Genomic DNA, 288,358 nt, shown 5'->3' with positions numbered 1-288,358 from the left:
GTCCTCCCCCTGAGGAAGAAGGAGCAACAGAGACAACATGTGATGAACTGACCATAAAACCTGTCTCCCTGTGCCTCTCAGGGAGGAGGTAAAGACATCAAGAGTAACGTTGAGCCCAGAAATAAGAGATGGGTGGGGAGAGGCATTTTAATATTTGGTGTTATTTCTCATTACCCTACTCTGATTTGATTGGTTATTAATTTATTTTCCCCAAGTCAAGTCTGTTTTGCCCATAGCAGTAATTGCTGAGTGATCTCTCCCTGTCCTTATCTTGACCTACAAGCCTTTTCTCTCCCCTGTCCAGCTGAGGAGGGGAGTGATAGAGGGGCTTTGGTTGGCATCTGGCCTCCAGCCAGGGTCAACCCACCACACCAGAATTGCACTAACTGTTTCAGAAGAGATGAGACCAATGTTTTTATCTACAGTATCTAACAGAACTGCTGACCTGTCATGTTGTGTGAGTATGGTAACTTTTTTTGCAGCTGGATCATATCTATGACTTGGTCATCAACAACCAATACAATGAAGACATTCTACCTATTGTAACTTCCAACTAATAAGGTTCCCCCCCACCCCCAACAGTAAGTACTGCTATCAGTCTCCTTGCACACTATATTATTAAAATTAATCCATTCTTTTATTTAGGTTCTCAAGGTCACCCCGTCTTGATCCCTCTCACATTCAAAGCGCTTCACTATTTTGTGTCGTCAGCACATTTCATTATTACAGCTCATATTTCTGTACCTACATCAATAATGGAAATTTCTGGCTGAATAACGATCTTCTGATGTTTCAGATGGGTATGCAATAGGTTTTTTGCTTTCATCTTATATATGGAAACATTTGTTTTCATATCTTCCTTCTCATTAGCCCCTGTTTTAATTTCCTTTGTAAGGAAACTCAGCTGGGCTTCTGACAATTCTCACTTTATTCTTACCCTTAATATTTTTCGAGCAACCATTTTGTTCCATTCCTTTCAAGATTTTGATTGTTCCAAATAACCCTTTTGAAGTAGCTATTTATCCAGCTGGGACTGACTGTCCCTCTTGTTTGAGATATGAATTCCAGATACTTTTTGCAGAGATGCTTGACAGATGCCAAGCCTTCTCCACATGCTCGTCCTCGACCACCTAGACGCAGTTGTCATCACTAACTCATTCCCTTAATTTCTTAAACTTTGACCTTTGCAATTAAGAACCTTAGAAACCAACCTAGTTTTGCTCCAAGTAGTATTTTTACTAGTAATCTTAAAAAACCGTATTTCTCTCCAGACTTGAACCCAAACATCTCTAGCACATCTTCCTACTCTCAAACAGAAGCTCTTTGCCACATTTCCCCAATACTGACTCAAATAAGTTCTATTTCATCTTTCCAGTGGCTGTTTCTTTTAGTATCTATCACAATGCAAATTCTAATCCCCCTTCAATCTTCTTTGCTTCCCAAAGAGCAGGAGTGTTTAAATATTTGTGTCTTCCTGTCCTAATTTCTACTGTCATATCTTGTGTTATCCCTAACGGATCTGGCTTTGTTGTCTGAGCTCCAGTGATACACAAACATCACTGTTGTTTCTTGCTAAACACGACATTCTCCCTGGAAGAGTCAATAATATTCCTTCCATCAGCAAGTGGCTACGTACAGTCTAAGCAACACTCGTCACTGTTCCAACCCTTTCTCCTTGCTGTCCATTACCCTAAACTCTTGTACTCCTGTTGCTATTCACTTGACTCTCCTCTTCTGGCATCTTAAAACCAATAGCAGGACATTACATAACCTGTTTCCTTTTTTGAAGCTAATTCAAACCACTGGTAGGTAAATAACCCACGTGCAGGGGAGCTTAGATCATGAAGAGTCCTTTTTCTCTGACTGTGCTGTGGGTCTGGCTGGTTGGAGTTAATTTTGTCCCAGAGTGTTACACAGGGATGCTGTCAAGGCCTTTTCCACTTCTCACCCCACAACAGTGAGGAGGCTGGGCGTGCATAAGGAGTTGGGAGGGGACACAGCCAGGACAGCTGACCCCAACCAACCAAAAAGATATACCCTATCATATGGAATCATACTCAGTATATAGAGCTGGGGAAGAAGGAGGAAAGAGGGGACACCTCAGGAGTGATGGCATTTGCCTTCCCAAGTCACTGTTACATGTGATGGAGCCCTACTTCCCTGGGGATGGCTGAGCACCTGCCTGCCCATGGGAAGTGGGGAATGAATTCCTTGTCTTGCTTTGCTTGTGTGCACTGCTTTTGCTTTACCCATTAAACTGTCTTCATCTCAACCCACCAGTTTTTCTCACTTTCACTCTACCAATTCTCTTCCCTCTCCCAACCAGGGGGTGAGTGGCTGTGTGGGGCTTAGCTGCCAGCTGGGGTTAGACCACAACACTTACCCATCTCTAGCCAGGCCTAACAAGTCAAAACAGCCAAACAGAGTATCTGAAGAGCCGTAGGACATGCCTCCACTTAATCACAGGTTTTTCTGAGACACAAGAATTGAAGTGTGGAGCTAGAAAAACACCACACTCTGCAAATACTAAGTCATTGTCAGGGAAGTGGTGAAAGTAAGAGTGTGAGGAAGAGTGTATCTGAATCCCAAAGGAATCCAAAGGAATCTTTATTGCCACAAGACCTTATCTCAAATCATTATTCCTGACACACCCTAGTCATAAGCCTGTTAATGCTTCTTAACAAGAGATTCCATCTTTGTACTGGTATAAAACTCACATTCTTCCCATTCCAGTCTTTCACCATTTTTCTGCTCTTTCTCATAGTGCCCACCCTCTTTTTATTCCTTGGACTGTTTTGGTTGGACGTTTCTTTTTCTCCTTGTGTGATTCACTGTCCTTTCCCATACACACATCTTCCTCATCTGCTGCTTCCCTGTGTTTTCCAGTACAGCAAAGGCCTTCTTGAACTATATTCCCCTCTGCCCTAGTAAGTCTCCTCTCTCATACTCACCTGCTCCCCAAAAGTCCATGGAGAAAGCAGGTATCTGAAAAAAACTCTCTTCTCTATGCAATCTCTTTCTCTCCTGTCGCTATCAGGCACCAGCTGTTCTCTTCCATGAGGTCTAGCACCCACAGTATCATTTCTGTCAGGACTCAAAGATGAGATGAAAACCACACAGCTTTGTATCTGACCATGCCCAGCACTTCTTGCCTCTTCCTCAGGCCACTGCCACACTGGCCTCAGTGGCCATCATCATATTCCCACTGATGTCAAACAGAAAAAAAAGAGAAACCCCTCCCTGATTCACCACTCTTTGTTGTCATTCCTTCTGCTTACTAATTCCTTCCTTGGTCTCTTAGGTGTAGGCTTAGCAATTAAGTTCACCACCTGTGAACTGTGATTAGAGACAGGAATCCTCCCTTGCACAAGGCCCCTGCAGACATAAGTGCAAGTCCTCTCCAGGGTAGGACAGCTGAAAAACAGGCTCCTTTCCATTTGATCTTGATGAGAATAAAATAAGCCTTACCCTACCATCTCCAAGTGCCAATCTTTTGCGTGAGCAAGAAATTCATACTCCATATTTCTCTTTCCTTCCTGGCCTGGGCTCAGTTGAGAAAGCCCTCTGGGCAGGGAGGAAGCAACACAGCAATCTAAAACAAGGGCAGGCTATGAATATGAATTTGGCTATTGTGGTTTACCCTTAAGTGAAAATAATTACAAATAGCACAATATAGGACTGAGTTATCCAGAGGAGAAGCTATTTTAGCTCCCACAGACAAATTAAGTGATTGAGAAAGAATAAATAGGTTTTTGTGCAGTTGTTCCTAGGTCTGGTGTTGTCAGCTGTCTGGTGGTGAGGAATACATGCAAAGCAGTTACATTTTTTTCTGGAACTGCATTAAGCTTTAAATGGGAAGGCTGAAAGTTTGCTTCTGCTTGGGACAGAATGGGTTTAATGTGCATTAAAAGTCAGAAAATTTAATAGAAGTTAAGGCTTAAGCTGGCAAATAAACCATTTACTTGGTTACTTGTATGGGAAACTAGAAATGTAGTGCTTTACCATTATAACCAAAAAAGTTATCAATTTTGGACAAGACCCCCAGATTTGTGTGTTCTGTACTGTTACTGTGAATATCTATAGTTGTAAACTAACATTTCTACAATCTTGGAGAAACAGCTTTTCTCTCCAGCTCTGATTGAGTGTTCATTCCATCATACACTTCAGCTTTCAACTGTATGCAGTAAGTAGGTAGCACCACTTTTCCTTCATGACAAAAAAACACCAAACCAAGCCAACAATATAATCACCCAATCAGTCACACAGGGTATGGTAGAGGGTGTAGGATATTGTAACACACCTGGGTCCAAGCAAGATTGACTGGGACATCCAACGTAAGAAGGACATGGAGCTGTTGGAGCAGGTGTCTAGGAGGGCCATGAAGATCATCAGAGGGCTGGAGCACTTTCCCTATGAGGACAGGCTGACAGTTGGGCTTGTTCAGCCTGGAGAAGAGAAGGCTCTGCAGTGACCTTATTGCAGCCTTCCAGTACCTGAAGAGGGCCTATATGGAAGCTGAGGAGGGATTTTTTTATATGGGCATGTAAGACGAGAGGTAATAGCTAGAAATTGGAAGGGGGTAGACTTAGACCAGGTATATGAAAGAAATTCTTCCCTGTGAGGGTTGTGAGGCCCTGGCACAGGCTGCCCAGAGAAGCTGTGGCTGCCCCCTCCCTGGCAGTGTTCAAGGCCAGGCTGGATGGGGCTTTGAGCAGCCTGGTCTAGTGGGACCCATCCTTGCCCTTAGCAGGGTGGAACAAGATGATCTCTAAGGTCCCTTCCAACCCAAACCATTCTGTGATTCTATGGCATACTGAGAAGTCTGCCACTACAGGCTCTTCCAGCCATAACCTCCCCCCCCCCCAAAAAACAAACAAACAAAAAAACCCCTATACCTGAATTAAGTTAATGCAAAACACCAGAGCACTCCTCAGTTTCTAGATGACGTGGAACACCCAGCTTAACACAGTGCACTTTCTCTCACTGAGGATGACTAAGAGGATCCAGGCCTGACAGACAGCGCTCTCACTGCAGTAACACATTTCCTCCTCGCTTCCTCACTGAACATTGGCAACATGAAGAGTGTGAAGCCATCAACCTGTGTCAACCTAGAAGACTGCAAAACATGTATCCTTGTCAATTCAGGGCCCAAAAGGTCCATGTTTTTCTCCTCAACAGACTCAATGCCTCAGGCCAATCTCCAGTATTTCCAATACTTGTGACAACTGAGAGACTCCCCTCAGCTTGTCAGGCAGATGCAGCAGAGGCCAGGGCCCATCAGTGGCACTTTCTTCTGTTCTGAGCCTATCACCAGTGTGTGAGAAACAGCCCAGTCCAGCATCAGGGCTGCATGGGCAACAAAGCCCTTCAGACTTCACCTGCTCCATTTGAAGAGCAAAGCCATACTTCTCACTTCCAGTTGTAACAAGAGCAGCACAGTGCACGTGTGCAGAAGACAACTCAGTGGCATCCTTGAGGCTAGCATGCCCCACTGCTTCCTGCAAAGGAAGGAAGAAGAGTTAAAAACAGGCAGTGGAACTCCAACAGCGCTGCCCACGGCTGACCCAGCAGCCACCGGTGCTGCGCAGCACTCTCAGGCAGGGCCAGGAAAGAAGCGTCTCATCCTGGGCCCTGGGGAGTGCTGCAGCCTCACTCCACGAGCAACAGCCGGCAAAGGGGATACAGCCCCGGTACAACTAGGCCACGCGTAAACTGCCGCCCCCTTGAGAGCAGCAGCACAGACCCCTCCACCCGCGGCAGCGCCCAGCACAGGGCGGCAGCTCCAGCCGCCGCCATTTGCCGCCAAAATCCTTCGGCGGGAGGGCGGGGAAGGCCGTCACGTGGATGCGCGGGCTCCGGGCGCGCGGCGTCGCGTCACGTGACGGGCAGGGGGGCACGCCCCGCTTTGGCCCCTCCCCTGCCCGCTCCTGCGCCGCGGGGGACGGAGTGTGCGCGCGCGCCTGCGCGCGCTCCCGCGTCTCCTCTGGCACGTGACCCCTCCCCGGAACGTGGCATTGTGTAATCACGTGACCTGGCAACGGAGGGGGGAGACAGGAGGCCGAGGCAGGGAGGGGGGGGCTGCGTACGCGACGGAGCGGGGTGCGAAGATGGCGGACGAGGAGGCCGAGCAGGAGAGCGGTAGCCTAGGTGGCGACCTCCTGGAGCTGCGGCGCCTGCGGGAGCGGCTGGTGGAGCTAGAGACGGGGCTGCGGGAGAGCCCCGAGCCGGCGGTGCAGGCGGCTACTGAGTACTGCAAGCAGCTCTGCCAGGTCAGGCCGCCTCTTCCCTTCCCTTCCTTCCCTACCGTCCCTTCCCTGCCCCTGCCCGCGCTCTCCCCTCTCCCGCGGGGTGTGTGTGTGCGTGTGCTCGGTGGAGAGGGAGCGCGGGGGGCCGGGCGGGAGCAGCGCCGCCCCTGCCGGGGCGCCGGTGGGGGAGCCGCAGCCAACGGCCCGGTGCGGCGGTTGGCCCGGGCGGGGGGAGGGGGCGCTGGGAGTTAGTGCTCGGGGCCGGGCGCCGCGGGGCGATTGACGCCGCCGCCGCTCATTGTGGGCAGAGATGGGGCGGCCCGCCCCCCTGCGCCGGGAGCCGCTCCGGCCGGGCCTGTAATCCCCTTCCCCCGCCTCTCCTCCCCCATCCTCCCCGGTGGCCGCCCCGGTTCTCGCGGTCTCTAGGCCCCTTTGTTGTGCTCTGCGGCTGGGCTTATCGAAGGGCCCTTTGTTCCTGCCGGTGGCGGACCAAGGCTCCCTCCCCCCCCCCCCCATTCTCTCCGGCACCCCTCCTCCCCTGGAGGCGAAGCGCGGGGCGAAGGGAGGGAGGTGGCGGTCCGGGAGATGGGGGCTACGCTTCTCCGCCAAGGGGCTGGGGAGGAGCTGAAAGTCCGTCCCGGGTCCCCTCTGCGCGGGGCTCCAGCAATATGCCCGGGGCTCCCCCTCCCTACCCCCCCCCCCCGCCCCTTCCCTTTGCCCTTCCCTGTCTCGTACCCTAGAGGGATAGCGGAGTTTTTGCCATCCTGGGAGAGAGAAGGCGGTGAAGTGGTGGTGGACCCAATTGAGCCTCCGGGGACGGTGGCAGGGTTTATATGTCTGCGGTGCTGCTCCCCTGTGTCTCGCTCTGTCAAGGGAGCGCAGACCCAGGTCGGTAGAGGAGGGCTCCAGTGCTGGCACTGCTGGAAGCACCATTGTGTGTAATTATGCTGGCTGTGACCTCCATTGGGAAAAGGCCTGCTTCCTGAGTGCTTGGGCTGGTCCTGAAGCGGGGATGTTTGCAGGTGTTTCTTCTGAACTGGTGACCCTGCTGAGTATCCCTTTCTAAACAAACTTTGTGGTGCTAGCTCTACAGCTAAAACAAACTGTGTTCTATTTTAGACACCTATGTGTCGCTCTGATGTTTCTTAGCTGTCCTTTCTCAGCCAGTGTTAGTTATGACACAGTATATAAACCAAGTTCTTAAATGTTTTAGGCCACAGAAATTCATAGAAACCACTATTTCTGTAGCTTTACTATGGGTCTAATAGTCTGTCTGATCAAAGTAATAATCACAGAGTGGTAGGGGTGGAAGGGAACACTTGTTTACACATTGCTGTCACCCATTCATGAAACATAGGCAAATTGTTAGAAGGTGGAACGGATTAGAGTGAATTCACGTGGTTGGTTTGACTGGTGGGTTTTTTTGTGATCTTGTATCTGTTTTCTTGAAGAGTCGATTCTTGGTGGTAGCCATTGAAACATGCTAATTTACATTTCTCTCACTTCGGGATTAAACTGGGCTCTACCTTTTCCAGCCAGGGAGATTCTCTGCTAAATATTTTAAGCAGGTTCCCTTTAATGTTCTTTGGCCAAAATTTATCATCTTGCGTTTAAGTAGAACGTACATGTAGATGCACAGAAACAAGGTTGGTTTGTGTTGGTTTGGATCACAGTGTGCTCAGTCTAGTTAATCTTTGTGCCTACTTTCCTAAATTCATCCTCGGGGAGGTGGGAATCTGGCTTTCCTGGCTCCGTCGCGACTTCTATCTTGTGAATGAGCTGTTCATTGAACTGAAGGAGTTGGGTAGGTGGGAATGAAGACACCATCCTTGACACGTGCGGAGTAGATTACTGGTGTCTAAAGCAGATTTATCACTGAAATTACAGTTGTGTATGCTTAGTGAGTGGCTTAACAAAAATTGGTACTATATTGTTTTCATGGCTGTTGCAGAAGTCCATTGTAAGGGCCAATTTTACTAATTTTCTCAAGCATACAGCTTTTAAAAACAAGCCACAGTGAACAAACCAGCTGTGTAGAAACTGAGTGATAAATATCCATGCCATTCTGAAATGAGTTACTGTCCCTTCTATGCCAAGATTTATAGGAAGGCTGTATCTTTTTGCAGGCTGAAGACTGGTGTGTAACACTGAGAGCTGAGACATGTCATTTAATACTGAAAGATCCTGCTTTTCAAATTTCAAACCAAGGTCTAAACAGATGCTTAATGTATTAAATAGCACCATTGCTGGGTGGCTATTTCTTAGACTGGTTCAACAGAGGGTTTTTTTTTGTTTTTAGACATCTGTTCACCTGTGTTGGTGGTGCCAAAATAGTTATTCAGCCTCTTCTACAGTTCTGATCCTTCACTGGGGTTCACGCAAAATAGTATTCGCGATTCACGTCGTACTCTTAGCTGCTTGGCTTGCAGTGCATGACAGAGGTTGTAGAAAATTCATGCAATAGTAAAAGCCAAGCCACCTCAGAAATCTCTCTTAAGCAACAGTTTAAAGGCATCTGTCATGATTTCTAGAATGAGGCCTTTGAAAATGTATGCATGAAAGAATAATTTGACTCATCATATATACAAAACTTTGAGTCTTATTTATATCTTAAGTCTGGAAGTACAGCTCTGAAGAAGTATTTTAGTGTTTATTTCAGTATGATTTCACCTGCTTTTTTTTTTTGTTTTTTTCCATGCTTAGTTTCTAGGCATGAAATAACTACACAGAACTTGGAAAGTCTTTGTGTCCTTGTTTTGCCAGGTAGTGAGTCTGGGGCCCAGCAGCCACATAGCTTGTTAACATGAATCAGCTTTTAAGTTATCTTTTTTAGAAGTGTGTAGCAGAACGTTTGAGAAACAAGTGTATTTTCATGCAGCAGGAACCTAAGGAATGTGCAGTAGAGCATTGAAAGATCCTTAGGTTCACAGACAAACACGGGATTTAAGTATTCTGCTCTCATTAAATGAAGTGGGAGCTGTACGACCAAATCCCTTATTTGGGTTTGAAAAATCTCAATTTGAACTGTTTCAGTGTTTGTAACCCAGTAGTACAACTGTTACAAACACAGAAAAACAAGACCCCTTGTACCTCGACAGAGAATATTATACAACTGCTTTTCTGCTCTGGTAAGAATAAAGCTTATTTTTATGTGGTTTATATACCGTATTTCATTAACTGTAAATATTTTTGTGGTTTGTGGCTGATTGCACTGTGAAATGGTGCAATTACTCCTGCATTTTAAGGGGATTACAGACTGGACCTTAATCCCGTGCCGTGTCTGTGTGAATGTTGTGTCCACCCTTGTCAGCATGCAATAGAGAGCATTATTTTTAATTGTTACCAAGTGAAATTTGCATCAGTAGGGATGTATGTAAAATGACTTTTTAATTGTGATTCATGCTCTTCTGTTGCAATTTGGTAATTAGCAAATCCGTGACAAACAGTTACGTTGTCACAAACAATATGTGTGCAGACTGGGGCAGACAAAACAAGTCTCTTCAGCTGTAGTGACTAAAAATGCAAAGTGCAAATGGTCCAAAGAAAGATTCTTTTCAAACTTTGCTCTTAAAGGTGATCCTTTGGTTGTGTTCAGTTAGAGAAGACCAAAACATTTGGGTTCCCCCCACCACCTCCCATTCCCTCCAAGAGCTACGTGAAAGTGATGCTAATTGGAATATCAGAGCTCTTCACTATGGGCTGTGGTCCCTTCTAGCCGGTCATTACCCAGTGTAACCTTTATTTTCTTAAATAACAAATTGCAGGCTGGTAACATTTTTTGTAGCTAGTTGTGAAATTTTGTGGTATTATCCTGACTTTTCCTATACTTGACATGTTTCGTCTTTGAGCTTACTAGTCTTCCCTCCTTTGTTATTTTTTGACTTTTCATCTCTTTCCTGAATCTGCTGCCTAGTTGGGTGGGTTTTTGCTGTTGTTTTTAAGGGGTTTGTTTTTCCTTGCTGCATTTTGTGGTGCAAATTCTCCAAAACTGTAAGGCGGTCAGGTTTGTTTTCTAATGTACAAGCTGACAGCTTGTTTGAACACTTGCTGTAACACTAGCAGCGAAACTGAAGTGCTGATGGAAAACTGAGGGCTGTATATGTGAAGGGTTTTCTTGAAACAACCAAAACTTCTTAAAAAGCTTGTTTTAACTGTTGTGACTGCATAGAGTTTGTTCCTGTTGTTTTAAAATTACTTTTGTTGCGTGTTGAGGTACCAGTGAAGTATTAGTTGGGGAGCATGTGCATGTTTGCCCTGCCTTAACACCTTAAGGTCCTACCTTATTTGGTTTTTTGCGTGCGCGTCCTGACACACCAGGAGTAGTTCTTGATAATCTCAGGGAATATACACTGCACTAATACAGATATAATCCTAAAAGCCAAACAGACATAGCTTTACATAAAAAGCTTTTTTTTTTTAATTACATACCTGTGGTCAATATACAGTAAAGTTATAAAGTTTTCACTAATTATTTGTTTCTATTGGAGGTTAGTCTTCTCTTAGACTTTATTACAATTGGCTTTCAGCTTTTACACCTCAGACTTCACAACTTTCTGGTGTTGTCACCCTACTCACTGTTATCATCTTCCTCCCTTTTAGACTGTATTTGCAGCTTCCTCTTCAGATTCAAGATGACAGAAATAATCTTCGGTTCTGACCATAAAATTTGAAATCCTTTTTTTGAGCTATTAGCTACAAATTCTATATTTATCCATAGCTGGTCTGTCTTAATCCCGTGACCAAGAACTGTTTCAGTAAGCTTTTTCCCTTTTTCCTGTAGGAATGAGTATGATCCTTTGCCAAGAGTCTGTCTGTGTATAAAGACCTCACCAGTCTTTGGACAGCTTATATGCTATTTCATCAAGCAATTCCAGTTGTGATGTCCTTACTCCTGTTGTGGTATTTTTCACTGTCAGTTAATACCACTAGCAGAATGTTAGGTGCCCTTTTAATGCAAGTAAAAAACATTTCCTCTTTTTCTTAATATCACACCTGGTCTCTTACTCCAGACAACATTCATCCAGCTCTTCATTAAGTATGTAGGTAGACATTCACCCTTGAATTTGTTTGGCTCGAGAGGTTACAGTGATCTTGATGTAATACAGTTGCAAACTGCTGGAATGTGAAGGACAGTAAGGTTGCTATTTTTGAGCTTTCAGTTTAATTATTTCCTGTGTAACTAGATCTCTGTCTCTTGAGCATGCATACATTCTACGTAAAAGAAAACACCTTTTGAGTCCGGTGAGTGATTTCTACACTGAGCTAACCCTGGAAATGTCTGTTTTGGTGTTTCCAGTCTTTGCCTCTACCACGCTGTTCCCTCCTGGTCTCACAGTTGCTAGCTTTTTCTGTACAAGTTAACCACGAGTTACGATTTCCATCATAACTTTTAATAATTTTCCATTTTGCTTTCGTACCTGTGACTTCCAGATGATCTGCTACTCAGGGAAAGATGTACAGCTGCCAGAAATCACAAGGAATCCACTAAACTATAGTAAACCACACAGATTGCCAAGTGCGTGAAGAAAAACAACCATCATCACTGTGTCATCTCATGCAAACTTTGAGCTGCCTCAGGCATTTTTGTGCTCCTTCATCACTATAAGACCTGTCATGTCAAACAGTTTCCTTGACCTGGGGGCATGGAAATAACACCCTGATTTTTTAAGTTAAACTATGGGGAGTCAGGGAAATTACCTTGCTTTTAAGTAAAGATGGTAGATGTGCATGTCTGGATGTAATATGTATGTGTCTAGAAAAAAACACCCTCACTGTTTAGGGTGCCTAAACAAGGTGCATACAAGATTGGAGCTGGTCTTCACTTGAACTTCTGAGCTCTGTAATATAAGTTTTTATTAATACAGATTTTTCCTGTATTGAAGTTAGTGGAAGTGACTGGAATAGTTAATTTTTTTCCACCTATGTGTGTCTCTGAAAATCAGAATCTCATTGATTTGATTTTATAATCATGCTAATGTTTCAGCTTTCTGACCACCCTGTCAGTCATCTTTTTTTTTTTTTTTGGTGATACTTTTAGTCAAATATGTTTGAGCATAAAAAGTACCAGGATGTTATATACATGGATAATTTTTTTTTTGAGAGAGAGAGATAGCTAACAGTCCAGGCAGGAAGCTTAGTCAGAATGTGCTTAGCTCATGTCTTACCAAGTGTAAAGATTTTATAAAATGTAGCTTTCTGTAGTTTGAATCATTTCCCAGTTACATATTAGGTTACTTGGACAACCAGAACTGGAGCAGTTAGTTTTAGATTTGTATTTTCTTTCTAATCTGCTTGTGACAGAAAGCCAAATATTTAATAATGGCCTTTTAATATTATTTTTGGGCAGATGAGGGATATCTTAAACTCATTTTTGTGGCAGTTTTGAGTTAAAAATCTGCTCTAACAAAAATTAAGTCTTTTTGATTTTGTAAATTACCATCAATGTAAAAAGGAATCGTTTGTGTTCTTGATTTGTGAATAAATTGCTCATTCTCCATTAAAAACTCCTTAGATATAGGTAGATGTCTAGGAAAGAACAATCATAGCAGCGCTGTGTTTGAGTTCTGAAAACTTCCCTCTTGAGCTAATTGGGTTTGGCGGTATTTTCCCCATATGGAACGTGCATCTGGAAGAGATCTCAGTCAGCTAGACCAAAGCAGGATTAATGATTGGTAAGCCATAGCTACAAATGCTTGTTTAACCTGTTCTCAAAAATTGCCAGGAAGAAAGATTCCGGAAAAAACCTCCCTGGAAAATAGATTTTAGCACTGAAATTTCTGCACCCCCACCTCCCGCAGTGCAACTCAATCTCTGATCTCTGTCTTGTTGCAATGTAAAACTACTGTGATTTATTTTATCCCATGTAGATACGGAAAGTAGCATATTCTTTTTCTGTTGGAAGCATGCCTTGGATTTTCAAGGCTAGTTTCAGTCTGACTGAAGTTTTCACTATTGTAAATAGAGTCTTTGCAATCCTTGATTTTTTTTTTTATTTTTTGGTGGGGAGGGGGTTCTTTTCCTTTTCCCCCATCCTTTTGCTTGGCTATATTCTTGGCATCTTTCTGAGTTTGAAGTACCTAGCCTGCAGGGAAAGTAACAATCTACAAAGAATTGGGTATAGAATGTGGCAGCCCATGTCAGATTTTGGGTTTAAGTATTTTTCCTGCAAAACATACTGTTTACCCTTCTGAATACAAATAGTCCAGATAGCCAGTTCTCCAAGGCATAACAAGGTCAGTTAGTGAAGAATATGACAAAATGTAGAGGGATTAAAGTTGTTAAAACTTCAGAATCTTTATAAAAACTCCCTTTTATGTTGCTGCACATGATAATAAAATCAAGCATTCCACTTAGTTACTGTGGGAAAGAAGAGAGCTTTCAGTTCAGCACATTGATACTTAGTTTCATAGTTACTCATCCTTACCCTGATGCATACTTTTTCTGGGTTAGTAACTTGATTTCTCTTAAGAAATACTTCTAGCCCAAAGGTAATAGTGACAGAGCACAGAAAGGGTGGTTACAGTTAGGTTTCCTACATAATAACCTTGGTTCTTCTTGCCCATTCAAAGACTTGGGATTCTGGTTTACACAATCCTTCAGCCATTAAAAAAAATACAATCTGAAAACCTTACTGCAGATTGTTGGCTGTAAACAATAGCTGCATATCCATGCTAGCATAACTAAATGTATTAATTACTTTCTGTACCTGGTACATATGTTCTTGCCTTTGCCTTTTTTAAAATTCCAAACTTTAGTCCCTGTTTTTGAATAATGTATATTAATGTCTAGGTTGATTTCTAAAACTATGATTTTTAAACAGTAAATCTTCAATTAAAACCCCATGAAATACTGGCTGTGGAAAACATCATGTGCAGGACTGTGCAAGGAATAGATATATAATAACAATGTTCAGTAAGTCATTTCATTTTATCAAAATATCCACATTGTGTGTCTCAGGTTTTTTATTAGGAAGTTATTTCTATATCTGTTTGAATGTTAGTCCATTTTATCTCAATTTTTTATTATTATTTGGTTAGTAAATGCATACCTCATAAACCACAGATCTTGAAGGAAGGCAGTGGTCTTCTGGGGAATCTGCTTCCACTGTGACTAAGAATCACAGTATTTCATAGGACCTTTTCCATCTGCCATTTCAATGTCACTTTTTTTTTTTTTTTAAATTCTAGGCTTTATGCAGATGTATATAATTTAGGTAGTTTCTGTGTAAGACTTTACTGAATCAGGGTTTAAGCTGGAACAATTAGGGGGCATCAACATTGTTTCTTCAGTGTCATGTATTGCCTAAAGTGGCACACAAGCCAAAGAAACTATTTCAAATTCATGTATGTATGGAGCATTTCTTCAAAAATAGTGCTTCAGGCACTGATATATATCTGTAAAAATTTTGTTGTTAGTGTTGTTTTTAAAGGCTTACATATAAATCCTTGATCAGTTATGGTGCAGTGCATATAATTCTTTAGTTTTCATGAGGGAAACCAGCACGGCATTTTTTATGCCATCAGCGTCTCTAAAATCATGATGTACAACAACTTGCAAATTCAGGTTTCAATAACAGGTAAACAAGATGACTTGAAGCTACCTTTCAAAACAGTATTCCCTATTTTACGAGGTCTGTGCTTTTGCATATGTAAAGAACTTAATGTCTCGTGTTTTAAGAACTGTGCAGGTGGTTTTTTGAGGTGTGGAATTACACTTTTTTTTTCCTGCTTGTCTTTTCAAATATGCATTAAAGAGAGAACTTCGTGGTATTATTTCAGGGATCTTTCATCTCTAAGGATGAACTGCACTGCTTTCATTTGGGAAGAGTTAATCTAATAACACCTAGTACTTTGCAGAACAAAGACATTCAGAAAGAAGGTATGTGTAACATCAAAAAGGCAATGGACCTTTGTAAAATTATTCTCTAAAAATTGTCCTGATCCAGTAGGAAGTTGGACTAAACATGCAAAAACATGTGCTTGTAGTTTTTGCCAAGAGTAGTTTGATCAAATTTCTTTTCCATCCTTGTGTGTTGCACAGTTTTCTGGTACATATATTTCTGGCTTCATGATTCCCTGTATTAAACTAAAGTATATTAATTTTTTTTCATCAGAGAATCAGGAAAATCCTGTGTTAACTAATGTACTTGTCAATTTTGTTAATGATTCTGAGCAAGTCACACAATACTTTCTCTTTTTAGGCACTCATGCAACGTGGACAACTGCATAGTTCCATCTGGCTTCAGATGCTGACTTCTAGTGTTCCTTCTCTCCTAATTGCTGGAGAGATACATTTGTTTCTTTGAGATACCGAACTCCCTGGAGTAAAATTCTTTAGAATGTCTTTAGGGTAAAGACCAGTCCTTGTAACTCTCTGCTGCCTGTTGTGTTGAATATAGCAGTTACCTTAAGAATTTTTATTTGAGCTGATAGTGAATATGATACTGCTTTCTCAGTCTGTGTATCAATAAGAACAGAATTTGGTAGGACTGCTTTTGTCTTGTTATTCAAAATGATGGAGAGAAACAATTCTTACGAATAGATGAGTCCTGTTTGATATTTATGTATCTTAACACACTGAATATTGTTTTGATGAATCAGTAAAGTGCATCCAGTGATCAGGCATTTAATCAAATTACGAATAAAGGAGTTCTTCAGTCTTGTGATTCCTACTTGGCTCAGGAGTTAGTGATAATACACTGTTTTATAACAGAATAAACACAATGATGAGGACAAAAAAAAAAGATTAAATTTTCAGAATCACAAATGATGTAATCTGAACTTCATTTTTGTTTTAATCATTGGAGGGTAGCTCTTATGGAGAGAATAGCTGGGATAAAAAGTAACTTCTGATTATGTATCCATCGTAGTAAAAATGATGAAACTTAAATATCTTGATTCTACAGACCTGGAACTTGCATAATGTTTTAGTTTAAACTGGCATGGCAATTGAGTCCTGCTTTTGGATACCCAGCTGGGCTTCATCATATCAGTGTGATGGCAGGCACTCTGAGTGCTGCTCAGGGCTGCGAACACATTCAGGAGAAGGTACGATCTTGGCTCCTTTCCTTCCTCACACGTGGACATAACATGCAGTCCCCTGGCACTGGCATAAAGACACAGACTGTGTGAATCAGGTAGACCTTGCCTTGTTCTTTCACAGGAAATGTGGATGAGATGGAAGTGTCCTTTGGGATGCCAGTTTGTGCTGAATAGACAACTTAAAATGGCAATTAAGTAACCTTTCTACTGAGGAAGATTATCAATTAAGTTCTCATCAGAATTAAAAAGGTTTGGAGTAGCAGTGGGAGAAGTTATATTCAGCTGATAGACAGTTAATACAAAAATGTAACGCAAATGAACTACAGAAATACTTGTAATGTCTCATTTCACTTGACAGAGAGACCAGGTTCACATCACCTCTGTGCATTTCCTGCAATATATTTTCAGATGAGACACGGTTATTTTTGGCTGTCTTCCTATTTTTAATCTCCCCGTATGTCAGCCTGATAATTAAAAGAATAGGTAAATTAGATTTCCTGGCAGCGAATAAGTTTACTCTAATGAACATCCCACCACATTTCTGAAATGCCTGTTTAATAGCAAACTGCTGCATATTGCTTTTAACCAAACAGAGTAAAATAGGAAGATTGGGATGACAACATTAAATTGAGACCTAAATGAAAAACCTGAATAGAGGGAGATGATGTAGCCTAGGCCTGTGGCAAGTTCACTTCTCATGCAGGGATGCAAGATGGTACTGCCAGTATCAGGAAGAACATATTGAGTCCAAAATGCTGAAAGTCTAAAGGCAGGATTAAGGAAGGGTAACTTCTGCTACTGTATATGACAAAACATGAGGCTTAATGAAGTTGTTTCCTGGTATTTCAAGAAATTTTCTTGTTTTGAAACAGTTTAATAGACAATAGACAGAGGTTGTCCATTAATTTTCTAGGTTTTTCTTGTTCCTTTTCCAGAACTAGCTAGGTTTTGAATTTTAAGCAAAATAGTGACTAAAGAATAATGTGAGGAACAGCACCAAAGTAATTTCTCTTTTTGTTCTTTCAATTTAATAATTAGCAATTTGAGTTTATGCAGTATGTTCATCATCCCCAGGTGGGAACATGCAAATTGATTCTGCCTTTTGTCTTGGATTTGGGTAGAGAAACACCTCTCTATCAGTTAACAGAAGGGTCTGTCTTTGTAATTACCCTTCCAGAGTAAGTTCTCTTCTGCATTTTTTGGTGGTATTTTCTTGGTGGAAGCACATGATACAATTACTACTCTGAGTTGTAGAAAAACCTCACAAGCTTTTGTTCTGTTTCTGCTTCCCTGTCTGCTGAGGCACTTCTTCAAACCTTCATCCAATGTGGACTCTACCTTAGAAATGTAAATGTATTTTCAGAGCATACTTATATCTGCCTTGGCTTTGTATCTGAAAATTGGGGGCAGTGGTACTTCCCTGCTATTCATAGTTGAGTGCATTACAGGACAAACCTGGTTTTCTTTGTTGTTACTTTTATCTACCTAGTGAAGTAGAAGTAATTGTGTAAGAGTCGTGGTTAACTCCATGCTGGTGGGTTTAAGAGTCGGGATACTAATGTCCTACACACTGAATTTTAACAGTAGTTAAAAAAACTCTCTAAGTAGTTCATCTTAAGGGTGAGTTTCTTTGTTGTTGATCCTCATTAGGTGGATCCTTCTTGCAATTAATCTTAACTCTCTTTACCAAAAATGTGCAACTGTGAGAGTATGAGAGTTAACAGTCAAGTAGTTGTAAAGAACCATCAAGATCATTAATGCCTTAGGTGGTGTAAATAAATGTAGGGAAGAGAGGAGGGAGTTGAAATAATCAGTGCCCTCTTGCATTTTCAGAAGCATTGAAATCTATTCAGTTATTACATACTCATGGTAACTAGACCTGGGGTGAGATTTATTAAAAAAGTAAAATTAAATTAAAATTTCTCTGTAGGAGACCTAAGCAGATGTGGTTATTTAGGGAGAATCTTTCTGGGCAAGAGTCAAAAAGTAGCTGATGATCACTTGTATTGACTTTTTCTATCTTTCCTCAACTTCTGTGTTTTCTAATTTTTGTGGAATTATAGCCAAGAAACTTAGTTTCTATATTAAACTACTACATATATATATACACACTATATAAACTATATCAGTTTGTTCAATCCCTGCACATTCACAAATATAAAGTGAGTCATTCATTGCAGGATAGTTGATCACTTACTGGGTTTCATATGGATTCTAATTCATTCTATTAAATCAAAATCAATTAGCAATCTTTTCTTTAACAATTACTTTTTCCTTGTGTGTTTTTCTCTGAATTTACTTACTGTTGTATCTCAGAGTCTTTGGGAGGATAGCTTTCCCTTCAGTGTGATTATATGCATGAGTTACTGCATGATAAATGTATAAGATTTGATTTCCTGCTGTTTCTGTGCAATTCCTTTTCCCTTTCTGGCGAGTCCTGAGCATAAAACTTAGATCTGTATCTTTATGTTTCTGCAGTTTGGCTGCAAGAAAATTGTGCAGTTATAATTCAGTTTATTCTTTGTGTTCTGGTTTGATAGGCAGCATGTCTGATTTACATGGCTGTTCTGGAAACTCAGACTGAATAAAAATATGAAGAGGATGGTTGTGAGGAGAATGTTTATTAAAAAAAAAAAAATGCCAGAAGAGACCTGTAGATGGACAGAATTCTGCAACATTTTTTTGCATATTACCTTTCAGGCTGTTCAGGAAACTAATGCTTGAAAGTATTTGAGCTAGCTTTTTTTTTTTTTAAATTTAGAGGACACCAAAACACATTAGTTCTTAATAAGTGATGTTATCTATACCAGAGAGTGCATACTTATGTATCCAGGTACTGAAGATACCAATAATCAAAATCAGTGCTATCATGTAGGCAGTGTACTGTGAGTACAGAACAGTGTGGGGTTTTGGGGTTTTCCCACTCTGTGGAAGGAGAAACACTGTAATAGAGGCATGAGAACAAAACCATGAATGCTCATACACTATAACAAAACTACTTTTATTGTTCTGAATATCTGTCTTCAGTGGATGAACAAGAAAGAGCGTTATGGAAAGAACAGTGTTCGGATAATGTAATGTGTTCGTGTCTGTACATTAACACTGGGTCAGATAAGAAGTTTGCTTTGAAAGTGATCTTCTGATGGTCTCTGCTTACCACGCTTTGTTCTTCATTGTGGAATGCCTTTGCAGTATGGAAATTGAATGTGTTTTGGGTGTGCTTCAGAAGCGATCGCAGGCAGTCTGCTTCAGCCACTAACAGCTATCCAGTTAGTGGAACCAGCTGAAATGTAATCCAAAAGGAGGTCGTCTTTGAGAGATCCACTGGGGACTTGGGTTCTGCTGCTCTGCTGTATGGATCCACTCCTCAGGCGCCCAGTTGCACTGAGGTGCTACAGTCATTGTGAGCTTTTTGTGGACCAGCGATTAATTGCAAACTCACATTTTGCTTTTGAACTTTATCTCTGAATGGGTCTGTCTTGACTTTGTGACCATTTCTTGGACTCACTAATTCAGTACCTGCTAATCTTGACTTGATCTTCCTTTGCTTTCAATTGCAGGATAGAAAAGCCAGTGGTGTTAGGATGGGGGTGTAAAGTGTGAAAGCAGCTGGAGTTTTCTGTTTGAAGGAAAAAGAAAAAAAAACCTGAAGATTGGAACAGTGAAGAGTAGTAGTAATGAGGAAAAAAATTGGATAGTTCTGCACCATGCCTGCAGAAATTGAGAATGAAAGCAGTTGCTTAAATGTGATCCTGTAGTAAGTGGTGGAATTAAAGTCTTCTCCTCCAGGCACAAGTCAATATTTCCATTAGCATTAGGGCAACATCAGATGACTCTTCAGCTTTCTAGAGCTACACTTTGCTTAACTTTATTGTGAAACATTTCAGAAGGCACAAAGTAAAAATAGCACATCAACAACTTAAAATCTTGAAAGGGTTTAAAAACTAAAATTAAGGAAAAATTGGAATTAACATTCTCTGATCAGAATCATAGTTTAAATAGTACTTGTACACTAGAAAAGAATCATGTTTGATGATGTCATCCTTAGTTTTGTAAATGCAGTTGCATGATCTGTACCTGCTGAAATTTTTGCTGTTCAGTTCAGGATTTTGTTATAAAAACAAACACGTAAGAACTGATACTCTTGCAGCACTTGTCTAGCTACAAAATCAAGGTGACAGTACTAAGCTTTGGTAAGCAAATACTGAATCCATTAAGTAATATAAGTTTTAATTTGCCTAATTAAACTGCTTGGGAAATAAATGTGCACAATTCCAAATAAATAGAAACTAATCTTGTTGAGTTATATTGCTATGACACAGTTCTTTACTTTGGCATATCTGTGAGGGCATCAGTGTTTCTGATGGTGCTGTTCTGTCCGATGCTTGTAGTGGACAGATTTGAAATATCCATGCTTTTCTAAGGAAGTTTTGTTCTAGTCTAAAAATCAGTTTGCCTGTAGAGCATCCCAACTGAAAACCAAAATGGAAATGGGTCATTTATGTTTGAGGTTCTTTACTGGAGGCAAAGGTGAAGAAGAAATAGAGATGGATTATGTTTATGGTGATATGGAAAAATGTCATCTTCAGAGGGTTGTCATATCACAGGGAAAGGAATAGATACTCCCTCCTCTCCCCATACTGTTTAACGTGCTGGAGTTATGATGGAGTTCATGCTGCCTGTAAACATTTAGCTTACCCTCTGAAATGTGTTTAAAATCATCTGCAGTATTTGTTTCTGATGCCTTAAGTAGTGAAGTCTCATGGGAAATCCGAGGTAGACTTGATTTAAATTAGTTATTGTATTACTAAGGGCTTTTTAGCATGCAGAACTAGTTCAAGAACTAGTCACATTTTTACTTGCATATTCTGTTCAATTGGCATCTTAGTTGGGTAGCCTGTCCTGATACGGTGTGGACATAAATGCTGTTTGCATCCCAGCTGCTCCTTAGTTGCCACTAGCCTCCTCCAATTGAAGTGACTTGCATGGGAACCTTACCCTAAAGATGTTTTTTAAGAGAAGTCGCAGCATTTACCAAGATTCCTGCATTTTTTGTCATGAAAAGCTTGTTCTCCATCTTCTGCTAAAATGCTGAGCAATAAGAAGGAGAGAAAGCAGATCACAAACAATAAAGGAAAAGGTTGGTCTTCAGGTCTAGGAGGATCTAGGAGATCATTGAGGCTGAGCATGATGATGTTTCAACACCGGTAAAGATAGTTTTGGTGTCCCTTTAGGATGTAACTTTGCTGTGGGACTTCACAATGAGATCATCTGGTACTGATTAATTGGTACCAAAGCCTCTTGACTCCAGGGATACATAAACTGGGATATCTAATACATTTTTAGTATCCCAACTACTTGATTAAAGAGAAAACATGTTAAGGGTATTCACACCTAGTCAATCCATTTTCTTCATGGTACAGAAGAGGCGCATTCAGGGCAGTGTTGCTGTGTTCACTTAATCAAATTCTGGTGTGGAAATGCTTCTCAAACCAGTGTTTTTGTACATGCAGTGGGCCTTTCGAGGACATGGCTGCCCAGTGAATCATGTTTTGCTCAGTGGTCATGCCTACTGTCATCCTAGCCACCTCTTAATTTATAGTGGGTTCTTGAGGCAGGAATGATTTCACTATTGCAAGCCAGCACTAATGCTCTGCTTTGAGAGGAGAGATCTGCTCACTTACTTACATGTTTGTTTTTATTTTATTATTTCAGTTCTGTGACTTGACTTTTTATTTTAGTCTGTAATTATACGGGCAGGGAGCTGGAGTTGCACAGAATTGTTGAGGCCAGAAGTCCAGCTTAGTTTGTAAACTGTCATAAATTGCACCTTAAAAGTAAACTGTTAGCAGGTTTCCAGGAATTTGAGCAATGCTATTTTCATCACGTGCTCAGTTCTTTAAGGGTTGCAGCAGGCAGATAGATTCAGGTTCACAAGATTTTACTCTGTAAAACACAGCCCTTCAAAAGTGAACCTAATTTGAATGAGATTAATATCTCACTCCAACCCAAGAATCAGCATGTTAGCTGTGGTTCTCAGAAAAAAAAAAAACCAAAACCAAAAACCAACACTTTAAATTCCCCCACTGTTAAATCAGAAGTCAACATTTTCATGTTGCAGTTTGGTAGTCCAACCCACTGATGTGTGCAAACCTTTTTCTTTATATGTATCCCCTGTAGATATTTCACTAGTGAATCTGTCTGCACCAATGTATTCTTTTTTTAAAAGAAATGTGTTCATTTTAGATATCTCAAAACAACTGTATTTAGGAAATGCCTTTTGAAGCTTTTATATCTGATGGCCTAGTTGCCCAAATTATACTGGGATCTCAAAATATTTTAATATGAGGATGCGTGTACCCCCTTGGTGTGAATGTGTCTAGAAACTGTGCTTGTGCCCAGTTGCCTTGCCTGGAGCACTGCACATTTGAGATGCCTCAGTATTTCTCCTTTAGGGTACCGGTCCCGAATGCAGGAGCTTTCAGTGAGCGTATTTACTGTGTAGATGTAACTGGTGGACACTTTTCAAGTCTGAGCATAGAGTTGTGTCTGTGTTCTGGTACTGATGAGCAGTACCTCTTCCAGTACCATGTGATACTACAAGAGCTTTACTGATTGAACAAATATTTCATGGTCCTCTTAAGTCTATTGGGAAGGGGAAATTAACAGCAGCTTCAAGTGTTCTAATTTCTTTTGAGTAATAGCTAAACATAAGCAATTAGTTGCAACTCATGACCTAAAATGTCAACAATGTGAAGCACATGCAGGGAAAAATACTGTTTTGGGGAGAAGCAGATAGGATTTAGTTTTGGAAGTGAAAGACCCTTGGATTTAATATTGTGGAGGGTCTTTAATCTTACTAATAGGGTTATTTTTGTAACTGAGTAGCAGGCACTTCCTTTATTGGAGGAATACAGGAGACAGAAATGATCTAGGCCTTATAGCCAGACTTTTAAACCCTTATGTTCAGTTAGAGATTATCTGCAAAGTATGGAGATAAATGAAGAAGGGAACAAAATGAAATACAGATTCATGAGAGGGATGAATATTCTTTACAAGAGATACAGTAAATCTCACTTGTCTTAGCTTCAGTAAAATTAGTTTTGGAGTGTCAAAAGCAGAGATTGCAGTTCAAGAATGAGGAAACACATAGCACAGTGGATATTAAGATACAGTGGCCAACATTTCCATTTCAATTTCAATTGAAGTTTTGGTAAGAGTGTTATAGCTTACTTTCAGGACTACATTTCAATTTTGTAATACAAAAGAGGGGATTGTGTTGGTAATACAAAATTGGGAGCCATCAGTTCTGTTTTCTTCACGGGTCAGTATGGCTGCATTGTCAGGGTTCCTCACATTCAGCAGTGATCAGTTAGCATGGGAAGGTTTTCTCCATAGGCACAACAAGCATTTCCACATCCTCACAGCTTCAGTATCTGGCTTTGCCTAGTTCACCTGACTCATGGTTGTATGCCTTAGCAACTTAAGATATTGACAGGCAGGAGGTATTGCTGTGCATTGCATTCTTACTGTATATTTAAAAGGTAGTTCTTGCTTATCTGAAGTATTACACAAGAAATTTGACGAAAATGATGCAAATGATGTGTGAGTTGCTCCTTCTAGGGTGCTGTTTCTGCACCAGAACAGGCAACTGTCACTTGTGTTCTGCTGAGCTGTTCAGTAACACACTGAGTTTGCCAGAACAGTGAATGGAATTAGAAAATTAACTCAGAAGACTCTCGAGAAAGTAAGTAGGAGAATTTTAGCTTTATGACCAGTAAAATTCTTGGTAGTTTTAATGACTAGTCATATTCAACTCATAAATCATGAACTGAATGTATATGATACATTTGTGGCTCCTTCTTAATTTTCACACCGTTGTAGAGGAAATTCCCATTGCTCATTTCAAAAAAGTGCATTAAACAGAGTTTATCTGAATTACCAGGCTTGGTAAGTATTAGCATTTAGGAGATAAAATTAGGGAACAGAAGCAGTGCACATGTCCTGCAAGGTAAAATTAGGGAACAGAAGCAGTGCACATGTCCTGCAAGGTAAAATTAGGGAACAGAAGCAGTGCACATGTCCTGCAAGGTAAAATTAGGGAACAGAAGCAGTGCACATGTCCTGCAAGGTAGTTACTGTGAAAGTCACTACTGGTACTAGCGTTCTTCGAAGAAGAAATCGCGTAAAACAGCTGTTGTTGCCATACTGATTTCATGCAGTAGTTTGAGTCTTAAGGTAACATTTTCCTGAAAAGAAATACTTCTGCTTTGCTTTGTGCTGGCACAAGCACTTGAGTCTACAAAATGAATGTATTTGGGAACCTCATAGGAATTAAAACTTGTTTCTTGCTGATGAAGGATTAGCTCTGGTTGTGGCTTTTCTCAAGGTCCTGATTGTCTGTACTCTGTAAATGTTAGTTAAAAGATGGTAAAGAACAAGCAATGGGAAAATGGCTGTGCAGAGTACAAGGGAAGCTGCTAGTAAAATCAGAATCACACCTTTAAACTGTCGGTAGCGTCAGTAGTGCTGAAAAATACTCCACTCTTTTTATGGGAGTTTGATGTAGACTTTTTTTATTGATGAAGGTGTAATTCAGTATTTTGGACTACTGCAATTCATAGGAGTGGTATATAAGCCATTTTCCTTATTGGAAGCACGGGATAAAATCCTTTTAACTTTACTTTCAGTCCTCGTTCTTCAAAACATATTAAAAACTTGCACTGCAGAGAGAAATTGGAAAAGCTGTTCCTTCTGGATTTGTGTAAATCTCTGCAAAGCTGTTCTTTCCACTGTGAAGCTGCATGTGGAACAATAAAAGAATGAAGATTCTCCTTAAATTGGAGGAGCCAGGAAGACATGGCAGTGAGTTGAGGTCATCTTTACCCTGTGTATCTTGGTCTGTTCTGTGAGCTGGCATTGTCACTGGTTTTGGTTTGGTTGCTTGTTTTTTTTCCCAGGCTGTTGGAAATCATAAGCAGTAAAGTCTGTGATCTTTGCCTGTGCAATAAACTAGAATTACTGATGTAGTTGATCTTATACTGTGCTGCTTCCTCCTGCTACTTCTCTGAGGTTTTCTGTTTTGAAATTCTGATGACATCTCATAACAAGAGAAGGGCAATGAAGTCATTCAGTTCACAGTACTCCTTCAAGGATCTTGATCAGAACTGGTGGTCTGTGCAGAAAAGCAGGTTGCATGTCATTTGACAGTCTGTTATTGTATCAGCTAACATCAGGAAAAAAAAAGTTGAAGATCTACAAATTATTTTCTTTTAATTGAAAGCCAAGACTTCTGTGGGCTGTAAGCCCATGGATCGGGCTCAAGGTTCAATTTTCTAGCCTGGATCAGTGTATTAGGACCTGGTTTTGTATATATTTTTGTGCACATGCACATGTAGGAGGATGTTGATGTCATCTTCAGTGCAAAATTAGCTCTTTTCTACTAACTGATACAGTGTCTTGATAAATATCTCTGAAATACTGTGTTTTACATAATCATAAGCCTCTATTTCAAGTCTAGATCTTCAAGAAAATGGAAGAAGTGACAAAATTAATATTTTCACAAGTTACTAATTCTTAAATCAAAGCATGTTTTATAATAAAGTATAACTGCTGTGATAATAGATTTTACATGAAGTTGGAAATTTATCAGGATACCAAAAGTGGCTTTTGATTTAGACAGTCAATCAGAATTTTTTGTTTGAATGTGAAGTGTTAGGAGATCACAAATTAAACACTAACTAGTCACATTTTGAACTGTCTACCTTATGTTTTTGCAGTTGCCGGCAGTGTGACATAAATAATCGAAACTCTTAACTTTTGTGGTGCTAGTACTTACAAAACCTGGAAGTTTAATTCCTGTACTGAACTACTTGCTGGCCACATGGACAGGTGGAAAAACATCAGGGTTGTTTTTATTTAAAAATTAGAGAGGGTTTTGATTCCAGACAGTTTGAAGTGAAAGAGGTGGTGAGATTGGCTTAGGTTCTTCACTGATACACTTAGTATTTAACCGTGCTTCAATGAGGATAAAAACAAGGTCAAAACATAAAAAATGTCACTGAGCACTCTAGGGTGTCACACCCTCCCTGATAACTATTTTTTATAGTTATGTAATATTATTTAGCGTAGCTGTTTAGCTAATATGTGGAGTTGATGGGTCTGTGTTGTTTAAGACTATAGGTGTTAACTGGTATGTTCTATGGTTGGTGTCTATGGGTTTACACACAATCAACATGAAGTTTTGCCCCTTTTTTTATGTTGGGATTTCAATTACCTTTCTGCTACACTGAGGGGAAACACAGCCGTCTTGCCTGAGAAAGGAGAAGCATTGACATAGCTCCTCTAGTATGAAGCACAGTGTTTTGTTTCTGTTCATGTAACAGTTTGTCAATAATTGCTGTACATACCAAGGTGCACAACTCTAGAACATAAATTAGATAGGAAACCATGAGAGAAGTTGTAATGTGTAATGTGTTAGACCTAATCTACCATGCTGTACTCCATGCTTTGGAGTTAATATTTCAAGGCCTTTGGCAGAGTTTAAGCAATGTCAGCCTCTTTTCTCCTGATCTCATCTTTAGGATGTCTTTGTTCTGGATCAAGATACAGTGTATGTTGTCTTTCCTTCAGTCCCTTTAGCCCTATGCATCCAACTCTAAGCCAGTCCAGAGTAGTCAGTGGAATGTGATGTAGCTGAAATAGTTTCAGTATCAGGCTCATTAGAACATAAGAGCATCTCTTTCCATATTCCTCTATATTATGGTACCAAGCTCAGGATCCCCAGTTCATTTTCATTTGCTCACAATCTGTCTAATGATACAAGGTGTGAATGGCTCTGGCCATTAGAGCATACCTGGCACCTTCTCAGGGGAGAATCTTACTCTTAAATCATGTGCATAGTTGATGCAGGAGACCTGCTTCACTGATTTTCCTGTGTTGTCCTCTTTCTTGCCTAGCCTTTGCTTGCTTTTGAAATTTCTGCCAGTGCTAACAGAATTGTAGCCACTTTACCACCTTTGAATAAAGCTTGTCCTGTTTTCTTGAATCGGACCCTTTGATGGTTCCTGTGAAAACAGCTGCTCTTCTAGAGCATTTGGTCATTGGCAGGTACAAAGAAGGGGAGCCCTGCCTTTGTGGGAATGGGAGCTGTGTGAACATGAAGTGGCAGAGTAATTTCACTGTGAAGGGCTGTCACTTCTGAGCTTGGCTATTCATATGGACCTCAGTCATCACTTACCTACTTCTGCAGTTGTGGAAGTTGACTTTGTGGAGGGCATTCTTGCAGCTCTGAAAGGATTGATCAAGTTTTCAATCTTGTTGCTTGGACTTTTCTCCTTTGTGGATGTCCTTGAGAAGTCACCAATATAGAGGTTTTTCTAGTTACTGGAGTGGTTTGAGAGGGACAGCTTACCTGTGACAAATAACTGTCTGTCACCCTGACTCTTAATCCCTTGGGCTGAGCAGGGAATGGAAATGACAGCCCCAGGCACCATCTAACATGTTTAAGTAAGCTTGCCCTTATCCAGATATATTTTCTCCCCTGTCCAACTAAGAAGGGGAGTAATAGACTGACTTTGGTGGGCGTCTGGCCTCCAGCTGGGGCTAAACCACCACAGAGCTGAAGAAATATGTAGATTTGGACTGTCCATGTGAAACTCTGGATAACAGTAAATAGTGCCTTCTTTTAATATGCAACATATTTTAACACAGGGTTAGTTTTAGCAAAGGCAGCTGCTCAGTATAACTTTTGAAAGTAGAAAAGCATCCTCCAGTGTGTGTGTTGCTACTGCAACGTTCATGTAAAGGTTCTGATAAAGATTGAACAGGATAGAATGTATTGTCTGACTACTACCCATGGCTAAGTATTTTCCACAGTTTAAATCACAGATATAATACTTACTGATTTTTATTGTACAAATTGAGATGATTCCATTTTTTTGAGCATTCTTGCCTGGGTAAGCTGCTGCCGAAATAAAACGCCGTTTCAGTCTCACAGAGGAACAAAACTTTGCTGCTGTGTTCTGAGTACAGTACTTGGCTTGATTAATAAGCATGTCCTGACTAGGGAGATAAATAACTTAATGAGGCCCAGAGCTGGGGGTAAAATACTTTCTTTTTATGGTTGTAAGCAGAGAACAACAATGATTCATTAAGCAAAGCAGAATGAATTTCATTTTCTTTGTACAGTGGCAGTGGTGTACAGTCTGGGGACATCCAGACAAGGAAATCTGTCACAGTGACGAATACTTTTCAAGGGCGTGGTGGGCGTAAGTGCTTAATATAGTTCATGTAATGGCTTGGAAGTGGCTGATCTATATATACAAGATAAAAATAGCTCTATTTAATGCTGACATTAGTGTCGCTATGTTATAGTATAAGCTCCTCTGCTTGCTTTGTGCAGTGTGTTTGCATCTGTACATGCTGCTTTTAAAGGACAGTAGTGGTAGTAACAGTTCGCTGGCATCCCAAATATTTTTGGGAGGTGGTAGATTCTGATAATTTGTCAGTGTGTTGGTTATATCTACTTTTGGTTAGCTACTACTAAACCTCATCTTTTCAAAATTAAGTTTCATTTGCTTCAATTTGTCCTTATTAATCTGGAAGTGGATTGGAGTAGTGTTGGTTGGGCTTTCATAGGTTCTGCAAGTGCTTTTGTAGATCTTCATCAATCCAATTTTCTGGTACTAATGACTACACAGTATTTCTGTCAAGTTCCTAATTATCTGGGCAAATTCCAGCTGGGTTCCATCATAATGGGCTTGCAGTCTTCAACATCCTCCTTTCTGCAGATTGGATGGTGATAATGCCTGACTGGAGGTTTTTCAGCATGCTGACAACCACTCATAAGGTCTCTCCTCCCATAAAACTTGAGATCTTCTGATCTGGTTGTTACAGGTTGCCATGGCCACTTTATTTTGAATCAGGGTGTCTCTACCAAGGCTGTTGGTTTCTTCTTTAGATTCTAGGTGTTGCTGTCTTTGCAACAGCTGGTGAGAATCGTCTTGATAATTCTTCAGTCATGCTTCTCAGATGACCAGTTGCTTAGTTGCATCTCCCTTCTTACTTCTCCATCCTCACCCCTTTCTTTTCCTTCTGCTGTGTAACTTAACACTTTGAGACTTTCAGGATATGGTGTCCTGGGTTGGTAGCCAACTTTTTAGAAGCCCTTGCTAAAGCTTGCATTAATATTGTTGCTTAATATGGTCTTCTGAAGAGAACACTACTAAAGCTAGGTGGGCCACATTCAAAAGGAGATTTCCATTAAGTCTTTAACAGGTGGAACCTGATGGTTTTAGTATTAAACAGGATCCATGACTTGATATGTGAACTTGCTAGATATAAACTTACCTTACTGGCAGAAGCTATTTGGCAGATTTCTGGTGGCCAGGCCAACTCTACCAAGTTTGGACGATCAGCTGGTTAAAACTGAGTGGTAGTTTATGCAACCTGTTATTGTCTTGGTCTGATAAGTTACCCACCACTTGGGGGGGTGTGTGTTTGTTTAGACTGTTTTCCTTCAGCTTTGCTAATTTACCATTAGACATTTTTAAGGATGCATCTTTGACAAATCAGTAACTAAAATCATAGTACATCTGGCTGTGTGAGTATTCGTATGGAGGGAGACGTTTTACTGGAGTTTCTTTCAAGATTCTTTGAAGCCGACTTCTTTGTTCTGCTCTGATTATTCTAGTGCATTGATCACAATTGCCAAATGGTACTGAAATAGATGTTTGCTAACATTGTTAGCTTGTTTATCCAGTCTTCCTTTGTTGTTTCTCTCATGCATCTGCTGTATTTTACTCATCCTTGATTTCTCTGCTGTGATCTGTGGTGCTTTTTTGCTGCTGTTAGGTGAGCCTCGTGCTTGGCATTACAGTAAAACAGATAATAGTCCAGTTGAGTTCAAGGTTCCAGTAGGGAGCACAAGATTATGAAGAAACATCTCCTGGTGCAACGGGAAGGTAGAATATGTAACTTCTTTTAAGGTGATTCTGCATTGTGACCAACCTTAAAACCAAAACAGGTTTTAATGAAACAGTTTGCTAAAAACTGCATATTTCTTACCTGTTATGTCCATGACTGGGATACCTTTGGTCCGTTTTTGTCTGTGCTGTATAAGCTGGTGGCAGTTCTGTGGCTGCAAATAACCGTGTTTGCTGATTCCAGTTAATGTGGTCAGCACCGGTTTGCTTTCTGTTGAGAGGGTTTATCTTGGACACTGCTAAATACAAGAAGTTTGAGTATGTTCTTAATAGTACCACCAGCTAACTCAGCACAGATATCTAACATAGACAAGGCAATGCTGAATTTAACTTATGAGAAACTTAGTTGAGTTGAAGACATGATTAAACATTGTTTTGTTTTGTCTTGTTCTTTAATGTGACTGACTCACCTTTCCTGAAGAACTAATGTTTGGTTTTCTTTCAAATATGTAAAGCCAAATACAGCTTGCTCAAAGTTTGATTTATTTTTGCTTGTTTGTTTGAGTTGCATTATATCCTACGACATAATAAGTTCATTAAGAGTGTTACCACTGCATGTTAAAAATTAAACAAAATCTTATGTTTTGTATGTTAAAATCAGTTGAGAACCACTTTATTCTGATTTTTGCTCAGGTATGTGGGGGATTCTGTAGCAGAAGAGCTTTGTTGTCCAGAGGGCTCTATTTTTTCTTACCATAACAAATGTCAGATTTGAACCAATATTATCAAGATTGCTTGAATTACACCTGGCATTAATAAAAAGGGGAACCTTGACTTTTGCTAAGTGGCCTTGACTGCATGAGCTATGTGAAATGCTTTCACAGTGACAAACCTGATTTCCTTCTGTGATGAAACAGCTGTTTCTGCAGATGAAGGGATAGCAGCAGATGTTTTTCTGCCTGACATCAGCAATACCTTGGACTTTGTCTCATGTAGTATCCTTGCAAACAAATCCATTAAGTAGTCCATTTATGTAGAATGAGGTGGCTGAACCACAGGTCTCAAGGACTTGTTCTTTGTAGTACAAGGTCTGGATGGCAGCAGGCAACTTGTGGCATCCTATTGAGACTGGACACTGGAACAAATACTTTCTAACTTCTTTATTAGTGACCTGGATGAGAGGTCAATGTGTCCCCATCACATTTCCAGATGATAATGAATTGGTGGGAGGAGTTAATACATGGGAGGTCGGGGAGACTATTGAGAGGGACTTCAGTATCCTGGGGGTATCAGCTGACAACATGGTTCAGCTAAAACTAGTACAAAGTGTGAGAGGGAGTAACCCTGTGTACCAGTAGAGGCTGGGGGCATGGGAGCATCTCTTTGAACACCAGCTCAGCTGTCGTCCTGGACAGCCAGCAGTGTCCCTTACAGTAGAGCACCAGCTACACCTTCAGTCCTAAGAGGAGATTAATCCCTTTACTGAGAACCTGTGGGACTGCTTCTAGGTACTGGTTGGGGAAAATCCCATTAAACAGTGCTCACTCAGAAACTGGCTGCCTGCAGAGGCTGTGGAGTCTTGTCTTTCAGGATACTCCAAGCACCATTGGATGTTACTCCAGAAAACTTGGTCAGACAGCCAAAATTTCTGTTACTCTGAGCTTTCTCATGTTATGCCCCCCCAAGAAGCAATCAACTGAGTAGATCATCTTGATATGACAGGCTGCAATCTGCTGTAGTGTAGGAATTTGCAATTCAGGAATCTACTCCAGGCTTGAGAGCAGAGATGCAAGGAAGACACAGTTTGGACATTGGCATGAGAAGCTTACTAGTGACTCTACCTTAATGTCTGAGTCCAAGTCCCCTGGCTCTGGCTGAAATGAAGGGAAGAAAGCCTTTTGTATTTTGGGTGGTGGTGGTTATTCTGTCACCCTCGTGAGCTTTATTTCAAATTCAGTGTTTGTAGGTATTCATGTGGCAAGTAGATAAAAACTTTTTGACTGATGAGTTTTTGGTGTATAAATGGTGTCTTTAAAATGTGTGGTTCGTATTCCTTCCAGGACCTTGAAAAAGTGATAGCCTGGAGATACTTATATTGGCAAGGTGGTGAGAGGAAATGTAAAACTGTTGCTGAAAGTAGAGAAGTTAAAATAAAGGCTAATACTTTAAAATGTGTTTGCTTTAGAAGCTGAAATGTAGAGCTGAATTCTTTTTTTCAGTCCCTAAATTTCTGGGAAAAACAATTATAGTATGTATGATCTCAGAGATACTTGTCAGGCATCTGTATTTGGAAAGTATGAATGTAAAATGAATTGTATGCCATTGAAGGGAAGTGTCAGTCATAACATTCCTATGTGATCAAAGAATGATTTTGTTTGAAGTTTATATTTCAGTCGTTAGTGAAATAGATTTTAAGGGAAAAAGATATGCCTTGAGAACAGGTAATCCGTGTTAAGGACATGGATGTAATTGTGGAGAATAGTCTACTAGTGAGGAGTATAACACTAAAAACATCTGTTCCTGAATTTGGGGATTTTTTTTTTCCTTTTCCTAAACAGACTTTGTTGGAATACGCAGAAAAGTGGAAAACATCAGAAGACCCTCTGCCCCTGCTGGAGGTGTATACAGTGGCTATCCGAAGCTATGTTAAAGCACGACCTTACCTTACCTCTGAGTGTGAAAATGTAGCCTTTGTGCTTGAACGTTTAGCACTGTGAGTATCTTTGTACCTTAAACCTTACTAAAACTAACCTATTTTTATGGTGTTAACTTTTCATTGCCTAACTGCTTTTCCAGTCCACTTCACAATGTACAAAAATTCTAAATAGGTTGGGAAGCACTTTCTTTCCTTGTGGTGAATGCTGCATGTGAGAGAGAATATCTTTGGTTGTTGGAAAATAGGCAGTCATAAGGACTCCTGATTTCAGACAAGCCAACATCCCTGGCTTGAGACATTTCACTGCTATTGGTGTGCATTCAATTTGAAATTGCATCAGTTTACACAGGCTGTTTCAGGGTTGGACTTCAGTGCTGATTTTTTAATTATTTTTTTTTAGTGTGTGTCTCTTAGTTTGTTTTTACAGTTGCTGCAAGAGCATCCATGGTTGCATTTTCTTTGTGTTCGAAGAAAGGAAACGGTTTTGTGATTTTGGCATTTCAAACAAATAACTATTTGGATAGTAGAATAGAGAGTTTTTATTATACACTTTTAAAGCCAAAAATTGCCTCTAATAATATTTCCATTTGACTTCCAGAAGCTGTATTGAACTTCTGCTGTGTCTGCCTCTTGATTTACCTGAAAATAAATGGGAAGAATTTCAGGCTTTTGTACAGGTGAGTTTGATTTATGAAATGAAGACTTAATAGCTTTTAAGAATGCTTTGGAAGCCGAGGGATATTAAATGTACTGCATGCCTGAAGACTCGTTTCCTGGTGGCTGATAAAGATCAAGGCCTCCAGCTGGAAATCCCGATGTACTCTGCAGTAGTTGCTGTCAGTCCTATCATTTGTCTGTCATAGTTCATGTAGCAGCTGTGGGGAAAAAAATATTTTCAGATACTTGAAAGAAAACTCATGTTTTAAAAGGTACTGTCTATTAACACTGTTAGAATTGAAGTAGTATCATATAAGTTGTTCTTTACTGTTTATGGTTGTACATTTGAGATTTATTACGAGTGAAATCTCTATTAATACTGCAGGATTGTTAGATCTCCCACAGGGCACTAATTGGCTAAGGATTAGAGCTCTGCTTTAAAAGATGTTGTTGAAACAAGTTCTGTTCCTCAGTATTTATCAGAAATAGGTAGTGGGAGCTCCTGTCTACAGTTTAAAAATTAAAACAAAATTAAGGAGAAGGAAAGAATAATAGTGAAAAAGACCAGGCTTGTGCTACTCAGGATTCTCAGCCCAAATAACATAAAATGCAAGGCTGATTTTTAGAATGAATTTTAACTAGCAACTGGGTGTATTTGGTGCTGGGAGGTTCCACAGTCTTCAGAGCAGGTGGAAAAGTAAAAAAGTGAAGAGATGAACCCTTTCTCCTGTTTTTAAGACCAGCGTTAGTTGAGTATTGCTGCTTAAGCCACAGATTTTTGCAGGTATTTAGTTTTCTCCCAAACATATGTCTGCTACCAGAATTTATTCTAGTATCTAAATGCAGTAAAATTATTTTAATTAATTTTCATATTCCAGCCTGTCTTCATCATATTTGCATAGACCTGTGCAGTGAGGTCTTAAACCTTAAATATCTTACCTTTACTGAAATATTTTTTTCAGTGACTCCAATGCATAAAAATTGAGCAGCTGAAAAGTCTAAAAAGAACGAGTTTAGGTAGCTGATGTCAGACCAATATGTGGACCAGAGAATTTGCCCACAAATTTACTCAAAAACAGGGGAGCCTGTTTCACAATTTAGTTTCAGAAATTTAGGAAGTTGCTAATCTGAAGGTGAGTTTGGGCCACTCAGTTTGGTTTCTCAGCCTAAATCTTACCTAACAGGGCAGATATAAAATCTGTATAGGCTGAATATTAAGATTGTTTTGTTAGGCATTTACATTTTTGTCTGCTAAGGGTTTGTTTTTTTAACATCAAATATAAAAGAGCATGAAAGACACATATTAGTAATCTCTCTTTTTAACAGTATTGTGTTTTGTAAAATGTATTCTTCAGGTGGCTCATAAAAACTTGATGGAAAATGGCAGCCGGGAACTGCACATTTTAACTACACTCACACAAGAGAAGGGAGTGTGGAAGAACCCAGTATTGTGTGGTATTCTTTCCCAGGAACAGTTGGATCCAGATAAAGGTAAAACTTAAAACAATGATTGGGACAAAATATGCCACCTCTTATAATAATTGAAGAATTATTATTATTATTAGTAGTAGTATTAGTATTATTAGTATTATTATTGGAATTATTTTGTTTATATGAAAATTTATAAGCTACATAAGTAAATATACTTGTAGCACTGTCTGAATTATTAAGACAGTATGTTCCTAGGTACATATAAAGAATTTAATGTTGGTATTTTGCATAAAACATAATCATACCTGGAGATCTCTTACTGTTTTCTTCATAAGCCATGTGAAGGGAGATTACATACAGGCTATGTTACAATGGAGCAAGCTTAGTACTATTATACAAAAACTGACATAAAAAACCCTATTGTGTTTTTTCTTTCTTTTTTTTTTTTAAATAAGAGTGGCCTTTACTCAGAGGGTAAGGAGGGCCATTACACAAGAGTCATTTAGACCAGGGTTCTGAGAATGGCTAATAGCAGTTGCATAAGGACAGGAATGTGATCAGCAGAGGCTTATAATGATATTTTCCTGAGGTGTTATTTACATTGTAAATGATTTGCAATTCAGAAGTGGTATCCTTATGTTAATATGTCTTAGCTGGGTTTTTTTTTTTTCAATTCTTTGCCTGATCGGTTTTAGAATCGGTATGAACCATCACACACCTAAGCATCTGTGACAGACTTAAACAGTTCTCACATCAAGTAGTTTCTCTTACTGTGTGCGGCCTTTTAGCCTGATGCCTGCTTATTTCATGTGATACTTTTAATAGAGAGTATCTGTTTTCATGTCTTCCAATGAGTGCCTCATAAGACGTGATTTGATAGACCGCTGTTATATCCTGTCTTCTCCCTTCTGTAGTGTCTGTTCCATACTGTCTTCTAGCTTTACTGTCTCATTCCTCATGTGGGGCCAGAGGTTTATTTAGCAGTCAACATCTAGGTGTACTGACTTTCCACTTGATTCTGCATTCCTTCATATTTCCCAGTAGCAGACTTGCTTCTTGACTGATCTTTGAACCGATGTTTTCTTAAAACTCTCTGGTTTGATCCAAATTTCTTTTTTGTCTGTTTCAGTGTTAGGCTTTTCCCTTCACACACAGCCTCTTTTTCTGTGTGTACAGGTAAGGTTGCATTTTGCCCAACAAAAATCACTGCAGGGCTTTTATCAACGTGTTTATTTTGTCATGCCATGTTGCGGAGTGCAGTCCTCCCCAGTCTTTTTCAATTGGCATATCTTAACTACCCTGCTTTTATCAGTGTGTTTTGTCCCATTTTTCTCTACTCCCCTTTTCCAAACTTTTATAACACTACTGGACAGCAGAAGTCCTGGTATCCTGAGGAAACCTACTGAGAGTCTGTTTCCGTTTTTCATTTTAACTGGTCATTTACCCATATAAGGATTTTTTTCTTTTACTACCAAGATAGTTTGTTATCTTTAGAGGGTTTGAGGGACATCATTTAATACCTTTAGAAAATCAATTGTATCTCCCTTATTGATATTGCCATAACTGTGTCAGATAAGTTCAGTAAACATATAATGTAGGTTGTTTGGGGTTTTTTTACAAAAATCATGTACACTCTTCCTCATGATTTGCATTTTGCTGCTGTTTATAATAATTCATTGTGCTCCTAATATAGATGTTGGATTAGTATGCAGCTCTGAGTCCTCCTGGGAGTACTCTTTTCTTAGCTTTGTATCAACCATCTTCTAGTCCTACTAACAGTAAGGTACCTCTAAGAGAGAGGTTTCATTTTTTGCTTGCTTTATATTTCAGGGTTTTTAAGAATTTCCTGATGAACTTGGGTTTGGTGACTATTTTTTATCAGTGTTTTTCTGGCAAGTTATTTTATGTATGCTTCAGGATTCTTTTTACTACTGAATGTTGCTTACTTAAGGATGCTTCTGCTTTGGACTGACTGACTGACTCCTGTTACAGTTGTTGCCTGTCTTGGTGGTAGAAAATGCTACTTAATTATGTAGCACAAGATTATGTGTCATGATAAACTGCCATAAAAAGTCAAAGCTACCCCTTTTGCAGAATAGGGAAGGCAAACACCAGTGTGGGTGATACTCAGGAAGAGGAGAGTTCTAAAGCCACCCATAAGCTTCTTAGGCTCTTGAGTAGTTCTGGTCACTGGAAAAAGGGAAACGAAGCCATTAATATCAGGATGCTTTGTGTTTAGGAGTTCTTTATATTCAGAAGCCTCTTTTGTCTCCCTATCTAGGTAACAGTAGCAGTGTGCAAACCATTTTTGACATCTGTATCAGTAAATATTGTGGGTTTGAGACTCAATGATCCTGGATATAAGTTTAACTCACTTTCAAGGAATTAGCTTCCTAGATGTCCTTTGTTAATGCCACTGGGACCAGTGATGACTCTAAGCTGTAGTTACCTGGGGCACTTGTGTGGAAGACCAGTAGATTTTAGGACACTGAAAAATTGTCTCTTCTCAAAAATGATTAAATTTTGCTGACTTACTTTTCTAAGAGAAGACCACATGAAGGAACCTTCACCTTCTTGAGTGCAGATGATGCTTTTGATTAAGAGAAGGGTCAGTGGTTTCAGGGTATTTTCTTGTTGTAAGCTCATTCTGTTTAACTTCAGGGTGCAGTTTGGTAGGTTAAGTTAGTTTGGTAGGTTAGCCTTTCTTCATTTGCAATTTTATACCAAGTTATCATTCATTCAGCCAACATAAACTGTTTGGTTGGGGGTGAAGTGCCATCCTGTGGCTACGTTTGGAGTTTCCCTCTGCCTTGCATCAGCGGTAAGATTGTCATACCACATACCCATATTTTTATAACTCAGTTGACAAGCTGTTCTCGATCTGTTATCATTCTCTCTAATACTACATTGTTTTGTGTCATCATCTTGCTAATTTGAGGGATATTTTAGTAATACCAAAACTCCATTGCCAAGAGAACTGGCTTTCTTTTCTGTAATCCAGCACTCCCACTGGCTATCAGTTACCTTCTTTTAGCAGACAACTGTCTCTCAGCAGTCTTCAGCCTTAACTGCAGTGCTCAGAATATTTGTCAACTTCAGTTACAGGATTCTGGTTTTCAAGTGTTTTCTTAATGTTGCCTTTTACTATTTGGTATTTCATTTGCCAGATTTCATCAGCTGAGTCTTGGTTAGGGTAAACATTTATCTGTTGGAGATGAAACAACCAGTTGAGAAAAGAGAATGATACTACAAAAACCACCTCCAAAGCTTTTGTTGCCTGTGTTTTTTTCAGTTATTTCCATATGTTTGTTTTATTTCAGTCTTTGTAGTCTCAATTATGACCTATTCAGAAAAAAATTATAACATATTCAGAATCTTTGGCATAAATGGATATCTGCTGAATTTTTGGCCAGTGACTAACTCTACTCTAAGGCCTCTGTTGTTGATTCCAAAACATAAATTTCTTTCTTTGCATCTCCTGTAGGAAACACAACCCAGTTGTCAGTTTCATCTCAGAGGCAGATGCATTTGAATTCCTCCATTTTCAAATTGTTTAAACTCAGGACATAGTGTGAGAGACAAGTTCATTTCCTTTGACCACACAGCGCAGCTGGTTTGTTCTGATTACAGTCAAGCAAATGCAAGCTTGTCTCAACTGCACTATTGTCTTGCTGCCCTAGTTTTGGGGGATGGATTGTTGCATGAGTTCTACCTAAATATGATCAGGAGGTACTCGCTTCCTAAGATTTCAGGGAGACTGTTCTCAGAGTGCCATGTCATTAAGTAATTGCTTTACTCTTGACTGCTTGGGGCCCAGAGTGATTTACTGATGAATGTATGTCTGTAAGATTTCATGCACTAAGGAGCTCAAAAAAAGTAGAGGATGGATACCGAATTGTTTTGAAGTGTTGGCAAGAACGGCCAGCCTGTCGTGGATTTCTCTGATGCTGATGTGCATTACTGCACTACTATGAGATGTTTGTACAGTACTGTGGTATAAAATAGTGAAACCTGTCTTGAGGTGTACTGCAGGAACTACATGCACACAGTAAATACACATGTGCATGTTCTTTGGGATTTTGCTTGTACTCATATTGCTAGTCTGTTTTGTATGGGGGACTAGCCTGGAAATGGGAATTTGGATTTCTAATGAGCTGAGGAATTTTTTTTACCCTTATTCTTGACTGGTGATTCCAAAGAGAATTTATTTGCAGAAACTGAATTGTCAGTAGGGTCTTCAGATGTCATTTGTGGGCCCCCAAAGCAGACATCTGGAGTTGATAGCACTACTCATGGCTGCCCTCTGTGAGATAGGAATTCCTAAGAGAAACTCCTTTTGAGTTTCCTGAATCTGTTTGGTGTTGTCATGAATTAATCTACGTTTATTTGAAGAATGCCCAGGCAATCTTCTTCCTCAGAGCAGTTCAGTGCTGGGACAGAGATCCTTCCCCTGATTCCACATACCTTATTCTTTTTTGACTGTGTCTTGACCCGCAACAATTACACAACTAGGCCTGTAACATCTTGATTCAAATTCTGGTTCCTCTACAGTATCATCTCTTGAAAGTGTGCTCTGGAGCTGTAAACTATTTGTTCATGTGAATTTTCTTCCTTTTCCACCTAAAACTCTCTTGTGTCTTTAAAGAATGTCTCTGTAGCATTATGCACATTTTAGACTTCAGAGATCACCCAAAATTATGTGATCCCATTCAGTCATGAGGATAGCAAAGTACCAATCTTCTCAAATATTTCAGATATCTCTTATGAGCACGTTGGTAACATTCTTTGCTGGAGCATCGCTCAACCAGTTTCTGTCAACCTAAAATTGTGGAAACAACTAGTCTTAGTACCAAAGTGGAAATATATTTGGAAAGATATCCTAGAAGTGAAAATAAAATACCTTATCCACATCATTAAATTCATAATGGTAGTATTAGCTGACCAGGAAGTTTGAAAATAAATGGTTCACCTACTTTAGCACTCAGCAAACATTTTCATATTGCTGTCAGACATTGCATTGCATTTGCATGGTAACTGAACCTGGTATTTCCTCGGGTTTCAGCTGCATGGCTACTTTTTTCCCCTCAAGATTGCATATGATCAATAAGAAGCGTTTGTATTTGGACAGAGAAATTTTCCATGTTTCTCTGCTTCATTGATTGGTTAAGGAAGGAAACCTTAGTAAGTCTTCATTCTTCATGTACTAGTGAGGCTTTTGTCTTACTGGCTTTCTCCTTAAATACCAGATAGCTTAATTTGGTATCAGGACTTATTTTAATCTTGACTTGAAGCTAATCTGAATTCATGACAACCAGAATTTTAGTTACTTGAAGTTGTGTGGCTGATCTGGTCGGCCTCATTGCTTAGTGCTCCAAAGACTGAAAGTTGCAGTTTGCCAAAGTAGTTTGGGTTACATGGTAACCTATGCAATGGTAAAATACTGTACCATTGCACTTCCACCTCCAGCTTCTGTCAGTGTGGCTTGTGCTTTTAAGCATGAACTCATGTTTTTAACTTGGACGTCATTTTCTTGTACTGATGGTGAAATTCTTCAAAGCTGTCATTGATATCTCCTCTGCTGGCACTGAGGACGAGCAGATTAACTGTCTAAAAGAAAAGGATCTGAAATAACTCTACAAAAGCCAAGCTGCTGCTCTTATTTTAAAAATCTGATTGTGATTATCCTTAGAGATTTAAGCCTTGATGTCAGGAATTAAGTTCTTGAATTTTTCATGAGTTTAAATGTAGTAGGCAGGCTTCTGAAGTACGTCCCACTGAAAAAAGCTTCAAGGATAGAACCATCACTTATTCAAAGATTATCAAGCCAGGTTAGAATTTAAACAGCTAGCATGGGACTATTTTCAGCAATCAGAGCATCCGCTGCCAGAAGTTGAATGATACCAGCAGCCTCACTCTTAAAAAAACAAAAAAAGAAAAGTGTATATTCAAAGCAGCCTCCTGGAACTTCTTTTACCCTTTCACCAGACAACAGACCATCGTAGAAGTATCCAGGATTGGTGCTGCATTCAGCAGAATTGTGCTGAGATGTTGTTTGCATGAAGGATTCTGAGACCCAGCTCCAGTTAAACATGAAAGTGTCGAGTACAGTTCAGTGTCACCCACAGTGTGAACGCACATGTGGACTAACACTTGAAGATGACTAAAGAAGTTACTGACTAGTAACTGGAGTTCTTTGAGATGGATAGTCCATATGTACATTCACCTTCTGTCTTCACCCTCCTTGGCCAGAGCAAGGTTAAGAAGAAATAAAGGTCTGTGGTAGATTAAATTGGCAGAGGGTAGAGTTAGTAGGATTGAGTACTTTCAGTAAGACAAAATTCTTTGCTTTGTGCTCTCCAAGTCCTTCAGTCAGCCAAAAATTACGTAGATGTGGACTGTCCACCATAGAGAACTTATTACTGCAGAACTGTGCTCACAGCTCATTCATATCCTTGTGTGCTGCTAATCTAGTTTATTTTTTAATTCGTGTATGGTATAAGCATTACCTGTAATAAAAGTGCATAATAGTTCTTGTGGACTTGACATGGAATCACTTGGTAGTGATTCCTCAACTCTGGGATTCAAGTGAGTAATGGGGAAGCTCTGTTAGAGTGCAGTATTTCCAGGTTTGTTTGCCTGAGTTAGGAAATCCTTGTACCATCTGTTGGATGTCATCTGCTTGTCTTTTTTTCCTGTCCTCTTAGTTCTGCAATTCTACATGAATTCTGTACATGCCTTGCACAAACATGGGTTTATGAACTTCAAGGCATGCTGGAGCATTGCTCAAAAAAGACATTTAATAATTCTTCCAAAAATCATGTTATTGATAAACTTTATTATTCGCATTAAATACTTTGGGTTTGTGCTCGTAGAGGTTAGCTGAAAAATCACTTGTGCTTCAGAATACTCCTTTAAAGTTATATTTGTTACAGTAAACTAAATTTGTCTACAATAACTTTTGAAATAGACATCAAACTATAAAATATATTTTAAAAATACTGAAAAATAAATGGAAATCTTATCTTTAAGACTCTTCCCCGCCAGATTTGCTCCTGCAACCTTGGCACCGTTTTTTTGTCTTAAAATGTCATCCGTAGTTCAGTTATGAAATATATATAATTAAAACTTGTTTTGAATGAGCTTTCAAATGTTGGCTGTAATTATTATAATCACCTGGATTAGAATAAAGGCGTAAGAGCTAATATGTAGCTTTAACCCCGAGGTCTTCCTACATCTTGTTGAGAATATAACAGAAAATGTTCTGATGCTTATGCAAGGTAGGCTGGCTGAATCAGTAAACACTAAGGGAAGGGGATTACTGAGGACTAGCAGATAGAACACAGTCTCTAAAATTTTAAATGCAGTAATTACAATAATAAAACGTAGTGAAACATCTTAGGTTACTAATACAGCTTAAAATCTAAGGTCTTCCTGTATCTTGTTGCAGAACATAAGGTAAAATATTCCAATGTTATTCCAGGCAGACTAGCTGGGAGTAAGCACTGTGGGTGAAGGGATTACTGGTACCTGGTAGGAGGACGAGCAAGGCTAAAACTCTTGAATGTAATTAATCATTGGGTCATTTGTGGGTTGATGAGTATGAATGTTTTTTATAAGGCATTGATAATGACACTAAAAGGCACATGGATTCTGTTGTTTAAATGGCAAGTTTCTAATAAGGACAAAAATGGTTAGCATCTACCAATTGTCTGTTAGTGCACTCTAGTTTATCTTCTTACATGACTGAAAATCTCTTCATATCGTCATCAATGTGGAGAGAGGAGGGAGGAACTCACATTTGACTGCATATTCTTACTCTTCACTGAGCCATGGCTGATCATAATGGTGCACAAGGATCCTGAACAAATAACTAGCAAGTTGGTTGGAATAATTCAACCATAGATCTGAAAATGAATGAAAGATAACAATGGGGTCTAACAGGTCTGATTTCTGCAAAAGGCAGTATTTTCTGCCCTCAAATTCTGTGCGCTAAAATGATAAAAAAATGAAACAGTTGACCTAATTTCCATTGCAAGATGGGCTTTTAGTAATACCCTGTATAAGTAGCTAGAAGAAAGAGAAATCGTGAGATAAAATGACAGTCATGAATTAAAAGCTAGCTAGGATGGGAGGAAACAAAGAATAAAATGAGGTGACCTTTTTCTTTCAGTAAGCCTCACGTTCAGTATACTAATATTCCAAATACAAGAGAAGTAATTAATTTTGCAGATGCTGAAATTACTCCATTATTTCATCTAGTCCAAACAGGACTTAAAAAATCATGAAAATATAAATTAGGTGAATGAGCAACATGATTCCAATGAAACTCAAGGCGAGTAAATTAAGAGGAATATAATGAATGTTGCTACCAAGATGTGTCAGAAAGTGGGTGCTACAGATGCACAGAAGGTTTCAGGAGGAGTTGATGAAAATACTGAAAGGCTGGAAAAAAAGAATCTCATTTAGAAAAGATGGAGATTTTACCCTAACACTGAAAGAGTATGATGAATCTTTGGTTTTTCATGGGAGAATGGAAACAAAGAACCAGTAGAGAATTCTGTTTTTAAAATGAGAGAGAATGTGTTAGGAAATTAAGATGTGGAGAATTGGAAAGCAGAATGCTCTTTCATGTGCTCTGTAACTGGCATGTGGAAAAAGCTGTCACAGGGAGGGGTTGATGTCAAAAGAATTAAACAAAGTGGATTGTCTGTGTCTATCTAGTTTCAATAACTAGCTTTAGATATTTTGGAGGTAGTACTAAACATCATGCTTCAAAGCTGGAACAATTTTAATCTTGGGGATCTGTATGAGACCTCAAATATCTATGTAAGAGTAGAAACATTAACCTGTGCACCCCTCTTTTGCAGGATTTTTATGCCTTCCACTGACACACCTAGAGTTGGGTTGTTAGCATGGACAGTTTTAACTACATAGTGTATCTACAAAATGCAGTTGAATAAAACCCAGCCATTCCTGTGCCTCTGAGCTCTAAACTGTACAAAGTCAAATGTATACAACTATACAGATTCAAATGTATACAAGATAAGCCTAATTTTGTAGAGGACTTACTTGGCTGAAAAACTTTTAGAGTTCAACTACATTGTATGGATATAGAATGCAAAATATTTACCACCAATAGAAGGGACTTCAGATGCTTCTACACTTGTCACATTTAGCCTTCCATGGCAAGGTCTTTCAAAGGCAGCTATTAGCAAAGGCATAGCACAGACACATGAAGAAGGGTGTGAGAGAAGTGGTTTTTGTGTTATTTGTTTTACTGTAGAGCTGTACTTAAATGGTAGCTAAATATATTACTATTTATATGCTTTTTAATTGTTTTGTGTGTATCCATTTTTCCAAGAAATTAGAATGAATTAGAAGTTTCAAGTAGATAAAAGATCTCTTGTAGCAGGGAGTCCTTATTATGAACAAGTAGAGTTCTCTCCGGTGATTTTTCTTGTCTCTGCTTTGTACCCCTTTTGTACCTTTTTGATTAGTATAACTTTTAGGGTTTAACCATGAATAAGTAAATGCCATCTGTTAACTCTGAAACCTGCTGTGAAATGTGTATGTAATATTTTTGTTTGTTTTTCTTTGAAGTGAATGAATTTTTAGTGTTTGAAGGCCCCGTCCTCCTGGATATGCGTATTAAGCACCTAATGAAAACAAAGCAATTAACTCAAGCTACTGCTCTGGCGAAACTCTGCTCTGACCATCCAGAGATCAGCGCAAAAGGCAATTTCAAGCAAACCTACCTGGTCTGTCTCTGTTCAGGATCGCCAAATGAAAAGCTTATGGAAGAAGTAAGTGAAAAATGAAGACAGTTCTTTAGACTTACTTTTTCAGTTATAATAAAGTCACTAATCATAGGCTGCTCTTCTCTAGAACAAGCTTTTCTTTAAAAATATGATCTAATATATTTTAGGTATGTTTTTCTTTCATTTAAATCACTTTTCATCTGATTATAAGGACTTGATTAAAACACTTGTGGAAGTGTAGTATTAGCTCACTAGTAGGCATTTTCTGTCACTTCCACAATTATATGTTTGATTTTGCTTGAAGTGTTTTAAGGCTCTGCCACAGATCCTGTTTTCCATATAAAATGAAAACTAACTGAGATTTCAGTTATCTTTGGGTCTGCATCTCTGCTGTCTTTTCTGTCTGTCATGGTTTTATGTTTATAATAAGCATTAAGCATATTGAAATTGATCTTAAATGATTGAAAACTATGCAGTGATTGGAACTGGAAAAGTTTCCTACTTTAGCTGTAGAACAACTTGTAAGATGGCAGTTTCTTACTGGGCATGCCCTTGTGATGCTTGGTAGGATTGGACCGGTCTTACCCTCCCAGCTCTGGCTGCTGTGGGCCCTGCCAGAACAGGCTCAGAAGGATTGCACAGGGCCATACAATCTCCTGTTTATTTGCTGAAGGCTCAATGACACTTGGAATTTGTGACCCTGCAAACATGCTTCCTTCATTATTCAGCCCCACCATTCCTCCCAAAGCAGAACGGGCTTGGTCAGTGAATGAACCATGAATCCTGTGAACTAAGGGAATGAGCTAGCCTTGTTTCTTAAGATGCCATAACATAAAGAGGAGTTCAACCCAGGTTATCACAGATATTTCCAACCCTTTGATTACTTGGGTTACTTAGCTTTGCAGCTTCACCTGCAGCACTGGTTGCCCTATTACTAACCACTCTGGATAGTTCGTGTATTACCAAGAGAAGGCAGATATGTTATTAATATGTCAAGGTGGACTTGAGAAGGATAGCCATTTCATAGTGTGAGAGCAGTAAGAAAATAGGAGGGGGAAAAAAGGTAAACTGTAAAGTATGGCTCACTTTATTGGTATGGAAAATTTTTGTATATGTTCAGAGTAGCTGGAAAAGTAGAATTTGAGCTTGTTCTCAGCTTGTATTGGTCTAATAGTTTGCTTCAGTAATGCAAAGAATTCAAATTGGTCATATGGGAAGTACTAGACTGACAGACTTGACTGGACCTGTAGAGACCTTTGCTGGAAGCTGGGTCCTGTAAGAACTATGAGACTGGAAAAACATTTCAGAAAAAAAAAATCCCTTTATTCTAAGTTCAGTTTCCCATATTCTTCCTTAAGCTTTTAACTGATGATCCCTTTCTGAGATGGGGTATGAGCAAAGCAGTTCTTCAGTGTAAGTTGGTATTGCAGTTATGTTAGTCTGTCCTCTCTGAGGTCTTGAGAAATGCAGTTCTCTTCAGAAGATGACTTTGAGGTTGTTCAATAAAGGGTTACTAATCTGTTTACAAAGCGTCAATGTAGAGGAAAAAAGGAGTTGCTGTATTCTTCAAAATTGTAGTTTGTTTACTGGACCGATCGCTGGCTACCATGGTGCTCAACCAAACTGTGCTGCCACCTTAGCCGAAGGGGGGCTTGGGGGACGCCTCTGTTTCTTGCTTTGGGTGGTCTTGAGGTATCTCAGGAGAGACTTCCAACTGTGCTAGTGAAATGGTCAGGTTACTCTTCAGCTACCCATGCTAAGTAATAAAATCAGCATGTCCTGCCAGATGTGCTAATTGATGTAATCAAACCAGGCTGCTGAGAAGCAAATTAGACATCAATTGTTAGAACTAGTGTGTTGATTCAGTACTGATACAACTGTTAGGGTGACGGGGTATTCCTTTGTTTTGCTACAAAACTAAGTGCTTCCATCACTGCTTGAACAAATAAGTTATGTTGAAGAGACTAATGTTCCAGAAAAGCATTCAGTTGACCTGCTTCCTGCTGTATAGTTTCCCTTTTCATCTTTGATTTTTTTAAAAGAAATCCTTTAAACTTTGGATTCATTAATCACCCAGCTATTGCATTAAAGCAGTAGTAACATAAGCAACTAGTAGACATTCAGGTACTAATCTTTTGTGTGCTAGGCTGCAATTTAAAGTTACAAATCTGCTTATTACAATTATGGTATGTATGTAACATGTATGAATAATTAATGTTCTATTTTAAAAATTCTAGGTGACTGGGACAGTAGATGGAAATAAGCCTTATTTATGAGAAACGAGTTGATATTCTATGAAACGCTTTTTCTAGTGGCATAATCAGTTTTGACACTATACAAAAACATGCTGATTTGCTTTCAGGCTTCTCTCTGATGGGGTTAAATATTCACGGTGCTCTAAATTGCTGTCTTTTTGCAAAGGATCAGGTGACTGCATGTCTGAAAATGAAACCGCTTTCTCAGTCGTGGTCTTGTTTTCTTTCCTCCCTTCTAGATTGCAGAAGTAGATTGCAAAGATGCTCTAGAAATGATCTGTAACCTAGAATCTGATGGAGATGAAAAAAGTGCTCTAATTTTATGTGCAGCGTTTTTATCTCGCCAGCTGCAGCAAGGAGAGATGTACTGTGCCTGGTGAGTTTGAGTATTGTTTTCTGCCTAGTGGAACAAAAATTAGGTTTTGGAAGATAGAGCTGATACATAGGCCATAAGTTAACTTTCTTTAGCTGATAAAATCTGAGCTGAACAGGAAGGAGATAGGATATTGGAAAGCTAAAAAATTGTCTGACAAGATTAGCTTCCATTATGGGAATTTGAAGGCTGAGTGTATGATGAGGCATTTACAAATACTGGGAGCTAGTTAGTAATTTTTCTTGACAATAATCTTATGCTGTAGAAATAAGGAATTTAATATCTGCAGAAAGCTAGTCAGCATTATGTCAACATTTAATACGTAAGTGCTGTTCCCATCTGTCCTTATTTCATAACACAGTATTTCTTTCTCTAACAAACTTCTAGAAAAGAAGGACCTCTTTACTACTATAACCAAAATAATAAGCTGGGTGTTTAGGGCTTGCTTGCATTAATATGGGAACAAATAAGTGGTCTTTGGCAGATTTTTGAGCTGTTAAGAGTCTGAATTTCCAACTGCTCACAGCTTGGTTGTACTAGCAAACTTGTAAGATTCCTGAAGAATTTGCTTGGTTTGGGCACCTCCTTTTTACGTGCAGCAGCAGGAGAACATCTGCTAATGCAGGATTTTGCTTTAACAGATTCTGCTAAAGTTTTGGGGGTTACACCATTCCACAAGGTACTAAATACTCTTGGCTATTTACACCTAAGGAGGAGTGAAGTAGTGAGTTAACATAGATACAGTAATACGGTTTGGTTTGGGGGGTAATGTCTCTCGGAGTCACAGATTCAGCTCTTAAAAGCAGTAGATAATTACTAAGTAGTAATTGCTAAGCCTTAAGAAGTGTGAAATTTCAGTCTGTGGAGTGAAGAGTAAACTACTTTTTTCAAGGCCACACTGTGAGTCTGTAAGTTACATAGCATAAATTGTGGTAATGCTGCTTTTATTCTGATTAGTCCTGGAATTGTAGACTCATATATTTTTGGGTAGCATGAAGCAAAATTATACAACTTAATGAATAGCATCTAGAGACAAACTACTGTTTCTGAAAGTAAAAAATATTATTATTGAAATTGTTATAAATTTGAAAACTATATGCTGATAAGTGTGGGTATATTAATAATTAAGTTTTTCTCTGTAAGATAAGCTGTGAATAAATTGAGATTTTTTTGTTTTCCTAAAAAGAAAACAGAAACTGTTCTCAACCTTGCATTTCTTGTGATCAGTTTAGTGGTTGTGTTGCTGGCCCTGAAATATTGTTCTCTTGTTCTAGGGAACTGACTCTTTTTTGGAGTAAACTTCAGCAAAGGGTAGAGCCTTCTATTCAAGTGTATCTAGAGAGATGTCGTCAACTTTCTGTGTTAACTAAGACTGTTTATCACATTTTCTTCCTGATTAAAGTAATTAATTCAGAGGTAAGGATACTCCTCAAAGAATATTTTTGGCACTTTTAATGAAACTGTAATCAGGAAAACTTATTGAAAGCTGCTTAGACATCCTGTCTCTATGTGTAGCATCAGCTATGGGGCAATCCTGATTGGTTTTAGGAAGGGCCATAGCAACTTCATTTGCAGGTAAAACTGTAAGTTGATTCATTTTGAATCATTAAAATTCTCTGTTCCTTTGGGAAATAAATAGGGGATAAACAGGAGAGCTGGATGCCACAATTGAGATGAAGGAAAAACTAAAGCTGAGGTTTTAACCTCTACTATTGGCCATGTCCTCTCAGTGAGACATTTTCTGTTAGCAATTCCTAACATTCCTCTTCACTATTACAGAAAATTGAGAGGAAAAGCTTATGAGAAGGGGAAATTAAGGCTGTATAATAATATTTAAGAAAATTAAAGAAAGTTTAAGAAGAAAAAAAGGAAAAAAGCTTTTTAATTGCCACTTAAGAATTGGGGGGAGGGGGGATGATAAATTACATACTTACTTTTCTGGGTTTAGATTAAATGTTGTATTAAAAACTCTGATAATCTGTCTCAGCTAACCTAGTCATCTAATTTTCCTAGTTTCCTCTTATTAGTAGTTGCACTATTTAATGTTTATAGCTAAATTGAGCTCTTCCAAAAGCTTTTAGTTGGGGAGTTTCATTAGTTACGTATATTAATTCTGAGAAGAAAAAAAATCCTTTTTTCCATTTTCAGTGGTCTGGTGTAGCTAATCATGGGCTTCTAATCCTAAAGATTATTTTTTTTCCCCCCAAAGATCTGACCTAAACTGGAGTTAGAGAGGGGGAGAACAATAACTTTCACAGACTCTTGTGGTATTAAGCGCTCTGTCTGCTCCATGCCATATTGATTTTTTTTCTCTAGTGAGCTGTGGATAATTTCACTGATGGCAGAAATTGGGGGTAGCAGACTTGTACATTCATAAATTCACTGGACTTTATTCTCATGTGTACCACAGCCTCTGTGTGCATCCATGGCAGCATAAAGGGACTGTAAAGTGGACATAAATGTAATTTATGTTGCCTGAGGGTAAGAATGAGAAAAGACCACATGACCTTTGAAACACTTAAATGATGGAACATTTAACTACACTTAATACTTTCAGTTGGAATGAAGCCATGTGTTCAGTTGAGGTCAATCGACTTTGAAGTGGCCGAATCTTAAAATAAAAATAAACTTTTATACCTTAAGTGATTTGCAAATTATAGATCTTTTTGAAGACCACATGCTTCTCTTTAGCTATAGCACTTTTTAACCATTTGAATTCTACTCAGAGTTAACTTAATGCTTCATAGAGTCTCAGCACCAACAACTGTGACAGAGTTGGTAGGCTTTATTTCATAGAAAAGGCTCAGTATTGCTCTAATACAAACTGAGCACCTCTACCAGACAGTCCTAAAGTCCTCAAACTAGACAGAACATGCACTTAATTTGTGTTTTAGTTATACGTAGACTTTCACATTTTTTGGGTAGCATGAAGACAAATTATACAAATAAATGAACAGCATCTAAAGTCAAACCACTGTTTCTTAAAGCAAAAGATATTATTAAACTTCAGGTGCATTTTTTCTGACACTCAGGGTTGGATATTTTATACAAATACAGAAAGTGTTACGGAAAGGTGACGTACTAAAATGAGTCTTGCTTTACAGATTGATGGTGCTGGACTTGCAACCTGCATTGAACTGTGTGTGAAAGCATTGCGCTTGGAATCCAGTGAAAACACAGATGTCAAGATCTCTATTTGCAAGACTATCTCCTGCTTGCTTCCAGATGATTTGGAGGTTAAACGTGCTTGTCAGCTAAGTGAATTTCTTCTCGAACCCACTGTGGATGCATATTATGCTGTTGAAATGCTGTATAATCAGCCTGACCAGAAGTATGACGAAGAAAATCTTCCAATACCAAATTCTTTGCGCTGTGAGCTCTTACTTGTACTGAAAACTCAGTGGCCTTTTGATCCAGAATTCTGGGACTGGAAAACTCTAAAGCGTCAGTGTCTGGCACTTATGGGAGAGGAGGCATCCATCGTATCATCGATAGACGAACTGAATGATAGCGAAGTGTATGAGAAGGTGGAGGATTGCCAAGAAGAGACTAAAGAAACTTCTGTGAATGGGCTTGCTGGCACTTTTGATGAAGCTACAAGCCTCCTTAAGGGTATCAGAGATGAAAAACAGAAAAAAAGAGAAATTAAAAAACTCAGAGAGAGGGGGTTCATATCGGCTAGATTTAGAAACTGGCAAGCTTATATGCAGTATTGTGTGTTATGTGACAAAGAATTCCTGGGTCACAGAATAGTTAGGCATGCACAAAAACATTATAAAGATGGGATTTACAGTTGCCCTATTTGTGCCCAAAATTTTAATTCTAAAGAAAATTTTGTTCCCCATGTAACTTTACATGTTAAAAAGTCCAGCAAGGAGAGACTGGCTGCTATGAAACCACTGAGAAGACTGGGAAGACCTCCTAAAATAGCAACTGCCAACGAGAATCAGAAAACTGACTCAGTATCCAAACAGGAGCAGCGACCCATTAAAAAGAACAGTCTCTATTCAACAGACTTCATTGTGTTTAACGATAATGATGGCTCCGATGATGAAAATGATGACAAAGATAAACCTTACATCCCAGAGATAGTGCCAGTTCAAAAGCCACTCCCTGTTAATGAATTCACCTGCCCTGTAACGTTTTGCAAAAAAGGCTTTAAATATTTTAAAAATCTAATAGCACACGCGAAAGGGCATAAAGACAATGAGGAAGCAAAACGTTTCCTTGAAATGCAAAGCAAAAAAGTCATTTGCCAGTACTGTAGGCGACATTTTGTAAGTGTTACTCACCTGAATGACCATTTGCAAATGCACTGTGGCAGCAAGCCTTATATCTGCATACAGATGAAGTGTAAGGCTGGTTTCAACAGTTATGCCGAGCTGCTGACGCACAGGAAAGAGCATCAAGTCTTCAGAGCGAAGTGTATGTTTCCTAAATGTGGCAGAGTGTTTTCTGAAGCCTATTTACTCTACGATCACGAAGCACAACACTATAATACCTACACCTGCAAGGTCACGGGCTGTGGGAAGGTGTACCGCTCTCAGAACGAACTGGAGAAGCACGTTGAGGATCACAGCAAGCAGCCCGAGGAAGCGCAGCAGCCTGAAAGCCAGGCTAATCAGCCTGATCTTAGTCAGCCTTCTAAAGCCGGTGAAAATGCCGATGGAGTTGCTGTTAAAGAGGAATTGACATCTCCTCCAGCTGACAACCAAAATAGCTTTACCGAAGGAGAAAGTGTTGTCTGGAATCAAATCAAAGCAGAACCGGTAGGAATTGAAAGTGTAAACACGTCAATGAGTGTGCCGCAGCAAAGTGATTCCTTGCCTAATGCCGGTTCAGAGCAGCCTCCCACAGGCTCAGTGAAGACAGAAGGGGCGATTCCAGCAAGCAGCATTAAGATGTCTGCTGTTAACCAGAAGATCCGAGAAAACTTTGTAAAAAGAGGTAAATTGGCTGCCGCTGCCGCTAAAATAGACACTGCTAAACCTGGAGCCCAGCAGTTGTGCTCGTCAGTTGACTCCGGTCTTCCAGTTTTCCCAGAGAGAAAGGAAGAAGACTGTCTCAGTCAGACTCAGAATATTCAGAATATTTCTGTGACCTCAGACACACTGAAGCCAGAAGCCCTTGAATCAAAAAGCTTAGAAAGACAAGTGAGCGTTGTAAATCCGTTCAGCATGCAGGCTCCGGCAGCCTATCGAAACAGTGTACCCATTTCCAAACTTGAAATTGAAGACAGTATTAAGGCTGCAGCTAATCTGTATAACCTGCCTTTAAAAACTTTGGAAAGTATTACATTTATTCCTTCGCAGCCTAACGTAAATAACTCTTTAGTTCCAGCTGTGTCACCCGCAGCCCCAATCCAGAAATTTAATTGCCAGGTTGAGGGATGTACCCGAACGTACAACTCGTCGCAGAGCATTGGCAAGCACATGAAGGCAGCACACCCTGACCAATATGCTGCTTTTAAACTGCAGCGTAAGAACAAGAAACCACGAAAATCCAGCAACCCGCAGAACGTGCCGAGCGACGGGAAGATCGTCTATCTCATGCCGCCGCAAGTGAGCAACCCCCCTGGTGCTACTTTTGCTGCACAGAACAAACCTAACCTCAACCCCACCTGTTCCAGTCAAGTGCAACATGTCTCCAGTACGCTTTTCCCAACCCACCTAGAGAATTTGGCCAGTCCTATGTTGCCTGTAGTGGAAAGTGTTATAAACCCAAGCCTGTCTACACGTATTAAAAGTGAGCCTGAGAGTGTTTTATGTTCACAAATGGAAAGTCTGTCTGGTACAACCTTACCTTCCCAGCTGGATGATCTGGCAAAAACAGTTATGCCTCTGAATATTGATGGCAGTTCAGACCCTTTTCTTCCTTTGCCTGCAGAAAACGGCCCGATGTCTCTCTTCCCTTCGTCAGTAGAGAATCCTCCGAATTCAGTCTTCTCACAACTGGAAAATAACACAAGTAACTTTTCATCGCAGCTAGAAGGAAATGCTAGTTCTACTTTTCCAAAAGAGGAAACGGTTGATCAGATATTTCCTTCACGACTGAGTAATGAAAACAACTTCAATGAAACTAGTTCTCAGCTTTCAGCTTTAGAAAAGGCAAAAGCAGATCATGGCCGGGGCCCAAATGGGAAAGAAAGGAAGCCAAAACATAACAAGCGGGCAAAGTGGCCAGCAATAATTAGAGATGGCAAATTTATCTGTAGCCGGTGCTTCAGAGTTTTCACTAATCCTAGATCGCTCGGTGGTCACTTGTCTAAGAGGTCTTATTGTAAGCCTCTTGAAGAATCAGAAATTTCTCCAGAAGGCCTGCAGGCCAATGGACAGTCTTTGCTTGCCAGTATGATTCTTTCTTCAAATTCATTAAACTTGCAGCAACCCCAGGAGTCTGCCTTCAATCCAGAGACGTGCTTTAAAGATCCCTCATTCCTCCAGTTACTCGCAGCTGAAAACCGTTCCACGGCCTTACTGCAGAGTATATTTCCACGGGCCAGTGTGACCAACTTCAATAGTGGTGGGAACGAGGAAGGAAGTCAGATTATAAAGCAAGCCTTGGAAACTGCAGGGATCCCGAGTACCTTTGATAACACAGAAGTACTTCCACATGTAGTTACGACAAGTTGCGTCACTGGTACGACTCAGATAAATGCAGCTGTTCTCCCCAACTCAACCACATCCCCTCTGCTGCAGACAGTCTGCAACCCCAGTACCCTGCTAACAGACCAAAACAGGACCCTCAATGCCAAAATTCCTCCCATAAACGAATGCAAAAGCATGCCTGTTTTTGCAACGGAGGACTTAATGATAAAGACTCTGGAAAACGGCTTGTGTCCTAGCTCGTTTCCTAATGCTGTTGCAGCAGCACAAAATTTTGCAGGGAACAGTTCACGAGCTTCAGTTATAAGTAGCCCCAAGAATTCAGGATCAAGCAACTTGAATAAGAAGGGAAGCAGTGCTTCAAAGAGGAAGAGAAAAGCGACTACTCCCTTGCTTGCACCAAATATATCGCAGAAAGTAGCAGCAAATAATACGACCATGATGGGACTTCTGACCAAAAGCACTGAAGGAAACGTGCAAATACAGGGAGAAAGTTTTCAGTCCAACCTGCTGGCAAATTGTGGCTCTCAAGCGGTGGTGGAAAACCTCACGCAGAAACTCAATAACGTTGACAATCAGATATTCATGGCCAGCATCAAAGAGAACTTCAAAGCAAATCTCGAGGCTCATACAACGTTACCCCCTTTGACAGTAAAAACTGAAAATGGGGATTCCCAAATGGTGGCTGTAAATTCTTGTGTGCAGGTGAATTCGGAGGAACAGATGTCAGAAGACAATGTTATGCAGAACTTTGAAAAAACCCTGGAAATAATCAAAACTGCTATGAATTCACAGATACTCGAGGTGAAAACTGAAGTTCAGGACACTGTTGCTGCTTCGGGACAGAACCCACAAGTAAATGATGCACAAGCTGCTTTGGTAAATTCTGCACACGGTGTAAAACTACCTGCTCCCCCACAGTTTGTCATGCACGTGGGGAATGTCACTGCTGCAAAGAGCAGCTCTGCTCAGTCTGAGATGTCTCAGAAGGATGATACTCAAATGCTGGAAATTTTGGAGCGTTTGCAAAAACTGAAACTAGAAAATGATTCACCCATTCAGGTCCCTGAGACTGTTCCCCAGTGTCCTCCGGCAGATACACTAGCAGCAGTGGTTCCTGTTGTATCAACTGAAAGTAAACCCCTCATCCAGCTGTCCTCAGAGGCAAGCAACATTCAGTTTAGTGATAAAGTTAATAAGCCCTTTGTATGTCAGGATCCAGGCTGCACCTACAGTGCTATGACAAAAGACGCGTTATTTAAACACTATGGCAAGGTTCATCAGTACACTGCAGAAATGATACTAGAAATTAAGAAGCACCAACTCAAGTATGCCCCGTTCAAATGTGTTGTAGCTACCTGTCCAAAAACATTCACGAGAAACTCTAACCTCCGAGCACACTGTCAGCTTGTACATCATTTTACGACAGAGGAGATGGTAAAGCTAAAAATTAAAAGGCCTTATGGCAGAAGGTCTCAGAACGAAACCGTAAACACAGCCTCACGACCTGTGGAAATAAAAACTTTGCAGACACTAATAATAGAAAACAAAACTGCACCTCCATTAGTCACAGAACCTCAGATACAGGAAGTTGTGGAGCCTGTAAAAGTCTTGGAAAAACTTCCACCAGAAAATAATATTCCTGAAAGACTGGAAAAACCTCCCCAGGTGGTTTCTGTTCCACCGGAGCAGCACAATGCAGCCTCTTTTGCCAATGCACAGGCACAACCCAAAGTACGCAAGGTTCGGAGGTACAGGAAGGAAAAAGAGGAGAGAAAACGTAGGAAGCCTGTAGCAAAATCTCTGGAGTTTCCCACGAGATACAGCCCTTACAGACCGTACCGCTGTGTCCATCAGGGCTGCTTCGCAGCTTTTACGATACAGCAGAACCTAATCCTTCACTACCAAGCTGTGCACAAAACAGACCTCCCTGCCTTCTCTGCCGAAGTGGAGGAGGAGAACGAGCCAGGCAAAGAGGAACGCGATGAGGTGGAAACGAAACCTGCTGTCAGAGAGTTCAGGTGCGAGGTGAGCGACTGCTCTCGCATCTTCCAGGAAGTTACCAGCTTGATACAACATTACATGAAGCTTCACGACATGACCCCAGAGCAAATTGGGAACATGAAATCGGCTCCGGAGGTGGGAAGGTTCTTCTGCGATCAGTCTCAGTGTAAGTCGTCTTTTACTGCCTATGTTAACTACATTGTGCATCTCGAGTCAGATCACAGTATTAAGATAAAGCCAAACAAAGTGGAAGATGACGGTGTGTTCAAGTGTGACTGTGAAGGCTGTGACCGTATTTATGCTACTAGGTCTAACCTCTTGAGGCATATTTTTAACAAACATAATGACAAGCATAAAGATCATCTAATAAGACCCAGGAGACTGACGCCAGGTCAGGAAAACATTTCAAGCAAAGCCAATCAGGAGAAACCCCTGAAGTCCAAGCAGAGAGGACTGAAAAGCAAGTCAGGAAAGGAAGGTAGTAGGCTGTCGGTGAAAACAAAACGGAAGAAAAACGTGAACTTGGAAAACAAAAACTCGAAAGGAATGCAAGTTCAAGAAAATAAGGCTTATTCCCTGAAACGTGGCAAGCACGTGTATTCAATCAAGGCGAGGAACGATGCCCTGTCGGAATGCACCAGCAGGTTCATAACCCAGTATCCGTGTATGATAAAAGGATGCTCGTCTGTAGTTACAAGCGAAAGTAACATCATAAGGCATTACAAATGTCACAAACTCTCCAAAGCATTTACTTCCCAACACAGAAATCTTCTCATTGTGTCTAAAAAGCACTCTGTTTCTCAAGTAAAGGAAGCCTCTTGCGAGCAAGAGGAGGCTGATAAAAAAAGCGAGGTGAAAGAGCCTGAGCCGAGTGTGATAGTGAGCAATAATGATTCAAGCACACCTCTGGCTCCTCAAAAGGAGACTGAAAAGGGTGAGAAGGATGAAGTGGATGAACTGACAGAACTATTCATTACCAAGCTGATTAACGAGGATTGCTCGAGTGCTGAAAATCAAGGGAAAATCTCTTCCAGTGTAAATAGTGACTTGCAGGAGACCAGCTCCTGCCCCTCAGAAAAGCAAAAAGCAAACAACTTAAAAAGAGCAAACAAAGAAAAAAATGTATCTCAGAATAAGAGGAGGAGAACGGAAAAAGCTGAGGAAGTGCTGCCCGTTGACATGAGTAGCACGCACAGGGAGGAAGAGACTGCCGTCGCCATTCAAACGGCCGAAGAGCAACCTGCAGCTTTTGACTGGAGCTCCTTTAAACCAATGGGTTTTGAAGTGTCATTCCTCAAGTTCCTCGAAGAGTCTGCTGTGAAGCAAAAGAAAAACACCGAGAGAGACTACCACAGCAGCGGAGCCAAAAAAGGGTCCCACTCGAACTCGCGGAAGTCCAACGAGAAGACCCCCGTAGCCAGTAACAACGTCACTTGGCCGTGTTCTGAAACAGAAACCTTTGTACCTTTTGCCAACCCATCGCAGCTTCCCTGCGCTGACAACGTAAAGATCGTTCTAGACAAGACTTTTAAAGACTGCTCTGAGCGGGCGCTGAAGCAGCTTCAGGAAATGAAACCTGTTGTCAGTCTGAGAAGACTCGAAGGGCGCTGGGAGGATAATCCAGAGGTTACAGCTGCAAAAGTACTTGGTGTGGGTCCCGAGGAAGGGGAGTCAAAATACTGAAAACCCAGTGTGTTTAACCGTGACCTGTAATGAAATTTATTTTGAATAGGAAGCCATCAAGCATGCTAGTAACGTGGAGCTCTTTTATTTTGAAGTGATTTAACCTAGCAAAAAACATGACATGAGTCATGTAAATTTCTTATTTGTTTTTATCCCTATGGGACTTGAAGAACAGAGTAATTCCTTCAGTTTTGTAAATACTCGATCAAAACCTCAGCTTTCTATCAGATTGTCCTTTCCATGAACTAAATCTTTGTGGGTTGTCTGTGAATTGGTATCTTTCACCAGGTCACTGCTCATGTATAACAGTACTCTTTATTTGTAGATACATATTTTTTTTTTGTTTGTATATATTTATTATTGTAAATCATTTGCTGCCACCAGCAGTCTGTAAGTCTAAACTATTAAATTACACATTTATATTCGGAATTTTAATTTGTAACTAAGTGAGCCAAGTTTTTAAATCTGTCCTTCGGTCATTTTAAATTAAGAACTTTTGAACTAAAGCTAGCTAAGTCTGCCATATCCAGTTTATTTTGCATAAAGCGTTTATTTACAGGAGAGGAGCTGGATAAGATCACATTTCATAGGTTAAACATACTGACACACTCTCATTTTTGTAAATTTTAACATCCAGTATCAATGGATGATATTCATATGTAGTTAACTCATAAATATAATAGTTTTCTTATAGTTACATTTTTCATTGCTTTTAATTGGATACAAAGCATTTATGATTCCATAATAAAAAAATGGAAATGTGAATAAAAATAGTTTGCTACATTGGAGATTTAAAACAATATTTGGTATTAAAGAATCCGTTGTGAATGTGATAGAAAATTAGTAGTGTGGAGCAGTGTATATATTTGAGGTGGTGATTTGTGAAGTAGCCCAGTATTGCCTTAAATAAAATCACATTTCATTTCTTGTTTTATACATGTGATCTTATAAAGGTTATTTTTGTTTCTGTAACTTAGATTGGTGTATAGTTTAATTTTTGTTAAAAAAACAAAACAAAAAAACTTCAGAAACCGTTTTTTGTAAATAGTGGGTTTATAAAACAGATGGTTTATTTTGATAATACCAGTTTGGTATCTATCTATCTATAAAATACGTGAGTCCTTATGCCATACCATTAAAAACTGAATAAACAAGGCACTTTCTGAAAGGGAAGTGAGATTGTGATCTTACGGATAAGCTCGGTGGTTGTGCTCTGTCGATGGCATAGGCTCCCTCCGCGCTCCGCTGCCTCTCGCTGACTCTGCCTGGCCGCGCTCTCGCCACCTCTCTCTTTCCCCGCCGGAACGAGCCTCAGACGCGGTGCCGCTGGCAGTGCCCGGGACGGGAGCGACTCCTCTCTATGCTGCTAACCGAAACGACAGGTACCCGCTCTGCTGGGTACCCAAAGGCGTGAATGCGGTGGTGGGAGCTGGCGGTACCCAGGAAGCTTCACTGTTGGTTTTCATGTGTGATTGTGCTTAACGTGGATGGGACAACCCAGCTGGATTGCGTGGTACCAAAAATCTGTCTCGGATTATTCTCATTACTGGATGTGACCTACCTTCAGTAATACAAAATAGTCTTTATCTTGGGAGAGATTGGCTGGATATTTTTCTTTTTCTTTTCTATAAACTTGTCTTGCCATGTAAAGCTTTGCATTAAATGCTACACTTGATTGCTCTTTAGCTACTCACCTGGAATCTTTGACAGTTTACTTGAATATCAGTGCAGAGGGCACGTTCCTACAACCAAATGAAGTGACTTGCTGTGAGAGTGAGGATTATGTCTGAAAGAGCAGAAACACCAACAGCATTTCAGCTTGGGCATAGCCCTTGCTTTGCTCTCTGGTGCTATAAATTGCATACCTTCTCAGAAAGGCCGTGCTTCCAATTGAGCAGAGCCTGACCGCTCCTCTGGCTTTCCATCCCTCTCGAGTGACTAAACTGCTGACTCTGCCAAGTTAGTAAATCAAAGGTGCGGTCTGAGAGCGAGAAAGCCAAAACAAATCCTTGTGGTTGAACTCCAGGAGAGATCATGGTGATTGTTAGACACGCATGACGCCACGTTCTGCCTACCAGAGGCCACACGGTCTCCCAGGATGGAGTCGCTGTCAGACACCAGCCGCGGTGATTGTAGAGGGGGTCCCTGCAGAGGGCAGAGACCCTCCTCTGGAGAGGATCCACAAAGCTCGCCTGAAGTATCTTGTTCTCAGATGTTCCTGACCACTGTAGTCACTGTTGACAGACCTCACCACTGTTAATTTTTAGAAGGATTTTGCATTCTGTGACTTAGTTTCTACATTGACCTTCCCAATGACAGGTACCACAGGGGCTGCAGTTTCTAGACTGTGAGTAGCAAACAACCACTTGGCTACACAGTTGTTGTAGAACTAGGTTGTTTAACTAGAACACTATGTTAAAAAAACAATGCTTCCAGTGTCATAAAGACCCAGGAAGTAATTTCAGGTTTGGGTCTGAATGTAGGGTTTGAATTTCTGAAAATGAAACTTCTAATATTGTGTCATTCTTACCCAAATGAATTCCAATTAATCCAATTAAAGTAGGTGCTATACCAGTATTGCCTGTGCCCTCTGTGGCACACTCTCTTTCAGGTGGTTGCTGACAACCTGTCCAACATGTCAGCTAGTGTGGTACTTTTTTCCTTTTTTAAGAAAAAAAATACCCTATTTTAAACAAGTGGGGGACCGAAGAGAGGGTCTGATTTAAGATGTCATGGACTGCAGAGGGCACTGTGGTTTGGGAAAGCCATCTACAAATGTTCACGAGGAAACAGATTTGGTGTTTGCATTTAGGTGTTGTACCTGGAGTGGTGTGTAGAACCTCCTGCTGCAGCTGGGGCAGCGCGCCTGAACTGACCCCTCCGCCGGAGCCTGGAGCTGTTCCCCTGGCCCTGGAGCAGCCAGGTGGGATGGGCCTCTGCAGGAGCCGAGCCCAGCTCCACCAGCACCACCTGAGCCTGCGGTGTGCCCCACATGCATGGGCGCTGCCTGCTCCCTCTCTGCCTTCTCCCCTCTCTCTTCCTCCTTCCTCCTCTTGTCTTGAAGACTCAACACCTGCGAACTGTGATACATATGAGCAGCATCGCTTTCCTTTAAACCTCTCCTCAGCATCAGGAACGGGCTGTGCCGGCTAAAGCAGCACTGGATGCTGATGGGGAAGTAGCCAAACCGAGGCACCTGGATGCAGCATGCAGGCCATTTTGTGGTTGAAAGACGTCTCTAAATGGGTGGTCAGCCTCTCCTGGCTAAGCATGTTTGTAAGGAAACCTTCATGGTCTGAGCCCTGACTCTGTAAATAAGAGTAGGGGGTCTGTCCTCACGTGTGTTGCGGTGGTCGCTCTCAGCAGGGCAGGGGGACTCTTGGTCCCAGAGCATTCCCCTGGCTGCGGCTGTTGGATCGCGAGAGCGCCGTGCTCCTAAAAGTCACTCTGAAAGCAGCTAGGCAAAGCAGTCAGCTGTACTCTCACAACTTGGAGCAGAGGAAGTTCCATGTGAATGTAAGGAGGAACATTTTCACTGTGAGGGTGACGGAGCACTGGGACAGGCTGCCCAGAGAGGTTGTGGAGTCTCCTTCTCTGGAGACATTTAAACCCTGCCTGGATGTGTACCTGTGTGGTTTAGTCTGGGTGATCCTGCTCTGTCAGGGGGGTTGGACTAGATGATCTTTCAAGGTCCCTTTCAACTCCTAACGTTCTGTGATTCTGTGAACTACTTTCTGTGCCAAAGAGTGAGTTGGGGCTCCCACCTGTGCGGGCAGGAACATGCTACTCCTAAGTTTAGCCTCCCCCAGCTAGAGGAGCTCCTACTCATGCCCTGCTCCTCCCCTGGCTAGGAATGGGAGCAGAGGGAGGAAACTATCAGCAAATAGGGAAATATTTTTGCTGTGACTTCTTTTCACACTACATCTGTCAGAAGGAGAGGAGGTTACTTGGGTTGTAAAGAAAGGGTCTCTGCAAGACTTGAATCTTGTAATGTTTGCAGAGGTGCTCTGAAATAGGAACAAGGCAAATATTTTTGTATGACTGTGTGTGGAAGGATCGTGTTATTCGTCCATTCTGGGACAGGCTCAGAGCAGTTTCCTACCAATTGTGATGTGTTTGAGGAGACACTGATTTTATGCTTTAAAAAAACCCCAATCATAGCTCTTGAAGTCTCTTCAGTTCTGAGTGACTTGGAAGTTGAACACACCGGAGAAAAAAAGCACTTAAGCCTTTTAGTTTAGGGACTGAGGCTACAAACACATTTGAACCAAAAATGTAAGGGACTTCAGGGATGGGTGAATGGAGGAGCGAAACTTAAACTGAAGGACCGGGGCATATAAAGGCGGGGACAGGATGGAGCTGGTGAGGGACCAAATGCTGTCCAGGAGCAAGGGTTCAGAAAGTAGTAGGTGGGTTTGTTTCTGTTCTCTCAGGTTCAAATAACATGACAGAGCTGCCCCATGTGATGCCCCTTTCCTTTTCATTAGTGACTCTGTCAAACACTCTAATCTGGCAGCACATGATGGAAAAGCCGCTTGGGTGGTTCGCTACGAGTGAGTCGGAGGTTGCACAGAGTTGGTCCATAATAATTTTTCAGGATATTTCTCCGGTAAGGTAATGATTTTGTCACAACTGAAGTATCCTCCAAGACTTGGAACCTGTGGATTTTGGAATTTATTTGTCATTTCATGGCTGTTGAAAATCGAATCAGAAATTAAACCTTGTATACGCATTCCAAAGATTAATGTTCTTGTTGCACAGGAAAATTTTTGGTCTAAGTGGGAAGCTCTGACCAGCCACAGAGCTTTAGGGGACGCCCTAAAACCCTCCAAGCCTTGACTAAATATCCTGTTGTCACTAGAGAACAGCTAATACACAAATTTAATCAGAAACCTGTGTTGGTTAAACTGTTTGCTTCTCTTCATTTTCTCTCAAATAAACCTTGCTTTTAAAAAAAAATAAAAGTTAATAAATACTTTTTCATTAATATGCTGTCTTAAAATCTGTCCTCAGTAATTTTACACAAAAGCCCCGCTTGTTTTGGAAACATTTTTATGTTTATAGTGTTCCCTTTGTCTTTTTTTTTTTTTTTTTTTTTAAATGATGCCTTAGGGTACAACTTTGGGTTCTCAGTTACTGGAACCATGGTGGTCATGGTCATTCAGGGCTGGTGGGTGGCAGCTTTTGCTTCACCTGCTCCTTTGTGGGTTTCGTCCAGCAGCCACAAAAGCGTTTTCCTGCTGCGTTTCTGTCGTCAGACGCGTCCTGTGTGTGCAGGGGTTTAGCAGGAAGCGTCCTGAGTGGCACGAAGCGCGTTGTGTCCATGTAGGTGGTGTAACGCTGAACCGGCCGCGAGCTGGCACGCCGGTATCTGAGGGGCCTGTCGCGGTGCAGGTCGGGAGCAGCAAGTGTCCCTTCACCTTTTAGAAAAGCAGGTGAAGAAAAAAGCTGGAAACCCACGGACAAGACCCCACCGTTCATTCATCCGGTCTTAATTTTGTCCCTGCTACCCCCGTACCCTACTCACAGCAGTAACACTGCAGGGAGGGATTGAGTGAAGAAACACTGAAGGTGCTTTTGCTGTTGTTGCCTCCTTGTCCCAGTATGGAAATCATCAGTGCCCAGCAGCTCTGCTTATTGGCTGGGGCTTTTCTCCCAAGGGTGTGTGATGATCAGGTTCTGCGCTACCACCGAAGGTCTTTCATCCCAGTGACAGTGAGAGAGCACTACCATGATGTAAGTGTTCCTAGGCACTACTGGTTCTGCTTTCTCAGAAGCCTAGGTTCTCCAGGAGACACGCTTTGCCTGATGCCTGTCCTTTTCCCCTTACCCCAAGCAACCCAGCTACCAAAGAGCAGAGGCGGGTGGTGGTGAAGAGCGTGGGAAATTTGGGGGGGAGGGAGTAGGTGGTTCTTTTTTACCTTGTTTCTTCTGGAGGACTTTTGTATCTTTAGGTTTCACGTGTTACTCTGTGGTAAGGAAGTCTACTGAAGGGGTAGCAGCAGGATTTGCAACCTTACTAAAGGGACCAGGTTCCAGCCTGCTGAATATGAAGGCTGCTGGCTACTGTTCCGCCGTATTGTATGGACTACAGCTCACTCTACTTGGATCCTAGGGAACAGGGAGTGAGTCATCTTCTCCCTTTAAGGCCACAGCCAGAGAGCAGAAGAAAAATTTTAATAACTCGGGAGCTGCTTGGTGCAGGTGACCAGGAGTTAAGTCTGGTAAGTTAAGTCTGCCTGCACAAGTCTGAGCAAGTACCGGGATGTGTTCCAATGAGAAATACCCCAAGAAGTGTAAGGGGCTCCAATGCCTCCAGAAGGAAGCACTCCACAAATGGCTAAAAGACCAGCTCTGCCTACTTCTTGTTTTAACTTTATATTCCTTTTTTTGGAGATGTTTTACAGTAGTGCAGTGGAATGGGGTTGTGACCACCCAGCTCGCTCGCCTCAGGGCACCACCAGCCACTGTACACCAGCTCTTGACGATGGTTTATTCCAATGGCTATTGGATCAACCCACCCGACAAATGGTGTACGTCCCCTTATCATTCAGCGTCTTAATCCCAGGTTCTTCCAACTCTGCCTATAAAAAGCCTCTTTCTGCTTGTACCAAAGCAATGGTGTAACATTCAGAACAACCAACCAGTTGTTCCTGCGTGATCTACTGAAAGCATCTGTGTCTATATTAAAGCTTCGTGGGGTTTTCAGGCCGCTACACCTGTTGTTTCAACACGAACAGATCTCCATGATTCCGTCTATGGCATCCATAATGCAAATGAATTTACCCACTTAAGGGGCAGCTAACAGAGACAAAGTGTTTCCTACGTAACTTCCCTTTCAGTTCTGTAAAGCAGGGACGGGAAAAGCCCTTCACCACATGCAGCTCGTGTAACAGGAAGGTGGTTCCAACCTCCTCCTTTCAAACCACTGGGGAGCTTTCTTCACACTCATCTTCTGCGCTCAAAGACAAGGGCGGGGAGCTGTTGTGGAGCTGTCCTGCAGCAGCTGGTCCCTTGTGACCGATGATTTCTGATTTGCAGCAATTGCTCTTGGAGCCTTGATGTTTCTTGATGTTCCTCTTCAGGTAATGCTGTGTGAAGCACTTGCAAACGAGGTAACTCAATTCACTGACATTTAATACAGCGCACAGGCAGGAAGATGCCACTAGAAAACGGAGGAAAATCGTCTTCTCCGTGGGTTTGGAAATATAACAGTCCACAGTATTGGGACATGGTCTTACGTCACATATCACGTGGCGTGGTACTTGGAATCCATTGTACAATTTATAAAACAGGACAAGAAAAACTATTTCAAATCCTGCTTTTAAAATCAGGCTGACAAGGTAAGTGCACAGCAATCCACTGTCAATCTCTCCTGGGCTTTTATATAGTTTCTGGTTGTGGCGTTTCTCTCTGTTCTCTCGGTAAGCAACATGAAAAGTCACCAAGAGGGACGAGCTGGTGACCGTGATCAACTACAAAGCCCAAAGTCTGGTGTGGGAGACAGGGAAAAAATGGTCAAAGCAGACATTTTCACAACCAGGCTGCCTGATATTGCATTCAAATTCGTCATGTTCATATTTCCAGATGTTTTCTGCAGCGACAATGTAAACCAGTAAGCGGAAGATGAGGACAACTGCTACCCAAATTCTTCCAATTCCTGTTGAGTATTCATTCACTCCACTCAGCAGATCACATAGGAATCCCCAGGTCATTTTTCTCCTCAAGGAAGGGAGGAAATACTCTATCAAAGAAACAAAAGATCAAAAAGATGTTTTTTTTTTTCCTTGGGTGACGAGAAACAAGAAGTTCTTTCAAGGTGAAATAAAACCAGTAGCTGAAGAAATTAAAACTTATTAAGCATTCAATAAAGAAAGCAGCAAACAGCTCTTAGTTTTGATCATTTTCACCTTCTGAGGCTATCACACAAAATTTATTTGCTGTTCAAATAGGTTTTGTCCATCAGTCTGAATCCTGGCCGTTCTGCTAAACTGTCTTCTGCAAGCAAAGGTGCCTGCCCTTCCCACAGACCTCCTGAGCATTGGGTACATCTTCCTGTGGCGACTTCAGGCTAGTGCTCTACCACCGAGCTACGCTCAACTTTGTGCTGCAAATGCACAGTCAAATCCAATTTCACTTTCAGATCTCTGTGCAGGAGCCAAGTGTCCCATAATAAGTTGACTACCAAGATACAAATTCTTTTCTTTGCTGTCTAGCCTCTCTGTAAACTTGAGTGATATTTTAAATCCTGTCCTGCTTCACTGGATTTCAGTTGTTGTGTGACCCATCATTTAAGAAACGCACTAAAATTTACTCAAAAAATGTTGTTGTTTTTTTTTTTTATAGTTTATTCTCCAAACAAGTCTTCCCATCCTAGCTCTGAAACTCTTCTTCTTTAGAAGATCTCCCTAAGGAGCCACTCTCCTCGATATCAGAAGGGGACCTAACACAACAACCAAAAGCAAGCACACCTTCCTACCAATCCCCACTTCCGAGGCCTGCATGGCTCTTCCAGGACACCAGACTCCTTTGTTTTGCACAAGCAGACATGGTGCCAGGAGACAAAGTGGCTGGGAGACATGAGGAGGGAAACCTGAGCAAGTTCCCAAACCTGTGCATGATCTGTCTTTTAACATCCTTGTCCCATCTACTGGTCCTGCAAGCTCTGCCTCGCAGGAGAGGAACCGCGGTCCTCCGTGGTGGCAGTGGCACACGAAAACACCAGTGCTGTGACTGCAGTCAGTGCTGGTGTATGAGCAACACCAGTGCTGTGACTGCAGTCAGTGCTGGTGTATGAGCAAGTTTATCAACTGGCACGTCTGAGTATGAGCAGTAATCAGGCTGCTGCATCACAGAGCATCATGGATGGAAAGCTCAGTACTTCTTTTGCTGTCCCTTGATTCTGCAGCCCACCGTGACCTCTGCCTGTGGCCAGACTTCTGCTGGAAAACAAGGTTCTTTGCCACTTTGGGTGCTCCTACACTGCTACCATTGGTGTAGGTGAGCTGGCGACTTATTTGAGGAGCTGTGGGACAGCTGCAGAGAGGACTGTATTGCTATTTATAGTGGGAAAGACATTGAGAAAAGATGTTCTCATGAAGAAGTGTTACCAAGCTACTCCTTTATCCTCCAGATTAAAAAAAAAACCCAACAAAACAACATAACAAAACACCAGGAGAATATCAGATGGCTTCTATCCTATCAGACATACGTCTCTACGCTTTTACAGAATCACAGAATCACAAGGTTGGAAAAGACCTTTAAGATCATTGAGTCCAACCAGTCCCGTCCTGTGCTAAACCATATCCATCAACCTTTTTTTGAACACATCCAGGGAAGGTGACTCAACCCCCTCCCTGGGCAGCCTGTTCCAGGCCCTGACAACCGTTTTAGTGAAAAATTTTTTCCTAACATCTAATCAGACCCCGCCCTAGTGCAGCTTCTTGCCATTTCCCCTTGTCCCATCTCCTGTCAGTTGGCTGAAGAGACCATCGCCCACCGCTCTACAACCTCCCTTCAGGTAGTTGTAGACAGTATAAGGTCTCCCCTCAGCCTCCTTTTCTCCAGGCTGAACACCCCCAGCTCCCTCCTGCTTGGAAAAACTTCTAGCTAATGTGCCAGGGATCAGGGTGATGAGAAGTACCTGGGCTATTTCTGCTGCCAGCTGGGAACTGGAGCAGGTAATTCCTCTTCCTCCTCATATACATCATTTATTCACGAGATGGGACTTGGATGGCCCCTGCCACTGACACACACACCCCCCTTGTCCTGTTCACTAGACACACAAGTGACCAGAGGACCCCTAACACACCCTGCTCCCCTAGACGTACCAGTGGCTTGGGTCAGCACCCTTCCCCAAGGCTGTACATGTGCTCTGTTGAGCAGACAGGGCAGCCTGAAGGCACCGTTCACTTCTGAGTGTGCTGGAAGTGATGCACTGGTTGAAGTGTTTGAATATTCCTATTGTCCTTCAGTTTATTGATCAGATATAAATTTATGTCATTCAGGGAGATCTGCTGAAGGCTGGCAGCTAATGTGCACTGAGCGATGCATCCACTGAAAAGCACAGGGCAGAGAATTAGTTCAACCAGATTTCAATCAGCTCCCCTAACTTAATTACTTTAAGAGCAGAAAAGGTACCTCAGCACAGGGGAAAATGGGGGGAAAGTAAGAATATGCAAGAGTAAAGTGAGTGGGTAGAGAGGAAGTGGGGAAAGTAGCCAAAGTGTCCAGGGCACAAAGAGGGCAGGCAGCTTGGAGCTCAGGGACCACCCAAATTACAGGAAGAAGGGGCAAGATTAGGGCAACTGGAGATGGAATAGTGAGAAACCGCAGAAAGAACAGGAGCCTGGGAACAGTGGATCTATGAATTCTGCATAAGTAAGCTGAACTATCCTCACAGGCTGGGAGATGGAAAAACACTTTCTTTTGCTGATATAAACATTGCTAATGGGAGTATTTTGCTACACCTACAATTTACCCTTTTTTTGAGAGAGAGAGGGGAAGAAAGAGAAAGATAAATAGTGGCAAAGATGATAAAGCAGAGAGCAGAAGTAGAGAATCGTAAAAAAGCAGAGTCAGTAACAGTCTTGAGTACATCCTCTCCGTATTTTTGGGGTTTTTTTTTTACAATTTAATCAAAACATCATCACAGCACTTTAAAAAACCAAACCAAAACACCAAAGGCCATCTCAGGTTTGGGATAAAAAGGAAGAGAATAGCATTGCCACAACGGTTTCCATAAACGAGCAAAGAAATAATGAAGCTTCCCTTCAGATGTGCATTTAGTAACTGCATCTTGCCCTTATTTTCTTTGTTCACCAAGGCAAGGAAGTGTGTTTTATGGTTGCTGAGTGTGTGTGTTTATTTCACAGGCTACCCACTGCTTCCTTACTGACTGCCAGACGTGTGAGGGCCACAGGCTGAGGAACACTGATTCATTCCATTCTCTGTCCCTAGGACAGCTTCATTGGGTACATACTGTCTTTGACAGATGTTTGCTCTGTCTGCTCTTTAACTGACGGAAGCTCTACCAGCCTCCCCTCCCTTCACCCTCCACCCCAGAGCAGAGTGCTCTGCTGCAGAAGAGGGAGCAGGAATCCTTTTGGGAATGCCAGGGCACAGTACAGCTCAGTTCAAAGACACCCTAAAAGCTGTGTATGCCCCAGCGTTTCAAACTGTTGCACCTCTGTGATAGGAGCTGAAAAATTACAGCCACAAATCACTAACCTTGCAATGCCTGTATTTCTTGTTCAGGTGGCAGAGCCAACTGCAAGGTGACTTGCAAGTCCTTATGAAAGAGCCAAGGAGACAAAACCAGAAGTGTCCCAAAAATTAACCTGGTCTGGTTCAGACAACTTGTCTCTTATCATCAAATAAGTAAATCCATAACATTAACGCCACATTGCTACTCATTGCTTTCTAAGGCTCCCCAGAAACAAGGCAGGTAAGGCGTGACAGCCCAGGAACAAACGCAGCCCTCCTGGTCTGTGTGCTGGCCAGGTTGTTAAGCTCTGCCAGGACCACTGCCAGAGCAGTGCAGTGCAGTCCGTGCTTCTTGGGATGATGTGAGCCAAAGGTTTCCCACCTATTTCATCCTTTGGATGCTTCACTGGAAGTGGAAGCCCCTGAATGGCAGATGTAAACATACTGGCAGCAGCTTGTTCTTCTCTCACAGATCAACACATAGTAGTCTATGGGCAATTTGGATTGAATGTCATTGGTACAAGCCCATCATTAACGTGTAATAAAAATGGGGTCCTGTCTTCAGAATACCAACAATCCAGACAGAGAAAACACTGTCTGTGGAAGAGGAGATGTCCGCTAGAGCAGTGATGTGGTTTGTCCAGCATCACTCAGCACATCGGAGGCACAGCTGAGAAAAGAGCCATGGTCTCTCATAGCCCCATCCCTTGCTTAGCTTACTGATTCTAACTTTTCGCTGTTTCATGCCTATTACTAACTCGGAGTTAGCTAACTACTCCTTGGAGGAACAGATGAGCCCCTTGGTACATCAGGAGATAAACCTCTGGATACTGTGGTATTGAAAGTAGAATTTGACCAACAAGTAAATAGTGCTTGAAACACACACGTGGCATGTAAAAACATCAGCCTAGGTACCTAACCTCCAACTGGCTACAGGAAGTCAAATAAAGGACTAGATGGAAGAGGGGTCATTTACCACTAGACTGGAGCTGGTTGGTTTGGCTGTTACACCTGACTTTTGCATAGGTTTCTGCAGTGGCTTGGGACAAATCTCCTTCCTCTCTGGGCTTCAGAACCTTAGTCGCCCAACATCCACTTCTCTGAAAATAAGACTTACAAACTACATAACCTTAAGTATGCTTGGCCTTCTTCTTTATAGCCAGTGGTGGCAAAATCCCATCTTGTTTTGTGTTCAGGGAAACCACAAACACCACTTAATAACCCAGCAGCTGCTGAGCGTGATGCTTTGCCAGCTGCTAATTGCTGTGGTCTCTCCTCCGAAGCAATGAATGGGTTTTGAGAGAGGGCAGACACAGTTCACTGTTTTCTTTGTTACTTTGGTAAACTCTGTAATTAAAGAAAATTAAACTCAGGAGTAGCCAAAATTACTTAAGTTCGTTGAGGGTTAGGGTTTTTTTTAAAGACATGACGTCTGAATTTGGCTTACACAGCTACTATGGCATTTCTCAGCACCTTCACGTCAAACAGATAACCCATCTCTCCCATCTCCTGCTATGGACCAAAACTCTCACTGCAGCAAAACAATCTTCAACATGAGTAAGTATTACAGCTCTGTTCAGGCTGCTGTTGTAACGCTGTAGTTCAACTCATAAAGACCATGAAGTGACAAAGCTGAAAGATGTCCACTTGATCAAGTGACCATCGCTGACTGCATTGCAGTTTGGAACTCTTAGGTGCTTATAAAGTCCTGCAATGAAACAGGACAGTACCTGTGGTTTGTGCTGGCTGGTGGGACACTCTCACAAGGCTGTCTGACATTAGAAAAACAGCTTCTCACTTGGTAAAGCTATATTTCATAACAAGAAACTCCAGCTTACCTGTGTCTCAGTGATTTATTACAGCTGGACCCCAGCTTTCTGGTGGCATCAACAATCAACGACTCATCTCTGAGAAAGGGAGTTACTGCTTTAAGCCTTGGAAATAGAAACTGCTCGTCTCCTAGGTAATACTAACGAAAGGAGTGAAACCTGATCACCTCTCCTGGCACACCCTTCACACCAAGAACCACAATGTGCCTCTCCCATCATCAGAAAGAGAGGAGGAAATGGTGGTGTTTGTTTAAAGTCACAGACTTCATCTGCATCTTCTGGACGCTCAGGGGCATCAGCTCGGATGCTGCACGCCTTGTGCTTTTGCATTAGCGATGGCACAACCTGAAAACGCCCACGCTGAGGTGTCCAAAGCAGTGGGCAATGACCAGTGACCCTCCCTGAGACACTGTGCACTTGTAAGCTGAGGCGTCCCTCGACCACGCCAACCTCGCATGGCCACGCACAGCAGACCCCCTGTGCGTGGAGCATCCTGGAGCATCAGCCTAGTTCCCATTTCAGATGCTACTTTGTTACTAACTTTTGTCTCATCCACCTTGTGTTCCCTCTCTGATATTAACTTTACAGCAGTATCACAAGAGCAAGAAAAGCCTTAATGAAATATTTCCTGACCCTCAGGATGGCTTCGGCGTTTTTTTCAGCAGAACTTCATCCATGTTAAAAAATGGAAACCTTTGTATGGAATTACAGTAACCTTATGATATCATATAACCAACCTAAGAGCCTCTAAGGGACTAGAGATATGCCTTAACAATTGCAAACAGAGCCATAACCCCCTCTCTTTCTTCTCTCTCAACCACCATAACCATACCCCTCTCTCTCTCTCAATCACCATAAAACCTCATCCCTATGACACCCATGCAACAAAGTGAATTCCACCTGTCAGGAACGGATATACCTCCTGTTTATCTCAAAGTGGCTTGTCTTGAAGAATGTAGCCCAAGTCCTCTGCGCATGTGCCCAAGCTAAGGGTCACCTGAAGGACAAAGTGTGAGGGGGCTCCAACCCTCTTGAGGGGCCTCAGACTCTCTTGAACATTCAGGGACCCTCTGGCGATGACTATCCCCAGAGAAGCTGATGCCTCCAAAGGGTGACTGAAGGTGCCAGAGGTTGGAGCTGGACTGCAGGTAAGGCGGAGATTGCCAGCTGCCTGCCGGGCTAGCACCCATCCCCTCCCACCCCCACCCCTCCCGTAGTGCTGCTGGATGCCTGATGAAAGCCACAGCCTGCTGAATACAGCTCAGGTCCCATCAGCACTTCAAAGGCCAAAGCCCCTGTTGGAATACTGTAATTACCTGTCCCACTGAGAAAGCAAAAGTGAAGCTTTAGATCTAAACTTTACTATGGCATTAAATGCATCTGAGCAATTGTGAATGCCCTACAGAGACATGGAAAGAGGAAAGCCCCAACAGCCCGTCTTTTATTAATTGGAACTGCATGGTTACAATCCCATCACTTAAATGTCAAAGCTGTTTAAGCATCTTTGTGGCACCCACAGTTGTACCCCCACCATATCTAGTACATAAACATTGTGCACTGCCGTGTGTGCTGTATGAATATTATTCTCTACCATATTCTGTTACGAGGTGCTATTTATATACTAAGGCAACTGTAAGGTGCAGAAAATCTGAAGAGCTCCAGATTACAGAGTGTCTGAGACCCTCACTACAGAGTTCACTCTGTTAAACCTGCCAAATTTCTACCCTCCAGAGCCTTCCTAGGAGCTGTGCTCCCTGCCTGAGATCTGAAGGGTGCCTGGATCAGAGAGGGCACTGCCTGAACAATTTTAACTCATCCCAGCTGAGCGAGAACCCCGGTGTTGCAGGGGGACATTAGTCCTGGTCCATGCCCCCACTTCCAACTGCCTTCCCAACTCACTGCCTGGCTTACACCAGTCTGTCCAACCCATCCAACTGGGAAATAAACTCTTTTATTGCTGGCAATGTTAGTTTTCAGCTGGACCTAGGAGCAAAATTGACATACTCCAAGGCTGAGCAATTCTGAGTCCTCATGCAAGGCAGGACATAGCAACCATAAGGGAAAACAGGTCTTCCCTTGCCCCCTCCTTTTTGGAGGTGCCAACTTAAGGGTAGCTCCAGTTTGCCTTTAAACCCCACTCTAAGGTATCTGCCCATGTATTCCTGTAGTGAGAAGACTGAGCACTGCAGATGTTTCTCTGCTCTTCCTTTTTAGTAGAAACTAGCTTTTCTTGCCAGAGAGGACGCTTTGGGTTTTGATATTACTCTGTTCCTAGTCAGAAACAATTTCCCCACTCATTAATGAAAGTAGAACCAAAGAAGGTGCTTTTGCCCTTCCATATTGAATGCAGTTGAAAAGATTTATAAGCTTGATCAGTATTTGAAGAATAATGATTGCTTTAATCTTTGCTGGAAAGCACGGCTGGGCAATTTGTTTGTCTCTCAGAGACACGGCTGGCCAACAAGTGTTACAGAAGACATACACATGATGTCATGAAACACAGAAGATTCACTCTAAGGGATTTTTCAATTTTAAAATGGATATTGCCTTAAAACTATTTTGGATTGTCGCAGGTAGAGTCCCAACCACTGCATGCTGCTGTCTGAAAACTCCGCTCTCTTTCAACGGGAACGATACAAGCGAGCAAAAGCAGCTGAAAAGCCACATAAGGGCTCTTGAGACTGGCTCGAGCTGAGCAACAACCACGCACAAAGCCCTCAGTGCCACCTCTGTCTAGCTGGAGATCAGTTTGTTTCTTCTTCTGCATTCATGTCCTTAACATGGCAACACTGCTTCACATGCCTCAGTGCAACAATTGACCCTCTTGCCATTAGCTGGCAGTAGAGAAAGTACTTGTAATTTCTACGTGTTGCTTTCATTTCTCCTCCAGATTTGTTCAGGACAGAAAATAGCCCCAGTTGTCAACTCTAATTAGAATACAGTGAAATTCACCATACATAAAACATTGTAAAAATCAGGCAAAACTTGAATGGAACTACAGGCTAGACATTCATGCACGAGAACCCTCACAAACAGGTGCTGGAAGTTGCCCCTCTCACTACAGGTCATACCAGTTCTAGCTATTTTTGTGTCCCCAACAGCTTTGTAACTGTGCCTCTAAGGTAGGGATAAGCTTACCGGTGGCTCAAGGCATCCTAGCTTTATTTTGAAGGCAATATGAAGCTCTGTTCTTGTGGTACCTGAAATACGCAGGAGCCACAAGGTGAATCAGCCACACACTGCTACTCTCTGGGCAGCATCAGGCCGGTTATTGCATCCTAACAATGTCTGGGGGGCACAGCATCCATCAGATTTGCTCTGGTCCCTACAGAGGCTCTTCCACAGCTCAAACGATAAGGGGACGCGGGTCTCAAGATAAACAGAAACTGCTATTATGTTCTGAGCGGCCACGGCATACGGCACAACGCCGAGCACAGAATCCCAAAGGGACTTGTTTAAAAGGAAAATACATCTCAGTAACAGCCCCAGGATTGGAAAAGGAAAGGGTTTTTTTAACGTGGCTACTTTTCAGGGGAGATACTTGGATATTAAGAGGATGAGTGACTCAGAAACACCACAGATGTTTACAATTCTACCCTTTACAGAGTCTCTTCTATAAAAAGATGCCAGACAGCTTTATAAGCCTTGATGGATTGAGCATTTCAACATCCTGTTGGGTCAGATTATAGCAACATAATATTCACATTAAAGATAAAATAAGACACTTTCCCACAGTCATAAAGCAAAACTAGAAACAGTAAGCAGCCCCAGCTTTTCTTCACTGCAGAGTTGATCTGGATAGTTGGCACCCGCTCAATGTATGCCGAGTCCCAGCATTCACATCAAAACCCAACTGGGTTTCTCCATCACTCTCTGCTTCTCTTTCTACACACAAAGCCTTACACCACAACTCTTGCTATGGAGAATATTTTCTGCCCAGCTGATGGTGTGCTCTACTGTGCATGGCTTCTTACCCTGCCAATGATGTCTGGGAGTTACCTGTCCTTTATAAGAAAGATGTAATGTGCCAGAGAACTAGCAGCAGTCTAGCAGCAATCCTTGCCACCATTATCAGGCAGGTGTGTTCTGGCACAAACCACCATACCACAACCTGGAAAACGTTGTTATTCCCCTGGCTGACTTTGGATCAGAAGTTTATCTGCATGGATGGGGTTGGTTAATGACAGGAACTGTGAGGAAGAGCTGCACGTGCTGCCGATTAAGTGAGCACACTTCTCAGTGTGGTGATGTAAATGTTTTGCATTCCCATATACAACGTGTCAATGACTTGGGAGCTGTACCCAGGAGTTCTCCTACAGTACTGTAAAAACTCCTGCTTCCCTTAAGAAAACTAAGCTACCTTCCCAAAAACCAAGGCTCATGCAGAACCCCTGTGTAGGCTTCTTTCAGTTACACAAACAGGAAAACAAACGAGAGCAGGGACCTTTACTCAGACACGACTTTCTACTCAACGGTTTCCAAACAAAATCAGCTGCTTGGCATATGCTGCCAAAACAATAGCTACCAGATTAGCAGATGGTATGTTGTGAATTAAATGTTGACACAAAACACAGACGTACTGCTCAATCCTCTCTTCACACCAAAATTTATTTCCTTGCTATTTTTCTCACCTCATATTTACACACAGAAGAAAAATAAAAAGAACAAAACCCCACAACTTTACATACACCATCTGTATTTAGAAGAGGGACAAGTTAACCTGCAATATCCTACTACTCTGCCATCTTCCAAAAGAAAATGCAGTTTGATTATTGCAAAAGAAAACATGGAACAAGTGTTTCTGAGAGCCTGGACACCTCTACATTTGTGTTTGCCCACCCTCCCCTGCCACGATGGTTGCAACAACTGGATCCTCCACCAAACTAATCTCTCAGACCCTCCAGACACAGAAAAGCATGAGCTAGGATTGGCAAGTCCAGAACTACGTATGTACTAATCCTCCAGCTGGCTGCAGCTAAATCTCTGTAACATTATCCATCACATCACAGTTTTGCCTACTTGTTACCTAGGGGACCACTGATCTGGGTCTCTCCCTCACCCCTTGGATATTGTTTTTTGCAAAGTTTTAAGTTTTTCCCTTTCTTTCTAACATGGCTGAAACTGAAGTCAGTACTTTTTAAAAGGGCAGACAATGGCAGGACAAGGGGAATGGATTAAAGCTAAAGGAGGGAAGGTTTAGATTAGATATTAGGGGGAAGTTCTTTACGGAGAGAGTGGTGAGGTGCTGGAACAGGCTGCCCAGAGAGGTGGTGGATGCCCCATCCCTGAAGATGTTCAAGGCCAGGTTGGATGAGGCCCTGGGCAACCTTGTCTCGATCATGCTTGGAGGCTGGTGGCCCCGCCTGTGGCAGGAGGGTTGGAACTCTGGTCCTTGGGGTCCCTTCCAACCCCAACCAGTCTGTGAGTCTGATTGAGTAGAGACAGGAAGGGAGGCACGAGCAGGCTTGCATGGGCTTTGTTTCCTCTGGACCCTGGGTATTTTTATTATTTTTACTGTTTTACGAATAAAAATAGAAAACAAAACACTGCCACAAAGCAGCATTTGCATAACCAGGAGCTTCCAGGTGCCTGAAACCTGGAGATTTAGGAAGCACCGGGAACTGGATGCGGAGGTCACAACGTGCGTTTCCCTCAGGCGCCTGCCCTGCCAGAGGCGTCCCCACAGCCCTTCCCGACCCCAGCGCTCCACACCAACAGGCAGAGGACCCCTTCCCGCATCTCAACCCCTCTAGACTCTGCAGTTCTTCCTACTTCACACCAACCAGGCGAGTCTGGTACAGCTCTCGTGGGGTTTACGGGCAGCTCAGTGCCCGCAGGCTGACGCTTGCTCCCCGGGACGGCCCGGCTGCTGAGGAGTGGCTCAGCCGCGACATGTTCCGACCCAGCCAGCTTCTTCCCCCCACCTCCCGCCTACGAGCTGGAGCCGTGCTTGGAGCAGAAGACCGCAACCGCTACCGAGCAGGGCCCCGTCCCCGTCCCCGCTCCGCCGGCTGGCTGAGAACGCGCGGGGCGGGCCGAGACGCGGCGGGGCCCGGCTGCTTGCCCGCCCCCCCGCCCAGGAGGGGGAGCGACCGCGCAGGCGCACCCGGTCCTGCCGAGGCGCGGCTGGCGCGGGGTGAGTAGCGGCGGGGCCTGAGAGGGGCCGTGGGCTGCTCGCTGGCAGCGAGGCGTTAACTGTCACGTTCTGCCTCCGGAGGGGCCGCTGGGGGCATGGCAGCGGCGGCTGGGCCTTGCTCGTTAAGTCCCGAAAGTCCCCGCTGGGCTTGTTCTTTGTAAGACCGCGCCCTTCGTCCCTGGCCTGAAGCCGGTGGTGGCGGCAGGAGCCCCCCCACCGCCCGGGGTGGGGCGTTCCCGCTGGGCTTGTGGTACTCGGGGGCAGGTACGGGGCAGCCGGGCTGAGCTGCTGGGCGGTCGCTCCTTACGGACGGGCTCGCGGTGTGCCACCGTGTGTCTGGCAGCGCTTTGTGCCTGTGCGGGTGCCTTTAAGCGGTCTTCACGGTGCCCTGACCTCCCCCTGCTCCGTCTGGGGCCTTGGGGGAGGCGGCCCGTGGCGATTGCTGGATTGGGTTTGTGACTCCTGCCCTGCGTACCCCAGCTCTGCTCCACTGTGTAAAGCACAGGGCGGGGGTGTCGGTAGCACCCTGCCTGCCCTGCGCACGCACACCCGGTGAGTGGGCTGGCAGAGGGTGTGTTTTGCTGTGTGACTCGCCTCTCCTGTGGAAATGGATCTTCGGGCCGCAGGGGGAGATGGGAGAGGGAGCGCCGGCTGCCCTCTCGCACCTCAGGTTACTAAAAGGACGTGCTCTGATAATACTGCCTGTTAAGCCTGAAGACTGCTGCTGGGTCCGCAGGTAGCTAAAGCATTGACCAAAGGCAAGTTAAAAAACCCCAAAGTTAGTTTAAGGGATGCACGAGATGGACAAGACTGAAAGAGGCAGTGCTTAAGCTGGGAATGTTAGGTAAGGTCAAAGGCGATCAATATATGTATAGATACAAAAGATCATGCTGTAAGAAGACAAGCTGAGTGTGAGCTCATATTCACTATGTGTAGTTTCCCAGGCTTTTGTAAAAATGACATATATTTTTCATTCTATTTTCAGGAGGTATTCAGCGTTAATTAAAATGCCTTCTGCCAAACCTTCAAATGAAAATGAAACACTCAAAGAGAGAAAACCAGGACTGAGAAGTGTTCAAACAACTATGCTCTTCCGAGCTGTGAACCCAGAGCTTTTCATTAAACCTGTAAGAGGCTCATTCTGAGAGAAACTAAGTATCTTTGGAGAGACACAGTTGCTTGAAAATCATAGAATCGTAGAATGGCATGGGTTGGAAGGGACCCCAAGGATCATAAAGCTTCAACCCCCCTGCCACAGGCAGGGACACCAACCTCCAAGCCTGGATCTACACAAGGTTGCCCAGGGCCCCATCCAACCCGGCCTTGAACACCTCCAGGGACGGGGCATCCACCACCTCTCTGGGCAGCCTGTTCCAGCCCCTCACCACTCTCTCTGTAAAAAACTTCCCCCTAATATCTAATCTAAACCTTCCTTCCTTTAGTTTTAATCCATTCCCCCTTGTCCTGCCGTTATCTACCCTTTCAAAAACTTGATTCCCCTCCTGTTTGTATGTTCCCTTCAGGTACTGGAATGCTGCAATGAGGTCCCCCTGCAGCCTTCTCTTCTCAGGGTGAATAATCATCATGATTCTGTGTGCATTATATAACCAACTCTTGTTATGCAAACAACTCACTAATGTAACTAAAAATATTTTTACTTTTTTTCCCCCACTCTGATTGTTTAAGAGCCTGGAACATTGCATTGTTTATTCCAGCTTTTATTTCACTGTTAGTACTGTCTTAATGATTTTGTACCTAGCCAAGTTGCTTTCAGAAAGACTGATGGCAGGCATATTAACCATGTAAGTTGACAGATTAAGTAAAAGGAGTCCTCCTCAGTATTTAAAAGGGAACAAATAAAAAAATGCAAGCTTTTTTAAATTAAAGGAGGGGATTTTGGGCAGCTTTTCAATATTTTTGGGTTTTCTGTTTCCTGCATTAATTATTAAGTTGATGATCTTCATGTTTTATTTACACTTGCAGAACTCAAGATGAAATTTAATGCATATAATAAAAGTAGATGTCGTGGTGATAATACATGATCTGGTTTAGAGGAATATAATGAAGGTTGCTTGGCAGGAGCAGGGTTCATTGTCCTGGTAGTATATCCAGATTAATTCCATTGGAAGTAATAATTACCTTTAGTAATTGGTTTTAGCCTATTCATTCATGCTCAAGCAGCACTTGTGACCAGCAAAAGACAGAGCACTGGGAAATGCAATGAGAGTCTCTTTTTTTCCTAAGGAATTCCTTTTGCTTTCAGAAAATAAAGCCTCCCTTCTTGCTGCTTATTAACGTTATTCGGATCAGCCTGTGAACAGGCAATGAGGGTTTTTGGAGATGTCACAATAGTTTTCTGTTCACTTTCTTAGCTAAGATTGTAGAACATAATATTTGTGATGAATGAAACATTTCAACTAAAAATGTACCTTTTTTTTTTTCCCCTCTTTTTTTTCTTTTGGTCAGAACAAACCTGTGATGGCATTTGGACTCCTGGCAATCACCCTCTGCGTGGCCTACCTTGGTTACCTGCACGCAACGGGAGAGAATAAAAAGGACCTTTACGAAGCCATCGACAGTGAGGGGTCCAGGCACATGAGGAGGAAAACTTCCAAGTGGGACTGAGGACGTAAGGAAGGAAATCAGCAAACCAATCACAGAACTTTCCAAGGGAACTACTATTTTTTTTACCCCCCTGTCCATTGCAATAATGGATAAACATCTCTTGCTCTTTAATCCAATTTAAGTTCCTCTGTAAAGTGCTGGGCCTGCACAAATAAATTGCAATTAAGATATATATGAACATTAACAGGATTTTAAGATTTTTTTTGTCTGCCATCTCCACAGCATGGCAGAAGACACGCAGTTAACTCAGATGTGCAGTCACAATTGGTAAATGCCTTAGAAACTTTCATGATAGTGAAAACACAGGTTTTTCTTGTTTGTTTTTTTTTAACAGGAGGCATAATTTATCGTGAGTGAAAAGAAAAAGTTGATCTCTTGATCTGTTCAAAGTTGATAATTAAGAGTGGTGAAGGTAAAATAATTCTAAGGCAAGAAAGATATTGTAAAGCAGTCATTGAAGGGTTTTATTTAATAAAGAAATTTGTAAAATACTGGCCAGAGTAATCCTTGGATGCTAATATACTCTTCCTTACAAATGAAAAAAATAATAGAGGAGAAAAAGTGGAATGAGTGCTTGTGCCAAGGGAAAGGCAGGAAGAACTGAGCCGTTACCTTTTCTGTTTGGTATCACACAGCAGATCAGTTATGTACCAGTGTCAGCCTACCAATCAGTATGTACAGCTCCCAAGTTAAACAGAGCTTGTGTGTTCTTGGCTAGTTTATTTCTTTAAGCTGCGTTCTAATACCATCCTCTTTTTTGCAGAGTATATTAATTTATTATAGGCTACTGAGCTCAAAATAAGGAATGGAAAAGTCTAAAATCAACAGGTCCTTACAGCCACAGGGAAGAACATACCGACCTGAACAAGCTCAGCCTTGCTGCACAGCCCTGAGTTTGGTTAGAGGTGACCCTCGGCAGGTTGGTGCAGTTGTGAGTGTGGCTGGAGGGTACGTGGGCATTGTGGTGTTTCCTTAGCATGAGGATATGCTGCTTCCAGCTACTTCTGTGTGCCTGACATTTCCTAGGCAGAATCCCATTGACCAAACTCCAGAACACATGGTGGGAGGGCATGTACTGGGCCGTGCCCTTTTTCCACCACGGACCCTTATTAATGTTCTGGTCGTGTTTTTCCATTCCACTCAATATTTACAACCTCATCAAGGGCTCTTGAGAAGCTGGGAGACCTCTTTGTTAACCCCCTTCTGGCCAAGGTGGCTTCTGTCAGGCTGAAGAACAGAAGAAAGAACAACTTTGTTGAAATAATTTTTTAATTGAAGATAAAAAAGCTTACTGTCTTGATGGACAAGTTACTCTATTGGGTTTCTCAATATCTCCCTCTAAATCCTATGCTTTGAACTTGTAATTTTCCTTGTCTTTGTGTTTTACAGTTACCTGCATCCTAAATTCAGCTGGGCCTTGGTTTGGCTATCTCCTTCCTGAGAAGTGAGCTTTATTTTTTATAAAACTATAAAAACCCAGCATTTTTTACAGCCATTAAAAGCATGTTCCCCTCTCTGAGCCTGCAGCAAGGTCTTGGGCAAATCTGAAGGCTTACAGGTGAGGAAACGACTCACCTTTTGATTGGTGGAGGAATTTCCAGATGAACTGATAAAGTACTCAGAACTGTCATGTGCTCTGCATATCCTGTAGAATATGTTTTGTTTGATAGGATGTGGTGGATCTTCAGAATTAATCTGTTCTTTTAAAAAAGGTCACACAGGATTTTAATTTTCTTCAGTTTGTTTAAATGCTTGAGTCTCATATGGTTGTGTGAATTTAATTGAATTATTCCAAAATGAGTGCTGCAGTAAACTTTTTAACCTTTTTATTCTGTGGGTTTTTAAAATACACACTTTCACCCTTATGCCTGCAGATTATTCAAAATGAGAAAGCCCAGTCTCTCATTGTCACATATTTGGGAATAATGCAGGATTCAGGTTCTTCAGATTTTGAATGATGTTTTATGAAGTGATAGTGGGTCTGAGGGAAAAGGGGCAGGGGCAGTGAAAGAGAAGGGTGTGGGACCACTGACCTGGGCAGGGTCTGGGCAATGTGTGTACCAATGGCACTTGATAGAAAAGCTGTTTGAGATGGAGCCTTTTACCTGTTGGATGGAGTAAACCCTATTAACTGGGTTGATTCAGAACTGGCCAGGCTGAAGGATGAGTGAGTATTTAGATTTGCCCTTATTTTGAAGGAGCTTCTCCATATTTATTTGTGGAGCTGCTGTGTGGGGTAACTCTCTTAATGCTACAAAAAATATACATAAAAAGGAGATAAACCAGTGCAAATACAGAGAAAAATATAGTAAATTAATGGGTATTACAGTATCAAGACTGGCATTTGCTGCTTCAAGTACCTGATTTATGTCATAAAAACTATGTGTGTATAGGGATTAAAGGGAATAAACCCCACTAAAACACAACTACATTGGTATCAAAATTTGTTGGCTCATCTCTGAATGCACTGCTCCCCTTATGCATCTGGAGGATAAGCAGACACCACCAATAAAACCTCTTTGGTTCTGTCTTTCTCAGTTTCATCTTCAATACAGTAATAATTATCTACAGCAGGCGATAGCTGGCTTGAGCTGTGAGTCAAAAGGATTTCCTGGGCAGAGGCTTTTTCAGGGTTTTTGCTCTTTCAGGGTTTTTGCTTTCACACCTTTACCAAGAACAGCAGCAGAATGATACGATTCTAGTGTCTGAAACAGTAGCTACTGTACTGCTATAATCTCCTTAGACCACACGGTTTGAATATTGTTGACATTCAAGAACAGCCACCAAACAAAAGCATTAAAAAGCCAAAGCCTGCTGTGACCCTACTTTAATATTACCAGGGAAAGTTAGTTGTTTGTGAGCAAAGCCTGCCCTGCCTAGTGATGGTTGCTACCTGCCCTGCCTAGTGATGGTTGCTACGTAAGGAGCTGTGTTAAGGCTGGATGGGGTGACTTCATACAGTCCTGCTCCATCATCTGCCTACAGCATGCCAGCTTGAGTTGTCAGCACGTGTGAATCCTCACCTGAAGGCAAACATTTCAGCTAACTTAGCAAAAAGTAACATCAACGATTTTTCTCTCTTCACTGGCTTGCATGTTTTCTGTACCAACAGGAAGTGTTTGTGCCTGCAAGCAAGGGATCTATCAGGAACAGAGTTCTGACAGAACCCTGTTACAGTAAAATACTAGAATATCACAATGATTAAGAGTCCCGATCTGGACTCTTTTGTTTGTTGTGCTCTGTGTTCAAGAATAATGCCACCACCACCTTCCCAAGCTACTTTTGATCGGATCCGGGAGTACAAGCCTTTCCGAACACGGTATTACACTCACCGTGATATACTGGGTAAGTTTGTTTGTTTCTGGAGATTTAGGAAAACTCCAAGAGCTGTTGTTGCCATCTGTTCCTGGCAGTCATGGTAAGGCAGAGCTGCGTTTCGCTTCTGAATATTAATAAATCCAGTATATTCAGAGCAGGGACAGGGTCAGCTGTCCCGTGGTGCATGAAGGTATTCAGATTTGGGCATAATGAAGTGTGACAGAGAATGCTAGCAGATGTTTTCTAGAGCTCAAGGAATTTGGGAAGAACTCTACTTAACATTTGCACACCTCATCCCTTCAGTCATCAACAGGATACAGCTGGGGAGTTTTATCCTGAATTCTACCTGCTCTTGAATCCTACCTTCCTGATTCTGGCTGCTGACATCAGATTGAGGTTCTGTAGCTCCTCTTGAGGTTTGATTTATTTGTTTCTCTGGCCTACCACAATCATAACTTTACCCAGAAGGAAAGCATGTGGTAGCAGTCCCACGTTTGGGGGTCTGGCAAGAACCTGAAGTGTATTTATATGCTATTCCTAATCATCATCAGAGGTTTCTGATCAGCCCTGTAAAGTTTTGTAGAAAACATGCTGTGCATTTTAATCAATGTGTGTTGTGAAGAGGAGTGTGCTTGGTTTCTATTTTAAACAGTACCCAAGTGATTATCAGTGTACCCAGAGCCTTGGCAGCCGGGCGAGTGCCACGCGTGTCTCAGAGCACGAGGCTTTCCGCTCTGTGGTGACAACACACAGTGTAAAAGTTATCCAGAGGGACACAGAAGGTGTCTTGAAAATACTTTCTCTTTACTGCTTAACAACTGGGGAAAAGCTATGCAGGCAGAGCACAGCATGCTTGCTGCTAAGATGTATGCACTGCTGGACTTCTGTTTTGCTGATTTAACTTTTGCTGATGAGTTGACCCCTTTGTCCCATCTTGCTGCTGTTTTCCATGTGCTTTGTGTTGGCTCCATGAGAGGACTCTGCCCACCCATGCAAAGTAGGGAATAAGAGGGTAAGAAGTAGTAGGGTGTAGGAGGGAGACCTATTCCTCCAGTGGCTCTGTGAAAGCTAGATCTCTGTGGCTCTCTCTATTCCTTTTCCAGTTTCCTAACAGCCCAGAGAAAGGTGACTCTTTGGCCCTGCTAAGAACAGGGAATGGGATCCAGAGCAATGTCTGGGCTTGACCCTGAGTAGGTAAAGGCAGAGCAAGAGGATCCAAAATTTGAGGAGGAGTTTTGGATTGCAGAAAGGTCCCTTATCCACCTCTGCAGTGGCTTCTCTTCTGGGTAATCCTTGGGGGTGAAGATCTGTCTTTCAAATGAGTTCGAGGGCGCTACCTGTTTGCTTTCACAGCATGTCCATGGGAAGAGATGGTGATGCTCATCTCTTGCTTAGACCCTATCCATGTTGCTAAAGGGAAGCCCTGTCATCAAGTGACATGGCTCAGCTCCATGCTGCTCCACTCCTCCTTTCTAGAAGAAATTAACTGTCCTCCTGCAGCACTGGGGCTGCTTGGGCCTTGGATGGACATATCCCCCTCTCCTGAGAATATTGTGTGCCCCTAAAGTGGCACGAAGGCATCCAAGGCTATCTTGGAGCAAGAGACCTTGCTGAAAACCTTGAAGGACTGTGAGGGCCCAGGGTGACACAGAGGGCACCGTCTCGCTTGTAGTGTCCAAAGTGATGCACTCTCACCTTAGTGTCTGTGATGCTTTCCAGGAGGTGAGCACTGGGTTCAGCACCTTCCTGTTACATTTATGAAGCTGAATGAGCAATAATCATTGTGTTTCTCTATATGTGAAGTGGAGGTGCGTGGGTTTTAGCCTTCAGAGTTTTAATTGAGCTGCAGAACCGTGCACAGGGGTCGGGAGAGAAGCACAGGTTTCTGCACTCTGGTTATTTGCTGTGTGTGATCCACTTGTGTTGCTTGTGCAGAGATTGGAGCAGCCATTCAAGAACAACAACATAAAAAGAAGGAGGCAGAGATACAGGAGCACACTGAAAAAATTCAAGCTGAACTTCGGTCTCAGGTAAATGTAATTACGCTCCTGTCATTTAAATGCTGATCACAGAATCACCAAGTTGGAAAAGACCTTTGAAGATCATCAAGTCCAACCATTCCCATCCCAAGCTAAACCATATCCCTAAGTATCTCATCAAACCTTTTTTTTGAACACATCCAGGAAAGGTGACTCAACCCCCTCCCTGGGCAGCCTGTTCCAGGCCCTGACAACTCTTTCAGTAACAAATTGTTTTCTACTGTCCAATCTAAACCTGCCCTGGCACAGCTTGAGGCCATTTCCCCTTGTCCCATCTCCTGTCACCTGGCTGAAGAGACCATCGGCCACCGCTCTACAACCTCCCTTCAGGTAGTTTTAAGTGGTGATAAGATCTCCCCTCAGCCTCCTCTTTTCCAGGCTGAACAACCCCAGCTCCCTCAGCCGCTCCTCATAGGATTTGCCCTCCAGCCCCTTCCCCAGCCTGGTTGCCCTTCTCTGCACTCAGTCAAGGACCTCAATGTCCTTCTTGTGGTGGGGAGTCCAGAACTGCACACAGTACTCAAGGTGCAGCCTCACCAATGCCGAGTACAGGGGCACAATTAGTTCCCCAGACCTACTGGCCACCCTGTTTTTGATACAAGCCAGGATGCCATTGGCTTTCTTGGCCGCCCGGGCACACTGCTGACTCATATTCAGCCTGCAGTCACCCAACACCTCCAGGTCCTTCTCTGCCTGACAGCTCTCCAGCCAGTCTCCCCAAGCCTGTAGCGCTGCATGGGGTTGTTATGTCCCATGTGCAGCACTCTACACTTGGCCTTGTTAAACTTCATCCCATTGGTCTCAGCCCATTGGTCCAGCCTGTTCAGATCTCTCTGAAGAGCCTCCCAACCCTCAGGTATTCTTTGGAATAATTGCCATCACGTAAAAGCAGTTAATAAAGAAATTTGAGGTCATTGCTACAGAGCTGCTGTTAATTTCAGGTCATCCTTTGCTCACAGATCTCTGTGTGTATGCATTTCTTCAGCTTCTGATCACATCAAAGCATACTTTAAATTAATAACAAACTGTACATCTGGTCTGAAAATGGCCTCTGAAGCACCCAGAAGTTAAAGCTGTTTCCCATAGTGCTGTGTAAGACTTGTAAACTGCCTTCTATAATACTGATGTATAGTGGTTACAACTCATGGCTTAGTGTGATTGTGTGGCCACATTTCAACAGGAATCACTGCAATAAATTTGCCAAATGGGCCAAAATGTATTTTACCATCAAGTTTTAAATTTACCTTGCTCTGATTTTTGAAGTAGAAAATATAGAACTATTGATTATATGTAACATCTGCCTGATCTTAATAGGATGTTAATAGAATGTAATCTCCTACACTTAAATAATAACTTGTTTTAAAGGCTGAAATGCACAAGGAGGATGCAGTGGATAAAGCTCTCAAAGAAGCAGCCGCCAACCACAGTGCATTTGTACAAGATCTTAAACAAAAACTTGGAGAGGAATTAAGGGTATGAATCAGTTTGCTTTCATTACCATAGAAATAACCAGGATGACAGAATCATGGTTTGGACAACAAAGAAAGAATGTCATTCTGTATTTTTTAAAAGTTGTTTTTTTTTTAAATTCTGGCCATAACGAGGATCTTCGTTCATCTGAGAGTTGAACCCTAGTGCCAGGAGAAGTGCTTGACCTGAAAGATGACTGGCTTTGTGCTAGGTGAGATGTGAACTCCTGCTAGCAGGATTTTTAAATCACTTTCAGCACATTCCAGCTTTTTTTTATATTTAATTAAGTTTGTGACCTTTGTTGAAAATTCTCTGCCAGTCCTTGTTTCAATCAATCACTGAACCTGATGGAGGTGCATTTCTTAAGGGCAGTTAAATATGAGCTTAACTTTAAACCTGCCCTGAAGTTTTGTGTTCACCAAAGCTAGAAAGGTGTTTAACTGATTTACTGAACCTGCACCCTAAGTGAGGTGGAGAAGGAAACCTGCCGGCATATACATATTTCTAAATGAAGCACACCAGCTGTAGCTTTGTATTTCTGTATTTGCCTAGCACAAGCTTCATGTTGGATATCTGAGAGACATGTACAAAGAGAAAGGAAGGCAATTGCCTTCTAGATCTGAGGCTTCCTGCACCACTTCACAGGGCTTCCCACCACAAGAACATCCAAGCAGTCCTCAGTCAGGCATTGCACAGCCCATCCAACACCCATCATCCTTAGTCTCACAGCCTCCCATCCATGGATGAAGGGTGCACAAAGAATTACCGGAGTGGTTTTGCCTTGGAATTTTATTTTATACAAGTTTCTAAATAGCTGTCTGTTTATACTGCAGCAGTCAAAGCAATGTCCTTGGCATCTCAAGAGGAAAAACAGAGAGGTTTACAGTGGTCTTAAGTTTCCGACAGAGTTTGTTCCATTTTATGGAGCTGTTTTCCAAGAGAGCTCTGTCTTTTACTGTCATAGCATCTGCTGGCAGTGGTTGGAAGAAGCTAAGCCTGTAGTATACCTTTTGTAGACCTGAGTGCTCAGGATTTGAATGTCTGCTGTTTGTCCTGATAACATTGGCTCCAGTGACTACGGTCTAGGGAGCAGATACAGAAATCAACAGCTGAAGCAAAAGAAGAGGCAGATGGAACTGAAGTCATTGCAAGGTGGTTTAGATTTGGTGGTTTGTGTTTCATGGAGTGCATTTTAGGAGGTGTGTTAACTGTAAGCCAACTGCTCACTCGCAGCCAGCTTAGAGAGGTGATGGCAGGAAATTTACTCAGCATCTGTCCAAGCTAACAGCAGCAGCCAACAAAAGATATCACTGAGTGACTGACTGAAATGGGTTTTACATGTAGGATAGGTAAAGATGACCACTTTCAGCTGGTAGCTTCAGGAATGGCTGTTTTGCAGCAGTGCTGATGTGGCTCTTCCACCACAATTCACGGATTTACTTAGGCTTCTTGTAGGAAGGTCCTATTATTTGTCACTCTGCTTGCCAGCAGCAGACAAATAACCAGTATCCACAAAAATGCACAGAATACAGACCTTGTACGTGAGTGTGCAAGAGATTTACAACAGACCTCATGTAACTGTTCATCCTGTATCAGAAAACCCACCAAGATCTAAGCAACCAGAGCTTTCCCAGTGGTGTCTGGCCACTTCCACTGAGGATGCACTTGTCCAGGGCTCTTGGGAAGAACTGTGAGTGGTGGCAAAGCAGTGTGGATGACTGGGTACTGAGTTAAGTGGATTGGATTGCTTCACTGAATAGTTGGGTGTGGCGTGGCCTATAATGGCAACAGAATTCTATTGGTATATGTTGAGTTATCTGAGATTCCAGATGTATGTGTGTGCATCCAGACAACCTAAAATTAATGTTGTCATACCTTTATGTATCAGCCTTTGAGCAGTATCTAGCTGACAAGCATACTGAGATCTGGGCTTCTCCTTCTCATTCTAAAACCATGCCACTGGCCATGTGAGCTGAGAAGAAAATGTATGAGGGAACTTTTAGTTCTTTTTGTAGAAGATGGGGATGATGTGGGATGATGCTACAGTAACTGACTCTAATTCCCCCATATTTTCTTGAAGTCTGTTCTGCTGGACTTTGTTGGGGATTGTTGTCACTAATTACATTTAACTTTGCTTAAGGAAGAGGTGAGGAAGGTGAAGGCAGAGATGAAGCAGTACATGGAAGATGAGCAGAAGAGAGAGGCTGAAGCTGCAGAGCAGCGTATGGCTCACAGACTTCAGTGCGTCCTGATGGAGTGTGCCCAGGAGAAGATGCAAGCAGTGGCTGAAGCCAGGAAACAGGAGAGGGAGATGGCCATGAAGGAAGCAGCCAGGCAGCACAGGTGCTCTTAGTGTTTTCCCTGACTTGGCTGGCAAACATGTTCTGCTAAAGAAAATGACTGGAATTGCATCAGTGCTGTTTAGATGCCAATCTTCTAGGAAAAAATTGATAGACCCTTTATGTGTTTGCAAGTGTCAAGGGACCAGGAAGAGTTGCAGGCTCACTCTTGCTGGTGGCCCCCATAGAAAAAAAACATACTTTGTTCCTAAAATCAGGTATCACAAAGACAACCAAGTATCCCAAAGTTTTGCTTTTTATGGCTTAGAGTCATCAGAAATAAAGATCTCAGGGGCCCACTCTGTCATTCATGACATCTATGCAGAACTGAAAGATTCAGAGATCTGCAAGGCACAGGAGATTCTGCCCATCTAGATTAAGCATTGTGAAATCAACAGCTTTGATGACAAAATAATAACCTGTGCCTCTCCCTTAAGAGTAGACTACATTTCATTTTTTGACAGCACAAACAGCAAACTAACACTACGCTCTCACAATGAAAAGATCAGTTCAGGTATGTTCCTTTGTAAGATGATGGGGTGGGGTTTTTCTCCACACAGAGCCACGCTTAGTTTTGATCTATTATTTAATACATTCCTTTTCACTTCTAAAACAGGGATAAATCACATTCTGCATAAGTTTAGCTGGTCTCTTTAACTTCTCAAGTTGCCAGAGTTCTGTGAAAATACATCCAGCAAAGTGGAGGGAGCAATAACAGAGGGCATAATTTTTTTCTCTGCATTGAAGTATTTGGCTCAGTAACCTTAAGCGATGCTGGATGTGCCATACTTTTATGTGTCCCTGACCCAACTCTGGTGAATAGCACCCACAATGTTTTGACTGCAGAATATAAATTGCATGTTTTATTGCTGATGTGCTAGCACAGAGATGTTCTCAGTATTGCTTAAAATTACACATGAATCTGTAGTCTAGAGGTCAGTTCTTAGATTTCACTTCAAAGCAGCTTTTTTTTTTACTTGGGGGTAGAATTGTTGAAAGTCTGTTTGAAAATCAGTATGTACTTAAGTGCTTGCTCAGAGAGAGACCTGAACGAAGGCCAATGGCATCTTGGCTTGTATCAAAAACAGAGTGGCCAGTACATCTGGGGAAGTAATTGTGCCCCTGCACTCGGCATTGGTGAGGCCACACCTTGAGTACTGTGTTCAGTTCTGGGCTCCCCACCATAAGAAGGACATTGAGGTCCTCGAGCGAGTGCAGAGAAGGGCAACCAGGCTGGGGAAGGGGCTGGAGGGCAAATCCTATGAGGAGCGGCTGAGGGAGCTGGGGGTGTTCAGCCTGGAGAAGAGGAGGCTGAGGGGAGACCTTATCACCGCCTACAACTACCTGAAGGGAGGTTGTAGAGCTGTGGGTGATGGTCTCTTCAGCCAGGTGACAGGAGATGGGACAAGGGGAAATGGCCTCAAGCTGTGCCAGGGCAGGTTTAGATTGGACAGTAGAAAACAATTTGTTACTGAAAGAGTTGTCAGAGCCTGGAACAGGCTGCCCAGGGAGGGGGCTGAGTCACCTTCCCTGGATATGTTCAAAAAAAGGGTAGATGAGTTACTTAGGGATATGGTTTAGCTTGGGATGGGAATGGTTGGACTTGATGATCTTCAAAGGTCTTTTCCAACCTTGTGATTCTGTGATTCTGTGAAACAGTAATCCTTTATGGTTTTCATTTAGAAGCAAGCAGTAGGAAATTATTGCTCGACGTGACACATGCAGAAATAGAATCTTCTGCAGCTGCTTTTATCTGTGTCATCACTGGCCTCATTTTACCCTGTTTTATTTCAGAGGTCCTACATAAAGTTCTGATTTAATGTATGTTTATAGTTGAAGAGAGATTTTACAACAACCTGGATAGACTTAAATTGTTTTTTCAGTGATTTTTAATAACAGGTGTTCACTACAAATCTTTCCATCTTTTTCTTTTTTAACTAGAAAGCACTTAGAGCAACTCAAAGAAGAAAGGGCACTAGCTGAGGAACTGAATTGTAAGAATATGGAGCAGTTAAACAAAGAAAAACATAATGAGATTAATACTGCCCTGAGTATCGCCCGAAAAGAGAATCAGATAGAGACTGAAAAACAGCTCAGAGAAGCAGAGATTCTACATCTTGATGAGCTGGAGAAAGTGATGGTTACACTGAAAGCAGCAGAAGAACAGGTGAAGACTCTTACACAAAAACTAGAAAAAATGACGAGTTGGAAGGACAGCCTGGAAACTGAAATCCAAGCAACTAGACAGGCTTTTCAGAAGTATATCGATGCCACATTTCCTAACCTGTCTCCTGGACAAGCAGATTTTATTCTGCCATTCAGAAAAGCATTTGAGCAGAAGAACACCCTGGAAGAAGCAGAGGACACTGATGAGGAATACAAGAGAGCTGGTATTAGAAGTGTGAGCTTCACAGCCACAGGTAAACAGAACTGCAAATAGGTGGTGCTGAAAAATAAATTCCTCTCTGTTCACTGAATTATATGAGTGTAGTTAGAATGAGAGAGAGAAAAGTAACTACCATTATGTTAAATAATGAAGGGGATGAGCCCTGGTTAGAAATTATGCATTAATTTTTGTTTTGCAAAGCATGTTGGAACATGTAGGGGAAAAAATCTGAAAATCCCATGAGAGAAATCTGTCGTTTAGTTAAGTGTTGGTGCTTGGGCTGTGAGGGCTGTTGGCTCTGCCCCTGAATCCCCGGGATGTGGGGTAAGACACACAAGCTCTGAACACCTGAAGCTTAGGTTCTGACATTTGCAGTGTGGTTACTCTGTGTAACAGTGTGTATGTCTAGGGTACTTGCTAAGGGTGCATGATAAGCTTTAGTGAATGTGTGAGAAATCTTTGTGTCTCTCTCATTTGTTACCTGTTAATCTGAAAACTCTGTATAGCACCTGGAGTGCGAGCTGAGGGATGTAAAGGAGCTGGTCTTTACTGTAGGTGTTAGAAAGTATAATATAGTAGAGGAAACTTTCCATAGGCATCTTAAGGGAATTTTTAAGAGATCAATCTGTGCAGCCTTCTTGTCCTCAAAAACAGCCCTAGAAAACAAAAAAGCAGAATGATCTCACAGAAAGCCATCACTCTGCCAAGCTAAGAAGTGAAGATGAGTGAACTCACTGGCTTTTCCTGGAACGGTTTATTTAATTCATACAGAATACTTTGAACAGACATTGGGCATGCTCTGGCATTATTTCTGACCTAAATGCCTGTAAAACCTTTTCTCACTGCATTGTGGAAGCTTTTTCTATGGATTTAATGTGCATTAAGCATAAAAGTCTTTTGAAACTTACTGAGTTAAATACTGGAGCTAAAGTACTAGCAGCTGCATCATGGAATACCTAAAGCTGATGAATCCTCTCTGCTGGGATTACTGATTAAAGGCTCACCTTGGCACACACTGTAGAGCCCAGAGACACAGCAGCAGGTGAGGGAGCCCCAAAAACCCAGTCAGAGGAACGAACTTCCAATCCAGTCCTTCCTGGGGCATCCCAGGAGGATGTCAGCCCTATGGACTGGGTGTGAGAGACATCATCATCAGTCAGCAGGAGTTGCTTTCTGGAGCACCTTGAAGACTGAAGATGGATACAGCCTGGAGGTAGGAGAGTCCTTATGGGATGCAAGACCATCTTGGAATTGTACAGAGGCTTATTTTGGGGTGTTTAGGGAAAGAACCAAAGGTGGGAAAAAGGTGGTCAAGGTGGTTGGGGGAAGAAAAGAGCTGGTCAAGGGAGGTGATTCCACCTTTCTGCTCTCATGAGACCACACCTGGAATACTATGTCCAGCTCTGGGGTCCCCAGCACAGGAAAGACATGGAGCTGTAGGAGCAAGTCCAGAGGAGGGCTAGGAAGATGATCAGAGGGCTGGAGCACCTTGCCTACAAAGAGATTCTGTGAGAGTTGGGCTTGTTCAGCCCAAAGAAGAGAAGGCCCTGGGCAGACCTAATAATGGCCTACTTAAAGGGGTCCTACAGGAAAGTGGGAGAGGGACCTTTCATCAGGGAGTGCAGTGACAGGACAAGGGGCAATGGCTTTAAGCTGAAAGAGGGTAGGTTTAGATTAGATGTTAGGAAAAAATTCTTTACTATGAGGGTGGTGAGGCCCGGGCACAGGCTGCCCAGAGAAGCTGTGGCTGCCCCCTCCCAGGCAGTGTCTAAGGCCAGGTTGGTTGGGGCTTTGAGCAATGCGGTCTAGAGGAGGGTGTCCCTGCCCATGACAGAGGGGTTGGAACTAGGTGATTTTTGAGGACTCTTCCAACCCAAAGCATTCTGTTATTCTGTGAGAAGAGACAGTTAAGGGACTGCTTACATGTAAACAGGGGCTGGTCATAACTGACCATGCCCTGAGCCTGATCTGTGCAGTCTGTCCTGTCTTCTCATTGAACTCCATTTCTAACTTTTCCTGAGTGCAAGGCTTTCTGTGTGCATGTGCATGCATGGAAGTCTACCTGCCAGCAGCTGGGCTTGGACCACAGATAACAGGGGCTGTGAGCTCAGGGTGCCAGCAGTTGTGGTGGCTGGAGTGCATATTATGAGGGTACGTACACCAGTGTCTAGTCACTGGCAAACATCCAGACAGGCTAGTCACTAGGGTAAGAGGTGTGGGAGCCAAGTGGCAAGAGTGGTTGTAAATCTAAGATACTGGAGAGACTAAAGCATCTGAGATTTGGTTACCTGAGGGACCAGGTGGTCAAAGCCAGTGACTGGAGAGGCTGTGAGGTCTGAGGACTGGCTGGTGGTAAGGTCCTAAGTCTGGACCAGTTACCAGATATGCTGTTTAGATGCATGTGTCTGTGTATAAGGTAACAGGAAGAACAATTCTGCATCTCACATGTCAGAAAACCAAGATGATGAAGTGCTTCAACTCCCCTTTAACAAACAGCTGAAGTTCTCTTACAGGGATAGATAAGTAGGTATTTTGTTCTTCTCTTCTGGGAATGATATAATTAATCATCATGTACTTCTTCTATGCCTTACTGTTAGCATTTGTTTCAGAAAAAAAGAAGTGACCCTGTCGTAGAAGATTAGGCCACTTTTTACCTGGGATACAGTGGCAGTGACTGATAGAGCCAGTGGCTGTCTCCAGGGGTAACTGTTCTCTGTGTTGGACCTTAGTCCTGGGTACCTCAGTCACCCAGACAAGACCACGGGCCCATGTGAGTGCTCATCCCATGCCCCTCCTGACCTACAGCCTTGGGGACATGTTTGGATACAGGCAGCAGTGGCTCAAGGTCTGGTCAGCTGTGTCTATACATACACATACTGCAAGCTTGGTCTGGGGTGGACTTGCCAGTGTATGCACAGCATATACAGCACAGTCTGTCAGATGCTGGCGTTGCTTCTCACTGCCTTTTGGGAAAGGAAAAATATTTTGGTTTACTGCTTCCAAATGTCAAGGTGAAGCTGTATTGGCTCCACTTAGAAACAGCATGTCCTCTTAAGTCTGTGTGCTTGGCTGCGTAGAGATGAAAGGAGCCACAGCTCAGCCTAAGCGAGTAGTATAAATAGACAAGTATAAATGGATAGACAAGACAACAAGCAGTAGAATTGCTATGGGACCTGGAGAACCATTTGTCATGGATGCTGTTTGGTATTTCAAGGAAATATTTTAGAAAGTAAAGTAACTGAGCCTGATTTAAGAGATTATTTTTTCCCTGTCTAGTTATACTCACTGCACTGTATTAATTACAGTTGACTGGCAAGCTGAAGAAAAAAAAAAGGCTGGTTTTCATATTCTGTAAGTTTCTACATATCAGATACTTAATGAAATCTGTGAGTACATGAGCTATTGGTAGCTCATCAGAGCTACAAATCCAAAGCTCAGACATATAAGCAAGCCTTTCATTTCATGAAGCAGAGATGGCATATGTTTGTTGGCTTGATTTTGTTCCTGTTTGAGAAGGATTGCAGCAGGAAAAGTAACACTACCCACTTCACTTGCACTCTGAATCAGAGCACGAACACACATGCGTTTTCACTGTTTGCCTGAATGATGCAGATAAAGAAGCTTTCAGATAACATCTGGATGCTAGGGTGCAGGCACACACTGCTGGCAGAGTGCATGAGACAAAACGTAGAATGGGGAGCTGTAATGCTGGGATGAATAATACAGAAAGCAGGGTTTCTCTCTTAGTCATTCAGGGGATGTCTAAAATTGCCAGAAAATACCATAGTTTCAGGAACAGTGAAATTTTCTGTCTAAGACAGTGCTATAAAAGACTGAAAAGTGGGTTGTCTAATTACTGTAGCTGAGCAGCTGAACAAGTAGGGAGCTGTGGAGTACAGCTGATAAGCAGCTAATTAATAAACTAGAGACATCTTGCTCGTTAGTCCTTCAAAGGTCTGCAGGAGAGATCTGTGATGTCTTAAAAGGAGGATATGCAGATTGTGAAACCTCTGAATGCCTGGCGTGGAGAAATGAAGTGTGAAAGGAAGGAATGATGCTCGCAGCATTTGGAGCGTGAGCGCACGCTGTCTCTGCTTGGGAGGCAATTAAGGAACCGCAGTGCCTCCCGGGCACCAGACCGCCAAACGAACACACTCTGCCTGTGCCTGGATGTAGTGTACCCACAGAGACACAAACCAAGTGATTGTGATTTAAGTTACCGATGTGATCTGCTTTTCTGGGCTTAATTAACAACAGCTCAGCGTTACGTTTGCTGCTAGTTAAAATACAGGTTGAGTAAAGGAACGTGAGTGACCACTGGGAAAATGCATCGAGTGACTGCTGGGAGGTGCAACTGGCATTAATATTGGCTGGTAGGTACAGTACATGGGTTTGGGGGTTATCTAGGAGGTGATTCTGCCTGGGGATGTTATCAGCAGCGACTGGAGCAGAAGGCACATAGTAGAAAGAAGAATGGGCCAACAATGATAGAAAATCCTGGAAAGTAAGGGAACCTGTGGCTCCTGCAGTTTACTGGGACTAGCGGATAACACGTCACCTTAGCTTTTCTTGGGCCAGGGGGCAAGCTAAGAGTTAAACAGCTTGAATAACAACAGCTAGTAAACTAACTCCAAGTAAAAGGAGGGGTTTTTATGGCTGTACTCCATCTGTGACATGGAGTCAAATCTTGGCTCTTTTTCTAGCTGATCATTAACAGTTTGTCTTGTTCTTTATTAAAATAGGCTCCAGGACTTTGTTTTGGCTTCTTCTAAGAGTATGGCTGACTCATTACAGGATCCTGTCTTTTCTTTTACATACTTGGACTTTTCCAATATACAGCTGCAGTCCTCTGTTATGCTTGTCCTAAAACTTCAATGACTAATGAAAAATCCTACCCATCAAGGTGTGTGAGCACCATATTTTTACATTCTTCCTTCCTCTAATGCACTTTCACAAAGGCATGGGCACTTTCAGTTTGCTTATTTGAGATATGGAATATCGCTGCCCAGAGGTGAACTCCATTCTGCCTTGTCTCGTGGCTTCTGGGGAACGTACACTGCTGTTGCCAGATTAATGCCAGGGCTCTGCTTACTACTGCTGCTGGCCCCAAAAGGTGCAGTCCCTTCCCTATGCTGCCTGTGGCATCCCACCATGATTCCTGATTGTTTTGTCAAGTATTGCAAGTATGAGGTTTTTGGAAAAGATTAGTTTAACTCTGAGACTAGCATCTGAGCTACTTTGACTCTCTACCTAAGGTGTTACCTATCTTTGAAATGTTTCTGATAGTCCCTCTTTAATATGAGGTTTATAATCCTGATTTGCACCCAGTTCTGATTTTCAGTGTGGTTTTAAAAGTCAGTGAGCTGGACTGTCAGCCTTCAACTTCATCTTGAAGAATCTTATAATTTCATTACACTGTTAGGAATCTGATGCTGAGACACTTAGCTATTCTAGTGAGCACCTGAAGCCCTTCTGTGACATTCTCCTTAAAATAGAAAATCTGTCTGCAAGAAACATTTATTTCTGGGTCAAATGAGCAGATGGTTTCATCTCATCCATGAAATCTATTTTCTGCTTTCCTGCTTCTGCCTGACCAACTTGGCCATCCATATTTGGTGACTTTTCAGGTGTTGTATCTCATCTCTCAATTACAAAGGACGTTTCTAATGGCAATAATTATCTCTACTTGAATTGTACCCTTTCCTAAATTGCAAGGAAACTGGTTTTCTGTGTATCATTGTACTATAAACATTTCCTTTGCATATAGGAATGAAATTTGGATGCTTTTGAAATAAAGGTCATTGTAATAACGGGAGATTATTTCTTAGAAAGGTTACTTGGACTATACATTTAATGCATTTAATGCATTTAATTGCATTAAACCTTTAGAGCTGACTGTCATGAGAAAATGACTAGGGAGTCAACTCTCCAAACACTCTTTGGTGGGATACACATTCTCTTATGTTCCCAGCTTGACTTGATAAATGGTCTACATAAGCTGCTGTTTGCTGATACAGATTTAAATAGCCTTGGAAAGTGTCTCTTGATGGTCCCACACCTCCTTCTCTAAGGTCTAACATCTTGATGCCAAATATTTGCTCTTTCTGGCTTGTGATTTTCACTGGCTGCAAGGGTGGAGGAATCCAAATTCCTGCACTTGTTAACTAAAGTATTCTAACTAGAAGGTCTCCCTAACCACAAGGCCAAGTGCAAGGCCCTGCATGTGGATTGGGGCAATCCCAGGCATATCTACATGCTGGGTGGAGAATGGATTGGTAGCAGCCCTGAGGAGGAGGACCTGGGGGTGTTGCTGGATGAGAAGCTGGACATGAGCCAGCAGTGTGCATGTGCAGCCCAGAAAGCCAACTGTGTCCTGGGCTGCATCAAAAACAGAGTGACCAGCAGGTTGAGGGAGGTGATTCTGACCCTCTGCTCTGGTGAAACCCCACCTGAAGTACTGCTCCTAAGGACATGAAGCTGTTGAATTGAGTCTAGAGGAGGGCCACAAAGACAATTAGAGGGCTGAAGCATCTCTCCTATGAAGACAGGCTGAGAGAGTTGGGCTTGTTCAGCCTGGAGAAGAGAAGACTCTGGGGAGACCTTATTGCAGCCTCCCAGTTCCTAGAGGGGCTTTTTGCAAGGGCATGGAGTGATAGGACAAAGGGTAAATAGCCTTTAGCTGAAGTAGGACATTTAGATTAGGATAAAATTATGACAATACTGAGGCACTGGCACAGGGTGCCCAGAGAAGCTGTGGCTGCCCCTTCCCTGGCAGTGTTCAAGGCTTTGGGCAACCTGGGGTGGAGGAGGGTGTCCCTGCCCAGTGCAAGAGGGTTGGACTAGATGATCTTTAAGGTTCCTTCCAACCCAAAGCATTCTGTCATTCTATTATATTTGCTACATTCAGAGCTTAATTCAGGGGGTCTTCAACAGGTTTTCATAAAATACATATTCAAACAGAAGCATTCTTACACAGTGCAAGTAATGTCCTGTGGCCATGCCCCATTCCCTTTAACCTGACTTCTCAGCCAGGAGGTATGGTGAGGACATGATAGGTATGCTTCTTTGTCCTCTGTGTCACAGCAGTGAATCCTGGGCAGGCCACCTGGACACAAGCACATTCATGTTTATGAGTGCATGCTTAGGGGAATGTGAGGGAAACCAATTTTGGTTTAAATCAAATTTTCCCATGAAATGTAACACACAAGAGAAGAGAACTTTGTGTTTGAGGAAGAGGAAGGTGTAACACTGAAAATGTACTGCAAATGGAAATCATAATGCTTCTCTGAGTCTTTTCATTTGTTTGTTGTTAAGTAGAACCAACACAGAAAGTTCTGAGTAACTCTCAAAGCTAATGTTCTCTCACATCTTGTTTAGCTAGATTTTTAAAAGGGCACTTTCTCTTTTGGGTACTGACTCACAGTATTTAAGGCACTTTATGTCTGAAGTTGCTTTTACAATCTTTGTAGTAACACGCATGGTGCAAGATAATGAGTTAGAAATGAATCATTTGTACAGCTCACCTGGCACTTCAGCAGAAAAAGTATGAAAGATTTATAGCAGGAACTTGTGGAGGCTCTTGCCAAGTTATAGTAGGAGCTGCCACAGCAGAACATGCATGCAAGTCACCTGAAGACAGCCAGGCCTAGAACGAGGGATGTGTAGCTTATGGCACTTGTGAAGAGAGCCTTTATGGAGAGCTGATGGCAAACACTACAGGAAAGTGTCAGAAAATAGATACCTGAGGCCTGCAAAATTGCTGACCCAGAAGAGTCAGGGTGCCTGTGTCTCAGGTACATCAAAGCACTAAACTAGGCTTAAAATATTTCCAGGATTGGCATGGCTAGTATCTCAGCACCAGCTGGGTCAGCACTGAAACTCAAGTGCCAGGTTCCTCAAGGTACTGCAGGGCTACAAGGCAGCATTAAAGAGGGGACCTCTAAAGTTAACTCTCCGAGGAGGGTTTCTTCATCGGAACTGGAAAGTTACTCTGGACTTGGAGCTACATGTTGAAAACAGACCGCACCCCTTCACTTCTGAATCAGGCAATAAAAGCCCCCACACCTTGCTAAACAGACAGTAGCATTCCTTTCAGGCAAGGCCACATTTTTCACAAGGTGAACTGCCCCATAGAAAATTGAATGAGAGAATTGACCTCCCCACCCTCTTCCTTTATTCTGGCCCAACCATTTGCTGTGGTGCTGGGAACTGGATGAGGTACCGGTTTCCTTTTTCAAAAAGGGAGAGTTGAGAGTCTGGGCAACACAGATATATGTAGATCTTTTGTTATAAAACAGGACCTTTACTCTTGATTCAACAGAGAGCAAGGTAAATGCTTGCTGTCGTGTTTAATGCAGTATCACCAGTTATGTGGGGATGCTGGGTGCTGCTGTAATGTCCGTGTTAAGCTTTTCCTAAACTCTTCCGCCTCTGAGATTGACTCTGTTTTGTTTTGTGGGCTCTCTTTTGTTGGATTTCTTTACAAAATGTGTTTCTCCACTAGAAACTAAAAGTCACGTTAGCAATCACTTGTGAGTACTAACTTGGAGTCTAGGTTTAAAGTTAACTACCCGAGGTGTGTTTTTTTACAGGGCAACTCTTGAATTCTACAACAGAAAAAGAAAAAAAAAACCTGTAAATGAGTTTGACTTCTGACTTCCATCTATATATTTAATGTTGATATTGCATCCTTGTGCTAATGAAGAACCAGAAAGCAAAGACAACAGACATCACTGATGAGGAAAGAAATAAAAAATAGCTGCATCTCCCAATTCTTGGTGTGTTTAATCACCATAAAAAAGTAGCTGTTTAGCCTTTATTCTTGTACCCAGCTTATATCAGTTACGCATTCTATTTTGGAACCCATTAAATATAAATAGTAATGTGTTTATGAATAACTGAGGATGGAAACTGGGTAGTATTCAAGAATATTTATACATTCAATAATATCCATCTCTTGGTTATGAAATGGACAGTGCTTTATACAAGACTTGCTGACCTCTCCTGGATAAACACTCCTAAATAGTTTCGGATACTTCCTTTGTTAATGAGAAAACTCTGATCTCCATCACAAAGCAGACTGATCTCTTACTCTGTTACAAGCTGAAACTGACTGCTGTAGCCAAGAGCAGAAACCTCCCATGCCATCTCTCAAACCATGTGAAAGAAAACCTGCGCTTCAAAGCACGACTCGGCTAAGGCTGCAATACGCGGTTCAGTTCAGTAAGCTGAGCTTTGTGAGTGAAAGCTTGGAATTACTGTCTTTACTGCCAAGGAAAAGTTCTTATGCTTTTAATTCTGTTGCCAAAAGGAGCTGTATTGGCAGGGTACTGGAGAGTTGCTGGCTGACTTTGCTGGAAACCTTGCTATGTTACAGAAACCACCAGCCACCCAGACTGCTGCATGTGGGGCATGAACTGACATTATTACTGGTCAATTAGAGATGCAGCCATGTGACTGAGACCTTGATCTTTGGCTGTGCTGCCCGGGCTGACACATGCTCTTGCAGGCTTGCCAGTTCTGAACTGAGCTCTGCAGAGACCATCCTCTGCAGGGCTTTCACTGAAGACAATGAGGAGTTGGATTCCTTTCACAGGGACCACTGTGATCTCGCCAGAGGATTCTTGGGAAGCTGCCAAGAAGACAGCAAAATTTTCTTTTGTTCCATTCAGAAGGAAAATAACCTGGGATTCTCTACGCACACCAGCAGAGCTCTTTCAGTATATGCCCCCAGTCTTTGTAGCATTAAATCCAAGGTTAAGATGCTGGAACATGCACTGTTCAAAGTTCCTCGTGAACAAAATGCTTCTAATGCTGTAAAAGCCTGAAAGCCTTAGTTTCGCCAATTCCTGTGCTTGGTTCTACCTAAGCAGCAATATGCTGAGTGACTTGGAGTGTGTCTTGAAAGCCTGGCAGAGGACATTCATAGTGTTGAAAGACTGGTTGAAAGAACTGAGCTCATTTGGAAGTGAATAATATGGGTTCAACTCCATAAGCCCTGTAATTTTCTAAAATCCCTGCTGCATGCTTTTTTTCCCCCTCACTAAAATTATTTCTCCTCTGAGAATACTAAAAGTGTATCTCTTTTCTTTTCCTCTACTTAAAAAATGGCTTTTGGATACTGTAATCCTGAGCATAAAATCAGTATACATCTTATTTGAATTGCCTTGCAGCCTTACTTAGGACAAAAGATCCGAGCTTCTGCAATTTACTGATCTATTGTCCTGCTGATGCAGGAAGCAGACTGGAAAACCTGGGAGGTATGTTATTGTCTAAAGCCTGAGGGAACAGCACTGAACCTCACAAGGGAGCTGGTGACAGGTGGTGGCTTTTTTCTTGTTTTCCAGTATGTTCCTGTCAGGCCTCTTTCCTTTTGGACACAGTGTTTTGGTAAATCCAATTTACAGCATTAAGGAGTTCAAACATGCTGTGTAGATTCGTCACTGCGAGCAAGGCTCCCAGCCCTGCTGCAGATCTCCATCCACAGCTCCTGGCCCTAATGCTCTTTCTTACAGCACCTTCTAGTGAATTATCTTTTCAAAGTTGTATGCTGGAGTTGTAGGCTGGAATTGTTCCTTCTGTAAAAAGTCTTGCAGGCTTGATGCTAACCATAATGTGCTGGGAAAGCTGGGTGTCAGTTAGCATCAGTGAGACTTTTACCCAGGCTAGCAAAGCTTCACCTTTCCCCCTGCCTTTCAAGCTGTCTTAATGAATCTGCTGAGAATGTTAAAAGGACTGACAACAGTTTAAGAGCCACCTCCCTCTGGAAGTGACTGTTGTGCAGTGTCACTGTAAGTGCCCACACAGTATGTATGCAGAGAGGAGGCACCACATCATTTTTAAATAAATATTTCAGTGGTTTTGACCGATCTCTTGGATTCAGAGTCAAGGAAACCAGAACCAGCACAGAAATGTGTGAAAGCTGTCAAATTAGCATCTTTGAGGAATTAGTCATCTCTTAGCTTTATTGCACCCTCACACTCCCCCTCCAAAGCTGTATGCATAGCCCATCTTCCTTACCTATTGTATTTTCTTCTTCTCTTCTTGGGTCCAAATGGTGGAAATCTTCACTCTGCTACTGTCAGTACAAATAAGAGGGAAACATCTTTCCATTAGCTCCAGGCCTCCAGTTAGTTCCATGTCTTCCATGGGACGAGACCAGCTTTTTCCTTCACATGCTGGTCAGAAGCCCCTTCTGCAACTCATAGCAAGGCTGCTCTAAGTGGGGAATTTTTTTACAAGCAAAGTAGTCCAATGACTGCCTCAACCCACAGACAACCATAGATGTGGGTGTTGGGAATATCCATCTTCATTAGAAGAAGGGGATGCGATACAGGAACAAAGCAAGAAGCTATTTCATGCTCTGCCCTGAGCACAATAACATTCCAGCCTGGTATTGTGTAAATGTTTGATTTGCTGCTCATAATTTAAGGTGTGGCTTGAATACGTTCTACTTGATTGGGACATAAACAGATGTACAGCTAGATGTGCCCATTGATATGTAATTATTAACTCAAGCTTTTGGGAAAGTTTTACATTTTAAGTGTTTTTCAGGCACTTTGATAAATGTGATATAGAGAGGATACAGATCTTAGCAGGCTGTAAACTTACATATAGTTACTTTTGATATTCTGTATGAATTTACTCATTTAGATATACATTATCTAGAATGCTGTGAAGTCTCCAGCATGAATGAGAGGTGAAAGAAATGAACAGAGGACTTTCAGCAAAATAACTTTCCAGAGTTTCACAGCTAGTTTGTGCATTCAGGGTTGTCCACAAAACTCAGAAATAACCTTTAATGCCAGCGTGGGTTTCCTTCAAAAGTTCCTACTCTAGGAGGAAGAGCATATTCTTCAACATGAAATAAAAGTTGTTTTGCAGAGCAGTAGAGCTGGCTGAAGGGGTTGAAGGTCTTCTGAAGTCCCAAATTGTGCCAGGTGCAGCCACTGGGCTTGGAACTAGCATGAAAATCATTGTTTTGCTCAAAGTGTCCATTTTTACAGATCTTGAAGTTAGTGCTCTGATTGTGTCGGTCAAAGACCAGCCCTGAGCTCTGTGAAAATACACTCTTGTCAATACTTAGTGTGTGTTGTCTTTTAAACCTCAGCCTGGAAGCCACTTATGTCGTAAAATAATTCTATTCCTAATTGAACTTTGAAAAGGGGCAGTTTCACAGTTCTGTTTAAGTCCTAAATTGTCTTTAGATTATAGCTTCCAATGAAGCCCTGTGTAAAATCTCTGCAAGTTCTCAGCCTGGTGAGTGCAAGCTTAAAGGCAGCTCATGATGTAATGTATCTTTTATTAACACAAATGAGTCAGTCCTTCAAACACTATAAACCAAGAATTAAACAATCAGATTAAGTTGATAATTGATAGACTAAAGGAACTTCACTCACTTAATAGAGAAACTACATGAAATTGAGCTAGGAGTGCTATTTCAAGATCACTACTGCTTCAACGTCAGCAATATGGTGACACACGAGTGGAGAGAATTAAATGAAGTTCAAAAAGATGAAGAAAGCCAGGCTAGAGATAAAGCACACAGAAAACTAACTAAAGCCACAGAAGAAAAGCAAAACAAGAACTTCCTTGTCTGTCCCACAAAGCTGATCATGCCCAGATGATCACCCAGGTGACCCAGCTTAACTATTTCTAAGAACAAGTATCCTTTGTCCATTATGGGGGGGGATTAAGATGGAAATAGCATGAAGTTGCACATGTATTGATCTAGAATTAACCACGAAGAATAGTATAAAGAAACTTGGTAGAACAGAGAGCATTATGTTTTATGGTTAGCTGGTTCAAAATTTGTTTCAGTGAGATAATCCTGTTCAGTTTTCAAATGGAACAACACTGAGGGTTCAGCTAGTCAAAGAAAATCAGGTTGTAACAGAAACTACTGTGAGATGCTTTTTTTCATATGGAAATACTGTGTTTACTGGTATTTGGTTTTACTCAAATGACCACCTAAACTGTCTTCTAAAGAAGAGCCTAATACTCCATAGTAGAGGAAAAAAATCAAACTCAGAGATTTTAGTGGATTATCAATAATACCCTTTATCTAGCATTTGCAACGCTGGTGTGGGATAGTCATCTAGGTAGGTGAAAGTGCTTATACCACCCTCAGAGCAGGATGCTAGTAGTTGTTTCAGGACTCACAAGACTTGCAGAAGCTAAGAATTCTGTGAACTATAACTCTCTTGCAGTTGAACCTTGAAAGGATTGCTTGGTTCCACCAGGACCGAAAATGAGTTTCATGTCCCTCTTGGCCTCCCCCTAGGTTGGAAAACAGCAAGGACACTTCTCTGTAGAGGCCAGACAGATACTGGCCACACTTTCTCTTGGTCCACACATGGGTGGGCAGAAGACCTCACTGTTGTTTGGGCTTGGATCAAAGATTTGGGCTATGAGGTAAGACCTAGAGTCTGAAAGGCAAAACCAGGAACAGGAAATAAGGACAGGTGATTTCCTTAGCAGAACGTGAGCTTTGGCAAATACCTAATGGGAGTCGGTGGAGGCCCATCAGGTATATGTAGTCTTTGTTTCTAATGCAGACAACTGTAGCCAGTCATCTTGTTAAAACACATTTAAATACATACTAGGAACACCTGGAGACGTCAATTAGGTTGCTCTGGGCTTAAATAGTTTCTTGCAGCTCTCTACCCTTCTTGATGCTTCAGACCAAAACAGGTATTGATCATGCTACCTCCCTCATGTGTGGGTATCTATATGTGTGTGTCAAGATGCGTGTAACTTAGAAATAACCTTCCTCATAGACACTGCTACAGATATCTCTAGAAGAAATTCTGAGTAAAGTGAGACTTAGTGCTGAACAAAGAAACAGAGTGATTGTGTAGGGGTGTGGTCTGCTTCAGAGTAAGGGGGTTGTGGCGATGCCTGGTAACTTTCTTGAAATGGTGGTTACTTCTGACACCACAAGGGTGCAGGTCATGCTCATGGTTGTGTCTTTTCTATGTCTACCTCCACATGGAGCTGTTACTGAGGAAATGCCAAACGAAGCAAGAGGGACAGCTCTGGCAGCAAGAACTCAATGTGAATGTAGGGACTTTCTTTTTGCTTTTTCCCAAGGAGTCTGAGGTGTTGCAAATAACCAGCTGGAAAGAGCCACCCAGAATGAGAGCTTTTTGGAAGCTGTTGCTTCACATTATGTTTTCTGATAAAGCACTGTCTTCCTGTGGCATATGAGAGCAATCTGGCATTGAGACTTCCTGTACTCCAAATGAGCTTCCATTTCCAAATGACCTGTACTCCAAATGAGCTGCTATACATCTCCAACTGCCCCAGAACTGCAAAGGATAGGTATCCTCTTTTCAAAATCCTCTGTGCTGTGGTTGTACACCAGAGTCAGTCTGTATGCCTGTATAGCCTCCATCTTATACATGATAAAGACTTGAAGAAAACTCCAGTTTCACTTCAGTTGTCAGATTGTCATGGGAAGAACCTGAATGGAAGGTCAGAGGGAGTCAATATGGTAAACTGTCCTAGCAAAGGACTCTCCAGATTTCCTACATTACATGCCTTTGATTCAAAGCAAACCTCTCTGTCTTTCTCAAACGTCTGTGCATGTCAAGCAACGGTACTCCTGTCCTTGCTTCAGCAAGATGGACTTCATGACCAACTTTAAATTCTTCTCAGTCACGTTTTATGTCTGTGGTTAAACTGTTACTTCTATGTCATATATTTTCCATGCTTATAATTTCACAAATTAGTTTTCTATCTCCCCAGGATATTTTCTACCTAAATATCGCATTAATTTCTATTATTAAGACTAGCTGACATGCCAGGTTAAAAGAAAAAACTTAGTCACAGCAGGCTGGTGCTGCATATCTGTAGAAAAGTCACAGAATTAATTTCTAAACTAAAAGGTAAGAAAAACTAATTCTGCAATCCTTTTCATTTTCCAACCAGGAGTCCCATGATGTTAAAATACCAGGTTTCTTTTCAGTCCTTAGTGCTGCTTTTGAAGACAGCTACAAGCAGGCACAGCGCTCTGAAGAGTTACTCTGCCAAGTATTCAGCACAGATTGACAGGATCTTAAGCCCAAATAGCTGCTCTAGGGGAGAGAAGCTGCACTGGGAATAGAATTGCTTTTGGGCAACAAAATTCATGATTTTGGAGAAGGATTTGCAAATTACTATATAACTGTGAGTGTATCCATTTGGGTCCCAACTTATTTCTTGACAGGAGGAAAACACTGCAAAGGAGATCTCTGAAGCAGTGTGGGTAATAATCCCTTTGCCCTCCTTGTCTGATTCCCTTGCCTTCACTTCTGACAGATGAATGAAGAGCATCTTTGTACATCAGTGAGATGGTAACATACGAACTATGGGATAATCACATCCCCATTATCAGTGCATTTTTTCCTTCTCCACTAATGTAGTCAGAGCCATGTGAGACCTGTAAGATACTTTCCTTTATCCACACACTGTGCAGTTGTGTTTCATAACTTTAGAAGACACTTCTGTAACCTGAACTGAGAAGGAAGTTCTCAGTCCTTGATCTCCTGGTGATCCCATCAGCATGAGGTGCTTCCCAGAAGTTGTTTCTTGCACTTGTTCAGCTCACAGGCAAATTACTGCATTATTTTCTTGTAATTTTTTTTTTCCTTTTACATATTGGTGGGATTTGAGGCTTTTGCAATGAGTAATCTTAGCATTGCACAAGAAGGTGGTCTCCCATAAAAAGAATATTAGTATTTCTGAATTATTACAATCTGTACGGACATAAGGAGTAGTTAACATTTAGCTAATCCATGAAATAGTGTCTGCTTCTGGCCAAAACACAGGTCATGTGAAACAAAACTCAGCAGGGAATATATGGGAACTACTTCATCTGTGCCAAGTAGTATGTGGTAAGTACTGGGTCTAATTTTCAGCAGATTTTTTAGAGGGGTGATTAATAGAAAAAGCTCTGTGTTATTTTTATTAATGCCTTTGACTGAAATGTTAATGCAATGTTAATATTGTTTAGGAGCCTCAGGTAGGGATTCATCTGAATACAGCTGAATAATGCATCTTTTGTAGGAGTTTCCAGTTGATGCACTTGATGCTGGTATGTCTGGAATCTCTCCACTCCCTCTGCACAGTGGATGCCAGTTCTCTCAAGGTTTGAAGGACAAATAATTTTGCTCCGCACCCTTTTCTGTAACCTGGCAAATACAGCGCGTCCATTGTGTTTGCTAAGGGATCCGAGCTAACAATAGTGCATTTGTTAACTGGGTTTCTATACTTCTGAGGTGTTTTGTGGGTTTTTTCCCATAAATGCTCAGATGAAGGGTAAACCTTTTGTGCCATGTTACCTGTGAATGATTTTTTTTTTTTTTTTTTTTTTTTTAAATTTCTGAGTTAAAAGCCAGATTGGACTGCTTTGGTCAGTGCAGTCTTGCTGCCTTGGAGACACTTTCATCCTGGGAACAACAGCCAGCTTCCCTGATCTGAGTTCCCTGTACCTAAGCCCCCTGCTAGGTACCCACATATTATAGTGAAATTCTGATAAGCATTCCCAGCCATCCCTTCTCTACTGCAATAAAATGATGGAGCTGGGAGAAGAAAACAGAAGAGCAGTCTAATGTTTCTTTACCATATTGTAAAAGGGAAGCTCAAACCCTTAAGCATACCTTAAATAATCACTATAGATAGATATCATCTGGGACTCCCTTACACATGAACCTTTAGTCTGCACTGTGCCTCAGTGAGCCTGAAATGGTTATATACCTACCCCTTATATAGCTTTCCAGGAGAGTCCTGGAAACTTAAAATAATGCTGTACACTCTTGTGGCTGGCACCACAGTGGTGCTCTGAGCTAGGCAGCACAAGCACAGAAGCTTCCCATTGCTGATGCACAGGCTTGAGGAGGAAGAAAGAATAAAACTTCTGGCACCAAAACATTCTCAGCTTCAGAAATCAGTTTTATTGTGAACTAACAGACAACCCAAAGACAGTGGGATGACATGTCTGTCCTCACAATGTAAATTTCTGACTGTGAGATGTGTATGTGGCTCTTTGGAAAGAGCAAAAGCCACATAGACTGAGTGCATTTCCCTCTTTTTAAGAGACAGGCTTTTCATTCTTCTGTGAATACAGGCTTTCCTGTATTCCCCTGAAAGAGATAGTAACTGAGCTTCTGCTCGGATCCCGCCATTGTCTGTTGTAAATCCCTGAACTTACATGTGTCATCATCTCCAAAGAGCTTTAACCGGTGCCTTGCATTGCTTATGACAGCAGGAGACCTTCAGGCCAGAGGCCTGGTGCGTGCTCACTAACAGGCCACCCAGTCAGAGGGGACCTGAGCACGGGGAGAGGCCAACTGAGCTGGAAGGTCAACTTGATTAGTGTCTCTTTCAGATGAGGGATGAGTGTGAACGACCGGAGGATCAGTCCTTGCAGAATCCCTTGGGAAACGCAACTGTGTTAGGGGAGCTCAGGCAGGCTCCTCCTCAGCCGAGCCTCTCACTGGTTACAGGGCAGTGGGGGAAGCTTCAGAAGAAAATGCTTTTTGTTGTCTGGGCAGTCGTGTCTTCTAAGGTGCATGCTCTCCAGTCACCTAATGGGGCTGCCAAGCATGCAGGCCATGCCCTAAATTCACCTGTTGCATCATGTAGCTGGTTCTAGGTTGTGTAGAAACACACAGCTGCAAGTCTGTCCCCATAGTGGCAAAATGAGGAGATGGGCTCAGGCTTGAGCAACTGATGGAGCAAAACCTGTCTTCTGGATACAGCTGGAGAAAGAGGCGAGTTCCTTAATGTGATAGTCAATCTGATGCAATAGGAGGCTCATCAAATAGGTGATAGGCTTTCCCTTGGAGAAAACACTAGGGTGTCAGCCTTTATAGTGATTCAGAAACTGTGTTATTTTTCACGACTCGTCAATCTCATAGGTGAAGTCCTATCACGAAACCAGGAAGAATCTTTTTACTTTCGCATTGCTGTCAGACAATGGCTTGGGCACACCACTAGAGGGAAGGGTTTGCCTGTTCTTCAGGGTACTTGGAAGCAGTCTCTCAGCAGCTGTGGACTGAATATTTGTGAGGAGAGAATAGGAAGGATCTTTAATTCTAGTTACAAGAACACTGGATAAACCACACGTCCGTTTCCAGGACCTATATTTAAAGCTTAAAGTTAATACTAATTCTAGGGCAGAAATCCAGTTTGGATCATGAAACAGTGTTCCATAACCAAAACTCTTCAGTAGCTTACCAACATGTTAAATTAATTCTTGCAGTATAATCTGGGCTGCAAATTTTCCTTGAAATCACGATTTTCTTTGGAAAATATATAATTGGTTGTCTCCTTCCTTCCTCCCTTGTCTTCTGAATCAAGTGGCTTGCAGGTGTCTAACTGACAACAGCAAAATTTGGTCTATCAAAGAATGTCAGTTATTTCAATTAAGTAAGGTGTTTTTATATCTTATCATTTCTTCTGGAAATAGTCAAGCAAACTATCATGACTGTGAATATTGGTAACCCAGATGGGGAGTAGGGCAGCATTAAGGGCATGTGGGGTTTTTTAGAATTAAGCGTGTGCTTAGAAAGAGAATCTCTTGATAGTCCTCACCTGCTGTGCTTTGGTTAGCATAGTAGAATGGGCTCTGAGCATGTGAACATTTTATGTGAAGGTGTGCTGTAGGAGTGCCCCTAATGAACTCCAGCCACAAACATACCTCCAGTTGCTGGGACCAGAATAATGCTAGGCTGAAGGAACAACTGCTGAAGTACGTATGGTGTAGCTCTGTGGTCCCTGGGACCAACTGCTTTGCTCTGCTGAGGATGCTGTCATGGATGGACTCATGCATTTCATTCGTAAGAGAGAAACAACGATATATTTTATTGAGATAAACAATGAGTTAACAAAGTTCAGTGGTAAATGTGACAGTGATGGAGTACTGTGCCCAGATCTGGGCTCCCTGGTTCCTGAAAGACAGGGAACTACTGGAGAGAATCCAGTGGAAGGCTAGAGAGATGCTGTAGGGACTGGAGCATCTCTGGTATGAGGGAAAGCTGAAAGAGCTGGGTCTGTTTAGCATGGAGGAGAGAAGATAAATGGGATCTCATTACCACTTGTAAATGTCTAAAGGGTGGATGCAAAGAGGATGGGGCCAGTGGTACCTTCATTTTTTTCTTTTAATCCCCAGAACTATATTGCTTATCTCCCCTCACTCCTCCCCATCTGCAGCTGCAGAAGAGCTGGTTCTTGTGACATTTCTCAGGAAGCACAGAGGGGAATATCCATGACCTTCAGCTCACTAACAGCAACATGCTTCTTCTCTGGGGAGGTCCCTGAAAGCTTCTCATCCTGCAGTTTTTGGAAAAAGCAGTCCTGTAGGTTTTTGTTCTCTTGATAAATGTCTTACTATAACTACTGAGCTTAAGGGTATTGAGTTCTTAAGAAGCCCCACTGAACTGTGCTACTAAAATAAAACCTAAGACTTTACAGTGTCCTTTGCAGGATTATTTTGATGCCAGCTCACAGCCCTTCCCCTAGTGTTTCCCAGAGGTGATGCTGGGAGTCATTGCATTGTACCTTTGTACACACAGTGAAAATGTGGATATAATCCCACAGCTACTTGCGAAGTGGCATCATATCATCTCAATCACAGAGGGAAAAAAATTAAAATCTCAATCTCATCATGACTCTCAGCAGAGTATTCTCTGTCTGACACCTTAAACCAGAGGGAAGAAATTAAATCAGCTGAAAACTGGCGTAGCTTGTCAACTCTTATCCCTGCATTCCCTGTGCCTTCTGAGCATACTTGATTGCCTTTTAGGGACACAGCTTTTAAATTTAATTAACATGCTATTACTCTTTCCTCTATCTGACATGGAGAAGCTTGAATTAATTGAGTATTGACTAGCTAAACTAGCAACAGCAAGGCATTGTTATCATCAAAAGATGTGCTCACTGGTAGAGTGGAGGATGAACTCGCTGGGCTGCTGCTTGCAGTCTATAACCCTGGAAGAAAGCTTGGGACTTCTCTTGCCCAAGTTGCAAAGGGAAGTGGCCTCATTTGTGCCACCACCAACAGCTCCAGCCCCAGGAGGTGCAAATAAAACAGAGATTAGACAAATAAATAAAACATAAAGCTATGCCTGCTGCTCTTCCTGCCTCCTGCTACCCTCATAAGCTCCTTTGGAAGAGATGCATGTATGTTTTGCATATACATTATATATATGTATATATGCATAGAAATATATGTATGCATAAAAATACACTTGTTTTGTATATACACAGGTTTATGTGTGTATATATGTTAAAGCATTTCACTAGGCTTTGGTGTACTCTAGGCTTGCTTTTATTAACAGTTCAGAGCTGGGCCATCACCTCAGTGAGTGGCAACCCAGGTGCTATGTTTGCAACCTAATATACTCTTTTAACACAATTACATAATAGACTAAGTCCTCTGGAAATTTCCACCGGGCTCTTCATTTGGTTGGCTGAAAATCCATACATTGTCTTCTTTGGGAATCACTGATTACTCAGTCTCAGTTCTGCTTTGGATCTTAGATTCTGCTGATCCATCTCACATGTCACTGTCTCCTCTTCATCCTTTCTTAGAAAAGGACTTGGTGTTCTATGTCAAACATCCAAATTCTTAACCATAAAATACCTTATTCTCTTAAACTAAGAATATTTTACTCTATCATTTTTGTTGTATTTGTGCCCTTACCCTTGCCAATCCTTCATTTGTAGCTATTTACTGATTAACTCAGTTGAGGATTAGTTCATCCATGGACAGGGCAATACATGGGACACTGAGGCAGCGTAGTATGGTTATAATTTTTTGTTTAAACACCTGTGATTGCACAGCTCTAAGTGCCTTATTAACCCTATTCCTACAACATAGTGATTGACTAATTCTAACATACCATTTGTACTAAATTCTAGTTTACCTTAACATACACATACTGACCTGTCCCTGTATATATAATTTTGCATATATACACACATCCATATATATATGTTTTGCCTATTTATATTATATATATGAGTATATATCTAGTTACGTGTACCTATGTATGGTTTGTATGCATACCTATACATATGTATGTCTATGTATATACACCTACATATAGCCATAGACATCCTCACATATGATTTGTATGCAGAGATGTTTACATACACATATATACACATATTCCTCTGCCTCTATATACGTTTGACAAATAGGCATCTACGTATTCACGTTTTGCATGGGCCCACATATATATGTATATACAGGCACTTACACAGCTCCCCCCCACCTTCCTCCCCCTCGGCGGCATAGGCCCGTGCCAGGCCGCGCCGCGTCCCCATGGCAACGGCTGGCTGCTGGCGCCCTGCTGCGGGCCGCTCTCCCCGCTTGGCGCCGGCCGGGCCCGAGGGTTTGAGGTGGGGGCAGGTGAGAGCGGGACTTAGGCGGGGCGGCCGGAACGGTGGGAGCACGATGGGGTCGGGAAGGGCATGCCCCCGACCAGGGGCAAGTGGGCTGAGGAGAAAGGTGGAGAGGCGCCGCCGAAATGTTAAATGTCGTTGAACACCCCTTGATGTGTGTGCTTGTCCAGGATGTCTTGGGACCAGACCCAACGTGTCATCAAGAAAATAATCCGCAAAATTGGGCAAGAATGCGCTGCCCAGGGACAAACCGTCTCTGAAATCTTGGTGGCATTCATGGTAAGCACAAATTACATGCTGGGGGTGGGGGTGGGGGGTTAGTATTATTTCCTCTGGGTGTTTTTCTAGTCGTGTTCAAATTCTGTCTGTAAAGTGTAACGATAAATAATACATCTGGGTAGCACAGAGCTCTGAAGTTTCAAACTTGGATGCCCATGGCATAGCTTGGCTGTTCACACCGGTTTCAAGGCTTTCCTGAGGTAGGGGTTTAAATTGTACATAGGATGAATAGTTCCCCTGAAGTCACTGGCTAATGCTGCTCGGACTGGATGATGTGAAGCAAGAACATAAATCATTCTTTTGGTTTTAAAAATGAACAGACTTGAAATGGCAGCCCCACAGTCCGGGCTGGGATGGCAACAGCTGAGGGGTCATTTGAGCTTTGAAATCTCTTCGGTTTCTGAGAGCCCATATTGGGAAGTCTGAAATGGGGTGTTCAGTGGTAGTCGGTACAGGGTCCTAAAAAACCTGAAAAAGCCTTTTGTTCCTCTGCATTGCTGACTCTGTGAGAATAAGGCCCTGAACAGGCCACTAACCAAGTCCTGGGAACTCTTTGAACTCCTAATGAGAGTTCTCCCTTAGTTTCTGCAGACAAGGTAAGCCCTTTTTTCTTTCTAAAGTGAAAATGAGAAGCGTTCCCAAGTTTTAATAACATTTCCTCCCAACCTTTCATGAATGAACAAAAAGGCATGATGCATAGGTGAATGTTTATTGCAGCAGCTGCAGTTATTCCCTGACGCTTACCTCTTCCCTCTGTCGGGATGGATTCTTCTGTGTGGTTTTCTCTTTAGGCAGAGCCAGGTAGTATAAATACCCTGAATATTTGAAGGAGCAGCCTCGGATCCCATTTAAACTAAAAATTAAATTGAATCAATCTCAGTGTTGTCCTTGGTAAACAACTGTAAGCATCCTAAAAAACATTACACACTTTGGCATCTGTTAGGAGGCATAGCCACCACTGCAGAATATAGTCTGGATACATCTACAAATCTGTCTCCACAGAAAGATGGAGCTAGTTTCGCTCTTTATTGATGGTATAGGAACAGAGTCAGCCCTTGATAAACTTGTATATGAATGTAAATGGTTCACAGCAGTACTGTTACTCTGCCTTTTCTTTTTCCCTAAAGGCGACCTTGTGGCTTTTAAAAATCCATTGAGCTCAATAGAATTATTAATCAATTAGACCTGAATATTTTCATGGATAAAAACCTTTTGCATATAGCTGGCAAGGTACCCAGCGTGCATACCAGTTGCAAGCATGCACATATTTCCCTTTATGCAGAAGTCTATGAATATTTTATCCAAATGGTAAACCTTTATACTGATGGATGTGACACCAAGTGCAAAGTCTATAAATGGCCCTGATGGATTTTTATACAATTTTACTTAGAAAAAAAATGGGTTTTTCCAGGAAAGTTTTTTAAGAGCTGTTTTTAAATATTTCTCTAAAATGTTTCCATCACAAATAGTTTTTTTTAACTTGCATCTGAGAACTGAGATTGAAACTGGCACTATGTGCGAAATGAAGTAATTTTGTTTCGCTATTGAAGATTGAATGGAAAAAGAAGGAATAGTAAAGAAATACTGACTGCATCAGACTTTTTCTCAGAAAATAAAAGGTTAGCTGCAAAGACTATATATTGAAATATAAATTAATAGCTTGCTATTTGCAATCTCTAGGTGAAAGCTGTTGTTTTAGATCCAAGAAATGACTTTAACGTGGATCAAATCCTTGAAGAAAAAGATATGCAAAACCTCATCCAGGTAATTCTGGCATGGTATGTCAGTACTTAGCTAAGATTCTAGCATTATTTGCTATCTGTTCCTGTAACTGAAATGTCATTTTATTTTGATATGAACACTTTCAAATTTTTAATGCTACTTTATTCTCATGGTTCTGTAGTTAACAACTGGATTAAGTGTTCCTCAAAGTCAATAAATGCCTTATATTTTATAATGTTCATAATACATTGAGAGAATGGTAGGGAGGGTGCTCTACTGCTGCTGTGAAACCCGTAGCATAGTAACTCTCAGTTCAGATGTTTCCCCTGTGATCAGAAAGACTTCACTTTTCCATCTTTCTTCTTAGTTCTGTGTTACCAGACTGCTTGACACAACAGATCCATCCCTGACCACAATTAAGATGCAAGTTTACTTCGATATGAACTATGCTAGCCGAGGTAATTTCAATATAAATAAATGTTTTCATAGGTGAAGTTGGTTCTGAATTTAGGATTTAATATCTTGCTCTATAGGGCTAATAATGATTCCTGTTGAACGACAGTTGGCAGCAAAGCAACCTAAAAATCCCTAAGAGAAACACCATACTATATAGGAGCGTGGTGTTTCAGTATGGATGTAGTCAGGAAAAAAAGGCTACATTGGATTTGAGAGAGCCCTCTGTCAGAGAGGTCAACTGAATGCAATGTATTAGATCACTGGGGAGCAGTTAGGCTTTGAGGTGCAGTGACTAGCTGCATTCAGAAGGAAAAACTTGTGCTGTACCTGTGTGTCTGAAAGAGAACTGGTACCCAGTACTGCATTCATGTACCTGGAAGAGAAGCCAAGGTTTTGTTAATATCCCTAATTGAGATGAGCAATCTTGAACAATCAGTTACGGTTTTAACCAAGTAACTCAGTTAACCATGGTCTCATTTCATACAGTTTGAGGATGGGAATGTGCAAGAAAAATGAGGTAAGAAGAATGTCTCTGCTGTAACTGTAACTTTAGATCTCAGTGGGACAGTGAGGGGTGGCTGGGAAAGAGAAGACGCGAACAAGAGTAGACAAAAAAATATGAACATTTCTGTGTGGAAGGTCTTGAAAATGTTTGTTGGTTTTTTTGGTTTTATTAGCATGGACTAAAACCAAAAATTACCTCTGAAGTCTTCTGGACTCTGTAATCTCACTGAGTCCAGTATGATTCTGATATCCTGAGTAGTGTTGGGGTTTGGGCATGTAACTTCAGCTGTGTGAAATGGGGGGGGGTTGGGGGGGTGGCAGTGGTGGTGGTGTGTGTCTGGGTCTGTGTGTGTCTGTGTGTCTGTGGTTGGTTCTGCTGCGGTCAGAGGAGTCAGGAGTCCAGAGAGCCAGGGCCTTGCTGCTTAATTTGGCCTGAATAGTTCTCTGGGCTGTACTGACTCATATTAATCATGCAGTTATATTAATATTTAGCACCATGTCGCTGATTATCACGGTATGAGACCTTTTCCACATATCTGTGCTTCAGAAACCTTAAGTTGGTGCTGTGACTGAGGAAATCAAATGCACCCTCTGTAAAACTCAATTCCAAGTAATTTAGATAGCACTTTCTATAAATCCTTCTTTCCTAGCTGAATTACTCAATGAGCAGCACCGTGTTTTGGAGGAAAGACTAGCTCCTGTGGTCAGAGATATCACAAATAGTCGTCCTCATGTGCCAGAAGAAATGGAGCATGTGTATCGAAAGATCATTAACTACGTGCTGCTGAGCTCTGATCTGGGATCTCCAACAGATATTGAGGTGGTCAGGGAGGTAACAGGTCAGTAAACTCCCAGATGTGAAATTAGGCTTTTTCTTACTGAAAAATAAAATTTCACTTTTTCTTTGCTGATCTTCAGCTACAGCTGTGGTAAACTGGGATGAATGCTTACTGCCCAAACTGTCACTGCTCAGCCTTGCAGTCTAAATTTGCTGTGGATTTCCTACTTCTTGCAGTTGTTAAGGAGAGGGTATTTTTGCTTGCTTAATGATTTTCTTTTGTGTTTTGTGTTTGAGGTTTTTCTCCCCCTTTGTAATGCTTCTAGCTGCCCTGCAGAGTGTATTCCCCCGGTCAGAGATGATTACTTTCATCTCGCTCAGTAAGAAGAACAAAGAGCAGCAGCTGAAAAATCTTGCCATGCTAGTCACAGGAATTCGGCTGTACAACAAGGAATGCAGGAAGGGTGGACGTGGCATTGATGACTGTAAGCAGACAACAGCATTCAGGCTGTGTTCTTCCTGACCTTCTTTGCTGGAGCGGCTCCAGTATGATCCCATCTCTCTAGATAAACATGCAGGCCGCTACTTTTTGGCTAGGAGTGAGCCCTGTGTGGTTGATGTGGAAGGATTATATGCATTAACTTCATGCACCAATTTACCTCCTGATAACTTTTCCCTGATCCCTTCCCATTAAGTGAATTAAATAGGCAATGTTTGCCTTTAAAAGCACTTCATTAAAATCCTGAAAGGATCCATGTTGCATACGGATAATGAGAAGTGATCAAAGTTGCTGGGGCATTATCTGTGTTCTGGTAATTTAGAGTAACCTCTTCAGATTCTTCACATGTTCTCAGAAATCTTTTGCATTTTGAATGCCCATGAGTGGAAATGGTTTTGTGAGCATGCATGTCGAGCTGTGGCTCTGCGTGGGGGCTTCTTTGTAAGAAAGGCCTGTAGACCAGTTTTAGAGGAAACTGAGAACTGAAAATTGTGCAGGTTGCCTACAGTCTCTCAGGAAACCCATGTCAGTAGTATCAGCTGAGCTGCATCATACCATAAAGCAAGTTTTCTCTCAGGCCTTGGCTGTGGTAGTTCCACAGTTGTCGTTCTGACTGTTCGGAACCACTTGGCTAGCAAGATACAGAGGCTGAAGCTAGCATGCAAGCATTAGGAAATGCATGATATAAGGGCCAAATACAGAAATCCTATTGGTAGTCTACTTTGCTCAAGTAATGCACTGTAGGGTTTTGCTAATGATTTAAATAATTCTTTTTATATGTATCTCCTGCTGCTTCTATATAAACAGTGCCAGCCATTCTGAATGAAGCCATTCCATCAGCTACATGGACTGTTGATGAAGCTCTTAATACTTGCCATACGCTGGCCCACCAGTACACAGCTCTGTTGGAATCCATGCAGGAAGACCAAGACAGATGTACACAGCTTAGTCCTTTTAAATTAAAAGAAGCACTGTTCAGTGTGAGACAATATGAGGCCTTCCTTTGCATCCTTCTGGTGAGATGCCATCATGTTATATATCCTGTGGGGTTTTATTGCAGATGGAATGTATTTGAGTTACCTATTTCTAGAGGACAGAAATTTAAGAAAAACTAAATAAAATTTATCTCAATACATGAGAACCTATGTCATCTGTCATGCTGAACTTTGTGCCTGGCTTGCTGGGCTTGGCTACTGTCAAGCAGAACATAAAATGAATGAATGGTTTGCTGCAGCGTGGCTGTGCTTGCATTTTGTTTCTGGAGGTTTTCTTTTTTGGTTTCATTTCATTAACCGCATTAAAAAAAGTAGGACCTCTTCCTTGTTTGTGCATTGATAGTCACTCTGCCTCAAAAGGCATGAGAGAAAAAAATCTCCTTGTCCAATCCAATCCATAAATCACCTCAGTTGTAGTCTGCAGGCATCCCCAACACATGCATAGTCATCAGAAGCCTTGGAAGAATACAATTTCAATTACTGAAAACTTGTTTCTCATTTGTCTTTTGAGAAACTGGGGGGTTTCACTAGTTCTTCCTGTGTATCATAAAGCTTGGAAAAATATTTCCCTTTCAAATTTTTATTGGTTCTCTTCTAAAAATGTAGTGGTTTTCTTTAAAAATGACTAATACATGTTTGAAAGAAGCAGCTGCTTTTATACCTGAACACTTGAAAAATTTATTTTGTGGAAAGTTAGGGTGCTTTTCATTCCTTCAAACAGTTGTCTGAAAATCTTTGAATGAAGAGATCCAAGTAAATACTTACTACTAAATACTTGATTTTTTTGACTGTCAAACTTCTTACCTGAAGTAAGTTCTCTTTCCAGTCTGATGCAATTACAAGTGCACAAGAAGTTGAAAAGATGAACGTGCAGTTTGCAGCAACAATGGAGCAGTTGAAAAACACAGTGCAGAACAAGGATTCTGTAGATACCAGAGAAGTTTTTGTAAGTATTATGAATGGAAAAGCTATTTCTTTTTAATTATAAAAAATGACTAAAGTGTTACAAATACCAGTGTGTTTTTGTATAGTTTGTGTTGAGAAGAAGGCTACATTATTTCCCTCTATTACAACATCTCTGATTTTTGAAGGGACGACTAAACTAAAAGACTCGATCTCAAGGTAAAAGAAAAACAAGGTACAAAGAGGGGGAGAAAGAATTAAATGGTATTTTACTGTAAGTGTCTTGAGTCATTTGTCAGTATTTGTAGATTTCCAGTGGTAAATATTCTCCTGTTCCTTGCAGAAATAGTAAGAACATGATGACAGGTAATAGCACATCAGAGTGTGATTCTCCTTTCAGGTAGCAATTCCTGTAATTACAGTATGACTCCTTGATAGCATTTTTCTGAAGAAATCAGGTTTCAGGGATGGGGGGGGGGTGGTTCAGCCTGTTTCCCCCCTCCCAATAGCTTCTGAGTCTGCTGGCCAGTTTCAGTCAAATGTGTCAACACTCCAGAAATCTCAAAATATGTCAATTTCTGCAAGTTGTGTGAAAAACAAGCAACCAGAGAGAAGCAATTAAACCTCTCCTATGATCAGGCCTGAATTGAGAATGGCACAATTCACCTGCTGGTTTGTCTGCTCTCTGGCCAGTGAGCAGCTACGTACCTCTGCACCATCGATGTTCTGTACTGTTTCACCCTTAGTTGGGAGCTACTGGACAAGGGAGGGAGGTGTTGGAGGAGGAAGGAGTGACTGATGCAAACTGCAGGTATTGTGAAGGAGGGTGCTGCATGACCCTGTGAAAACCTGGGATGATTACAGTGCCGTGGGGCAAAGGAAATGGGAGAGCAATGTGTCAGATACCAGCTTCATTTAACTTTCTTTTCATGGAAGAGCTAATCATTTTCTGTAATTCCTTGTAGCTTGCTGTTGAATTAGCATGCAGTACATATATCTGTTAAGTTATATTTCCCCTCTTCTAAACAAATAATTAGAAAGCAAAATAAAGTCTACTGTGGAGGAATGAAGGAAGATGATTATCCCCCTCTTCCCGCCCTCGCCCCCTCCATCTACTCAGAGTATTGTTTGCACTTCCTGTACAGGTAACTCAGAGACCGGCGCTCTAACTGAGGCACATCTCAGATGTGACCCGATGCTTCAGTTCATGTGTGCTTGTGATTTTATAAGCCAGATGTTTTCATCTGGAGAACATTTTCCCCTCTTGTCCAGCCACTCAGAGCAGGTTTTTTTTCTCTTCTGTATCTTTGTGGGGCTTAAGTGACTGATAGGTGTTACCCTTTTCCCTAGAAGCTGTCAGCTGTCACATTTTCTTCTCCCTTCACGCTGGTTAGTTGTTTTTTCTTCTCTGCTGAGGACAGAATATGTAATGTCTTTTGTTTCCAGGTCTTCTGCAGTTAGAGATTTCTCAGTTAACGAACTGTTCAAATAGTTCTTCTGGTCCTCAGCTAGTTGCTGAGAAACTGGATGCTCTACAGAAGTAGAGGAGCTGGGCGTTCTGCCTTTTAAGAAAGTAGGGTAAGGCCTGTATGTGTAGTAAACATTTGTTTAGGAAACATAGCAGATTTCATTAATATTCTATGTTTGTTCTACTAAAAATTATTTTGATCTTGCTGCCCTTCCTTTAGTTTCTTCTGGTTTTGTAACTACAACATTTCCACAGCATTAGCGATGCTGATGAATTCCAGAGCTGACTCTCTCAGCTGTTGTTATAATAATGTCCTTAACATGCATAAAATAGACTGTTGCTAGCAGGCATTTCGGATCCGTTGTATCTCTTCCTGTAAATGCTCTGTGGGTTTAGGCACTCGGGGCATGTTTTTATCTTGCTGATGTTGAAATCAGCATTTCTACTCAAAGCTGGTAGGCTTCTTGTATATGTTTTGTACACACTACATGGGAATGGCAGCTTCTGGTTTCATCCTGAACCCCATAGCACTCCGAAGAAGCTTGCACCCCATTAATTTGGCACAGGTAATGGCCTGGGGGCTGTACATACAGTTTGTACATATAGGTGTGGGTTTACTTCATTTGGTAGATAGCCAGGTGCATTTCTTCTTATCCTTCTTATTCCTGTACACCTTATTTTCAGTTATAAAAGTTACTGTGTGATACCCTGGAGTTCCCCTGGAATTTCTGGGTGCTGAAAGCCTTGGAGATCAGCCTGGTTTTGTTCACAGCAGGGATTGTTGTGCACTTCTCTTGAGTTACGCTGCAGACATTAAGCAAATCTGGATTCCAGATAATTTTCTTTGTTTTCTAGCCTCTCTTTGTTGCACTTTCAAACTTCTGGACCAGCTTTCAGGATGAGATGCTACTGCTAAGGTTCCTCACAAACATGACTAATGATCTACAACAGTTCTGGGAAATCCAGTCACAGCTTTTTCCTGAGGAAGCACTGATGTCTCATCTGGAAGGAGTGACTGTGAAAAGTGATGAGGAAAGGATTAGAGAAACCATGGGTACTGAAGTTTATTACTTTTTTGTTTTCCTTCATGTACCAAGATTTTGTTGTTTGAATTTTCTTTACAGAAGGTGCTGCACATTGGTATTTTTAATAATCAGAATTTGCACAGTGAGTTAAAATGAGTCTTGTAGAATGTGGGTTTATTTTTCATGTAGTGTAGCTTGGGCTTTTTATATATAAAATTAAAATATAGCCACTAGATACAAAAATACCTTCTAAAAATGACAGATTGATCAGAGAATAGCATTTCTGCTTTTTTAAAAAAAATCTTAAGTTTACTTATGTCTTTTCATACCTTTTGGAACTTCTGAAAACTGAGGGGGGGAGGGGGATAAAAAAGTTAATTTAATGGAGCTTTTGTTACCAGAAGTATTTCTTTGTAAGGTGGTATCCTTAGCAACCAAGTTATACTGCAGGGGATTTTTAATGCATGAGTGGGTGAAAACAAAATAGATGAATAAGATATTACCTTCCTGTTGGTGTCCCATGTCTCCAAAGAAAATTAATGTTACTAAAGAAAGCTCCTGCAGGACTGATTTTTCAGTAGGATCTGCCTTATGGCAGGGCTAAAGTTTGGCTTTTGGGATGTTGGCACTGCAGGTCATCCTGTGAAGACCAGAGTAACCCAGTCATTCTGTAACATTATTATATTTTAAACATCCATTGGGTGTCTTGTACCTGAAACTCCTTCCTTTGTTAAACCTCTCCTTAGGAACCAGAGTGAATGTTTCTGATTTCAAGAACCAAGAGTGGCTTTTTCCAGAGACTACAGATAACTTTGATCAGTTGCTAATCCAGTACCACGGTTTCTGTGCACATGCAATTGGTGTAAAAGGCCTCACCCTGCCAGGTATGCTTTGCAGTTAGATCTTTTCCAGACTTTATATGCATGCAAGTACTGGAGAAAATGTAAAGCCAGGTTCCAAATGCATCTTTTCACATCAGAGCTGGCCTACAGTATTTCCATGTTTGAAATTTTCACCCCAGATCATGTATTTCCCCTTGTTCTGGTTTTTGGCTGGGATGGAGTTAATTGTCACAAGAAGCTGGGAGGGGATGCAGCCCTGACAGCTGACCCAAGCTAGCCAGAGGGGTATGTTAGTAGATAGGGGGGTCCGGCCAGGGAGGAGGAGCTGATGCTCGGGGACTGGCAATGAGCGAAATGCATTGTGCATCACCCACTTTGTATAATCTAGGTGCTGCTGGTATTTTCCTCTGCCTTTGGTGTCCCAGGAGCTTTCCCTTTTCTTCCAATTCTCCTCCCCTTTCCACTGAGGGGGAAGGAATGAGCAGGTGTCTCTGTGGTGCTTAACTCCCAGCTGGGTTCAAACCACAACACAAAACACAAAGTATTTTTCTTTTAAAAATACACATCTAACCCCCCCTAAATAGAAGGTGGGAGGGCTTCAAAAGAAAGTAGGCAGGAGAAAGCAGAGGCAGAAACAAGATGAGATGGGTAACTGTTTCCTCCTCCTATGTCTGCATCTGTATCACCTACACTGCAGCTCAATGCAGGTTTGTTTACTGTTGATGTGCTTTAATACGGGCATAGGAAAGTGGCCATGCCTGAATTTTGTGTAGCCACGTGCTGCAAAGACACCTATTCATGCCTGCACTGTATGCATTTTTACACAGCTGGTATAACGTGATAAAAACATTCTCTGAAAAAATTGCAGAAGTTCACTTGATTAAGTCAAATCATCATGGGAAATATTTTTAGTCTTTTCTAGGGTCGTTTGTCATGAAAGCAAGCCTTGTTTCAGCTACCCCATCACTTCATGTTTCCTGTCTTCCTTATCCTCAACAGAACCTATCCATATAGAAGGGTTTTTTTACACCTACAGGAGGTTGGGAGAAAAAGATTGCCATTACTTGGCAGTATTAAAAAATACAGATTTTTGTGGCAGTGTAAATTACGCTTAATTAATATTGCATAGGAGAAAAACTGTCCAGGTGTGGAGTGTAGGGCTCTCTAGCCCTGTATGCAATTTCTGAACATGGACAGTCATGAACACTTGAAGATTATGAGAAATCAAGTAGGAATGATCCTTCCTTAATGATATCCTTCCCTGGTCTAGCAATCAGTGTTTATGGGCTTTCCTTGGATAACTGTTAAGTCTGTAGCCTTCTGTTGAATAATCCTTGATAGAAGTTTTTCATTTATCTAATTGCTTTTTGAATCCATTTAGAGTTTGCCATGGGATATTCTTATTGTCAAGTCTCCCACAGTTATAATCATACATACTGTGAAAAGGTACCTCTCTTTGAGGTGGCTCTTAAGCTCTGTCTTTCTATTAGGAAAATTAACAAATAGTAATTTTATATTGCACACAATTCCCAGTTTTATAACCCCGTATCATATTTTTCATCTTCAGTTGCTGAGGGGGCCTCTTTCTTTACCCACTCCCTCTGTGAAAGACATTCCAAGTGTCTGATCACTCTCAAAGCCCCTCATTTTACTTCTTCATACCTCTGTTGTGTTAGAACAAAACACAGTATTACAAGTGTAGCATATAGGTTGTTACAGTGTTGGTTTTCTTCTCCCCCCTGTTTGCAACCTAATGAATTCCTGACATTCTTTCTCCTTTTTTGATTGCTGCTGTGTTGTGCCAGTTAGTAATTTCAAGACACTGTCTGTAATGGTTCCAGGTCTTTCCTGGGTGATGAGAGCTGAAGCAGAGCCTACAACTATCCCTGAGCTCAGTTTGTGTTTTCCTGTATAAAGTATGTGACCTTTATTGACATTTCATTTTCTCTGTTAATTTGCTGTCCAGCTTCTCAGCTGCTTCATCTGCTCTTTCAGTTAATTTCAGTGTTATGCTCTTGAATGGACTGCTGACCCACAATCAGATGTTTGCTGGAGATTTTAGGGGAGATGTGGGTATGGGCTATTCCCTAAGCCTTCGCTATAGGTGTTTTATCTATGTTTTTCAGACTGACATGTGCTGAGGCTGCTGGATGTGAACTAATAGTTGTACTGGCCTAATGGAACAGACTTTCCTGTATTTATAACAGCTTATTTTCAGGGATTTAGTCTGATTTCAGAAAAAAAAAGGGAAACTGACTTGAGAGAAGCACAGAGTCTTGATTACAACTGCCTTTTGTGTTGGCTATCATGCTGTTCACTCTTTTATTTTGTGTGGGGTTGTTTGGTTTGGTTTGGTTGTGAGGTTGTGTTTGGGGTTTGTTTTTTTTTTCAGGAAATCCTGCTATTGGAATTTTGAGGCACAAGGAGAGGTGTTATGTTTTCAGTTCCAAAGAGGCAGCGTACATCTTTGCTCAAGATCCTGACAAGTTCATTCAACTGAACGTAGAAAAAGCCAAGGAACATGCAGAGCTGATCCAGCTGCTGGAGCTTCACCATCAGTTTGAATACCTTGCTCCATATGCACAGGTACACACTGCCCACGCCTCTTGCCAAACAGCTGTTGGGTCACTGGTTGATCTGTCCTTTCTAGAACATAAACAGGACAGGTAATGCCCATCTTTAGGAAAGAGGTATAATCATCTCCCTATAATACAGAATGTTGAAAGGTCCATCTTTTCCAGGTATTCAGGGTGTTGGTAAAAAACATTTTCCCTTAATGTTCTCACCTTATCTCTTCATAGGAGAATATGTAGAGCCAAAGGATCAGGGCAGTGATAAAAGCTGCTCATCCTCGTTCTTTTTTGCAAAAGTAGCTTAAAGGGACAGTAAATAAATGCAGTAGAAGATGAGCCAGTGTTGTATTAACTGGAGCTTTAGCTTAGCAATTCATTGGGATGTGCTGGATGAGGGTGTAGTGATATCTGGGGCAGGAATTATGGAAGGTATTACGAATGGAAGGGGACTCATTAATACGGAATGTGATAGTGCTACTATGTGAAATCCAAGGGCTTGACTTGGATTCATGGACATTGGTGGGCCCTTGGTGAGAAAGATATAGTTAATATCCCAGCTCTGGCAGAGATATAGACACTTCCTCTAATTGTGATTTGTGAATTTCAGTCCATTCATAAAGACAGACCGAGGTTCCTGCATCCTAAAAGGTGGTGGGACCCTGTTTTTACCAAAATCCAACGATGAAGCACTCACTCAGGATGTGGGAGTCTGAAATTCAGCCGTGGCCTCTGCCTAAAGGGTTTTCTGTGAGAAATTAAATCCAGCAAAGACTTAATGGTTTTCTTTTTAGCAAGGGCAGGGGGAACAAAAAAACACTGTTGATTGTAAAAATCGTTATCCACTTGTGTTTTGCAGGTCTTTGCTTTTAGAAAGTAGCATATCCATATATGCTGTCTTTCTTAGATTCTTCTCATTAATTCCTTGCTTGGGTTTGGGTTTTGTTTTTCATCCAGGCCAGAAATGCATATTTGATGAAACCAACCACAAAATGTGACAGTGCTACTCAAACTGATACTCATATCTTGCCTCCAACTATTGTGACATCCTACGAATGGAATGAATGGGAGCTGAGAAGAAAAGCTATAAAGCTGGTTGGTATCTGTTGTTACCAAATGTCAGGGTGTGACCCCCAGCTGGCAGCTCAGCAGCACACAGCCACTCACTGTCCCTGATGGGAGGGCAGAGAGAATAGGAAGGGTAAAAGTGGGGAAACTCATGAGTTGAGGTAAGAGACAGTTTAATAGATAAAGCAACAGCTGTGCACACACAAGCAGAGCAAGACAAACAATTCATTCCCCACTGCCCATGGGCAGGCAGGTGCTCAGCCATCCCCAGAGAAGCAGGGCTCTGGCACTCATAGCAGTGGCTTGGGAAGGCAAATGCCATCACTCTGAATGCTGCCACTCCGCATCCTTTCTCTTCCCCAACCACCTTCTAAGCTGCACACGACATCATAAGGTATGGGATATCGCTTTGGTCAGTGGGGTCAGCTGTCCTGGCTATGTCCCCTCCCCACTCCCTGTGCACCCCCAGCCTCCTAGCTGGTGGGGTGGGGTGAGGAGCAGAAAAGGCCTCGGCTCTGTGTAAGCCCTGCTCAGCAGTACCTGCACCATCCCTGTGTTACCAACACTGTTTCCAGCACAAATCCAAAGCACAGCCCCATACCAGCTCCTGTGAGGAAAACGAACTCTACCCCAGCCCAAACCAGCACATTCTCCACCGCTTATTCCATTCTGTTTCTGTCATACTTAGATCCCACACTATCCACTGCAACCTCATTGTAGTGTGGTCCCCCTTTCCCATCCTTTGATACAAACTCTGATCCATTCCCTTTGCCTGCAGACCACCCCTGTGAAATGGCTGTGCAGTGTCCATAAATGCTTGCAAAATGCCCTCTGAGGTCACTCAGCCCATGAGTTCAGGCTCCCATCTGTTACAGTGGTCACTCTCAGGTCAGGTCTCTGCTGCACCTGCACTGCTGCTTGTAAGGCTTGTTGTTCCTTTACACTCAAAGAAATTTAACAAGTTGAAGATACTGCTATATAGTTTCTTTGTAAATAAAAATACAAAAAAACCAAAAACCCACACAGAAACCCCAAACCAAGCAACCAAACAAAGGTTTTGGTCAGGCAAAAGGTTATTGCAAGTTGAGCGGTTTAATATTGATCACCGGCAAGTAAGAGGAGGAAAGATGTAGTAAGTGGCAGACTGGACAGTTAGGAATACCTTTGGATGTGCATAACCCTTCTCCAGAAGCTTTCTTTGAGTTTACTGATCGTCCTGGAAAGGTATCACAGCTTGAGGCCTTTTATTTCTTCTTTCCCCTCCCCCCCCATTCATTTTATCCTGATTCTTCATGTTTGCTAAAACCAATTCTGCTTTTTTTTGAAGAAAAGAAAAAAAAAAAAAGCCCTCTTTCATGTAGCATCAGAGAGGTAAGAAGCTGCAGGTAGGGTTTCTGTTGCACACATAAGCCAGAGGAAATGTTTGTTACACTGTCACGATGGTTGGCCACGTATGCAAGAGCTTTTAAAGCACCAGTATGTATCTTAAAAGCATCTCTCTAGGGTTTGCCAGCACACTCAGGTGTCAAAGTATCACATCTGGTTTGCAGATAAATCGAAACAACCTTGTGAGCACCAGGTATGTTGCAGTTACTGATACCCACTGTGCTCAGAATACTGCAGATATTTGGCAGGTACCACAATTTTGGACTGAAAAAGTCTGGCCAGTGTTAACTGGCTTATAAAGGATTCTAAGTAATAGCTGTGCTTGAGGTATGTAAAGAAGCCAATTAGAGGCCTCGCTAAAAGCTGCCTTTGCTGCCGTAATGGACATAAACCAATGTAAGATGTGGTCAGTGGTTGGTCTTTAGTATAGGCAAAGGTGGATGTTTTCCAGTAGCTGAGCATGAAGGCCATTTGCAAGCAAATTCCTGGCTTGTTAGTTGGGAATATTTAGAGAAAGTGCTTTAAAGCACTCAGGGTGCTTTAGCCTCAACTGTCCATGTGGGAGATCAGCGATGCTGACTTGAAAGGAAGAAAATCCCAGATGCATGCACATGTTGTGTCTGCAGCCAGCATGCTGAATTTGTGACATGGGGGTGACACAAAATTTAGAATGAAGATGCTAAGGTAACAGAAGTAGCTTACCAGTGCTTCTGTGAGTCTGCTGCTTCAGGGCAGCACCGGGTGCACTCGCAGTCTTTGTTAAAGCTTAGCTGCCTTGGGGGGGGTGTTTCTTCTGTTGCTTGTAATTAGCCAGAAAACTCGTAGTGATAGGAAGTGTTAAAATACAACGTTGTTAGAGCACCTGTTTGATGTTAGAAGTAAACATTTCAGCACTGTTCTTTGCAGTACCATACAGTCACTTCTCAGGACTAATAAATGTAACAGAGAAACTGTATCTCCTGCCTTGAAAGAAGGCATTTTTTTCCCTTTTACCTGATTCTTTGTGACACCAATCCCAAAATCTTGTCACATCTGCTAGAAACCGAGCAAAGACTTGATCCTGCAGTTGGGTTATCAACAATATTCAGGATCTCCAAACTTCTTTTAGGTTGCAGATGGCCAGAGAGGTTATCCAAGCCTTCCCTCACAGTCAGTGTGCTTTCAAACCGACTGAAATTGGTTTGAAGCACTGGAAGAGCTTACCTTGAAAACAGCTTCTTATTCTAACAATAAGAAGGCTTCTTGAGGATTAAACAGAATTTGAAGCACAGGGACCAGAGGAAAATACAAACACAGTACGAGCTGATGAAAACTGTGGGGGCTGCATACAGTGCTGTCCACCCAGCCTCTCGGGGCGGGAGTTCCCACCTCGCAGTTGCAACGGTGCGCTGACAGTAGCACGAGGCAGGTCATGCTCCAGGTCTGTGAAGCCTGTAGATCTGAAATACACAAACACACCTCTGTGCACACCAGCACTAAAATGTTCAAGTAACAGTTGTGCTTCATCTGATTCTTTGTGTGTGTCTAGGCCAATCTGCGCCGCAAAGTAACTCGTGCCATGCAGACAGAGCTCAGCCACATGAGGAGAGACAACTGCACCCAAGTGTACCTGCCAAGAGATGTTAGCACCCAGACTAAGCGTGACAACTTCAGCAATGTACCCAGACCACAGATTTTCTTGAAAGGTCTCAGAGGAGGCTCATTTCCTGCTACTCATATGGTCAAAGTAGACTTAACAAGACCGGTAGATGAAACCTAAGTGAAGATGATAAATATGAAGATATATATTGAGGATATATCTAAAAATCCCTGCATATATCTGAGTTACATTACAAAAGATGTTACTGTGTCTCTTGATTCCAGGAGCAGTTGATTTATTTAATTTATCCTATCTGTTGGGGTCACTGGCTGATGTTAAGTGATGGAAATGATAAGCCCAAAGCAGCCAGATTTTAACCAGCAATTTAGAATCAGGATGTTCCCGAAGACTTAAACTAACATTTAAATGTGTGTTTTGGGATTTTCATGAGGTTTTTAGTAACAGTCATTGCTTGCTGAAATGCTGTCGTTAGGAGCCATGGCTTCAGTACATGAAAAGTATAGTGTAAGGTGAACAGCTCTTACGGGATATTGGGCCAGTGCTGCAGCTCCTGCAGAGGCATGATTCCCACTGGTGTGAAATCAAACTGATCCCAAGAGAGTCACACAAATGTCACAGCTCCACCCATAGAGCAGAATCCTCGAGAAGGTAAAACCAGCAGAACGAGATCAGCCTTGACCTTGGTGCTGCTGTAACCCAAGTGTCATCGCAGGGAAACAGGGTGTTAGTTAGGAGGGTGGGCGGAGGCAGGGCGGTGGAGAAGAGAGAATCCATCTGGATGTCTCTGGCAGCCTTTTAGGTCTCCAGAAATTTCTGTATTCATTGACTGAATGAACAGCCAGTGAGCACACAGGAAACCACAGTAGCTTGCCTTCGGGGCACCTTTTCAAGAGCTCTGTTCACTGGTGTTTGAAAAGCTAAGGCGACCAACAGCACCCTTCTTAGCTTTAGGCCACTGTGGCAGGGAAACAGGCGCCAGCTCTGGTTGTGCAGCCCTGGATCACTTGAGCTTTAAGATGAAACATCTCAGGTGGAACAAGGGTCACTTCAAAGCAGATACTTTTCACAACAACAAAGATCTCCCCAGGTTATTACCTGGAGACAGTCCAGGTGTGCAACTGCGATCGCATAGGCTGCACTAAGGTTTCTGTATCTCGTTTTTGGTCAGGTGCAGTGTTGTTCCCTGGGTGGTTGTTACCCAAGCTTGTGACAACAAGCTTGAAAATTCAAGCTGCTGGGTGATTTTCCTGTGGCATTGTTCAGGACAGCTTTCTCTTTTTGTTTAACTGTCTCCAAGGTATCTGGCTTCACTGTTTAAAGTTATATATGAAGGTGGGACAAATCCACAAGGCATTATTAGAAAGAAAAAAGAGGAGCAGGAGGGGAGCACCGAAAGGACTTGGCTCAGTGCCCTTCCCCTGGGTGATTTACTCTTGTGAAAATAAACTGATGGGTAGCAGCCAGATGTGTTGCTCCTCCACGGGTTTCAAATTACGGGTGGGTATCAATCTTTAAATTTATTAATAAAAATATGAGTGCTGTTACCAGCTGTACTTTTTTCAGAGGAAAATGCTCTATGGAATACTTTTTGTTGTGGTGATCTATTTGAACCTTTTATGTCAGAAGTTCTTTGAACCAACAAACTGGTATTTCAAGAATCCATAAATCCCTTTCATCCCACCTACTCTGTTCTTTCCCACTGCACTACTGTAGAATACAATTGTGACCCATGGCATAAACATGTCAGCACCTCAGAGCTTATTTCTGGCAAGGACAAATAATGTGTGTGGTTCCTGGGTGTTAACTACCAACAGAATAGTCCAGGGAGGAAAGAAAAAAAAAAAGACACAACTTTTCAAAATGTCTCTACTCATGTGAAAGGGGAGACAGTGTCCCTCTACTCTGCCCTCATCAGCCCCACCTGGAATATTGTGTCCAGTTCTGGGCTCCCTGGGATAAAAAAGACAGGGATCTCCTGGAGAGAGTCCAGAGGAGGCTACAAAGATGATGAAGGGCCTGGAGCATCTCCCCTATGAGCAAAGGCTGAGTGAGCTGGGACTGTTCAGCCTGGAGAAAAGAAGACTAAGGGGGGACCTTATTAATGTTTATAAATATCTTAAGCATGGGATGCAGGAGGAAATGGCCAGCCCCTTTTCAGTGCTCTGTGGAGACAGGACAAGGGGCAATGGCTGCAAGTTGGAGCACAGGAAGTTCTGCACCAACATGGGGAAGAACTTTTGCCCAGTGAGGGTGAGGGAGCCCTGGGACAGGCTGCCCAGGGGGGTGTGGAGTCTCCGTCTCTGGAGATATTCCAGCCCCGTCTGGACGCCGACCTGTGCAATATGAGCTGGGGAGCTGCTTTGGCAGGGGGGTTGGACCCAATGAGCTCTCGTGGTCCCTTCCAACCCCTGTGATTCTATGAACTTGAGTTTGTTTTTATTTGAGTCTGTTTCTGCTGGTGCAGGGGCGACTGTTCTCTCGCCATAGGCAGCCCCACAGCCAGCGGGTCAGTACCGGAGTGCAGCACTGGCAAGCGGCGGGCTCTAAGGTTATTTGAAGGGTGGTAGCTCATGGCACCCACTGGCTTCCTCTGCCTTACAGTGGTTGTGGTGCTTTTGGGGTGTTCTCTTTTAGGTGGTGTTGCCATTTGGGCAGAGGCAGACACACAGCAGGAGACACTCAGGCGGCAGCGTATTCCACTTGAATTCCTTGGTTTACTTGGGAATTTGCGTGCGTCGGCACAGCCATTGTGTGGCCATCTGTGTTGCTGCGCAGGTCCAAGTACCATTCCACTGCCACATCCTCCCAAGTCTTCTTTCTGGGGAAAGGGAGACTGAGGCGAGACCTCATCTCTCCCTACAACTACCTAGAAGGTGGTTGTAGCGAGGTCGGGATTGGTCTCTGGTCCCATGTCTAGTGACAGCTCAAGGGGAAACAGCCTGAAGTTGCATCAGGGGAAGTTTAGGTTGGATATTTGGAAAAACTTCTTCACTGAAAGGGTTGTCAGATACTGGAACAGGCTGCCCAGGGAGGTGGTTGAGTCACCATCCCTGGAGGTGTTTAAAAGAAGAGCAGATGTCCTCGGTGACACGGCCTAGTGTTGGACCTGGCAAGGCTGGGCAGACGGTTCGACTCGATGATCTTCAAGCTCTTTTCCGACAGAAACCACAGGGTTCCTGATCTCCGCAGTGTGCGGCCTCGGTTCTCAGGGAGCTCTACCTACGGGCAGGCTGCCGCGCCGCACGGGGCGCCGAGCCCCGGCCGGAGGGAAGGCTGGGCCGCCCGACCCGCTGCCGGGCTGCCGGGCACGGCTCTGCCCGCCGCTTCCCAGGCGCGGGCAGCGCGCCCGCCCGCTCCATCGCCGGGCTGCCCGCGGGGCCGCCTCACGCCCTGCTGGCGGGCGCGTTCCCAACAGCCTCCCCTTTCTCCTCCTATTGACGGGTTACAGCCAAAGCCGGCGGGACCGCAACCTGACCGGCCGGCGGGAGGGACGGGCGGCTCCAGCCTCCGCTACCCTCCGCATCCCGCAGCCGGGGGATATCCCGGCGAGCCGGACTTCCGACTCTATGGTGAGACAAGGGAGGCGGGGCGCTCTAGGCGGCAGCGCCGGTCTCTATGGTGTGATGGGAGGAGCGGCGGGGCACGGCGGACGGCTCCGGCCCGGCGGTCTCGGCGCCTTCTCCGGGCACGATGTCGCCTCCGAAAGGTGAGGGCAGCGGCGCGGAGCCGGGCGGCGCGGGTCACCTGCCGGGATTCCGCGGCTCTGGGAGCGAAGCGCTGCCGAGGGGGGGGCGGGGGCCGATCCCGTCTGCCCGTCCACGCCGCCAAGACGAAGCGGGACTTGTGCGCCGCCGCTGCCCCCCGCCTCCCCCGCAGCGGAGGGAGTGGAACTGTCCGCCCCGCCGGGGGCTGCGGCGCCCAGCGCCGCCACCGCGGCAACAGCGGGACAGGGCTGCGCGGGGCCGCGCCGGGCTCTCTCTCCCGACCCGCCCTCCCGCTGTCCTCCCACCGCCTGTGGCCGGCCTGGCCCGGAGCCGCTGGCGGCTGCGGGGGCCGCGGTGGGACCCCCGCCTCTCCGGCGTGTGGGAGGCGCCGTCTGGCGAGCGGCCTCTCGCTGCCGCCCCTCGGGGCCGTGGGCTTCCTCGGGCCACCGTGGGCGCCTCCGCCTGTAGGACCACCCCCAGCCGCAGCTGTCTCCGGAGCGGCGGGGCTTCCTTCGCTGGTTTCCCGCGGTGGGAGCCTTGGAGCATCGGCACAGCGCCTTCGGGGCTCAGCCCCGCCCCTGAGGCCCGCGTCGCCGGTTCACACGGCCGCGGGCGCCGCACGGCCCCCAGACGCCACCGGAGCCCGGGTTGTAAGGGTGTGCAGGGGTGTCCGAGCCCTCGGCCGAGCCAGGTGGGCTCCAGCCCCTGAGGAAGGCAATGGCAGCCCCTCTGCCGGCTCCCCATTGAGGGCCAGGCGCGGGAGGGGGCCCTGCGGTGTGCGTAGGGCTGGCTCTGGGTGCCCGCCGCCCCAGCTGCCTTCAGAGGCTGCTCGGCTTCGCTTGAAGTGCCAGGCTCGGCCTTGGGCTGCCAGTGAAAAGCGCCCGTGGGCAGGGTTAGGTGAGCTGTGGAGCTGTGTGGGAGGCTTTGCCTTTGTGCCCCGAGGCGTTTGGCCGGTCCCTTTTGCTGGAAAACGCTTCATGCGAGTGGGATTCACTGGAGTCAGCAAGAGAAACTCTGGGAGAGAAACAATAGCTTCTTTTATCTCCTTTAAGCCGGTATAAGTCCAGGCTTAGCACCAAGAGAGATATGCCCCCCAACCGCATTGTCCTCCTGCCCGGAGTCCCGCGCTGGTGTCAGTGCAGATGTGTGATCCAGGCTGAAAACTAAGTGCAGACAGCTCCCAGCATCACACCAGCGCTGTCTGGTGCAGCTGCTGCCTCCGTGACGGTGTCCCACTGCACCTGGTGTACCCAGGTTTGCAGGCTGTTGCCAAGCTGGGCCACGCGCTCAGTTTTTTGGAGTAGTTAATACAGCCAAGTGTTAATCTTAGATTCAGTTTGGTAGCACTTAGACATAAAACCTTAATGTGTAAAACCCTGTTAAAGGCATTTTAGCGCTGACAGAAACGGTATGAGGAAATACAGCTTTGTGGAACTCTGCTGGCTAGTTTTATTTCCTGCTTGCTATGTCCCTGGATTCCCACTGCCTGCCCGCCCTCCCTGCACTCCAAGCTTAATTTTAAAATGGGTTACAGCTTGTTGGTCTCTTTTAAGCATTGTTAGACCAAAACCTAATTGGCTCTACCTCTTAAAAGTGGTTACTGACGCGGGTAAGATTTTTATCTATAAGGAAGCAGCTAATTTAAATGATTGCAGCAGCAGGAGGTATTAACTGTACCTTGCAGAAATGTTATGCAATAGAAGGCATGACTGCCTTGTAAGAAAAATGAACCAAAACAGCACTTGTGCTGGATTCACCAATTTGTTCCCAGATTAAAGGAACAAAGTTCCAACAAATCCGCCTGGAGCTTATCTGTTGGCTCCTTCCCTAATCAGGAGAGGAACATAAACTTATACCAATTAAAGGATGTTTCCTTAGGATATTCAGAACATGACAGGTAATGGCCCGAAAGATGCTGCTGAGTGACCAACATTCCCCCCCTCCCCCAGCCAGATGCCACTCATAACAAAGACGAATTTACCAGGTTGAACAATGGTTTTGTAGACACCTCATGTTTACTGATGTCCCCTGTCAATGTCCCCTGTCATAGGGGGTCCTGTTTGGGGTCTTGCTCTGTGCTCTTTACTGGTACTCAGCCATTCTCTGGCACGGGAACGAACCGGCGTGGCCTGGATGCATCCACACGATGACACTCGGGCCTTGGAGGGGGGCAGCTGGGTGAGGAGCTCCGGAGCGGGCCAGCTCCTAAATTACACAGGGTAGTAGTTGGTCCAGGGCAAAACTGTTACAAGAAGTACTACTGTTGCAGGAGCCAGGAAGATAGAGGGGATAGCACAGGTGATACGTAGATCTTCCTATGGTTGAATTTACACCAGTAACCATACTCTTAGTGTTTTCTGCAGGGAGTACTTTTTCCTGAAAGCCCTTTCTGCAGTCTCATCACTGTCCTGAGCAAAACTCTTCTCTTAGATAGAAAATAAGGCTGAAGGAAATGCTGCCTTATTTATTAAGATTTGCTAGATTGCTTCCCTTCCCTGCTGATACTGAACTTCTCTCTCTTTGCTTTTACTAGTGTGCCAACGCTCTGTGTGTCAGACTTCAGTATACTGCGTGGAGAGGATTGGCTGACACTTCAGAGCGAGCACTTACTGTCAGCTAAAGAGCAGGAAAGCACAGAAAGATATTATTATTATATAAATATCAGTCTATGATTATTTTTTCTAGAATGAAGGATGGCCCCTCAGTTCAAGGAGGACAGGAAAGTCCTTGAAAGAGTCCAGCACAGGGCCACCAAGATGATTAAGGGAGTGGAACATCTTTTTTATGAGGAAAGGCTGAGGGAGCTGGGCCTCTTTAGCTTGGAGAAGAAGAGAACAAAAATTTAAACTTAACCTTTTTCAGGAAGTTTTTCACAGCACCGTATGCTGCCATGCTAGTGTTTGGTACAGACCTCCAGCTGGAGAACACCCAGTTTCAGTTCTTAAATTAAAGTGAAGGGCGTGTTGAGTCGTCATCTCTGTTTTCTTTCAGAGAATGTCGGGTTGCTGTTCAAGCTGTACTGCCTCACGGTGATGACCCTGGTTGCCGCAACGTACACGGTCGCCTTGCGGTACACAAGGACAGTGCAGACAGAGCTGTACTTCTCCACGACGGCCGTGTGCATCACTGAAGTTATCAAGCTGTTCTTGAGCGTGGGCATCTTGGCTAGGTAAGTATGGGAATGCTCATCAGTATTTTGAAAGCGAGCCCCAAGCTTCTGACCTCAGCTTCTCAGGTGCCAAAGTACAGCTGTGTTTGAGAACACAGCTGGATAGCCATGCTGGGGAAGAGGCATTTTGGAGCAGGTTAGAGCTTGTGAGTCCTTCTCAACTGAAACTGCTTTGTAACCTCCTCAGTGTTCAGGTGTGTCCTTTCTGCATATTTGCTATTTTTGTGTGCTTTGGAATGGGTTCAAAATGTCATTGTGGATTATCTGCAATGTTTTGGGTCTTTAAAATACTGGTGTTGATGAAAGCTGCACTGTGAGCCGTCCTCTGCTGAGTTACATAGAACTGTAATGTTCCTATTCATGAATTTCCCCAACAGGGATACAGACAGATATTTTCTGCTGTCCCTGTAAACCTGGGGGATCGATGCTGAAAGACCATGGTCAGAAGTTATTATTAGAGTTTCTGTAGTCCCAGACTGCCACTAAGAACTACAACTTGAATCCACATGTGAGCATCTGAAGCGGGGGGGCCATCAGTCAGCTGCTGTCTTTGCTCCCAGCTTCTCTGTGCTACATCTTTCCTTGGAAGAATCTTTATATTCCAGGTTTTCCCAAAGCCTGGTTCTTGCTCTTGGGGTGGAATTTGTTCTTTTAGGGTTTCTGCCCACCTCTTTGTGGCTTTTGGTACTGGCTGGCTGTTGTGCTAGAGAATTGTGAAGTCACACGATGCCCTTCAGACCTTCCCTGCTTAGCATCAGTATGTCATTTTATGTGCTCTAGAAACGGGACAGTGCCTGAATTTGGTAAGGCAGCAGCAGCAAACTGCCTTGTGTTAAATCCTTCATTTACTGTAATGACTGAGAGAAGGCCAGGTGACCAGTGGCAAGCTTCTCCTCCTTTTGTTCTTTTTATGTACCTGGGCTTCTCACTCTGCCAGCACGAAGTGTTGGCAGAAGCGGCTCTGCGGAGGAGTGGTTATGCTGTGATCCTCCTGGCGTTGTGGCCGGCGTGGATCCTGGCCCAGGCTGCTTCCTGGAGACTCCAGCAGCCCACGCCTGTCAGCAGTGAGGCGCCTGTGGGTGGCATTTTGGTGGTCTCACCCATGTGTGTAACTTCCCACATCTGTTCTGGTGCGCACCCGGGCTGTTTGCAGGGCACCAGAGAGGCCCAGTCCAGCAGGGTCAGCTCCCTGCCTTCTGTGAGGGGTCCGTAATACTGCATCCACCAAATCTACACGGGAGCTTTTGGCTTGAAAAAATGAAAAAGGCTTTTGACTCTGAAGTCTGTTCTGTCCTTAGAACAGCCCTGTGCAGCCAAAGATCCACGTGGGCCACTGCCCTCCCTTCGGCAGCAGCCAGCGGGGGCTGCGGGGAACAGAAGTGTAGGCAGCAGCGCAAGCACAGGCTCCTCTCTCCTTGGCTGGTGGCAGAAGCTCCTGGGTTTCCCAGCCTGGGTGCTGTGTGGACGCTGTGGCTGCAGCACCTAACGACCTCCGTGAGACTGTCTGGTTTCTCTTTGAGCTGGCAGTCCCTGCTCTATCTGTGAAATGACTTCTGCAATAGAATTACACCACGTATGACAAAGAACTCTTTAATAAGCATTTTATCTAGCAGTTTCACTGGGTTCTGTCTTCCTGTGCTGACAGGCATTGCAAAGAACCTATCCCCCTTCAGTTTTATTTTTAGATCTCTACAGATCTGTATTGTGTTTTCATCAGTCTCCTGTGAAGACAGGCTGAGAGAGTTGAGCTTGTTCAGCCTGGAGAAGAGAAGGCTCTGGGGAGGTCTTATAGTGGCCTTCCAGTGCCTGAAAGGTGCCTGTAAGAGAGCTGGGGAAGAACTGTTCACCAGGGAGTGTAGTGATAGGATTTGGGGCAATGGATTCGAGCTGAAAGAGGGCAGGTTTAGGTTAAACATTAGGAAGAAATTCTTTACTATGAGGGTGGTGAGGCACTGGAAAAGGTTGTCCAGAGAAGCAGTAGAGGCCCCAGTCCTGGAGATATTTAAGGTCAGGCTTGATGAAGCTCTGAGCAACCTGATCTAGTGAAGATGTCCCTGCTTACTGCAAGGGGCTTAGAGTAGGTGACCTTTAAAGGTCTCTTCCAACCTAACACATTCTGTGGTTCTATTTATTTTCTAAGCTGGGAATCCTACTCTAATATTTCCGTAATTGTCCTAGAACCATCTCCAGAGCATTTACAGCATCAATACATCCCTTTTGAAACAGGCTCCAGAGCTGGATGCAGCACTTGGGATGTGAATTTGCTGTGGCATTAGGCAGAGGGATGAAGGTGCTTTCTGTCTTGGTCAGAACACAGCTGAGCCTTGAGCTGGTGCTGTCGGAGAGCGACTCACATCTTTCTCCCAGATGCTGGTTCAGAGATGGTCACTGCATTTCGGGGTTGGCATTTCCTAGGATTCTTTCTCTTTTATTGACAACTGAGCTATGTTTGCCAATTATCACATGATGAATCTGATTCACTGAGCAGGTTACAATATCTATTCTGATCAGGTCAGCTAGTGGGGTTTTTTCTCCATAGTTGAGAGAGAGATGGGCACCAGCAGACACTATTCATCAGGCTGTGCTCCCCTCTTTTTGGTAGGATGTCTCGCTTGCAGGTGGGTCGGATGCCTGCCTTTGCTGTCCAGGTAACTGAACTGTTTCTCAGATGACAGAAGCTCTGGTGAGTTCTGCTTGGTGTACTGAGAGGCCCTTTTGCAATTATCAGAAGTTTCCTCTCAAGTATCAGATATAATTGAGTATAATCAAGAACATTTGTCCATTTCCTAGCAATCTCCCACCATAGATCACATGTGAGTCTGTTGAGCAGCATAAATTCCAGCATAGTTTCCTTCTCCTCTGGGTTTAAAGTCCCAACCAATTTATTTCACCCAAGGGGCCTTTGGAGTTTAATAACCAGTTAGAAGATGGAAGACTATCTGTTTTTTCTGTACAGCAGGATACATTTGGGTGGGTGCCTTGTTCTCTGTCAGCCAGCCAGCACTGATTACTGCAAGATACAGGACACTGGAGCTGGACTCTGGCGTTGTCCTGGCTGCAGAATTTCTTTTCTTCCACACTCTGAGACAATGCCATTGTTGGGTTTACTTTTAAGATTTCTCCAGGAAGGCACACTGAATGGATGAATGCCAAAAGCTTATCTTTCAAAAGAGAGGTTTATGACAGTTTAAGATGTGTCAATTATTTACTCACCTGTACTTTTAACTTCCCATATTTACTTGCAGCCCAGTTTACCATCTGGTAATTACGTTGTCTGTGTTCTTAGATGGTACACAGTAACTTAACTGTTGCTGCAGAAGAGTAGAGCTGACTTGCAAACTCAGGTTTTAGATTCAGGTTCCTAACAAAGGCCTGTTTCTGTCGCAGAACTGATTGCTGTTCCTGCCTCTCATCTGCTCAGACCTATCAAGAAAAGTCGGATTTAGGTCAACATCAAGAATGCTGACTTCAAGCTAGATGATGTTTTCCTTTCTTATTTGACTGTTGCAGCACACATCTTTGGTACCTTAGTTTGCATTATCAGCTGTGCACAGAAGCTTGTTCTAAATTATCGTTTGTAGATATAAATCCATCTCCACGTGATCTTTGTGCTGAATGCAGCTCAGAGATTCGTGATAAGCGCAGCTTCAGAGAGCACACCCGCTGCAAAGATCAACTGCCAGGCAGCCCATCTTCTTGTTCTCAAAAGCTACAGGGAAAGTGGTGCTTACTGGACATCTGTGTTATTCTTCATTGCTGAAATCACAGAATCACCAGGTTGGAAAAGACCTTTGAAGATCATCAAGTCCAACCATTCCCATCCTAAGCTAAACCATATCCCTAAGTATCTCATCAACCCTTTTTTTGAGCACATCCAGGGAAGGTGACTCAGCCCCCTCCCTGGGCAGCCTGTTCCAGGCCCCAACAACTCTTTCAGGAAAAAATTGTTTTCTACTGTCCAGTCTAAACCTGCCCTGGCACAGCTTGAGGCCATTTCCCCTTGTCCCATCTCCTGTCACCTGGCTGAAGAGACCATCGGCCACCTCTCTATAACCTCCCTTCAGGTACTTGTAGGCGGTGATAAGGTCTCCCCTCAGCCTCCTCTTCTCCAGGATGAACACCCCCAGCTCCCTCAGCTGCTCCTCAGTGGATTTGCCCTCCAGCCCTTTCACCAGCCTGGTTGCCCTTCCAGGGCAACCACGCTAGAAGTCAAAGTAGACAGAAACTTCTATTGCTGCTGTGATTTGACGTTAAATGTGTAATCAGCTAATTCACAGAGCGTGGTCTGGAACAGAGGCAGGTATAGTTTAAATATTGTTTCCTTGTTCGTCAGCCCACGTCATTATGAACATGTAGAAGAGGCCATTAATTACTCTGTGGTATTGTGTGACTTAAGATTCTCACAGAGTAGAACTGTATCTGTGCTAAGCATATTTTATTTGCAGTTAGGCATTTGAGATAGCTGGACTAAAGTGCTTGTGTACTTGGTTATTACCAGGAACTCTTGGTTTTCCTTGTACATCTTGCGTCCCAACGCCAGGCAATGTAACAGATACATTGCTGAGTAGTTAAACCAACAATTTTGCTTATAATGCAATTGACTCACAACATTTTATATGGTTCTGTATCTAGGGTACAGTGAGCTGTACCATAAACTCTTCCCCTTCCTTGTCCTCCAGACTCTGCTTTAAGTGCTACTTGTCTCTGGGCTTTGTATCAGTGGCTGTTCCCCATGGCCAGGCATGTCTGACTGCTGCAACACTTGCTGTCACCAAGTCTGTCCTGAGCAAAGTTTTGCCTTAAGTCAGGAAAGAGCTTCACATCCTGTCCTGGTTCTGGCCAGGCCAGAGTTAACCACCACACACACAACCTGGCTTATACAGCAGGAGCGTGGGAAGCCATACCTGCCTCTGGTGGCTGTACCAGCTCCTGATGGGGTGTTTGTGGGTGCTCTCTCTTAGGGGACAGATGGGAAGAATCCCTTCCAGCTGCCACTGTAAAGACTGCTCTCGCTACGAACAAGGAGAAAACGAAGTGTATCTTCATGCCAAGCAGGGAGGGAGACAAGGGAGGAGAGAAACTTAGACAGAAGGAACATGAGATGGTAGAGCCCATTAATCTTCAGAGAGGAAAAATCTAAGAACCTGGAGTACAGTCAGGGCTCGATCAGGAACGGGGAATATTCTGGAGCAAGGTAGTTAATCAAGGAGTCTGAGGCATAGAGAGGTTGCTAATTTTGCAGGATAAGAGTTAGGGGCAGGTAGGTGATGTCTGTTTGTTAAAAGAAGGAAACTGGGACCTGGATGAAGCGTGTGGGCTCGTGGGGCGCTGAGGATGCTGTGAGCCATTTGTTCATTCACATAAAGGTAGCAGAAGGAGTGCTAAATTTAGGAGCAGTTCAGGACACAATTTGAGAGGCCTGTGGGAGGGGACAGAAGCAGTTTTGGATATTGGTACTTGTCAGTGGACAAGTGAGAGAAGAATGGAAAGAGGGAACACGGGACCTGGGGCGAGCTGGGAAGGGAACCAGAGGGCTCAAGTAAGCAAGAAATGTCAGATTGATGTGTGAATGATATGGTAGAACCAGCACCGCACAGGTCAGCTCTAATAAGCTGAGGAGCAAGCTGCAGAAGGGGACAGCAGCAAGAAGTGGTGCGTTGTTCCCCCTTTTGTGCTCTTGCAGGCACTGTAATTACATAAAGGAGACATGAAGATGCAAGGCAATAGCAGGGAGCCACCGTGCACCCTGCCAGACCTTGCCCCACTGGCACTCCAGCCATGCCCGCAGCACAAGCAGGAAGAGGAACCTGGGGCTGGCTGAGGAATGAGAGCTGTTTCCAGCTCAGTAGTGAGCAAGGGTGCAATGACTTTTGATTGGTTTATCCTTGTGGATTCTGTGAGGCCCAGTTGAAAGGGGATTTGGAAAGTCACCCACATTTGACGTTGCACACAAATATTGATAGCAGAAAAAAAAAGGGTGGGGAGGAAGGGGACGAGGACAACAGCCTTCTCACCCACTGCCTGTATACTTAGCAAATTATAGCACTGTTTGCAGTGTTCATGGTTGTTTAATTACACATCAATGCATGCAGTCTTCTGATTCCAGAATGTCTTCTTCACCTCCAGGGGTTTTGCCTTGTTGACAACCTGGCCGTTTCTTCCCAGTTAGTCCTTTCCTAATTTTCCTCTCCCAAGGATGCATCGATGTGATTCCTGGTTTCAAACACCAGTTCAGAGCCCTTGGTCACGCTGATGTTTTGTTTTGCAGAGAGACTGGAAGTCTGGCAAGGTTGATAACATCTTTAAAAGAAAATGTATTTGGGAGTCCCACAGAATTGCTGAAGTTAAGCGTTCCATCTCTAGTGTACGCTCTCCAGAACAACATGGCCTTCGTGGCTCTCAGCAACCTGGATGCGGCAGTTTACCAGGTAACACACGTCTTGGTAACTGATCTGTAAGTACGTTTCTCTTTCCTGCTTCATGAGGGGTGTGTGCTAGGTGTCTGTCTGCCTCGCACACAGGACTCTCTTCAGCCTCAGTGTTACACTAAAGCATCACTTGGCTTTTAGTCAGAGTGTACGTACACTCTGCTGCAGTGCCCTGGTTTTCTGAGCTAAGCCTACTCACTGCTAGGGACACTTCACATTCACATTGTGGTAACTGGCAGTGGCACCCAAGGCTCTGTAGGACATCAGTGAATATAAAATTTGTCGCTCTGTGGTTGCATTTTCTGTTTCATTTTCTTGTTTTGGAGGTTCTAAAGCCGTACCTTCCCTGCTATACTCCCACCTTCTTTAGGTGACGTACCAGCTGAAGATCCCTTGTACAGCTCTATGTACAGTCCTCATGCTCAACCGGACCCTTAGTAAGTTGCAGTGGTTCTCTGTCTTCATGCTGTGTGGTGGCGTTACCCTCGTCCAGTGGAAGCCTGCTCAGGCTACGAAAGTGCAGGTAAGAGTTTACTTGACAGTGAAGAACAAACTGCTTTGTACTTTGCCTTTCACTTCACAGCTGCTGGGATTAAGGTCAGGGCTCTTACACTCCACACAGCTGTATCCACTTCCAGTTCCCAGCCGCTTCTTCAGGGTGAGGGAGCCCTGGGACAGGCTGCCCAGGGGGGTGTGGAGTCTCCATCTCTGGAGATATTCCAGACCCATCTGGATGCTGACCTGTGCAAGATGAGCTGGAGAGCTGCTTTGGCAGGGGGCTTGAACCCGATGAGTTCTGGAGGTCCCTTCCAACCCCTGTGATTCTATGATTCTACAACTTAACCACTAGTTTGATCACATTTACTGTGTGCCAGTTCTGGCAGGCTTGCGGTATTGCTCTGTGCTCACTCACTGGAAAGGCACCTGATTGCTACAATTAGTATAAATTACCACAGTTGTGATCGGTCTGATGCACCATCACCGGAGTACCTGAGTAATAACAGCGTTTCCAGCCGTTGGCCCTGGTATCGTTGTGGTTGTTGGAGGAGAGAACTTGGAATCGAAGCGCTTGGCGGGATTAGGAGTAAATCCCCAGTGCCTTGTGGGTGTGGGTATGTCATTTAAACACACCCTTCGGAGGCACTGACCTCATCTCACTCTAGGAAACAAGTGTCTTCTGTTTCTTAGGCCTTAGTTGCTGGTCAGAGGTGTTAGTGGGAAAGGCAGGTCATGTGGCTGGGGAGGAAGGCTGGCTGCAGCGCATAGACGGTGCCTTCTCTGCACGTAGAAAGTGAAAGGATCACAGAATCACAGGGGTTGGAAGGGACCTCAAGAGATCATCAGGTCCAACCCCCCTGCCAGAGCAGCTCCCCAGCTCATATTGCACAGGGAGGTGTCCAGACAGGGCTGGAATATCTCCAGAGAAGGAGACTCCACATGACCCTGGGCAGCCTGTCCCAGGGCTCCCTCACTGGGTAAAAGTTCTTCCCCATCTTGGTGTGGAACTTCCTGTGCTCCAACTTGCAGCCATTGCCCCTTGTCCTGTCTCCACAGAGCACTGAAAAGGGGCTGGCCATTTCCCCCTGCATCCCATACTTCAGATATTTATAAACATTAATAAGGTCCCCCCTTAGTCTTCTTTTCTCCAGGCTGAATAGTCCCAGCTCACTCAGCCTTTCCTCATTGGGGAGATGCTCCAGGCCCTTCATCATCTCTGTAGCCTCCTCTGGACTCTCTCCAGGAAAAAGGCCACACAGCTACACCGTGCTAACCTGAAGAGCAGCTCTAGCTAAGCGAGTACATTGTCAACTGTTGGTCCTATTTCTGCTGTACTTAATCAGTTCCAGAGCTACTTTGTTACTGCAAAGTGCTGAAGTGTTGCATCCTCTTTAAAGTCATGGTTACTGTTGCAGGTGGAGCAGAATCCATGGCTGGGGTTTGTAGCCATTGCCGTTGCTGTGCTGTGCTCGGGGTTTGCAGGTACAGTATCATTTCCATATGCAGGTCACATTAAAAGGACACAATGTTTAAAACAGAACGTTCTACATGAGTTAACTGTCTTCATTGATTATAAGATTAAAAAGAACTTTATCCCCTCTACCTGTAGTTATCTTCTACTTGCAGTAATTATGACAGATTCATGACATAATTACTCCAGTTGTCAAGCAAATGACTAGGAGCACATACTATTGGTTTTACATGATGCACCTTAGAAGGATGGTTTGCAAGTGGAAGTGTCTTTCAGATGGGTAGAGTAATACTGTGGGGAACATCCATAATGACTGACCTGGTACAATTAATTAATGTACATCAAGTTCATCAAGTTGGTGTTACAGTGAATAGCTCCCTTACGGTGGTCACAGGGAATACCCGCGCTTTTTGTCAGGGGAATGGGGCTTCTCACTCAATTCCTGTGCCAGCTCAGCCCCAAAATACTCATTGCCATAGTCCTGTAGGTGGATCAAACTGAACCCAGATGCAGAGGGAGCATAAATAAGGCAGAGAGGAAGATGAGTAGCAGTAAGCCTAGATGAACTCTGTGGAGGGCTTTTGGTTGAGGAGGTGTGTGTTTATTTGTGTTGGTTGTTTTGTGTTGTTTCTTTCCACAAACAGCATTTCCCCTCAGAGTAGCTCTGGTTTGGAGGGAGGAGAAGGAGGGGGATGCCATTCTTATGTGCTCTCTTCTCAGTGAAAAGGGTGCTTTGAAGCAGAAATGCTGAATATGACTGTGCAGAGCTCAATTAGCTTTTCCTGGAAGGTTATAAATTCACTTATTTCAGTAGATGCTCCCAAGCCACGAGACCTCGGAGCCTCCTACAGCTCTCTAGCTTTCTCTGATAACGTGGGGAGATAGCTGTGCTTCTAAAGGTCTGCAAATTCAGACCACTGAAAGGTCTGCTGCAGGCAGCCCTACAGGTTTGGGACACGTATGGCTTGCTGTTCCAGCAGAAGGATTGCAGCCTGGGCGTCTCCTCACTGACAGCCGCAGCTTTGAGGCAGCTGGGCGAACAGAGTATCTCATCCATGAAGGTCCCTGTGCCCTTGGGGCCTTACATGCTGAGAACATAAGTTCTATTGAGAGTCCTTTCCTTTTCTGCCTTCCCCACCCACATGAAGAAGTTTTTTTGGCAGTAAACCTTCAGTTTCAGGACTGACCGTGTTAATTTTTTTGTATTATTCCAGTAAAGTCCAAAAAATTGTATCTTTTAGTCCCTCAGAGTTGGGGAAAAGGTTTTTTCCTTCAAACTGCTGATCTTGTAGTAATATCCAAGGTTGCAGGGGCCCAGCAGTGCTTCTAAAAGCATTGGATGAATTAATGGCAGATTTTTTGTGACTTGAAACAGGACTTGAGTAATTTCTCTAAAGAGCACCCAGTCTTTCCTTCATCCTGCCTAGTGGAGTGACTTCTGTATGTTTTGGGGAATCCAAAAGCATAATTTCGTTGGCTTACTTGCTTCACAACAAGTTGTAGTTTATGAAGTTTACAAGTCCACTTCATGCCCAAGCCAGGACTGGCGCATTGGTTACCTCTGGGTGTGCTCTGTGGGTCTTCTCAGCTGGCAGAAGACTCCAGGTCGGTTCCCGTGGGTTCCCTTAAGCACTGCAGCCATCAGCAAGGCTAGTTTTGTGTTGACATTGTTGTTTAGGCATTAAAATGTGTATTCACAGGAGATAAAAGCAAACAAGGAAACATTGTATTATTATTTCAACCCCTGAAATACAAATGTGTTTTCTAATTCATTCACCATACATATTCCTCCTTCTCTATTAAATTATAGATTGTGTTTTTCATGAATAAAAGAGTAGCAAGATGTTCCTTGAAGCTAAGCATGATTTTGGGGAGGAAAGACTCACGGGTCTTTTCTCTGTGCCAGCTTTGTCAGTTCCATGTACTTTTCTCATATTGTAGGAGAGATCTGGGGTGACATCAGTCAGCAGTGAGCATTCAGTCAGTAGGACTTGCACCAGAAACCATAGCGATGCCTGAGAAAAAGTTGAGTCTTGCAAACTGCTGCCTGAGTTTTGAAATGTGGAGGAAATTCCAGAGGTCAGCAGAGTCCTGGTACGGGAGCGATGGTTAAAAAGGCAGCTATGGATTGCCTGGTCAGATGTCAGCGTGCACCTCCCAGGGAGAGCAGTGAAAAGGTGTTTGGGGAATTGCAGTGATGCAGAGTGTAAAAGTAATGCTCATCAGCGTGGCACTGTGAACAAGGGCTTTAGATGAAGATGAATTCCATTTCCCCAAGACCAATCTGTAGTTTCAATTAGCAGAAGGCATCGGTTTTGATTTGCTTTTGTAATCCCCTGAAGCTGTGGTTTCAGAGCCACTGCTCTGCCAACTGCTCTGCAAGCACGAGGCTTCCCAGGAATTTTCTGTCTCAGCACTGAGGTAATACAGCCCCACCCCTGGTTTTAATGTGGGTTTTTTATTACAAAGTAGCCCAATGCAAGGGAAAAAAAAATTCTACATCATAGTAAAATACATAAATACTGTCCTGGGGATAAAATACCAGGTGCTGAGGGGAAATGCTTTTTTCCTGGTGTGGAATTGCCCACAAGACTCTGCTGGACAGAAGCCTGGCAAATCGAGTGCAAATGAGGAATAGTTTGATTTGCCAGTTGCCAGTGAGGTTCACTGTTAAAACAACTGTAAAGAGAAACAGAATCGATTTGTGATGCTGTGCACCCATTAAAATGGTCCTGTCCTGGAAGACACACGTCAGCAGGAGGTGGGTTTGGGCCTTCTGCATTGAGAACTTCCGTGAAACCTAACAGTCGGTAGGACAAGATGATTCCAGAAGCCCTGCCTGGCTTTAAAACACTATGAAGCACACGGATCATTAAGGATGATGCTTCATCATGATGCCATGAGGCTTTTTATTTTTTTTCTTTTTTAGGGGTTTATTTTGAGAAGGTCCTGAAGAGCTCAGATACTTCCTTGTGGGTGAGGAATATTCAGATGTACTTATCTGGGATCGTGGTGACTTTAATTGGCGTGTACATGTCAGACGGAGCCCAAGTGCTTGAGAAGGGGTTTTTCTATGGCTATACATACTACGTCTGGTTTGTCATCTGTGAGTATCTCCTGGGGTTTGGGTCTTGCGCCATTGCTTTGCTTTTTAAACTATGGTCGATATAACTGATTACACAATGCTGCAAATTCAGTCTGGCCCACTGTCCTTTACTGTGTTCTGAGGGTTTTTTAGAAGTGTCATTATCTTGGAAATACCCTATTGAATTTAAACAGTTGCAGAAACAGCAGTCTGACTGACGGAGTAGCGAGCAGGTCATCTTTCAGTGAGTCCTGTCTGATCTGCTGGGTGCTGTGCAGATACCCCGTTTTGCTGGGTGTTGCATTGTATCACAAGCTGGGATGACATAGCCCCCCGCAAGGAGTATCCCAGGGGAGTAAACCACGTCATTTCTACTGCACCTGTACTAATGGAAGCCTGTTACCTGCTTTCCAGTTCTCGCCAGCGTCGGTGGCCTCTACACCTCGGTCGTCGTTAAGTACACAGATAACATTATGAAGGGCTTTTCTGCGGCGGCAGCCATTGTTCTGTCTACTGTGGCATCAGTCGTCCTCTTTGGCCTCCAGATAAGTAAGTGCCTTGTTGCCATTTGATGTGACTGTACGGGGTGTGTCCTCCCTGGCCAGCAGATGTTTGCAAGGCCTTTTGATTTTCCTGGTTTTAACTCTGGGACCCCCGTGCACTGATGGGTTGTGCCCATCTGTGTTGTGTCACGTAAGGTGTCTGACAGCCTTGTGCTTTCATGAGCATTCAGGATTCATTCTTTCTGAGGCATGCCACAACCTCAAATGGAAACATACTTCTTGACCTAAACCACTTAGGACTTTATACAGCTTTACTCATGAACTGCTTTCCGATGCCGTTTAACGTGTGATGCAGCTGCTTACCTGAGGCTGCTGTTGGTAAGGTATCGTTTCTTGTTGGGTTTAGTAGAGCCAGTGCCAAATTACTCCTCAGTTCTTCCTGCAAGGGCTTTGCCCCATCCCTGTCAAGTTATATGCACTACAGAATTACCTTTTACCTTCCCTGTTTGCTTGTGGCCAGCACCACCTGAGAGCGAGTCAAACAGCAGCTGGGTCATGACTGATGGGGTAAATACTTTTGAAAGCAAACAGCAGATTGCTGGTAGGTTCTGCTCAGTCCTTCATAGCTATGTAGGTATGTTCTGCTTTCCTACCGTAACCCCAAGGAGGCACAGGTGATGGCAGAAGAGCGTGCCTTCTGGTGTGGAATCAGTAAGCTGAAACGCAAGGGAAGTTTGTGTAAGGAGAAGTTCATCAGCGTTTGGCTGGGAAAAAGGCAGCACCTTAAAGCAAGTGATGAAACACACACAGCTGGCTCAAAAACTCACTTGGGCAGAACGTTTTCTTGATGCGTGACACAATTGAACCAGACTGGTAGTGTTTCTGTGAGAGCCTCATTAACAGAGATCCTTAACCCTGTTGAGAAGGGAAAAGGCTAAAACAGGGCTGCACTACCCATCCACTGTGTGATCTGCTAACACAGTGTGTTATCACGGGCTGCTTTATCCCATCCACTGTGCCTTCAACATTATTTTTATTACACTAAGCCTGTCAGGAGGCATCTGGAGCTACAGCAGCTGTCTCATGCTTGATTTTCTGACCATCACCATGTTCTTGCTGATACGAGATGAGATGAATGGTGTGGTGATTGTAAACATTTGAGAGTCCTCAGTGACAGAGGAGAAGTCTAGATTCTGTGACATACTGACTTGTCCTGTTCAGTTTTGAGTGAGTTTGTCATTCAGATATCATAACTTAGATGATAGCTTATGAGATGGAGATGTTTAAATAAACTTTTGTTGTTTCCTTTCAGCTGTTACCTTCTCCCTGGGTGCTCTCCTGGTGTGTGTTTCCATTTACCTCTATGGATTACCTCGACAAGACACCACAAAAATCCAGCCCTTGGAGACCAAGAGCTCAAAAGAGAGACTTGCTACTGTGTGACATTTTTCCAGGCAGATGGACAGACAGACAGAGAAAAAAGACTTTAAAAAGCCCTGCATTTTTTTTTAAAAAATAGCCTTAAGCGAGTCGTGAAACTGTTTAAGTGGGATAGACTATAAAAGCAGAAGCTAGTTCTGTTTTACAGGTGAGGTTTCCAGGCTGACACTGAGGAGCTGGACGGGTATTTTATCACAGGTATTCTCTTCGATCGTGTTGGATGGTGAAGAGCCCCATTTACAAGGAAAGCAGAATGAAGAAACTGAACACTCAGTTGTATATAATGTACATAACAAAGGGGAATTGCTTCTTTGTGTACTTGATAAACTGTCTTGCCCTGAGGGCAGAAATACCCAAAAGCTTCATAAAAATGAATTAAAAAGAGCAATTACTGCCAGCATTTTCTGTTAAACCACTTACCAACTGCAGTGTGACTAATGACAGAAAAAGGTTCTCTTCTAGGTGATACATCAGAGATGAACAGAGTACTTCTCCAGTGGTTTTATGGTGAATTCATAGTATTTTTTCCCTCCTTGCAAGCAAGTCTTGTGTGTGTCCTGACACAACTCCCCCAGGAGTAACCATGCTTCAAGCATCACTTAACCTGGAAGTGATCAGAAGCAGCTCTTGCTCTTTGGTTTAAACAGTCAAAAGGAAAGACTGGTGTTTCTCTTGAGTTGCAGACGTTCTTGCACTTTCCAAATGGTTTTTTTAATACCTGTTGGAGCTGGTAGAAGGATCTTCTGTTCTCTGTGTTTTGTCAAACCCCAGTTGTATGGAAGAAGGTTCACATGTCTTGTATCTCTGGCTTAAGTATGAGTCAACTCAAAGAGTTGGCGCTTCTATCTGTACATTTTATCTGTAAAACGTTTTGTGCTCGAAGAGGGATGCTTGAAAAGAGTTCCTGCAATGGATGTTAGGCTTTCATTTAATTTACGAGTGCCAACTCTCTAAGTTCCCCCTCCTCCCTCATTTTGAGGCCTCACTCAGTTCAACCCTTCCAGAAACTGCAACTCTGCGCTGAGGCAAAACTGACCTTGGTGCTCTGGACAACTCGTTTGCATTCAGTGTGGGGTCAAAATTGTGACCAACTTTATATTCTGGTTAGCTAGCTTCAGACAGGAGTTAAACACCTGTGTCTTACTTGGAAATGGGGCATGTTAAATGTGCTTAAATTCTGTTCCAGTGGGAGAGGATGCTGTGCTGTGCCTCTGGCCATCTGTTCTGTGCATTTAAACAGCATGTCACCATAGTGCTGCTCTGGTGAGCCAAGGCTTTGGTGGTGGTGGGTATGGTCAGCCAGTTCAGAGGCTGGAGGAGCCACCCACACCACCTTAGGCGTGACGCTTCACCTCTCTTAGGTCTTCTGCCCCGTCATCACATCCGTGTGATGGAGGAATGGGTAAGGAACAGGATGTGACAGCTGCCAGTTGGTCTTGTCTTACCATTACTGACAGGGCAGTGCAGTCCAAACACACAGGGAAGCATTCCCTGCCATGGTCTGACCAGCACCGTTACAGTGTACAGAGCTCGGGTGGCTGTTGTGCCACTGGGCCTGAGTACACAGTGGGAACCGCAGAAGGGGAGCACTCTGATTGCTTAGGGCGCAGCACAGTTCGTACTTCCTCTACCAAAAGGATGTTAGTTCACAAGGTAAATACAGAGCAGTTCTTTTATGGGAAATAGGAAATAGTGTCCCAAGTATGCTGCTCCTCCGAGTGCCTGGGAGACAGCAACCTGAGACCCCGGCCTCGCCCGAGGGCTGTGCCACATGCCCGTCTGCCATCAGGACAGCAAAGCAGACAAACCTCCAAGAGCAGACACCGAGTTTCCAGACTGGATTAGCAATGACACACAGGAGAGTATTTATATTCTCTTGAAAAAAAATCCTTTTACTACGAGCTGTGACTTTACACTGTGTCCAGCACCTTTACATCTGCGTTACAGGTGTGATGCCGAGAAGTTTCATTCCATTGGCTAGAACCAGGCGTGCAGCTTGAAAGAGACAGAGCCTTGCCTGGAAAACAAGAGCAGCCATCAGCTTAGGGTGTTGCTACAGCACAGGGCGCAGCTCTTGGGGCAGTGGTGAGGAGCAGCCTGTCAGGGGAGAGCACTGGACCCAGCTTCCGTCCCTATGCAGGGAGCTGAGATTTGGACTCAACGTGATCCGAGTGCTAAGGCAGCAGTGCTGCCAGAATGGACACCAGCTGCTGGTAGCCCCTTGCAGCGTCAACAGAGGGACACTGGTCAAAGAAAGAGAAGCTGGAAAACGGTGTCCAGCCCAGTTTAGCACCCTCGGGGTGGAGCGACCAGAAGTGCTGCCTGTACAAGAGCTCACAATGACTAAAGAGTGAAAAACCATTAATGTGCCACAGGCTGTTACAGCCTGAGGACACTGCTGGAATTCCTCCACTCCTGTGCCTGGCTCCAGGCTGTCCAGCAACTATGGACTGCTTTGAAAACATCACTCCTCATTCTCTGTGCCTTAGCTGTTACACAACTGGCTGTTTGGGAGGGGCTCTATCAACCTTACTCCAAAAAATACTTCTTGAAAGCTGTCACAGTGCAAGACAGTTAGAAATATGTTTTGGTTTTTTTCTTTATAGGATAAGGAACTGAAATTTTCCTTGTAGCTTTGACTGTCTTAGTTCTTCCCAAGAAAGCATGGAATCATCTTTAAAGGCAGGGATACCTATAGCATCTGAGCTCAACTGCAGCGTGCAGCTCCATCTATACCACTGAAATATTTTCTGCCACAACACAGTTCAACACTTAAATGAGATTTCCTACAGCAATCTCATAGGTAACTGGTCTTGAAATACATTAAAAAGGAAATAAAAAAGGCAGTATAACTAATTCATCATTTACTGAGCAGTTAAAGGTCAAACACTGCCTGGGAGCTCAGTAGAAAATAATGTGCATCTATTTGGAGAGGCACATTAACAGTTGTCAGCCTCGGTGCTCTAGCTGGAAAGGCAGCACAGACAGCTTGGGCTATGTAGGTGGCAAGAGGGAGGAGAGAGATTCAGTGCTCAAATGTTCACTTTTAAAAAGTTCAGAAGCACAGGCCGTGCGCAGGAAGGGACTGGGTTTGGTGCAGCTGCCTGTAGGGAGCAGAGCCACGGAGAGCACCCCCTGCCGCCCGCAGCCGCGCTGCCCACGGGACAGCCTGCCCTGGGCTCCTGGGGCTGCGGGTGGCTGCAGGCTGGGTTGGCAAAGCCCTAAACGCATCATTCATTCCTCTGGGACGCCCTACTCGGATGCCGGTCACGTAAGGACGCTGTGCCGTACCTGGGCTAGGTCAGGGGCGCTGCCTTTCACGGGAAGAGTTCTGTGTGCCACGGCTGCCAGATGGCTGAAATGGAAAACACAGTGAGAATGAGGGAGTCTTTTGACAAGAGCAGGGGTACAGCCACAGAAAGCTGCAGAACTGGAAGGGCCACAACTGCAGCATGCCAGAGACTTATTTCCAACAGCCTCTCTCACCTGGCTGAGAGAGGAGCTGGTTTTCTGTAGTCTGCCTGTTGTCAGGGCATGCCAGCAACAGGTTAATGCTTGTAATAAAACCCAAACCCACCAACCTCTCCACTCCCCCCCACCCCGCCCAATCCCCCAAAAATCCAACACACAACTGCTCAGCAAAGATCCTGGAGAGCCTGCCCTGTCCTTCCCAGGTGTGCAATTCCTTACACCAGTTTCCTTGACTTGTTCAAGCCTTCCCTGGACACAGGCTCTACACCTTCCAGAGTTTCACTGTCCAGCTAAGTCAGACAGGTCCCTATGGGGACCCTCCCTTGGGGGTCTCTCAGGCAGTGTGGCTTACAGGCACAACACGCTTTGTCCATCCCAATGACTGACTCAGCCTGGGTGTTACAAGGGGTCTGGACAAAATTCCTTAGCTGAAATGTTGGCATTTCAGAGCGTATTACCAGCTCGAGTCTGCTCTTTAAGGTATGAGTCCAGCGTGATTTTTGGGTTCAGACACTGGGTTACAGCCAAGTGATTATCTTCTTTCTTGAAAGCAATTAGTTTCTGAGGAGGCTGTGGGCTCCTTTGTTCATGGTTCCAACCTTTAATTGCTACCATTTATTATATTACTTGCTATCCTACTTTAAACCTTAACTGCTCCAGAGAAACTGTCCCACAAATTTACATCCTCCTGCTATTTTCCCTCTTCAAAGCAGTGGAGATGTCAGGGTGCAGAGCCAGCTGGGGAAGACCTGTCCTCACCAGCAACAGACACCAGTATCAGCAACCACCTTACCTAAGCGTGAGGAGGTAGCTGACAATGTGCTTGGGTTGCAGATCCTGAGAAGATCTGTACAGGACTTCGTCATACCTGTGAAGAAAGGACAGGACTGTTTGATGTTAAAGCAGTGGGAAGGGGTACTCAGGCACAAGGCTCGTCTGACTGGATTAAGGCAGAACAAACACACAACCACAACTGCAGAATTAACAAAAATAGTCCTGTGAACCCCACCTAAGCCATGCAATCAGCACACAACTGATTACTTCTTCCTTGTTCACTTATTGTTGAAGGAGATTGCTTCTGCTCCTCATCATGCAAACACTGTAGCTGGCAGAGCTCAGAGAGGCAGGCTATAGCAAAGAGAACACAAAAACTATATTTGCCCCTGGAACATTCTATCTGGTTTTACTTTTCAACACTAAAACCATGTGTTAAATAAGCAAGATAGTCAAAATAGACCCTTAGAGGATGTTGCCTTCAGAAAAGGCAGCTTAGAATTTTAAGGAGCTAGCTTGTAACACTAGAAAAGACAAAAACAAAGTGTATTTATATAATCCTGGAATAAAATTGACTTGTGTAACACAGTATCAAACCGGATTAATGCGGGCAAAGACATGGAGACCCATGTTTACTCTTCTGGTGTTCTGCTGTCCGCTTGTGCAGACACACTGGAGTGTGAGGATACCAGCAGCTCTGGGGCTGAATAGATTTAAAATTCAAAGTGGACTTCTAGTCTTTTCTCAGCTCCAAGGCCCATCCTTGCCAGTATGGCCTAAGATAAACTTCCCCGGGATCCTACCGAAGTGACAAATTTGGTATGAAATGAAGGGGCCCTCTTTTGATACCAACTCTGTCGCTTCATGATGCTGCTACCTTCAATCTGCTATCGTTAGCCTGCAAAGGTAGTGGTGTTCAGAGCTCATTTTGGGGGCAAGTGTTTGGTAGGTTTTCCAACAGCAGAAGTAAAGCCATGGGAAGTGGGCTTCTGAGAGCTCGGAGTGTTTATCACAGAATCACCAGGTTGGAAAAGACCTTTGAAGATCATCAAGTCCAACCATTCCCATCCCAAGCTAAACCATATCCCTAAGTATCTCATCAACCCTTTTTTTGAACACATCCAGGGAAGGTGACTCAACCCCCTCCCTGGGCAGCCTGTTCCAGGCCCCAACAACTCTTTCAGTAACAAATTTTTTTCTACTGTCCAATCTAAACCTGCCCTGGCTCAGCTTGAGGCCATTTCCCCTTGTCCCATCTCCTGTCACCTGGAGAGAGACCATCGCCCACCTCTCTATAACCTCCCTTCAGGTAGTTGTAGGTGGTGATAAGGTCTCCCCTCAGCCTCCTCTTCTCCAGGCTAAACATCCCCAGCTCCCTCAGCTGCTCCTCAGAGGATTTGCCCTCCAGCCCCTTCCCCAGCCTGGTTGCCCTTATCTGGACTCACTCAAGGACCTCAATGTCCTTCTTGTGGTGAGGAGCCCAGAACTGGACCCAGCACTCGAGGTGCAGCCTCACCAATGCCGAGTACAGGGGCACAATTACCTCCCTAGACCTACTGGCCACACTGGTTTTGATACAAGCCAGGATGCCATTGGCATTCTTGGCTGCCTGGGCACACTGCTGGCTCATATTCAGCCTGCAGTCACCCAACACCCCCAGGTCCTTCTCTGCCTGACAGCTCTCCAGCCAGTCTCCCCCAAGCCTGTAGTGCTGCATGGGGTTGTTATGTCCCATGTGCAGCACTCTACACTTGGCCTTGTTAAACTTCATCCCATTGGTTTCAGCCCATTGGTCCAGTCTGTTCAGATCCCTCTGAAGAGCCTCCCTACCCTCAGGCAGATCAACACTTCCCCTAGTTTAGTGTCATCTGCAAACTTACTGAGGGAGCATTCAATCCCTTCATCTAGGTCATTGATAAAGATGTTGAACAAGACTGGACCCAGGACTGAGCCCTGGGGGACGCCACTTGTGACCGGCCTCCAGCTGGATTTGGTTCCCTTCACCACCACCCTTTGGGCCCAGCCATCCAGCCAGGTTTTAACCCAGAAAACTTATCACGGAAACTTTTCAAGAAGAATCTACTCACAGCAACTGACAAGGAGGACTGAACAGCAACTGCTACTCCTGAAGTCATGGTATATTTAACGGTGAGTTTGTCAGCCACCGAGTGCCTGGTCTAACGGATAACTGAAATACTGCTCTCTGCTGGAAGGAAGGGTCCCATTTCACATGGATCCCACAGGACCCTTGGTCAGACTCAAAGGCCTTTGCAATAACCAGACCTGAAGCTCTATAAAAATAAGAGCCCTGCAGTGGACCAACACCCTCTGTTTGAGAGTGGACATATCTGTGATGCTGCAACCCCTGCAAATCAACCTGAAATACATCATCCCTGTCAGTTTTCATACGTAAGGCAGGTAGCTATATACTGATCTGGTAAAAACCCAGAAGTGACCCACAAGTTTTTTATGAAATACAACTGTACTGGATAAATATGATACTACTGGTCATACTTGGAGAGCTGGCTGGTCAAGGAAGCGTGCAGCATATGATCACCTGCAGGCAGAGCTCTTGAGGCAATTAAACTTAACTGTAAGACTCCAACTTACAGTTGCAGGCTGAAAGGAGCCACCTGGGAACTCTAGCATGACTTTTGGAAGTCCGAATTTTAAACAGATGCCCTCAAGAGGGCCTGAGCATGACCAAAGGAGTGAACTCTGACACTGTGTGGTGCCCCATATGTGGTACACAGGGCTTTTCTCTGGCAATTCTGGGAGCCTCAATTACTTCCAATTCCATCACAGGCTGAGCAACATGGACAACTCCCCTGTCTCTACAGTTTAATTATCTAGCTATGGAACAATGAAAATAGAAACTGTTCAACTTTAAGACTGAATTAAGAAGGAACATTACTGCTGTTATCAGGCATTACTTGTGCACGTTCAGTAACTACTGACTGTGTGTGCACATACACCGTTTCATCTCAGCCAGGAGCACTTCCTCTCCCCTTTCCTACATGACAAAAAAAGAACAAGATGGACCAAGCAAATCTGCAGCTAAAATTTGCATAGAGCTTAACATAGTTTTGTGAGGACAAGAAACCATTTAAGAAGCTCATGTACACAAAGTATGTTCCAAATATTACTTTCTCCCCCCACATGGCTCCTACCGTCCATGAGGGTTTCAAGTGAGGGCCACTGTGGCACTCAGTGTGACTCAACAGAGAAGCCACTGCCTGCAAAAGCCATTTTTCTCTTATGATCAGGCAGTCTGTGCCTGCTTGTAACAGGCTGGAAGCAAATCCAAAAGTTTATTTTAAGGGAAGTGGTATTTGGAAAGAAAACTAGACAAACCTGAGAAGATGCTGAAGAACAGAGAGGGCGTCTGGCTCCTGCAAGCACGCCACATTAACGTCAGTTGGGTGCTCATTCCCATGTGTCTGTTCTAAACTAAAATGTAAGAATGAAAAACAAATGCTGGATAAAGAACTCTTGCTAGTAAAGCTGGACAAGAAAAACAGTTAATTTGTGTTTTTAAGAAAAAAGAGTAGACATTTGCTGCTCAAGCTGAATGGAACACTGAGACAGAATAGCTGACCTCCACTCGAGATAAAAACATTAACATTTGGGCTGTGCATTCAGTATCAATACAGGATCAGAGATACACATGGACAGATCCAGAAGCTGATGCTAAAAGGACTAGGGAGGTACTCAGTACCCCAGGAAGGGTACCCTAGTACATCAATACCTAGATGGGAAGGGAGTACAAGAGGAACAGGCTACAGAAAGTGATCAGGCTTGTATGTTCTCCCTGAATGCCATTGCCCTGACAGAATACCAGCTTGGTATGGACCTTTGGCCTGATCCAGGGAGGTATCTTACATGCTTTTATGAAAATACATATCCATGTCTGCATTAAAAATGCTCTGAGGGATCACTATAATTGATAACAACTCTTCAAACTGGACTACTCTAAAATTCTTTTTAAAAAAATAATCAAATGTGTCAGGCATTTGACCTGAGTCAATGGGAAGAGCTTTTAACCTTGGCTACCAAGGGTGAGGAATAACAGAATGTTAAAAAGATAACAGTGACCATGGTAGCCCAAAACAGATGCCTAAATTTGATGATTTGGTCTATTTGACAAGTATGGGCATTTGGGTTTTCATATCAGTTTCCTTAATCCTTTGCCACAGTTCTTCATCACTGATGCCAAGCACAGGGAGAGGCTGTTCCTATAAAGTACATGGATGATTAGCTCAGTCCTGTGGAAACAAGGTGGAAATTGCATTTTAATTGGCTTGCTCTCCTGGGAGGTCTCAGTGATTCCCACCATAAACTCATCCCCCTCTTGACAAAGTGAACACGTGTCACGCTTAGGGAAGGAGTTAACACCACTACTTAACTAAGCAGCAAGTTAGCAAGGTTAAATACACATCAAACTGTTCTTCTGCATACAAATGCTCCTCTTACCTGTGGAGCCTGGCATGGGTGTACTGCAAGAACACGCCTGTGTCTCCACGACTCTGAAGAGCTCGGTCCCAGTTAAACTGATAATCAGATGACAGAAGGCCCCGGAAGTCCTGGAACAATCAACTAAAGTCACCTCCATGGCTCTCCACCTCGATTTTCTACTTCTCACAGAAGATGCAAACACCTTGGCAGGCAGCTCAGACTCACCTGAATTATCAGTGCTGCGAGACCAACTTTCTCTGCTGTCTCCACAGGGTCATCTATCTCTCTGCTTGCTGAAGAGAAAGAGAGAAAAAGAAATCATGAGGCTGTAGCAGCGTAACGACTCCCCTGCTCAGACTTGGAGATGCTGATAAAACAGCATCTTCTGAAACTGTGAACCAGCACTATGGCAATTGTCAGGATGCAAGCAGCAAGGAGTCCAGGATATAAATCCTGCTGAAAAGCTGAGATACAGCTCTTTCAGGTAGGCTTTTTCCCACTTCCCCTAGTACATCTAACATGGATTTTAAGGTTAGAAGGGTTCATTACAACAGGCAAGACAGACTACACTGAATTCCTCTTCACAATTCATCCAGCCAGTCTCTGGATCAGGAAGAACAGGGCAATTCTGATTTGTTTAAAAATTCCAAGTGATAAGGAGACAGAAATAGTCAAAGAAAAAACTGTTCCAATGGCCAATAGAGGACTTGGATGCATATTTAGGGAACTTTCAAACCATCCACTGTAGATATCTAAACTGACTATACAAAGAGCACCTGAACTAACAGAACTACAGAATGGTTTGGGTTGGAAGGGACTTTTAAAGATAATCTAGTCCAAATGACCTGCCATGGGCAGGGACATCAGCTAGGTCAGGTTACTCAAAGCCTCATCCAATCTGCCCTTGAACACTTCCAGGGAGGGGGCATCTACAACTTACCACCCTCATTGTAAAATAAATTCTTTCTTCCAATCTAAACATACTCTCCTTCAGCTTAAAACTTCTGTCCTGTTGCTACAGGCCCTGGTAGAAGTCACTCTGTCTTTCTTCAGCTCCCTTTATATAATGAAAGGTCACGATAACAACATCTCCCTGAAGCCCTGTCTTCTCCTTCTGAACAAGCCCAACCCTCTCAGCCTGTCTTCACAGGAGAGGTGCTCCAGCCCTCTGATCATCTTTTATTCAGTCACAGAGACAAATACGGTTCGATTACATCATTACTCTTCATCACTGAGATTGGCTTCAGAGCAGAACAACTGTCTTGGAATTCGGGCTTTTGTTTAGATCCCTGATGAGACACAAAACTACAAAGTGGCAAGGGAGATAACAGGCACTACAGAGGGGATTCATTGAGGTGAGTAGAAAGAAAAAAAGATGCCAATAACAGAAATTAAAGTAGCAGAAGAACTGCATACAGTGAATAGCACAGAAAGGTTATACAAGGTATTTAACTAACCTTCCCCACACAGGCATGATTGTTAAAGCTAGTGCTGTCTGTTAAACTCACAGCTCCCAAAATCTTTTCAATGACACTGTGGTATTTTCATTCCACACACAAGCCTGCAAGATCTTCCACAGTGTATCCAAACACTGACTACATTGTTATGAGCCAGGGATTTTAGATTTCTAATTTAAGAAAGGGGTAGTAAGGCAGGAATTGAGACATAACAAAATTTCCACAAGGACAGGTAGGCTTTAGGATCTAATGGATAAGCTCTGGGGAATGCTGCTGTGCCATCCGAACACATTACTCTTTTCAGCTGTTCTTCTGTCTACTGCTTGTGCAACAGAACACAGGTCAGTTCACATTCATCCAGACTGAACTGCTGCGTCAGTTCAGTCCAGCATAAAAATGTTTGCTTTGTACTCAGCTACAATACCAATCTTTAAACTGCAGCATTAAGCTCCATTCCTCTCTGCAGTAAAACTGGTTTGGATCGAGGATCTGCCTCCCACCATTCTCCTGCCCACTCCTCCCTCTCTCCCCCACTTCTCCTTGTCCACAATCCAGCAAAGTTACCTGGATTAAAAAAACCTAAGGAGGCAAGGAAGGGAAGATGCACACTACTTAACCTGATCAGTTCAGTGGTTCAATTCAGCACCTAACTCCAGAAGGCACAAGAGGGGGCAGCATCTCACTGGGAACTGCTTGCATTTTCACTGCGTCCAGAGGAAACGCCTCCGGAGCCGCACCCCCAGTGCAAGCAAACAACCCCTTCAGCAGATTCCTCTGCAGAGCAGGGACCTCCTGGGGACTCTGGAAATAGTCATGAGGCTGGAAGGATGACCAGGCAGTAGGTTGCAGACAAACTACAGCCAATCTTGCTACAGCTACAAATCCTTCACAGCAGCACTGAATCACAGAACGGTTTGGGTTGGGAGGGACCTCAAAGCCCATCTAGTTCCAATCCCCTGCCATGAGCAGGGACATCCCCCATTAGACCAGGTTGCCCCAAGCCCCACCCAACCTGGCCTTGAACACTGCCAAGGAGGGGACAGCCACAGCTTCTCTGGGCAGCCTGGGCCAGGGCCTCACCGCCTTCACTGTAAAAAATTTCTTCCTTATATCTATTTTACAGAAACTTAAACATTTTGGATGAAAACTCACTATTCTTGAACTCCAGCCCCGACCCCACTATTGGCTAGTTTGTTCCTCCAGAAAAAAAAAGCAACTGCTGTCACCCAAAGGCAGGTACTTCCTTTCCAGTGCAAAAGCATGATGAAATAATGACACTGAATGTTAAAATTTGGAAATCTGTAATTTAGGGAAGTTCAGAGTTGCAAAGGATTATTTTAACATTGTTTACATGATGGAAGATAAAAAATGCACAAATCAGGACCCCATCATTGCGGCTTATCTGAAGCAGAGACAGCAAAGGGTAGAAAAGGCAGGAAGTTTTTGATCAACACAGAGCATGGAAAGAAATTAATAAGACCTGAAATAGCTAACTTTTTGCAGAAGCCATGTTTTGCAACATCCTTGAGCGAACTTCATTTAAAACATCTTCCAGGAAAATTACTTCTCCTCTCCGAGTCTTCATCCCTTGAACCAGACCAAAAGATACATGCTGGCACCTGTGTTGAAAAGCAGCAGGACCTAAAATTACATTTTAATCAAAAGAAATGGTTGCAGTGTTTGTTCAGAGCTGGATTCTTACCAGGAAACAGCAATAACAGATGAATAAATAGCACTCCAATGTGGGAAGCTTGGTGATATAATCAGGAACTCTCATTGCAGCAACCAAAGCTCCATACTTATTACATAATGGGGAAATTATGATCAGAATTATGATAACCTGGTCATTTGCGTGCTCTTGGGAACCTGGCTGGCTACTCGCTTTAGTACAGAGGGCTCAGTGCAATAAATCGCAGTGAAACGAGGAGAGGCAGGACGCAGACAGATCAAATTACTGTGGCAACCTAGATCTGTTAATAACATTAGAGAGGGAGTCATAATAACTCTATTGTGGCCACATTACACTAAAAGTGTAATTAATCATTTCTAATAATAAAACATTCATTGCTGCTGCTCACAATAATCCCAAACGCTATTCTGGATCCATAACCCAGAGTTATTTCAGTGCAACTTTAAGCACTGTGAGAAGAGGCAGACTGATACTCCTGAAGGCTAAAACCCTCTATTTAACCAGAGAAGACGCGCTTTCAGCCTGCAGATCCATTACTGACCTCTGCTCAGACTGCTAGCAAGACTGGTAATTGCAATGAGTAACAGGGGGGGAAACATTCCCCTGCAGTAGGTACTTCAAGCCTGAAGCATGATTCAAACTCAGATCTCAGCTAAAATACCATCCTTCACGAAGCGACGGTTTGATACGCGGTCACGTGCTGTCCCAGCTGCTGTGCCATGAAGGCTCTGAAAGCCTGGTCCCCTTTTTCCTGTTTTTCACATCAACCCCTTATGAAAGACCCATTAAATGAGAGAGGGGGCTGTTTCTCACATGCTGGACATAAAGCAGATCAGCAGGAACAGGCCTAGGGAGTGGAGAGGTTGGTGCCAAGGCCCTGAGGCCCACGTTGCACACAGTTCTGAGGGGTTTGCTTTCTTCGTTCCTCCTCCTCACCAGAATGCCTACATGATCTACTACACATGGTGGTAGGTGGACACAATCAGCAGATTCTCTCTAAAGGAGCACTCCACTGACATTGCAATGTGTAAATTACCCATTCTTAAAAACAAAACAAACAAACAAAAAGGTATATCATTAAGATTTATAAATACATACCTTTCTGCCCAGTCATAACCCATGAGCTTCAGTATTTGGAACAAATGTTGAAAGTGATTACTTTGGCTTTTATCTGTCTAAGGAATAGAATTGGTGCATATAAGAAAACACTCCAAGATTGTTCAGGATTACTTTTTAACACATGAACACACACCACCACAGACACTGAGTCAGTAAATCACTGCAAGCAGAATGAAGACCTATGAAGACAGGCAAGACTTGAAAAATACAGCAGCTGGCATCTATGGCAATGAAATTTTGCATCTTGTCAGAAAATGTAATCTCCATTTTCAAAAATTACTATTTCTAAATCATGAAGACAAAACCATGAACTGAAATGAAACCTTGATGTTCTTTAGTTTCACATAATCTGACAGCTGCAATTCAAATGCCTCCATTTTCACTTCTTGTGAAAGAACCTTGCTGTTCTTGTTATGTTCCCATGTTTCACATCACCAAACTTTAGGGTTCCTTTAGCTTAGAAAGCTCTGTTTAAACAGAAGAAGCCTCTTTAAGCTCTGCCTCCAGAACCCACTGGAGAGCTTTGTGGTGCTTTAAATCATGTCAGGTGCATAATTTTTAAAAAAGCCTTAAAAAAGGCTCCAGTGATAACCAAATAACCACAATTTCCTTATTTGTTTGGTGTTCCAAGGCAGGGAGTGAGCAGTGAGTAAAGTGCTTATCTGCTTTTCTTCTTAACTCTACCACTGCACCAAGCCTCAACCACCTGTCTCCTGTTTCACAGTTCCTCATAACCTGCTTGGTTCCCATGCATCACCTCTTGGTGCAGAGGCACAAGCAAGGCTGATCACAGAATCACAGAACATTAGGAGTTGGAAGGGACCTCGAAAGATCATCTAGTCCAACCCCCCTGACAGATCAGGATCATCTACACTAAATCACACAGGAATGTGTCCAGGTGGGTTTTGAATGTCTCCAGAGAAGGAGACTCCACAACCTCTCTGGGCAGCCTGTCCCAGGGCCCCATCACCCTCACAGTGAAACAGTTCTTCCTTATTTCACATGGAACTTCTATGCTCCAGCTTGCACCCACTGCCCCTTGTCCTATTGCTGGCCACCCCTGAGCAAAGCCTGGCTCTGTCCTCCTGACTCTCACCCTTTACATGTTTTTAAACATTAATAAGGTCACCCCTTCTTCAGGCTACAGAGGCCCAGCTCCCTCAGCCTCTTCTCATAAGGAAGGTGTTCCATTCCCTTATTCATCTTGGTGGCCCTGTACTGGACTCTTTCAAGGAGTTCTATGTCTTTCCTGAACTGAGGGGCCCAGAACTGGACACAATATTCCAGGTGTGGTCTCACCAGGGCAGAGTAGAGCAGGATATGATAAAAGATTAAATGATAAGTGGCCAGCACTTCAAACAAGGCCTTCCAAGCTCTTTTTCACACACCTTAAATAAGAGAAAAGCTCTCTGTGCCTCTAACAAAGCCAGATAGCTCTCACAATAAACTTCATGAATTTTAGATTAAAGCCAGCTCACTGTACTGGCCAAAGCTGCCTTGCTGTTTCCTCTGCTCCCCTCTAGGTCTGAATTCATCTCTATTCTTCTGTTTTACAAGACATTATATATTCCATGACAGAAACTAGTTTTGTTTTGTGTGCACAACAGTATGTCCCTCACCACCTGGACCACGATCACAGCATTTAAAAGCCTCTTTGGAGGACTATAGACTTTTGTGAGTAGACATTGTGACAAATCATGACAATACTTGCTGACAAAAGACTCCAATCCTTCTGCACTTATTTCTTCATGACTGTTCACAAAGCAGAATTTTCAGCTAAAACTAAACTAAAAGCCAACTTCAGTTTGTCATTGTCTTGACCGACACATATAGAAACAGCATACAGAAGAATATGTAAAAGCCTTAAAATAAAATAATCTAAGAATAATCTAAAAGCTTTATTTAACTAATCCTATAAACTCCCATGGAAACAAGAACATGAAAAGAGAGGCCAAGGTAAGTTTACCTATCAGGCAGTACAAGCTGAATTGCAGGTTTCATCTGGCCCCCTGAAACCTAAGTGTCAACTCCCGTGTTTTGGGGATGCCAAGTGATGCTGCAAGAAGCACAACCCTGAGCATTCTCTGAGCCCGAACAATCCACATAACTGGAATTCCATGAAAACCAAATCTGCTAAGAAGGATGGAAATATATACTAGGAGTACCATGCAACTTCCCCCCCACCTAAATCTCCTACTCAAAACACGGATGTGTAAGTTACAAAAGATGAACGTGCAGACACTATCACAGAATCACCAGGTTGGAAAAGACCTTTGAAGATCATCAAGTCCAACTATTCCCATCCCAAGCTAAACCATATCCCTAAGTACCTCATCAATCTTTTTTTGAACACATCCAGGGAAGGTGACTCTACCCTCTCCCTGGGCAGCCTGTTCCAGGCCCTGACAACTCTTTCAGTAACAAATTGTTTTCTAATATCCAATCTAAACCTGCCCTGGCACAGCTTGAGGCCATTTCCCCTTGTCCCATCTCCTGTCACCTGGCTGAAGACACCATCGCCCACCTCTTTACAACCTTCCTTCAGGTAGTTGTAGGTGGTGATAAGGTCTCCCCTCAGCCTCCTCTTCTCCAAGCTAAACACCCCCAGCTCCCTCAGCTGGTCCTCAGAGGATTTGCCCTCCAGCCCCTTCCCCAGCCTGGCTGCCCTTCTCTGCACTCACTTCATAGAAGACAGAAATGACCATTCCATAGAACTATTTTTTCTTAGTAGCTTCATAGCATGGCAAAACCAACACAAATACTAGAAAAGACGACTCTCATTGTGAAGAATGGCAATTCCCTCCTTACAGACCCCAACATTATACGTGTCCAAATGTAGTCTAAGAGGCTAGTGTTAAGGGAGAAGCTTGCAGTTTGACAGCGTGCATTCTATTTAATTCTTCACATACACCAACGTTTTCATATTGTGCTTTGAATGCAACATTCAGTGGAATACTTGTCACACATTTTTAAGTGTTTCAAATGTTTTGCTCATATCACTGCATCTTTATGAAATAAGTAGGATTTTTAAAAAAAGATTAATTGGCAAGTGCACTGATTTACAGCACTAGAATTATTAAGCCAATTTAATGTTCTTTTAAATTACTTGTTCTGATAAAAATAAAATGATCTTGAGTTTTATTTCATAAGAGCCTCTAAATAATTTTCTTCTGTCAAGACCAGGATTCTGAAATACCTTTGTATTCAACAATTAAAGACTAAAATCATCACTGTTCTTGCTTAAACCCATAAAGTCCTCCCACCTCTGGTAACACTATATAAATTCCACAGAACATCAGCGAAGCTGGCAACTCCCTCACCAGACTTACTTGTCCCACAAACTCTCTTAACAGTCTATGTTATTGCTGTCTGATTTTACGAGACCAGGAGCAGATCAAGGAGGATTCCTCCTTCTCCTCCAAGGAGGCCCAGGAAAGGAAGTGAGTTACTGGAGTTCAGCAGTGAGCAGCCAGCCAACTCAAGTCTATTGCCTCTGTACTTGCTCACTCCATTAGCTTAACATTCATCCTAATTTGTGTAAAATACCCACACAACCATTTTCTTTGTAATCATTCCTTCTGCCCTGGTGCCTACTACCTCACAGTTTAAAAAATACAAATAATTACCAGCTCTCTGATGCCAGTATTACCTACTGTGTTCCAGTAAGTGGAGGTACACCTCCCACCCCCTTCCCTGTGCCAAAAAACAACCCCCCCAAAAAAAAAACCCACCCTGTTCCATGACCACCTGTGGGAATGACAAGTTAGTGGAAACTTCCTGAAGACTGAAAACAAAAGGAGGAATGTGACTTTGAACTAGCTGGGCACTTAATTTCATGCTCACTGATCTCTCCCCCTCCCCTCAATCATGGTACTTGTAACATTATATGGGCTTTTGAAAGAGCTGCACCAGAAGATTTATGGGCATTACCAAACATATCACAAAGAACATGCCAGAAACCTACAGATTTTTTCCACGGGTCATTAACTGACTTCACATAATAGAACATGGTTTCCAAAATGGGGTTGGGTTGGTTTTTTTTTCTTCTAAATCTCAGAAAAAAGGAAAATTTAAAAGCATCATGTGATATACCCTTGGTAATACTAAAGCAAAGAACTTTTCACACAAGTGAGGAGATAATCCTGCTACTCATTGCTGATACTGCTGGAATTGTTAAAGAGTAAAATCATCACACCAAGAAACATAAAAGGATTCCCTGTCTACAGCTGCTCCAGACTGATTAAGCAGTACTTCACGTGCAATTTCTACATAGTGAAACCAAGGCACTGTTCAAAGCCATTAAAATTTACATTCCAGATAAGATATCAGGGCTTTAGAGTAGACTTGGATTAATTTTTTAAAATTAATTTCTAAATTTCTAAATTAACATTTTACAACCCCTTATAACACTAACAGCTTTTTCTGACTTGTTTAAAAATTAATTACAACATTTACATAGAAAATACAAAGTCAATTGAGTAGAAGTTCATTTAAAACGAATCACAATGAATTTTTAAAATGGGACAAAAACTCCAGAGCTGATATCTCAACTATTCTGTGGGTCATGAACAGTAACAAAACCAAGAAACACTGCCACATTGAGGCACTGTTGCTGTGCAGTCAGGGCATTTGTTTTACTGACAAAAATACCATGTGCCAAAATCATATTGAGAGCAAGAGGCCCCCTGGATTACTGGCAAGAGTCAGGCTTAAATGTCTTTGGTGAATCTAGAATTACTTACCACATAAATCATAGTATCCCAGCTATGCTGATCCATTCGGTCTATAGCAGCAGCAAGATCTCTGAAAAAGATAATGAGAAACTATTTGGGCTTTCACTCAAATATACCTCCTTATTTATCTCTTGGGAAAACAACCTACTCTTATGGAGGGAAAAGGACTGCCAGATTAGAGGGACTCATGTATACCTTACATAAAAAAAGAACAAGACATGTATACTTTGTTCACAACATATGTTTGAATTATTTTTCTGTCCTAAACCACCAGCTATGAAAACTACTGAGGAAACAGTTCTTATGGACAGAATAAGTCTGGTCTCTGCCTCCTGGGACAATCAATCATCTGAGAGACTTGAGAAAAACAACCCTCTCCTGGAAGAGCAACCCAGTGCTGAGTGTTGGGTTATGTGATAAAAAGCTCATCACAGAAACACAGAATGTTAGGGGTTGGAAGGGACCTCGAAAGATCACCTAGTCCAACCCCCTGCCAGAGCAGGATCACCTAGAGTAGGTCACACAGGAGTGTGTCCAGGTGGGTTTTGAATGTCTCCAGAGAAGGTGATGCTGTGAAAAGCTGAAATCAAGACTCAATAGTCTTGGTGACTATGAAGCAGGTATTCTTTATTGCAGCGCTGGGCACACAGGGGATCGCTCCTCCCAGTGTGCACACCGACTGAGCTAGTGGCACAGCTTATATGCAGGTTATGCACACATATTCATGACCTTTCTCAAAAATGATTAACATACTCATTACTTTTCTGAGAACTCATAGGTTTCTGCCCTTTCCCACATGCGTACTACAGTTTTTAGGTGGTCTCCAAGGACCCTGGCGGTTGTTTACTTCATCCACTCATCATCACTGTGTTTTTGCTGTCAACTACAGCCCTTATCTTCCTCTTTCATGTACCAGAGCCACATGACTGGTCTTGGGGCCCCTTGCAGCCTTGAGTTTTCTCATTCTGGGAACAGCTGCTCAGCCTTACTACTGGTTGAACCTGAGGGCATGGAGCGGTGGCAGCCTTGCCCCTGTCTGGCTACAGGACTGAGCAGCTCCCTAATGTGCAGGATTGACTGCAGCACCTCTCAGCACCCTTGTCTTGAAAAGCTGTACACAGTCTACCTTGAGGGCAAGACATCTGTTTTATTTATTTACATTAACAGCACAGAAACTGTTAAGGCTTCCATACTAAAATACCCAAGAGGGATTTTAGGATACTGATGAGAAGGCAGGAAAACAGTGATAAAATTGATGGTACTTTGCTGGTGGTCCACCAAGTCAATGAAGACATAGCTGAACAAGCCATTTTATTCTGCATCACACTGACAATAAACATTTTAAGCAAAGGTCTTTCTAAAACATTCATTATTTGGCAAGTGTTCATTACGTGAAGAGATCACAGTTTTGCTTTCAAAGTCAGTAGCTGAAGAAAATACCATGATTTGTGGAAAAAGACTGCTTATGGGGAGGAAAAGTACTTAAAAGCAGTGTTTTCTCCTAAGCCGTTTTCATCCCATCACAGTTACATTGCTAGTTCCAGTTACAATTCCTCATTCATCAAGGTGTTCTATCCTAGAAATAAAAAGATTCAAAATCTGCACTGTCAGGCACAAATGCAATTATGTACAAATGTTTATGGGCAAAATAAACAGCAAGAAACACAGCTGGGCTTACTTGCCTTGTTATATAAAGCGACGTTCCATCACTACGCATGACGGTGGAAAATGATGAAAGGTCCTTCTTTTCTGAAAGATCCACAACTCCTGTCCCTTCTCTGTTGGTTGAGAGAAAACACTGAAGTAAAGTAAGACAGATCCAAAATACTGGTGAAGTTCAGGTGAGACAGTAGTCAGAAGCAAAATGAAGGCCTCTTGCCACAGAACCCCCCCTCACTCCAGACAGTCTCACTCTTTTCTCTGAATGTCTGAATCTTTTATATCTTTTTGAAGACTGTTTGTTGTCACCACTGCTGATGCCAGGGAGCCACCTGCCCACTGGCACATGGAGCTACCAAACTGATTAACAGCCTAAAAGGCCACTGGGGCTTGAACACTGCCACTGTACCTAATTTGTCACAGCCATGCTTCTGTGCTAGCCACAGGAAAAAGGAAAGTTAATTTTCAGCTGTGACTGCACAAATTGTGTTGGCCTCCTACTAGAACAGCTACCAAAACCATCTGAAGAAAACTCTTCCCCTCAGATGACATACAGACCCCACTCATCGTATTTCATTTGAAGTGCAACTGAGTTGTTAGGTAAACCACACCAACAGATCATGAGTTCATACATTGTTTTCTGAAGGAGTCCTTTATCCTCCAGCATCTTGAGAACTTCCTGGGACTTCACTTGATACAATGATTCTCCAGAATATTCATCAAAGTGCACTCCTAGTCGCTGAAAAGAGAAACATTGTTAGATTGAGGCTAATAAATTCTTCAAATTAAGTCAGATGATAGGTCTGTGTCACAGGTCAGATGAAGTGCAAAGATTAATTGCATTCCCAGTAATGTCACCTCATTATTAAAGTGAAAGGATGTTTGGATTTGATCTAATCAATTGCTGCATTACAATTAACCTCCATAGGTTTAAGACAGTGTTGGATATACCGTTAATGAGAAATCAGGAGTAAACTGGAGAGAGCAATTAGTATAAAAATTCTGAGGTAGGTCTCTAACTTGATGTGCTGGAGGCAAAACCTGGACTGCACACAAGTTACTTGGACTTGAAATCAATCCTATTTTAAATGGATAGTAAAAAAGAAAAAGAAAGAAAAATAAGGAAGAGCAGGAGCAGGTCACAAACCCTGCTGAGTGCACAGAAAGCACCTTTTCTAGGAATGCTGAGGGTACACTTAGGAGAGATAGGATGACCTTAACTGTCAAAACCAGGTAAAATCAAATAGTACAGAAGACAAGGTTTTTAACTGAGGGCAATAAAGCTGTCAGTCTATCACCTCAATCCTTACTAGTCTGAAAAGGAATTGGGAGAGAAAGATCTAGCTGTACCAGTCATCACATGAGTGAGCAGCTGCACACACAGCCCAATACCCACTTACAGAATCACAGAATTTACACTTATTCTAACAGGTCAGCTTTCCACTGAATTATCAAGGTTGTGTCTCACTTAAGAGATCTTAAACTTCTTTGGAATTGCAAGTCAGAAAAAAAAGAAATGCCCAAGCCCATGAAAACTGGGCACCCATTGCAGAATTTCATTGCAAGAACATGGGGGTGTGTGTGTCCCCAGATCACAGCACGCAGCAGGTGGCTGCCTGTTAGCTGCGCCCACAGGTAACTCACACGCCGGTTGCTGCTGTAAACTCCTGTTGCTGTAACTACCTACACTCAGTTTAATAAGCAACATGCACAGCTCTGCATCACAGCCTTAGATCAGATGTGCAAAACCAGAATTATCTCCTAACAGAATTTATTACATGGGAACTGTAAAACTTAGCGGGTTGTGGCTGACTTCAAAGATGAAGCCCAGCACAGATCTGCTCTGTTGCCCAGCACCATACCCATGCCCGGCTTCGGGGCTTCTGAGAGAGGAGAATTAGCCAAAGGGTCAATTACATGGACCCCATTAAACAAGATGTATCTAAGCTGTCAGCAACTAAAGTGACAGTCTGCTGGAACGTTAAATCCACTGCCCTGCTTTCTCCAAACAGAATGGGGTATAACCTGACATATTCAGAAACATCTTCCCCACAACACTGTCAAGTTTACTGGAAAGGCAGTGAATTGACAACATTACAGCACCCTCTGTTCCTAAATCAGTTCACTACTTACTTGGCAATTTCTTGGATGACAAGATGCCATGCACTGTCAGTTAAATTGATGGAGCAACAGATAAAAAGAGACCATTTTACAGAAAAAGGGCTGGATGATTTGTACCTTATAAATTCGGATGTATTCCTCAATACTGAAGTCTCTAAACTGTTTCCAAAGTGACAACGTATGCTCATCATGTTCCTCCAGTTTTCTGAAGAAATCCTTAGCCATCTTTTTTGTGTCTTCATCTTCTGCTGTTTTGTTAATCTGCACATATACCTAAAATACAATGGCACAAAAAATGTTGAAGAAGTATAATCCCCTCCTCCAATAAAAATAAGCCAAGCAAAGTTCTACAACAATACAAATACATTTAAAGGTGACATTTGCCATGCCAAAATTTTAAAGCCATGTTAAAGGAACACATTTCCTATTAAAAGGATGAGTAGTCTCCAACAGGAAAACGTGCAGCTTATCTTGAAACAAGTCTAAAGGCCACAAGTTCTTACTGCTGTCATTATCATCCTTTTCAAAACCTTAACTGCAGCAGGAGAGTATGGAAGAACTAATTTATGCATTCAAGGGAAACCATCACAGGCTTCTAAATCAGACTTTTCTTCAGAGGAACACTAAGTTGGTAAGACTCAATGTTTTACTCAAAAAATACCCCTTCTGATCCAAAAGACACTTATTTATAGCACTATGCACCATGCTAATATGCGCTCTCTGTGGGTGAAGTCAAGCATGTGAATGTCAGCATCTGACTAGCCACACAGATATTCGCTGTCAGGCTCTTGTATTAGCCAACTATATCTAGGTACCACATGAAATTGGTCTCTCCAGCTTGGAGAAGAGAAGGCTGAGGGGTGACCTCATCAGACCTCAGCCGGAGGTGCTGATCTCCTCTCTCTCCTGTGACAGGACACGAGGAAAAGGCATGACACTGTGTCAGAGGAAGTTCAAATTGGATCTTCACTGAGAAGGTTCTCCTGAGAAAGCTGTTAGTCACTGGAACAGGCTCCCCAGGGAAGGGCTCAAGGCACCGAGATATGAAGTTAAAGGAGCACTGGGACAGTGCTCTTAGTCATATGCTTTAGTGTTAGGTGGTCTTGCAAGCAGCTGCACTCAATTATCCTTATGGGTCCCTTCCAACCTGAGATATTCTAACATATACCTTTACATCTAAAGCCCAAATATTTGCCCAGAAAATGATCTGTTGCTTTCCACATGTAGCATTTTGAAAGACCATGGAGAAGTTTTTAAAAAGTTACATTCTGTGTAAAAATAATTACACTAACTAGTGGTTACGCTATGTATTTAGACCCAAAGAGCTTAATGTTGTTTAAGACTTTGTAAGGGGTTTGATCCCCAAATCATTGCAATCTTGATAGAAAATAAATTATTACAAAAACTTCAGTCCTGCAATGTTCATACAATGAGTTTGCCAACAATACCCTGCTTGAATGGGTTCCTCCAATTAAAAAGCAAAAAAGCATCCACAGCAAAACTCTTGAACTTTCCTCCTTCCTTTTATGTCCCGAGATTTTAACAGTCAGTGTGGCTGGCAAGCCTCAAAGATTAATGTTTGCTTATTTTTGCCACAAAAAAAAAAATTTAAAGTAGAAGGAAAATGCAACCCTTTTAGAGAACAATGGTCCTCCTCCCCCAGCAGTAGCTTCACACATTCTAAGCACCATCAGCCCCAATCTTGGATGTTATAAAGCAAAAATAATGCAAAACACATATTTGCATCCGACTCTCAGACAAAATGGAAGGTGCAAAGAGGTTTGGAAAGGTATGTTTGTTTATACATTTATTTAAATAGAAATCGTGCTTTGGAATTATTTTGTTTGAAATAACTCTAGGAAAGATTAGTTTCACAAAGCAGCAGAAAAAACACCACTTGAAACATGTCTCAGGTTTCTTTATAGACCAGGTTTCTTTATAGACAGCTGAACAAACAGTTAAAAATTAGGGATATGTGAGAAACTTAATTTGGTCTCAAACAGCTACTTTTTTAGACCCTTTTTCACCTTGACTGGATACTGTTCTCTACAGTTGAAGGTAACTTTTTATAAGGTCATAAAGCCTAAATGCTACTGCAATAGACGGAATTTTAAAGCTTTAGTGTAAAATTCAAGTACTCAAAATGTAAATCCTAAAAACAGACAAAATTATAAACAAAACTAACTAATATATAGCTATGCATAACCACAATAATATGACTACTTCTTGTTTTCTCTTTAGATCAGTCCTGCAGCTGTAAAACACCTCAATCTTAAAGATCTGTCAATTTTATTGAGCAGGTCTCAGGGATGAGGGAAGAAATGAACAAAATTTATCTAAGCAAAAGAGGCTGGCAAATTCAGATTGAGCTGCTCTGCCACACAATCTAACTAACGTATATTCAGCTGTAGAGTCTCCAAGTATTCAAACATTGTGTGTTTCTTCAGCAGTAAACCAACAGATTTATAGAATCATAGAATGTATTGAATTGGAAGGGACTCATAAGGATCAAGTCCAACTCCTGGCTCCACACAGGACCAGATAAGCACAGTTGTCAACCAAGGATCACTCACAAGCACCAAGAGATCGACAAACCCCCTTTTTGCTCGTTGCACTGCATGAAACAAGAACTAACTGAAGTGGTAAAGAGCAAGAAACAAGTATTAACACAGATTATATCTGGCATGTCTGAATGGAGCCAACCAACAATCAAAACCTATCAGTCCAGCTTGTTAAACAGCCTCAATCTTCGCTGCTAACTTGGGCAGCCCAGCGAGTCAGTTTTGTCCCTGACACAATCTATAATGCTGGGACCACGCCGGTGGATGCGTTGGGCAAGTGCCCCGAAACCGCCTTCCCTACTGCTGGAAGGCTTCTTCTGAATGCCTGGCAGCAGAAACTGTACGTTCTCTTTCTGTACCAGCTCCTGGCTCTCCCACCCTCATGGAATTAAGAACACTTGGTCTTCTCTGAACTTACCTCAAAAAGGTGTTGTAAAGGACTGGATTTTAGCTTTTCTTTGTTGCCAAAGCGTTGGAAGCCAACACCCAATAAGCCTTTAATAAGAATTAAATACAGAGTTAGACAACAGCCCAGACTATATTGTTTTGTTAAGTCGTTTTCATAAGCAATCCAATCTTAACACTGTGTAATAAAACAAATGCTTTACTTTTTTACATGATATAATGGTGTGTGCCATAAAACCAATCAAAAGCATAACCTATTATTCCACACTGTGGTAAAATCAACCAACCTACCAACCAAAACTGTAATAGCTAGAAACTAGTAAGAAATACTATGCTGGTTATTAAATTTCTCATAAAAGGAATATATGTTTCTAGCCTTGTAGAGATAATTGTATTTTACACAGCAACCAGCTGTAAATGAGAAGCCATGCAGTGGAAACTGTCCAGCCACAGAACATTCTCAAAACCCCTTGTTTTTCTTCCTCCCTTAATAGTATTGTCATTTCAAGGACAATAGAAACTAGGAGACCATATAGTTTTCCTTATACCACTCATGCAATTTTTTCCAGACAACTTTTTGCTGCATGCTGAGAATATGCTGAGAATATTCACGTATCCCATTTGGCTTCTGCACTTCCCTGAAAGCCATCTGAGAGGGCAAGAAATCCAAACCAAGAGCCCATTAACTCCTTCAGCAATCTAGCAATAATATTAACTTTGCAGGCTCTTGGATCCTTCTGAGACTGCTTTTAAGGCCACCTCATTCCTGAGCTGACAGGGACCAGGACTGATGTGAAAACAGCACCTGAGGAATAGGTATGCAGGTGTCTCTTTAAAAAGCGCTCTGCAACAAAATTAACAGCACTGTCTCAGGAACTTCCTCCTTAGAAACACTGAGTGTGATAGAAGCCATGATGGACTTAGGTAAAAAAGTAAAACAGGGTTCAGGAAATAAAATTAGTCTAATCCTATTAAAGAGTGTTTCTTTAAGTACAGCTTGTTCTATGAGAGGTTGATTTCCTAATGATGTCTCTTAGATACTAGTGTACCTCTTCCACTTTTCAATGCTGGCTTCACACCCTGACGCCCAGCAAGACTACTAGTTTTTATTCAACCCAAATGCTTCCTTCCACAAGTTTCTGTCTTCCCCAAACTTTCCCCAGCCCTTGTTGTGCTGCACTCCAGCAATTATTGGCAAGATGCAGCATGTGTTGGGACTGATTCTGACTTAGATGTGCTGTATGGTTAGCCCACAGGCTAAGCACAGAACTTTCTCTCCCAGAGGGCTTTACACTGTATTTCTACGCCTACGTGGCTGCCAACTGTCCCAGTACCAAAAGAGATTTGCTCTCTTGGAGATGTTTTTCTCGGTCAGATCTAGCTGAAGTTAGCCAATGGGTTCAAAATTAATTAGGAGCAGAGTGACACTAAGACAGATGGATAGACAGTGTGACCACGTAAGCTTTGTTACCTTAAGGTACCTGCCCCAAAACTGCCTAAAGGTTGAGGTCTTCTCTGGCATTTTTCAACAAAATATGTTTTCAATTATTAAGTTTTAAAGCTCCTGACAATAGCAGTTGTAATAGAAATGCTGACAGATCATTAATTATAGCACTGCTTCTGGGAAAGGACCATTATAATAATATTCACATGCTATAATTTTGTGAACCATGACTATATTGTTTGTTATAAAACCTGCCACATGCTTGAGCTGAGCCAGCCCAAATAAAGAGGGTAGCACCCATTTTGGTAGAAACTATCACATTGAGAGCAGTTGTGTGCTGGCCAACAGGAACAACACATGTGAATAACAGGCATTATGATCTTTATACCTTCAAGAAAATGTATTAAAATACATAAAATTCCTGATACTCAGGAAAAAATTAATACAAAGACTTAGGAGCACAATTTACTGTCTTCAAAGATAGAGTGAATGAGGTCAGTTGAGGAGCCCTTTAACCACACTGCATTTCATTGCTTAATTGTCAATGCTACATTAATTATACAATAACACGGTGATACAATTATGTCTAAGGGGCAAAAACGCATTAAATATGCAATGATTAAACTGACTGAATTTTAAGTGTACTCATTCTGTATTCAATTCCTACAAAGCAAATCCTAAGTGAAGCAAAGCTCTGCTCTAAACTACTGTTTGATCAGAAACAGGATCAGAAAAGATGAGCTGCAGAGAAAACAATTTAAGAAAGGAAAAAGATATTCTACTACAGCTCTCACAGTCAAAAGAATATTTTCTCAACTGTCTAAAACGTGGGAGTTTACTCTAGAAGGAGAATGGGTAGAACTGAATACATTTTTGTTACGTTATCTACACTGCTGAATCTGAATACATAAGTGGAGGGTATTTGTACTAAGTTTTTAACACAGCTCTGTTCATAAAGTTGATTCATTAATGTCCCCACAGACAGTGGTACCAGCAAAACTGGAGGGTCTGAATGAGCAAAAGTGACTGTTTAATAGACATTGTACTTTGTGTTCGTCATCTGGAAATAAATATATGAATGGTTTTCAGAACTGACTGCAAAAGATGTGGGGCAATTTATAGTTTTCACAGGTGAACTCGCGTCCCAGGATGAAGAAGTGGGCATGACTGTAGTTCTTTTTAAATGCCTAAAACTATATCTTATGCTGCATTTTAAGGAAAACCGAAAAATTTTGAGGAAGTTTAAAGACACAAACTCTCTGGGCCTCAACCTGCCAAAATGCAGTTCATGTGGAAGTTAATTATTGATGCATGGATAATGAATTCATTTCCAGAGGAGACAAAAAACCACCACAACACACACAAAGATAACCAAATAAAAATAAACGTTTTGTTACAATTATGGTGTTGTTATGCCCAGGGGTGGTGTAGGTAAGGTAGCAAGATTACTCTTCCATAGCTGTTACATGTGCAAGATCTGGGTAAGGGCTATGGTGGTGTGTGTATGCATTCTGTCCAGAAGCAGCAACAAGACATCTGTTCAGCTGTGACAGCTCCACAGGTATAACCAGTACATGCAGAAAATATTTAAACAACCTGTTAAACCCCAAATTACACATGACCTGAGAGAGGAGCTACTGAAGGATGGAGGCACTGTTGAGTAAATTTTCTGCTGTTATTCCTTGTACAGTAGCATAGGTTGTACTGCTGTTGAATCAGTCTGTTTTGTTTGTATTTTAAGGAGATTAAATACACATTACATGCATGGAAGCACTTTATGAGCCCAGAGTGAATCCAACGGGCCTACAAAAACTGAAGCTGGAAACCCAGACCATATTATATAGTAGAAAAGGGAACAAGAGAAACAAGTATCAAAACATACCAAACTGCATGCCCCAGTCACCAAGGTAATTTATTCTTTTTACTTCATGTCCCAGAGCAACTTTGAGATTTGCTATAAAATTCCCTGGTAAGGAAACAAAATTGATGTTATTACTGAGTTGTAGGTAACCTCTTATCCCAACAGAACAGTTGTCAGCTTGTGTATGATCAGTATATAAAGTGAAGAGGAAAAGCTACAGTACCCTGAGCAAGAAAAGAACAGCTCGGCACTTCAAAGGTGCCCTACAACACTGTTAAAAACATACATCTCATGTTCACTGTAAAGTATGTGAACATAAAAAGCTCTTTCTGAAGTCTTCTAGCATCTTTATAAATATGTGGCAGTACACATAAATCCTGTTCTCAGCCAGGCTTAACAGAAGGTTAACCAAGTACCCAAATTGGGCTCAGTGTTGGGTCCAGTCCTGTTTAATATCTTCACTGACGACCTTGATGAGGGAATAGCATCCACCCTCAGCAAGTACGCCGATGATCCAAAGCTGGGAGGAGTGGCTGACACGCAGGAACACTGTGCTGCCATCCAGAGAGACCCGGACAGGCTGGAGAGCTGGGCAGGGAGAAACCAGATGAGATTCAACAAAAGCAAGTGCAGAGTCTTGCACCTGGGGAGGAATAACTGTTCGTATCAGTACAGGCTGGGGGATGACCAGCTGGAGAAGAACTCAGTGGAGAAGGACCTGAGGGTCCTGGTTGATGACAGGTTGGCCATGAGCCAGCAGTGTGCCCTGGGGGCTGAGAGAGCCAATGGGATCTTGGGGGGCATCAGGAGGAGTGTGGCCAGCAGGTCGAAGGAGGTGATCCTCCCCCCCCAACTCTGCCCTGGTCAGGCCCCACCTGGAGTATTGTGCCCAGTTCTGGGCTCCTCGGGATAAAAAAGCCAGGGATCTCCTGGAGAGAGTCCAGAGGAGGCTACAAAGATGACTAAGGGTCTGGAACATCTGCCCTAGGAGGAAAGGCTGAGTGAGCTGGGACTGTTGAGCCTGGAGAAAAGAAGACTAAGGGGGGACATTATTAATGTTTATAAATATCTGAAGGATGGGATGCAGGGGGAAATGGCCAGCCCCTTTTCAGTGCTCTGTGGAGACAGGACAAGGGGCAATGGCTGCAAGTTGGAGCACCACAGAAAGTTCCACACCAACATGGGGAAGAACTTTTACCCAGTGAGGGTGAGGGAGCCCTGGGACAGGCTGCCCAGGGGGGTGTGGAGTCTCCATCTCTGGAGATATTCCAGACCCATCTGGACGCTGACCTGTGCAATATGAGCTGGGGAGCTGCTTTGGCAGGGGGGTTGGACCCCATGAGCTCTGGAGGTCCCTTCCAACCCCTGTGATTCTGTGATTCTATGAAATTCACAGACTGTGACACGAAATAGGAAACACTGAGCCCTGAGTCTGTGTGTACTGCTGGAGCGGTGCAGAGCTCTGAGCTTCACACAGAGTGTCTGACACACTCCAAGCTGAACTCTGCTGCAGGGGCACAACTTGATTCTGTTTTCACCAAAAAACTCCTTCATCGTTCTCCCGAGCTCAGCTACACCCATGGAATTAAAAAGGCAAAATACCCAGTTTTTCCTCTATTTCCTGTGCTTCAAGGGTACATATTACTTACAATAATGCTGTGGAAGGATGCAGAAAGCTTTCACTTCTTCTGTTACTGTAACACCATATTATAGCTTGCAATTACTTTTAATTCCATTCTCTGTAGTCAATTAACTGTGTTACTGCTGGCTATTAATCTCCTGAACTACTTTTAGAGCAGGGTTTTTTTCTACAGCAAAGGGTGCATAAGTGGAAAATAAAGAGCCAAAAATATGCCATTTTACTCAACTATCAGTTCATGAAGAAGCAGAATTATTAACTTTATGTAATTAAGAATTATATATGCTACATTAAATGTCATTAAAAATAATATGTTATAAGCTGTAGGATCTTCTGCTAATAGCCCACTAGCTTTTATGGCAAGAGAGGGAAAGGAAGGAGAAATAATGCTTTCCATATGCCATTGGAGTGCTGCACAATAAACTTATTAATTATTCCATTACAAATAACAGCTACTGTGCTAGTAATACTGGCATAAAGTAATTAACATATAAATGCAAGCTTTTTCCAAGACTGCCACCAGGACATAACTATCTGACTGCTCTGCAGCCCAGTGCAAATTGGAAATTTAAAATTCAAAGGACTCTTTAAACACCTCAGAGAAAACTGCCCTGGGTGTCTTTGTCAATGGATTTTAAACTACTTCATTTAATGTTCACAGTCATAAAACTGTATTATGTGTGACTTAATAAATCGAGCAGCAACACAACACGCTCTTCTCTTCACTGCATAATGAGCAAAAGGTTGTTAATTAGCAAGCCAAGCAGGGCTCAGCCACTCCACTAGAAGAGGGAAAGGTTAGTAGCACTCCCCTGTCAAGCCAAGCAGGAAGCCCAAGCAGCCTTTCAGGAGGCAGTTAACTGCACACCTACCTACTATCGTGGAGCGCAAGTGTCCTATGTGAAACTTCTTGGCAATGTTAGGGGAGCTGTAACAAATTGTCACAAATACTGTTTGTTCAGTGTACAAGGCTGGCAGATCCCTACATCAATGTATATAGCAAAACAACTGAAATAAACCCACAATTTTCCTCCTCAAACTCCCTGATTGAGTTTCTGGTTTAGACAGCAAATTTTCCTATCCAACCAGTCTTTCATCCAGCATCAGTTAACACACAGGAGAAAAACAACACAAACCCCACAAGCAACCCCCTGCCAAAGAACCTCCCAAAGCCCAACTACACTCAGGACAAAGGCCTTACACCACCTTCTCACTTTTTACACATTTTGGACATAGGGATCATTCTCATCATACCTTTATTAGTGACAAATCTCAAATCAGAACAGGGGACCTTGTGTACAGGAACCACTGGCTAAAATCACATTTTCTTCCTCTACCAACAGTGTGTCCCCCCCCAAAAAAAGCACTGTATCCATAACTGTTCGCCCCTGATAATAAAATAGAAGTTCAGCTATGAAAATTCACCCTCCAAATTAAGTGCTTACTTTCCTTTACTATGGAAGCCTACAGAGAGAGTGCAAGTGAACAAAAATATTTACATATAAAGAGATCTGAGTCAAACACTTTTTGTTCCATGAGCAAGTGACTGGAAACCACATTGCACTGGGCAGATATTTCAGGGACAGAAATTGAGAACACAAATGCCTGGCTGCTTTAGAAAGTCAGGGAAGTAAAAAAATAAATGGGTTAGCAGCTGAAAAATCAGATCGTATTTCTTGATAATAAAATAAAAGAAGCCAGCTCAAAAACTGAATGTTATTTTGCACTAAATGAGAATATTCTTACGGGAGGTCAGTGTGAGACATGAACTCATTAAATACCAAAGATATATTCTGGGGAAAAAGCCTCAATTCCCTAGATATAACTTGTATTCTACTTGGTAAATATATCAGAGTATCAAACACAGCTGAATACAGTATGATAAATACAGTTTAGCCTCACACACATCACACATTACAGCAGTGAATATCGATCAGCAAAATACTGATCATCAGACAAGGCTGTTTTTCTCACAGGACTCCTCACGTGTGCTTACCTGTACTCAACCACTGCCTTTTGTCTAGGCACTGTAGAGAAAAGTTCACTTCTTACTCCATACTCAGAACCATCTTTCAACACCTGCTGCAACACAGTCTAAACAACAAGGAAGAAAAAAAAAATTAAAAATATAATTAAAATGTTTCAACAACAGAAAGTGTAATCAGGAGGACTGTTTACCAATCACACAAAAGTCCCATCTCACAACCTTTATTCATATCAGCAATTAGGGTCTGGTCTGCCTAGATCTCTCATTGACAAGATCTCTTATATAGATGAAAATGCCATGAACTTTTGAAAGCTGCATCTGATCAATTAAAATGTTAAGGAAATTATAAGTGGAGATTTTGGTGACAATCAAGGCTGATTTTGGCAGAAACCTAAAAGGAAATGCAAAGCCTAGTTTTGATACTTTCTTAGTTACCTAACATGAAAGTGCAAGAGAGTAACCTGGGGGTTACTTCGGTGGGCAGGAAAGGAAAGGAAATCCAAGAATGTGGGTAGAACAGTGACCTTGTGTAAAATGTTCTATTCTCAGGTAAACAGAGTTCTAATAAGGATGCCCCCATCTCTCTCAATTCAAGAAACAGATTTTAAAATAAAAAGAGTTCCTTGCCAAACTAAACCACAGATTTGGATAAAAAATACATAGGAGCTTAAAGCAGTAATCTTCTCTAGGGAATCTGCCTCATTGTACAGCCAAATGTTCTCAACTGGCTTTTTTTTTTAAATTAATAAAAAATTGATATATTGGTAAAAATTTGAGGAAGCATCTGGGCTTCCTCATAAGTGTCCTCTTCCCACAAATGTATCTTGTCTAGGCATACTTTGAGGTGTTTGGCCATTTCCCTGAAACTCCTATCAGTCCTGTCTTATATCCAAGGTTTTGTCAAGGTACAAAGTACAGGCTGGGGGATGACCTGCTGAAGAAGAGCTCTGTGGAAAAGGACCTGGGGGTCCTGGTTGATGACAGAGTAGCTATGAGCCAGCAGTGTGCCCTGGGGGCTGAGAGAGCCAATGGGATCCTGGGGTGCATCAGGAGGAGTGTGGCCAGCAGGTCACAGGAGGTGATCCTCCCCTTCTACTCTGCCCTGGTCAGGCCCCACCTGGAGTGTTGTGTCCAGTTCTGGGCTCCCTGGTATAAAAAAGCCAGGGATCTCCTGGAGAGAGTCCAGAGGAGGCTACAAAGATGATGAAGGGCCTGGAGCATCTCCCCTGTGAGGAAAGGCTGAGTGAGCTGGGACTGTTCAGCCTGGAGAAAAGAAGACTAAGGGGGGACCTTATTCATGTTTATATGTTGCAGAATGGCTTGAGAAGCCATGAGCCTGTGGAGCAGTTGTCCAAGCAGTCACCTGTGTAGTTTAGTAAGACCAGGCCCCACGCTGTCTTGGTGAGAACAGAAGGGTCAACAATCAGTCAGCATATTCTTGTGTATCATACAGCACGGCCACAAGATGTGGGAGTAGGAGGTGTGATAAGGATTCAGTGTTCCTGGGACTGAGAAGAAGACACGATTCCCAGGCTGCAAAATGGATGGAGTATGTAAATGTAACTTTTAGTTAAGAGCCAATTAGAATACGACAAGTATAACACGTGGTAGGAATAGTATAAAAGGAAGTGTGTGCTTGCAATAAAGTTGAAGTTGCTTTATCAATCACATTGATTGGCAGCACTCTTCCCTCTCATAGCGGCATTTATAAATATCTGAAGTATGGGATGCAGGGGGAATGGCCAGCCCCTTTTCAGTGCTCTGTGGAGACAGGACAAGGGGCAATGGCTGCAAGTTGGAGCACAGGAAGTTCCACACCAACATGGGGAAGAACTTTTACCCAGTGAGGGTGAGAGAACCCTGGGACAGGCTGCCCAGGGGGGTGTGGAGTCTCCATCTCTGGAGATATTCCAGCCCCGTCTGGACGCCTCCCTGTGCAATATGAGCTGGGGAGCTGCTTTGGCAGGGGGGGTTGGACCCGATGAGCTCTCGAGGTCCCTTCCAACCCCTATGACTCTACGACTAAGGTGTGAATACAGGGGACGCCCACTGCACACAGTACAGCCAGATCACACAGGACACACCAGACCTCCCACACACTCCTTGTGACCTGGGGGCCTTCAAGAAATACCACAAGATCTGACTGCATGAGCATTACCATGCACATGTGGCTCACCTGAGTTACACATGAACACATTTATTTCCCTTCAGGAGATCTCACACAGAAGTACTTTATGATTATCACTACAGCAAATTGAAGAGACAAAACAACTACTATGGAATCGTCTCCATCAGTTCACTGCAGGTAGACTGCAACAAGAGCTTGGGGGATGTTTGGTCATTCATAACTCTAACAGCATATTTAAACAACTAGTGGTTTAATTGACACAAGACAAAAAAAAGGCTTAGCTATTTCTAATTTTGTCAGTATAAATATAAACTGCTTTCACTGTTCATCCTAGAACATGAGGTAGATTAATATTTCTACCTTTTTCTAGGTACTTTACATCACTGGTTAATGTACTTCTTCATTAATCCTTTTTAGGTATGGCATTTGCCTAATATTCTTTTCCTTTCCCACTGGAAGAGAGCACATACATACAATGGGGAAGTAGAAAAACAGGAGACTTTTGCAAGATTTTAAGTCTCCTCAGAACTACCAAGTCACTTAAGTCTAAGTGAAAAAGTAATACAGTCATATTCTATGCAAGCTGCTAGCCTGCTTTCTACTTCTTTAGTGCTAAAGAAATCCAACTGTTTGACTCTCATGTGTCCAAATACTCCTCCTTCCTCTCCCCCACCTGTGAGTCTGTAAGGACACTGGAAATGCTCCCCACAAAAGTCTGTCTACTCTGAAAGTATGAAGACTGTGTCAAATGCTTTACAGTATTTCCTCAACACCTCGAACACAATTTCTGGGAAGAGGACTCCTATGCTGACTATATTATCAGCAATTCATTCATACAAAAAGGTAAGTTCCTGTACATGCCCTACCATAATCAGTTTGTCTCACTGATGTCAATACACTATAAAACTTAATATGGAAACCTGTATAGATTGGACAAACTTCCTGCAGATAACGGAGGCCTTTCAAAATGTGAGCAAAAGTGGAAGCCTCACTCAATTCAGTGGAAACTTTTCTTTCCCCCCCCTTCAAAAATCACCTTAAAATTCTTCCATAAAAGGTATTAAAAAAACAAAATATTTTTAAAAAGGAATGGTAAGGTCTTCTCTGCAAGGTAAATACACACACAAATTGTTAATTTTACCTACAGACCTGTTCTTCTAACCAGTGTCACATCTAGGTTTTATGTCCTCCTCCTCCTCTCTCCTCGGTGACATAATGCAAAATTACATGTCCTAATTCCCCATTTTTTTCCAGCAAAGGCCAGACACGTAGCTTCACGTAAATCAAGTGACTAGAATCCCTACAGATAAAGCATCTTGTGAAATCCTGTCCATGAATAAAATTTACCACTGGAACTACTCTTTCAGTGAATAGTCATCTGCTATGTTCTTATCAAGATGGATTATAAATAGCTAATGAAAAATTCAAAGTACTTTTTTTTAGGGAGTAAATAAAGCAACTGATTGATAGGTATACCTAAGCATTTGCAAGAAGGAAGGGTCTTAAAATTCAGGAGAGAAGACTACAAATCTAAGTAGGTTTCCCTAAGACTAATGGAAAGTCCTGATAGGAAGAAGGCTTCACCATTATTAGGCAAGACCTGATTTCTTCCCCTTAATTCATGTGTGGGTAATTTTCTAAGATCACAGTATCATTTTCCATGAATGGCTAACCCTGTAGATCAAGCCATGAACACCACCACAATACAGCTTGGTCCACAAATTAGTTGAAGTGGTTCAGCAAAGCTTTCATTCAATCCCCATGCTAATACCAGCCATGCACTTATCCTTATGAAGCTTTTGCAAATAATCCAGAGTACCATTGACATACTACCCTTATAGTCTGAGTGGTATCTTCCATTAAGTTACTGGTTTAACAAATGAAGCTTCCAGTTTCAGTCAGGCATTGGACTTTGAGGAACACAGCTTCCTTTTCTTTTTCTTTTAGCAAAGTCTATAATGATAGATTCGCTGTCAAATGCTTTTATTTCACTTATCTTTTTATCATACTTCTTTATTTTAAACAAGTATTTTAATATAGAAGATCAAAACTTTTCAGTTGTATATTGTAGAAAATGAAAGCAGATGCCAACCCTGCTTTTTAAACAGATAGGAAAAAGAGGAGTTATGATTACTGATGAATGGTAGATTGTTTCCTCACAAGGAGAAACTTTTGTGAGCCTCATTCCAAATTCTAGGCCTAACAAATCAGCAACAGGGTTCTTCAGAAATTACAAAAGACTGTTTTATATAGAAAATACCTAAGACAACAGTAAGCATTCTATACTCTTACACTGAGGAATTTATTTTGACCTTAATGTACCTGAAATACAGTACTCACCTTTGCTAATAATTCCCTGTTTATCGTAAAGTTCACTGTTCCAGGACCAGCGCTGATTTCATTCACTACAGCATCACATTTTAGCTAAAAGAACAAAACAATCCATTACAAATCTGAATCTAATCCACTATAAACATTAAATGTTAAGTATTGCTTTTAAGCTATCACAAATGGATCATTTAATCGTTCCTGTTGGAAAAGGGATGGTCTTAGCATTTCCAATCCATGCTTAATAGCTCTGAATGTAACTCACCCTGAAATGTCACATGGATGTTTTACTTCAGTCCCTCCATGTACATAGTCTGTTTATTTTGACTGGGAGCAACACTTGTTCTCTTAGTGCATGCAAAGGCTGAGATACATTTGACAATTTACACAGTACCTGACAGCACTTAAAAGTAAATAAAATAAGATCAATAGCTTAAAGAAAATCTGAAACAGAAGCTTTGTGCTGCTGTCTCTTGACATTTCAGATTTTAATGACAATGTTCTGCAGTACCCAGAGAAACAAAATGAAAATGTTAAACGCCAATTGATTAAAAATTTCATTTCATTTCACAATTTACATAGGCATGTTTTGAAAATTTTGAACCCGTGAGGAATATTTGGGCACCGAATCCCTAATGTCAACCTCCTCTTTTACACAAAACCTCTTCACAGGCTGAGAGTTCTGCATCTTAACCTATCAGGTTTGAGAGTTTCTTATTAAACATAGCCAAGAAAAAAAAAATATTAAAAGGTCGATGGAAAGCATAAAAAAGACAATACAATCACATAATCACTTGGTTAATGCCTTTGAGAAAGGCAAGCTATACATTCCTACATCCTCATCAGCATGACAAAATTCTACCTACATGCTGGATCAGACACCAACTTAACCAGGGGATGAAATCAAGGTTACCCTTGAAGGTTTTTAACCTTCACAGGCTCCAATAACAACAGATTCTAATGTTTATCCACCAGGTATATGAAAAAACATTTCTTGTCTTGAACCTGAATTTCCCACCTTTTCATTTTATGAAAATATGGGGCAGAAGGAAATCAGTAATTCCCACAGGACTTTGTCCATACTAGCTGTTCTGCCAAGATAATCTGTCATGTCAGCATTTTTTCTCTCTAATAATAGATCACTCATATGACCCCTACACAGCTTTAACAACCTCTCCCTCCAGGTGCCCCATGGTTCTTTAGTAACCAGATTGCCCCGTGCCTAAGGCTTGGAACAGAATGATGTTGCGCTGTGAGCGGCATAAAAACCGCACAACACAACAGCCCCTCCACAGAGAGCTAACAGTCAAAGACAAACCAAGAACCAACCAGCCAGAGGAACTCAAAAGCACATGAAAACAAGACAGTTCTGACCTTTCTGACAGACAGTTCTCGGCACACCAGAGCACATCAAGTTCCACCTAGTGTCACAATGCCTACATTTTTCTCAGCTGTTTTTTTAAATGTAATCATAATTTGCTCATTTCTACACCACTCACCTTCTTTGTGGGTGACATGACCAGGCTAAATAAATTATACTAAATGCATCTCCTTTATCCACTACCCAACAAATTCTAAGAGATTGGAATGAATTTCCTTTGCCAAAACCAGCACAGTCTATTCAGTTTTGGGACTTATACTGATGGTCTGTCCTTCTTTACTGTTATGACTGCTCTCCCTTAGATGTAGGGCAAAGTGTCCCAGGTTTATTTAACGAGCCACAGAAAACAGAGAGACAATTTACAGCTTTCTAAGCACTAGGAAGAACAGCAGCTGTTCTTAAAAGTGACAGGCCAGACAGAAGGAAAAAAATTGTTCCCATGATATTGCAATCACTGGAACAGATTGCCCAGGGAGGCTGTCAAATCCCTGGAGGCTTTCAAAACATAGTAGAATTTCAGAAGTCCTCAGTGATCTCATCCAAAACCCCTCACCAACCTGTACTGAGTAGGAGATGGAAACACACTTTTTCCAACCTGAATCATTTTATGGCTCTAGGTATCATCTTTGAGTTATTTCAGAACCTTTGGCTGTACATCTGTGCACCCTCAATTCTTCTTTCACCCGAGTCAGAATATTCACCTGTTACAAGAACAGGTCAAAGATATGGAACTCTTCAACATCTCAGCAGGGAAGAACATCATGGAGAAATAGTTTAGCTTCTCAATAATGTTATAGCAGGGTTTATTTGTCCTTTTTAACTCCTGATCATACAGCAACCCAAATGACTCCTTCTCAAGCTTGCTCTTTCTCACGTAGAGGAAGAATCTCCTTTGCACTTTCATTATTCGATCTAGCTCCTCTTTGCACGTAACTCTGACACAAGTTCCTAGTTTATTAACCCTTCTGCACTGGCATCCCCAACACATTTTTAGACTGCAAAGGATTTTTTTCACCTCAAACAACCCCTCAATCCTTAGCATAACCTTTCTGATCCCACTTTTGTTCAATTTTACGCATGCCAATTTCTTCCAATTTTTATTTCCTTCCCTTCCTTTAAGATTTGTGGCACTTCTACAGACCTTGTTTTGTATGCTGCTTCTTTTTTCATGCTGTAGTTAGTCTTAACACCTCAACTACTGCCACTTTGCAGACTAAGACACCTGAAAAAAACTGCCAGTCTAGGAAACTTCAATTTCAAGCACTGAGGGATTTGAAAGTCTGGACTGTTTGTCCCATGTGCTAAATTTACCCACTGCCATCCTAGTGCATCTTGCAGCCTTGGGTTTTCCAAGTCACGGCATACTCAATTTCTTCAAGTTTTGGTCAAAAGTACAACCACAGTATACCCTTTAGATACCCTCCTAACTTCACAACTGGTATTCACTATCAAACTATTTCAAAACAGTAATTGCACAAGAACTTTAAAACAGCTTCTTCAATCCCCTGTGAAGGTTCTGTGTACAAATACACTACGTGCAGACATTAAACTGCTCTGACACAAAAAGATGCTTGTAAAAAGAATACTATTATTTACCTTATGATGACAGTTACACCTCTAGCCTGTAAGTTCATTATTACATAAATACATGATTAATGCATTAGCATACCCTTTCAGCTAGCTTCTGAGCTTGAAGATTAGGGTCTTGTGTTAAGCAATCACTAGAACTGTCTTCTGTTACAGAAGCAATGGAAAGCTGGAAGTCAGCAACACGCCTGGAAAAAAGAACATACCAAAAAAACCTGTTGAAATGGCAGGACAAGGGGGAATGGATTAAAACTAAAGGAAGGGTTAGATTAGATATTAGGGGGAAGTTTTTTACAGAGAGAGTGGTGAGGGGCTGGAACAGGCTGCCCAGAGAGGTGGTGGATGCCCCATCCCTGGAGGTGTTCAAGGCCAGATTGGATGGGGCCCTGGGCAGCCTTGTGTAGATCAAGGCCTGGAGGTTGGTGTCCCTGTCTGTGGCAGGGGGGTTGGAGCTCTGTGATCCTTGGGGTCCCTTCCAACCCTTGCCATTCTATGATTCTATGAAATGATGGGTAGATTGGGCAGATCCAAGCTGGCTCTGCATATGTCAAGTCTAATTGTCAAGTGTAACCCAGTCACAGCTACCTGAACATTCACTATGGTTACAAAGCTGCAACAGGAGGTCAGATATGCTCTAATACAGTAAGAGAGTAGATATGGTGAGAACACCATATCAAATAAACATAAATTATGCTTACAAATAAATGTGATTTATTTGCTAACACCATTACAACTCTTGAACAACATACTGAAAAAAAAATCCTGTAGCTTCACATTAGTTCTTAGCAGTTTCAGACCTTTAGTGCTAAAATATTTGCCATACAAGCGCTGCCTACAATTTGTGCAGCTTTTTAATTAATTACATGTTTTGAGCTTCCTTTAAAAACAAATACAGCCATTTACTCAGAATTAGGCATCGTCTTATAATTAGATTGGTATATTAGAATCATAGAATCATAGGGGTTGGAAGGGACCTCCAGAGATAATCGGGTCCAACACCCCAGCTCATATTGCACAGGGAGGCGTCCAGACGGGGCTGGAATATCTCCAGAGATGGAGACTCCACACCCCCCTGGGCAGCCTGTCCCAGGGCTCCCTCACCCTCATTGGCTAAAAGTTCTTCCCCATGCTGGTGTGGAACTTCATGTACTCTAACTTGCAGCCATTGCCCCTTGTCCTGTCTCCACAGAGCACTGAAGAGGGGCTGGCCATTCCCCCTGCATCCTATACTTAAGATATTTATAAACATGAATAAGGTCCCCCCTTAGTCTTCTTTTCTCCAGGCTACACAGTCCCAGCTCACTCAGCCTTTCCTCATAGGGCAGATGCTCCAGGCCCTTCATCATCTCCGTAGCCTCCTCTGGACTCTCTCCAGGAGATCCCTGTCTTTTTTATGCCAGGGAGCCCAGAACTGGACACAATACTCCAGGTGGGGCCTGACCAGGGCAGAGTAGAGGGGGAGGATCACCTCCTTTGACCTGCTGGCTATACTCCTCCTGATGCCCCCCAGGATCCCATTGGCTCTCTCAGCCCCCAGGGCACACTGCTGGCTCATGGCCAACCTGTCACCCACCAGGAGCCCCAGGTCCTTCTCCACAGAGCTCTTCTCCAGCAGGTCATTCCCCAGCCTGTACTGATTCAAGAGGTTATTCCTTCCCAGGTGCAAGACTCTACATTTGTTTTTATCCAACCTCATCTGTTTTCTCCCTGCCCAGCTCTCCAGCCTGTCCAGGTCTCTCTGGATGGCAGCGCAGTGTTCCTGCGTGTCAGCCACTCCTCCCAGCTTTGGATCATCGGTGTACTTGCTGAGGGTGGATGCTATTCTCTCAAATTAACTTAGGTTTGGTATTTTTCTGAGTTTCTTTTCCCATAAAGTCCTGTTAAGCTATTGCAACAGAAAATAATAAAACACGATATAACCAATTTGAGGCAAAAAGCAAACGCTACCGTTTTTTGGAGACAGGAACTGCAGATATGGACTTTATTAAGTTTTCCGGTGGCAGACCCAAAACCTTCGAAAGCTGAATGTGAAATAAAGTACAAAGGTGCTTAAGCATAAATAAACAAATAAATAAACCCGGGAAAATACCACTCCCAGTTTAAATGATTGTGGGGGTGTGACATTTATGTCTGAAAGCAAATTTCAACCCAGAATTAATAAAAAAAAACCCAAACAAGTGTAACTATTATAAGCAATACAAAACCCCTGCAATATAAACCCCGTAGATGTTAAAGAAGCCAAGAAAAGAGCAAGGCAAGCGCCCGGCATCAATCCCTCGCATTCTTTATCTAGCCGCAACCCCTCTCTCGGTTTATCCCGCCTCAGCAAAGCGGGGGCCAGGGTGCCCGTGCCGTGCAGGGCCGCGTCAGGGCCTCGCTAAGCTACGAGCTTCTCGAAATTCAGAGTTCCCCGGTTTAACTGCTGACGGGCATAGCTCTGAGGGGAGGGGAACCTGCGCGCCTGGTGCGGGGCTGACAGCGCAAGAGACGGGGGCAAAGAGGGGACCAAGGGGATGTCGTTCCTCTCAACCTTCCCGCCAAGGGCCACGCCAGCGAGGCACGGCCTCCGCCTGCCGCTGCCGCGCCCGCGCGCAGGGGAGGGGACGGGGCCGCGGGAGACTGACGAGCGCGCGGGCCGCCACCCGGCCGCCACGCAGGGGCGGGGCATAGAAGCCCGTGCCGAGCCCCTTGGCAACGGGTCGGACCCACTGTAAGACGCTCGGTGGGGGGGTGAGGGGACAGAATCTGGGTGAGGGAGCGAAGGTGAAATCTCGGTTATGGCGCATTCCTTCTCCGTGCAAGCCGCGAGATGGAGCGGCTTACCTGGGAAGCGATGCTCCTCCGAAAGGAACAGGCTGCCATGGCTGCGCCGCCAGGCGGAAGGTCGCAGCTGCCCCTTTCCCCCCCACCTCTCCCTTGTGCCCGCCCAGGGGCGGGCCGGGCCGTACCATTCTCAGACCGGGGGTGGTATGGGAAGGGAAAGAAGAGACCACCGGTTCCCTTTTGTGTGGGTGAGGTGTGAGCAGGTAGAGGGCTGACTCGCTGTGCAGGGAAGGAGCGGGGAGAGCGGCGAAACGAGCGCCTCAGGCTGGGGCATTTCACTGACGAGCGGGGACCTGGGCGGCGCTTCCGCGGTGCGCGTGCGCCGGAATTCGGCGCTGGCCTGCGCGGCTCCTCCCCCTACGGTGGCGGGACGGGCCGTACGGTACCGGAGGGATCTGGGACTGGCGACATGACCACGTTTTCCGTCTCCAAGGTGAGGGGCGGGGGGGAGGGGGCGGTGACCTGCCCGGTTCCGCTCCCGCTCTGCCGAGGTGACGGGGCGGTGCGGGGCCTCTTAACGGCGGTGGGGAGCGCGGGGCTGGCGTGTCCGGAGCGGTGGCCGTTTTCCCGCCTCGGCGGGCCGAGGGCTTCGTCCGACCTGCGCGGTGCCTCGCAGCGGTCTCTGCCGCCAGCCGCGAGGTGTGCGAGTGCCGAGGCTGCCGGCTCTGCTCCTCTCCCGGCTTCACCCGCTGCCCGTTCCCTCACCCCCCGCGTGTCCCCAGCGGCCCTGCTCCGCGGTCTGCTCCCTTCCCTCGCCCTGACGAGTGCCGACGGGTCCCGCATCCGCGCCGTGGCGCCCGCGCGGTCCCGCTTTGCCCGGGGTGCGTTTCCCTCCCTCAGGGAGCAGCCGGCCCTCCCGCCGCGCTCCTCTGTCCCGCTGGCGCACGGAGCGTGGTCCAGCCGGGAACAGACCTCGCCAGCCGCCGGGCAGTAGCCGTCTGCCTGGGGGGTTCGTCACTTCTAGCCAAACAAAGGCTGTTGGCATCGCTTGCTGCCCCTTTGGAGCGTTCTTTGCATCTTCTCTCCACCCCACCCCCCCTAAGCTAAGTTAATGGAGAAATAAAAACAACGGCGCGGTGCTGGGTACCTGTTATCACCTTGGCATTTCTGAGCTCTTTCCCGGCCTGCAGGCAGGGTTGGCAGTAGGGACGTGCGCTCCTCAGTCTTGACATGCAGGGAGGCTGAAAGACCCGCTCTGGAGCGTTTGAGGCTCAGGGCGGGAGGGGAGGGATGCGTTTCAAAGCCGGGAGATACCTCTCCCGCTTTCACTGCGGTGTGATGTGGAAGCCGGATCCTTCCCTGTGGAAGCCGGATCCTTCCCTGTGGAAGCTGCTGTGCAGGTTCTTGCTTTCAGGAGCAAAGGGAAGTACTGCCAAACAGAGTTAGAACCTTATCCCAAACAAGTGGATTTCCCTTTCAAAAAGGGCTGTTGCCATGGAGTAAGTTGTGAAAGGCGTGTACCCCCCTCTTTTCCTCCCGTGTCTTGTATGTCATACTTCTTTGCTGCTTTATACTCTGGTCTGTGATGCATTCAGTGGTAAAGGGAAATCCAGAGTTAGGTAATTCTTGAGTTTCCCTTGACTTAAGCATACACTGCTGCTTCTTTTATGTAATACATATGATTTATAGTTAATTTGGAGAGTTCCACTGAGTTGGACTTAGTCCTGTGAATTTCTGTTCTGACAGGTTGCATGTGGTGCAGTGTAAATAAAGGCTGTGTGTACCATGGGAGCTGTGAGGGGAATTGTTCCGAAGTGTGGAATAGCCACAACTTTTTGTCCAGCTGGTTTTAGATGAGTGATGAGACCTGTCATAAAAGGGAAAGTAGCTGAAAACATACCCAATTAAAAAGGCCGCTTTCAGAGATTTATACTGCTATAAGTGTTTCACTGCAATTTCTTATTTGCATAAGAAAGGGAATAATGTGTCCAAAGTCACCCACCTGTGATCAAAATTGAATATAACCTCTGGAGTTTTATTTTCACTAGATCATTCTCACAGTAGTAGCTGAACTATCTGAGGTTGAGTTCAGTAATCTTTGCTTGTATAAGCATCTCCGCTGAGAAATGCAGGATTGGATCACTGTTTATCTATCTTGAGCACTTGTGTGTTCTGGTCTTCACTGGCAGTCAGGATTCTTGTAATTCTCAAGTCCCTGAACCTTGCATCCCTGAACCTCTAGGTGGGAACTGGGGGAGTAAATCCCCCCACTTTAAGAGGTAATTAGATTGTCCCTCTCTACTCTGCCCTTGTGAGGCCCCATCTGGAGTCCTGTGTCCAGGTCTGAATCAGGTCCAGTTGAGATGCACTTGTCTTCATAGCTAGGGTGTGTAATTAATTGGCTTTTGTAAGTAACTTAATACTCGTTGCATTATTCTGGATCACCATTTCAATGTGTCCCAGACTCTTGCTTTTCTTTTGCTTTTTATTTAACTTAAACTGTGCTGAGAAAACTCATATTGATGTGTCCCAGTGGAATCATTTTCCTCTTAATTCTTAACCAGTTGGACGTTGAGATGTTTAAAGAATCCGCTGGTTGATGGCTGAATTGGAGAATATAATGGAAAACTGAAAAAGTTCTATCTAAATCATAGAATCATAGAATGGCATGGGTTGGAAGGGACCCCAAGGATCATACAGCTCCAACCCCCCTGCCACAGGCAGGGACACCAACCTCCAGGCCTGGAGCTGCACAAGGCTGCCCAGGGCCCCATCCAACCTGGCCTTGAACACCTCCAGGGACGGGGAATCCACTACTTCTCTGGGCAGCCTGTTCCAGCCCCTCACCACTCTCTCTGTAAAAAACTTCCCCCTAATAGCTAATCTAAACCTTCCCTCCTTTAGCTTTAGTCCATTCCTCCTTGTCCTGCCATTATCTGCTCTTTTAAAAAGATATGCTGGGATACTGCTTCCACAGTTTGAAAGAAGAGTATAAAGGGACAACATGAAAATCGATATCCTTAAGATGCTGACAGGTCAGTTCAAGTTGTTGGTTTAATGGAGAACTGAAGTTAAAGGAGACTATAGTGGCCTCAGGAGCCAGTCAGATTGATGCTCATATTGATGTGTTTTTGTTTTTTTTTCTATTCTCTAGGGCTGCTTTGTTTTCAAACCAAGTCCCAAGAGGAGAAAAGTGCTTCAGAAAACAGGTTAGTGTATTTTGATACATGTTCATTGGGTCAATCCTTGAAGGTTCATCACATCTAATGAAATTCTAGTGTACCTGCATGAAGTTTTCTGTTGTTCCTTGATGTCAGTATTCGTAAAAACTCATTTCTTCAGAGGAATCCCAGTAAATTGTTGTCTAATAAAAAAAAAAAAGGTAGATCTCCAGCAATCAAGGTTATATAGCTATCTTTGTCTTTGCAACTATTTTCTACAAAACTCCTTTCCATGCTACCATAAATTGTTTATTGCCTGACAAACTATTTATCTGAAGTCTGAACAAGCTGCTTTTAAGCTATGGGAGTCAGAAATGATATCCCATTCCTAAGTTTCATCATGTTCTCAGTCATTTGCTTAACCAGTAGTAGTCTGACAAAAAGAAGAAAGAAAAGCTGTTTATGAAGATTCTGAGCTTCTGTCCACTAACTAGTGTTGGTTATATCAATTTTCTTCAGCCTGTATTCTGTGTATACAGGTCTCTTATCATTTGAGGAAGACTGAACAGGACTGACTTAGTGGAGCCACAAATAATGATGCTTAGATAGTTGCTGCTTGAGGCTCAGGGAACTTACTGTTCTTATTCCCAAGTTAAACTTTTTTGGGCAGCCCCGGAGCTGTCGTAAGTTGTGACAATTTGCATGAAAAAGGTAAAGCAATAAGGCCAAGTTCTTGTGGAAATCACCATTGGTTACCAGAGGGACTTCCTGCAACACCTGCTTTAAAAGGAATCCTGAATTATTTTTTTCTGTGAGAGCTGGCACATCTGTAGCTCAAGGAACCAGAGGCAGGGAAATAGAATCCACTCTGTCATTGAAAGATAAATACACCAACAACTAAGACCCATGCACTTAAACCACATTGAAATTTTACCCCTTACTGGATATGGTGGTTTAGTTTTTGCAAGATCAGTCACATTTCGATAAGTCCTACTGAACATGTTCTAATTAGTAAATGCTGTGAGACAGGAAAACAAACACATTTGCTGGACCTATCCCTAAAAAAGAGACAGCTGAGCTAGTTTGGCTGCTCACAGAAGCTGGTTAGAATGAAGTTCTAAATTGTACTTTGATGTGCATCAGTGTGGAAACTTCACAGCATCAGTAGTCGATAATAGTGTTGCACCCCAGAAAACACCCTTCTGTGCACAGTTGCACCTGTAGTTTCCGTTCTGGTAGCATGAAAGAAATACCATGCCTTGGTACACCACCAGCAATGCAGTGGCTGGACTTTCTTTAACTAAAGGCCTGTGGAATTGGAGCGGGTTAGTATTTAAAGTGATTTTTTGCATTAGTGTAGGGGAGAGGATGAGAATGGAGAATGAGGGATGCCTGCTCATCATTTACAGAGCTGAATGGGTGATTTTAATGCTTTGGATAACCCAATGGGCTCATCAACTGGTTCTTTTCTTAAGATGACCCTTGCTGAGGTTCCATTGAATGGCCATTAAGTAAACATTATTAGCAAATAAATTTTGTTTAACTTTGCCTAGTAGCTACAGTTAACAGGCTGTTTACTTAACTTTCAGTCTTTGCATTCTTCCAGGAGGTGTTAGTGAAGCTTTAAAGCTACACCAGGCCTGCTAAATGTATGCTGGGAGTAAGGTGGCTCCAAGCCTGTTCACTTTTTTTAAGGGAAATGTAGGCTGTGTGAATGTGGGAGGAAAAACAAGAAGAAAACCAAAAATCTCTCTCAGTTGTGCTAGTTTCTATTCAGTTTCTCATATTAATCCCAGCTCTGCATTTCCTTCTCAGTTGGAACCTGGTGGAGGGTCTCTGTACTCACATCTGTGAGGCAGAGCAGCACCTGGGAAACCAGATGTAGTCAGAAAACATGCCAAGACACACTTCTACCAGAAAAGATCTGATTCTCCTTTTCTTTTTCACACAGAGCATGTATAAAAATGAGAGGCAGTTTAGAGGTGAGCCAGAAATGTAGGTCTGGTTTGCTGTTGAAAGTTTTCCTGGCATAGTTGTGTAAGATAAATGTATTTAAAAATATACAAATAAATCTGTATTTCATGTAACCTGACAGTCATTTCCCAGTATACCTTATTTTCTGGGAATTGGCATTAGCTACATCTTCCCTGGGGAGCAGAAAGGATTTTTGTGTGTCCTTGCAAGGTTTTATGGTTAATATTTGACTGTAATAGTGAAGGGGGACTGAATATTCAATAGGTGAAAGGGACCCACAAAACTTCCTGAAGCAAGGGAAAGGGCGCTTTTTTTGTGCGTTGGTTTTGTTTGTTTTGGTTCTTTAAAAGTTTATTTTAATAATAAAGGCTGTTTGCTGTGATTTAGCCTTTAGCTCATCTGGAACTTGAGATGGAAGCCAGTTCTTTACTTTTTGCCTGCATGCTTGGGTAATAGATTCTGTTTGTTCCCTCACTTACTCCACCAGGTATCAGCAGTTAATCAGTTAAAAGAAAAGTCACCTCCCTTGGATATATACATATATTAAGATATTCTTGTTTCAGTTGTGTGCTTTGTTTTCTTCTCAGCTAAAAATGTTTTAATAATCTTATTTATCCTTGCTTTTCTGCTTTCTGTCTTTCTAGTTACTGATTTCATGGAAGCAAGCAATGGGTCAGAGGATAGCGAGTTGCGGTTCGCTACTTGTCAATCATTGTGGAATCAGATCAAAGGGGAAACAGAGGTGAGTCCTGCACCTGGTCCTAAAGCAGCGTTTTGCATTTATAACGGTGCTGTTTGCTTCTTTGTTTCAGGAGAGCTTTTTTACATGCTTAAAAGGGCAGTTAGTTAAACCAATAAAAGGGCTAGTAATACTGACTGAGGCAGAAATCCCCGTCCAGAATATAAAATATTAACAATAAATCCATCTATTACACATCTAGTCACAGAATTCCATGCTTTTAATGCTTCAAGCTGCTGCTTCTTAGCTTCTCTTCTTACTAATGTTCTTTTTATATTAATTCCTGGCGTACTGCTGTTCTCTACCTTCAACTCAGTTACGTGCTTTCCAGCCCTTTGAGGACTTTAGTTGCACAGTTCATAGCAGCCCAGGATTCACAATGGATTTGTGTGAATACAAATGCAGGGAGGTCAAATACCAAATGATACAGCTGTCTCTTGAATCAGAGTTAATTTCCTACTGAACTGTGGCCTCCTAATTGTTGCCTGTTAGGTGGCATGCTGTTGTTGTATCCCTATAGCCAGCTGGCTTATATTTTAGTATGAATAATTGCTTCTGTACAGCAGGGATTTCCTCATCTATTCAGTGTCAAGGATTCTGGGCAAGTATTCCATATTCCTCTGCCTGCTGTTGGCCTCCAGACATTATGAGATTTTTTTTCCCCAAAGTTTGTTTTGGGATGTATGGTAGAAGCCAGCTGGATGTAGCTTACAATCTGGACCTTTGGGCTAAACTCATAAATTCCTTTCATTCTGTTCCCAGTATTCCATGATCCAGCTCACTACAACTAGTCAGCACCCTTTTCAAACCATAGCAATCAAGGCTGAGCAAAGCAGTGCACTACATTGTGGTGCTGATACAGAGAACACACAGAAGTGTGTGGAGCTATATTTGATGCCTTCCTGCCAACTGCTTCAGCTTGATGGGTTAGCTACCAGCACTGGAGTTAATATTGTTAGCTGCACCAGAAGCTCTCTTGTCACCTACACAGTGGGCTGTAGGGAAGGCGACATTCTCCAGCTATTTCTGGAAGACCTTTTCTTGAATCTTCTTTCTTTGGCACAGTGTTGTCAAGGCTTTTTGAGACAAAGCTTCTACATCACCAACAACAGTGGCTGCAGGATTTTCAGGTTGAAGTGTTGTTCTGTTGGTTCCTTTTTCTTAGTGCTCTGCAAGAATCTCTCCCATAGAGAAAGCCTCCCTTCAGCACTCAGAGCATAGAGCCGTTGCCACCTGGAAAATCATTATTCTTACCTGTTCTAAATCTCCTGCCCTTGGTTTTACTTGAGGTTACTTGGAGTTTGGCAAACACTTTCTTGTGTTCTTCCTCCTCCTGATGGAAGACAGTTCCTTCCCTGGAAGGAGTAACACATACTGTAACCATGCAGAGTTCAGGTTCTTGTTAGCACAGCTGAGTGGAAATACATACAATAACGATCAGAAGAAGGTCAAGGTCTGATGAGTCCTGAAGCAGAAGCTCAGAGGGTTGTTATGGGATATATGGTAATACAGGAGCTATTGCAATTCTTTTATAAAGTGTAAAATGGCATGTTACAGTTTATTCTGAGTTGCCACAGAATTTAGCAGGTGGGAGCTCAGAGGTGCACAAACAACATCAGAAAGATCAGCATATTTTTTAATAAATACAGGGTGAAAATTGTACATTCACTCTGTGTACAATTTTATCAGTTGTGGAAGGGAGCAGCAGGGACCTCTAACATATAATGGAAATGGAGCTCATTTTTTTGAGCAGGAATCAAGTGCAGCCTCCTGGTGATGTGCTTAACTCCTAGCTGCCTGTCGTGGTTTTACCCCAGAGATCCACGCAGCTGCCTGCTCCTTAAAGGAAAAGAGCAGGGGAAGAGGGAAGGGGGGGTGAGAGGCAAAGGAAGGGAAAAGGAAGGGGCAAATAACCCCAAAACCAAGAAACTAAAAGGCCCGTGGGTTGGGATAAGGATAGTTTACTAAGATAACAGAAAGATAAAATATAACACTGCTAACAGGACTTTAGAGCAAAAAAATCTATGAAGCTGTTGATACACAATGCAGTTTCTCACTGAACCCACAGCTCAGGCCATGCCACCCAGAGCCATCCCGGAACCCGACCGTCCCCCAAGAACTGCGCGTCCCAGAGCCGCCCCCGCTCCTCCTCCCATCAGCCCCCCGTTGTACTGGGCAGGACGTAATTGGCATGGAATATTCTCTTTGGCCAGTTTGGGTCACCTCTCCTGGCTTCGCCCCTCCTTTCTCATGAATAGAGAAATATGAAGAATAAAGTCCTTGACTGTCTGACAGCAACTAAACACATCAGGGTGTTATCAGCACTGCTTGCATTTTAACTCTCAAACACAGCATTCCATCCGCTGCTACAAATGAAGTTAACTCCATCCTGACCAAAACCAGGACACTGCCTCATCAGTGCTGCTACAGACAGCCTTTGCCACTTCATTTAAAATCAAGTTCACAGAATGACAGAACTTTAGGAGTTGGAAGGGACCTCAAAAAATCATCTAGCCCAACGCCCCTGCCAGAACAGGATCATCTAGACTAAATCACACAGGAATGCATGTTCACTGCTCTGTGTGTCACTCCTTGTTGCAAACAAATCTTGATGATTTTACTGGGGACAAGGATTTAATTTTGTTCCTAATATCCTGAATGTCACGGAGTATGGATGGATTGTGGGGGGAAGAGGGAGGGCAGTTGTCTGTTCTAGCAGAAGTCATATCTTGGATTAGGGAGACATTTTCAAAGGCACACATGTAGTAAAAGGAATGCGAACAGCTGCCATTATATATCTGCCTTTAAAAGTTTTATTTCCCCCTGCTTTCTCTCATCTTTTCATATATTCCTGAATATACATGTTCTTGTATGAAAATAATACTGAAGGGTAAAAGATGGTGTAGCAAATTTGGCAGTCATTTAATTAGGGTGTTTTTCTATGAAACATACTTTAAACTTTCCTTTGCTATTTTTTTTCCTCTTTCAACCTGAGCTAGATTTGGGGGAGCTGAATGTTTGCACTCATACAGATTTCTTGGAAAAATGTTTACTGGTGTTTTGTAAGCCAAGAGGGAGTAATAGGAATCTTCATGAACATTCTTCCAGAAACTAATTATATTGCTTTATTCCTCCTGTCTCACTTACTCTTTGTCAGTATTTTTCTCCCTCTTTAAAGCCTGTAGTGTGACAACACAGTTAAGCTCATTTGCTTTCCAAAATATTGTTGAGGCATTTGACCAGAAAAAATGCCAAGATGGGAAGTGTCTGTGTTTGCTGCACAGTGAATGAATTAGCATGTTTATAGTTCACAGGAATACTTAATGTTACTTGAATTTTTACCCTGGAGTTTTAAGGATTAAAAATTACGCAGGAAATGGGTAGGAGAAGGAAGATATTCTGGTGTTTCCACGTTTTTATAAATAAAATCTCTGTGTTTGTTTACAGCGAATACAGGAAGACTTGAATAAGCAGTTATTTGATAACCTAGTAGGTTTTTTGAGGCGGTCTCATTTTGTGTTCCAAGAGAAGACAGCAAAATGGACTTGTCAGATGAAGTCCAGAGAAATCCCTGCTGCAGCTCTTGTCTTAGGTAATTTTTTTGAGAACTGTTTTGCTATCTACATCAGCTTAAAACTGAGAAGAGAGATCAAAGAAAAATATATTGCTGACTTCCAGCAATTACTGTGAGCAGTATCAGCTTCAGAAGTGTTAACCGTTGAGATTGGGCTGGGAGAAAGAGGCAGGATAAGACCTCTTTCCCTTTTGTCTCTAAGCATAATAGGGTATTCAGGTTAACACCTTCCCTGATGGTCTGTCTTGGGTGGCTGATAGTGATTTAGGATTTTTTCCTCATGCACTGGAGATCCTTTGAATCTGTTCCTCTTTCTGCCACCAACAGGCTTGGTGGGTTTTATGACTAAATTTCTGTGCATATATGTACTTGCAATGCATCTTTACAAGTAGGAGAGCAGTGTCCTTATATTGGAAAGGAAGCAGAGGGTGAGGATCTTAATACTGAAGTTCTGATGTCTGTCTCTTTTTTTGTCTGTCTTCCTCCCCTTTGCTTTTAGAGAGTTATAGCTGCAAGTCCTAGACCTGGTTCAAGGCAACCTGATTGCATTTTTAGTGGATCATTTTAGAGAACCTAAAATCAGGCCTGTGCTTCCAGTGTACCACATGAGCACTCACAGAGTCTGGAAGGTAGTCTGCTTTTGTACGTGGCTGTGAATTGCCATCTGGCAGGGCTTGTTCTTTTTAAGTTGACTAAGCATGTTAACGAGGGAAGTAAATACTGAGTTGTTCATATAAATTCAGACTGTAGTTCATACTAACTCGTAGTATCTTTGCAGTGATTCCCTCTTCCTTTTAATCAGCTGATATTAATGTCTGTGTCTAATCTTGTGCTAGTTTTTGATCTTTCGTCATAGATGATGTCGTACTTTTCATTCCTTCCTTGAATATTTGAAGTATCCTCTGGGTTTTGTCTGTTGTTCAGTTTATTATTCAATCACTGTGGTCACAAATTACAGGGAAAATGTCCTTAAAAATTGTCTTTCTTCTAGGTGTGAATGTTACAGATCATGACTTGACTTTTAAGAGTTTCTCGGAAGTCCTTCAGAACAACGTTACTCCTTACATAGCCTTGCTGGAAGCCAAAGGTTGCCCAGGTAAATACTGCAGTAGCCTCTTCATCCGAATGAGATATTAATTAACTAGAAATTCTAGCTTTTTCCCCCAGTGTAAGAATATTGGGATGCAGGGAACCTGAAGAAGTTCTAAAGATTTACCCGATTGCATGTTAACGTAGCAGTAATGCGTACTGTACTTTAAGAGGTACCTAGTTCTGGTTTAAGCAGTGAAGACTGAAATACTACTTAGTTGTAGCATAAATGTCAGGAGTGTGCTTGCTTAGTGTGCTGCATGTTGATATTGTAGGTTGGCTCTTGTTTTAATGGACAAGCTGTGTACGCATTCCACTTTGTAAATACAGTCACATTATTACAGTGAGGGAATGGGTAAAATAAGACTTTTTCATTCTCTTCTTTCTCCTTTTTTCTTATATTTTAAGTAAAAACATTAAGATTACTTATGGCAGCATCCCCAGGTCTATCGATTGGCTGCCTTATTTATTTTAGATTGTTTTAATAGCATGTGGCTGGAGTTCAGAAGAGGTGCAGGGCCAACAACTTAACCTGAATCATTTCTATCTAAGCACATTAACAGGATAACTTTTAGTGCATTAACAACATGCATATCATGAATGCTTTCAAGCTTTCTGGAGCATGAGGTGTGGATTCTGGAGAGAGAACACCAGTTACAAAGATGAAAAATAACAAGTGATAACTTGGGGTGATTTTTTTGAGTATGAGTTGGAGAGTTATTACCAAATAACTGAATGTCTTTACTCTTTGTCTAAAAATGTATTGTGAAGATATAAAAAATCTGATGCAGAAGCTGATGGGGCAGCTGATGAACTGCCATATAGATGTGGGCTCACTGGAAGATGGGGACTGTGTGCAGGTTTCCCAGAATAGAATACAGTGTTCAATGACTTCTCTGATCAGCTGGTATAAGAGTGTAACAAAGGTATGATTTTAATTTTTTTTTCTATCAACAGTTTATAAAAATACCTGGCTTTGAAATGCTTTCTAAAAAGAAGTGGAATAACTCAAATTTCTATGCTATGGTGAAAAAATGTCAAAGGTTAGCTTTTCATTTAATACTCATGAATAACTGAGTGATCTGAATATAAATCTGCAACATATACATATATATATATATATCAAATGTGAAGATAGCCTTTGATAGGGTATGCCTTGCAGAATTCTGAAAAACAAGCAAAGAGTGCCATTTTATCATGTTTATTTCAGAACTAGAAGCTCAGATTGCATTCAGCTACGTGCCGGATGCTTTTCTCCTAGGAGTGCTGAGATGCTTTGTTTATTATTATGGTGGGTGGCCAGCAGGGACAGGGAGGTGATGGTCCCTCTCTGCACTGCCCTCGTGAAACCCCAGCTGGAGTCCTGTGTCCAGTTCTGGGGCCCCCAATACGAGAAAGATGTGGAACTGTTGGAGAGGGTTCAGAGGAGCCACAAAGATGATCAGAGGGCTGGAGCAGCTCCCCTACGAAGAGAGGCTGGGGGAGCTGGGCTTGTTCAGCCTGGAGAAGAGAAGGCTGTGCAGGGACCTCATTGCAGCCTTCCAGTACCTGAAGGGAACATACAAACTGGAAGGGAATCAACTTTTTAAAAGGGTAGACAGTGGCAGGACAAGGGGGAATGGATTAAAACTAAAGGAGGGAAGGTTTAGATTAGATATTAGGGGGAAGTTCTTTACAGAGAGAGTGGTAAGGTGCTGGACCAGGCTGTCAAAAGAGGTGGTGGATGCCCCGTCCCTGGAAGTGTTCAAGGCCAGTTTGGATGGGGCCCTGGGCAACCTTGTGTAGATCCAGGCCTGTAGCAGGGGTCTTGGAACAAAGGGATCCTTGGGGTCCCTTCCAACCCAGACCATTCTACGATTCCCCTTTGCTGTAGCTCAAGAACCTCATGGTGAGAATTGGGGAATGCATGTGATCTCTGATTTATAAGGAAATTATGGTAGCTGTTCAAAATAGAGAAGTCTTTATTTGTGAGGATGGGGAAGAAATTTCTGATTTTCTGGTCGTTCTGCTTCTACCCATCTTTACTTACCTTGTGTAGCTCCAGGCCTGGAGGTTGGTGTCCCTGCCTGTGGCAGGGGGGTTGGAGCTCAATGATACTTTGGGTCCCTTCCAACCCATGCCATTCTGTGAAAACTTGAAGAAAGTCCAGCCATCCAGGGGAAAGGCACCGTGGCAGCGCTGATGTGCCATTATGTCACCTGTGGCGCATGCTGCATTGACAAGCAGTGAGAAAATAACTTTCAGAATGCTTTCGTGTCTTTGCATTTAATAAAGTTTTAACCTTGTTTCTGCCATGAGTTTCTGATGACTTTCATCTGAGCAGTATGTTAAACAAAAGTTTAGTGTGTACATGCTCTTCGTATTACTGGGCAAAGCTATAGGAAACGGGCAACATCCATGTACCCAAATCTTTTCCCTCAACCCCAACAGAATTTTACCAGTTGTGCCCCACAGAGCTTTTTCTGGCTTTCTAGAATGTGGGGTTTTAAAATTTGCTTCTGCTTTATGCTTCCAGTAGTGCTAAAGAGAAGGAAGAACATTTGCAACTCTTGGTGCTAATAATTAATACAACTATATTTGTTAATACAATATTCAGTCATGTCTTAGTAGCATTACAATAGTGTAGATGTGATTTGGGTTTTTTATTTCCCTGTCTTCTGTTTGTTACTGCATAATGAATGGCTTTAAAGAAAACAGATTCTGAAACTTCAAGAAAGAGAACTTCCTTTTCTACACTCTGGCTATCTCCTCCAGTTGTGGTTATATTCAAAGACATGGAAAGCTTCACAACAAAAGTACTTCAAGACTTCATAGTCATCAGCAGGTAATGTGCCCTGAAGTTGAGTTCTTCACTCTTTTACCCGTTTTCTATTTGCAGCTGTTTTGAAGTGTAACAGAGGCCAGTGGAGAGTTGGCATCAAGTATTGATGCTTCTGCTTTTCAGTAGTGATTGAGAAAAAACCTGTTTGCTGGGTTTTGGTGATAAATTATCCTAAAGCTAACTTGGGACTCTGAACCAAAGTGCCTAAGGACTGGCTCGAGGTGCATGATTTAATTCTTTACATAAAAGGATTGATTGGTATTAGGTCTTGCAGGGTTTGTGATTGTGAAACTATTTTTTTAAGATGCCTATATCTTTATTCTGTAGACTTTTTAAATTGTTTTCAGAGTGTATTTTTTTTATATATGACTACTGACGTAATGCTGCTTAAAGGTCACTAGCTTGCCTGTGGGAGTATATAAAACTTACCCAGAGAATTCATCAATGTTGGCCAAGATCTGTAATGAGTAGCTGACTCTATCTACTTAGGGTGCTCCTGTGCTGCTGTCCTTCCTTAACCTGTTTTCCTTAATATAATCTCATGCATTCTAATAAAAAACCCATGCTGTTCTCCAAAAAGAGCATCTTGCACTTAGTCCTTAGGTTGAAACTACAGTTGCAGCAAATTTGGGGCTGCAGTTGTACGGTTATGTCAGCTGCAGTGTGCACATCTGACCCACCGTCTAAGCCAGGCTGGGCCATGTCACTTCCTGAGACCCTCAATAAAACTACTTCTCTACTTTGGATCTGGCAGATGGGTTCTCTGTTTGAAGAAGCAAAATCCAAAATGCACAATTTTCTGGAAATAATTAGTGTAAGGCAGGTGAAAATGAGATGTTAATTGTTTTTTTAAGTCTTGGTATTTTATTTTCCTTTTTGTGGCAGGGATAAATACCTAAACTATGAGCATGTGGAACGTAGGTGAAGTGCGGTTCAAGTCTGTCAGTTTACTACTTGCAGATGCACTTTTTTATGAACTTCTGTGTCCCTTCAGAGAAAAAAGGTTTAGATGATTCAGATGATCTTATAACTTAAGATTGTCTTGATTAAAATAAAGTAGAATATGGATAAAATAGAAGCTTAGCAGGCTTGACTAATACTTTGAAAAAATATCTGTGGGGTAATTGTAGCGATTGAGTTTATTAATAATAAGGGTGATGTGGGTAAATATGAGAAGTACTTCTGATTTGGTAATTGTAAGATTCAATTTTTCTCTGATACTCTTGGATTATCAACAGTGGACAATGATATGTGAAGTTTATTGTTCTTGTGCTTCAGTCTCTAGCAGTGAATACTGAGGAGTTAAAGAAATAATTGTGGTGAAAACAGAGGAAAGGAATAAATTGGCAATTCTAACCTAAAAGTGATCTAAGATAGCAGAATCCTCTCTTTGAAACTAATTTAAAACAAAACCAAACCCCCAAAAAGCCCCAACAAACTGAGAAATAATGATGAAATAATAGAAAATACAGTGTTTTCAGTATAGTTTGTATGCTGTTCATGAGGAGTATAGCATTCAGTCTTGGTTATCAGTTCTCAAAGCATTCCTTTTAAATAATCTGAAGAAGAACATTGAAATCCAACTTCTCCAAATTCTTTTTTTTCAGTGTAGTCAGAACATAGAACGTTAGAGGGGTTTCATATTTATTTTTAAATGATGAACTGGTATAAAATTAGTAAATAGTCTTGATACTGTTAGCTGTGTAATGTTTCTTCTTATTTTTCTCTGTTTCTTTGAAAAAATACGGTTCAGTTCAAAAATATTTTTTTGGATATATATTCAAATAAATACTCAAATATTCAAAAATATTTTGGGGAAGATAGGACCAATACAGTACTCTGTCTGGAAAGATGATTTTTGTGCTACTTTTTGAAATTTAATTTGCTTTTCTACTTTAGGGCTTCCTTTCTTTTTCATTTTACTCTGCATCAAAACTCTTTTGGTTCACTGGCAACAATTATTTTAAGTTGCCCCTTTCCACATCTGAGCTCAGTGCTGTAGTAGGAACGTAATGCATTTGTTCAATGATTTTCCATAATGTAACTATTTTCTTTTTCTCCCTTCCTCCATGATCTAGTCAGCATATCCATGAATTCCCTCTAGTATTGGTTTTTGGAATCGCTACGTCTCCAATGATTATCCACAGCTTACTGCCTTACTCTGTTTCCTCTCTGCTGTGCATAGAGCTTTTCCAGTCCCTTTCCTGTAAGGAGCACCTGTCTACTATAATTGACAAGGTAATTCCCTTAAATGGGAGGGTGGAGTGTGTGTTCAAGCACAGTGGAATGTGTTCATGAGACCTGTGGATTTGGGATATTTCTACTCAAGGCTGCAGCGTAATTTAACACTGAGAGCTTGCCTCTCTCATTGGGATGCACTCACACACCTGCTTTCATCTCTCATTTGCACTGACTCTGTGCATACGTACTTGGGCAATTACACTTGGACGTTCCCACCTCCTTGTTCAAGTAGTGCTTTAATTTGAGTTAGACTTTATTCCAGGAAAACATTGCTTTAAACCTAGAGAAACTCAGTTCAGCCTGAATTTACTGCCTGTCAGAAGTTAGTGGCATTATCCAAAGGGTCAAGCCATGTAGGTGCTGTGCCTGTGAGGTTCTTGGCACACCACTCTGTGGGGCGTTTCTGGAATTGCTGTTAACCTGTGCTGAAAGTAGCAGTATAGCTGGTTGTTGCAGCAATGTCTATTCTGTTGGTTTTAAGTTAACAAAATGATACTAAAATAGTGTTAAGCAAAACTAACTTCAAATACTGCATATTGGTGAAAGGTATTTAGAAAAAGATATTGAAATAATAAACTGAAATTCAATCTTTGTGTGCATATTCTAGTAGAAATACTGGGTTTAGAAGTTGGCAGTGTGTATACATATATACATATATATTTAGTATCTCATTTAGTTGAATGTTAATAATGCTTACCAAGAGTTGTATGAAACTGTATATATACATTTTGCTGAGTTGAATTCAGGAAATAATTTCTGCAATGGCTACTTTTCCTTTTTGTTTCCCTTAGCTGCTCCTGACAACTCAGTTTCCCTTTAAACTGGGTGAGAAAGCTCTGCAGGTTCTCATCAACATATTCTTATACCATGATTTTTCTGTCCAGAATTTTATCAAAGGATTTCAGGTAGGCAATGGTAACAAGAACTCAGCTTATCATTGTGAAAACAATGGATAGCTACTAGGTAATGTCAGATTTCTTGGGTCCTAGTCTTGCTTTCACTGAATTGGATGTGGTGCTTTTGTGCTACAAGCAGCCATGCAGGATTTACATTTACCTGCTCAGGAGACAAAGTGGAAGTCTTCAGGGTTTACAGAAATAGTCTATACAGAACATGATAATTTTATCTTTATTGGCTTGTGTAGATTTTCATATCTAGATGTATTTCTCTGTCTGAGTCTCCTTGTAGCTTTTGTAGATTGCAGGTGAGAGTTGTCTAAAGAATTTATAGTCCCTGAGATTAGTTTTAATGCAGAATTGTGAAAGCGTCACTTTCTATGAGTTAGTTAAATGTGCCCTTTTAGTGTTACATACCTTTTGAGTGTCTCACAGTCTTTGATAACTAAGATTCTGTGGTTAAAAGTGGCCAGGAGAAATATCCCAGCTGTAGTATCTTCCTGCAGACAGACCTGCTTGGCTTTCTTAGGCTTCAACTCCTATTATTTGAAAGTCATAAAGATTTAATGCTGCCTGTGGTGGGTTGACCCTGGCTGGAGGCCAGATGCTCACCACTCCACCTCCTCAGCTGAACAGGGAAGAGAAGATGTAAGAAAAGGCTCGTAGGTGGAGATAAGGGCAGGGAGATATTGTTCAGTAATTACCATCACAGGCAAAACAAACAACAACAAAAGAATCTAGCTTACTCAAAACAGAGAGGACAATGAGAAATGAACCCAAACAGCTCCCCCCACCCCTTCTTCCAGGATGTAACTTTACTCCCAAGTTCTCTTACCTCTCCATGAGCAGCACCAAGGGGACAGGGAATGGGGGTTGTGGTCAGTTCATCCCATGTTGTCTCTGCTGTTCCTTCCTCCTTAGGAGAAGGACTCCTCACATGCTTCCCCTTCTCCAGTGTGGGGTCCCTCCAAAAGGAGAGAGTCCTCCATGAACTTCTCTAACATGAGTCCTTCTCATGGGCTACAGTTCTTCATGGGCCTCTTCCAATAAGATGCAGTCCTTCAGGAACAGACTGCTCCAGCATGGGTCCCTCATGGAGTTGCAAGTCCTGCCAGCAAACCTATTTTGGCATAGATTCCTCTTTCCACAGGGCCACGGGTCCTGCCAGGAGCCTGCTCCAGCACAGGCTGCCCATGGGGTGACAACCTCCTTCAGGAGGTTCCACCTGCTGCATCATGGGGTCTCCATGGGCTGTAGGTAGAATCTCTGCTCCATCACCATCCTCCACGGGCTGCAGGGGGCAGCCTGTCTCACCATGGTCTTCTCCAGGTGCTCCAAGGGAATGTCTGTTCTGGCACAGGGGAAGCATCTCCCCCTCCTTCATGGACCTTATTGTCTGCAAAGTTTCTTGCACCTTCTCACTTCTCCTTGGCCTCAAAAAGCTGCCACTCCTATTTCTTTTTTTACCTTCTTAACTCAGTTATCCCATGACACTGCTACCATTGCTGATGGGCTCAGCCTTGGCCAATGCTGGGTCCATCTTGGATCCATCTGGCATTGACTCTGTCAGACATGGGGGAATGTCCTAGCAGTTGTCACAGGAGCCACCCCTATAGCCCCCTGCTACCAAAACCTTGCCATACAAACCCAAACCATTCCCTGTTGGCTTGGTACAAAAATGCAAGCCTGGCCCTGACAGCATAGGGCTGTGTCCTCCTGTGCTGGAAGTATTCAAGGATGAAGCAGTTTCTGATCAGATTTCCGAAGTGATCGATACAAGGGATCGTCATCGCCATGTCTAGGAGGGATGTTAACTTTTCTGACAAGAAGTCATTCCCCTCTGAAAGTTCCTGTGTTTTAAAAGTTTTTAGTGAAGAAATCTGTTTGACTGGGGTTTTGTTTCTAAGATTAAATGGTGTTGAGTACAGCCGACTGTTCTGCAGGCCCCTGGTGCTACAAATGCTTAGTGCACCTAAAATCAGTGATAAAGCATGTTTGTACATAGGAAGAGTTTAGCAGAGTAGTTTTGGGTACATGAAACAGAAATTGAAATTAGGTGATAAGTTTACTTGTGTACAGTAGCTGCTTTTCCTATCTTTAAATATACTCTTTGCTCGTAAGCGTTGGAGCTGAATGTGTAGCCTGAAGAATGCAGTAATTCACATAAGTGAATAGAAAATCTTTGCAAGCTATAGTTATTATTATGTAACGGGGGAGATGAGTTACTAAATCATTACTAAAAAGGTAATGATGTAGGTGATGATGTGATTGTGTTTAAAACTGAATAACTGGTGTCTTGTAGTGACTTAGTGATAATTTTGAACTGTAACGGGATTTTTTTTTAAAGGAATGTCTTTGCTACCATTGTAGGATATACACTGGAGTCATAAGATAGCATTAAAAGGGGGATAAAGCAGGGAGGATTAATTATGTTAATTTTGTTCTTGCTTTGTTTTTCAGCTCTGTATGGTGGAGCATTTCTGTTCCAAGCCTCTTAGCATATTGTGTTGCCAACCGGAAGAGGCTAAGAAGAGAGTAAATTCTTTATCACATGATCAGTGTGAAAATGTTCGAAAACTGCCCTCTTTTAGAAGGTAAAAAGGGAAATAAATTTTTGGACAATTTTGTGTTTAATCAGCTTTAAAGAAAGATAAAAGGAATCTCTAAATGTAGTTCTGTGAAAACTGTAGATCACTTGTGCATAAGTTTCTATAGCAAAAGTAAATTGATCTGGAAAGATCAATTTAGGGCTTTGGAGTGGCCTTTCAGTTTGCTGGATTTGACTGTCCTTTCTTGAATCTTTCCAAAAAAAAAAGAAGCCTTGTAGCAATAGACCTTTTTTTTTTTTTTTTTTTTTATCTCTGTAATCATACTTTACATTACAATTTTAGGTTCTTGTTTTTTCTTGCCATCAGGTATGTGGAATGTCAAGTATCAGAGGAACAGATCGCACTGCTGACAGAAGACAATGTGTTAAAGGTAAAATTTTGAATGACTTTGGAGAGCAAATATAACTCTCCCAATATATTAGTTTGTGGTGCATAATAAAATACAAGGCTTAGAACTGTATAGTTGTGTGTAACATCTTTCATACAGTACATACTGTGCTTTGTATTCAGTAATGGAGAATTAGGATCAGCAGGTCAAAATTCCAAATCTTTAGGGCTGCCAGGTCTGATTTTGTACAAAGCTGCAGACCTTTTCTTATGTCGATTTTTACCTATGTCTAGAAATGTAACTGCTTAAAAAGAAGGTGTCAGTGTTTGTTTATGGCGCGGTCTTTCAATGCTTACTTAGTCTGACTCTTGGAAAGTCAGTGAAGTGAATGAGAAGGTAACCTTGGAGGTTATTTCATAGGATCATAGGGGTTGGAAGGGACCTCAAGAGATCATCGGGTCCAACCCCCCTGCCAGAGCAGCTCCCCAGCTCATATTGCACAGGTCAGCATCCAGACGGGGCTGGCATATCTCCAGAGATGGAGACTCAACACCCCCTGGGCAGCCTGTCCCAGGGCTCTGTCACCCTCACTGGGGAAAAGTTCTTCCCCATGTTGGTGTGGAACTTCAGTATGCTCTAACTTGCAGCCATTGCCCCTTGTCCTGTCTCCACAGAGCACTGAAAAGGGGCTGGCCATTTCCCCCTGCATCCCATACTTCAGATATTTATGAACATTAATAAGGTCCCCCCTTAGTCTTCTTTTCTCCAGGCTGAACAGCCCCAGCTCACTCAGCCTTTCCTCATAGGGGAGATGCTCCAGACCCTTAGTCATCTTTGTAGCCTCCTCTGGACTCTCTCCAGGAGATCCCTGTCTTTTTTTATCCCAGGGAGCCCAGAACTGGACACAATACTCCATGTGGGGCCTGACCAGGGCAGAGTAGAGGGGGAGGATCACCTCCTTCGACCTGCTGGCCATGCCCTCTGTTTAGTTTTCCATACCCTCTGTTTAGTTTCTCATTGACTCAGGAGGGCAGTCTGGGTCCTGGCTAGATGCCATACAGGATTAAAATTTTGTTACTTGTTTATCTAAGGGTTTTTTCAAGTCCGACAAACGTTACTGTGAGGCCTTTAGGAATTCAGCAGCAAAGATTTGTTGGTTATTTTTACCATCTGAAGTACTCCCAATGGAAGCATTGCTCAGGGTAAAGGGTTTCTTCTAATTCTTCATCTCAAGTATAGCTAACCTTTCAGGCAAGTGGTATTGCTGGCAGTAAAGCAATTGATTTCTCCTAGCAGAGCTTCCTGGTCTGTAAGGCCTTTTCAAGTGTGAAGAACAGTGGTTAATGGCTGGAAGAGAGGTGGGTAGCAGACAAGTTGTCAAGTGTAGTGCAGTTACAGTAGTCAAGGCAAGACATGATTTATGCATGATTTTATGATGCATAGTCTTAAGCGGCAAAAATAGCTTAGGCTACTGCTGTTCCCTTGCTGTTTATTCACACCTGAGCAGATGTGCCAGCACAACCGCTTGCGTGGCTGTGCAATGAATATAATCAGAGAAACAATCCAATTAAAGCAACCTGGCAAGAAAAGACAAGACATGGGAATGTTTCGTGCTGGGTTGTTTCTGCAGGATGATTTCCCCAGTACAGTTCAACTCCACAGGTGCACTAATGCTTCTGCTGAAGCTGCGCGAGGAGGGATGGAGTGGGAATTAGCAGCCCAGAGTGTTTCAAAGGCCATGTAATAGGCTGCAACTTTGGAAGCTGAATACTTATCAGCTTAAACTTCCTATGTTTTAAACTCCATGTGTTTAGTAACATAACCCTAACTTCACAAACCTTGCCTTGTAAGTTTTGGGAAGAAGCCAGAATTTTTGTACCTGGGTGCATGTGATGCTCCTGATGAATTTTAAGACACTTGTTCTAGTGCCTACAATAGGTGTGGGACAACTACTGCATTGCTACGCTGGTAGTGTAGTCTGCTTGGGGAGAAAAAGCCCTACTGCTACATTAATGAGGTGCTGCTTATTCTGTGTGTGCTCCAAAGTTTGGAAACACTTTCAGAGTCACTGTGGTTCTATGCTGTATACTTTTACTACTCTTGTTCAGGACCAGGTAAACTTGCTATTCAAGCTCAACACCTAAACCTGCAAAAACCTTTTGTCAGCTGTAGTTTATGCTCTGTGTTGTTACCACTTTTTTGATGACCATGGGAAGAGTTCCACCTCTTTAGCATAATAAGTTTTAAAAAGCAATTTTACATCATAATTACTTACAACTGAAAGTTTTCCTGGTAAATTTCATTTCAATTATGTAAATGTGGCAATCTGTCAAACTCCTCTAAAACAGAACATGCCTTTTCACTCCATTATGTGGCAAACACTCAGTCCTACTGCATTTAGGTATATTAACTACATCCATCTTGAACTGGAAAACAAGATGAAGGAAATACAGTTGTTCTAATGCTCTGGGTTTGGGAGAATAAGATTGATGATTAGAAAGAACTTGGTTTATTCTCTCAGCTTTTTTCTTTTTTTTGTGGTGGGCATAATTTTCTTTTAATGAACCTGCTTAGAGTTAAAATTGACTTCTATCTGGAAGTCATTTAAACAGCTGTTATATCAGTGACCCTTAAATTCTAATAGATAAAAAGTCTTTTGGGAGAAATGCCTTTAATGCTTTTAATCATCTTGAACCCTTTTAACATCAGAAGGGTCTCTGCAGCACTAAGTGACTTTGTTGCTTTCAGTCTTTGCTGCATGAGACTTAAGCTTTCCACATGTCAGTATTTCCTTATATTGCCTGCAGATAAGGTTTTTCTTTTTTCTTTTTTCTTAGTCTTTTATACACGCTGTTTCAGTTTAACTTTAGAGAACTTGAGTGGCTTATTTTACTGTTACAAATGGAAAGAGAAAAATTTGCTCAGAGTTGAGCAAAATGGCAACAAAATCTGTAGAGAATCCTGTCTTTTTTTTCTACACCCTTTTTTGTCTTTGAAGACAGGTGAGAGAAGATCTTCTGATTCTCAAACATAATTGTAATGAGCCCAAAGTGCTTTAATGCAGCTAGCAGAAATTTTGAGTGCAGTTTTCTAGAAGTGTTATATATGCTTCCATGGGAGGCCTGTGATAATGATATTCTATCCAGTAAACTCAGCAGCAACAGTTAATGATTTCTTTTTCCTATTACATGATATTTTTTTTCTGCAGTTCTCAATTTGTGAATGAACAGAAGTCAAATTAGGAGCCCATAGGAGCAGCCACATCATATGTCTTTATTTTCTTTGAACTGATGGTCTTGGTTATACCTAATAAAACCAGCAACCACCCACAATATAAGAAACATTTTTTAAAATGTGTTTGTAATGTAAAAACACAAATAATAAGGATTTGAGTTAAAGTAGCTGTATAATTTCTCATTGCCAATTGATATAGCCTATAATCTTGGTTTTGCAAGATGACATACCAAATCTAAAGGCTACATAGAGTTGGAAATGGTAAAATAATAGTGCTTATCAATAACAGTTCTCCAGTGAGATGGAAGAAGGAAGTGAAGTTAATGTGCAATGTGATTGTAGTGAACTGTTGAAATAACAGCTTTTTTGCATGGAGGTCTTAAAACTGGTGATTTAAATCATACCATGCCACAATGTCAAAACTTCAGAGTAATCTTAAGTAATTGATGAGAGTTTTAAATAAATGGATGTCAGAATGACTTACAAAACAATTATTCTGTCCCTATAGAATGTTGTACAGAAGTTGCTGGAGGACTTGGATGCTTACCATGAAAATTATATTTCAGTTTTGAGATGTTTTCATGTTTTCACATCTTCTCTTCCAAAGTTTCCTTTGGGCAAGCAGGTGATGTACTGTTATTCCATTTCTGTGAAACATGGAGGGGGGTTGTTTCAAAGTACGACATTGGTATTTATGCTTTCTCTGTTTACTATTCTGCTGCTCTGCCTCCTTCTTCAAATGGAGACAGTTGCTTTCTTGCTGTGGGCAGAGGGCAACTGTGTGTAGTTTCTTTGGTGACATGGCTGATAATTTTACATTAACAGGAAGGAGTTTCTAGGAGGAGACAGATGCACCGATAAGCAAAAGATTCCGCACATTCATTGACTTTCCCACATCTGGCATTATTTGTGTGCAGATACAGCATACACTGCAGACAGTGTGTTCTTTACTACTAGTTATTAGCTTGCTACTCAAATTCAGCTGAAGAGATGGAGTTTTAGCAACACTGTGTACAGAATTAAATGACTATAAGGGAACAGTGTAATTGCTCTTAATGACCATGTTGCTCTAATGTCATTAAATTTCTTCTCCCACTAGAAAAGCAATGTATTCTATGCATGTTCCCTTGTCTGTTGGTTCTCTATGTATTCCACACTGTTGCTAGAATCTGTCCCTAACTACCAAATCAGCGTGTTTGAGAATAAAAAGGCATTTTAGCTGGGGTGTTTGATTGGAATTCCTCTCTGTTCTCTGCACTTCTCTTCATCTGAGCGTTAGTTTGAAACCTGGTACCAAGCAACACGTAGACTCCAGCAATGCTAGGAGATTAGTTCTGTAAGATGCTAAACACTGTCATTTCTTTGGCAGTCATCCTGCATCTCTGGAAAACAAGCTCCAGAGAAATTTCATGCTGCTTTAAAAAGCTTATTGTGAGAGTTATGCATTACTTTGTTTGTAAAACACTTTATCCTTTCTTCACCTGCATAACAGATCAGGGAGCTGCACTGTGCATGTTTGGAAAACCAAGTGTGGGAGACAGAGGAGTATGAGTCATCTCTTCAGCTAGCAAGGTGATTTCCTCCTTCTCCCCCCTCCCCTGTCCTTCCCCCCCTAATTTTGTTATAATACCACTAAACCCATGGAGAATATGGTCACTGATTATCTGGAACCTAAAGGTGAGGATGTTACCTGTTCGCAGCTAGTTACAGGATCATTTGCAGGTATAATTGACTGCTGTTTTCAGTTTGGTTTTCTCCTGTTTTTCCATGAAAATCAACCAGGTTCTCTAATACCTCTTATGCCCTAGGTAATTACACTGAATCTAGTGAGATTGCTTTGTGTGAATGAGAACATCAGCACACTTTTGTCTTTTAAAGTGCACTAGATACTATCAAGCTTATTGCTAGTTCTAGTTGGCCGAATTTTTAATCTCTTGTAGGAATTAGCATCTGTTCCAAGAGAATATCTGAGGTGCCTTGTTTTGTTATTTTACTGCTTTCCCCCTGCCTCCTTTGCCGAACAGTTTGTACAGGGACTGAGCTCATTGTGAGCCTACACTTGTGTCGTCTGTCAGTGTTTAAAATAGAAAATGGGCTTAGATTAATTTTCCTAATAGAAAGCCCTTCAGTTGCAGTGTTGCAGCCACAGACTCTGGAGCATGCTTTGCCATGGCAAGGGGCTGTTCCGTGATGGCTGCGTTCACCCAAACAATACGTCGGCTCTGTCGCACAAGGAGCTGATGCATCACGGTTCTTGTGGCTGCCTCTTCACCAGCCTCTCAGCTTGGGAGGTTTGAGGTGCCTGACAGTGAAATTGCATAGAAAAACTGTCAGTGCTGGATGGAGGGTAACTTTCCAGGCTCCTGTGTGCAGAGAAACATACTCTTGGAACTATACCTTTGCTGTACTGAGTGGTTCTTGTGCATCACCACTGTGCTGTGTTCTCTACCCTCATCCCTTTGAAAGGGTTACCTGCTTTATTTGTCACTTTTACAGTCTTTCATTCTTAATCCTTCTCTTGACTCCTGAATGTTTACAGCACTCAATCACCTATCAACCTTTGCCCACAAATGTGTCATTTTGCTTTCCTGCACTGCCTGTTCTGTAATCTCTAATAACTCTTGGCCATTTTTATCTCTTCTTTATCTCACCCTGTGTTTAATTTGCTTTCTTCCTGAGTTCATCTGTCTCTCCTCCAATCTCGAAATTGATGCTGCCATCAGATTCTGGCTCACTGCCCTTTTATTTTTATCTGTTCACCTCCCTTCTGCTTTTTCCTCTGGTTCTGTCTCCCACTGTTGGAGCTTCTCATAGAAAATACAGTTTTCATGGTCATTCCTTTCACAGGCAATGAAAAAAAAAATCCAGCAATTCTGTCATTGTAACAAAACGCCTTCAACACAGTTCCTCCAGATACGTGGGATTCTAGCTGTGATGATTATTTTTTAGCTTTTAGCTTTTTCTCTTTTTCACTTGTATTTAGAAAGTGAAAAATAGAGCAGCTTTTGATTTCTTGATTTGTAACAAGGTCTCTTTTGCCCTTCATGAATTATATTTGAAGGTGGGGGTTTCAGTTGTTGCATTAAATTCCTTTTGTGGTTGGTTGTTTCTCTACATCAGCCTGGCTTTTATCTCTTCTGCTAGAAGTGCTCTCCCCAAAGACGAGGTTTCAGGCTGTCTAACTTCAGCAATCTAGCTAATACTTTTTTTACTTTAGTCTAGAGTCTAAAAAATTACATGGGGAGCGTGTGTGAGCTTTCCTTCACATTGGATTAATCCAATCAGAAAAGAGGTAAGATTAGGAGATGTTGGAGTGTGTCTCACTTGATGTCTTACGGGGAGCTAACTGGCTTGGACATCTGGTCAAGATTTCAGGTGGCAAAACTTTGAGGACTGTCTGACCTCTTGTCTCCTGTCTTGATACTCTAGTTTAGTCTGCTAACTGTTGATGCAATTCATCACGTGCTGCTATCAGAGTCCTGCCCTTCTGTGACTGTTACCATTTTGCTGTTGACCAGCCTTTTAGCACTTCTTAGATGATTCCCCACTTCAGCATTCAAAAATAGTTTCTATGGACTTTACCTAGTTTCCTTTCATCTCTTCTATATCTTGTGTCTGAATCAGAGACAGATTTGTTTTTTCTCTTTGGGAGATCTGAGATATTTCTTTCTGCTTTAAGCCTGTCTTCTAACAAAATTAAAATCTGAAGCCCACTCTCTGATACCTGGTGTACCTTGCAGTAATACCAAGCCCAAAAGGTTAAAAAGGGTTCTTTACCATTTCCTGATATGTGATAACCATCCTCTTGGCTGTTCTCTGTACCCTGTAATCTCACTGTTGTCATAAGGAAGTTTTTCTAGAACCTGAAGTTCCTTTCCATTCAGAGATCTCCAGATCTGGTTATTTCCTGTCCATCTGAGGTGTTTAACTATTGCTGTGTTTTGTCTGGCCTGGAAGAAGGTTATCTTCTTTACTCATTATATTCTATAAGGCAGTTTGAGAGTGTTTTCTAACTGTTTTTTGTGGTCAAGGTCATCCTTTCTGTTGCTAAGTCCTGATGTTTTTTCTGTACAAAACAAGTGTATCTGAAGGCAACACCTGACTTGCAAAAATCAATAGCCCAAATTGGATAAACTAAAGTTTCAGATTCTAGCTTCTTGCCTTTACAAGCATTTAACATCAACTGCCAGTCAGAAGTGAGAGCTCAAACTGCAGTTGCCCCTCTAGACATCCATAAAGCTTCCCCATTCTCTTCAAAATCCTTCCTTAAACCTCCCTTACCCGATGTTTAGGTAGTTGATGTGGAGACCCACTGTCTGAAACACTGATCACCCTCAATTCATTCTTCCATTTTCTCCTGTTTCTGTGTAGCTTTGTGTTTTGTGTCTATTGAAATCCTTCAATTGTTATCACCCTAGTTTTGCATAGACAAAGCAAAAGCACAAGAATGGACTGGGAAGGGCAGTTAGAAATGTGAGATTGTTCCAGACCAGAGTGTTCAGTGATGGGAACCTCTTGCACCGCATGAAGGACGTTACATGCACACGTCATGGTACTGGCTTGATGCAGCATCTGTCATTCTGGATCTTTGCAAGGACTTGTGACATTTTTTGAATGAAGATTAAATAGTTGATTTTGTTTGAGAAACGTTCTGAATTGCAGAGAGCAGTGGGTTTTATGGATGTGTGAATGCATACTAATTTTTTTTACGATTTCATTTCCTGTTCTTGGGAATGAGGGTTTGTTTGGCTTTTTTTTTTACCTGACTCACAGTTTCAGAAATTATAACTCTGTATCCAGCAAGTGGTTTCAGGTAGAATATCAGAAAAGCTTTCATTGTCAGTTCTGCATGAAAATGTGAAGGACATCTAAGTTGGTAAGTTTCTTTCTGTGAATGACAGCAAGGAAAAAAAATGACTTTATTGCAAGATTGAATGCTTGAAATCTTGGAGGCTTTTTCTCTTTAAAAGATGGGGTTTTTTCAATTTTTCTTAAACTTTTTTCAACTAAGAACACTTGAAAGCTGTTTCATCATTCTGTGTTTCAACTTCAGCCAACAATTGTGTCTTTTAGGATGTTGAATAAGTCTGATTTGGTAACCATGCTTCAACAATGTGTGGAAATTTTTGTGTCATCTTCTGGAAATGAGTTTGATAAGACAGTAGAGGAGTTGAAGGAGTTCTTGACCCAGTTTCAGAAACTAGAAGGTGGGTGTGAGCCATCATACATTCCGTTGCAGATTATGTGAAGCCTGTTTTATAACCTGACCAATGGGTATCATTTTCAGTGGCTGATAACCTGTCATTTTATCAAACCATCAGATTTTTCAGTTGGGTTTTTTTATACATGCACAAAATTAGGAAATGTTTATATTCTTTATTGACATGTGGTTCATGCTTTTTGTAACAAGGAAGAGTGATGCAAGATAAGAAATTGGACAGATCAGCAAACATTACTCACTGGATCTGTCATATGTGTGTTCTGAGCCTTTTACCAGATGTTGCAATCATTAAAAACATTTTTAAAAATAAGAACATGTATTGAAAGACAAATAGGAGCAGAATTCCTTATCACATGGTATTTAATCCAATATATGGGTATACAAAGGGTTTTTTCCACCTACACCCTCAGTTAGATCCACATGAGAGTATGTAGATAGCACTCCCAGCACCAGCTGTCAGGGCTCTGCTGACAGGCTGTAACCTGTCAGGCCCATACATGGGATTGCTCACAGTAGAGGACGTATTTTGAAAGTTTAGTGAGGCAAATGAGCAGCAGCCTTTTGTCTTTCAGAGACAGGTTAACAGAAATATTCCTGAAATGAGAATGGGACATATTCCAGTATTTTTATGGAATAGAAATTTCATCGCTTGCCCTGAACTAGAGAGAAGCGCTCGTCTGCGATTCCCTTTTGAAGATGAAGTGGTTCTCTGGTCTGGTTTTTGCCTATTAAGTTCCTTATCAGTGTGGCTGCTACCCAGTCTTTGGGCTGGTTAGGGTTAACTGAGGCTTTTTTCAGAAGAACTGGCTCTTGCCTGTATTTGAATAGATATAATAACAGCATCTACAGGATGCCGTGGTGCAGGAAATAGGCCATCGCTTCAAAATAACTCTGTGTGTCACACTGAAGGATTTGAACCTCAGTGATGCCTAAAGGTTCTATCCTGGGCTCCATCAGAAGAGGGGTGGCCAGCAGGGACAGGGAGGTGCTTGTCCCTCTCTGCTCTGCCCTTGTGAAGCCCCAGCTGGAGTCCTGTGTCCAGGTCTGGGGCCCCCAATACAAGAAAGATGTGGAACTGTTGGAGAGGGTTCAGAGGAGCCACAAAGATGACCAGAGGGCTGAAGCAGCTCCCCTGCAAAGAGAGGCTGGGGGAGCTGGGCTTGTTCAGCCTGGAGAAGAGAAGGCTGTGCAGGGACCTCATTGCAGCCTTCCAGTACCTGAAGGGAACATACAAACAGGAGGGGAATCAACTTTTAAAAAGGGTAGACAATGGCAGGACAAGGGGGAATGGATTAAAACTAAAGGAAGGAAGGTTTAGATTAGATATTAGGGGGAATTTTTTTCCAGAGAGAGTGGTGAGGGGCTGGACCAGGCTGCCAAAAGAGGTGGTGGGTGCCCTGTCCCTGGAAGTGTTCAAGGCCAGATTGGATGGGGCCCTGGGCAGCCTTGTGTAGCTCCAGGCCTGGAGGTTGGTGTCCCTGCCTGTGGCAGGGGGGTTGGAGCTCTATGATCCTTGGGGTCCCTTCCAACCCATGCCATTCTATGATTCATCTAGTTTGGAAAAAAAGAATTGAGGCAAAGGGCTTGTAAGTAGTTGGACTTTTACCTTGAAGAAATAAAGGAAAAGGAACACTGGGAATTCAGGGGCATGCAAACCTACAAAATGGAAAAGGCAGTGTTTATTTTCACTTAGGATCTGAAGATGTTTGTAAAGCAGTGAAGGTCTAATGAATCCATGAATGATTTTAGTTTGTTTTCAAAGTGGGTTTAAGCTGTAATGAAAAAGTGAAAAAGCGGAAGTTGAGATAAACTTTATACAAATAGTTTGTTGTATTAGGTGGCTTCTTCCTGCATGTTTCTGATTTTGTTGATCTTTAGCAGGATTTTTCAGAAGTCTGCCAATAATTGTTACTTGTTGCTCCCACAGAGCACCCTAAACTTTTTTATTGTTTTTTTTTTTTTAAACTACAACAAAGTCCATCTTCCTGACTGCCTAATGAGCTGAAAAAAATAAAACATGAAGCTTGAGGAAACAAAATATCCTTGTGTTTGGTCTACTGTGAGCTAAAGGATTTGATTAAAAAATATCTAGTGGTGGAGAGAGGAAGTTCTCTGTTTTGAAGTCTTAAAAACAAACACAAATGTCCACCAGGCGCTGGAAATTCCAGCTCATTCTATGTAGGTCACCAAGAGGCTTTTATGTACCATGATTGCCACTGCTGAGTGGAGCCTTTTCTGTGATCTGCAGGTGGAATTTCCATCTTACTGCTATCTTCATGAGTGAGGCAAGAAATCTAGTTACCACGTGTTTTGATTTTGATTATCACTCACCCTGGCATTGATTGTGCTTTGGGAGTTTTTGCTTCTTTGTTTTTACCTAAAGCCTACTAATTATTGATGCAATTCATCAATGAACTACAAGACTGTGAAAACAGAAAATCGTTGTAAATTAAGATGAGAATAAGACTGGACAAAGAAATGCTTTTGTTTTGCTCCTGTAGTTGCAGTTTCTGGGTTAAGTAGGGAGAACTCTCTTTCTTTCTTTCTTTCTTTCTTTCTTTCTTTCTTTCTTTCTTTCTTTGGCTTTGTTTTTTGCAAGAAGGAAAAAAATACGCAGCATGTGGCTTTTTGAGCACTCCCAAAGCATCAATAGTATCTCATACTAATCTCTTCAACTTAGAGATGTTGGGAGTGTAACCTAGGGTGACATAAGCAGCGTTCAAGCGATGTGCCAGGCTTGTGCCCCACCTTTGCTCCGGGCTGAATTGCTTCAAGTCCTGTTGGTGAAACTGCACTGCAGACTCCTTTTTTTAACAATCTCTTACAAAGTGCAAGGCTTGCAAGCTGCCTGTGTTTGGGTTTATGTGAACAAGTAACAAAACATGTCTCCAATTGCTTGGGTTTAGGGGGTTTATATATGTAGGCAGTCAGGAAGAGTTTACCCCACATATCAAACATTAGTTTTGTTCTAATAGCAGAAGCTTTCCAAGAACAAGATGTGTCCGTATCGTCACAAAAGGAGCTCCAGAAGAAGACAGACCTTTATCATCTTCAGAAGGTTAGGCCTGCGTAGGCTTTACTGACTAGTTCCATAACTGAATCGTTTAAGATTTAATTGTCCACGGGGCAGTTCTTCCCAGTTTGCTGGAGCTCTGAGTAAAGGTTGTGTGTATAAAAAACTTTTCCTTAAAATGAAACAATAAGTACCAACTGTATGTCAGGCCCACCTGATGCATAGAAAATTATAGAAAATATCTGCCATAAGATAGGATTTTAAAATGCAAATTAGGGGGTTTCTTCTTGTTCAACTTGTAAATTATATATTCTTCTTAACACGTTTCTTTGAATTTCCCAAACTCCTACCAGCTTCAGAACTGAATGCAGTAGCCTAAATAAAAATAACTGCACGAACACGCTGTCAGACATCAGCAGCAAAGACATGCCAGCACAAATTATACATGTTAAATACATAGATTGTGTTCTCCAGAGAATAGCTGCCTCCCATGTAGTTTTATGCACCACTTCTTTTTTTTTTTTTCTGAAAGACTTTGCTGGAGTTGAAGGAATCAAGGCGGTCTAAGAAACTGACCAAGTTTGAAATGCTTCGTTTTGAAGTTGTTGACTATATAGACCGTCTTGTAAGGTGAGCTTTCCTTTCCCATTTTATATTCCCACACCAGTTTGCACTGAGTTGCAACAGGAATTTTGCTAACGTGTGTTAATCTTGCCAAAATTGTGTCTTGGTCCCTGCAGTATGAACCACGCCTTTTTCCCTTCCTATTCTTTCTTTGAGGGCTGTAAAAGCAATAATTGGGGGGGAAACCCAATCAAATCTCTTTCTGTAGGTCAGTAGAAGTAATTGGCACATGAATTGACCAGCTTTGGCTGCAAACAAAAGTCGAAGGATAATGGGGTTTATGTGGCAAAATGAAGTCAAGAGTTTTTACTTATATTAGCTGATCTGTTCTACTTCTGAAATTGTATAGATGTTGAGTGTGATGCCCTACCTGTAATGTAGCAGATAAGGTTTTGGAGGCAGCTCTGCAGCAGAAAAGGTGAAAGGCCTGGGGCGGGGGGGCAAGATGAAGGCACTTGTTAATTATAGAGCCTCGGTGAGGGGAGGCAAAGATGCTAACAGAAGGAAGGATCACTGTGCCAAGAAAATAGCTCCAGATGTGAAGACACGAGATGAGTAGAGACTCCTCAAGATGGATAAGCAAGGTCTGTGGAGCAGAGTACCATAACTGGTGTTAGCGTTTCAGCTCCTGCCCTTTTTTGAATTTGGCAGTGGCCTAGCTAGAGTTCCATGCTAAACCCATTAGATATAGACTTGATAGTAACTGATGTCCCTGCTTAAAGGTTGGTTTCAGTGCCATTCATCTTGTTCCTTCAGAGATTTGTCAGTACTGGTTAGGAAACAAACATTCTTGCAGTCTTCAGTAGGCTTCTGTTGTTTCCCTGAAGGTAAAGCTTGTATCTCCTCTTCTTTCCTCGTGTTGCTTTTCCAGAAGGTACCTGGTTCCTGCAGACCACAAGACTCTCCATGAGATAATGTATTTCAACACAGCCAGCGTCCTCCGAGGGCACTTGAACGCTGCCCCAAGGATTGCAGTTCACACAGCTTTAAATAACCCCTACTTCTACCTGAAGGTAAGAAGCAGGCAAGTTGTCTGTGGTGCTGGAGGACTTTCTGAAGGCTGCAGGTGAGGGTGATGTGTGAGGCTTGGTTTTGCTGCTTCATGAAGCTTGGCACAGAGTCAGTGTTTAGCAGAGCACCAGTGAGCTGGTGTTGATAAGCAACTGGGGACTTTGCGAAGCGCGAGGGAATCTGTCTGGCTGAAATAAAGAGGCTAATTATGAAAAGAGTTCTATATGGGGAATCTATTTTCCAGAGCCTGTTCTAGTAGTCATCTTCTTTTTTTTCTCCTGTAGATGTAGCATAAAGGTCATTTTATATTTCATTACAAATGTCTGCGGGGAAAATAAGAGCGTCTGTGGCTCTTTCCAGAGGCTGGGCTGGTGCTTAGCCCGCACTGTGCAGACCTGCTGTAAGGTAAAGGCTTTGTTGAGGCAGAGTGATGACATTAGCAGTAGCTTAAATACAGCATATTTAAATGAGTCCTTTGTTTTTCTTTTTACATGTATTTTAATAGCTGCTGTGTATCGACGTCCTGCCTTTTCCAAGGCCAATAAAAGGATTGCCAGTGATTCTGTTAGTTAACTCTGCCCTGTTCTAGAGAAAAAAACCAATCCCTTTCCCACTTTTTCCATAAATCAAATTCACAGGGCAATCAAAAGAAGAGAGTGGGACTTGGAAAAGGAATGGACATATGTTTCTTTTTGCCCTTGATTATAGGTGCTACTGGAAGTTATCCTTGTGACTTAGCATTGCCTTTAAAATTGTAATTACACCTTGAAGAAAACGTTAGTTGTAGCTGTATCTGGTTATTTGTTGCTTGAGTCAAAACCAATACTTAACAGGAATCACAGTGATAAAGATCAGCGTTTGAAATCTACGACCCATTTCTTATTGGGCTTGTTGGAACTGTGCCCCCAACCCCACCCCCGCCTTTGAATGAGGGTTCTTGGTTTTGCTGTGTGCAGGAGTTATTTCTAAAACCACTTAAAAAGCTCATTTTGTGAAAACAGTAGTTGGCAAGTGGGCTATTGTTAGAGAGACCTAATATGAACTCAGTGATCTATATTTTTAGAAAACCTGTAAAAGTATAGATTAAGAGAGCTAAGGAAATCTACCTACTGATATATTTAGTAAGTACTCTCTCTGATGAGTTGACAGGATTTAAAGCCCTCTGTCGTCCTGCACTTTGCTCTTTGACATACTTTAACGTATTTCTGGTATTTCCTGAGTAGGCTGTGAAGGTTTGGCACAATTTCTGACAGCAGCAGTACCTTGCTTAGCAATTGAGTCTGAGTCAAGGACGGGTTTTTTTCATCATTGTAGCCTTGACTTCCACATGGTTTGTACTTTCCTGGGCCATGACCAGTGCAAAGTTCTCCGAGATGTTCCTTCCAGATGGCCAGGACAGAAAAGGATCTGCTTCAGTGGAGTACCAGCAGATGATTAATGTGTGATGCATTTCTTACAGGAATCCAGTCATTTATTTATATACTGATCCTGCAGGGCAGGGGAAGGGGAAAAAAAAAAGCCCAAACACCACATGCCAAAAATTTTCACTGATCCCTTGAGAATTCAACAAGTTGTAACTTGGAATGCCAGCAAGGTACAGCCTAGTACTGTGTCAGCACAAGGAAACCTCATCTCAGATCTTGCAGAGGTTTAGAGCATAGAATATCCAGAGCAGGAAGGGACCCAAAAGGATCATCAGGTCCAACTCCTGGCTCCACACAGGGCCAGCCAGGTCAGAGCATGGGACTGAGCATATCGTCCAGATGCTTCTTGAACTCAGAGAAGCTCAGGGCTGTGACCACTTTCCTGCGGAGCCTGTTCCAGTCGCCAACCACCCTCTCAGTGAAGAACCTCTTCCTAACATCCAGCCTAAACCTCCTCTGTCATGGCTTCATACTGTTCCCTCAGGTTCTGTGAGGAGATCAGCACCTGCCCCTTCTCCCCCCTCATCAGGAAGCCATCAACCATGATCCTCTCAGCCTCCTCTTCTCCAGGCTGTACAAACCAGCCAAACCAGACTTCAGCCTCTCCTCACAAGACTTCCCCTCCAGACCCTTCACCATCCTCTGGACACTCTCCAGTTTTGTGTCCCTCTTGTACTGTGGCTCACAAAACTGCACCCAGTACTCGAGGTGAGGCCACACCAGTGCAGCACAGAGCAGGACAATCACCTCCCTGGACCAGCTGGCCGTGCCGTGCTTGGTGCACCCCAGGATAGGGCTGGCCCTCCTGGCTGCCTGGGCACACTGCTGGCTTATGGTTAACTTGTTGTTGATTAAGACCCCCAAATCCCTCTCAGCACGGCTGGCCTCCAGCGTCTGACCCCCCAGTCTGTATGTGCAGCCAGGGTGGCCCCTTCCCAGGTGCAGAACCCGGCACTTGCCCTTGTTAAACCTCACGCTGTGGGTGACTGCCCAGCTCTCTGATCTGCCCAGGTGTCTCTGCAAGAATTCTCTACCCTCAGCAGAGTCAACAGCTCCTCCCAATTTAGTGTCATCTGCAGATTTACTTAAGACACCCTCCAGTACTGAGTCCAGGTCACTTATGAAAATGTTAAAAAGAACTGGACCTAAAATGGAGCCCTGGGGAACCCCAATAGTGACTGGCCACCAATCCAACGTTACCCCATTTACTATCGCCCTCTGGGCCTGGCCTTTAAGCCAGTTGCCCACCAACACGTTATGGCCTTCTCTAGATGGTTACGTGAGGTTTCTTCTTGACCTTGGGTAAGAAGGGGTTTTTCAAACCCCCCATGGATCTGTAGGATTGAGGACAGGATAAGTTGGGGACTGGCCTGTTGGAGAGCAGCGTAGGTGAAAGGGACTGGGGGTCCTGGTGGACAGCAGGGTGACCATGAGCCAGCAACGTGCCCTTGTGGCCAAGAATGCCAGTGGCATCCTGAGGTGTATTAGAAGGGGTGTGCTTAGTAAGTTGTCCTCCCCCTCTACTCTGCCCTGGTGAGACCACACCTGGAATATTGTGTCCAGTTCTGGGCCCCTCAGTTCAAGAAGGACATAGAACTCCTTGAAAGAGCCCAGCGCAGGGCCAGCAAGATGATTAAGGGAGTGGAACACTTTCCTTATGAGGAGAGGCTGGGTGAGCTGGGCCTCTGTAGCTTGGAGGGGACTGAGGGGTGACCTCATTAATGTTTAAAAACATGTAAACGGTGAGAGTCAGGAGGATGGACCCAGGCTCTGCTCAGGGATGGCCAGCAATAGGACAAGGGGCAGTGGGTGCAAGCTGGAGCATAGAAGTTCCATGTGAAATAAGGAGGAACTTTTTCACTCTGAGGGTGATGGGGCACTGGGACAGGCTGCCCAGAGAGGTTGTGGAGTCTCCTTCTCTGGAGACATTCAAAACCCACCTGGATGTGTTCCTGTGTGATTTAGTCTGGGTGATCCTGCTCTGGCAGGGGGGTTGGACTCTACATGATCTTTGGAGGCCTCTTCCAGCTCCTGATGTTGTGTGGTTCTGTGGTTGAGTCCTGTTGCCCGTGAAGACAGCTCAAAACTAAAACCCTCGAGTTGCAGTTAAGCTCCCATATCAGGGAGAGGGGTTCTAGGAGTTGGTCCTCAGGAAAGACAGTCGCTTTCTTCCACAGTAGGGTCCGAGCCTGTCCTCTGTCTAGCCCCTGGGGGCAGGGTCAAGCAAGAGAAAACCCCTCCATCAACAATATTCTGGGCTGTTCCCATGTCCGTCCTCTTTCTGAAGCAACACGTCAGTGCTCTGTAGGTGGTTTCACAACCGTCTGCTTCTAGGGTAGCTTCCTGCTTGTCAGCCTGGGTATTTCCTCCTGGGGACAGCGCCTGTGCTGCCAGCTCAGGAAGCTGAGGTTTCCCTGCATGTAGCTGCAGCTCCCTTCCTTCTGCTGTAAAGACTTGGCCTAGTCATCACAACACAGGCTAAATTCTTTCAGGTGCTGGAAGAGAGCCTGCAGCACCAATGAGTAATACCTTTCCAGATCACTCTCAGGACTTGTGTGGGGTCCAGCTAGATACTGACTTGTACAGGTGAACCTGTTCTGGGGGGGGGCAAGGGGGGGGGGGTGCAGTTGCTCTAGAATTTGCATCTTCTCTTGGTTGTAATAACTCTTCCGGCCTTCAGATTAGAAAACCAATGAAGAGTGTCCAGCAGTGCCAGAGATGGCACATGGGTAAGTGGCAGGAAGCCACAGAGTTAGGTGAAGTAGCAGAGGGGAAAAGAGAAAAGGCGTGGGGTTATCCTTCTGGGCAGTGGTGAGCCACTAGATCAGCCAGAAGGTGTAACTTCCCCTCTGCTGGTTACTGACACGGTTGTGTTTGAAACTGTTATGGTGTGCTCCTGTATTATTGTTTGGCAAATTAATGTCTGGGTTGTAACACTAAGAGGGTTTAGCCACATTGCTCTGAATTTATCATAGAATTACAGAATGGGTTGGGTTGGGAGGGACCTTAAAGAACATCTAGTTCTGACCTGGCCTTGAACACTGCCAGGGAGGGGCAGCCACAGCTTCTTTGGGCAGCCTGTGCCAGGGCCTCACCACCCTCACAGGGAAGAATGTCTTCCTAACACGTAATCTAAATCTACCTTCTTCTAGTTAGACCCATTACCCCTTGTCCTGTCACTCCCATGTCTTTGCAAACAGTCCCTCTCCAGCTTTCTTGTAGGCCCCTTTAGGTACTGGAAGGCTGTAGTAAGGTCTCCCCAGAGCTTTCTCTTCTCCAGGCTGAACAATCCCAGCTCCCTCAGCCTGTCTTTATAGAAGTGCTCCAGTCCCTGACCTTTGTGGCCCTTCTCTGGACTTGCTGCAACAGCTCTATATCTTTCCTGTACTGGGGACCCCAGAGCTGGACGCAGTACTCCAGGTAGGATGTCACCAGAGCAGAGCAAAGCAGCAGAATCACCTCCCTTGACCTGCTGGCCACGCCGTTCTTGATGCAGCCCAGGACACAGTTGGCCTTCTGATTGAGCTTTTCCTCAACCAGTGCCCCCAAGTCCTCCTCCTCAGGGCTGCTCTTAACCCATTCTCTGCCCAGCCTGCAGCTGTGCTTGGGATTGTCCTGACCCAAGTGCAGGACCTTGCACTTGGCCTTGTTGAACTTCATGCAGTTCTCATGGGTCCATTTCTCCAACCTGTCCAGGTGCCCCTGGATGGCATTTATTTATGAATATGTTCTTAGGTGTCCCTGCTGGGGCTTTGTGGACTTCCCAAAACTAACGTGCTTACTTTACGACCACGTGAAAGCATTTAGTAAAAATTACTGTGAACTGAAATGAGTGATTAGTGGCTGTTTTCATGGTAAGAGACCTGCTTTCTTAGAGTGCATGAAACTGAAAATTGGGGAAGAAGTCACGAGGTGACAGGAATGTAAATTTATGCAGCTCTACAGAGACTTTTTCTTCTGTCTCAAGTGGCTCTTTTACTTCTCAAGCAAATGGTTTGGTGCTGATGACCTGAATTTGCTGAGAGAGAGAGCAGTTTTCTGAGAAAATCAGACTTTTGCCTGTATAGATGCTGAGTTTCAAGCCAGAGAGAAATGGCTGTTTTATTTCAAAAATAAAGCTCTTGAGATGAGAGAAGCAGTTTTGCCTTTTAGTACATCTGATAGATGTACACGGACTTCCTCCTTCCTTTGAGGGGGGAAAGTGGGGGGTAAGGGACACATTTCTATTTTCTCCATAGTGGAGTCTAGGGTAAGTCATGACAAGTTGCTTTTCCTGAATCCACAGAACAGAGTATTTCTCTCTGATACCTAAATAGGAGTAGCAAAAGAATTGGGGAAGAGCCTAATTACACAATCACTCATTAGAGACTGAGTAAGTGTGAAAAACTGTAGAAGGGATAGGAGGAGTGAAGTGGCTTGGGTGGGGTTCTGTTGGGTGTTTTAATGGTATGTTCCCTTCTTTTCCTGGCTTCATTTAGATTTGGTTTTGGGTTTTTTTTCCTTTGTGCCATCAACTTGCCATTAAGCAGACAAACAGTAAAGGTTTGGTTACAATACCTACCATGTGAATTGCCAGAAACAATATTGTATCAAAGCCTTTAAAACTGTTCAAGACTAAAAACTGATCAAAGTTACTGATGCCTTTTTTTAAAATCATTCTTTATTAGCATCAGGCTTTGAAGTGTGATGGAGGAAGCATTTCTAACAAAGCCCCTGACATATGCATAGCCTATAAGCTTCACTTGGAGTGTGGCAGATTGATCAACCTCGTCGATTGGTTAGAGGTATGTGACAATACCCACTTGCAGTATTCTGACTGATCTTTTTGCTGCCTGTTCCCTGTTCATCTCCCTTGTGACAGGGTAGCTCCTTGCATACCCCTGTCCCTCCTGTGCAAGAACTCGCAGTAGGTCTGGGCAGCAGCTCCAGTCACCAGCCTGCAGAGTCTCCCCCTGAACGCCGTGAATCGTTTGCTCACAGTGTGGTGACACCGTGGTGAAAATCTTTTCTGCTTCTGTTTTATGCTCAGCACAGATAAGATTTTATGCTTCACAATGTTCCCTCTTGTTTTGAAGCGTTCTGTGAGGCTTTTATGGAAGCAGGCAGGTGCTGCTGTGTGGCAGGTGTGGGGTGCTCAGAGAGAATGCTCCTGTGAGGGAAGAGTGGAGGTCCTCCTAGCCTGACAGCCTGTCCCATACTGTGACCAAAAGCAAAGAGAGAATAACAAGAGAACATTCGCTACTGCGTACGTTCTCCAGATAGTCCCCAGCTAACAATGGTGGTTTAGCTCTCAAGTTTCCTAAACTGGAATGGTTTCTGTGTATTTCATAAGCCTGCCTGGATTACATTATCAGTGTAATGTTTTAGCAAGGGCAGCATCCTCTGGTGAGAAATTCTGTAGCTTAACTACACACAGTGCAGAGGACACTCTTTACTTGCTCTGAGTGTGCTTTGTCTGCTGCTGCCTGGTTTGGGTACTAGAAATAGAAGTGGACAGAAGATTCCTGCCCAGCCTCTTGCTGCCCACCAATTGTTACAGATTTCTGCACAGCCACCGGATCTCCTTCATCTCTCCAGAATGTTTTAGTGGTCTCGCTTTGAGAATGTTTGTTTTTACTGAGAATGGGTCAGGGACCAGGAGGACTGTGTTGGGATTTAAAATGCAGGGACAGGAGTTCAGGGAGTGATGTCTTTCATTTTGTATTCCTGCCACGGCAATATGTAACCCTGCTTGCTCTTCTGATTGCTGCTTGAGCTGACAACCTCATGGAGCTATCATTCTGAGATCTCATTCCTCCTGGGTGACAGTCATCAGCTTGGAGCTCATTACTTCATATGCAGCTCTGTCTATCTGTGAAACGTGTTAAATCTGTGCTGCTTTCCCTTTTCTAGGCTTTCTCAACTGTGGTGACCTCAGTTGAGGGACCAAATGCAGATGCAGCTTCCTCGGACCAGGTGGATGATGTTATCCAGTATCCTTTTTCGTTTCTTTCAAGTTTGACATTTCAGGTGCTTACAGGATTAGTGACCCTGGATTTTTAAAATACAGCTTCATGTGCACTGATAGCTAATCCCAGAAAAATAAGATGCCTGCTTTCAACAGCCATAATATACTGAAAATGCCACAGGAACTGGAATAGTTGGGCTGAGGCTGGCAAGATAAGATGACAGCTTGTGTCCGTAGGAGTTGTTTGGGTCTGAAACAGAACTGCCAGCCTGTAACATGAGTTGAAGCTAATCTACTTGGTTAAGTCATCCTAGAGTTGGTAGAGGCACATAGCTGGGAAGCTGTGACCTAGAGAGCAAACGGAGAAATAATTTGAGAGTAGCTCATCGTGAGGAAGATGGAAGGATTGGCAGAGGAAATAGTTATAGAAATAGTCTCTGTAGAAGCCACAAGTCCTAGTACCTTAGAGCTGAGAATTTTAGTTCCCACAAAACATCCATTCTGCTTCTCACTTTGTCCTGATTCTTCAGTGAGGTCTGCAGAATGTTTAAATGATAAGCATTAGAACCAAAATTCATGGTGACAACAGCAGTGATGCCACAGAAAAAAGATGAGTACTTGTATTGGAGGCTTAACTACAGGAAGAGTATTGATGTGCTTTAGTACTGCACCTAGCTTTCCTTTAGTACAAGGTCTTTCCTCTTTTACACACTGGTAATTAACACAAAACTAAATTCTCAGTTTAACTCAAGCTGTGTGTCAGGAAGGCAGCAAGAAAAGTCTAGTGGCTAGTGAGTAAAGGAAAGGTGATGCTGCTTTATGAAACCTTAAATCTCCATTATTGTCTCTATTCTTGTCAGGGACAAGAAAGTATAAAGTCTTTCTCTTGAGAGACTACAGAATTAGTATCTTTGTAGGATTTAGTCTTAGCAGTGGGGAAAGGAGCTCTTCCTTTATTGCCACAGTGCAGATGTAGCAAAAGAAATCCCGATGAGGCTGAAGGTCTGTACTTATGTAGGCAAATCATGCCCAGCCCTTATCTGCAACAATTCTAGGGCGCAGCACTGCGTTCTGTGTGGTCTGTGCTTGTCATGACTGAGGTGCCTGTCCCCCCGGGAGAAGGAATGGTGCCTCCATCACCCTGTGTTGCACAAGGTGTACTCGGTTTCCTTCACTGAAGTGTCCAGCGCCCGTTTCATTCGAGCTGTTTCCGAACTGCAACTCTTGGGCTTCATAAAGCCCAGCAAGCAGAAGACCGACCACGTGGCAAGGTTGACGTGGGGAGGCTGTTAGTGTGCCCCTGGGATCTTCCCAAACCCGTTGTTTGTAGCCTGGCGCGATGGCCGCGCTGCTGCTGGCCCGTCCTCACTGACGGTGCAGCCTGTCACACTGAGCGATGGGCACTGAGACGCGTCCAGAGTGCCGGACGGGCTCGGGTAGCCGTGTTGTTTCTGAGTACTCAGCCTGTGTACGTTGCTCTGTCAATGCTCATGTTCCCAGTACTGCATCCTTGTGCCAGTTTCAGTCGTCTTTGATGTGTGATATTTAACGCTAGACTGATAGAAGCCGTGCTAGCGAGCCAGAAGGAACAACGCCGGCTGTGTGAGGTATGGAAGTGATGAAGCAGTATTATTAACCTGCTTATAAGCTGATAGGATTTGAGTCATCATTATAAAATGCCTTCCAGATCCTTAAACTACAGATTTTAAAATAAATAAAGCCAATGTGTTAAAAAAGACAACGTTCAGCCTCTGCTGCGTGTTCTTCACACCAAAACTGGCTAACTCCCCAAAAACTTTCATGAAGAGAAAGGGACAGAGTAATTTTGCAGATACAAATTTTTGCTCCTTGAGCAAAATCAAGCTGTTTAATCATTCCCTTTCTCAACTGAAGTTCATCAGTACTAGCTGACTTTTGCTGTCAGGGGATCTTGTGTCAGCATAGGCTAAATGAGAACATGGCACTCGTGCATTTTGAAGGAAGGTGTAGTAAAACCCACACCTGAAGTATGCTCTGTAAATTTTCTCCTGCTGAGGATTTGTACTGTAGGCAAGTGAAGGAAACGGCTGTGTGCAAATATTGACAATGGGCTGAGAGTGCTAGAGCACTGCTTATCTGACAGATCTTCACAGAACCTTCTCAGCACCTTGGCCCTCAGCAGTGAGCAAGCGCAGGGTGCCGTTCAGCTTCTGCCAGCACAGATCGGCTGGCTTGGGCTGGGATAGAGTTGGTTTTCTTCACAGGAACTGGTATGGGGCTGCGCTTTGGATTTGTGCTGGAAACATGGGGATGGTGCAGGTACCACTAAGCAAGGGCTTACACAGAGCTGAGGCCTTTTCTGCTCCTCACCCCACCAGTCAGGGGTGCACTGGTGGTGCACAGGGAGTTTGGAGGAGACACAACAGGGACAGCTGACCCCAGCTGACCAAGGGGATATTCCATACCACATAATGTCATACACAGCATATTAAGCTGGGAAAGGATAAGGAAGAGGGGGATGTTGGGAGTCATGGTGTTTGCCTTCCCAAGTCATGGTTACACATGCCAGAGCCCTGCTTCCCTGGGGATGGCTGAGCACCTGCCTGCCCATGGGCAGTGGGGATGAATTCCTTGTCTTGCTTTGCTTGTGCGTGTGGAGCTTTTGCTTTACCTCTTAAACTGTCTTTATCTCAACCCATGAGTTCTTGCAGTTTTTGCCTGTCTGATTCTTTTCCCCCCTTGCTACTACAGGGGTGTGGGTGAGGGACAGTGCTGCTGCCCTGCTGGCTGGGGTTAAAGCATGGCAGCCTTGCCAGGGTTCAAGCTAACGACAGGTGTGATTGGAATGTGCTGGATGGAATTTACAGCTGCGATGACTGCAGTTTAGCCACTGGCCGGCAGGCTCCTCCGCTCACCACGGGGCTGCCTTGCTCTACTGTGCAGCAGAGTCTGGTGCTCATTAGTGGCTGCTTTCTGCTTTGGCTGCTCACTGTGCTGCTTATCCTGGTGCTCTGCTGTGCCTGGGAACGTCGTGATAACGGCCATGGCGATGTGCCTGGGCTGGCCCACGGCCAGGGACTCGCTGCTGTTCCTGTGCTGCTGCTTCGGACAGGCTGGGGCTCGTGGGGACTCAACTCAGAGGGGGTCTGTGACCTGCAGGTGTGTTTGCATGGGAGCAAGATACCCCAAAACCTCTGTGTCTGGGCTTTGGATACCTTCAGGATGGGTGAAGCTCAGAGTGGCTGTGGCTGTCATAAACGTCTGGCACAGCAGGTGCAACTCTGGAGGGCCTAGGATAAATCCATGCTGGGGAAGGTACAGCTGGGAGTATCTGTGGGTAAGGCCAGGCTGGAGCAGGGGCAAGGGGAGGAATTCATTGCAACATTAAGCACTAAAACCCAGCCCAACAGGACCAAGGGAGGGAGGCTGTAATGGAAACAATGTCCCCATGTAACCTGTAATCGGAGTTACGTGTTAGAGGAACTGCTGTAGCATGGACCACCTGAAGGCCTGCAGGACCAGTATTTACAAGCAGCAGTGACCCAACCTGAGCTGGCTTTGGAGCCCAGTAGCTACACATACCACACCACGTCGCCTGTCCTGAGCAACCACCATAACGAGGGCTAAAGGAGCACGGAGGATGTTTGGTGCTTTTGCAGCCATTTCACAGGGGTGGGCAGTAGAGTGAGGGAATGGATCTGTGTATTGTATCCAAGGATGGAAGTGGGACAGACCAAGGTGAGTGAGATTGTATTGGCCAGTAAATGGTATGGAAGAAGGGGTGGAGAATGTGCTGGTTTTGGCTGGGATAGTTGATTGTCTTTACAATAGCTGGTATGGAACTGTGCTTTGGATTTGTGCTGGAAACAGGGTTAGTAACACAGGGATGTTTTCATCACTGACCAAAGGGATATTCCATCATGTCACAATCAGGATTTAAAGCTGGGGAAGGAGGAAGAGGAGAGGGACACTGGAGGTGATGGCATTTGCCTTCACAAGTCACCATTATGCATGACAGAGCCCTGCTTCCCTGGGTATGGCTGAGCACCTGCCTGCCATGGGCAGTGGGGAACGAATTCCTTGTCTTGCTTGGCTTGTGTATGCACAGCTTTTGCTTTACTTACTCAACTGTCTTTATCTCAACCCCTGAGTCTTTTCACTTCCCTCCTTCTCATTCTCTCCCCCATGGCACAGCGGGGAGCGAGCAAGTGGCTGTGTGGGGCTGAGCTGTCCCAGCAAAGCAGTGCAGACATCTGGTACAGGTTACTGATGCTGTCCCCTTTTGTGGGGAAAGCACTGGAATGGCTCACAGCCCTCACAGCTGCTCCTGCTTCGGTCAGGATAGACCAAAGAGCTGCTGTTCTCTGCCTCAACAATTAGATCAGTGCCCGATACTGCAACACAAGCCACAAATAAAACACTGTGCCAAAAAAACCTGGGTAAAACACAGTCATTGGTGGAGTTCTGGTCCTCAGGGAAGCCAAGGTTAAGAAAAGCCTACACCTGATTCCAGGTACCAGAGTAACAAGGGCACAGGCCCTGAGCATCCCTTTTTCCTTTGGCACTCAGAAGCTCCACCTTGGATCCTTCTGCCTCAGGCTTCAACTTCCCTCATTTGGGAAGCAAATGTGTTTAAGCTGGTGTCAATGCCCCACGTTTTCCAACCCTGAAAAAAGCTGTCCTTCCCTCCAAACAGCAGCTCCTGTCTGCCACACATTGATAAACCAGCCCCAGAGCTGCAACACAGGTGCTGCAGCAGCATGGATGGAAGCTTCAGGTCAGCCTTAGCACCTAGGGGAGGGCTGCACAGTTGGAAGGGTTTGAGCTTTGTCCCTCCCAGCTTACCTAAGTTCACTGCAGAAGAGCACATGACCTCCAGAAAACTCCCAGACTCCCTCAGTTGACTGTGAGACGATGACAGACTTTGCTTTCCTTCTATTTGAGGCATTTAAGTGCTGCTCTGAGCCATGTGGTGAGCTTGTCACTAGAATCCAGATGCTCCCATTAGCTGCACTGGCACTTCAGCCTACTCAAAACCACTGAAAATGATAGCCTGGAGCTCCAAAGATGCAATCACTTGCACAAACCAGAGCTGTGCTGGGAGGAGGGGGGGGGAGGAAGTCCTATTACCAGAACCTCTGACTTACCAGGCTGTTTACCCAGGAACCTATATGAGGTCTGTTGGGTTTGTTTTAAATACCCTCAGAGAGGGTAGGAGTCATGTGTTTTCCAGCTGCTCTAATTGCAGAGGCACAGTAACACTTCCTGCCCTGCTTAAGGCAGGGCCCCTGTTCTAAATGGCGCCCTGCAAATTAGGAGGCCGGGGACAAGTTGTTTATCAGCCTGTACAGTGCCTGAACGTGCTCCCTGGGAAACACACTCAGGAAAACCCTGAGCAGGAATTGTGAGGATCTCAGGGGAGCAGTTGCAGAAGTTCCTCTCTTCCACTTGGGTTGGGGGTAACCAAACCCAACCATTCTTGGTCCAGAGACCATGCTAGGGGAGCTGTATGGTCCTGCTCTTCAGAGGGAGGGATTTCAAGCAGCAGACACAAAGGCAAGACATTTGGGGCAGAGGGGAATGTTAGCAGCCCTCCTCTGCCCTGAGCCTCAGGGCCTTACTGGCCTTCCAAATACACCTGACAAAGGCAGCAGCAAAACAGCCAAACCTCTCCTTGTCCACAGGACACAGAAGGCAGGTTCTTCACTCAGCTGTCCTCTGCCTGCCCCTTTCCCTCCCCCAAGGCAAGAGTAGCCCACACCATCTCCATTTCACACCCTTGCAGGGTAAAATACCTGGAAATAAGAGAAGCAAACCTCAACAGCGTGTGGCTTTTAACTCCCAAGTGTGCCAACATGATACTAAAACAGAGAAATTAAGTTTATGTCAAATTCTTCCCTTTAACTATAGATTGTGAAGCTCTTAGGTCACTATGTAGCTCTTAAGTGCTATGCTATGTACGGTTTCTCAGGATGGGGTCTCTGATTTAGTACGTGGCTCTCAGGGTGCAAGATGAATAAAGATGAAATACTTGAATAAAATTATGTAGTTAACACTGTGATTTCATTTCCCTCAGCAGGAATGGTAGGAAGGTTGGACAGTTAAGAACACAAACTAAACAAAACTGGTTATAAATTTCATTCAGGTTGCTTTACTTCAGAGGCTGAACTTTGTAGTCAGGCCTGGCTGCCTGGAAAGAGCTACATGTACTAAACTGTGAACCAACATCATTAACAGCAGAGACACTACAGCTATGGGAGAGGACTTTGTGCTTCTCCTCCTTTTAAAGGAATTCTGGTGCTGGGGGTCTGACAGCAGATCATCTGGCTACACAGCATTCTGTATTTGGCTTCCCTCACACAGTTCACTTCTTTTTTGTGGTGAACATTCCAAATTCATCCTCACATACCTTAGCTGAAATACACACAGAGGAGATCTCAGCTGCAAAAATTGGTGTCGTTTTAAGGTGTTGCTTTCTACAACTGTCTGCAAAGTAATAAACATGTTCTGCTTATGCTCCAGGAAACATTCTTGGTCTGCAAGGTTCATTGGAAGCGAACGGGGCCAAAAGAAAAGAGCTGATGTTTGTGTTGTGGTACTGAAAGCCCTTAACGGTGTAAAGCCTCCCTGAACTGATAACTGCATTGTGTTCTTCAGTAGCCACATCCTGCAACAAAACTACTGCCAAAACTCAGGCCTGAAAATTAACTCTTGTTTTCATAGTTTACCATTTTTCTTTACTGTTACAGATGCTGTTCTCTTCGGCACCTCATTGTGCTACTGCACTACTGGTTCCAAACACAAGCTGGCTAATTTTTATCTTGCAGCCTACAACAGCAGTAAAATACAATGAGCCAGGTGCCCGGAAAAGCCAAACATTCACCCTCCCTTTTTTCATCTCTCAGAATGGGTTCCAAGACAAAGGTCATAAGCAATGGTTCACAAGAGCAGAAACTCTTTAACACTTTTCCAGCCTCGGTTTTTTCCTCCCCACTGTGGAATCCTAAGAGCTAAATCCTTCCTAATTCCCATCTTGGGAATGGAAAGGACTTTCACAACAGTTTCTACCCAGAAGCTGCCAACAGTCTTGCTGTTCATGAGGACAGTGCCTGATCTCAAACGTCAGGGCACCCAGGATTGCTTGAATTGCCTTTACAACCTTGCAAAACGCTGACATCACCTCTCAGTTACATGCTTCCTACACACAGGCATCAGCCATCAGGGTGTATACGCTGCCTTTTAAGTGCACAGTAACTGGGATGTGCTCGACAAGAATTTACACATCCCTACCTTAAAACCAGGTTAACCGAGATCTCGGGTTTCTCTCCTAAATTGCCATTAACCACCCTTGGCTCACAATGCTTTCAGAGGCAGTGGCTGCATACAAAGAGCAGAAATACTCTACATGTGGCCACCACAAAATGCTGTGCCAAGAGTTCATAGAATCATAGAATAGAATCACAGAACCAGAGGGGTTGGAAGGGACCTCAAGAGATCATCAGGTCCAACCCCCCTGCCAAAGCAGCTCCCCAGCTCATATTGCACAGGGAGGCATTCAGAGGGGGCTGGAATAGCTCCAGAGAAGGAGACCCCACCACTTCCCTGGGCAGCCTGTCCCAGGGCTCCCTCACCGGGTAAAAGTTCTTCCCCATGTTGGTGTGGAACTTCCTGTGCTCCAACTTGCAGCCATTGCCCCTTGTCCTGTCTCCACAGAGCACTGAAAAGGGGCTGGCCATTTCCTCCTGCATCCCATACTTCAGATATTTATAACCATTAATAAGGTCCCCCCTTAGTCTTCTTTTCTCCAGGCTGAACAGTCAGCCTTTCCTTATAGGGGAGATGCTCCAGGCCCTTCATCATCTCTGTAGCCTCCTCTGGACTCTCTCCAGGAGATCCCTTTTTCATACCAGGGAGCCCAGAACTGGACACAATACTCCAGGTGGGGCCTGACCAGGGCAGAGTAGAGGGGGAGTAGCTACCAAATCTTACCCATTTCTCCTTGGCCCAAAAGAATTTGGAAAGGTCCTCCAAAGCAGGTTTCTATGCACCAGCCTGCTCCTCACAGCACCCCAATTGCCCTCCTTTTTTCAACAGTAATCACGCTCACCATTTTCCTGCTGAAGAGCAAGTCACACTGAACAGGTATTCTGTGTGAAATTCGTCACACCAGGCACTGGCACCCCGGTAAGTAAAAGGAGCCAATTTTGAAGCCCAAGACAGAACAAACTGCAGGTTAAAAACTGAAGCATTTCAAAGAATCCAACATTTGCAAGACACTCACAAGTTAGGCATACCACAGCTGTGACACACAAGCACCCATGGTGGCATTGTATTTCATCTGCAGAAGACTACTTATTATGCATTAATTTGGACCAACACAGGAATGGCTGGGTGCTGGTATGACATCACTTCTTATTTATAGTAACTCCCAATATCCCGAAGGAAAAGATAAACAGATGTGAAGACGATCACAATGGCTGGTATCTGAACTCTACTGCTGCCTGAAATCATCAGTTAGGCAGACACACACTTCTATCAAGTCAGAACAAGGATCTTCTAGAACACAGGAGGTACAGGAGATATATCAGCGTGCTGGAATTTGGGCAGTGATCCACCTAAAAGCAGCGGTTTTCCTACTCTGGGCAAGTTAGCAGTAAGAGGTCAAAAAATGAGGTGCAGGAAGGAAAGGGGCTGAGAACCCTGAGGCAGACAAGAGAAATTACAGCCCCCGATCCCTCTGTCTCCACACTCAGTAAGAGGCGGCCTGAAGGGCAAGTCCAGCAGAGATCTCCCAGTCCTGAGGTTCTGAAAACTTCTTTGGACTCTGCAACTAACCCAAGTACTTAGGTAAGAAAGGTCTCAGGAAAGTGAGTAGAAAGTACACTGAATCTGTGCTTAATTCTGAACCTGTGGTCTCACTAAGTGAGTCAAAGCTGACTAAGAACTAGCGCTTGTCACATGGCTTCTTGGGAACTGTAAGCATCAGGGTGAGCCGAATGCTGTACCTACCAGCCCACTAAAACTTCTCCACTGATTTGAGAGGCACAAAGATCTATTGCACAGCACACTGTGCTCAACCAGAAACTGAGTGTGCTTAAGCCAGAGAAGACAATGGGTTATAATCAAAGCATTCCTTTTGAAACTGCTTCTCAGTTCCCAAAGCAGGTAACCCAAGTCGTTTGGTAAGCACTACCTGCCCCCCAGAGCACACAGATGTGGATCTGCTGTGTAGTAACTTCTCAGTTAATTCACACAGGACTCAGAATCACACAGCCAAGGCTGATACAGCACTCTGGGAACAGCCAAACGTATCCAACAACAAACTCCTGAACCCTGAACAGATCATTACACACCTTCAGCTTGTGGTGCAACCACCTGCTCTATCCTATGAAGACATTTCCTTCAAATCCAAAGGAAGATGAGCTCAGCAGTTTGAATCAGCTGCAGCAAGTTAAATCAACAGTTTCTTGTCAGTTCTGTAACAAACACACCCCTCAACAGGAAACAATACAGCCAATCTAAGGGACAGTTCTTCACCTCTGAAGAATTACCTCAGATTTTCATTGACCTCCTTCTCCTGATCTAAAATTCTGGTTCACCCACTACTGCTAGTAAATGAAGTTTTCATTTAAACACTCAAGTTTTAACTTTATTCATACACAGCAAAAGTTCCACCTGCATATTAAAAACAAGCAGATTAGAAGTAAATGTTTTATTCTTCCAACTAAATTCCAGTACTACAAGGGCAGTAAAACAATGATACACTGAAAAATTGCAGCAATAAACATTTGTTAAAGACTGATAGAATAAATAAAAACTACAAAAATGAGAAATCATATAAACCCATTCTTAACCCCCAAAAAAGTCATGGAATACAGAAATGCCCTCCTTCACTATTTCACAGGCAGTACTGTGGGCTATTTGCTTAAAATTGTCCTGGGATTACATTCTAACTTAACTGTGATTACAGCTTTGTTGTAGTGCACAGTTATGAAAACCACACTAACTTCAGTCAGAAGTGTCATTCTACATTTTTATTTACACAACCAGTGAAGGGCAACTTCTAGAACACCAGCTTTAATCCTTTACTTTTTCAAACTTATTAACATAAGAAGCCAAATTGTAACGATACAGCAAATGAGGCCACTGGTATTATTACAGGTAGCAAAGGTCCACATCCAGGTGGTACTGACATCAGGGAGCACTCCAAAACCAGTTGCTGCATAAGAGTGGTTGCCACTGACAAAAGCTTGAAATAACCTGTGTTCACAGGGGGAAAAAAATATGGCATTGCTGCAAGTCTTTACTGGGACAGCTTGCAACAATAAAACAGGGTGTATAGGGCAGCCCACATATGCAGAAAGTGTGATTCATGACACATCTGGAAAGAGAAAAAACACCCAAGAGTTATTATTGGAGTTAAATGCCAGCTCTATCACAAACCACCCACAGTAAATATCAAACCTGGCTTCGAAAAGAAAAGCTCAGCATGCTATGGGAGACAGGTCTAGATGTTCAGAACAAAAGTTGCATTTTACCCTCCAACTTTGGTCTCTAATTTTACCAATTTACACTGCTTAACTTGGGCCCGAGCAGGTGACCAACAAGCAGTGGGCATTTAAGTGGCTGTGCTGTGTGTCAGGTAAGGCTGCTGCAGGAGCCAGGGGGGATACTCACAACTGGCAGGCTGTTCTCCATATCGTCGCATGATCTGATCATGCGTGAACTTCACAAACGCGTCGTATTGTTCTGCAAGCAAGAAGCATGGGCAGGGTGAGTACAGCAGGTGGAACTCAAGATGAGCAACAGTCATGGCTATGTTATACAAATCAGTATCAGTTAAACACACATCCACCAGCAGTAGTTTTAAGTGACTTTACACAGTTCACAGCTGCCATTTCCTTTCCATCCCCAAGAACAATGCAGCGCACGTCCCCTTAATTAAAAAGCTTTCCCTTACAAGCTCTGGTAACGGGAAAGACAGCCATATGCTCAAAGAGAATTATGCTGCACATACACCAAGACCTCAACATGCCCAGCACCCAGCTCAGTGTGAGGCACTGTACTGAAGTAATCGAGTGTGCCCGTTTCACAGATCCATAAGGGGGCAGAGCAGTTAAGCACACATGGCGTTAATGTCGGTGCAAGGGTTGGAAACTTAACCTTCCTCTGCTCCTACGACTGACTACCAGAAGAAAATCGACTTGATGAAATGAAAATACAGAAGTACAGGAAAAGGACTTGCTATGGAGTCAGAAATTCTTTTCGGTGGCCACCAGAAAAACAAAAGGAAACAGCAAACCGAAAGGATGAAATGCTAAGTGACTAACACTTGACTAATTCCATTCACAGAAGTAGCCACAAAAGAAAACATACAGGTGACTGTGGACTTCCTAAGAATGGCTACCATGTAATCTGAAGTGAAATTTAGATATCCAACGTATGTGTCTGGCTTCGAGCTAAGCATTGTTATTTCCCAGAAAGATTATTCTTTCTATACACATACATACAAATACACTCACAATATTTTACTCAGTTTCAGTATTGCACTCATCAGCAGGATATCACCTTTCAGAATTAGAAATTGAACAAGGAGAGTAATATCTACCAGATGACGCTCCTCTCCATTCCCCTTCCTCCCTTGTGGAAAAATACATGTGCAGCAATGTGGGGTGTTCTGAGAAAAGGGCAAGGTCAAAGAAGGCAATCTTCAACCAAAAATGCAGTTAGATTTGTAGTGGTTCCTAGTCCCACAGGTTTGCCCCATTAAAGTCCCCATCCTCTTGCATGGATGAGCTTCACCTTTGAAGTAAACAGGGTATCAGTAATCAGCAAGTAGTGCAGCAGCAGCAGCCCAAAGTCCGGACCTGACCCAACGATCTAAGGAGCTTCATCCCTGACTGAAGGGACCCAGGGTCAGGGCAGCCAGTTCCCCTCTGCCCGAAGCAGGAGCTCTGCTTCACCACAGTTCTGACTGATGGCTTTTCAGCAGCCATGCCAGGATCTCAGCCAAACAACAAAATAACAAAGATGAGACTGAAGGATCTGTTGCCCAGAAACCATTTCCAAAAATAACAGCAACCAGAACTCTTCCTAAAAGTATGTATGAAAGGCCAGAAACCAACTTGTGAGCTTTCTTCCTTAAAGGTTTAAGTCTACACACACAGCTGCTTTGTAGCACTACCCTTGTTAAAACTACAGCTTAATCCACTGTTAGCAAAAATCCCTTTTCTACTGGCATTCAGGTTGGGAAAGTTAAGCAATCCAAAGGTAAGAGCAACCTATGGTGAACTGTTTGAAAATCTAAGGGAAAGCTTGTAAAGATACTTACACCACTGGTATCCTGTATTGTGCATGTTCTAAGTAGCTATTTTAAGTCAAAAGGTGGTGAAATGCCATGAATACAAATATGATTACTATACCATCTGACATTTAAGTGTAACAACCTGTTTTTCAAATAGATTCTAGAGAAAACCTTTCAAGCTAGAGTTTCCTTTAGCCCGTTAGTCTCCTCCTCTGGTTTTAAAATTTGCAAAGGACTTTGCAGAAGCAAGTTTATGCTAACACAGCAGTTTCAGGTAACAGGCAGGAGGAGGGGAAATCAGGGTATTAGAGTGATCAGAGTTCTCCATTTATCAAACGCTCTCTGCATGAAAGGCAACTCTGCTCACAAAGAACAGAGGAGAGAATTTAAAAAAGGGGCAGTATCTGGTTAGTTACCTACAAGAAAACAGTGATTCATAAAGGAATAAAGCAAGTATCGGGAGATCCAAACATTCAGTTAAGTCACTTGAAAGAGATTTTCCAAGAGTGATTCAACTGAGATTAATTACAGAATTTCCACTTAACATTTCCAGTGACTTCACTAGTTTGTAAGAATGACTATCGCCTTACTGTACAAACTGTAGTAAAAACCTCACCATTTCACCTGCAGAAAAACATAACTGGCCTTCTATGTAAGTCTAAATTCTTTCAGCAGTCTCTAAATTCCATTATAATGCTGAAAATTTATTATTACCTTGATATATGGGGTGCAGTAACATGATCTAATAGCTCTTCTCATGACCACCATCTTAAGAACAAGTAAACCTCACTGTAAACCATAGCCACACACACATGCACCCCCCCAAACAGAAACCATCCTCCTCCCTTCCCCTCAAAAAACCTCACTCCCCTTGGGACTGACAGTTGGGAACACACATACAGAACTTGCCAGCATTCCTGCTGTAAAGGACAGGTTTGTACTCAGAAAATGCCTGGAATAAACATAAATGTATCTGGTCTTCAAATGGTTATGATGATTGCCAAATGAAATGCATTTCAGAAGCATCTAAGGCTTATAGAAATAGATGTAGATTTAAGAGGGTCTTGGAACTATGGTCACTCCTTGCACAGTGATGGCAGATGAGCAAGCACAGAACAGTGGCTCACACAGACAATACTGTCCCAGGCTACCCACAAGCCTGGCAAGTCTGGTGACTTTTGGCATGGGCATGCCTGTAGGTTGTATTCCCACACCTTAAGAGATCTGCAAACTAACTGATGTGTTTCCAGATGGGAAGCAGAACATAACAGCCATGGGCATTCATGAAGAACGCACTCGATGTTCATTTTCCTCACACTAAATACTAAATTAAGACACTGTACCATACTCTGAAGGCACCTACCTCTGAATGCATCAGAATTTAGGTGTTCAAATGTGCCAGCAAGATGCTTAGGAGAATTTCAACACCTAAAGGTCACATTTATAACGCTGACATTAACATGATCCTTACAAAAAGGTAAGTTGGCATCTGGCACCAAAAATGTCAGGCAAATCATGTGAAACACAATTCAACTGGGAGCATCAGAAATGCAACTGAACTACTGCTGCTCAGGAAGATCCCAAACACCGCTGGCAGCAGTGCAATGGTAAGTACTGGGAAGAGAAAGGGAAATCTTAGGTACTGTCATCTTGCCAAATTCCAGAAAAAGGAAGTCAGTTCCCAAGCAGGAAAAAAAAAAAAAAAAACATCCTTCACAAAGAGCTCTTAAGCCAGTAGAATAGAAAGTCTTTCTGGCAAAAAAATGAGGAGGAAATGATAATTTTTTCTGTCCTGAATGCAATCTCATTCCTTAATCAGATTAGGTCAGAAGAAACAGCTAACAGAAAAATGAGAAAAAGTTTTAAGCTTGTAAATTCACCCCAACACATTATTTTGAACTACAATATACCTGCAAGTTTTGTGGTCAAAATTTCTTCATACTCTTCACGGATTTTCTCTTCCCGTTCTTTCAGCAAACGTTCACAGATCATTCCAACTTGTCTGAGAGTAAACAGGGGCTGTTCTTTTTTCAATGGTGATGATGCTGCAGATGAAGTACCTAAGATTAAATATTTAGGCATACCAATTTACACTTCTAAATAGGTCACAGTCATTTTTAGAATCAGTTTTCTTCACATTGTTTTACATTAAGGGAACTTTGCTGAACACTGAGAAGTCTTTCTCTGCCATTTGAACATTTCTGATTACTACTCCAGTAAAACTGGGCACTCAAAAGGAAGACATTACAATGAACAATGTGTGTGGTTATCAAAACACCAAGTCCATTACACTATGAACACCATTTATATGGCAGTTGCCATCTACAAATTTAAGCTTCTATTTTATGTAAGAATTACAGTGCGGTATGTTTTTGCAAAGACAGCTGCTTTGCTGTCTGACACCTACTAGAGCATCAGTGACAAGGGTACACAGGATGGTCTCTTGAAAATAATGCAAGCCTTGTGTCCTACCAGCTCTTAAAATGAGAGACTTCAATCTTCCAGACCAATGTTAGCATTGCCAAAAAAAGCAACAGTTAACTAGTGAGAAGGTGCCATTAACCACCAGAAAAAAACCAGGGGAAATTATTTCTGCAAACAGAGTCTAAGGACACATAGCAAAATTACACAGAATATTCTGGGTACCTGGCAAAGCTGGTCCAGTAAGGAGAAATGCATGCGGCTGTGCATCAGTAGAACAGCAAGGATCTGTCTGCTGGAAGCTATTTTCTAAGTGTCTCCTCTTCTGCATGCGTTTGTACTCCTGTTTTATGTTATACAGAATTTGTTCTAAAAGAGAAACAGTAAGACAATTAAGCATAATCACATTTCGGCATTTCTCTTTATTTCTACTTCAGCACTGTAGATCATTAACAGATTATAAAATCTACACTAATGAAACCTGGCCCACAAACCCCATGATGTTTTACTGAAGACACACACAACCGAACCAAAAGGTAACTCCACTCTTTTCTCCAGAACACAAGCAAAAAAGTCAGGTATTGGTGCCAGAGTACTGCTCCCAAAAATAAACAGCATAAGGTTAAATTTTAGGAACTATTAACTACAGAATAAACATGCATAAAAATTAGGCTACAGAACTGGTATTCATCCTCTTCCCCTCCTACCTTTAATTCAGAATAATGTTTCTCCCCCAGACAGCGTTCATCATTCATACAGTTAAGGGTAACAAAAGACTCCAGGACTAAGTACCATTCTTCTCAGAACAGTTATTAGCAGATAGGCAGCAAAGTGGAGGGGAAAACACAATTTAAGCAGAATATGCAAAAAGCAATGGCTTCTCAAAAGAACTGGAAACAAGCAGTCAAAATACAAAAGCCTTCTGCAACATTTTTGACAGCCTCAGATCCAGCCAAAGAAATATCAGGGATGAATCAATAGTATCTTTTGGCAGTATGCAGTTCAGAACTTGATTGCACTGAACAAAATGCAGCAAGTGCTTTAATAAACTTGTCTCCATTGAAGAACTATAAAGAAAAAAGTAATCCTTGCAGTAAAATTACCAATCCTGCATGCTTTCTCTATGAAATTCCACATACCAGAAGACTCTTGGGTACATCAGTGCCCTAAGTGCATAGCCTCTGGAAAGGTAAAATATTACAGAAAGAAGAAGAAAAAACAAAAGCTACTTCCTATTTTTCACAAGAGGCTTTCACAGAGAGACTTCCAAAGACTCCCTCTTTATGAAAAGTCTTACTTTCAAATGCATTAAAATATATATATATATATCCCTACAGTACTGGGTTCCACTGAGCCTTCTAGACTGTTGACAGAGACACCTTTCCCAAACTCTCATACATACACATCAAAGCCATCACGTCAGACTTGCGAAGGACTCCGCTCACTCGACACAGCTTTCTACTTCCATTCAGCATTTTGTCAATACAACACCATGAAAACGCCTCAATTTTCATGTCTGCAAACAGTATGTAATTGAGGCTCTTTATTTGCATATTTTCTAGTAGGCAACCATGTGAAACTTCGGCGACAAGCTTATTCAGCTGAAGCCTATGCCAGTCCAAGCAGAAGCAAACATCTGCCCATTCCTAGTTCAGAAGTTTAACAATTGCAGTGGTTCTTCAATTCCTTAAGTTGGTCTGGGGGCTTCCAACTCAGAGAGAGAGGGAACTGTTCTGAGTTGAGAAGAACACCAGCATTTTCAGCAAAGGAGGCTCTTGCTTGGATTTTGTCCACTGATGAAGGCCTTGCAGTTTAGACCTTTTCAGTCCCAGTTTACACCTTTCCAGCCTACAACGCTTATACAATTTTCAGGTCTCTAAAGGGGGGATCAATAACTTGGATCAATGCAGAAAATTTAATAAAGAAGCACAGTAGGGAATTGAAGAGAAGGAAACTACAAGGAAGTAGTAAAAAAGGACTCAAGGGTGACTGGAGGATTCATACCTTTTGAAGGACAAGACATTCTACACTCCAGCATGGTACAGAAATACATAAATCAGGTTAAGCCAAGATGCAGTCAAGCCTCCAAAATGAAAAAGAACCCTATGCAGAATCTGCCACGTGCACACACACTGCAGCAGCCAGTGAACAGCCCTGCGACACTTTTACTCAACAGCATTATGGTGGTAAAACAATACTTTTCCTTCAGCATCAAGTGCTGTTGTAAGCTAAAGCAATACTGCATAATTCTGAGTGGGAACCAAATTAGCTCATAAGATAACATCTGTCCTAAAGCATATCTACAGTATGAGAAATGTGACCGCAAACATTCACACTGTATATACACTAAGTGAAGAATGCAGATCACATGCATCCTCCACGATGACTACTTTGTCTTGGGCATACTTTCCAAATTCTGTATGAGCTGCAAAAACATCAGCCAAATTCTGGGTGTAACAACTTTGATAAAAATCTTTGCTACAGCTCTCCTTTGTATTATCTTTTTGCAGAAACATTCTCAAACCACATAAACCACCAATATCACTTGGGAAAAAAAAACACACACCAAAACCCAAAAAACCCGAAAAACTAAACAGACTCTGGTCAATGGGTAACTACAAGAGTTAAAACAACAATAATCAGCTAGGTTTCCTCCAGCCCTAACAATCCCTGAAAATTAAACAGGGAATAATTCTGAGAAAATGTTAAAATATCAAGAACAGAAGAAGCAAAAGCACACAGTGGAGAAATCAGATACCGGCTCTGGAAAACCTGTAACATCTGGGATAGTAAACAGATTTGTGCACCAAAGATACAAGACTCTATTCCAAATTATACTGAATTGTGGACACAGAAGTCTCAATAGCAGCCTTTCAGGAGCTGATGAGGGCCCCCAGGAAAGATGGAGCGGACTGGTTACAAGGCCAAGTAGGGACTGGACAAGGGGTCCTGAGTTTAAACTGAAAGAGGACAGAGTTAGATTAGACATTAGGAAGAAACTCTTCCCTGTGAGGGTGGTGAGGCCCTGGCACAGGCCGCCCAGAGAAGCTGTGGCTGCCCCCTCCCCAACAGTGTTCAAGGCCAGGTCCATGGAGCTTTGGGCAGCCTGGTCTAGTGAAGGGTGTCCCTGCCCATGGCAGGCAGTTGAAACCAGATGATCTTTGAGGTCCCTTCCGTCTGACACCACTCTAGGATCCTATGGTATCACACTAACTTCATCTACTTCTAATTTGGCCACACTTTTTTCAACCTGACACCTTCAAATCTTGCTCTGAAAACAAAAATCTCAACAAACATCACTGATGTGAGATCTGTCCTGACAAAACCACTCTGACAGCTTGCACTACTGTACCTCCAGGTAGAGGTATACAGCTAAGCAAAGTGGGGTGGAGGAGGGGAGTATCCAAACATGACAAAATTCTGTCTACACTGCAAACAGCCACCAGGAGAAAAAGCCTGAAATCCTGACTGAACTCTTGCTGTGCACATACATAATCTGGTTTGGTAAACGGCATTCCTCTATGTGGTCTAATTTAGAAGATGTGAAAGCACTACTGCTCAGCACAGAGAGCTGGACTACAAGCTGTACTCAGTACTGTGCTGCTAGCAGGCAAGACTGCAAGAATGACTCATACTTCCCCATCTCCACCATGTGTAAAACAGAGATTAATAAATAGTCAAGAAACAGAAGCTTAACATAGTATCAAACTCTTCAATGACTTCTCAAGTTAATGATCAGACTAGTAATGCTTCAAATTAAGCAGGCACATGTTTGCAGCAGCAAAGACTTGGTAGACGTTTTTATTAACATACAGGGGCATAAAACTCTATGCCTTGAAACAAAACTACTTCACTGTGAAGTGAGATGTAAGCTTGCAAAGATTTATGACCAATTTACTGGAAATCTGAATGCCAAATTTATTTTCTTAAGCCTTCTAGAAGAGTAAGAAAAGTTGTTTAAATGCACCAAGTTACTTCTGGCATTTACAGTTTTGCTTAATAAACCCCCCAAAATACATCTGACAAACAAGCATATTCTGTTCAGAGCAGTTTTTATAGCACCTCTGCACTTGGAAGAAGCCATGAAATATTAAGGCAGTGCAAACCAGACAACTTTTGAACACCCCCTGTATTACAGACATCTAACTGTAAAGCCCATTAAAAACTCTGGCCCAATTAATCAAAGTTTGAAGTTAGCAGAGCTCGTTCTCCAACCTAATTTTGATTCAAAAAAACCCTTCCTGCCTTTTCAAGTTCACTTTCTTAACTTCCTTTGCTCTCAATTAGCTCTCACTATTCTTCTCTGCAGCTGACAAGTGAATTAAAATGTGCATTTCACTGGTGTTAAACACAGGACAGGAGTTTTTTGTGTGCTGTTTAATGTGGAGGCCCAAATTATCTTTTTCAACAATGACATGCATTTTAATTAGCAAATTATTTTCTGTATAAAAACACAGCATCTGGAAGTGCACTCATTAAAGAGAGCCAAGTGAGCGAGCTTCTCTGAGAGACTTGAATCATATATATTAGAACTCAGTGGATACTTTAAATGAAGACTTGCCTCTACATTATAGGTGCTGAAGTTCAAATCAGACATTGTCCGTCAAGGCAGTAACTGCATTTATGGGATGAAAAAAGGACTGTATTTCATATGGTCAAAGTCACATCACTGTGGCCTGTCCTCAGTTTCTTCTTAAATTATCTTGTGCCCAAGTGTTTCCTACTGGCTAGAGATACCTCTGAAGGCAAAGCACTAGCCTGCAGCCCCTTCCTTGATGTAGGAAACATCAAGCACAAATAAAAGTAAAAATTAGGCCTACTAAACCTAGGGTAGCAGCAAGAAAAAGCCACACTGCTAGCACACTGAAGTGAATTAGTACTTCATAAAATGCCATTTCAAATTCAAGATAACTATGAATCCAGGCCAGTTATGCAAGACAGTATTATGTGCCCCCTTCTCCTCCTTCAAGTTGAATGCTAAGACAAAGAATGACAAATGAAGATTGCTGTCGCACCAAGACCACTGAAAGCAGAGCAGATTGAGTTAAACACACCTGAATACAAAGAAATGCAGATGCTCTTCTTCAATCAGGAGCTCCATGTACTGAGAGCACAGAGTATATAGGTTCATGAAATACTGCATTAAGATGGACAGCATTCATGTCAGTCTTCTTTCAGCATTTGAGATGTAACTCGGGGAACCAAAATTTCATGTTTCAAGTGCTTTCACACCCAAGGGAGAGCGGATGAAATATCAAGAGGCCAATTCAGAATTCAAGTTTGGCATCTGAAATAAGACCTGTCACACTAATGGATTACAAAGCCAAATATTTATTTCCAAGGAATGATGTCTTCTTACTTCCTTTAATTCATGATAAAAAGGCAAGTGGGTTTTTTTTCCTAAGTTGTCACCTCATTACCTCATCCTGACCTGTAATTACCTAGAAATTATGTACGAGGGAAGCAGCAGTTCAACTTGAAAAGGTAACAAGGCAAACAATTATTTTCTCCATTTAAATAACCATTTATCAACTATGAAGGTGTTGATTGCTTCCCCTAAATGATTGGGGGGGTTTGGGGGAAGGTGGGGGGTGGAGGAGGAGAGGGGCAGTGGGACAACAGGGATGGGACAGGGGTGTTTGATTTTTAAACTAGCAATTTCTCATCTCTCAGTTTCTGGCTTCTTTTATTCAGCTGAAGGAAACATTGGCAAAACACATAGGAAGGTGACTCAATAGGCTGAAATCAGAGTAGCAGCTCTTCTGGCCTGAAATGGAACCTAAAGCTCATGTTTCAGCTTGCAGTGTCACCATTCAACATATGCATTCAAATCTGAACCATGCCTGAGATTTCTTCTAAGTGAATCAATCAAATGCCACCCTGGTATCAATAGCATACATCTTCAGGGACTACAGCTTCTGTTAAAGAAAAACGGTTTCACTGCCCTAGTTCAGACTTACATCATTTCCATTAGGCCATCACCCTTTTCACAGAACAGCAGGGGCTGGCAGGGACCTCTGGAGATCATCTACTCCAAAACCTCAGTAGAGCAAGATCACCTACAGCAGGTTGCACCGCAGGCCATGTCCAGGAGGCAGGTCTTGCCTATCTCCACAACCTCTCTGAGCAGCCTGTGTCAGTTCTCTGTCACCCTCAGATAAAGTTTTTTCCCACGTTCAGACAAAACTTTGTGTGATCCAGTTTGTGCCCATTGCCCCTTGTCTTGTCACTGGGCATCACTGAGAAGAGCCTGGTCCCATCCTCTTGACATCCACCCTTTAGTTATTTATAAAGGTTGATGAGATCCCCTCTCAGTCTTCTCGTCTCCAGGCTAAACAGCCCCAGCTCTCTCAGCCTTTCCTCATACCAAAGATGCTCCAGCTCCCTGCTCATCTCTGAAGCCCTCTGCAGAACTCTCTCCAGTACTTCTTTTGTCTTCCTTGAACTGGGGAGCCCAAACTGGACACAGCACTCCAAATGTGGTCTCACCAGAGCAGAGGAGGAGGATAACCTCCCCTGACCTGCCGGCCACACTCCCTCTTAATGTGCCCCAGGATGCCACTGGCCTTCCTGGCCATTAGAGTACACTGTGGGCTCGTGGAGAGGTTGTTGTCCACCTAGGTTCTTCTTCACAGAGCTGCTTCCCAGCATGTCAACCCCTAACCTGTACTGGTATTGGGGTTATTCCAGCCTATGTGCAGAACCCTACAGAAGCCCTTGCTGAACTTCATTTGGTTCCTCTCTGCCCAATTCCCTAGTCTTCCCAGGTCTCACTGAATGGCAGCGCAGTCTTCTGGTGTGTCAGCCACTAACTACTCCCAGTTTTGTATCGTGAACAAACTGCTGAGGGGGCACTCCATCCCCTTGTCCAGGTCACTGATGAATGTGTTGAGTAAGACCAGAAACAACATTTAGTTGATGCTACCACAGTCCTAGTCTAGGTCTCCCCACCACTAGACTACTGGAACACAATGTTACTTAAATTAGCTTCCCCCATGGGCAGCACCACAGCAGAGCAACAGGTAACAACATTCTTCACTTTTTATTTCTACTTCAGCAGAGAATCCATAGCAGAGATTAAAATAATCCAGATATTCCTCTCACTCTCTTGCTTTGGTCATAGACATCAATCATTCAAGTTGTGTTTCTTAATTAGGCATGGTCTGCAAGACTTCAGTAATTGGTCATATGCTGCTTTTGGAACTCATGCTCACCTCAGAGGAGCATGCTCTAACCACCAGGTAAGGGAGACACGCTGACATTTCACAGCCAGTGTCTGCCAAATGGACACGAGCAGCTCACAATGGACTCTGTGGCACAGAGCTGGCCACCTCATGAGATCCAATTACTCAAGGTCTCAGGCTGATGAAGGTTCTGGTTCTCCTACAAGTCAGATGCTCACAGATGTGTTAGCTCATTCTGCAAATGTGTTCTTTCAGAAAATCCCAGTTCTCCTGATCAAGGGGTCGAGGAATGAAAAATACATCAAGCAATGCAAAATGTATTAGACACAGCAATTAGATCTTTCTCTTCACATAAAAAAATGTCACATTACATTTATCCAACTTGCCACTGAAACAAATAACTGCTTCAACATTTTATGACATCTACAACCAAGGGCATTTAACATTTATAGTCACCACAGGCATCCATATAGAAATTTCTCATATAAATTAAATTATCAAGTCCAGATGCAGCCATTATGTGCTGCCCTTTTTTTTCATTTTAAGGGGTGGGAATGTTTTGGTTTTTAAAATCCTCATGACTTCTGCAATACTGGAGCACAATGAGAAACTTGGCATCTCACCAAGATAATTTAGCAATAAATACACATGTGGATAAATGTTAACAAAACAGAAATGAAGTAGAAAGAGATGCAGCACTACTACCATGTCACTTTCCAAAGCCACTAGAGATCTGTTCATTTAAAACACAAACCTGGGCTTGGCCACTGCCTGACCAAGTTTCAGGCAGAAGTTACATTTGCTCAAGAGGGCAATGGAAAGGTCATGGGAGGACAGCCTATATGGAAGACTAACAGCTCCTCCTATTCAAAAAGGTCAAAGTCTTTCTTTCTTTCTTGCATTAACTTTGAAAATCTGTGTTAATTAGATCACTGCCCCCCATTACTCTATGAAATAAAAACGTGTATACATTAAACACACCGTTATCTACCTTCTGTTTCTAATGAGAGAGGGGATCTTAAAACCAACTCCATTTGCCATCTTTAACTAGACATTTGCCATACAACTGCCACCAGAGCAGCAAACACCAATTATCAACACTCGTTACTAAATCCTGCATAAATTCAATAATGCCCACATCTCTGCTTGAAGAACTATTCTCAACAACCCCATCCACTACACTTTTTGGTTGAGGCAGATGAACATTTCAGATGGAGGAAAAATTGCACGTGTGGATGCAAGAGTTTGTGGATTTTTAAGCAATTTCACAACCTTTAAATACAACATTCTTCTTGATTTTGCACAAGAATCTAGCTGCAAATTACACCTCTGGATGAGGAGTATGGAAGTTACTGGTCTCAGTGCGTCTTCTCAGTTACTATGCACCATGAACTATGAGATTTAAATCCCGAATGTCAACACTAGCTCTTCCTTCTCCTCCTTCCATTTCTCTGGACTGTATTTCCCACTGTAGCTTCAGCCTCAGAAATACCCAGGCATGCAGGCTTTCTGACACTCACCTGTCACTGCATTTAAAAAACAACCAAAATGTGGTTTTGGTGTTTTTTTTTCCTTTCCCCTCCCCTGCCGCCCCCAACATAATCTTTCACCAGGGTAAAACTGCAAATATTGGTTCTAAACCACCCAGCAGATAACGCTGAAATATATACTGGCACTGTTTCCTCCTTCCACCCTCTAGAATGCTTTTACAGCTTTCAAATGTGACAGCACCCCTAGGACTTCAGAGAAAACCAAACAGGTCCACTGCATCACGTACAGGCAGCCAGGCCCAAGAGCAGTTATTCCGATCATACAGGGCAGTCTCATGCAAGTAAAACTCATCTGTAGCATTCAAGCAGTAGAAAGCTTTCTAGATAGGAGCTGCCCTTTCTAAACTGAACCCATGTTGTGCCAGGCTGTTATGTTCTGCACCACTTACAGTGAATAGGGTTTTAACGCATAATTTTAGATGCAAACAATGGTACCCCAAAATTAGTAAAGATGCTCAGAGTGTGCTCAAGCCAGTAAGCACAACTCCACAGGAAGTATAGATGGTAAAGCCACAATTACAGTTTGGCTGCCAAATTCAATGACAAACTGGAAGTGACCTAACAGCTGTTCAAATAACCACAAAATATTAAAACATTCTTGTGAGAGATAAATTTCATTTTGAATAAGCCTACCCTCTCTTAAACAGACATGTCGTTTATTTGTATACAACCACAGTATAAAGACAGCTGGTTTCTCATCCAGCTACCAACACTATATTCTAAGGTCTCAGCACTCCTTATCCTCCAAATCAATCAGTATCCAGATAATTCATCTTTTAAAAACTTAACCCTGTGATTAAGAAGTTCTGGTGCTGATACGGTCTCCACTGGGTGAAGTTAAAACGCTACCATGACAGAGCATCAGACAGAAGAAAAATGCTTAAGAATTAACTTAAATACAAGTATCAGAATCAAGTTTTATCCAGAGCTCTGATTTTGCTTGACTATTGATTTTCATGAAAGAAAACCGAGAGAGATACTTTAAGTGCTGGAAACTTAAGCATTATAGTAACATGCTGAGAAAACCACAAGTGAAGTCAACTGAATTCTGGCTATTGTTACTAAATTTCCCAATATAAAAATGGAACAAACCAGTGACTCAGTTGGGAAAACTTTTAAAATCAGACTGGAATTCTTTTTGCACACAGAGCAAGATTTATCTGACCCAAATGTAGACATCTACATCAGAAATGGGCATGTAAATTAATTTTACAGTCAATGGAAAGCAATACGTGTTTCTACAGCACACTTTGCCTCATCTGAAGCCAGACCTCTAGAATAACCATCTGTTTCTTCCAACTGACTATCAAAAAAACCCACAAATTATTAGGTCAGACGTAAATTAGATGAGACGAATCCCAAACAATCTTTATAGTGGCTCCTATAAGCTCCATTTTGCTCGCTAATGGTCATCATGAAACATATACAATGCCATAATACCCCTAAATTCAAGTGAAAGAAAAAGCTAAGCATGCTGCTTGACAGTCACATTTGTACTAGCACTCTATAATAAAGATTTTTTTCCTTGTAACAGAAACAAGAGGGAGCTTTTAAGCAAAACCTGTGTATATCCACACAATTTATGAACACCTCAAGTTTTACTCAAGAGCATTGAAGTGCTCTAAGAGACATTTTAACTTACTGTCCTTCACTTTATATTATACAAATGGCTCACACAAAACACACCCTTATCTGTACAGAATCACCTTTTCCTATGGATTATCACCTGCTCTTCTGATTTGCTCAAGAGAAGATGGGGCCTGTATTTGCTCAACTTCAGTTTTGCAGAGCTTCAGCATCATTAAAATAGGAGTTTAGGTATTACCTCAAATACTGCTGTAGGTTATCTCTGCTGAAAATTTTATTGATTTGTCTCTTCAGCAATACACATTTACTACCCAGACAGTATTTAATATTAAACATCCACAACCTAAGCTCTACAAATCCCAAAGCAGCAAGCCAAGATAAATCCTTGAAATGAAGCTACACTTATCTTCTAAAAAGAATCAAATGAATTCTGATTTAAACATCTATCTCCAAGTATATGTAATGTCTCACTGTACCAGGGAGTGCCATCCATCACAACTCTCATCCCAGACCGCTGACTCATTCAAGATCTTTTCCTAGAGGTGCAAAAAAAACACGAAGGCACCGATGCCAAGTATAAGTATGCTGTATGCCCTCTATTTATTTCCTCCACAGCATAAAGAAATGTATCTTACTGGTACAGTTTGCAGAACTAAGAACATTAAAAGAAGGCACTTGCCCTACATGGAGGAGACAGCGATTTGAAAACGCATCCAAACTTACTGCTCCGTAATCCTAACAGTATTCCGGGGCCAACTTTTGTATAGAAGGGAGAACCGAAGGCACTAGCAGAAGGAATTCAGCTGCAACAACTGCAGAGGGCTTTTTTTCCCCTGCACACAAAGGACACAGATCCATACCTCAGCGCTACAGCCACTCAGGGCTGCGAGCTTAACCGTTCTTAAGTGCGTTACTGGAAGCTACCCACTAGACTAACCGTAGCAAGGGCCAATCAATCCTGCGTGCCAGCCAAGATTCCTTCCTTTCTTCTCCCCCTCCCCGCTGCTAAAACGAACTCGGTTGATTTTTAATTGACAGCAATTACACAAAGCAGACCTGAAGCTTTTAGGGACACCGGTTGACTCATCTCTCGCACGTTAACAATGTGAAAAAAGGGTTTCGCCCTCGCCCAGCGCACAGACTGCCCCGATTCCATTTTATCTGCCCTAAAGGCAACTCTCACCCTCACGCACAAGCGCTTTCATCGCTCGGTTTTCCTACGAAACTTTAAGGATGACACAGAATGGGTCAGCCGGGACGGTGGCACGTATTAAGGAACTGGAAACGGAATTGCCCCTTTGTTTTATCTGATTTTGCCTTTTCCCACTGGCGTTTTGCGGGTGATTGATGACAGGCCGCGCTCCCCGCCCTCCCCCCACTCCCCTCCCCCCCCCCCGATGTCTGAGCAACGGGAGGAGGTGCCGCCGCCTCGGCTCGGGCAACGTTCGACCCACCGATAATGGCTGCGAGGGATCGATGGGGGCCCCAGCGAGAGGGGCGCAGGCTGGGAGTGAGCCCCATCTCCGCAGACCCTACGGGCGGTCGCCTCCCCCCCCGCCACGGCTCATCCACCGCCCCCAGCGCTTCCGCAGCTTGACTCGCCCCTGCGGCTCTCCTTGCCACATCCAGACACCCGTGGAAGAGGGGGGAAAAAACCCTCCGTGCCCGTCCCCGACGCGAGGAAAGCCGGCCTCACCCTTCCCTCGGCACCAGATCAAACCTCCCCCACCACCGCTCCCCCCCCCTTACCCCGCTCGGGTCCCTTTCTCCACTCTCCCCCCCCCGACCCCCTTCCTATGGCCACCCGCCCGCATCGGCCCAACCCGCCCCCCCTCCTTCCTCCCCGTCCCTCCTCCCCCTCTCCTGCTGCAAACGGCCATTTCTATTGTGTCTCCGCCGCGGCGGTGCCAAGCCGAGCAGGGATCGCCCCGGCCCCCGCCGTTGCCAACCGCACAACCCAACAGAAAATGGCTGGACGAGGACGCGGGACCCACCCAACCCTCCTCTCTTCTTCCTCCTACCCCCTCTCCCCGGCCGCCCTCCCGGTCCCCTGCCCTGCTCACCCGCCACCCCCCTTCCTGCCTAGGTCCCCCCGCCTGCTGTCGCCCCGCACCCACCACCACCACCCCCCCCCCCGGCCGCCACCGCCCCGGGGGGCTGCCGGGCACAGCGGGGCCGCCTCCCTCACCTGTAGTGAGCCGGGACGACACCTCTCCGAAGGGCGAGGGCTCCATACGCAGGTATTTCTGCGGGGAGGCGGCGGCGAAGGAGGAGGAGGCGGCGGCCGAGGCCGGGGCTGACAATGGCGCACATCGCCTCCGCTTCGGGGACGTCGGGCTCAGCAGCGGGTCGAAATCCAGAGTCCTTTTCAAAGTGGCGCCGCAAGCCATGGCGCGGGGCGGCGGCGGGGCGAAGGAAGGGGGCTCGGAGCGAGGGGCAGGGGAGACGGCGGCAGCAGCAGCCGGCCCTGCCCAGAGGCGCCTTCCCCGCTGTCTGGGGCGGGCTGGGGGAGAGGGAAGGGAGGGCGGCAGGAGAAGGAGGGGGCAGCTGCGTCAGGGCCTCCGCCGCCTCCCTGTCGGCCTCTCTCTGGGGAGCGGCCCCGGCCCCCCCAGCGGCTCCGGCTCGACCGGCTGGATCCCCGCTCTCACCGCCCGCCCTGCCCTGGCCAGGCCAATTCCGCCCGCGGCCGGTAGCGGAACGGGAGCTGGGCCTAGGAGCGCGAGGCTGCGGCTGGCTACCCGGGCTGGGGCCGCCGATGACGAGCGATGGCGGCGGGGCCCGAGCGGCGGCGGCGGAGGCCCTTCCTTCTCTGACTCCCACACCAGCAATATGGCGTCAATAACAACGCCGCGGATTCAAAAACCAACCCCCTGCACTGCGCCTGCGTTCCTGGGGCGGTGGCGGCCGCAGAGGCTCATGGGACTCGTAGTTTCTCCGCCCGGGCCACGCGGCTCTACGTCAGGGCTCCCATAGGGGCAGCGGGACTACAAGTCCCGCCGTGCCTTGCGCCGGCCGCCCCGGCTTCCGGGGTCTGATTTAAATCCCCCCTCAGAGGCTGCGGTTGGGGGTGCGGGTTAAAGCTCTGGGTTGTGGTGGCATTGGCAGTACTGCCCGCAGGGAGCGGGGCTTAGAGTTGAGCCTTAGGGGGCAGCCGCCTTCTGTGTCCCGGGAGAGCAGCTCGGCCCTGAGGAAGGAGCGGGGGGTGGGGGTGCTCCCGTCAGGTCCCGGAGACACAAAGAGGGGGAGAGCCCTGCCGCCCGCTAGGCCCCGCGGCCTGGCTGGCTGCGGCCGGGGGCCTCCTGTTACCGCAGGTGCGAGCGGCTCCATGTCCGCAGGGCGCTTGCCCGTGCGTGAGAGAAGGGCAAAGTGTGTTTAGAGGCCTCCATGGCGAGGGCAGAGCAGAGAGCATGCGAGACTCGGAGGTAGGAAGCAGGTGGAGGTGACAGCTAAGGACATGCCTCACAGTGTTGAGAGCCGTATCTCAGGCGTAGCCAACTGATTTCCTTGCAGTTGTGTAAAGGGCTTTCTTGCTTAAGGAGGGTGGTGAGGGAAGAGGTTCAAAGAGCTGTAGCTGCTTGTGGGAAGAGCAGAGTTCGTTCCTGTTCAGCTGCCCATTTGAAATGAGCTGTGTCGTAGCTCACCTGGGTAGAAAAGCCCCCAAATGTATGTAATGTTCAGCTTTTCTGTACCTAATTCTGTTAATGCAAAGGTAAAACCAGGTTGTCTTTGGAAGACAAAATGAGGAGTATGCCCTCATAAAGTTTTAACTCTGTGGTGTTCTTTGATTGTCTTGTGAAATATGAATTAACCTTTCTCTAATGACAGTAAAAAACAAAACAAATCTTACTATAATTTGGAAGCAAGCTTTTGCTTTACGTGTTCAGCATGACTGGGTATTGTTGATTAAGCCATAGGAGCACCCAGTCAGTCTAATCACAAATCTGATGTCAGTGCTGGTGAGATGGTTGTGCTGCTTTTAGCGTAACTGAGGTTTCAGGTGGTGAAGTGACCTAGCAAAGCCTTTCTGTGCAATGAAAATAGAAGTAGTAATTAATAATTTGCTTTCTGTGGCAGATAGTTCATGACTATCAGAATAGTGAGGTGAAATTCACCATAGGTTTGCCTGGCTTGTCTCGGCCTAAAACCAATTATAGAAAGTACCAAAATGATTCCTCTGCTGTTGCCTTTTCCTCTGTAGAGGAGGTACTTGGAGTAATTCCTTGGTAAGGAGGATGCTGGCAAGTTAAGAGTCTGTTTCTCCATAAGAAGGCTCAGGAAATGTACTGATGTTATTACAGTGTTATAATTGTCCTACTATTACTATACCGGTATGACTCCTTCCATGGACACTCTTATTTGGAATAATGATGGCTGTTTTTCCATTCATTTAGTCCTTCATTTCCATTGCATCTCCCTAATCAGGTAAGTTTCCATGAGTTCCTGCCACAGTCTTAAGTAATCTTAACCAAGTGCTTCACCCAGGAAGACTGAGGCAAAGCTGTTGCAGGCTCTGAGTTAAGGGAATCAGCACGTGTACGATACGCTTGTTTAGTTTGGGATGCCCTGTGCCCACACAGTACTGAGACAGCCACTTCTGCCCTCACCTGTGTGCTGAGAGGTGCCTGTGTTTGGATGTGACACTGGGGGGGGGTGAGGGGGGGAAACAGAATAACCATCACATTCCCACCAGACTTAATATTTTTGGTGTCTGTTCTGCATACAGTAGCAGAAAAGATTTGGTTGTGTGAATTCATGTGACACCAGATCCTAAGGACCATTCAAGCACAATTTAAGTCAATTAAACCACTCTGAGGAATCAGGCAAAACTTCATCAAGATAAGCTACTAGAAAGTGAGCTTTTGCTAGTGCAGGCAACACTCTAATTGCAAGCAATTGATTAGAACTCTGATTGTCCTAACCAACAGACTTACTCGGGCTTTATCTGACCTTTAATTTGTTGAGCTAAACTGGAGTAAGATTGATTTAAGTCAAAATAAGAATTCACACAGCCCTTCGCAGCAAATTAAACCCAGCTAAACCAATGTAGTTTTGCATGCAGACAAGCCCTAAGGCAGCAAAATGTCCAACAGCAGTGACAAAGTGCTTGATGGTTCTCAGGGAACATGTGTTTTTACTTTCATTGTGGCAGGAAACACCATAGGGTCAAGGCTGCAAACCACCGTTTATATTGTTCTTTCTTCTACTTACTTATTATATAACCAATTTGCAATGTCCCATTATATGCTACTCGGGGTGCCTTTAAAATTATATAGTATAAGCTTTTTTCTTTTTTAATAAATAGTACCCACAAATTTTATTAATACTGGGAGTGGGCAAGCTTATTTATAACTGGTGCTGTGCTAGGTTTTATTGGATCTGCACTTCCAGCATGACACCTGTTAGACAGGTCCAGGCGCAGGACAACATTTTGACCTTTCCACAGTTCTGGATGGGTGGGAAAGTAACCCTTTCAGTGTACTGCTTTGGGACTGGGATGGAAATGTCATAGTTGACCAAATGTTGGTCCTTATGCATTCTTTTCCCCTTCCTCTGCCATTGCGCCATTCCCCCATTGTTTTTCATTTTCTCTTTTTCAACCCCCACCCCCTGTTTTCCTCTCATTCTCTTTCTATGCCATCTTGACTCTGCTTCCTCTTCCTTTGCCTTGAGACGCCCTATGCATTTGATGCAGGGTCCACATCACAGTCCTTATATTTTCTTTTCTGCCCTCTAAGTGTTGTCTTCCCCCTCACACAGTGGCTCATTTCTCGTTAACTGGTCACGCTCGCAAACACGGGACCACCGATCAGCTCAGCTGTTTTCCTAGGGCTTGTTCATCTCACCCCAAGTGAACAAAAGTCCCTTTAAGCAGTGTCATTCCACGTGAATGTGGCAATGTATACCGTAGGTTTCTTGCTGAGGTATCAGGCACACATTGTGGTTGCAGATTTTGTAGACAAAATGCAGAGGAGGTTATCTGTCAGGGCTTCATCCAAGTGGTGCCGAATTAAAAAGGGTTGGTTCTGTTGGAAAAAATGGGGATTAGTGCAGGAATTGTAAGGTGGGAAAATCAGCCAGAAGAAAAAGGGAGTACATTTCTCTGTCTGCTTTGTTTTACAGTTACACAGATAGTGCTGGCGGAAGGCAAAGGATGCACAGGAACAGGAATAAAAGCCAGAGGTCAGTGAAAGTCTCCACTGCTTCTTTAGGTACAGACTTACACTGGTGAACCATACCAAAAATTATGATCTGCACCACCAACATGCAGTGACTTTCAGTAGAGCAATTTCTTAGGCCTAGGGTACTAAAGTATTTAACATCTTTGTCAGCAACATGGACAGCAGGGTTGAGCACACCCTCAGCAATTTTGCCAATGATGCCAAGCTGAGTGGTGCAGTTGACATGCTGGAAGGAGGGTATGACATCCAGAGATGGGCCCATGCAAACTGAAAGGTCCTGCAGATGGGTTGGGACAATCCCAAGCACAACTACAGGCCAGGTGGAGGATGGACTGAGAACAGCCCTGAGGAGAAGGACCTGGGGGTGTTGGTGAAAAGGTCAACATGAGCTGGTGATGTGTGCTTCCAGCTCAGAAAGACAACTAGGTCCTGAGCCACATCAAAACCAGCATGACCAACAAGTTCAGGGATTCTGCCCCTCTGCTCTGCTTTTTTGAGACTCACCTGGAGTACTGCATCCAGCTCCATTCAAGGCCAGGCTGGATGGGGTTTGAGCAACCTGGTCTAGTGGAGGGTGTCCCTGCCTGTGGCAGGGGCGTTAGAACTACATGACCCTTTAGGTCCCTTCCAACCCAAACCATTTTAAGATTTCCAGCGGAAGTACAGAAGTATATTTGCCAATATTTGACATTCAAAACACCTATTTCCTCTAAAATACAGTATATACTTCCACTCACACATATTCAGAAGAAGGTGACTGAGTTGATTAGGAAAATATTGCAAGCTAAAGGTCTGTTAATTAAACTTTTTTTCACCCAATCAAATAACTGTTTAAGTCTAGAATTCTTTAAAAGCACAAGGAGGAGATGCATTCATGAGGTTTTTAAGATCTATTTTAATGATGCAGACTGTGTTGATAACAGGAACTGTCAGTTACCTCACCCAAACTGGAAATAACAGGAAGATTTGTAACTGCCAGCAGATTGAGTTTCCAGAGCACTCTTCCAACACCAGAAGAATGGGTGAAAATAAACAAAATCAAACTGAAGTCTTTAGAGGAGGCTTAGGTGGTCTTAAGATAAGGTTTGGTATTTTAAGAAAAGGGAATTGTATGGTACAGTTGTTCTCAATGGCATGAGACTATGACCCAGGAAGTCTCTGCAGTCGTTTTGTAATAGAAAGTGGCAGTAACGAAGTCACAGTGAAACTAAACTTTTTACTTGCAAGGAGGTGAAGCAGTAATAACCCATTTGAGTCGGTTCACCTACATTCAGGGTAATACATCAAACCTATAAAAGGAAAATTACTAAACTCACTGGTGTATATGCATGAATTGTGCTAACAGACCTGGATATAGAATAATTAGGAAGCAGTGAGCGAAACTGTGCAGCTATGACTGCTGCAATTACCTTGACAATTTCAGGAAGGTGTCAACACCAGGGAAGTGTGGATCTGTGCACTTTTTCCATCCGTTGTCAATCACAACCTTGAGTAAGTTTACCAAAAGTTATGGGGTGGAGGCAGTGTTGCAAGGTACTGGAAATGTCACTGCAACCTAAAGAAAGAAGGTCTTGCATCCTCATGTCCTGCACACCCTTAGTGTCCACCATCACACATGTTAATACACGAATGTTTACATTATGCCAATATGTTGTCTTCCTTCCCTTTTCTCTTATAGAACAATTCACACTTTTAAACTTCATATATAAGAGAGCCAATGGGATCCTGGGGGGCGTCAGGAGGAGTGTGGCCAGCAGGTCGAAGGAGGTGATCCTCCCCCTCTACTCTGCCCTAGTCAGGCCCCACCTGGAGTATTGTGTCCAGTTCTGGGCTCCCTGGGATAAAAAAGACAGGGATCTCCTGGAGACAGTCCAGAGGAGGCTACAAAGATGATTAAGGGCCTGGAGCATCTCCCCTATGAGGAAAGGCTGAGTGAGCTGGGACTGTTCAGCCTGGAGAAAAGAAGACTAAGGGGGGACCTAATTAATGTCTATAAATATCTTATGTATGGGATGCAGGGGGAAATGGCCAGCCCCTTTTCAGTGGTCTGTGGAGACAGGACAAGGGGCAATGGCTGCAAGTTGGAGCACAGGAAGTTCCACACCAACATGGGGAAGAACTTTTCCCCAGTGAGGGTGAGGGAGCCCTGGGACAGGCTGCCCAGGGGGGTGTGGAGTCTCCATCTCTGGAGATATTCCAGCCCCGTCTGGACGCCTCCCTGTGCAATATGAGCTGTGGAGCTGCTTTGGCAGGGGGGTTGGACCTGATGATCTCTGGAGGTCCCTTCCAACCCCTGTGATTCTGCGATTCTATGATAATTTTCCCTGCCTGAATTATTTTGAGAAACACTGCACCAAACTAAACTCTGCTCTTGATCTTAAAAAAACTGCCACAGCCCTGTAACAGAAAGGAAAACTACAGGTTTTGTCCAAAGATTTGTTTTCCAGAAAGTTCTATTACATCTTTGTAGGACAATTAATTTTTGTGAGGGTAAAAGAGTAGCATGGTATTACATATTAACCAGAGACTAGAATGGAATCAACCAAAAATCCATTGGACTGGAATGGTGAAAAAATTACAGGCCAAACATCACATGAGTAATAACAAACTTGTGAATTAAGAGCCATTGAAGTCAAACAAGAGTTGTGAATGTCTCAACTGCTTGGGTGGACTGGAGCCTGGATCCAGCAAGCTCACACGACTGTGTCAGGCTGAGATGTGTTGAAGGTTGGGCTTTGCTTCTGTGGCAGTATGTACTGAACAAACCAGCACAGGACCTGGTGACAATACCAAGTATTTCCTGAGGTCTCAGAGGAAGTTTGATGCACTGTCCATTCTATTCCGTCACAACACGTGGCCCCATAGTTTGGTTCATGCACACTGCAGACCTGTTGCTTCTTTTCCATGGAAATTCAGTGGAAGTGAAAATTTTGCTTTTATTAAATACAGTTTTCAACAAAGAACAACAAAGAACGGAGGATTTTAATTAAAACTCTTATTTTCCCAGGTCATTTACTAAGGTTTCAACTCTCAGCCACCGTCTTACCTGTCTTTTCCATCCCTCTTTGTTTGTTTGTTTTCACATAGTATCTGGCTACATTTTGTTCTCAAAACCCGTCTCCCTCTGTCTGCAGCTGACCTCTGGGATGTTCCCCACTTTCATGGGCAGGCAGTATGTATGTGCACTGTACCATCTATACACAGCTACTGATTAACCTGCTTCTCCACCTCTGATTGATCACCCTTCTGCTTCCCCATTTCCCTGCTCTGCCAATCCCATGCAGTACCTCTCACTTAGCATACCTTTTCTGTTCGTGAAACCGAGGATGACAACCTGCTGGCAAATCCCTTCCTTGTCCTTTCTCTACTACTGCAGGTAATTTTGTCGTCCTCTGAGCTCATCTGCTCCCTTTTCTCTCCATATAAATACCGGGTTTAGACAATGCTGCTTCTTCTGTGAAGTATTTTAAACAACCTGTTTCTGCACCTCAAACTTTGTTTCTGAAATTCTTCCCCAGATTAGGTTATCTCTAGCCTGAAGAAGCTCATCAATTACCTATTTTCTAATAGTTTCTCCTGGGGAATCTTTAGGTTCTCCGTTCCACTCAGTTCAGGGTGTCTCTGTTTCCCATTCCAGTAGATTAATTTTTATTATCCTCCTTCCCCTATTTTCCTCTCTGAGCAGCAGCATCTTGCCACCATTGTGCCCCTTCTTGGGCTGCCTTGGGTTGTTCATCCTTTTGGTTCCAGATGTCACCTTCAAGGTCCAACAGCATTCCGCTGCTGCCTTAATTCAGGGCTTGTGTCTTTGTCTCCACATGTTTTGAACTGGACTGGCTTTCCTCTAATCACTTCCTTCCTTTCCTTCTCCTGCTTTCTTTCCTCCGAGGGCTTTCATTCATGCTGCCCTTTTTGGTTAAGCCTTGAACAACTGCGCCCATCTTGTGAACCAGATCCAGTCTGTCTTCGTTGAGATCTCCCCATAAAATGTACTTCTGCCATAAAGCCTATCCAGCTCGGATTCTTCTGCTGAAATATATCCCATTCCTCTATAATAAAAACAAATCCTGTTTCATAACAAAACAAAAAGAGCTGAGGGAGAGACTGACTATGCAATTAATTTTTGCCAGTTGCTTTCTGCCAAGAGCAACATGCTTGTTCGTATCCTGCTCCTTAGGATTGTCCTCCCCATGTGCCTCTTGTTTGTCCTTTTGTTTTGTTACCGGCTTTTGAGTCCTTCCTGAGGGCTCCTGGCCTGATCCTGTGCACACATTGGTGCGAAGTGAGGAGCGCTCTGCTGCAGCCAACAGAGCTTTGCCAAGGTGAAATTTCTGTGGAAGGCGAATCAGCCCTTTGTTTTAATATGAGCTAATAAAGTCTGTGCACAGCTCCAGCACAGCACAGCGCTCTGGTTTTAATTAATAAGAATTAGCATCTATATCTACACACTCTCTTTTCCCCTTTGCAGGCTCAGCTGCTTTGAAGGAAACCTCTTTATGTGCCTTCCTGGTTATTCTATATCTTGACATTAAAAACTGAAACCCCGAGTGACATCAGACTCCCCCGCAAACAAAGGGCTGAGCTGCTGCGGGCGCGCTGGGAGCAGCCCTTCCCACCTGCCCAGGGGAGCCAGCTTCCAGCCCGCTGCTGGGGAGCCGGCCAATTCCCAGCCCGCCGTCCCTTCCTCCGCCTTTGCACAACCCCACTGCAGTGACTTCCCAGTCCTAATTGGAGCCTCTGGGCATTATTGTATTATTATTTAATAAACAACCACATAAAACACTGGTTGACATTTAAATAAGAGTAAAGAAAGGAAAGCTCTGACTCCAAGACGGTTTTGTTTTCCTGTGGACTTGGGTGGAAGCAGGAACAGGTTTTCTACACCATACCCACACTTGCTCGACACGTTCACCTTTAATGTTTTAGGAAAGGTGCTGCTAACGTGAGCCCAGTGAAGAAGAGAGGGCCAGACTTACTGCAGCTCTTAGTCCCTGTTGCTACATAAACTGAAAATACAGAGACAGAACCTGGACATCCCCAAATGAAACAGCTTTTCTTGCCTGAGCTACAACGAGCAGGGATTCAGCATAATTTTCTGCATTGTTACCCCCAGCATGTCCCTTCCAGTGGTTATCTGAAACGCACAGCCATCAGGATGCTATTAAGGAGAATAAATGGAGGAGAGAGTTGTATTTTTGCATTTGATTGTAAGTTTGAGATGTTTCAGAGTGAGAGTTATCATGACAAAAGAAAACGTGGTGTCCTTGAAGTGAACGCAGAGAAGCACAACTCACTCAATAAGGTTTTGAAAGAAAACAAAAAGCTGAAGGCCAGAACTGACTCCTTTAGAAACAAGTATAAAACCAGACAGGATTTCAAATGCTTAAAATACTTTATTGACAAGGAACAAAAAAGCATCTGTTACTAGAATTGATTCAATTAAGGAAAGGGAGAGAAAATCTCGAGAACTTTTTATAAAGTAGAGATTTGATGTGTGGGGAGTGTAAGAAGAAGGTTCTCCCGAGCCACAACCAGAGTCCTGAATCAGCATAACTCTTTTTCCTTGAGGAAAGTGAAAACTAGACAAGGGTGAGTATGAACACCCTTATTATCCTTTTTCATTGTGGATCAAAGAGGAGGAGGAATTCTCGGGGTTGCCAGCTCTCCCCTTTCCCGCAGTGAGACCGGAGTGCGGGCTGGGTTTATTTCTCTCGGTTAGGCAGTGCCTCTCTAATACTCTAAATGATTAAGTCCTATAATGGACTTCTTGTGAGATCTGAATCCTACTGGTTTGTGTGTGATGTAAATGTTTTTAAAGTATTCAGTAGGAGTGAAACGTTCTTGCCTTTTATAAAAAATCATATACATATGTGCTTTAATTCTAGGGAGTTCACCCCTCATTCTTCCCACCATTTCATTACATGTTCCCTCTCCTGTATTATATATATTAAAAGCTTCATGCAGTGGCTCACTTGCATTTACATATGTGGACTGCAGTAATTCTGTGATGTTGCTTGGAACTTCTGCATGAACATGTTATATGGAGTCAGTGTGGGCACGACAACTGTATTGCAGATTTTTCATAGATAAACACAGTCAGGGAATGCAAATCTGAATGAATTTGTGTGCAAGTTTTAATATTTAAGCAGAGCCTCTAAGTGCGTAATACCCATAACCACAACTGTCAGTGCAAGCAGGGAAACTACATTTAAGGCATTTGTTCTGTTTTAAAAGTGCTGGACTTTGAAATACTTCAGCTGACATTGCGGAGATGTGTTCATCCTCTGGCAGGTATTTAACTGCATAAACTCTGTTATTGAAGAACGCAAACTTTATTAGCAGCTGATATGCCAAAGTCCTTGTGAAAACAAATACCAGAATGGCAAGGACTGCCTTACAAAGCAACTTGTGGCTTTTAAAAGACATTCTGGAAATCTGGATTAAAAAGTGCTGGTTGATGGGTTTAGGAAGATGGGTGTTAAGCATGAAGAATTTTCTTGGAAGGCAAAATGGGGACATACCGTGAGGGTGCTGGATTTGCATGACTGGCCGTGTAGTCAGTAATAGGATTGGTCTGGAAATGGGGAGTTTGTTTAGGGAAGGTGCTGCAGAGACATAGAATGTAAGGAGAATCACAGAATCACAGAATCATAGGGGTTGGAAGGGACCTTGAGAGATCATCGGGTCCAACCCCCCTGCCAAAGCAGCTCCCTAGGACATATCGCACAGACAGAGTGTATGGAGTGATCTTAGGATCATAGAATGGTTTTGGCTGGAAAAAACCTTCAAGATCATCAAGTCCAACCGTCTATCCAGCTCTACTAGGTCCAACACCAGACCATGTCACCAAGTACAACATCTCTTCTTTAAACACCTCCAGTGATGGTGACTCAACCACCTCCCTGGGCAGCCTGTTCCAGTATCTGACAACCCTTTCAGTAAAGAAATTTTTCCTAATATCCAACCTAAACTTCCCCTGATGCAACTTCAGACTGTTTCCCCTTGTCCTGTCACTACCTACTGGGGAGAAGGGACCGACCCTCACCTCTACAACCGCCTTTTAGGTAGTTGCTGAGAGCGATGAGGTGTCCCCTCAGTATGTTCTAAACCCTTCACCACCTTTGCAGCCCTTCTGTGGACACGCTGAAACATCTCAATGTCCTTCTTGTAGTGAGGGGCCCAAAACTGAACACAGTACTCCACCTGCGGCCTCACCAGCGCTGAGTACAAGGGAAGGATCAGTCCCCTACTCCTGCTAGCCACTGTTCCTGATGCAGGCCAGGATGCCATTGGCCTTCTTGGCCACCTGGAGGGAGACAGAGTGACTGCTTTTTGTGAGAGTACTGAGACAAGAATATATTAAATTGTCTCCAAAGATGTAGAGAGAATTATGTTCTGTAAAGTTTCTTATCCTTTTCTTTATTCATGAATACATATCTTTGATTGTTTCTGTATTTGGTGGAGGTAAAGCTGTCCTGAATTGGCCTGCAAAATATTTCCTAGATAGAATTCAAGTTCACCATGTGAAAGGAATTTGTTATGAATTCACTGGAAGTCCACGTGCTTATTTTAAGTAACACTGTATTAAGTAGCTGTTGAACTGCTGTAAGAAAAGTTATCTTTTACAGTGAGAAGAACTGAAATCAGTTTTGTATTTGCATTTCTCTAGAGCTCAGTCTGAGTGGTTTATTCATGAAAATTCAGCAGAAGACAGTCTTCAAAATGGCCACTAGACAGAAGAATCCGGGCCGAGAACATCTGTATCTTCCCATTCAAAAACCTTGCCTGTTGCTTGCTCCTGCAGAGTACCTGCAAACACTGGTAAAAAACAAATTGCAAGAGTCCCATTGTACTTCAGAACCTCTTTTGTCTGCATAACATTAGGATGACGTCAGAAGTTGATTATATATTAGTCTGTTCCAATATGAACAATTAATCTGGGGGCAAAAGCCAGTGAGGACCCTGTCAGACACCGAACAATGTTTTTGGTTTTCACGCACTGAATCATCAGTGTTTATAGGCCTCCAACATGTAAATCACCCTGAGGTAATCTGGAAGGGAAGGATATGAATAAGCCAATTAAATTGGCAAAGAGCCTAAGGAACACCCTGTTTAGGGATAAAATCACATGCCTGTCCTAGTGCCAGTAGTTTTGGAGAAGGAAATAGAGTTAAAATATTTCAGTTCATTTCTTTGGAGAGAGGTATGATTTAGAAAACTCTGGTCTTCTCCTCGTGTACATACAAGCTCAGGTGACTGAGATAAGGCAGCAAGTAATGCGCTTTCTGCAAGTAACTTTTATTTTGATGACACAGAAGGATGACATACAGGTTGCAGAGGGTGTAGGAACCAGTTGCCTCATTTACGGTAATTATTTCGTATTCAGTTTTATGATATGAGCATTCAAAGGACTGAATTGCCCTTTATCTTTCCCAGTACCTCCTTTTTTTTTTTTTTGAAAGGGAGGCACAGTTTTCCATCAGGAAGCCTTCTCCACACAACTCAGCAGTTAGTAGCATACTTTAAGGTGCTTTATATCTAAATGAGGAAATAAAAACCCCACAACCCAAGTCTCTCCCTACTGTCTGCCAAGCCTATGCCACCTTCAAAGGTGTGATGTAACAGGGATGAAAAGGCAGAGGTGAAGACGCTTTTCATTGAAAGTTGTGCAGAGGAAAACACATTTCCATTCTTGGTTTACTTCTTCACAGTATCAGTGGCTTCTTTTTGTGTTTTTAAGAGGCTTGCTGTATTTGCTGGAAGACTATTATGTATTTCTGCCATCCCTCACTGATCTTTGAACTTGTAGGCCGATTCCAATCAGGAAAGTAGCTGACTTCTTAGAAGACTCATACCCTCTATATGCCTTCACTGGAGGAAAGGCCCCAGCAGAACTCATGGGTGACACCAGACACTTTACATGGGAGTGGATCATTATGACCTCCCTGTGTGCAGAAGCTGTAATTGGCATCTGTATGTTATTACGCATCAGAGAATCTAACCGTAAACAGAAATGCACAGGAAATCAGAAGTCAGGAGTCACCGATTACACTGCTCATGGAACTACTTGTTTAAGGGCAGCTTTTGGCCATTTTTCAGACACCATTGAGAGCGGGGAATATGTAACCTCCCTCTTTTTCCTCCCTATAGCCCATTATCTTTGGACTTCTAGTATCATGTTCCTGCTTGAAAGTAATAACTCCCTGAGAAAAAAAAAAAAAAAAAAAGCCAGGAAGCAACAGAGACAAGTCACTGGAGACACCACCTAACAGCCTCTGGATTCCTTGGTGGTAAGAGCATCAGGAGATCCTAGATGCAAATGAATAGACTGGCAGAGGACTCAGATAAGCATAGTTGTTCAAGTTGGTTTCCATGCTTCTCACATAACCCCAGCCATCTGATATGGGGGGTGTCTAGCCCACACCCGTCCCTATGGAGACAAAGAGGCACTTTCCAGGAACATTTTCTTCTAGCCCAAGTAGGTATGAATTGTGTGTGATGATCTCTTCTTTTGCTGTCTGTCTGTTTTCTGTTCTGAGGAGGCCTAGATGACCATCTAAACTTTTTAGATAGCTAAGGTTCAGTGAAATGAAGCCCAGCCTCAGCGTTAAGCTCCTGTGCAGTCTGACCATGTGTTCCTGGCAGCTTAGCAAACTCCCATCACTAGATGAGGGATAGTAATTTTACACCAGAGATTTAGTTCAAGGATCTCGTTTGTTTTGAACTGGAACTGGAGGTTCACTTAGCCTTTTGGACACATCTCTGGCTCTTACTTTCAAGCATTCAGGCACTGCTCAGAGCCCTGGAAACAAACAGAAATAGTTGCTTTCACTTCTCTTCTTGGTATATGAGCCCTGTAGAGAAACAGGAACCAAAGCAAGGTTAAACAGGGTTTAAAGGAACAAGATAATGTTTGGTGGAGGAAGGGAAAAATGCACAAGCTGGCCAGGTCTTTAACTCAGAGCAGCGTACATAAACTGTTGCCATGTCCCCAGGAAAACAAGGGATTCGGGAAATAAGTCTGAGGCTGGGCTGCATGAAACACAGAGCACATGACACAGCATGCGTCCCTTTGTCTTGATAGCGCTGTAGAATCAGTATGACCTTACTCCTCCTGCCCTTGTTAGTCTGAAATATGTAGCACAGCTGTAGGACATAGTTCATCATTTATCAAGGGTAAATACAGTTCTGGATGGGAACATGGAGGTGAAAAGCGTTCTGCACACAGCGTTCGCTTGCGTGTTGTAACACGCTGCTCGGAAGAAAACAGAACGCTTTGTCTTCTTCTTGTAACGCTGGTGAGCGACTCCTTATCATAACCTTGTAAGAGGTTTCAAGTGTGTTCATGAATAGGAAGATGATTAAGATGACACATCAAGGTTTTCTGAATACTTACTGCTGTTCAGCCGCATCCTCATTTTTTTCTCAGGTTTCATTCCAAAACAAGGTGTTTCTAATCTCGAGCGTGGTTGGTAGACCACATTCTTTCGCTCTTGGTGGCCGAGCTTGCTGTGAAACTCAAGCAGAGCAGTAAGAGAGGGAGTTTAAATGAGGGTCTGTCAGAGCTAATTTGGCTGAAAGGCCCTGTGATGACCTCTGCAAAGGAGGCCTCTATTGCTCTCAGACAATTACTGTGACAAAACCCAAGGCTAAGAGTGAAGCAACCTAACTAAAATGTTCAGTGGGAAAGAAGCTAAATGGAGGAATTAGAGGATCTAGTTTGTAGGGGAGAAAGAGGAAGATGGCTGTGTAGCTGGGGAACAGTTGAAAGTCTTGTTCTGAACACATCCATAAATCATCATGCCAGGTAGGGTATTTTCTCTTCCCCCAAGAATTTCCCAGGCTGGGAGTCTGCTTTGGCCACAGCTGCTTCTCTTCAACAGTCCATTAGAGTCCCGAGACTGGCTTTTGAGCAGGCTGCGTAGGAAGGATGTAATACTTCTCTCTCTGTTATGCAGCTGAAGAGTTAGGCCTGTAGCCTGACTGATGTGCCTTTTTTGAGGAGAGGAGTCATATTAATTACCCTACATCTAAGGAAATCTAATTTCAGAGCGCAAGGACACAGAGGGAAAAAGGAAGCCTGATTTTTCCAGTGTTCAAGTGATTGTATCAGAGCAGAGATTTGTGTCACGGGGAGTGCCTCTGGGCCTTCTTGCCACTGGGGTTGTTAACAGAGGGCAGAAAAACCACTGAAACCAATGGCTTCAGTGACAGACACTCGGGCGGGGGGGGAACAGACGGTATCTTTGGCATTAGGCTGAGGGGGCTGTAAGAGGCAGCGTGAGGGCTGGAAGGATTTACCCACACTCGGATTGCTTCTAGGGCTGTAAATGAGTGCTGACCATTCAGACCAACAGCACAAGTTCACCAGTTTCCAAGGGAAGTAGCTCTGGTGGTTCCATTTTCTTTACACTTTGTGCAAAGTCACGTTTGGGATGTGTGTGATACAGATGTGACCAGTTCAAAGGAGGTAGAGGTAGTAGAGGAGGTAGGTTAAATTTACATTGTAACCTCATTTCCTTAATTTGACAGGGCAGAGAGAGAAATCCCAGAAGCAGCATGTCTTGAGATTTACTTGAAGTCAGTTACAAAAACAAGTGAAAAGAAAGGTATGCTTCAAGGTATGCTTCTCAACATCACCACCCTGACCCTCAGGACGTAGCCCTTCCTGTCTACATTTCCAGCTTGCCCCTCTGTTCCAACCCCCTCAGCTCTGTAGCCCCAGGGACCCAGTTAACACCTGCTCCTTGCTGTCTGGTGCCCTCTGGTGCTGCAAATACCTGTTCAGGCTACATCCCATCACAGCCTTACACAGCTGTGGGAACCAGCCTGTACCCCAATGGGAGACTCATGAACTGGTATCTGCTTTTCCCCCACTGTGTCTTGGCTGTGGCAAGAGCCCACCAATATGCCATGGCACAGGTGGGAAGTAGGAAGAGCTAGTTCAGGCTGCTCTAACCCTGTTTCAGTCCATGAAGGGGGAGAGTGAAAAGCACACAGGCTCTCACTCACTGGTCCTCCTTCCAAGTCTCTAACTCTTGCTTTACTGCCTCCCCTTCTCCAGCTCTAGCCCTCTAATTTCTATCATCCATACTTTTTCATTACTGTTATTTTCACCTGGTATCACTGCAGAAAGCCCTCCTTCCTCCTCCAGGGTACAGCTCTTCTTCCCCTAGGATGCTATTCCCACCACATACAGTCCCTGATCCTGCTCCAGACACCTCATATTGCAGAGTCTGTGGCTCAGGAACGCTTGGAGTTTACACGTGCTCAGATCCATTGTTCAGAAAACAGGATTACAGTATCTTCACTGTCCTTCATCTCCCCTCTAATTAATCCATGCTAATTGATTGATTGATGGTGGCTCTCTGACGTAACAGTCTCACAGGTCGGAGAAGCAGGCACATGCCTATCATTCTCATGTGTCTGCCTGGAGCATACGGAATGTATTAACCTCCAGAAATTAGTTAGAGCCTCTTCTAAATTAGTTTGTTCAAATTGTCAAGGCTCATTTCTCTGGACCGAAAGAGAACTGATGAGAGAGGCAGATAGCAACAACAGGCTCACAGGTTTTGGTCCCAGTAGATTTCACCCTCACAGGGAATGAGTGGATCACCTGGTGACCACAAACTGCACACTGATGGTAGGTTGTTGCCTGCAAACCTGCTTTCCCACACCTGATGCCTGTGCCCTGTTCAGTTTAGTGTTCCCTGCCTGAGATGGCCAAACCTTGTTCATGATGATGCTGTCATAGTGCTGCACAAAGAGGCAAGAAGTGCCACAGGATAACGGGGATCAGTTTAGAGGGGCTGAGACTGGCCTGTCCTTCTTGTTCCCCAGCCTGCTTTGTCTCTTCATGAAACCCTGAGTGACTGAGCCCTTCTCTTCTGCTCCAGCACTCAGCTCATGTTCTTCAGCCTAGTTACTGGGTTTTCTGAGTTGTAGGTAGATGCCAGTGAGGGTAGATGCACGCTATCAGTGCAGCTGGGAGTAGCTGCTGTAAGGAAGGACCAGTTTCACCTACTGTGTGGGCTAACATACAACACGTTGGTAATCTGATTACCACCAGGAGTCCATTGGGCCTGGACTTTGATGGCAGATTCATGGCCTGAGAACTGTCAGCCTGCTGAATTTCAGTTCCTGCCACAGGGAACAATTTTAGGAAAAAAAAAGCTACCACATTTTTATCTTTTTTTTTTTTTTTTTAAAAAAAAAAACCCTTTCTTGAAACAGCTGAACTGGTTAAATAGAAAGGAAACAATTCTGTCCCAAACTCAGCCAAACCAACCCCCCAAACCCAACAAACAGGCAACGAGCTGTAGGCAAGCTATAAAGTGATAAAGGGTTGGCAAAGCAAACTGAAAATGGGACCTTATAAAGAGAAGTTGGGCAATCTTCAAAAAAGTGGTGCTACCAGTCCTATCAATGAATATTTAGATACGTCCCTTGCAGATTGCAGGTCTCTTGAAGCAATGCTCACTGGTGAGTCATTTGGAGGAGTACTAATTGAAGGATGGAAAATGGCCTGCTGTGGCCTGCAGCCATTATGAGCTGCACATTTTTTGTAAGAGATGTTTGTTGCAATCCCCTCTATTTTCTGCAGATGGGGTGTGGTTCTCCCATTCCTGGCAAAGTGGCTGGTGCAGCCTTTGGTTGGGAAAATATGGGTGCTGTTGCATGACAAGCTAGGCTTCCCCTGGGGGGGAAGTCACCTTCTTCTCCTCAGCACAGCATCAGGGGTGTGACGATTCCCTAAAGCACTGCAGAAACACACAGAAATCTGGTAGCTCTATCCAGTTCACAGTAACATGGATTGGGCTCACAAAAACATTTGAATCCCCTCTCACAGTACCTGCCTAGCTACATAAATCCAAACTGATCCTCTTCTTAGCATCTGAGCCTTCTCTTTGCAGATTATGTCTCCTTTTCCTTTTTACATCAGAGGTCTTGTGACCCTCACTCCTTGCACAATTACTGGGGCTGGGTTGAAATTCCTCAGCCTGCAATCAGAAGTGGCACTGTTGCTCTTTGCTCACATTTAAACACAGGCACCTTTCTTTGGCTGTGACGCACAAGGTGACTGATTCTCCATGCAAGATGGGAGGGACGCCGCACTCAGCCCCACCGATGACAGAGTGTGGACAGCAGCAAACCTGCAGCTGTGTCTGTGGTAGGTGAGACAACCCCTACGGCTCCTTGTCTCCTGTTTGCCTTTCCACCACTCTACCCTTCCTGGATCCACTTGCTTTGCCAGCTGAAGGCCGCTGGGTCAGCTCTGCAAGAAGCCTGGGGTCACGGAGCAGGAGACAGACTGTGGCACAGCACTGCGAGGTGGGGAATCGTGGACTTAGTTTTGTGGAGGCTGCAAGGAGGGAGAAGCCTGGTGAGTATTTACACACACTGCATCCAGTCTGGCAGGCAGAAGAAGAAATGCACCCTTCTTATTTATAGGGAGATGGAGTTGTGATGCTAGGTCAAACCCATTAAGTCTGATATCTTGTTTTAAACAGCAATGAGCGCTGGCTACTAGAGAGATAAAGAATACTGTAGTAGAATAAAGGTTAAATTGGTCACTCTGGACATTTCTCATTGTCCTACTGGTATCTAGGTCACTAGTTAACCATGTCAAGAACTAATGACCAGCATGAGAGGGGAAGGATGAAGGCTTTAAGTTGATGTCCTACATGATTCCTCTCGCTTGGCTGAAACAAAAATGAAGAAAGAGTGATACCTCCTCACCCTGTTCCCCCTGAAATATATGACAAACACTGTATTGTTACCAAAGGTGCAGGATCAAACCTGTCATTATCTCACACAGAGTGCAATAAATATCATGACTAAGAGTTAACAGCCTAGTTACGATCATCTAAAACCATCATCTGTAAGTCTTGTTGGCAGGCTTTATGTGAGCTGAACCAGGTTGTCAGCTGCCTTCTTCAGTGACAATGCAGCATCTTCTCTGTATAATAATATTCTGTCACTGCATACGACAGGTGACAAATACAGGTGAATAGTATTTTACCCGTGCAGATATGTAACTGACTATATTACAAAGAACTGCAAGAACAAAACATTTATTTTTCACTTTTAGGAATTTGAATGAGGAGATCACATTACCCAGAGTCAAGATGCATCTTGCTTGGTGAATACAATAACAAATGGCTTCTTCATGTCCCTAATTCCTGAGCGTTTCAGAGAGAGACAAGTCAGCAGCACAAGATGTACTATTCCTAGAAATCTCCTGACTCAACTCCTGTCCTGTATCTGTCAGTGATTCAATAGCATGGCAGTTATAATTGAGCACAAACATACTTCTGTTAGCCAACAGGAAGAAGCTGGGCAGAAGCACCAAGATGGAAATGGCTGTGTGGGTGCTGAGGTGGGTGGTCACACCTGGTCAGGGCTGTGAGATTCATGATATGGGTAAGGTGGTCAGACTTGCAGAGGGAAAATCTGAGTTGCCTGTCACTGTGTGGTGATAAGGAAGGATGAGGAGGGGGAACAGAATGAGGAGGTATCGATCTTTCTTCAGGAGGATGATAAGCTCAATGGGCACTTAACAAGGCAAAAAAGAGAGATAACAGAGCTTCATTTCTAGTTCTTTAAATAGCAATTTGTTTAGTTTTTCCTTTAGGTTGAACACTTTGTATAAGAAAGCACTAGCTGCAGCACTTAGCTGTCCTGTGTAGATTTCTGTAGATTTACAGGCATTTGTGTGACACGGTTGGAGAGAGGATGGATTATCAGCAGGTAGCCAGCAGCCCAGGGAGAGGTTCTTGACATTTGTGTGCTTCCATGTGCATCTCTTTAACTGCATCCGATCTGCTGGAGATTTGGAAAAAAAAAACCCCAACCTGAACCACGACTGTGCTCTATTTATTAAAGCAATAGTGACATCAGGACAAAAATACACGATCCATGTAGTTCCTGAAGCTAGAGATTACTCACAGGATATTGCTAGGGCATCAGATAAAGATTTTAACAAGTGGGTGTAAACATTTCATCATAGGTCTGTCTTTAGGAAACCAAGGAGCTGCTCCTAGTTTCAAAAGTGTGGAATCTCTGACTTCAACTGCTCTCTTCTTCCTGCTCTAATTCTGTGGATGGAACGGGACTCAGTTGTTCTGCCTTTGTCATTTTATTTGCCTGAAATGGTTGTATGCATAACAAACTGGTAGAAGAGTTCAGGTACTTTTCCTTCTATCTCAAGTTATTTAAAACAACCAAATCTCTGCAGATGCATAAACCATCAAAATATCAATATATCTTTCTGTTAAATGCCTCTTCTTCCCTGCTCCAACCTCCTGATTTGGGGTTCCTTCCTATCAGTAATCTCTCTGACCAACCAGTGTGTGGACACATCCCTCTTGCCTCTCAATGACTCCTTGAGGAGAGAAGAATCTGCCCACATTATCCTAACAAGAGGCTACTGCTTCACTGATTAAACAGCGTGGGGTAGTGATGTGTCCAACGAGGCTGATGACTGCAAGTTGATTTCAAGCATCGTTCTGAGGACAAAAAAGGCTCCTTCTTTCCAATGTGGTTAGTTTTCCCAGCTGAAATGTTTGTTGATGACGTGCATGTCTGAATAGGTCTTGTTGGTAAGCTACCTTCATCAAACCATCCCAGTTACATTGGTCTCATTGCCATCCTCTGTTGATAGCCTTTTAGAGTGAGGAGAGGACATAATTGAAAAAGTGCATCTTCATTAGGCCTTTTTCCCAGCACAGGAATCTAAAATGACCCCGCTGTCTCGTTGCTGTATCTTAATTGCATTGATCAGAATTTAATTCACATTAATTTTCTTGTCCTAAATGTTTGACATCCAGGGCTATTCCAGAGAATATTTTCATTTCTCAACAGCCTCATTTTCCCCATTTGGTTCTTACTCTCTGTGCCATGAATATTTCTTGTTCATTGTTATTTCAACCATGACAAGGCACATTCCTGAGATATTCTTTGGGTAGCAAAACGGTTTCTGGCAGTCAGTGCTTTAAGACTGTTGAAATAAGATCACTTGTGACACAGAAACACCAGGAAAGTTGGAAGTCCATCAAGAACCTGATTGCAAGGCACTGTTGTTCTGATTCTTCCATTTTGTAATGTAAGCTGTTTGACGACCCCAAATCACACTGAAGGGCTGGGCAATATAACTGATTTATTGGTGTGCCTCAACTGATCGGTGTCCGGGACCAAAAAGCCCAGGATGTTGCTTTTCTCCCTGTCGGTGCTTTGTAGAGGTCTGGGCTTCTGGGAGCTCCTTTACCCATGAAAGAATTGACGTTACATTCAGTAAGTTCAAAAGAGGACCTCAGCTTCCAGACAGATGTACACATCTGGGTGTATGTGACATATCCACTGAGCAGAAGCTGTCATCTGTGGGCTTGTGTTTGGAAAAGAGTGGTACCAACATGAGGTTGTTGGGGACAGCCGAGGCCGGGCAGTGCTGTTGGGCATCTGGCCACTCTCTCGTAAGCAACTGAGCAAGGGCGCAGAAAGACAGAGGGATGCTGCACTGCATACATCACTTCCTAAATGTTCCCTTGTCTCTAATCTGCAGCTGCTGTGGGCTTTCCTTTCAGCATAAGGTTGCTTTGTCTGAATAAGCAACGACAGCATCTAAAGAAGCAATAGATTTGAAACTGAGACAACTGGAGCAATCATACTTTGATCTCAGGCAAAGCCCAGGGGCTTGATGATTATCCAGTGGAAGGAGCTGAGATAAATGAGTTTTCAGGAGTAGGAAACTCAAAGAGTTCAGGCTGGAGGTGCATGAGAGGGAAGGGTGAGGGGGTGCACCCCCTGCTCCCTGGATAACGAGGTCAGTCATCAGCAAGCCACAGGGGCCTCTTGGAGCCTGGCACTTCACAGGGCTCACAGGCATTTCCTAGGAGCAGGCAGGAATGTTTCTTTCCATAGACCTCTGCCACCTCCTTGGAAGCTGATCAATCCTGTTTTATTAAAAAACCCACCATTTGACTTCTAATGTTTTTATACTGATTAAGAACATTGACTTGGCTGAGTGAACAAGGGAGCCGATTGTAGCTCAGTTGCTTCATGCTGGAAAAGCTTTGATCGGACTGAGTGGGAGTTTATGTTTAAGGTACTCTATAAAATTAATTTTGGTGATAAGCTTATAAACTGAATTTGAACCTTGCACAGGCTCCAGAGAGAAGGAATAAACAGGTCCATTTATATTCTCTACAGATACACACCAAGATGTCACTTTAACCTTGGGTTATTTTTTTACCTAGGAGGTCAAACTGTTTTTAAACTATTTGAAATTATTTGTCCAGATTAGCTGTCCATGCTGAAGATGGAGAGATTTCAGGGTGGCTCCCAAGAGCCCCGAAGCCAACTGTAATGAATGAGTTTGGTGTTTTACTCTGAGGGAAAAAAAAACCTGAATGAGTTACAGAGCTGCCAGATACCTCCAGTTCATTCACACAAACTTGAGGATAATGTGCTTCTCTTGATCCCAGCATGGTATCACTAAACTAGCTTATTTTAAGGGCATTTGTGTCCGTCATCTTCCCTCTTTCATTACTTATCAGCCTCTACAGTTATACACAGCAGTGAATTGAAATTAGAAGACATTGATATCTGACAGGAAACCCTGGGGACCATGTAGGGTTCGTGTCCCCTTTCCGCTGAAGCTGGTGACCAAACTTGTAGAGGACCAAGTCTAAGCAAGGTCCAGTGATCATCCTGTGTAAAATTCTCCAGAGCATTACTTCTGGGCAGGGTATGCCTGCATACGCATCAGTCTGAAGAGTTTGGTAACTGGTCAAGTAATTACCCATCACCAGTGCTGTGTGCAGGATGGAGCCCAGCACAGTCATCATGGAGAGTCCGAGACTGTCGCAACACTTGGGCATGAAGGAATTGCTCATCGTGGCAGTGATGGGGTCTTTGCCTGGGAGAGGTTTTAGATGGTGAGGTTGTGATTTGTCTGAACAGATGTCTGAGTATTTTATCAGAGGAGTCATCCAGCTGATGTGCAAGTCTCACAGCTGTAGGTAAGGAGAAACTTTTGTTCATGTTTTCTCAAGGTGGAGGGCTGGAAGTGAGAAACCCAAAGTCTGGCACAGTGATGGTCTTCTGCATACCTGTGGGAAAGTCACTCCTGTCATCATTCTGCTCCTGCAGTCTCCCCACATCTGTTCCAAAAGGTAATTGCTGAGACCCAGCAGCACCCTAAGATTCTATAGTCATTCTCCCTTCCCAGCTTCAACAAAAATTCTCCTAATTTATTTTAAGATAGGGAACAATTTTTTAAACCTCGCTTACAGTTCATGCCCTGTGCCTGTGTGTCTGTGTCTTCATCCCTCCCAGTGATTGCCCAACTCCAGCTAAGTGTAGAGGCCTCAGCAATATCAAAGTTACATTGAATTTCCAGAAAATTGGGAGAGTGAATCATTTAAATATCACCTCTGCTGAGAAAGAAATCTTACCAGATCTCAGAGGCTCCCAATGAAGAAGGGGAAGGAGGGACAGAGAAAACACTGGACACTGAACATGCCCAGGGAACAGGTCTGCTAGGACCAGGAGTAGGCCCATTCATCAACCAATTTCACCATATTCTAAGGGAATTCAATAATATATGTCTAAATTTGATACAAATTGCAAAGACTAATTTGTGAACCGGAGCCCCATGCCTTGGATTAGGTATCTTTTGACTTCTCTACACATACTCCCATTCAGGAACCATAACTCCCTGAACACTCAGTTTCCATCTGAATAGCTTTACTCTCAGCCTGCTCTCTTCATCGCACATTATTTTATTCATCTGCCCTGAAATAACAAGGTTTAATTGGCAGTCTGGCTCTGATTTACTAATATCTCCTTGTGCATGGAAGGAGACCTCAAATTCTATGCACTCATTCTCAATCAACATCAGCATGGTATTAACTCGATGTTATTACATTATTGATTTTATTCATCCCAGGAGCTACATCAATTTATCATGGAATTTACACTTCTTTAACAACCAACACAAATCAAGAACATTTGTTAGGCTTGCAGTGTAGACTTGAAGCTTTTTGGAATCTGATCCTCATTTTCCTTTACATTTGTTTAGATTCCCAGTTAATCAGGATTCCTATCTTGCCCCTTTGGACTTTCAACCAACTGTAAATACTCTTGATAAATTTCTGCGCTAAAAACTATATTGCAATACAGGTCTGAAAAAAAAACCCAAAACAACCAAAACCAAAAAACCATCTGCAAAATACCCAGTGCCTTCTGAGGTATTGGTATAACTGGTTTGGGGAAATAAATGGCTGGGTGCTTTATTGGCCACATGTAAACAATCAGACCTGTTTGCAGCCTCAGTCATGTGTTTGGTTCTGCTGCACAGTGTAACCATTTGCAGTTTATAACTCATGTCTTGAAGGTGTGTGGCAAATTAAAATAATAGCAAAGAGTTTGTCCTTGTGCATTGCACTTTACAGCCTGACTTATTTGCAACAGATGAAGAAATTCTGGGAAAGTTCATGGCCTGCTTCTGCATTTGTTCTATCTTCCTCTCCGGCTGCGCCCTGTAATGGCTGGGGAGATACAGAAGGGCTCGTGTCTGAAGACTGGGAAGTAAAAGCTGAAGAGAGTTTTAGTCAGATGCTTTGACTTCTTTTTTTTTTTTTTGTTTAAAAAAAGGTTAATGTTTACGTAGCTGAAATGTTGCTTTAGCATTTGGGAGAAAGGATGTGGGACACCAGACCAGTCACAGCACTGGCTGGTGTTATCAAAGGTACTTTTTAGAGGGTTAAAACACCTTTAGTTTCTTCCTTGACAGAGAAACCCACCACTGGCTGAAACGCAAGGTGCAGTTGTATATTTGCTAGTCTGTATAGTAATTTTATCACTGCTTTGGTATGTTGAGCCTGTTGCTTGTGTCTGTTACCTGTGTACAGTAAAAATAAAACTTTAAGAGTATACTGTTGCTTAGTAATAAGATAGAGAACAGTCAGAAACACAAAGATGGACTTTTACTCAAAGTGGAAGGACAAATGCATAGAATAGAATCATAGAATCATAGGGGTTGCAAGAGACCTCCAGAGATCATCAGATCCAACCCCCTGACAAAGCAGCTCCCCAGCTCATATTGCGTAGATAAGTGCCCACACAGGCCTTGAATATTTCCAGAGATGGAGACTCCACCACTTCCCTGGGCAGCCTGTCCCAGGGCTCCCTCACCCTCACTGTGAAAAAGTTCTTCCCCATGTTGGTGTGGAACTTCCTATGCTCCAACTTGCAGCCATTGCCCCTTGTCCTGTCTCCACAGAGCACTGAAAAGGGGCTGGGCATTTCCCCCTGCATCCCATACATAAGATATTTATGAACATTAATAAGGTCCCCCCTTAGTCTTCTTTTCTCCAGGCTGAACAGTCCCAGCCCACTCAGCCTTTCCTCATAGGGGAGATGCTCCAGACCCTTAATCATCTTTGTAGCCTCCTCTGGACTCTCTCCAGGAGATCCCTGTCTTTTTTATACCAGGGAGCCCAGAACTGGACACAATACTCCAAGTGGTGCCTGATCAGGACAGAGTAGAGGGGGAGAATCACCTCCTTTGACCTGCTGGCCACACCCCTCCTGATGCCCCCCAGGATCCCATTGACTCTCTCAGCCCCCAGGGCACACTGCTGGCTCATGGCCAACCTGTCATCAACCAGGACCCCCAGGTCCTTCTCCACAGAGCTCTTCTCCAGCAGGTCATCCCCCAGCCTGTACTGATACAAGCGGTTAAAGTGCGTGAGTAATCTAGAAAAGGGACAATTGCAAAATCTGTGTGTCCATGGCAATGTCACCCGTCAGCGTTACCTAATACATTAGGGATTACATCATTAGAACAAACTTTCCTCAGTTCACCGCAGTTTGGTTATGTGACACTATTTTGAGCTCAGCATGGAAGTGATGCTTTTATCCAAATTTGTCCCTTCTGGAGTGTTGCAAACACTGTCAGAAACTCCATCCAGCCATAGCCTAACACAAGGTGCCTTGGGAGAGAGAAGGCCACAGCACCTACAAAATATCAAATGAAAAATACAGGAGTTAGAGAATTTGTGCAGATTTTCTCTTCGAAGATGACAAAGCAGGAGTTTCTTGACCATACTGCTCAGAAGTTTCAGGAACATACAGCACCAGTAGTTCCCACAGCAACACCATTCTATGTTGGGTCTCGTTGTTTCCTGTGATGGTGGAAAATAGATACCTAGGTGCCTGAGTGCTTGTGAGGTTTGAAACAGAGGCATGCAGGAGGTTGGAAAAAGAAAAAAAAAAGAACTTCTTTTGGATTTGCCTGGGTAGACAAGTGGTTTTTTATTATGTATTTACAGCTCTGATAGCACAGCCAGCTTGCATCTGTGCCAGAAGCCTTACATGTGGGCTGTTTGCCTAGTGGTAGCTGTGATGGTCTAAGGGTTGTAGCAAGATGTCATGTCTCTTCTTGGGCTGAGTAATACAGGGGGAACTCTCCTCCAGGTTAGACCTGGGATCACTGAAAGGCCAGTGAAGCCATGAACCAGAGCAGTGCTTTGGCTGGGGGCAACCGGGTGAGATGGAGTGACTGAAAGGCGTGATCTGCTCCTGCCACTTCACCCCTTGCCCATCCAGAGGCAAGGACTGAGCGAGAGAGAAGCTGCAGCAGATCTGTGGCAAAAGGCTTGGCACTCCTGCATAGAGACCGGCCAATGCAAGGGGTTTGACAGGAGTCAAGACGGTACCCCAGCTGCGGCTTCAAGCAGCGTGGAGGGGTGGCAATCTACCCCTCTGCATTTGCTCATACACCGGCCAGGTGTACATGTAAGCAGGCCCTGGCCTTTGCCAGCTCCTCACACCATGGGCTAGAGCAGGAGCATGACCAGACTGCTATCAGAGTATGCTGCCTTTATGCTGCCTTTACACCGCTCCTAGGAGTAAGCGATGCAGCAGAGAGGCAGAGCGGCACAGGCGGGCGGTGCCTTACCCAGCGCCCGGCACGCTCGTAGGAGGTTAACCCACCACTGACTCTACACAAGCCTGAGTAGCCAGAGCTTCTTTGTCAGAGCTTTGCGCCCTGCGGCATTTGGCCTGGCGCTGGGCACCCTGACGCTGGCTTCAGCGCCATTGCTGGAGCGCGGCTCTGAGCTGTGGCTTGGCAAGGGTGTTCGGATAGGTTGGTGGAGGTGCTTGGCCCTGAGGTGAAGGTTTTGGCATGTTCACCTTCACTTCCAGTGCTGCAGCAGTGTGTGGGCTCCAGCTGCTGCAGCTACAAATCACCAAGCCCCTCGGGCCGATTCCTTAGGCTCTGCAGGGGTGTCTTATGTGCAGCAGCTGCGCTGTGCAACCTTGAACGTTAAAATATCCTTGCTTGCTGTTCAGACCCCCTTGCTTTCCTTTCACTGTCTCTGTGCTGTTTCAGGAGTCCATCTCAGCAAAGGTCACCCAAGTCAGGTTTCCACACAGGGGGAACATACTCTCACCCTACACTGTAACCATGGTGATTTGTTTTCTTTTAAATTCCTTTCCCTTAGGTTCAATGCTATCTTTAGATGTCATCTGTTTTGACAAATGTCCATGAAGTTCCTGATACTATCAGGGAACTGTGGCATGACAAGGACTGGCTTAAGTAACAGCTGCATAACTCTGTCAAGAATGAAGGATGTGGCTGCTGCCCTTTCTGGAAACACTCCCATTTTCGGTGATTCTTGCTCCGATGCAGCGTCGGGCAGCCAGTCATGGCCTGGCTTGCCCAGGTTTTCATCTTTCCTGTTCCCTCAACCTTGTGCAGGCACATCATTGCTGCAGGATGACCAGAGAGTTGGGATGTACGAGGCTGCCAGGGCAGGTAAATGGGAACAGTAAATAGGAACTGGACCCTGAAATGGTTAAGGTGGTCTCTTGACCCGAAAAAAGTCCCAGGCCATGTGTTTCCCTGAGGACGACTGGGCTAGCAGTGCTCTTCTGACTCGCAGCATAGGTCAGCTGTGTTCTGGATGCTGGTAAAATGGGTTTCTAAGCAGAAGCTGTGGAGACAGAGGGCAAGCAATACCCCCTGAGATTTTGTGTCTCCTGCACTGTTCATGCATCTTTACTCTTAAAAAAAATAATTACTGCCTCTGCTTTGTGCTGATATTATGCACAACCTGGGAACTGTGAAATCTAAAGAGTTTTGTTGTCTTTTTTATTCAAATATAACTTTAAATTTGCGACACCAAAGCAATGTAATCATTTTTGTTTGTTTCTTTTATCCTTTTGGGTTAAATCGCTGATGCTCTGGATGTAGTAGCCAGTCTTCCTGTAGGTTTGTGTTTACCAGGAGTAATGCCACCATACTGACTTTGGTCATTTCAGAGTCACAGTTCTCTTGATGTTTTCTCCCTCATCAAGGTGGGGGTGAGCAGGAGGCACCACCTATTCTCATGCTTCCTATCATCTGTTTCTCTGTTCTCTGTTTGTGCCTGGGTGAGGCCTTTGTGTGTGCACAGCTGTTAGCCATGCAAATACAGCAAAATCCCACCCTGAAAAGCTGTTTTCCTAGCTAGAGGAGGTGCACAGAGTGGCAGAGGGGCAGCAAGGAGGCACTGAGCTTCTCCCCTGGCATCTCTGGTTATTTAAGCACCCTATGCTTGAGGGAGCTCAGAAGCCTGACTATTCAAGTTCATACTTATCAAAATATTATTGGAAATCTGGCCTAAATTATAGACCATACAGTCTGATATCACCTTCAGCTAAATCATAAGATGACATTTCTTTCTATAATGGACTGTATAAACCTCAGTTTAAAATGCCAAATAAAATTATCCCATCATTACCCAACTGATTTAATGCCAGTGAGCATTCCAAAGCGCAGAGGTGATCTTTAGCATCGCACATGAACTTTATGTTTCTTTAATTAACTGCATCATACTGCATGTTGGCAAGAAGCCTTAATGCTATTTCATCCTTCCATCGACCCATCAGCAGAAAGTTGCAGCGATAGTACTGTGGAGAGATGAGCTAGGTCCTGATTTAAGAACTATTTTAAATGCCACAAACCAAGCCTTTTTAATAGTTCAGTATTACATACTCAAAACACTTAACGCTGTGTGCACAAGCGTTCCTTAGTATGAGCAGTTGGGGCCAAAATCGGTGCTATAGCTGGGTCAGACATAGCTTTTCGAGCAGTTGTTTGGATCTAAATAGCTGCAAGCCTTGAGCATGGTGCAGGGTGCTGTAGGTAGAAGGTCCAAAGTACCATGAAGTTAGGTCAGTCATGTTTACTTACAAGAACATACTTGGCTTTTCCTAAGACGCAGCGAGGGTTCAGGATGTGTCAAGCTGCCTCTCCAGGGATTGCTCACATGACAGTTCTCAGATTTTTTTACTCTGTCTGGCAGTGCTGGGTATCTGCCTGGCTCCAGCTCCTTGCCCTGTTCCCAGCCCTCCTCCTGCCTCTTTTTTGCTGCTCTTTGCTCAACCCCAAAAGCCTTGCTGCTCTCTCACTGTGTATGTCCTGATGCTGTCTTGGTGCTGGGCCAGGCTCAGGAGCCCATCTTGTCCCCTAAGCCCTTGTGCATCCATACAGGTGCTCTCCTGGGTTCCAGCAAGGCGGTGCCGAGGCAGAGGCAGCCCGGGCTGGCTCTGGGCAGGGGCTGCACGGGTCTGACAGAACTCCCTTGCCTCACTCCCCTCTTACACCTCAGCATCCTAGACTGTGATGTAACCCACATCCCAGGGGCTGATTACTCCTGGTCTGCCCTCCAGTACCAGGCATTAAGCAAGGCTGGTGTGGGGGCAGTGCTGCCGAGGGGCTCCCAAAGTGGAGTCTGCCACAATCAAATGTTATCTCCTTGAAAATAAGCTGGCAAATGGTCTCTGCTGATGGAGTTGCCATGTGCACACCCAAATTTGCCCAGGATGGCTCTGTGGGCACATGGTCTGGTTCTATGCATTGCCTTCCCCGCCTGCTCTTTCCCCTGTGCTCAAGGTGATTTGCAGGGTGCATCCTTTCAATATGAAGCCAGGACCAGAATTTCCCTTCCCATTCCTGGCTCTGGCAGATCATTCCATACAACCAGCCCCAGGCTGATGCCCCAGGGGTGACCATCACCAGCCCAGGGCATGGGGAGGGAGTCTCACCATCCCAGGAAATGTTTAGGCAGCTCCACCCTCAGCCCATCTCCTCTGCCCAGAATTTAGAACAGCTTGATGTGTTTGCTTTTGTTTTGGGTTTAAGTATGTGCTTTGCTATCTCTCAGAGCTATCTCAAATGCAGAGGTGTGGTGAGACTGCCTAATTTAGCCCAGCCTGTGACATCTGCAGACTGATGGCTTGTCTCTGTAAAGCAGTTTTATCTTTTTCATTTAGATTGGTTTAAAAGCCGATAATTTAAATCCTTTGTCGCCACTCTTCCTTCAGCTTAATGAGATGTAGTCTAAGGTTCCCAGCAGTTGAGACAAATGAAGTAAACCCTCTCAGAAACAGAATAGGCCCCTGCAGAAGTACCCACCATTTTTAGAGCCTTTCAAAACACCTCTTCACTTGTCTTCCCAGGAGGGATCTGGTTGCACACTGGGTCATGCTTTTAGGAAAAGGAGAAGAAATGACAGGATGTTCTGGGTGCTTGTGTGAAGGCCTAGTTCCTCCCCAAACTTTCATCACCCCTCTCATCATTTCCTGTCCTGGGGTTCTGCAAAGCCCAGTGACCAGGCACAGTGCCTGCCAGGCCAGACGCTTCCTTTGCATGTCGGTGGAAACATTCTGGCACCAAACCTGAGGAGATTTGTCTCCAACCCACCAGAGTCACTGGAAGAACCCCCTGGGTTTCACAAGGTTAGGCTTTTAGCATAACCAGGACTCTCTAGTCAAAAAGCTACAGGCCAAACACACCCACGGGAATCACAACATGAGTCTCTAGCAATATGCTCTGATTTTAATGTATTTGCATATAATCTTCTTGATGAGG

The 288,358-nt window shown here is 43.4% G+C and overlaps 9 protein-coding genes across 13 annotated transcripts; 6 read left to right on the top strand and 3 right to left on the bottom strand.

Moving 5' to 3' along the window:
* Positions 1-6,107: 6,107 nt before the first annotated feature.
* Positions 6,108-57,972, top strand: ZNF292 (zinc finger protein 292; the record flags this gene model as incomplete). The annotated part of the gene is made up of 8 exons (XM_084261431.1): positions 6,108-6,269; positions 32,769-32,923; positions 33,465-33,543; positions 34,879-35,014; positions 44,555-44,757; positions 47,207-47,343; positions 48,615-48,756; positions 50,445-57,972. 8 exons carry the CDS (start codon positions 6,108-6,110, stop codon positions 57,630-57,632), a joined length of 8,202 nt encoding a protein of 2,733 aa, XP_084117557.1. The 3' UTR covers positions 57,633-57,972.
* Positions 57,973-64,552: 6,580 nt separating this feature from the next.
* Positions 64,553-65,362, bottom strand: GJB7 (gap junction protein beta 7; the record flags this gene model as incomplete). Its single annotated transcript, XM_084262349.1, is given in 2 exon segments — positions 64,553-65,107; positions 65,111-65,362. Coding segments are annotated over 2 exon segments (792 nt in total). The 5' UTR covers positions 65,348-65,362.
* An 11,424-nt stretch (positions 65,363-76,786) lies between these two features.
* Positions 76,787-79,910, top strand: SMIM8 (small integral membrane protein 8). 2 transcript variants are annotated; one of them, XM_084262549.1, is made up of 3 exons: positions 76,787-76,802; positions 77,788-77,929; positions 79,269-79,910. In XM_084262549.1, exons 2-3 carry the CDS (start codon positions 77,810-77,812, stop codon positions 79,425-79,427), a joined length of 279 nt encoding a protein of 92 aa, XP_084118675.1. In that variant the 5' UTR covers positions 76,787-76,802; positions 77,788-77,809; the 3' UTR covers positions 79,428-79,910. The 2 variants fall into 2 exon arrangements, with proteins under 2 accessions (XP_084118675.1, XP_084118674.1); XM_084262548.1 differs by lacking the exon at positions 76,787-76,802 and adding an exon at positions 77,048-77,066.
* Positions 79,911-82,624: 2,714 nt separating this feature from the next.
* Positions 82,625-91,033, top strand: LOC311190439 (uncharacterized protein C6orf163 homolog; the record flags this gene model as incomplete). The annotated part of the gene is made up of 5 exons (XM_084262348.1): positions 82,625-82,772; positions 84,681-84,775; positions 86,150-86,257; positions 88,395-88,597; positions 90,535-91,033. 5 exons carry the CDS (start codon positions 82,625-82,627, stop codon positions 91,031-91,033), a joined length of 1,053 nt encoding a protein of 350 aa, XP_084118474.1.
* Positions 91,034-112,540: 21,507 nt separating this feature from the next.
* On the top strand, positions 112,541-128,623 carry CFAP206 (cilia and flagella associated protein 206; the record flags this gene model as incomplete). The annotated part of the gene is made up of 12 exons (XM_084261373.1): positions 112,541-112,648; positions 114,329-114,412; positions 114,738-114,828; positions 115,981-116,169; positions 116,435-116,593; positions 117,415-117,623; positions 118,429-118,548; positions 120,829-121,027; positions 121,745-121,882; positions 124,233-124,426; positions 125,368-125,505; positions 128,393-128,623. 12 exons carry the CDS (start codon positions 112,541-112,543, stop codon positions 128,621-128,623), a joined length of 1,860 nt encoding a protein of 619 aa, XP_084117499.1.
* A 3,457-nt stretch (positions 128,624-132,080) lies between these two features.
* Positions 132,081-149,148, top strand: SLC35A1 (solute carrier family 35 member A1). Its single transcript, XM_084261861.1, has 8 exons — positions 132,081-132,170; positions 135,160-135,337; positions 141,606-141,765; positions 142,136-142,288; positions 143,679-143,745; positions 146,664-146,840; positions 147,234-147,368; positions 148,635-149,148. Exons 1-8 carry the CDS (start codon positions 132,155-132,157, stop codon positions 148,763-148,765), a joined length of 1,017 nt encoding a protein of 338 aa, XP_084117987.1. The 5' UTR covers positions 132,081-132,154; the 3' UTR covers positions 148,766-149,148.
* Positions 149,149-150,648: 1,500 nt separating this feature from the next.
* RARS2 (arginyl-tRNA synthetase 2, mitochondrial) lies at positions 150,649-190,424 on the bottom strand (the record flags this gene model as incomplete). Its single annotated transcript, XM_084261831.1, is given in 22 exon segments — positions 150,649-150,779; positions 152,054-152,117; positions 153,027-153,101; positions 156,362-156,457; positions 157,481-157,590; positions 157,688-157,755; positions 160,414-160,538; positions 161,708-161,784; positions 166,471-166,531; positions 168,144-168,288; positions 168,675-168,693; positions 168,697-168,739; positions 168,741-168,859; positions 170,359-170,514; positions 173,221-173,297; positions 176,534-176,617; positions 179,024-179,079; positions 180,148-180,245; positions 184,607-184,690; positions 187,645-187,750; positions 189,510-189,583; positions 190,386-190,424. Coding segments are annotated over 22 exon segments (1,863 nt in total). The 3' UTR covers positions 150,649-150,692.
* A 10,357-nt stretch (positions 190,425-200,781) lies between these two features.
* On the top strand, positions 200,782-231,946 carry ORC3 (origin recognition complex subunit 3). Of its 2 annotated transcripts, none has more exons than XM_084261910.1 (16): positions 200,782-200,869; positions 201,634-201,788; positions 203,553-203,686; positions 205,762-205,921; positions 206,716-206,829; positions 209,281-209,414; positions 209,736-209,799; positions 213,500-213,616; positions 214,484-214,563; positions 218,065-218,198; positions 221,191-221,270; positions 221,758-221,855; positions 222,721-222,862; positions 228,952-229,068; positions 230,177-230,256; positions 231,419-231,946. In XM_084261910.1, the coding sequence occupies exons 2-16, from the start codon at positions 201,648-201,650 to the stop codon at positions 231,522-231,524; spliced, it is 1,701 nt and encodes a 566-aa protein (XP_084118036.1). In that variant the 5' UTR covers positions 200,782-200,869; positions 201,634-201,647; the 3' UTR covers positions 231,525-231,946. The 2 variants fall into 2 exon arrangements, with proteins under 2 accessions (XP_084118036.1, XP_084118037.1); XM_084261911.1 differs by having other exon boundaries at positions 221,188-221,270.
* An 8,335-nt stretch (positions 231,947-240,281) lies between these two features.
* Positions 240,282-258,068, bottom strand: AKIRIN2 (akirin 2). 3 transcript variants are annotated; one of them, XM_084262195.1, is made up of 5 exons: positions 257,445-258,068; positions 245,161-245,304; positions 244,425-244,574; positions 240,888-240,959; positions 240,282-240,591 (listed from the first exon to the last, which is right to left on the bottom strand). In XM_084262195.1, exons 1-5 carry the CDS (start codon positions 257,644-257,646, stop codon positions 240,581-240,583), a joined length of 579 nt encoding a protein of 192 aa, XP_084118321.1. In that variant the 5' UTR covers positions 257,647-258,068; the 3' UTR covers positions 240,282-240,580. The 3 variants fall into 3 exon arrangements, with proteins under 3 accessions (XP_084118321.1, XP_084118322.1, XP_084118323.1); XM_084262196.1 differs by having other exon boundaries at positions 244,425-244,559; XM_084262197.1 differs by lacking the exon at positions 240,282-240,591 and adding an exon at positions 243,415-243,466.
* Between the last annotated feature and the right edge of the window lie 30,290 nt (positions 258,069-288,358).

The sequence above is a fragment of the Gallinula chloropus genome (genome assembly GCF_964237585.1).
Source record: "Gallinula chloropus genome assembly, chromosome: 3".
NCBI lineage: Eukaryota > Metazoa > Chordata > Aves > Gruiformes > Rallidae > Gallinula > Gallinula chloropus.
The sequence above is the reverse complement of the archived record's forward strand: the minus strand, read 5'-3'. Positions and strand labels throughout refer to the sequence as shown.

Coding starts and splice junctions, on each gene's coding strand:
- SLC35A1 (XM_084261861.1), top strand. Junction 142,289..143,678: donor CTCAGGCTACGAAAGTGCAG/GTAAGAGTTTAC, acceptor TTACTGTTGCAG/GTGGAGCAGAATCCATGGCT. Junction 147,369..148,634: donor CCTCTTTGGCCTCCAGATAA/GTAAGTGCCTTG, acceptor GTTTCCTTTCAG/CTGTTACCTTCTCCCTGGGT.
- AKIRIN2 (XM_084262195.1), bottom strand. CDS start 257,646: ATGGCTTGCGGCGCCACTTTGAAAAGGACTCTGGATTTCGACCCGCTG. Junction 245,305..257,444: donor GTCGTCCCGGCTCACTACAG/GTGAGGGAGGCG, acceptor TTTCTCTTTTAG/AACAAATTCTGTATAACATA. Junction 244,575..245,160: donor TACTGGACCAGCTTTGCCAG/GTACCCAGAATA, acceptor ATTTAATCTTAG/GTACTTCATCTGCAGCATCA.
- ORC3 (XM_084261911.1), top strand. CDS start 201,648: ATGCAGAAGCTGATGGGGCAGCTGATGAACTGCCATATAGATGTGGGC. Junction 213,617..214,483: donor AGTTTCCTTTGGGCAAGCAG/GTGATGTACTGT, acceptor CCTGCATAACAG/ATCAGGGAGCTGCACTGTGC. Junction 221,271..221,757: donor ACCTTTATCATCTTCAGAAG/GTTAGGCCTGCG, acceptor TTTTTCTGAAAG/ACTTTGCTGGAGTTGAAGGA.
- SMIM8 (XM_084262549.1), top strand. CDS start 77,810: ATGCCTTCTGCCAAACCTTCAAATGAAAATGAAACACTCAAAGAGAGA. Junction 77,930..79,268: donor CAGAGCTTTTCATTAAACCT/GTAAGAGGCTCA, acceptor TCTTTTGGTCAG/AACAAACCTGTGATGGCATT.